Below are 288,358 nucleotides of genomic sequence, written 5' to 3' on the forward strand. Positions count from 1 at the left end.
AGAAACAAATCTGCCTTATGTCAAATGGACATCTAACAGTAAGTGCCTCTCAGGAGCCTTGGAGCTTTAATAAAATGCCAGCACATGACAAATATTCATTAAGTAAATACAGTGATGTGTGCATGAGGCTTAGGAGAGAGAAAAGGTCAATAATGTCAATGTATGTCAATGTCACTGACTCTGACTGGGATGGAGGAGGAAGAGGAGCAGGTTTTCCAAGAGCCTGGGAAGAGAATTCTGCCTGGATGTGAAGTCTGGGGGGCCCACTTCTGTGTGCCTGCTGGGGAAGACCTGCCCTCAGGCTGCTCGCACACTGACCAAGATATGGGAAGCAGGGGGAGTGAGGCTGGATGCACTCTGCAGACTCTGCTCAAAGATGGGGCAAGGGAGGGAAAGGTAGGCTGGAGCTGCTGTTCCTGGGGAGGAATGAGAGGAAGCCACACCAGAGCCAGGTGGGCTCACGGCACCTGAGATCTGGCTCTAGGACTGCTCAGAAACCAGGAGGCTCCCTTCGCTCCCCCAGCCAGCAGCCTGGTCCTATCTAGAGAGATTAAGTCACTGGAGGCTCGCAGACCAGAGACGTCCTTATCAGTCATGTCTGGGGTACTTGGGAATGTAAACACTCCAGCTGTGACCACAGCCCTGGGAAGACACAAAGCAGACATGCAGGGGACGATCCCCACCCCACCCCCATTCCCCTGCAGACCTGAGAGCCTGGCCTCGGTCCTCCTTGTGCATCAACATGTGCTCAAATCTGGAGACCTTCTGTCAAAGTCATGTTGGCCAAGATGTGCCAAGAGAAGCATAGCATGCAGGCTGATGTGCCCGTGTGACCTATAAGCAATACCTTTCATGCTCCCATGGGCCAGCGGCCTCAGAGTGATTCTGGATTAAGTCTTCTAATTGCCACTTTGTAGTAATGCTACAAAGTAACAGTGGTGTTACTTCCATTTTGCAAGGAGGAAACCAGGCCAGTGAAGAGTGGAGCTGGGAACCCAACACAGAGGTGAAGGGTCAAATCACAGGCTGATCTCTTGGATGATCTTTAGAGACAAGGACAGGAAGTGCTGGGTGCTCAGTGGATGCCTCACGAAGGCCCAAGGCCTGCTGCCCTGCCCACCCAGAACTCCTAAGGGCTTTGAGTCACCTTATCTCACCCCACTCCGTCGTCCTGTTGCACTTGGGTTGAGCTGAGGACTCCTGTAAGTCACGTGAGGTTCGTCCTGGTTCTGCTGCCCTGCAGGCTGTCCCAAGGTACGTTCTCAGGATCCAGAGGTACAACTGAGGCACTCAGAACAGGGCCTTCTTTTCTGGGGATGCTCAGGGGAAAGAGCACAAACTTTGGAGTTAAAAGGACTTGAGTTTCAGCCCCAGTTCTGCCCCAGTTCTGCCCCAGTCTGAAGAGTGACACTCAGTGGTGTCCGCTCATCTCTCCATCTGTGAAATGACCTCAAGGCCTTCAGCTCTGACATTACACATCCTGTGGGGACACTAATGACTCTGACATGAGTCAGCCTGTAGCTGTACCACACAGAGATGCAAGCTCAGGTATGATTTGGGGGGGGGGTCTTCCTGGGTGAGGATATATGTAAGCTGCACCTCAAATAAATGTCTTCCTTTTTCTTCCCTCCCTCCATTCCTTCCTTACATACCTTCTTCCTGATTCAAATAAGCCCTGGTCCTGGACCGAGGGCCCCAGGCTGGGGAGGGGCTGTACATTCAGTGTCACAGGCATTCAGTCAAGAACAGGGTGCCACAGTGGGAGGGGGGATTCAAGACATTCGGAGCGTCTCAGTGCCACCATCTGGGGGACTCTGGTGGACATGATCCTTGAGGAATGAGGAACGTTTTTCCAGGCAGACCAGAGAGAGGATAAAAGAGCCTTGGGCAGAGGGAGCAGGGGGACAGACACAGCCTGAGGGTGGGAAATGGTACCGTGGATGCTGCTGGAGCATGGTGGCTCCTTAGGGCAGTAACAGGAGGAACCTCAGCACCACAAAGGACCTTCAGCACCATGTGGAGGAGTTTGGGCTCTGCTCTGAGGTAATGGGGAGTCATGGAAGGATTCTGAGGGGAGGAGGATTGGGATCAGAATTGTGTGTCCAAAAGAGATCTTTGTCTACTGTGGGGAGGTTAGAATGGTGGTGGAGGGTGGGAGGCTGGAATGCTGTGAGGATGCTTCCCAATTGGGTAAACCCAATCAAAGGTGGGGGCAGGGAAGAGCCTTGTCAGAGAGGAAGGAATGACCTTGAGAAGGGGGAGATGGAGGCAGATGAGCTCCCCACCCCTGGTTTTTGGCTCGGGCACAGAGGGGGTGATGGTGCCGATCTGTGATGGACACCAGAGAACGGCGAGGTAGAACAGGGTCAGGCAACGGCTCTGTTTAGGACACATCAAGCATGATGGCTGGCCTCTGGGCTCAGCCCTGGCCCTGGAAATGTAGGCTCCAGGTCAGGAATTGGGCTGGGGGGCCAAGGTAAGGAGTGGAGAGAGAGTGACAGGGGCCATTAGAAGGGAATGTTGGCTGGGATGACTAAGACAAGGAATGGGACATTTGAAAAGATGTCCAAAGCATCTGAAAAAGACGCCTGGGGTTGGGACAAGTGAAACCTTGTGGCCAATCACAGGTCACCAACCCCTCCTCTGCCTACAGGCTGGCCTGTCCCTGTAATTGTGGAGTTGCTGAGCTCCATGGGCTTTGGCTCAGTGTGGTCTGTCCTGTTTTGTGTGCAGTGTAGAGGTTGGACCAGAAGACCCCCGCCCCCAACTCTTGTCGCTTGACCATGTGGCCTTATGTAAGGCTCCCCTCTGGGCTTCAGCCATCTCTTCTAATCCAGAGCTGGTATTAGGCTGGAATGATCTCTCAGCTTGCACAGGACACCTCAGTGTTTGTTCAAAGCACAAGCAAACAGACTGCAGTTGTCAAGGCCCAGACTCTGCTCCTCTCCAAGGTGTCCACTTCAGGCCTGCCCCACTGTCCAACTCCTCAGGTCCTGAGAGTAGATCCAGCCACAGGCTCTCAGCTCTTCTACTCCCTGACACCATCAGGGTCCAGGCATTGGGAGGAGTGGCCCACAGGCTTGAGAGATGCTTCTCTAATATCAGGATGTGAACCAGCTCAGTGGCAGCAAAAGCTGTGGACTCAAAGCCGGGTGTACAGCCGTATTCACACCTGGAATGCAGGAAGAAGGTGGCTGGCAGCAGATAGATCACAACCTTCAACCTTTCTTTACAAAATGCTGGACACCATACCATGACTCTTCTAATTACCAGGGCCCTGGGAGACAGGAAGAGCAAAGAGAGCCATCTATCAGATGCAGAGCTAAGAGAGAGGTATTCACCTGGCCTAGTCACACAGCAAATGGCCTGAACCTCTGCAGGGACTTCTGACCAGAGATCCCTTGCTCCAGACTCATATCCTGGGGTCCCCAGGCAGATGGGCAAAACCAGGAAGAGGGGAAGCACAGGATAGCCAAGTAGGCATGGTGCATGGTGTGCCATGGCCTACCACTGCTGTGAGGGTCCCACTCTGCCTCTCTCCTGAGCCCTTGAGGCCCTAGGTAGCCAATTCTAGGGTTCTGCAGCCCCTTTCTCCCCTCTTTTCTCTTTTGCCTTATGAGCCCCTGATACATGGTCTCCTTCGCTTTCTTAAACAGAAGCTCCCAGCTACAGGGTCTTTGCACAGGCAATTCCCAAATCCCAGCCTTTCCAGGCCCATAGTTATCGTATGTTCATCCATCTACTTTTTTAAAATAACAACTTTATTGATTATATAACTCCTACCCATTTAAAACGTATTTCAATGGCTTTAACATTGAGCTGGGTAACCCTAGTTTCCCACTGTAACTTAAAGCAGATCCCTGATTGATTAACAGAAATAATAAACATGTACTGTAATAAAATTCACTGTAAATAAAAAAATTGGGTTATTTGTCTTTTTATTATTTTTAAGCGTTCCTTATAAAGTCTCTCGTGGGATATATGATTTACAATTTTTTCTCCATTCTGTGGGCTCTGGCTTTACTCTCTAGCTGGTTTTATTTGAAACACAAAGGTTCAATGTGTCTAATTTTTCTTTTGTTGCTTGTGCTTTTGGTGTCATACTCAAGGAACCGTTATCTGGTCAAGGTCCTAAAGATTTATGACTGAATTTTCCCCTAAGCATGTTATAACTTTAGTTCTTAGGCCTTTCATACATTTGGAGTTAATTTTTGTATGTGGTATGAGGCAGGGGATTGATTTCACTCATTTGTTGAAGAGTCTACTGAATAAGATTGGTAGTGTGGTTGAAGATCAATTACCTGCAAATGTTCCTCTACTTTAATTCAAGCATCACTTCCTCCAGGCAGCTTTGGCCAACACCCTTCCCATCCTGACCTCATCATGCCCAGGGCCCCCTGCACGTACACAGATAGTACCATCCTTATAAACTATGTTTACCGATATGATGGAGTACAAACTAGTGTACATTCTGGAGCCAAACAGCCATGGTTCAAATCCCAGCCTTGCCACTTTCTAACTGCCAGCTCTGGGTCTGTGTCCTTTCAACTCCCTCTACCTCTATTTCCTCATTTACAAGTTTGGGATTTGTTTATTTACCTCATAGAGAGTTGGTACACGTAAAGCCTCAGTACCCAGTAACGAGTGCTGACGTGAGCTCTTATTGTTCCTTAGACTGTGAGCTCTGAGGACAGGGACCCTGTCTGTTCTGGCTTCCACTGAATCCGCCTGGTCCCCATCATGCCTGGCACAGGGAGGGCATTCGATGCATGCTTGTTGGATTAATTAGTGACTGAAGGTGTGCATGCATGCATGAATGAGCCCAGCAGACAGGTCTAATCCCACCCTCCCACTGTCTGGCTTGTGACTTCTCTGGAACTCTGTAAAATGAGTGTTGGAGTCATGAGTGGTTTTTTTCCTTTCCTCTGGATGCAGACTCTCCTCTTGAAATAAGAGAAACTCAATTTGTAAAGGAGACAAAGGTTGCTGCTGTGAGAGAAGCCAGGCTGAGGCCCAGAGCCCCTCCTCTTAGAACTCCCAAAGTCCCCCAAAGGCTGCTGAACCCAGCGTGAAATCCACCCTCCGAGATGTGGTCCCTACATGCTCTGGGGCTCAGAGCAGCCTATGATTCAGAGGCAGCTGACGTCTGAAGTTCTTAATTCAGCCCAAATGCTGGAGGTCTGTGTCTTGCAGCATGGGGGAGGCGAAGGACACAGTCCACGGGGGAAAGCTCTCGTGCTCCTGCCCATGGGAGGGGAGTGAACTCCCCGAAGTTCCCTGCTGTCTGCACACGAGTGAGCACCCCTTGCTCTCATGCCCTCCTTCCTTGACCTCTGAGCCACACGTGGATAGACCTGAGCTCCTGGGCCTGTTTTCCACTGCCTACTGCTCTGCCCCATCTCTGATCCAGATCACTTCTGGGGAAGCCCACCATCACTTGCTGATATCACCTCCATACCCTCATTCTGCCTGGGAGACAACCCCCAGGAGGCCTTGAGAGGTGAACGAGTTACCTAGGGTCATGGCACAGCAAGTGAATGGCAGAGGGAAGACTCGAACCCCCGGCTCTGGAACTCACGCTCAGACTCTTCCCTCAGCAGCCACCCTAAGAGCTTTGATGGGGCACCGCAGCTCACGTGACTAGGGAGAAGGACCAGACCAGGAGGTGCTGAGGATCAGCCTGTTCTGTGGCCCCTGGAAGACAAAAAGCCCTGAGGGAGGCTCTGAGGCAGGTCCCCTGGCAAGTAAGTCATAGCTCCCCTGGCCCAGGCAAGGTCCCCTGGCCATGAGGATTGCATGGGAAAGGAAAGGCAGAGGTCCCTGGTTGTTAGGCTAAGACCCTTAGGTTAGACAGATCTGTAAAAGTCATGACAACCTCTGTCTGTACTTCACCCAGTGACATAGGACAATAGCACGCACATTGCTGCATTGCTGTGAAGGATGAAATGAGGCAAAGTCCAGCATGGAGTTACCCCACTCACTGGAGAAGCTGCTGGCCAGTTCAGCAGAAGGTTGCAAGAGGGACTGAAGATCTCTGAGAAGAGACCATGGCCTTCCATATTCTTCCCAGGCCTTTGAGCCCACTGACAACATTCTGTTCCAGGAAACTTTTTTTTTTCCTCAGGGCCTAGCTCATGCAGGCAAGTGCTCTGCCACTTAAGCTATGCACCTAGCCCTTTTGTTTGTATTTTGTTTTTGAGACAGGGTCTGGGTAACTTTGCCTATGCTGGCCTTGTTCTCATGATCCTCCTGTCTCTACCTCCAGAGTAGCTGGGACTACAGGCATGTACCATCACACTAGGCTTAAGAAACATATTTCCTCCAGAAGAGGAGGTTTGCAATGCCTACAGTTTAGGGAAGAGAATGTGGGATTCACAACTGCTGGTTAACATTTGCTGTTTTTGAACTCATTTTTCCTTCAGAACATGAACTCCTTGTCTTAACTCAAAGACAGCATGGAGGTGGAATGCACTTGGGTGTGAAAAGAGGACATGGGGCTTTACTGTCACCCTGCTTTCTATTGTAGGTCTGCAGATAGTTGGGAGAAAGTTAAACTCTCCTGAGCCTCAGTTTTCTCATCTGTAAAAATGAGATGATGTGTGTGGCACGTCCAGGCCCTAATCCAGCAGCACATCTTGAGGTGGAGCTCTTATCAGGGTCTTTGAATGGATGCCTTCAAGGTGCTGAGGAAGGTCCCTTCCACTGGGGACTTGGAGGCAGGGCCAGGCCCAAGAGACACAGGGCAGCCCGGGTGGAGGAAGCCAACCACCTGAGCCATGTGAAACCGCAGGGTCAAGAGAGAGGCTGCAATTTGGAACAGTATGATTCTTGGAGGGAGCGCTGGGGAGGTGGTAAGGATGAGGATATAGCTCAAAAAGCTCAGGTGACTTGCTCCAAGTCACCCAAAGAAGGCCAGGTTGGAATCTGGGCCTGTACGCCTTTCCCTGTGCTCCTGGCTGCTTCTTGGAAGGACTCAGGCTCTATTCTCAGCTCTCCCGAGGGATGGTGAGGGTGAGTGATTCAGGTCTGCCTTGTTGCTGGGCTTCCTGACATTCAAGTGGAGGGGGAGGTTCCTGGAGGGTGTGGACCTCTCCCTACCCCTAACCCCCCCCAGGCTTTCCAACCCATGAAGGAGTGAGGGAAGTGGGTGTGACCCACGCCTAGGATTATTCACCAAACAGCCTAAAAACGCCACAAGAGAAACCCGCTCCAATAATACAAATAACAATTCCTTAATGTGATAAGAAGCACAGAGTCAGTTCTGCTCCCATGTGAGGTCACTCTGCCTGCCTGTGAGGTCACTCGTCACCCTTCCGCTACAGCTAGAGTCAAGGAAACTGAGACTCAGGGAGGGAAGCGGCTCCCCTGAGGCTGTGCAGAAATCATTCTGAGACCAGCATCTTCAGCCGGGGGTCCCCCCAGCAGCATTTGTGTGTGTATTGAGGGTGGGGTAGACACAGAAGGGAAGGGATGACTGCCTCAGGACAGTAACCTATGGGTTCCCGGTCTTGGCAGAGTCGTCTGTTCTTAGTGGTGGGGCCAGGGCCTCTCAATGTCATCTTTAGCCCAGGTTCCATAGCAGCAGGAGGGGCTACTAGAGCCAGGCCAAGAAGGATGAGCAGGATGGGACCGGCAGGCCCCTATTAGAGGGTATGCCCAGCCTACAGCCAGGACAGCGTGGAGGAAGATGGGACCTGTGTGGATGGAGTGGTGGATCACGGGGTGGTTGAGGGAGGCTCTGAGAGCGGAGAGGGGCCACCTTCCTGCTGACATACAATGGGGAGACTGAAGCCAGGAAAATGGAGAGTCGTCTGTCCCAGGGCACATTGGAATATGATTGCACATCCTACAGGAACTGCCTTTCCCCTGCGACTCTGAGGTGATCTGCACAAGGAGCACTGGCGTGTGAGACCCCAGCTGTCTCACTGGCAGGAGGCTCCCAAGTGGACAGGTGCAGGGGGAGGCGGTGTTGAGGCATGGTTACAAGGTCGAGTCCTAGCTGTGCTGTGCCACCCGTGATGTCCCATCTTACGGGATGAACGGGGACTCCTCTCTCATGGAGGGTGGGGTCTGATTTGCCTGGTCCTCATCACAGCTGTCACTGTACAGCAGATTGATGTTTGATCCCTGATCCTTGCTCTTTCCTTTGACTGCTGTTCCTTTTTATCCAGGCCCTGGCCAGACAATGATCTGTCCTTGGGCCACTCCCAGGCATGTCCAGATTTGGCCTGCCAGGTCTTCCAAGGCCAGAGGAGACATGCTGACCCCTTTCTGCCTGCCTCTGACTAACAGGTCCTTGGCTCCATTGAAGTATCACAACAGAGTCAGTTACCAGGACAACCTGCAGATCCAGTGACCTGGGAACCGCAGCCTCTGCCTGCTCCGCCCCCCCCCCCCCACCGACTGTGCTTCCCCACCAACACTGCTGGCACTGAATTCTATGAAGCAGTCCTTCCTAGCCCAGCTGGGTTCAAGGGGACAATTAGGAGAAGGTTGTACCGGGCCTTTGGGGACATTTTAACCCTGGAGACAGCAGAGAGGAAATTGACTCCTTGGCTCCTCTCTCCTTCCCTGGGTCCTGGTCCCCTGATTTCTCTAGCAGGGTCCACCCAACACGATACACATAAAACTGAACTCCCCCAAACCTGCTCCTCCCCTTCCACTGCACCACCATCTTAGTGAGGGCTCTACCATCAGGCCAGATATGAACGGTGTCCTGGCCAGCAGCTGGCCACCTCCAAGTTCTCCCCATACCCTCATTCTATCCTCTGGCTAGCCTGTACTTCTGCCTTCTCCAAGAAGCCTCTGGAGTTGCCCCTCACTATTCCCTTCCCCAGCCCCGGTCCAACACAGGCTCCCCGCTGAGCTGGGAGGTGCCTAGCTACCCGCCCCCCCCCCGCTCCCCCCCCGCCACCCCCCCAAGATACAAAAGTGGCTTCAAATGGACACTGTCCTCAACTGCTCTCACCTCCCTGTTGCTCTGGGCCACAGATGAATCTCATCCTCCCATCAGAAAAGAAAAGTTTATGTAGTCAACGTGATGTATGCATTTATTTACATAGAAACGTTACATATATACTGCCATACAAATATGTTGGCTAAATTATAAAATACCAAAAATGGGCACCGAAAAAAGAAGAGTATATAAATAGAATTGAAGGACGGACTGCAGGAGGTCCCAAAAGGTGATAAGTGGTCAAGGACACCTCTCCTTCCCAGGAAACCTCAGTCTGCACCTGAGAGACATCTCCACCCTCAGGCAATGCAAAAAAGGCTATAAAACCCCACTCCCAGGTCCCCCTGCATTTTCCACTATGCAGTCTTTCTCTTCTCTTCACTACAAATAAAATCTTTCCAACCTCTGCTGCTGGAGTCTGCCTGTGCTTTCATTCTCAGAGAAGGCTCAAGAACCCTGAGCACCTGAAATTCCTGCGTGTGTCAGTATTACTTTAAAAGTTTTGTTTTCATTTTATTTAATGGTACCAAAAAGTTTCTTGTTATGTCTAAATGTACTGCTACCAAAATACGATGAAGTGCATTTCATTTTTAAATCAAGTCTTGGTTTAGTGATGGGGTACTCATTTGTGAATCTGATACTAAATTCCATTTATCTTTTCACTTGGTTTAATGCACACTGAGAAAAATAAACTTTCTAAGAAGCCATAGTGCTACAATGTTCCAGACTACACTGTCACAAGGACAATTTTCAATTCTGGGTGCAGGTTTGTTGCTAAACTTGGTCTAATTGATACCATTCAGTTGTTGCTGGAAACTAAGGAGGTGTTATTTTTTAAACATTTGATATATGTTTTTAATTGTTTTTCGGGGTGGGGTACTTTTTAAATATTTTTGACAAATTTGTTCAAAACTCACTGAGATTCTTCACCTGGAAGATTTTGAGATAGATTTTAAAATTTTATTTCCCTGTTTTCCAAAGTGCTGATGTGGCAAGAACAACAAATCATCCCAAAATACTCTCTAGAGCATAGATTTCTTTACAAACCAGGGGAAAAAAAATCTTATCCAGTCTTAAAACAACACCTGTTCCTAGGATGCTGTGTATTTATGTGTCTTAATATTTGCTGGATAGCATCCCCTGTCATCACTGAAAAGCCACCGGTCATATCATGTATCTTTTCATGTGAGAAAAGGCGTAACTCTCCTCCAAGGTGTAAGTCTGAAGAATGTTGCTGTGAGATAATCAGGGAATCTCTGTAACCACTGCTTCTGTCAATAGTAAGCTTTGGGCTGGAGGAGTGGCTCAAGTGTAGAGCACCTGTCTGGCAAGCCTGTAGCCCTGAGTTCAAATCCTAGTTCCCCTTCCCCCTCCCCCGCCCCTGCCAAATGTTGGTAATAGTAGGTTTTATAGCCATTTGTTTCTATAAACTTACATGCCTCAATCACTTCCCAAAGCAGGCTTACCGGGGAGGGGAGTTGTCACAATCAAACCAAACACACACTTTTCCTAAGAGCCCTGTGAGAAGGGACATGTGACCTACCATAGTGTGGACAAGGTGAGGGCACCAAGGTCCATCTCTTCACTAACTATTAGTTTAAAAAACTTCTTTTTTTCAAGAAGGTAAAAAGTAAAAGTTCTAGAAATTTCTTTCTATAAGAATGGATCACTTTTTTACCCCATTTTGGACATTTCCAGGCTACACAACAGGGTCCTTTGGCCATGTTCACAGCCCCTTGGGATCTATTCCAGTCTTTTCTTCCACTTGGCTCCCATGTCAGCTAGATCCAATGTTCCTGAACTCACTACACATTGCCGTGTTTTTGCAATGTGATTGTTTTTGCCCAATACACTCATCTCTAGTGGACTGGCTCAAAATTCTGTCCTTTCTTCAAGAGCCAGCCTCCGCCACGCTCCTTAAAGCCTGTTTTCATTCTCTGAGCCGTCAGTCATTCAGCTGTTCAATGAGTATTTATTTATTGAACACCTATTGTAGGCCAGGCGCTGATCTAAGGGCTGCTGGGAGTATATCAGCGAATGAACCAGATAAAATACCTCCCTCTGGAACCTCACATTTCAGGGTGGAAGATATCAATGTCTTCCAGAGAAAAGAAAGCATTTGCTCCTACGAGCAGGCACCTCTGAGCCTGGGCTCTCAGCACAAGTCCTAGCCCAGATCAGGGGACAATAGATAATGGTCAGAATTCAAGAACAACCTTTGGGCATAACCTAAGCCATGACTCCTGCCATAAATAAAGACCCAACACCAAATCTAGACCGAGGTCCTATAAGCATCTGGTCCAGTCCCAGGCTGGACAAGGCTCTCAAGGAACTTAGCAACTGCCTTTGCTGAAAAGCACTGACCCCCTCATGTGGGCAAATATTCAAAGGGTAACTATGAGCAGAATAAAAGCTTGGCACCTCTGTCTTCATTTTGTACCCATGACCTTTGCTCTGATCTATTCTCTCCTGCAGCCACTTTGGAATCCAGGAAGGACAGGACTGTGACAAGTGTTGAAGCTACCCCACAGTCAACAATGACTTTCTTATTGTAACAGGCCTCCCCTGACCAATTCTGAGATAATGAATGACTGGACCACACCTCTGACCACCTCTGACCATCACTGTTGTACACCCCCCTCCCCCTGTCCCAATTCTTCCCCTATTTAAACCTAAAACTCATGGGCTAAAAGCTTACTCTGTCTCTTTTCATGGTGTGCCCATGCTGCGTAATAAATCTTTCTTTGCCCTACACTCTTTATCTGGCATATGGGGCAAGTGGCCAGACCTGACATATTGGAGTTAGGCTCAGTCTCACAAGCACCGTGGTTCCAATGAGCCTCATCCCACCCCTATGAGAAGGAACTGGATGGCTCCCTGTGGCCGGCAGGAACCACTTCCACCTCCAAGAGTCCCTATATTTAGCTCCTTGTGACCCTGCAGCCCTCTCCTCTCTTCTCCATGGCCTGCGGAATTGCCCAGGGCACTTTCTGCTTTGATGGCCTGTTTTCCCAGGCCCCCACATCCCTGCAGGAGGGCCTTCAACTGGGAGATTCTGCATCCCAAAATAGCATGAGCACTTGGCAAGGAGAGGTGGTCACTTGTATGTGGGACAACACAGCCTCGAGCATGGGTTAGATAGAAGCTTTCCAGGGATCACTGGGGTGCCAGAAAATGGGCTTGGGCCTTTTCTCCTACTTCTCTCAGACGCTTGCCCATCCAATCTGGTCACCAACTACATTGTCACAAACTAACTTCTCCCTTTGGAGACGGCTCAACCCAGCCTGCCCTCCCCAACCCCCCAGGCTTGCTTGAAATCCAACCAGGCTGTTTTTATATAGTCTGTCACATGCGCCTTGGCCCTCCTGGGTGTGGGGTAAATGCCACACCACCAGCTCATCTGCTTCTGCTTGGTTCCAAATGCCCCAGACTGATGGTTGGTTGGGTTGGAGGGTGTGGGGTCTCACCCTCAACGTACTGTGAGACTTTGGGGTGTCACTCCCGCCTGGCCCTGTGTCACTGTTCACAACCTCCATGGGCTCTCCCAGTGGCCAGCCTGGGATTCACCATTTGGAGGCTTCCACACCACCAGGGACAGCATTCCTGTTTTATGAGCGAGGCTCCAACCACTGCTTGGGTTTCTCTGTGTCTCTGGAGCACTTGGCTCACAAGCAACCAGCCAGAATGAGCCACCCCAGCACAGCGTTCCAGGCTGTCCACTGCAGAGGCCCAGGCACAGCGCTTGGGTGGAGGCCACAAGGTCCCCTGCAAGGCATGGGAACTCCCAGGGGAAGACCTGTGGAGCAGAGTGTGGAGAAGCCAATTCCAGGTGGAATTCCAGTGAGCAGCAGGCTCCAGGGGCACATCAAGCCTCACCAGGACGAGGACACTGAAGAGCCCTCAGGTAGGCCTCTTGCTCCTTTCAGGAGCCATGGAAAGCAGTTGCCAGGACTCCACCATTTAAAAAGAAGCACGGCAAATGTCTGTGGCTCACGCCTGTAATCCCACCTAGGTGGGAGGCTGAGATCAGGAGACCAGCTCAGGCAAATAGTTCGTGAGACCCCATCTCCAAAATATCGAGAGCAAAATGAACTAAAAGTGTGGCTCAAGCTGTGGCCTGCTTTGCAGATGCAAAGCCCTGAGTTCAAACCCCACCGAAAAATTAATTTAAAAAATAAATACTGCAAGAGGCCAGTTAAATCCGACTTGGTGTTCCGTTAGGGCAAGGACGGTGTGCTTTGAATAAATGTCCACTGCGAGCCAAGCACTGTTGGTACAGCAGAGTCCCTGACACTGCTGTGGAAGGAAGTAGACAAATAAACAAGTACATAGTATTCCAAGTAGTTGAGTTAGTACCAGGAAGAAAAATAAGAAAGGCAAAGGGGATGGCAGGAAACTGGGAGTGTGGCTGTTTTAAGCATGCCAGTTTGAAGGCCTTTCCCTAGGAGCTAACATTTGAGCCAAGAAGTGAAGGAAGAGAGAGGGAGCACGCAGATAGCTGAGGAAGGAATATTCCAGGCAACAGAATCAGCCAGTGCAAAGGCCCTGAGGCAGGAGTGTACCAGGAATGTGGCAGCAACAGAGAACAGGTGAGTAAGGCAAAGGTGGGATGAGGATGAGGGACAAAGAAAGGGGTCACGAGGGTGGGGGTGATAGCCCATGCTGAGCAGTGACTCTTAATTTTTACTTATTTCAACCCAGAATAAGAAGTTACTTTTATATTTTTTGCAGATATATATATATAACTGAAGTAAAGCATTTAACTCATGTATTTTATTTTATTCCATTTATTTAAGAAATAATGCTGACAATGATCTCAAATTGATTTCCTGAACTGGGTGAGGTGGCTCAAACCTGTAATCCCAGCTACTCAGGAGGTGAAGCTCAGGAGGATAACGGTTTGAGGACAACCCAGACAAAAAGTTTTCAAGACCCCCATCTTAATCAATGGCTGGGTGTGGTGGCAGGTGCCTGTCATCCAGCTATGCGGGGAAGCACAAATAGGAGGATTTTGATCCAGGCCTTCCTGGGCCTAAAGCAAGACCCTATTTCCAAAATAACCAGAGCTAAAAGGGCTGGAGGTATGGCTCAAGTGGTAGAGCACCTGCTTCACAAGTGCGAGGCTCTGAGTTCAAATTCCAGTACAGCCAAAACAAAACAAAAAATGATTTCCTGACCAAAAAAATGGTGATGACTCACAGTTTGAAAAATGCTGACTTGTGAAGACTGAGAAGGAGCCACCAGGCAGGGCATGAGAAGGAGCATGGGCCTTATTCCATTTCTACAAATTAACATACGATTTACATACAATAAATTGTGAGTTTTGATAAATTCTATGGTCATGCAGACATCGAATTTTGCTTTTGAAAGGGGCTGTGCAGGAGCCCTTTCAGCAACAGGGAAGTAGCTAGGACTGTTGCAGTAGCCTGCAGTAAATGGCGGATGAGAGCCTTTGGGGTGTAACTGAAAGTTGAGCAAGCAGCATTTGCTGACATTTTGGATGTGTGGTGTGAGAGAAAGAGACAAGTGCAGAATGCTGACAAGCTCTTGGCCTGAGCAGTGGGAAGCTGGAGAGATGGGAAGGAGAAGGTTTCGGGAGAGAATCATGTGTTCTGGTTTGGACGAGTTAAGTGTGAAAGTCAAGGAGAATCACTGACAAATGAGGCATCTTTGAGAACCACAGGTCTGTGGAGGAGACAAGGGGGGATGGGAAGAAGTGTCTGGGGACCGAGCACTGGGTAGATGCTGGAATTCACAGCAGGAGAGCGAGAAGTAGCCTGTGGAGTGGGGGAGCCTCAGGGATCAAGAGCAAAATGCCCTGTGCCTAAAAGGGAGCCCTGGTCAGGCTAGGTTTTACAGGACAAGAACAGAAACTTGGTAAATAGAGCTTGTTTGGACACTTCAGTAGACAATGGGGAGCAGGCTTCTGAGCAAGAGTGGCTTGAGATGAACTGTTTTTAGAAAGATTCATAATTATTCATTTGTAATTATTATTATTACAAATAATTATTTGTAATTATTATTACAAATAATAATTATTATTGTAATTATTATTATTCATTTGTAATTGATTGACCCCTCCCTGTGATCAGGCCCTGTGCTAGGAACTCATGAGTCCTGAACGAGGTGCAACTATTATTTCTGATTTACAGACAAAGACACTGAGAAGTTTAGTGACTTGCCCAAGGTCACACAGCCAGGAAATGGTGGAGCAGGACCTGGAGCCCAGACCATCTGGTTCCACTCAAGGGAGCACAGCCTGGATTCAGACTCAGGCCTGCTGGCCTTTCTCAGTCACCAGTGACTTTGAGAAGGTCACTAGTGAAGTATGGAGGCTTCCAGTCTGTGAATCAGGGCAGCAGGACTTGATTTCCAGCGACCCTTCCCCTGGGAACCTGGCTCCAACCCTGGCTTCAGTGGGCAAAGTAGCCCTGTGGGTTTGGCTCCAGGGCTCTGGAACAGCAGGATGTCAATTTTTACTCTTGAGCCGCCTGGGCCTCTCCAGGGACCCCACCCCCTTGCCCGAAGTGTTTAGTTCCTTGAGGAATCTGTCGCCATCTGGTCCCCATGTGCTGCATGTGGGTCTGTCTGGGCCCTGGAGGGCTCCATTCTAGCCCAGCATAATTGGTACCAGAGGTGGGCAGAGGGCCGGGAGGAGAGGAGGCAGGGAGAGTGCTGCCCAGCGACACCGCTGGGCCTCAGGACCTTGGAAAGAGGGAGGGTGAGACAGGCAGAGAGAAGAGCAGAGACAGAGACAGAGCAGAGCAAGACAGGGTGAGTAAAAAGCAAGACAGGGATGAAGGCTGAAGGGACATCAGAAGTGGAGTCAGAGGGAGTGACATCCACCAAAAGCAAAATAGGGACAGAAAGGCACTGACGGAAGGGAAGGGGCAGAGAGGGCTGGAGAGATCCAAGTCGACAGAGGAAAGAAAGACAGAAAAGGAGAAAAAGAGGGAGAAAAGAGAATAGGAGAGAGAGAGAGCGACAGAGAGAGAGAGAGAGAGAATAGGTTGAGAAAATGCCCAGGTGACACAGGCAGTCTCAGAGCCCTGGGGCCCAGATGGTCCCTACCGCAGCCAGCAGTCTTGGGCAGTCAAGGTCATGGCACATGAGGTGGGCTTTTGCCTGCTTGCCTGGCCCAGGCTCAGCTGCCTCCTCTCTGAGCACAGCCCCTGCCCTGACTCCCAGCTCCAGAGCCTTCTTCCACGCCCCTGGGCCGAGGGGCCTTGGAGCCCCCGGTCTCCTCCCCTCCAGGGCCCATCTGCCAGTCCTCTCCTTACCCACCTGGCTCTAGGAAACCGGGGTGGGGGGGGCTTTAGGAGGTAGGATGGGCACTTGACCATGACCCTAGACCCTAGGATACCAGTCTTGGTCCTGCCCCTGCCTCTGTTCTCCTTGTGACCTGATGCCCCTCCCTCCCTACCCCAGCTGGGGTCTTCCTTCTGTGGAAAGGCTGAGCTTGGACCACTGAGGGCCTATCACTGAGTGTCCTGAGTCAGCTGAGAGCATGGCTGCTCGGAGGGTGCCCACGACCTTCTGAATCCCTAGTCCAATCACCCTGCCATTCACCCATGGCCCTCATTCCTCTCCTTTCCCCTCTCCCTCCTTCCCTCCCCCCTTCTCCCTCCCCCCTTTCTCCCTCCCTCCTTTCCTCCTTTCCTCCTCACTCCCTTTGTGCCAGATGCCCCAAAGGTAGATCTCACAGGTTCCCCAGGTCAATGGGCTTATCCCATGACTGGGCACAAGACCTAGGGCCAGTAGGGGCAGGTCAGACTCCAGCATAACCCCCCACTCCAGCCCAGCCAACTGCCACAAGGCCCAACATCTGGTCTACATAGCCTTGCTGTGGGCAGTTCAACTGCAGACACTGACCCCAAAGATGCAAAGGCTGTGGGATGATTGCTTATGACTTCCCAGTTTCCTATGTTGATATCCTAGCTCTCTGAGATGATGGGGGGTATTAGTAGGTGTGACCTTTAGAAGGTGCCTGGATTAGAGTGGGTTAGTGCTCTTATAAAAGAATCCACAGAGAGCTAACCAGCCTCCCTACCATGTGAGGACAGGGTGAGAAGATGCTATCTATGCAAAAGCAGCCCCTCCCCCACATACCAAATCTGCCAGCAGCTTCATCTTGGTGTGCCAACCTCCAGGACTGTGAGACAGAAATTTAACAATCAGATAGCCTAAGAGTACTGGCTTCATCAGACATTTCCCATGTCAGAGTTAGTGGAGGCCAGAGAGACCAGAGAGGGGTAGGGACTTGCCCAAAGTAGCACAGCCAATCATAGCCTGATTCCCTTTCTACTTTACCTCAGTCCATCCTGGGGTGTTGTGAGATGTGAGGTGTTTTCACCAGGCTAGGGAAAGTCTGACACTCAATTGCCAGTCAGAGTGAGGTCATTGATGGGCCCCATGTGTCAGGCCTTGTTCCCAGGAGGTCCCTGGAGGGAAGAGGGGAGGGGCTGTGACATGTCAGTCCAGGCTTTGAGCCCAGGGGTGATGAGCAATGAGGCTGAACTGCAGGAGACAAAGTGGCCCTCCCCTCAGCCACCTTCCATCTGCTGGTGGTGGGGGGTAGGGAGGCTCCAGAAGGAGCAGGCCTAGGCTGGGGTGGCCCTGGTCTGGTGCAGCTGGATGCTTAAGCTCACATCCTGCTTCACGGGGTGCCCAGACTGGGACCCCAGGATGAACCTTGTGTCATCAGCACCTGACAGCATCCTTAAGACCTTCGCGATGGTAGGTGCTGTGCCATTTCAGCTCCCCCCACAGGCCTTCGTTGTGGATCAGACACTATTGGGGTGCTGATGTGATGATATTTTGCAGATGTAGAATCCAAATCAGTGGGTGAACGAAGAAGATTGTTCTAGATCATCCAGGTGGGCTTGATTCCTGGAGAAGACATCCTACCTGTGGACAACAGCTTCGCCTATGCCTGAGGGTCCTGCTGTGCTTCAGATTTTGGGTTTGCCCAGCCAACACCGACCACAGAGCAAGCCAGACCTAGCAGCGTCTCCCGTTTCTGTTTCTCTGCAGGAGCCGAAGCTGCCACCCTTCCATGGTGGAGCTCACATGCAAGTGCTACGCTTTCCTTAAACTTCCCGTCCCAACACTATTCTGCAGTGCGACAGAGTCTTCATTTGTGGCTGCACTTTTGTCAGTGGATCATGAGTTGCTAACCTCTTGCTGGACATTTAGGTTACTTCTAGATTTTCACTGTTAGATATGTCTCTGTAAGAGCTGCAATGAGTGTTTTCTCAAGAGGAACCTTGAGAAAACCCTGTGGACGCCTTGCCTATTGCAGTCCTGCTTCTCACCAAAGTGCCCATCCCTCTACCCAAGTGTCCCTACAGCAAAACAGGACCTGGCTTGGCCTGTGCAGGGAAAGGCCTGAGGTTCCGCATCCAGTGCAGTACTCAGTACGAGACAAATGCCCGGCCTGCCACTTCTCAGGGTGCAGTGATGACGTGGGTGTACACACAGCTCAAGAGCTCCCAGCAGCACTGAGCCTGTGTGCTCACAGTGGGGACTTGCTCAGCAGAGTCTGCCTCCCTGGACTTGCTCCCTCCTCTGTCTCACTTGTCCTTTCCTCACTGTTTCCTGGGGTCAAGTCCTGTGTGCACTGCCCACCCTCACAGCCTTGACTGGGGGTCTGCTTGGGGCACCTGCTGAGTTGTCTTTCACACCGTCTTGGGTCCATTTCCTCTGAAGCTCTTTTAGTTGTACAGTACAGTGTGATAGACAGCATAGACTTGGGGACAGACAGGTGACCTGGAAATCAACCTCCAGTGCTGGTCTAGGGCAAATCACCTCAGTTGGAAGAACCTCAATCCCCTCCCTTGAAAACAGCCAGCCAGGTTGCATGTGAAAGCCACCACCTCATTTGTACTCAGCCTGTCCCTGGGCACCTGCCTCTCAGGACTGACTGAGCAAGGTTGTACCCCTAACTCCTTAGAGTCCTCCAAAACTACAATGTACCTTAAATCAAGTGCTGTGCAGAGGACCACTCCTTGATGGTCTTATTTAGTCCCCTAGACTCTGCGAGGCAGGTGCAGTGCTTATGCCCATTTCACAGGTGAGAAGACTGAGGTGCAGAGAGGAAGGGTGTCTCCAGCCACGTGGTAAGCGTGGATCCATCCCCAGTATGGATCCACAATGCAGTCTCTGACTCTCAGAGCCACGCTTTTGGGCCTCTGAGGGGCCTGCCTATCACCCGGAGACCCTCCTGAGAGCAGAGGGAATTCCTTACAGTTGACTCAGCCCCAGGGCAAGGAAGCCATGCCCCTGGAGTCTGCTGGGAGAGAGAAAGGGTGCCAGAGATGTTCCCACACAGCTCTGAGGTCCTCACCAGCTGGGAGCTGGCTTTGGAGAAGGAGCTGCAGGCTTTGTGGGCTGCACTTATCTTGGGGGACAGGAAAGGCTCCCTTGCCTAAGTCTGATTCTCTGGGGGGCTGGAGGTGGGGAAAAAGAAGGGATGTCAGTGAGGCCACAAATTGTGGCTTCCACAGCCCTGTAGTTGCCAGGGGAGCTGGAAATCCCAAAGACAGCTTTTTCTGGGAGCCACAGAAAGGCACCCTAAAAATGACCTTCCAAGTTTTAGAATTGCGTTTCCCAATAACATACAATGCCAGCCAAAGATACGCTCATTTCTCCAGTAGCTGTATTCAGAAAATCAAAAGAAATAGGTGACTTAATTGTAATAATACATTTTATTTAATCTAATATATCGTAAAATCATTATGACAGTAATTAACATTAAAAATTACCAATGATATATGTCACATTCTTTTTTGTATTGTCTGACACATCTCGATTTGGACTCACTAGCCGCGGGGCGTGGCTATGACATTGGATGGCACAGCTATAGAGACCCTGAGGCGATCTGAGGATGCTGGCTTCCCAGGAAGCCATGAGGCTGGTGAACCTCCATGCCAGGTGGTACCTGGGCTGGGGACCCAGAGGTAGCAAGATGTGCAGGGTGCCACATAAACCTCCCAACAACCCCTTGAGGCAATCGTTCTCATCCCTGTTAGGTAAACAAAAGAGCCAGCCCAGAGAAGTCAAGTGATTCACACAAAGTCACACAGCAGGATGGGAGCTTACTCACTGTTCCCCCAGCATGACAGGATGTTACAGTCCACCCTACCCCAGGGCTGCTGAGCTTACGAATCTCGCTGGCCCCCAGGCTTGCCAAGTGACTTTGCATGGTACCCTCCAAGGAAGAGCCTTCATCCACCCCTCCTTGGAAGGGAAGGGGGACTGGGAGGTGGGTGAGCAGAATGCAGGCAGCAGCAGCCTTCTCTTCCATCTTGCCTGTCAAAGCCTTGTGACAGGCCATGCCAGGGGGGCTCACTAGGATATGAGACTTTTCTCCTCCTTCCCACATGCACCCCACAGGCAACAGGGCAAGGAGTACCAACATGAATAGGAGATAAACTGAGGCCCACAGTGAGAAAATCACATCCACTGGCCCGCTCCTCTACTTCAGTCCTTGTGTGGGCACCAAGTGTGGTCATGTGACATTTAATACCTTTCTACCCCATACCCCTGGACCTGTGCTGCTCTGGCCTGGGGCACCTCTGAGGCAAGAGAATGTCCACTTTAGAGAGCATGCCTGGATCTCCCCTGTGTACCCCACCAAGCCTCCAGCACCCCAGGACCTCCATGGGGTACCCAGAAGTCCTCAAAAACGGGAATACCAGAGGTCGGCAGCCCACCCTCGGTGGTTCAGTTGGGAAAAGGGACCTGCCATGGCACTGTGTGATCTCCCTAGAGGCAGGGGCGCCTGACCAGAACTTCCTGTGGCAGACAGCAGCAAGAAAGTGGCCCTGGAGGGACCCTGGGGTAGAGAGGGCATCTGTGAGATTGGAGCAGTCTGCTTGCCTCTCTTGTGTTTTGAAGGCTGCGGACATGGCTTCTGCCTGGTCCATACCAATGTGTACAGTCCCTCAGTCCACCCGCGCACCTGTGCACCCCGCTCAGAGGTGTGTCCATCGGTTCAGCCAAGATACCCTGACGATTAGCCAGGCAGGGACTGGTGCCCGTTGTTCAGATGGGGAGACGGAGGTGCAGAAAGGGACAGTGACTTGGTTCTCTGGTCATTGCCAGGTCATTAGACCTGGAAATCTGTTCGTAGCCTCCCACTGGTTCTCCTCAGATGAGTCAAGGAATGGCCACAGGGAGGGTCACAGCCTTTGGTGAGCACAAAAGAGGAAGCCACTTGAAGAGCCTAAGGCTGCATGAGGGGCAAGGCTTGGGGACACCTAGCTTTTTGCCAGAGCAGGTGAGTGGGTGGATGGTGGGACCATTTGCTGGGATGTGCATATGGTGGGTGGAGCATGGGGTGGGGAGGGGAAGACCAAGGTAAGTGCTGTATAGGGAGCATGGCTTGGGAGGGGTCGGGAGGCCACCATCCCAAAACACCCCGTTTAAAACTGCACTTCTCCGTGCCTGTCTGACTCTCTTTCTCCACCGCCTTTCTATCATGGAACTTACTGATGACCTCTAACTCACTGGCCTTGCCCGGTTTTGCCCAGTGGCTGCTCCCAGGTGGAGATCGTGTTCTGTTTTTCTAGGGCACAGCCAGGATGCACAACTGGATTAGTGTGCTGAGCTGAGGGCTGCGCCCAGGGTGTACTGGGCTGGGGGCAGCTGTGGAGGTCCTCTGTGACCCAAGGGAAAGTTGCCTCACAGCCTTGGTGTGACTCAGCTGTAGACAGGAGATGGCTTACTTTCCTAGGCCACAAAGTACCACAGCTTAAACCTCAGAAATGTATTGTGCCTCAGTCCTGGAGGCTGCAAGTGCAGAGCCAGGCATCACAGGCTGGTTCCTGGCGAGGCAGCATCTGCTCTGTGCCTCTGCCTTTGCTCCTGGTGGTCCCAGGCAGCCTTGGCACTCCTAGGTTGGGAGACCATCCCCAGATCTTTCTTTACCTTCCTCTTCTAAAAGCGCTCTTCTGCCTGTCTGTCTCCACATTTCCAAACCTTTTGATAAGCACACACCTTCTTAGGTGAGGACCTATCCTAATGACCTCATTTTAACTTGATGGCCTCTGCAAGGACGTAGCTCCAAATACAGTCTCGTTCTGAGGTACTGGGGAGTAGGACTTCAACATATGAGTTTGGGGATGTGAGAAGAGTTGAGGGTCAATGCAAATTACCGTCCATCCTGTCGGGACCATGAAGGCCACCTTAGGGTCCACTGGAATGGACCTAGTAGCACATAGAATCCCATAAGGAACTTTCATAAGATGCAACTACCTGGGCCCCACCCCCACAGATTCTGGTTTAGTTGGTCTGGAGCAGGCCCTGGCATTGAATTTTTTGTAAACTCCGTGGTGAATCTGTCATGCAGGTAGGGACGAGCCCAGGTTTGGAGTCTGTGGATGCCTGAGCTTTGCTGCCTCATCAAAGCAAAGCAACCTCATCACGCTTGGTTGACAAAGCAGCCAGAGTCTGCCCCAAACCCAGGCTGCTGAAGATGGGGCCAGGTGGAGGCAGACAATGAAACAAAGATGCTTTGTTCCCAGCCCCAGGCCCTAGAGTGCAGTCCAGCGCTGGGCCTGGATTGGACCTGGGCAGGGAGGGCTCTCCAAGGCAGAGGATCTGGGAGATGTGGGAATTTCCCAGTTACCTTTCTGGGGGATTGCACCCAAGAAGTCTCAGCCTGACTGCTTGTCATGGAGAAGGGATGGAAATTTCCAGCCCTGTGATTCTAAGGTAAAACATGGAAGATACCAAAGAATACAATGGAAGATTCTTTGGGAACAAACAGTGCAGGCAGAGATGGAGGATGCAGGTGTTCAGAAAGGGACCGAAAGACTGTGAGGCAATGGAGTGTCATGATAGTCCCTGTCACACGCACAGGGAGCCAAATCCCTACCCTGCCACCTACAAGCAGTGTAAGCTTAAGCAAGTGGTTTAACTTCTTGCCTCAGCTTCCACATCTGGAAAATGGGAATTGCAGATCTCACACCTGAGTACTCTGTGTGTGGTGGTGGTGGTGGTGATATGAAGTCAAAGCTAGCCAACATGGTTCCTTACTTCATTTTCCATCCTACCTTCCAGAAGACGGACTTGATTCCTCTGCCCAATGCCTCCTACAGCCACACAGACCCCTCTCACACCCTGGTAGGCCGCTTGCGGCTTTGCCCATCTCCTGCCCTCTCGACAGAGATCTGGAGGGAGGGGCCTGAGCCTTCGTTCTGTGCCTGGACCCACAGTTCATGCTCAGCTAGCAGGAGGTCCTTTCTGAGAAGCACAGCTGAGTGAGATAAGCATCTCTGGGGTTCTCAAGAAGTCCCGTGCAGAACGGAGCGGCCCGAAATGAGCTTTGTTCCAACAGGTGCTAGGAAGTGTGTGGCTGAGGGAGGGATGGAGGCACAGATGCAGCATTTCCTGGTGGGGTCCACACATACCAGCCCCGTGGGGTGTCCACGATCAGCACAAACATGTGCAACAGAGCTCAGTTCTCACCTGCAGGCCTCCTTTGCCCACTCACAACCACCTCCTGGGAAAGCTGGTGTGCTCAACCTGTTCTGCAGGCCTGGAAAAAGAGGCTACAGCAGGTCTATACCACAAGCCACTATGGCAGGTCTACAACTCCACTCCATCTTCTACAGTGTTGAGGGCACTGGGTGTCTGCTTATCCCACAGGTCTGGATCATAATGTCTATGCCTGGCTCTGACCTCCCAGTGGTCACCCTTGGAAGGCAGGGGCACCCCTGGAAGGCAAGCACTGAGTTCCATGCATCTCTGGGGCCCCAACACCTGGCCCAGCTCAAAGCCTGGCACAGACAACAGTACATTAAGTGTGTCAGTGAATGAATGAGCGAGTGAATGAATGCATGCATGCAGAAGAGCAAGCCAGGAGTCGGGTCCCCAAGACCTTGTGGCCTGGTAGATACAGACACAATAGTATTCAGGGAGTGAAGTCCCTGAACGCACCCATGCATACTCACAGGACCTGGGCTCACCTAGCCTCTGTGCCCAGGTGAGATGAGGAGGTAGGCTGCTGATAGAGAAGGGGTTTGGATACCTCTGTGGACCAGGAAGAAGCAGAGGCCCAGAAGAAGCTGGGACGGGGTTGGTCAAGGCCATGCAGCTACCCAGTGGCAGAGTAGCTTTAGGATCCAGGTCTCTCGGCTCCAGGTCTCATGGCCTATGCCCCCTTCCTTTAGTCTACCAGTGCCCAGAGCCAGGGAGCACATTTCGTGGTCGAAAAGCAAGATGCTGAGGCTCCAGGGAAGGGCGTTTGCTCACCTGAGGGCACATGGCCAAAGAACAGCCAAGAGTTTGGGATGAGAAAGAGAAAGCTGGATAGTGGTGATGGCCACACAACGATGTGAGCGCACTCGATGCTATTTCATGAACTAGATACTCAAAAACAGTTATAGTGGTACATTTTATGCTATGTGTGTATTTTGGTACACACGTATACATGCACCCCTGGCCAAGGCAGAACGCATACCTGGGACTGAGGGACCCCATGTTCCATTTTCTGTGCCCTCTTTTGCATATGGTGGAGACATTTTCACCTGCTTCAGGACATTCTGGTCGCTCTGACATCTTCTGTTCCTTCCTTCCTCAGCAAGCCTTTCCCTGGCTGCATGCTGGAGACACAGCAGAAGGCAGCCAGCCTGTCCTCCAGGAACTCAGTCCTCCAGGAACTCAGCACACAGCTATATCAGCTTGTTCAGGCTGCAGGAGGCAGAGGGTTCTGGAAACCCCAGCTAGGGAGAATAGCTGTGGAGGTGATGCAGGAGTTATGGAGAAAACTCTAGAGGGCTAAAGGATTCATTCATTCATTCAAAATTCATTTATTTGTTTGTTCAACAAATTCTCCTGAGCTATCTTCCCAGGCTACATTGGAGCTGGGTGCCAGGGGCACAGCGATGAAACTGACCTGCACCTGCCCTGGGGAAGCACCCAGAAGTAGGAGATAGAGCCTGTGGCCAGGGCAAGAGCTCTCCCCATACTACTGTGAATGGAGCTTGTGCTGGGGTTCTGGGCTCAGAACAGGAGTCTGGGGACAGCTGTAGGGATCGGGTAGGGAACACACTGATACCCTTAATTTTGATGGAGCTGTTGGTTGCCTGGGCTAACACTGAAAGATGGGGACTCCACGAACACCAGGAGCAACATGGGGCAAAGCCACAGAAGATCCTTTGGGGACTTGTGGGTACTTGTAGACACGCAGGAGACCTCTAGGCCAGACACAGAGCCCTGGACAGTGTCAGGGTGGAGGTGGTGCTGACGGCAGGGCTGCTGTGTTAGGAAGCCATTCTGGGGCCCTGAGTTGACAACCCAACAAAGGAAGCTCTTTCCCGAGGGACCCAGGCCACTTCCACCCTCTGCTTGGAGCTGAGTGGTGATAACAGCTGGCCTCGAGGCTTCAGGCAGTGGGACTCCTGCCCAGCAAGGCAGCACACGACAATGCAGCACACGAAGGAAGTAACTTTATTAGCTGGTGGAGGAAAAACAGGAAATGTATGCTGTGACTCGGGCACCGGCCGAGTTTCACTCACATCTAGTTTCTAGGAAACAGATATGTGGCCTCAGACTAGGCTGGGGTTTTCTCAGCCAAGTCTTTCTGGAAATGCCATGCTTTTCTCAGGAAAAACCATGTCCTGTAGGGCCCCCCAGACTAGGGGGTAACGGTGACATACATCTCCACCCTGAGAAGAGGTCTCACTTTCTTTCCAGCCCCCTACGCCAGCAGGGCCCCCTGGAGCCCAGGGTGGACAGTGACTCATTTCCTGAACCCCTACTATGTGCTAGATGGCAGAAATAAATTGGATACTTCAGTCATCACAATAACAAGATGGAAATGAAGACTGTCAAAGTAAGCAAAATGTTTCTTCATCTTTAAGAATAGAAAAAGTCAAAGTCAAAACAAAACACATCGGACAAGTATTAGCTAAAGGCTATCTGGTAAAACTATATTAATACCAGACAAACACAGAGATAGAAACAGTGTTATAAATGTTTATAAAAAGTGGGGCGTTAAAGATTCAATTAGCCAGGAAGAAATAAATTGGTTCAGACAAATAATGGGAAGTCTGTCAGGATTTGATAAATCACATAAACAAAAAATCATCAATAAGACTTTAGTAAGTCCAGTAAGCAGTGACCTAATGCACGGACATGTAACTAAACACCCAATTCCTGGAGAACACACTCGATTTTACAGCACGTATGGTTCTTCTGTGAACAATGACAATTAACTCAGCAATAGGACAAATCTCAACAAACTCCAAAGACCCAACTTCATACACACTATGTTCTCTGGTCAAAGAATTCAACATTTGAAAAAAATCTGTAAATCAATTGTTTTTTATTAGCACAGGAAGGGAGGAAATCCATGGAATTTTTCCAAAACATTTAAAAATTTGATTAAGATTCAAGACCCATCCATGATTAAAAATAAAATTCTTAGGAAATAAAATCTGACTAAATTCTGAAACTTGAAAGTATTTCTTTTTTCCTTTTGAGAACAAGGTCTTACTATATAGCCCAGGCCAGCCTTGCAATCCTCCTGCCTCAGCCTCCCCAAAGCTGGGATTACAAGTGAGTATCACCACACCAGGCTGAAAGTATTCCTTTTAAAATCAGGAATAAGACAAGTATGCCTGCAACTGCCATTTCTATTCAACACTGTATTAGAAGCTCCAAAAAATTAAGAAGAGAGATAAAATAAAGTATGGATTAAAAAGAAAGGAAGCAAACAGTCGTTTTTCACAGATGATATGATTTCCTACATAGAAAAGCAAAATAATCTGTAATCAAATTATTAAACTTAAGAGAGTTCAATAATTTTTATGATATAAAATTAACACACAACAGTCAATTGCACTTCTATATATTACCACTTTTTCTGTAAAAAGATGCACTGGAAATGACTAGACATGTGGGCTCAAGTGGTATAGAGCACCTACCTAGAAAGTGTGAAGCCCTGAGCTCAAACCCAGGTACCACAAAAAAAAAAAGCACTGGAAAATTATATGATTTTCACTACCAATAAAAACACAATATTTTGGAATAAATATAACAAAAGTTATGCAAGATCTTGAGCAAAACTTCATTGAAAGACACTGAAGCGTCTGAAAATAAACAGGGATGTGTACCATGTTCATGAACAAGAAGGTGAATGATCTTAGAGGTGTCATTTCTCCCCAAATTCACAGGTAGAGTCAATGCAATTCCAAATGAAATTCCCAATGACCTCATTAGGAAAAAACCTAAATGTGGGTTTGTTCCTTCAGGATTAGATTCATATGGAAGAGTAAACATCCAAAACAGATTCCCACTGGTCCAAGATGGGACAATTTGAACATTAGTAGAAACAATGACAAATAGACTGACATACATAAAAATTAGTAAGTTCATAACAATACTAAAAACACCTCACTGATCACCTCTTGGAGAAGGCTAGAAAACTAACTCATCACCGTCACTGACGGTACTAGGGGTGGGACTCACGGCCTTGCGCTTGCTAGGCAGGCGCTCTACCACGGAAGCCAGGTACCCAGCCCTAATTTGTTATTAGGAAAACTGGTGAGTCAGGGGAAAGACTCATTCATCTTGACTTGCTATTTATACTAAATCTCAAGGAAATGAATTCGTGTAGTTGATGGAAGGAAGTTATTGTTTTCTTTAATAAAGGAACTCTAGCTGATAAACAAAAAGTAATAGAATTAGAATATCACCATTTTGCACTTCCTTAGAGAATGCTTGATTACAGGATAGGGACAGAAAAAGCATGAAATCAGGCTGGAACATCTTGTAATGCCAGAAAGTAAGGACATGCTCAAAGAATGATGGGAATTCTCAAAAAGATGCAGAAGTCATCTTGAAGGGATGCTTTGAACTTTGAAATAAAAAATGATAACAAGGGATTACAACCCATTGAATAAAACAAAACTATATAAACAAGGAATAAACTGAAGATTTGATGAGGAATGAAATATTCACATCATTTCAAAACATCTGTCTATAAAACCACAAAAGAAAACAGTAATGTCACCATGGAGAAGACTGGCAGATATCACCTTAATCATCATCAGTAAGCAAACCTGTCAAACTCCAGGATAAGATGTGGTGCAAAAGAAAACCCACAACTCCACAGCACACATGCACGTAGATGGGATGCTTTGACTGTAGGAGACGCAGGAACAATCGGCAAGCCCTGAATGCGGGCTGAGGGGCGGACACTAGGGATGAGCCCCGTGCTGTGCTCCTGGACTGGATGTCTGTATTGTGGTTAAGGAGAAGCCAGTCCCTGTTTGTAGGAAGCATTAAGATCTGGGGGGGGGAAATGACAGGAAACCAGGTCCATAGCTCACTCTCAAAAGGTTTAGGGGAAGAAAAGTTCCTTAGAATGAGGTTGCAGCTTTTTTGCAACTTTGTGATCGTTCCAACATTTTTTGAAATCTTTTGAGAGATATAATCAACGTCTGGATCTTATTTTGAATCTTATACAAGCAAACAAATTATTTTTATTTTTCATTGACAAATATATATAAATTTAAGATGTACAAGTTTTAATCTATGTATACAGTATGGAATGATTCAGTCAACAATTTAGCCTATATTACCCCATATGCTTATTTGTCATTTGAAATCTATTCTTGCTATTTTCAAGTATATAATATACTCTATTAACACCATAATCATGTGACATGATTCCTCATCTCCCCAGTCCCATAAACAAATTTAAAAAAAAGACAGCCAGAGAAACTTGGTATGTTGGATATTTTATTATATTAGAAAATCATTAATTGTTTAAGGTATGAAAGCATCTATTATCTTTTAGCAAGACTTGCTGACATTACATGATTTTTGGTGTCCATGTCAAAATAATTCAGGGCTGGGAGTTTAGAACACAGTTATGAATTGATCATTGCTAAAGTTAAGTGATGAAAGCATAGTGGTTCATTATACCATTTATTCTATTTTTAAAATGTCAAGGCAAATGTAATGAGCATTTAGGAAATATGGGAAATGGGAACACAGTGCATATTGCATTCTTTGCTCATCCTTTCCTGTTCAGTTATTTTCTTTAAAACACCCTGCACTGGTGCTGTGTGACCCCAAAGGCAGTGTGGTATAATGTTAGTGAGTGTAGAGGTGGATGCAATCACTTTGGAGGGTAATATGTTAATGGAAGCAGAGTTTATTTTTAAAATGAGCCATTGAAAACCATACCATCATAACTCAATGAGGAACTGGGTGACTATGTTAGAGCACGTCCGAAACGTGGGATACTCTGCAAGTTTTATTTTTCAAATACGGCAGTTCTATTTTTCTACCATGAGAATGTGTTTGTATGTGAAAAAGGTAATGCTAAATAGTATATGAAGAATGATTCCATCATAATTGGTTCTTAAATACATGGTGCATATGTTGGTATATGCACTAAAAATTTTTCACAAGAATATATACCAAACTCTCACTTTCTCTGTTGGACTAATTTTAAAGTAAACCATTCAAATTAATAGTGATACTAGCATTATTTTAAGAGAACTTTTATATAGTTAAGAATTTTTTAGGGCTGGAAACATAGTTGTGGTATAGCACTTGCCTAGCATGTGTGAGGCACTAAGTTTGACCCTCAACACTACAAAAAGAAAAAGAAAAGAAAAAAATTTTCAAAACTAACCATTAAAAGATACAAAAAAATTATTGCAAATGCATTCTAGAAGAGTAAGATGAGGATGGGAGAGTTTTGCTCTATCAGTTAAAATGAAGAACTGTTGTTCAACAAAAGACACCATGAAAAAGGTGAAAACAGGGCTGGCAGAGTGGCTCAAGTGGTACAGCACCTGCCTAGCAAGTGTAAGGCCCTGAGTTCAAACCCCAGTGCTGAAACAAACAAACAAAAAAGGTGAAAAGATAAGCTCCAAATTAGGAAATATTTGCAACTAACAGCTCAAGTTCATTACCCAGGAGGCCAGTCCATCTATCTTTATATGTCTGTACCTCCATATAGATTTATGATTCCCAAGAATCAACAAGGAAGAGACAATCACCCCAAGTCTGTCAAATGACCATCCCCTCTTCCATACATACACCCCTGGGTGTGGCCCTCACTCCTCAGAGGCAGCCCCTCCTCCGATGACCACTTTAACAGGACAAAGTTCTCCACCCCCACCACTGCACAGAGCACTGAGCCCAGCTGCCTGTGTTTCTCCTACCAGTAGCAACTCTGCCTGCCTCTGAGGAGGATGAGGAGCATCCAGGCCGACCCCAGACAGCTACAGAAACAAACTACCACAAGATGCGTGGCTTAAAAGTAACAACAACAACAAAAAAGCATTATCCTCTTCTTATAAGAACACCAGTCATGTAGGATCAAGGCCCACCCTGATTACCTTATTTTAACTTGATTTTGTCTGCAAAGACCTTATTTCCAGATAAGCTCACACTCATGGATACTAGTGGGTATGACTCCAATAGAGTTTTTTGGGGGACACAATTCAACCCACAACCTCAGCCTCATTTCTATCTTCCTGATCAGTCCCAGGATCTGATCTACTGTACCCCAAGAGTGGGAGCTCTGTGCATAAGTGACTCCCTGGCTCATTGAACCCCTCCACCCCTCACCAAGGAAGCCACACATGGTCTTAGAGCCAAGGGTATAAAATTGAGTTCTAGTCATGAAACCTTGAACAGGTCATGCCTATTCTAAGCCTCAGTTTCTTCATCTGTAAAATGGGAATTGAGACCAGATACCTCAAAGGTTTGTGAGGGTCAAATGGTATGTTTTATGGCGTATTTCCAGTGTGTGCCAGGCACATAGATGGCTCTTAGTAAATAAGAGTCTTCTCTTCTCCAGTCTCTGAGAGTTCATCAGGGAGAGAGAGAAGCCCAGCCATGCCTCCCAGTGGCTCATATGCCCCTCCAGGACAGAACTGTATCATACACTTCCTATTCCTCTGGCGTGGTCCCACCAGCGTCACAATGTCTGAGGCATGTGACCCTAGGAAAGGGCAGCCTGACACCAAGAGCAAGCCAGTGGCCCATGGGAAAGCAGTGGGAGTCAACACACTCATGTCAGGAAGCAAAGTCTTGACCCCAAGAAAGGAACTACAGGACAAAAACTGGACCTGTCAGTGGGTGGCTCGCCATATTCTCATCCCCCTCCCCCTCTCTGGAGTCTGGTCCCATTGAGATTGAGGGATGTGTGTGTGTGTGTGTGTGTGTGTGTGTGTGTGTGTGAGCAGGGTGGGTGGGAGGGAACAGAATGGGATAAAATATTTCCTTGCGTCTGGAAAGCTATTTTGAGCCAGGACAGCCGGGCGATGCTCCTGGTGATGGACGCTGGCTGACCCAGACTGGGCCCTTGCCTTCTGGCCTTTCTCCCTCCCAGGACCCAGAGTTCTGTTAGAAACACAGCCGACGGGAGTCTGGGTTCCAGTCCCAGCCTGGTGATTCATTCTGGTATGGTCTAGAGAAGGCTTTGATACTCCCTGGACCTTATCTCCCAACGTGAAACTGATAAAACAGCCCAACTCTGTACAAGGATATTTGGTTCAGAATAAAGCACTGTTAGATACGGTTAAAGCTATGTTAAACACTGTCAATGTTGCTGATAGGCCTTTATTGTAAGCACTCCTTTTCGTGTTTATTTTTCCTTTAAATAAACTAAGATGTTGAGAGTGGAGCAGTTTGACTCCCTAATTGACAATTGTTAGACTATCCTCTAGTGCCTGGCTGTCTTGAGCAGAGGCCTGTCAGCCAAGCAGCCCCTCTTTGGCAGTTGGCTGAACCTCCGTCATAGGGGCCCAGCTGCTCGGAACACTCCATGGATGCCTTAAGGAAGCTACACTACAACAAAATTACTTGCTGCTGAAGCACGGCTCCACCAGAAAGCACTATTGCAGCCCTGACTGCTTCAAAACAGATCGTGGATATATTTTTGCCATTACAAACCTCAGCAAACTCTAAATGACCCCACAGCCATTTTCAACTAGGTCAGAGGGAAAGTGCTTCCTCAGATGACCTAGCTGAAGGCTATGACTGGTGCAGATCCCAATCCTTCATTTGCATGAAGGGCTGTACCATGATTGGTGCAAACACCTTTGCCATACACCCTATCCAGCTATATAAGCAGGTGGGTTCTGCTCACTTCTTGAGTCAGCCCAGAAGCAACTTTCTGTGCTGCTTCCTGGTGTTGCAATGCTAGGCCCCACAAAAGGATTCTCCCAAATGGTCTTTTTTTTTTTTTTTTGCCTACTTCTGATTTTTATCATAAGTTGGGAGGGCTGAGGTGGTAACACAAAGAGGAAACAGTAAAGCAGTAGCAGCCACCACCTCAGCAGCAGCCTCAATGACAGTGGCAACAGTGGCAGTTGTAGTGGCAACAGGAGGGAGGCTAGAGCCCCAGAGAGCATTTGAGGGAGAGACATCCAAGAGCAGAGGCAGTAGAAGTTATAGAGAAGGTTGGGAAGACCTAAAGATGAGGACCAATGGGCTCCAGCATCTGGAAGATTTCCAAGGAGCTGCCAAGCCCTACGGGCCATGGATCCCCAACACCCAGGGCCTGAAAGCTGTGACACTAGCTGCTTCTGACTGCTGCTTCTCTAGCTGCCAAATGCCAGGCCTCTGGCCACCAAAGCCCAGAGCAATAACCTTCTAATCTGAGTACCTAGAGCCCCAAGTCTCTGACCTCTCGGGCCTGGACCCATAAAGCTTCTAGTCCTCAGGACTTGCAGTTATGTCTTTGAGTCTGTCAACCCAGTCTACGAGCCTTTGCCACTCAATTGGCCCACTCTGCCAGTACTAGATGAGCCACTCCTCGCTTACTCCCAATTTCTGAGCAGAGAAAAAAACCATCCTGGTGATTAGAACAAAAGGGGAGACTGAGGCTTGTGCTGCCTCTCCTGCAGATTTTGACAGGTGTCCAAGTGTGACTCTGAGTGTGCTGACAAGATATTTAAGACAAAAAAACAGAACTGGCACACAGCCTGCTCAGCCCAAGATTTTAGGGGTGGGATTCCTCTAAACCCCCCTCCCATCTCTCTCCCCTCCATCTTCACTCAGTGCCCACACTGTGCTTCTAGAGAGCTACTTGATTCACCCTAAAATTTCCTAACCCTTTACCAGCCTCCCACTGCTCCCACAAAGAAGTCAAACTCCTCCTACCGTCCGTAGGCCCCTCCTGAACTGGATCTCCCAACCCCTGGCTGCCTCCTTTGTGCTCTGAAGCCAGGCTTGTCTCTGCCAACTCCTCAAACTGTTAACGTCTCAAACTGCTAACGTGCCACTCAGGGGCTTCACATGCTTCATTTTTATTTCATCCTCACAATGACACTTTAAGGCAAGTGTACCTCACATGGCCAAAGGTTGCCCGGAAGTGCTGTTTTCAAATGTGCCGCACAAGAGGACCTTAATAAATGTTCTTTTCTTCCTTTCTTATGAACACATACCCTCTTTTCTTTACAAGATGCCAATGGTATATAAATAAACCTCTCTTCAGTGTTGGACAGCATGGAGGCAGGCGCAAGAAGTGCAGTGAGCCAGGTCCCCAGGATGGGAGATCCCACAGCAGCCCAACCCTCACATCTTCCCGCACCAGAACCGTGGAACCACGCACATCCTCCATAGAGATAGGGCTCTGAATCCTACTAAGAAAGGGAGGAGGTCCCTCTTGATGGCGGATCCCAGGGGAAGGAGCAGCAGTAGACTTCCTGACTCTGAAGATGAGGCAGGAGGGAGGGAGAGTCCCAGAGTAGCCAAGCCGTTCTCCCAGTGAGGAGTTTGGGAAACCTGAGGACTGCCTAGGTTGGGATGGGGAGAAAGGCATCTTTGAACCCAGCTGCAAGCTTAAAAATGCCTGACCTGGAAGTCATTAGGCCTCCTCAAGGTCCAGGTCCTTAAAATAAGGCCCCAGGGCCATCAGCTTCAGCAAATCCTACAGCTAGTGGGAAGTGCAGACTCAGGCCCCGCCCCAGGCCTGTGAAAGCAGAGCCTGACATTAGCAAGGCCCCAAAGGATTCACAATCATATTAAAGTTTGGGAAGGACTGTCCCCAGTGATCCCTCCATTTTACAATAAAAGAACCAAAGCCCTGGAGGAAAATCCTCTTCCTGATTTCCAGGTGAGTCAGAGATGGTGCTAAGCCTGGAAGCCAGGAATAGGCTCCCATGCAAGGGTTCTTGGACTCCCCTGCAGGAAGCCATCTTCCCTAGGTGTGTTCAGTGCAGAAAGGGGCTGAAGCTGGGGTAGAAGGGTCCTAGCTGGGTAGGCAGGGGTCCTGGGTCCTGGTTCTATTACAAATTAGAGGTATAATCTGTGCTCGTATTGCCTCAGTTTCCCTGGTGGTTCTGTGAGATGGGCTGAGATAGGCAATATAACCAACTGGTACAATCACATTTATTTTCTTACAGCTGCCTGGTAAGGAGGGCAGCGAAGAGATATCCTATTCAACAGATGGGGAAACAGTTCTGTCGGGTTGTAGCTTGGCCTGGGATGCCTTACGCTGTTCTGCATAGCCAAGGTAATTCTGAAACATGCCCCTCAAGCCAGCCTTCCTCTCTAATGGTCTGTCAGCTCCTGTCAGTCATCAGGGGCCCCGACTCGGCTGACAGCCAGCAGTATGTCTGCTACTGGTGCTTGGACGCCCACATTCCTGGGCGGTGACAGGGTGTACACTGGGAGTTGGGGGGGGGCAGGCTGGGAGCACCCAGAGGGGATCCGCTTGGCTGCAAGCCCTGGGGCCTGGCTGTCTGGGGAATGTCAGGAAGCAAAGAACTTTCTCATTTCACTGATGGGGACAAGAGATATCTGTGGAGGCTGTTGTGGCTGGGCTGGATAGGACAGAGTTCCAGTCAGGCCCTGAAGAAGGGCCTACCTACCCCTGGTACTAGGGCAGGAGTAAGAGAGGGGCAGGATGGGTGGCTGACTGGGGAGAGCTACTGAGCAGCAAGGCTGAAAGACTTTAGGCTACCAAGTCAGCCCTGGCTGGTTTTTTATCCAACTCTGTCACTTACTAGCTATGTATCTGGGTACAAGTCACCTGTCACCTCTAACTTCTGTACTCAACAGGGTCTGGCCCTTCCACAGGAAGCCTGCCTTGTAACACTTTCTGAGGTCATGGCTGTGACACTTACGATCTGATCTTAAAATGGCCTTGAATTTAAAAGCACACCCAAACAGATAAAGCCATTAAAATAATCAGTTCTCTACTTAATCTTCTTGAAGGGAAAAGTGAGTCTAAATGCTCACCCCATGCAACATTCCCAGAATCTACTTTCTCCTTCTGCCCAGTTTGGTTTCTCTCTTCTCAACTCCAGGAAAAACTCCAATCCCAATCAGTTCCTTCTCACCTCTCCAGCTCCTCTCAACTCCAGGCCTTTATGCTGTGGACGGCTTGGCCTCTCATCCAGCAGCAGGGTAACTACAGGGGAAGCTAAAGGGTCCCTTGCAGGATCAGCGGGGAGGACGATCCTGCGTTAGTGCCATGTCTCATCCCAAATGTGACAGTACAAAAATGACCAACATGAGGATTCAAGGGCTTTTTCTAACCCCTGCCCACTAGCAAGAGTCTACCTTTCCCTTCAGTTTCTTCCCCTCCTTGCCCTTTATGGAGTCCCTGCCGTGCCAGCTCAGATACTTTGTTTTGGGGAAGGAAAGTTAAACTGGATGTTGGGAAGGGTGGAGCCAGACCACAGGGCAATAGGGAAGGGGAAGGACCTGGCAAAAGGGGTTAAGCCTATTTATTAAGAATACAGAGAGACATTAACTGCTGCTCAAGATGTAGAAAGCTAGAAAGAACAAAAAGGAAAAGCCAGTGTTTTGGTTTGCATCTTAAATGTACCTCAAAAGCTCACATGTCTAGGCTTGCTTCCCAGCTGACGGTCTTATTGGGAGGTGGCAGAAATTTAGGAGGTGGGCCTAGTTAGAGGAAGCAGGTTATCCCCTTAAAAGGGATATTGGGACCCTGGCCCCTCTCTCTGCTTCCCAGCCACCACGAGGCAAGCAGCTTTGCTCCACCTGAACTCCCCACCATATGCCTCACCACAGACCCAAAATGACAGGACCAAGTGGCCACAGACTGAAACCTCTCCTCCTTTAAGTTGATCTACCTCATTCATTTAGTCATAGAGACAGAAAGCTGACTAACAAAGCCAGATAAATTACAAGTCATAACCTTTTTTTCTTCCTTCCTCCCTCCCTTTCTCCCTCCCTCCCTCCTTTCCTTCCTTCCTTCCTTCCTTCCTTCCTTCCTTCCTTCCTTCCTTCCTTCCTTCCTTCCTTCCTTCCTTCTGTCTTCTTTGCTGGGGATTGACCCCAGGGTCTGTTCATGCTAAGAACACGCCCTAAGCTATGGCGCAGGAGTGCAGGGATGGCAGAGGCCTGGTAGGGGATCACTGAAAAACTCCTCCAGCGTCGCAGTTCTGGTCCTACTCAGAAGGCAACTCTAGAGGAACTCGAAGCCTGTGACGCCCTGAAGATGATCATAGTTACAAGACCCAAGTCGAACCTGATTTCTGATGAGATTGATGAGCTAACAGAACGGGAGATACACCTATTTCCAGGTGTAAATACTGTTTACTTCAGTTGTGAATCTTCTACAGTATCTGACATCCAATCAAAAATAAAGAACACACCTTGTCCAGAGACAATAAATCCAGAGTAAGAGATAAACAACTAAGAGTTCTAAGTTATAGAATCTAGTGAAAAATGTGGACTATATGCAAGAACAGGTGGGGAGCCTCAGCAAAGAGATAGAAACTATGAGACTGAGTCAAACTGAAATCCCAGAAACAAAAAAAATGACAATATCAGAGGTGAAGAATTCTTTCAATAGAGAGGCTTTCCAGAAGCCTCAAAACAGCTGAAGAATGAATCAGTGGACTTGAAGCTAGGTCAGTAGAAATTACTCAAACTAAAATACAAAACAAGAGTGAAAACAGAGCAGAGAATCTAGCCTTGTGGGCCAATGTCAAACAGTGTTAATAAGCGTTTGACTTAGTGGAGGCCCAGAAGAAAAGAGAGAGAATGAGGCACAAGATTATCAAAGAGATAATAGCTGAGAATTCTCCAAAATAATGAAAAACACACACACCTCAAACCACAGATCTAAGAAGCTGAGTACCCAAGATGAGCAAATATAAATAAAAAACAAAGCAAGCTAAAATCCCCCTAGATAGTTCATCTTCTAATATACAGAAAAAGTCTCAAAGTTCAACAAAGGAAAAAAAGGTGATACAAAGAAGAGAGAGAAGCAAAAATAAGAACTACAGCAAGTTTTTCTTAACTATACAGACCAGAAGACAAGTAAGTGATATCTTTTTTTTTTTTTTGGCAGCACTGGGGTTTGAACTCAGGGCTTCCCACTTGCTAGGCAGGTGCTCTACCACTTGAGCCACTCCAGCAGCCCAGTGATGTCTTCAAAACATTGAAAGAGAAAATAGCAACAACAAAGACTGTTATCCAAAAGCCAATTCCCAGTAAAAATATCTTCCAAAAGTAAAAGCAAAATAAAAACTTTCTTATACAAACAAAAGCTGAGTGACATCGTTGCCAGAGACACAAACTACAAGAAATGATAGAGGTTCAGACAGAAGGAATATGACATTGCCAAAGTTTGAATATGAAATATCCCCCGAAGGCCCACGTGGTAAGGGCTTGGTCCCTAGCATGGAGCTCTTAGAGGTGGTGGGAACTTTAAGAAGTGGATCCCAGCTGGACACCAGCTACTTGGGAGGCTGAGATCCAGTGATTGCAGTTCAAGGCCAGCCCAGGCAAATAACCAGAGCAAAATGGACTGGAGATGTGACTTAAGTGATAGAGTGTCTGCTTTGCAAGTGTGAAGCCCTGAGTTCAAACTCCAGTCCCACAAAAAACAAAACAAAACAAAAGAAAAAAACGATGAACCCAGAACAAAGAAGTGAATCCTAGTGGGAAGTTTTAGGTCATTGAAGACATGCCCTTGAAGGGACCTGTGGGACCCTGGTGTCTTCTTCCTTTCTCTTTTTTTGTACCCTGCCATGAGATGAATGGGTTTTCTCAGTACAATGACATACGGTGCCACCACAGGGTCAAAGGAATGGGCTCAACTGCTCAGAGACCGAAACCTCCACAGAGACTAAACGAAAACTTAGGTATACACAAAATCGAGTAACTATGGACAGATTTTTAAATGAAGGTAACTGTAAAGACTTTTCATTCTTTAACTGCTCTAAGGATAATTGAGTATCTAAAGCAAAACCAGTAACAATATATTGTGGGGTTTATAATATAAATAAAGGCAAAATACAGCAACAATGAAAAGGAAGGAATTAAAAGTATATGTTTTAAATTTTCCCACCTTATGTGAAAGCATATAATATTATTTGAAGGTAGACTGGAATAAATTAAAGGTGCATACTTTAAACCCTCTGGAAACCATTAAACAAAATATGAAAGTAGGTATAACTAATAAGAAATAATGAAAGCAGGTGTGCTGGCTCATGCTGCAATCCTAGCTTTTGGGAGGTTGGAGATTGGGAGGATTGCAGTTCCAGACCAGCGGGGATAAGATAAAAAAGTTCACAAGACCCCATTTCAGTTAATGGCTGGGTGCCAGGGTATGTAGCTGTCAGTCTGGCCATATGGGGAAGCACAAAAAGGAGGATTGTGATCCAGGCCAGTCCAGACCCTATCTGAAAAATAATCAATGCAAAAATGCAAAAAGGGCTGGAGACTTGACTCCAGTGGTAGAGCGCCTGCCTAGCAAATACATGGCCCTAAGTTCAACCCCCAATGCTGCCAAAGATAAATAAATAAATGAAGTTAAAATAAATCCATGTGAAAGTAGAAAAATGAAAAGTGAAACAAAGATGGAGCAAACAGAAAAGCATCCAGCAAGATGGTGGGTTTAAACCCAACCACAATTTTGGGCATGATGGTGCATGCTATAGCAGGAGGAATGAAAGTTCAAGGCCAGCCTGGACTAGATTACAAGATGCTGACTCAAAAATTAAATAAATAAAAACCCAACCATATCATTGTCAATAGTTACATTAACTACAGATAGTCTAAACACACCAACTAAAACAGAGGTTGCCAAATTGCATAAAAAAGCGACTCAACTCCATACCATTTACACGAAACCTACTTTAAATGCAAAGATATGGATGGGTTGAAAGTGAAAGAATGGAAGAATATACCATGAAATGACTTAATAGAAAACTCAAGTGTCCATATTAATATCAGACAAAATAGAGTACAAACAAAGAGGATAACCACAATTGCAATGGCAGCAGAGGAGTGTGGGAGTCTCACAAGCATCACGGTGACCAGAAGAAGCCAGGCGAGAGCAAGTGCTATTCCTTTTCCTAATGGGCGAAAGTGCTGTTGGCAGTTGAGCCACGAGGGATACTTTGGCGGGGTGTGGGAATCCCTGGAAAGGAGCAGCTTTCAGAGTGCAGACATGCTCCCTTGAGGGATCTGACTGCTGGGTAGGTGGCCACGCTCAGTTTGTGAAAATTCATTGGGCCATTGTTTTTGCTATGTCCAGTTTTTTATTTTGGGGGGGGGGTATGGAAAAAATACTGCAAAAGAAAGTTTCCTCAAAAAAATAGCATTAAAATACACTAACAATAATGTGCAAGTTAGCAGTAGACGGCAAATGCTTTCTAAGCTCTTCTGTTATTCAGAAGAGAGTAAAGATACTGATTTTGGATTTTGGAAAGTTCAGGATAATCTTTTCTTTCTTTCTTTTTTTTCTTGCAGTACTGTGGTTTGAACTCAGGGATTCACACTTGCTAGGCAGACATGCTACCACTTAAGCCATGCACTCAGCCATTTTTTGCTTCATTTTTCAGGTAGGGTCTCGTATTTTTGCAATCTTCCTTATTTACATCTCCCATGTAGTTGGGATGACAGGCATGTGGCAATGAGCCCAGTTTAATTGTTTGAGGTGAGATCTTTCTCAACCCCTCCATCCCTGCACTGGCCTCAAGCTTTAATCCTCCTGAACTCTACCTCCTGAGTAGTTGGGATTACAGGTGTGAGCCACTATCCCAGCCTATTCTTTTAATTTCTAAAGAAACTGTCAAGAATATAAAAACAGACAACATGTATCTTTCAACCTGGTAAATGGGAAAATTGAATAATACCAAATAATGAAGATAAGAAAAGGTGGGCTGGAGGTGTGACTCAAGTGGTAGAGTACCTGCCTAGCAAGTGTAAGGCCCTGACTTCAAACCCCAGTACAAAAAAAAAAAAAAAAAAAAAAAAAATCAAGGATAAGAAAACGGAGAACAAGAACTAGAACAGATGGAAGGGCTGGGGTACAGCCCAGTAGTAGAGAGCTTGTCTAGCATGTGCAAGGCTCTGGGTTTGGTCCCCAGTACTGCCAAAACAAACAAAAGGAATGAACAGAAAAATGGAAAGCATAAAAGAAATCATACATATGAACTCAATATGTCTATACTACATTAAGTGCAAATGCTCGAATACAAAGACAGATTTGCTGTTCATCAAAAGGCATTTAAACCAGGTGCCAGTGGCTCACTCCTATAATCCTAGCTACTTGGGAGGCTGAAGTCAGGAGAATAGTGGTCTGAGGCCAGCCTGAGCAAACAGTTTGTAAGACCCTATCTCCAAAACAAACCAGAGCACAATGGACCCGAGGTATGGCTCAGTGGTAGAACACTTGCTTTGCAAGTGTGAAGCACTGAGTGCAAACCCCAGTCCCACCTACCCTAAAAAAAAGGCATTTAAAAGAGTGAAAGAAATCATAAATTAGGAAAAAACACTTAAACACACAACATCAGAAAAGAGCACAGATTCTGAATACATAAAGGAGTTCTAAGAAACAACAAGAAAAAGGTACAAATCCAATAGAAAAGAAAAACCAAATAAACATGAAAAAAACTCAACTTCAAAAATAATTAGAGAATTTTAAATTAAAAATACAATTACAAAACCATTTGTCATTAGAGGAAATGCAAATTAAAATAACAGTGCCATTTCACTATGTGCTTATTAGAATGGCTGAGATCCAAAACCGCTGAGAATAACAAAAGCTGATGAGGATGCAGAGGAAAAGGGACGTTCATTCCTTGCTGACGAAATGCAAAATAGAAGAGCTATTTTAGAGGACAGTTGGCAGTTTCTCATAAACATCCTTTCCATACCACCTCACAGTTACACTCTATTCATTCAAGTAAACTGAAAACTTAAGTAAACTCGAAGTCTGTATGTGAGTGTTTATAACTTCCAAGTGACTGGATGAGGCCACCCACATCGCAAAGTGATTTAAAGTCAACTATTGTAGACGTCAACCGCATGTATAAAATACTTTCACAGCAGCACCTACATTTGTGTTTGATTAAATAACTGGGCTGTAGCTTAGCCACGGTGACACATAAAATTAATCGTCACACTGTGTGTAATGGAATAGTATTCAGTGATAAAAAGGAGCAAGCTATGAACTTGGAAGAAATGATTGAATTTGAAATGAGTTTTGTTAAGTGAAATAAACCAGAGCAAACAGGCTATATATTGTGTGATTATACAAATCTGACATGCCAGAAAAAGAAAAACAATAGGGCTAGAAAATAGATTGGTGGTTGGCCGAGGTTTGGGGAGGGGAGTTCTCTGCAAAGGGAATTTTTAAAGAGACTGAACTCTGTATGGAGTGGTGCATACATGACACTACGCAACTGTCAAAACCTGTCAAAACTCACCACACACAAAGTGAACTTTAATGCATGTGGAATTGGAAAACCAATCAACCAGAAGATCAAGGGCTCCCAGGATGGAATGCAGTCTGTGACAAAGGGAGCTAACTATATTGCAAATGTATGAATCAACATTGGAAGTGGGTAGAGGAAAAAGAGGCTGATCCAAGTAGCTTAAAAAACAAAACAAAACAATAACAACAAAAACAATGTTTTGACTAAAACTGTGAGACTAAAAGCAAAAGAAATTCCACAGAGATATTGTGTTGTAGTAGGCAAAGTTATCTCTCGCAGGAATATGGGGTCCCGGTTCTGAAACTACTGCACGGGTGTGCTGAGATGGATGGTGGATGATGGGTGCTAGATTTCTCACACTTAGGGAGGGCAGTTACACAGAGCAAGTGGGAGAGCTACAAAGGACAATCTAATACTGGGTTAGAGTCACAGACATCCGCTACATTAACTGAATACAGGTTTAGATGGATACATACAGAAATAATTATAGATATCTGTGCAGCCATCATTAGCATATGCACATATATTTCCTAGCGCTTTCCTAGAATTAGTGACACCTCAGTAGCAGTGGTCACACCCAACTCTCAGATGGTTTCTAATACCATCTTCCAATAAAAAGAACCCGCGTTACTTGGAGAAATGGCTGGTTCTAGAGTGGAGATGGGAAACACACGCACACGGTGAGCCTGGAGAACACTGTAGTGCCAGAAAATAAGGAAGTGTTTTACAGACAAAGGACAAAGGAACCAGTTCAAACATCTCCAATGATCAAAGCTGAAACAATTCCAGCCACAAAATAATGTAGTGCTATGTTACAACCTAAAGTTTAAAATAAGCATTAAGGGGTTGGGGAGGTGGCTCAAGTGGCAGAGCCCTTGCCTAGCAGGTGTGAGTGGGGCTCTGAGTTCAATCCTCAGTACTGCAAGTCCTATTGACAAAAAAAAAAAAAAAATGATTGAATACAGCAAAAAAGGGAGAAGAGACAAATCTCTCATACAGAATTCTCAACACCTTATGTAGATATGCTCCCCTCCAGAAGAGGGGAACTTTCTCCTACCTTGATTGTGGAGTGTGCTTAGTAATTTTCTTTCCAAGGGTATCACATTGATAAATTACGTTGAAAGTATGTTCCCTTGATATAGTGTGATGAGAACTTCTCTTCTGTGGTAGTCTTCTGCAAAACCTATAACCTACGTCTTGTGGTTACCACAAGGAAAATAACAGACAACCCAAACTGAGAGACAATCTTCAGACTACCTGGCTCCCCAAACTGTCAAGGTTGAAAAACCAGGAAAGACTGTCATAGACGAGAGAAGACTAAGGACACATGATGACTAATGGAGTGTGGTATTTTGGATAGCATCATGGAACAGAAGAAAGAACATTAGTGGAAAAACTAGTAAAACCCAAATAAAGTATGCAGTTTAGTTAATAGTAATGTACCCAAGGTGGTTTCTCGGTTGTGACAAACATACACAGTAATGCCAGATGTTACAACAGAGGAAACTGGATGAGCGGTATACAGGGCTTCTCTACTATCTTGGCAACTGGATGAGCGGTATACAGGGCTTCTCTACTATCTTGGCAACTTTTCTCTAAATGTAAAATTATTCTAAAATGTATTTATTTTTGCCAGGCGCTGGTGGCTCACACCTGTAATCCTAGCTACTCAGGAGGCAGAGATCAGGAGGATCCCGGTTCGAAGCCACCCCTGGCTAACAGTTCAGGAGACCCTATCTCAAAAAACCCTTCACAAAAAAAAAAGGCAGGCGTGGGGGGGGGGTGGCTGGTGTAGTGGCTCAAGGTGAAGGCTCTGAGTTCAAGCCCCAGTACCACAAAAAATATATACATTTATTTATTTTCTAAAATATGATTACCTATACATCACATTGCAAAAAATAAGTAGTGCAAGGTGATCCATCATTGGCTAAGATGGAAATCACACCTTGCTGGTAGGATTTTAAATTAACACACGTGACAGATATCTAGCAAAGCTGAATTAATTCATATATATTCCTGAGCCTACAGAAACTTGCACATGTACAAAAAATATTTCTAGCATAATTTTCACAGCAGAAAAACTAGAAAACATCTACTACAAGAGACTGAAAAATTGTGGTATATCCATCCAATAGCATACTATATCTACAGTCACAATAATGACAGCTACATCCATTGACACAGCAGTTTCTTACAAATATAACATTGAGTGAAAAAAGCAAATTGTGGAAGGATAGATTCAGAATAACTCCATTTATATAAAGTTCAAAAACTAAATAGTGGCACACAAGTAGATGATTGTCAATGCAGCCAAGGAAGTCACACAGACCAGTGCACTAGCAAATAATATCCTATTTTTTAACTTGGGTCGTGGCGACACAGATGTTGGATTTGTAATTATTCTTTTAACTATACTCTTCTGTGTTATAAAATTGTAAATCTAAGAAATTATTAAATAAGAGTGTAGAAGCATCCATTTCTACCTACTAACCTCTTTCTAGCAATTTAGCTGCTGACCTTCACAGAGCCAGCCCCACTCACTCCATCCTCACTGCTGATGGAGACAAGGTTGGTGTCACTTGGGCATGACCTTCACCCACTCTTCCAGCCTTCCTCCCAAGCTCTCTAGTGCTGCTCCACTATTTCTACCATCAGTACATACCTCTCGCAATTCTGTGGCCAGACAGTCCTTTTTCAGTCAAAAACCATGTGCTGGGAACTGTTCTATGGTCAGTGGATACAGGAGGAAACAAACTTTTTTCTAAACAAGTTTATATGATGCTCACGATCATGACTGTGATGGTGACCGTCAGTCTCCTGGGTGTGAAGTTCCATATTATTGTGTGTCTGAGTTGCATTTTCCTGATGGCTAATTATGTTGAGTCTATCTGGATGTGCTTATAGGCCATCTATATATAAACTTTGGAGAAATTTCTATTCATATTATTTATTCATTTGTAAATTGGGTTATCTTTTTAAAACTGAATTGTAAAGAGTTCTTTACATATTTTGGATATTCACATTATCAAATATTTGATTTGTGAATACTCTCTCCCATTGTGTGGTTGTCTTTCCACTGTCTTCACAGTGTCTTTTGATGCACAAAAGTTTTAGGTTTGATGAAAATCAACTTACTAAATTCCTTCTTGTGGATTGTGGTTTTGGTTTCCTTGTCCAATTCGAAGTCACAGAGCTTTAAACCTGTGTTTTAAGAGTTTTGTAGTTTTAACTCTTATAAATAGGCTTAATTTTTATAGTATATGGTGTTAGGTAGTGATCCAAATTCATTCTTTTGCATGTGGATATATAGTTAACATCATTTGTTGAAAAGAGCAACTGATTTTGAATAATTGATTTTGCATCCTACAATCTTGGTAGACTTGTTTATTAGTTCTTATGATTTAGTTTCCAGTGGAATTTCTAGATAGAAATTAAAGTCATTTAAGTCATTTGTGAATAGAGTTTTACTTCTTTTAAAATCAGAATGCAATTTATTTTTCTTGCCTTATTGCACGAACTAGAACCTCCAGTACAGTGTTGAGTAAAAGAGACAAGAGAAAATATCCTTGATTGTAAGGGGAAAGTATTCATTTTTTCACCATTAAGTTTGATGTTAGCTTTTTTTGAGGGGTGGGGGTGGTACTGGGGTTTGAAATCAGGGCCTGTGCTTGCTAGGCAAGTGCTCTACCACTTGAGCCACATCTCTGACCCTGTTTTGCTTTTTTGGTTATTTTTCAGATAGGGTCTCACTTTTTTACCTGAGGCCAGACTTGGACTGAAATCCTACCACCTGTGCCTCTCACATAGGTGGGATTACAGGTGTGAGATACCACATCTGGCTTATTGATTGAGATGGGGATCTTGCTAACTTTTTTGCCTGTACTTCCCTTGAACTACAATCCTCTCTATCTCCACCTCCTGAGTAGCTGGGATTACAGGTGTGAGCCACTGCACTTGGCTGGCTGTGTGTATGTGTGTGTGTGTTGGGGGGGGGTTGTAGATGCCCTTTATCAGGCATAGGAATTTCCTGTTTGTAGTCTGCTCAGAGCTTTTACTGAACATACATGTTGAATTTTGTCAGAATTTGTCTACATTTTAGATAATCATGTTTTTTCTTCTTAAATTTGTGAATTACAGTAACTACTTTTCAAATGTTAAAATAAGCCTGCATTCTTGGGATAAATTCCACTTGCTCATAATGAGCTATCCTTTTCAAGATTGATTTTGTGGTAATGGGGTTTGAACTCAGGGCTTCACACTTGTAAGGCAGGTGCTCTACTACTTGAGCCTCACTGCCAGCTTAAGTTAGATTTGGCTTACTAAATTTTTGCATCTACGTTTATGAGAGATACCAGATTGTGGTATTCTTTCTTGCAATTTTTTTTTTTCTGTTTTTGGTATCAAGGAAGTACAGCTACATAGGATGAGTTGAGAAGAATTTCCTTCTCCTCCACTTTCTGCAAGAGTTTGCATAGAATTTGCCTAGTTTCTTTCTTAAGCATTTGGTGGAATTTACCAATGAACTCATCTGGGCCTGGAGTAGTCTACATGGGAAGGTTTTAAAGTATAAATTCAATTTGTCTATTTTTCCATGCAGTTCTATCAGTTTTTTCCATTATATAGTTAGAAATTCTGTTATTAGGCTCATATGGTTTTAGGGTTATGTCTCTTGATAAGTTGAACTTTTCTCACTATGAAATAATGTTCTTTATCCCTAATACTATTCTTTGCTTTGAAATCTACTTTATTGGACATTTATATAGTCACATCAATTTTCTTTGTATATCATGAGATATATTTTAATACATTTACTTTTGTAGATTTTTTTGGCATACTTGGGATTGAACTCAGGGCCTCATGCTTGCTATGCAGGCACTCTACCACTTGAGCCACTCCCAACTCCTTAATACACTTACTTTTAATCTATTTGTGTCTCTTTTAAAAAATGTACTTCGTGTAGGCAGCAAATAGTTAGGTCTTGCTTGTAAATTAAATAATGATCTATGCCTTTTAGTTGGAGGTACATCATTTACATTTAGTGTGATTAGATTTAAATCTATAATCTTGCTATTTGATCGATCTCCTGTTTTCATGTATACTTATCCATTATCCCTTAATGACAACATCCTAAATAACCTTAGTATATTACCAAAATCATCACCTTAATTTTTGAAAGCTACTGTCAGCCAACATACAATTCTAGTCCCAATTTCTTTCAGTACTTTATAAATGTTGTTTTATTAATTTCTTGCTTGAATGGTTTCTGAAAATAAACATGAGTTTTATTTTTGTTTCTTTGTATGGAACATCTCCTCATCTAACCTGGTGCCTTAAAATTTTTCTCTTTATCATTGATTTTGAGGAGTTCTGTTAAGTGTCTTGGTGTAATTTTTTTCCTGTTTCTTGTGCAGGAGTTAATTGAGCTTCTTAGATATGTGGCTACATGGTTTTCATCAAATTTGGGGACTTTTGGCCATTCTTTTCAAGTACTTTTTCTTGTCTCCCATACTCTGTATTTCCTTAGAGTACCCCATTTTACATATATTAAACTTTTTGAGGTTGTCTCCCACTTAATTGCTGTAAATTTAAGAAATTATTTTAAAAGTTATTTTTTCTCATTTTGGGTAGTTTTTATTATGTCATTATTCTCATTAGTTTTTCTTCTGAAATGCCTAATTTGCTGTTAATTTTATTTCATTATATTTATTTATGCAAGTATATATTATATATATATTTATAGCTCAGACATTATAGTTTTCATCTCTGAAAGTTTAGTTTTGTGTCATCTATATCTCTTAACGTCTGAACATATCTAATGCAACTACAATTGAATGTGTTTGGCTGCCTAGTCCCACATCTGTATTAATCCTGGGTCAGTTTTGATTGACTTTTCTTATTATGGGTTGTATTTTCCTGCTTCTTTGCAAACCTAATAATTTTTATCTAATGCTAACAATTGTGAAAGAACCTCACTGAGCACTTTTGTATTTATATAAATATTCTTGAACTTTGTTCTGGGATGTAGTTAAGTCACTTGGGAAAAGTTTGATAAGATTTGCTAAGGAAGACTATAGCAGCATTCCCTACTACTGAGACAAAAATGCTTCTGAGTACTCTACCCAATGTTTTGTGAAGTAGTAGGCTTTCTAGACTGGTGGGAACGAACAGGCACTATTCCTGGGCAGCTACTGTTTCCCTCAATCCTTCCTGGTGCTTTTCTTCTTAGCTTGGATAGTTTCTTCATATGTATGCACAGATCTCTGATGAATACTTGAGAAGTCCTTCCACAGAACTCAGTTCTCTCTCTCTAATGGTACTTTGCCCTGAACAATCTTGCTAACTTGGTCTCTCTGGACTCAGGTGTCTGCTCAACTAATGGAGTCTGCCAAGCTATGCCTGTGTTCTGCTCCCTGTGATTGACCTGGAGACTCTATTCTGTGCAGGAGCAACCATAGGCTTCACCAGTAATGCCCATCCCCAAAGAATTCTGGTTGTTGTTGCATGATGTCCAATGTCTTGAAAATCATTGTAATATATTGTTATTCTTGTTTCAGGCAAAAGAGAAAATCTAGTCACTTTTACTCCATTTTGGCCAGAATCAAAAGACCATGGCCTAGGAGTCCTACTGAGGCATGTTTTTAAGTTAAAATGGTCTAGGAGGAAGGGAAAGAGGAAAACAGAGGAGAGGGGAGAAGAGAAAAAGAAAGGAGGTAGTATAGAAGCAGGAGGAAGGGGAGAAGGAGGAGGAGCTTATGCTGCATAGAAAACAGATAATTTCAGGAGGAAAATTCTCAAGAAGGTCAGAGGGGTGCAATCCTAGTCCTTGGTGGAGGGGGTGACCTCACCAAGGAACTGGAAAACTTTTCCTTTGTGACTAAAGTCAAGTATACTGGTTTAGCTGTGAGTAGGTCAGTAGAAATAGTGCTTTGGGGGAAGTGACCTTATTTCATTCTCCCAGCAGACCGTAAGACAAGGTACTGAGAGGAAGTCAGTCATTTAGGAAGAGACTCTAGGAAACACACTATGGGAGTGGGAAAGTGAAGCAGAGAGAAGGAGGTAGCGAATAAAAGAAACGTTATCAAGCAAGTTACCACTGTAACTGAGGCTTAACGTGGGTGAATGTACTTCAGAGTGATCTAACTGAAGAGGGCTGGGTTAATTTCACATGAACTTCCGTTAGCATTCAGTTGAATGAGGGGCATTAGTACACCCACTACTTTGGTTCCCTGCACAGCACAAAGTGGCCCTAGTGGCTAGAGAAAGCCCTTAGCAGAAAAGGCAAATGTTCACAGGTCAAGCCCAGCCAGCCTGTCATTGATGGAGAGACTTTTAGGAGTGGGGCATTGATGGCATTTCAGCATATGCTAAAGGTGGTCATAGCTGCTTTGCTGACAGTATTTCATCTATTCAGTGTGAGGCCAGGGCACTACCCAAGGTGGAGGTTTGAGCAGAGAGGAAATGTGAGCCTCAAGGTATCCTGAGTGAGACTGCATGGGCCCCACATGCTACTGCTGTTGGTAATTGGACTTTCATTTGCAAACAAGAACACACTTGTGCACATGCAACCATTCCCCCACACTTCCACAGTGGTGACAGAGAACAGGGCTGTCTATGGCACCTAGCAGATACACCATGGCCAAGATGCCACAGAGACAGAGTCACTAAAGATCAGATTCCCAAGAGTCTACCCAAGATGACAAAAAGCCTCTCTAGAGAGCAGCTGAAGACTTGATATCAAAAGTGTGTTCTGAAGTCCAGCAGCAGCGGTTTTATGTTTAAAATGTGTAACATTGATTCCAGCCTAGCACGGAATCTGAATCTATTGCATCAGAATCTGCACTTTTAATAAGATGCCCAGGTGAGGCGAAGACACACTGAAGCCAGGGACCTGCCGGCCTCGTGCTTGCTTGGGGTCATGGTCAGCCTCTTTTACCTCACTTATTCCTCTGGTTTCTGGGGCAGCTCAGGTGGCTCTACCTTCAATTTTAGGCTCTGGTGTGCTCCAGGGAGAGACAGCACTGAATTACCCCTCCTCCTTTGCTTCTGGCAAGGCTCTGTGTTCTCATAGTTGAACACAGAAAATCACTAGAAAATAGTTCTAGTTGAAAATCACTAGAACTCTGTTCCTCATAATGATTATGAAGACATGAGCTAGAATCATTGTCAGGAAAGTATGATAAGGCATTTCTAAAATTTACCATCTAAAATGGTTAAAATTAACAACAACAACAACAACAATGTCCTGTTGCTTAATTTATTTTAACTGTAGTAATCCGGAAAAGTCGTCAATGCAAAAATGACTCATTCACTGAAGGTTCTGAATAAGATTCTAAAATCACCACCCATGGTTTTCCTGTGCTTTGAAGTGACAGAACAAATGACACCAGAGATGGGCACTGTCCCGAGTCCAGAATGGATGATACACAAACATCTCACAACAATAACATCCTCATCTAAAAACAATCTGAAATGAGGATGTTATTTCTGCGATTCGCTTGTGCATTTTAGTTAATAAGCATTTGTGCACCTGTGTGCACAGACCTAAAACCAGGATGGTTTGTGGGTTTTTGTACAGATGATCAATAAACTTGCTGATGCTTCTGCCATGAAGACCTTGTTCTAAGTATACAAAGAAGAATTCACATCTCAGAGCAAAACCTTCATGGTATAAAAATGAGAAGAGTCATAAAGAGATACAAATGAGGAGGCTAAGGGACAGTCTGGGAAGTGTTTCAGGAGGTGACTTTGGAGATGAAGGGTGAGAAGAGAGTTTAATTAACAATTAGAGGTAGGGCTGGAGGAGTGGCTCAAGTGGTAAAGTGCTTGCCTAGCAAGTGCGAGGCCCTGAGTTCAAACCCTAGTGCTGCAAAAACAATTAAAGGTAAACACACTGGATGAGGAAAAGACAGGCTGTATAAGGGGAAAGGGCTTGTTAGGGTTTTTTTCCAGCAAGATGACGATCCATACTACGAAAGAAAAACTCAAGACACATAGCTCTTTAGATCATGTCACAACTATGCCTAACTCCACAGATCCTGACAATGCTTTGCTGGCAGATGGGAGAATGACAGCCTCTAGATGACTGCTCTGAGTCTACTGCTCCCTAGTCATGCCACACCCAAGCTATTTCCCACCCCAGCTCTGGGTGCTATGCCTACTGTATTCTTCCACATCTTTGTCCATATAGTAAATATCTACTCACCTTCCAGCCTCAGCTCCAGCATGGCCTTTATTTCTTAAAAACACTTAAAATTCTCTCCCACTCAAAACACTGACTCTTCTCTTCAGCATGGATGTGATACCATGGACAGGTGGTAACAAGCAGAAAAGAGTTGGAAGGAAAGGAGTTGATCCTGGCTAGAACAACTTAAAGCTGGAGTATTTTGAAGAAATACAGTCATAGATGTCCCAAGACAGTGAGTTTGCTGCAAGGATGAGCTATTGTGGATAAGTCACCAAAAAATTAAAGGGAACACATCTACCCATCTACCTCCTTCTGGCCTTCCACATCTTCCTCATCTTCTGTTATGAGATGAACCCAGTGGCACCCCCACCAGAACTTACTCCTCTCATTATTCAAGGTCAGTGCACCAGCAGTTCTCCATCCTGCATCATAAACTTTCTCCTTTCCACTGGATCAATCCTATCAGGAATCCCAATTCCTCACACTGAAACAAAACAACTCTTAGTCCCAGGTGCTGTCCCACACACCTGTAGTTCCAGCTGCTTGGGAGACTGAAGCAGGGTAACTGGAGCCCAGGAGTTTGAGATGAGCCTGGGCAACATAGTAAAACTTCATGTCATATGTATATATATATATATATATGTTATATATAGTAAACCTTTTGATCCCACTTGCCCTTCCAACTGCCTCTTGCCTTATTTCTCTGCTCGTCTTTTCACAGTGAATCATTGAATTATCTATACTGCAATTGTCTCTTCTCATTCTTCTACAGTTTTGTCCCCAAGTCCATCAAAAATGATCTTCTCAAGATTCCCAGTGACTTCCACAAAGCCAACTCCTTGGATCCTCACCTTGTTGACTTAGTTGCAAAAATTCTGTGTCCAAGACACCACAATTTCTAGCTTCCTCCTCCCATCCTTCCAGCCATGCTTTCCTTTTCAGTCTTATTTCTGGTTCAGTCTCATTTTTCTGATCCCTATGTGCTGTACTGACCTAGGGCTCAGTCTTTAGAGATCTTTTCTTCTCTGTCTACTTGGACTCACCAACTTGAGGTCTAGTACGCACCCTGACATCCTTCCTCTAAATGAGGCCTTTCTACAGTCTTTCCTATTTCACCTGATGGCCATTCTACCCTCTCAAGATGCTTAGGTAAAAAACCTTGTTGTTGAGGGTGGTGTCAGCAAAATAGCAGAGGAGGCAGTTCCAAGCTCCTATCTTCCCCTGCTACCCCCATCCCACAGAAACATCGAAAAATAAGCCAAAACTGTCAGAACCAATTTTGTCAGAATTCTAGAAAACAGTGAAAGGTTTACAGCAATAACCAAATACTGATTTAAAAAACAAAGAGGCAATTTCAAAACTATATGGTAGTTACCAGGAACTAGGGGAAGCAGGGGTGGGGAGTTACTGTTTAAAGGGTACAGAGTTTCAGTTTGGGTTGGAGTTCTGGAGATGGATAGTGGTGATGGCTGCACATCTATGAATATGCTTAATGTCAACAAATTACTCTTTAATATTTTAAATAGTAATTTTATGCTATGTATATTTTACAATTGGAAAAAGGAAAGGTTTATGGCATTTTTTACTAGCCTTTGACCTCTTCCCTGGCTTGGTGGCAGTCTTAAAGATGTCAACTCACATTCCCACATACCCTGGTCCATACCTAGTTCTGGAAGGAGCAAGCAGAGTTTACCCACAAATTTCTGTGGAAGTCTGCTCTAACCTATCTCAGGGCTATTTGAAGGACTGATGTAAGGCACTCTTCTCTGTTTTGCCTTAACTTCTACTCACCTAGGCCAGAAAAGCAGCAGACATTATTCTAAAACAATGTAGATGGATGAACAACCTGGAGGTTAACTAAAGCAAAAGATCTGAATTAAAATACATAATAGACCTGTTAAGGCCCAGGAAGAAAAGCCAGGGACTTTTCTTGGAAAATTAAGACATTCAAAAACCACCTTATGGGCTAGAGGAATGGCTCAAGTGGTAACAGTGCCTGCCTAGCAAATGTGAGGCCCTAAGTTCAACACTCGGTGCCACCAAAAATAAATAAATAAATAAAATAAAAGCACTTAACATAAAGAGGGAATTTAGAAAGCCTTATCTGAGAATACCTCAAATTTTTCCCTAGACTCAGTGGAAATCTAAGGCTAAAGGAGGGTAAGAGCACAGAGGCAAGTCTGCAAAGAGTGGGAAAGGTGTTTTGTTTTTGTTTTTTTGTTTGTTTAGCTCCAGGAATTGAAGAAAATTTGTCAATCACTAGTTGAACACAAGTTAAGGAACAGAGACTTCTTAACTACACATGAAAAGGATATAACCTATGAAAAAATAAGAAAAGTCACTACACAAATGGAATACTACAATTTTTCAACAACTGAACAACCAACCAACAACTAACCAATCAACCAAACAAATAAAAACCCAGAAAAACCTTGGGAAGGGTTTAAAAGACAAGGGTTTACATGATTTAAAGATAAATTCATAAAAATTATTATGACGTAGTTTGTGATGATAGAATAAGGGAGGGAGGATAAAGCTAAACAGAAGCAGAGCTTTGGTATGCTGTTGATGTCAATATCATTTCAAACTAGATGGCTACAAATTTAGGATGTTCCCATGGTTACCTCAGAGGAAGTATTTAAGTATCTTAAAAATAAACACAAAGAAAGTAAGGAATCAAAACAGTTCATAAGAAAACTAAACATCAAATTGCACAAGTCTTTCCTTATCAGTAATATATTAAATGTATATGATTTAAAATCTCTAATCCAAAAGTAGAGCTATCAGAATGGATTTTCAAAGCCATGATGCACATGCTGTTCACAAAAGGCTTGCTTTTGATCTAAAGCCATAATAGATTATACGTGAAAGGATGGGAAAAGATATTTCATACAAATTTTAACCAAAAGAGAGTTGGGGGCTGGTAGAGCACCTGCCTAGCAAGCATGAGGTCCTGAGTTCAAACCCCAGTACTGCCAGAGAGAAAGAGAAAGAGATGGGATGGCTAAACCACTATCACACAAAATAGATTTTAAGTCAAAAACTGTTTCAAGAGACAAAAGACAATATACACTGATAAATGAGTTAACTCATCAATAACAGTTAACCATTGTAAGTGTTTATGCACCAAACACCAGTGTATGATATATATACACCACAATATCTGAGTCAAATATGAATAGAATAAAGGGAGAAAATGTTCCACAATAGTAGAAACTTGTGAAGACTTCAATAATCACTTTCAACAAGGGACAGAATGTCTAGATAGAAGATTAATGAAACATAAAGGTTTGAACAAAACTATAAACCAACTAGATCTAACAAACATATAGAACACTCCATACAACAAAGCACAATACACATTCTGTATCCAGAACATTCTCCAGATACATCATACAGTTACGACACAAAGCAAGCATAAAAACAACTTTCAAGGTAAGTCTTTCCTGACACCACATGGAATAAAGATATTAATCAATAACAGGAAAACCGGAAAATTCACAAATGTGGAAATTAGATACATGCTTAGAGAACAAATGATCAAGAAAAAATCATAAAGGAAACTAGAAAATACCTTGATAATGAAAAAAAACCCAAACCCACAACATACCACTTTTATAGATGCAAAAAAAGCAGTGCTGCGAGTAAAATTAAAAATGAGAGTAAGGCCATTACTTCCAGTTTTACAGAAATAAAAAAGGATTATAAAAGCACTATGAGCAACTATACATAAAAAATTTGATTACCTGGCTGAAATGAAAAAATTCCTAGAAACACAAATTACCTCAGTTGACTGAAGAAGAAATAGACCTATAAGAGGTAAAGAGTGCTAGGCTTAGTAGCTGTAACCCTAGCTACTTGGGAGGCTGAGATAAGAGGATCATGGCTGGAGGCCAGTAAAGGCAATTAGGGAAATACTACCTCAAAAATAAGCAAGGCATTGTGGTGAGTAGCTATAATTCCAGCTACTCAGGAGGCAGAGGTAGGAAGATTGTGATTGGAGGCCAGACCAGGCAAAAGCACAAGACCCTACCTAAAAAACAAACTATAAGCAAAAAAGGACTGGGGGCACAGCTCAAGTGGTAAAGCACTTGCCTAGCAAGTATTAGGCCTCAAGTTCAATTTGCAGTACAGAAGAAGGAGGAGGAGGAGGAGGAAGAAGAAAAGGAGGAAGAGAGAGAAGGGAGGAGTAGTAAAGAGTTTGAATTAGTAATCAAAAATTTCTGCCAGCCAGGCGCTGGAGGCTCACTCTTATAATCCTAGCTATTCAGGGGGCAGAGATCAGGAGGATGGATGGTGGTTCGAAGCCAATCTGGGCAAATAGTTCCATGAAACCCTATCTCAAAAAATTCTTCACAAAAATAGGGCAGGTGGAATGGCTCAAGGTGTAGGCCCTGAGTTCAAGCCCTAGTACCTCAAAGAAAAAAAAAAAATCCTGCCAAAAGTCCAGAATCAGATGGCATCACTGGTGAATTCTACCAAATATTTAAAAGAATTAGCACCAATCCTTCTCAAACTGTTCCAAAAAATAACATATTCTATGTAGTCCATGCTAAAGATACCAAAGCCACAAAAAGACATCACATGAGGGGAAAGGTATACACCGAAATCCCTTATGAATATAGATTAAAAATATTAGCAAGTTGAATCCAACATTATTAAAAATATTAGCAACAAAATATTAGCAAGTTGAATCCAACAACATATTAAAAGGATTAACACCATAGACAAGTGTGATTTATCCCAGGAATGCAAAGATAGCTCAACACAAGAAAAATCAACATAATACATATTATAGAACAATGGGGGAATCTACCTGTTCATCTCAATTAATGTAAAAAAGGCATCTGATAAAATTGAACACCCTTTATGATGAAAACACTCAGCAAACTGGGAGCCAGTTTTCTCCTCCCCTTATCTCCTCAACCATCTCTTTTCTATTCGCTCTAATCCTACCCCATTATTCTCCTGCGTTCTCTGAATATACCAGGCACATACCCGAGCGCCTTTGTATTTGCTATTCCCTCCACCTGGAACACTCTTCAGTGTCATCTGCTTGGCTAGCTCTCTCACCTCCTCCATGTTTCTGTATCACTTTCTCAGTGAGGCCTTGTCTACCCTTTCTAAACTTTCATACTAATACATCTTGGAATTTCACATTCTTCTCCCCTACTTTATTTTTCTTATGATCACTGAGATGCAATGCATTTTAAATTTATATTCAGGGCCTACATAGGGTAGTACTTTTTACTGTTTTCAAGTCAGAAGACTTTTTTTTGTTGGTACTGGGGTTTAAACTCAGGGCCTCATGCTTGTCAGGAAGGCGCTCTACCACTTGAGTCACTCTGCCAGCCCCTTTTTACTGTTTTGTTCACCACTATTTCCCCTGGAGGCTAAAACAATGTCTGAGACACAAGTGCTTAGTAGATAAAACAAACAAACAAACACACACACACACACACACACACACACACACACACACTGTATATATATATATATATAAAATGACTTAATCCACACTTGATCTTAGCTGTAAGTCCAGCAGCAGGGGTGGAGTCTAAAGGGATAGCTAATAGATTTATTATTTATTATTTGACTGGGGTTGGAGCTCAGGGCTTTGTGCTTGCAAACCGGGTACTCTTCTGCTTGAGTCACACTGCCAGTCCTTAATCTGTATTTACATAGAATTTGAAGTTGTAGCATAAAACCCCAGAAAAACTACGCAGTGAAAAGGGATGTGGGCTGAGCACAAATCCTGCTGAACACCACTATGCAAAAAAGAAAAACAAAAATCAGTGATCCTGTGGAGGACTAAATCAGAATGCTATTATTTTTAAGTTAATCTTATCAAGATTAATGAGCTCACTAATAGCAACAGTCGTACACTGACGTAAGACTAAAAGAACCAAGAAATCACAGTACATATCACTTAAGGCTAAAAGAATTTTTCTGCCTGGTGCCAGTGGCTCACGCCTGTAATCCTAGCTACTTGGAGACAGAGATCAGGAGGATCGAGGTTTGAAGCCAGCTGGGGCAAACAGATCATGAGACCCTATCTCAAAAAAATCCTTCATAAAAAAAGGGCTGGTGGATTGGCTCAAGGAGCAGGCCCTGAGTTCAAACTCTAGTACCACACACATAAAAAAAAAAAATCTTAGAATGATTTGCAGTTCAAGAGCTCTGAGAGGCACATTTATGCAGATTACAAAGGAACCCTCACATTGTGTGATGGTGCACACCTAGAATTCCTTGACCAGGTGTTACATGAGGAATTTGGTAACTTCAAAATACAAAATGTGAATCCTTCCTCATACAAGGATCCTTATGAAGTGAAAATTGTTCACAGAAGGTAACCAATGGTTACATGCTACATAAGCCTGGGCTCCTCCCTCAATGCTAGTGGAAACTAGACATGGGAGGGACGGGTTCTTTTTTGGTGGTACTGAAGTTTGAACTCATGTCCTCAACACTTGCTAGACAGGTGAGGCACTCCACCAGCAGAGGGATGGGTTCTTGCTATAGCGATCTGGGCAGTCTTGCCAGAGGGGGGAATTCAGCTGAACTTGGTGTGACTTTCAAGTGAGGGGCATAAACTATGTGGTGTGGGAGGTAGGTGGTAGGTAGAGGTAGTGAAATGGGATATGAATCTACAATGTAGGTTGAGAACTTTAAATACCAGCTTTAAATATCAGCTTCAAATACTATTTTACGGAAATGTTGAAGATGTTTGAAAAATGACAGAAGGAAATGTCATTTATGGTTTCTAATGAACCATTAATTCTAAATATTTTGAAACGGTATTAGTTCATTTTGCCAGCTCCAGTGGCTTAATATTCTTAATTCTTCCTCTTCCTTCAGAGCAGTCACACATTCCTTCCCGAATACTCTCCCCACCCTCCATGTACCTGCACTACCCCACCAGTAAGTATTAGGTCAACAAGTGTCATTGAAAGGCTCACAAACCTGCAAGCAGAAGCAGCAGACTGTTTTTCACCATCCTTTCTGGGAAAAGTCTTGCTTATATGGTGTTTTTTTCACTCCACTTCATCTTGCATGAGATTTGTGACACATGACTGAACTAAAAACAAAACAAACCCAACAACAAAAAAAGCAACCAACCTCTGTGTGAAGGTACTCATGAGGAGTTTCTGTTCTTTCAAAGGCCGTTGCTGTTTGGGGGCCTTCCAAAAGGCCAGATAAAGTAGTAACTCATGGCTCAGCGTGATGCCATTTTCATTTACACTCTGAGCTCTGCACATCTTTAACTTTTCTGAGCCCTTTTCAAAGTGGGAGTGGCATAACTACTGGCCTCAAAATACTGAGCACCTAACTGTGCCTGGCATTTTTACACACATTATTCACCTAGTCTTCACAGCAATCCCATAAAGTCAGAAATACTTTGTATTATGGTGAAAATAACTTGGAGAAGTGTGACTTGCTCAAGTTCATATGATCAATAACCAGAGGAGCCTGGAATTCAAATCCACACCATCTAACCACTATTTCCTTTGTACTCTTATCTCTTAGCCCAGCGGGCTACTGTGAGAACTGTAAAAAGAATTAAAGAGCAAATATTCAACTAGAAAACTATACAGTTTAAGAATGTTAAACACTGTTACATTAGAAAGAACTAGAACCTAATCTAAGATTTTTGAAAGTGAAGATTAACTAGCAGAGAACAGATTAGCAGTATTTCTTATACTTAAAAAGTTCCCAATTTAGGTAAGGAAAAAAGAAAAAAATAATCCAACTGAAAAATGGGCAAAGGGCCTGAAAAAATATTTCTCCAAAGATACACCAGTGGCCAAGATACAAATGAAAAGATGCTCACCATCAGCCATTAGGGAAATATAAATCAGAACCACAATAAGGTACCACTTTACAAACTAGGATAGCTAGAATTTAAAAAGACAAGTCAATGTAGCAAAGAGGTAGAGAAACTGGAGCCCAAATAGACTGCTAGCAGGAATGTAAAACATGCAGCCTCTGTGGAAAAGAGTCTGGCAGTTCCTCAAAAGGTTAAACATAGTTACTATATTACCCAGCAATTCTAGTCTGAGGTGTACATTTATGAGAACTGAAAACATAAGTAAAATCTGTATACAAGTGTTTGCAGTAACATTACTCATAATAACCAAAAAGTAGAAACAATGCATGTGTCTATCAACTGATGAATGCATGAAAAACTGTGATACACCCATGTGATGGTCAGAAAAAGGAATGAAGCACTAATACATGCTACAGCATGGATGAGTCTTGAAAATAATATACTAAGTGAAAAACAGTCACAAAGATCATTTGTTGCATTATTCTATGTATATGAAATGTTCAGAATACACAAATGAGTAGAGACAGAAAGTAGATGTTAGTAGCTGTGTGGAGATGGAGTGGTGGTGGTTATGGGGTAGTGTCTTCTGGGCTTGTTGAAAATGTTGTAAGACTGATTATGGTAATGGGTTGCCCAATCTACGGAGACACTAAAGACCACTGAACTGTACACTTTAAATGGGTGTGTACATGACATATCTCAATAAAACTTATTTTAAAAAAAGTCTCTATGTTCACCATAAACTATACCTGTAATACCAGGTACTTATTAAAAGTTTGTGCAAACCAAATGGATTTTTTTAAAAGTACGTAGCTGTTAGAATTCTAATAATTTTGTAGAATTTCTGAATGTTCTTCAAAGAGTTGACTTAAAATTACTTCTAATTTGTCAAACATGAACTACTAATAGATATTATGCTAAGAATTTCAGTAAAAGGATGTCTAGGGATTAAGATGTCTAGAGATTGATTCATACGTGGCATCATCATTAATCTACTTACTCAAGAAACCTAAAAATTGTTCTTGTTTTCTCCTTTACGTCTCACATCCATTTCATTAGCAGGAAGCCCTATTTATGAACTCCGGAAAGACAGGATTTCCCAGTTGTTCACTATGGTGTCCCTGGTGCTTAGAACAGTACCTAGTACACAGACGAGGCCTAATTAATATTTGTTGATAAATAAATAAGTTCATGCTTTACTTGGAATTAGAATCTTTAAAAGATAAGAAATTTAAATCTCACTTGGTTATCTATCTAGAATGTAAATTACAGAAGTTTCATTTGCCACTCCAGTTGTTGAAACACAGACTAGATTCTCAAAGGGACATAAATGTGCTATGCTGTTAGAATATGTGGAACATAACTTTATTCAATTTGTTCTTATTACCTGATATGTGAATATATAAAAGATACTTTATTTTATAAAAACTTACATCTGTAAGTAATAGATTGGCCATAACAGAGGGCTCAACCTGGAATACATGGTTAGGCTTAAGGGCCCACAAAGCCCTAAAACTGTATGTATATTGGCATGTGTATAATTTTGGTGAGAGAGTTCAAAGTTTTAATCAGATTTTCAATTTTCAAAGTCTATGACCCAAGAAAGGTTAAAAAATTACTTAACTAGAAACAAAGTCACAAAGTTTTTTTTAAACATGAATTTGTACAATAAAATGATATCCAACAGCTCCATCTATGGGCAAGTCATTATCACCTACTAAAAATATTGACAACCATCATAGACCAGTTCATCTTATGAATGCCTGTGACGAAATCTTCAGTGTCACACTAGTGTGAATTTATTAACTATAGTATCACAGCTTCTTTTCTCCAGATATGAATGCAAAAATCAGGAGACTGCTGATGAATTCTACTTACAGTACTTCAGCACCAAAAAATTGGGCAGTTATGCTGATATATGTATATACAGTTCAACATTTGTCAGTCTTAAAATGCTTATTTATAGTGAAATCTATATAAAACCGTTAAAAACTTTCTATTTACATTTTTTAAAAATGAGAAGTATAGTTTCCTTTGCCACACTTGTCAAAACTGATGCTTACCCTCCCACCCCTTATTTCTCACTCTATTTGTGACAGACAGCAATCACAAGACCAAACATATTGCTTAAACAAACTGTGTCCTAAAAAAGTAAAATGCTTAAAAACATTACATTTAGAACTGCAAATGAACTTTTTATACATTTTAAAAGGGCTTAAACAAAAAATATGTAAAAGTTATTTTCAAAGTCTCAGTCCAACATGAATGTGCAATTTCAACATTAAGAAAACATGAACTGAATGAATAATTTGTTTTCCTTAATATAACTGAACATTTCTGTTGGACCAGAAAATGTTTCTTTTCCTCTGCTTCCCAATGAAACATTTTCTAGTAAGTTTTCTTAAAGTGAGCATCAGGGAGTTGGGGAGGTGGTACAGGTAGGCAATTCTGGTTTACAAGAAATGTGTCAGAAGGAATACAGTCTGCTTTGAAATGTTTACATTAAATAAATACAAGGCAAGTGTGCTGTCTAGCACACAAAGGAACAACGCAATAAATTAGCATACGACTAAGGAACATGTACAAGCCATCCAAAAAGCACTTCCCATTGGTTAGGGATCTGATTTCTACCATCCAGCAAGGATTCTTTAATGCCAGTATTTTCCTAGATATTTATAGACTAATCATGAACTGAGCAAATGTAAAATGTTAACCAATTCAACACTTCCAAAGATTTGCAAAACATACAAGATTTTTAAAAAACTATTCCTGACTCATCATTTCAAAATACAAACTATTCACATTATCCTTTTTCCTTAACTGGTATTTTTTTTTTATGGTATTTTGCTCAGTGGAAACCAGTTGAGAAACATTCATAGGAAAAGTCCCTCCACAGCAAAACAAAACTTTTCCATTGGCCATGGTCCAACAGAGAATACTGGGTCTTAAGCTCTGCAGATGTGCATTTTTTCTTTTTTTTTCTATTTTTTTTTTAAGTACATTCCCCTGTGAATTTAACTTGCTAAAATGCTGCTCCTGCAGCAATATCTTGTTGAAACACTGCTGTTTCAGGGTCCACGGCCTAAGTATGGGCAAAGTGCTTTTTTGCAGACATCAAAATAGTTTCCCTGGACACTTCGTAACCAAGCAGGTTGTAAAGTGCACTCCTGTGTCCAAAAGCTAAGGCCGTTCAGCTGAGCTCTGAGAGGGGCTGGGCTCGGTTCCATCCTCTGTGCCACTGTCTACGTACTGCTCCATTGCTGTCTCATCATCATCCAGCTGCTGACTGGTGAAGTTGTTTAGCTCAAGAAGCCCACTGGGCTCCACCACCACATTGGAGCCGGAGTGACAAGGAATAGCATACTGGGGAATGGCCTAGAAGAGAAGATGCAGGAGAGAATCTTTATGGTAAGAAAAGGTAACATAAGGATTTCTCCAACAAAGACAGAAGAAAGAAAACTGACATTTGCTGGACATCCATACTATATGCCAGGCACTGTGCTAAGATGCTTTTACACGTTCTACTCACTAAATCCCCACGACAGCATCATGAGGAAATTATTCTCATTTTACAAATGAGGAAACTGAGAGAGTAACAGACTTACTCAAGGTCACACTGCTGTCGGATTGATGCCAGGATTCAAATCCAAGTCTTTTACACTTGAACATGATCTTTCCATTCATTAAATGGCACATCTTCTAATAAAGAAGGCTAAAGTCTATTGCCAAATCCAGAAGACAGACTTCAAAGAATACTTTCATTTGATCCCTACATAATTTATGTCAAATTTTGCTCTGTATTATCTGCAAGGTGAGTAATTAATTTTCTGACATCACAACATGTTTTAAGCCTCTTTGGTGACACAAAAGGGAAGTAATTTGTTTGGGTTCCAGAATAATGATCTTTATTGGAAATGGGAGAAAACAAAATATTCAAGTACCAGAGAAACCAAAACTTGCCTTTAAAAGTCATTAGTGAACACTGGCTGTGGGCTTTTGAACAAGAAATTTCATAGGCATATTGCCTTGTCAGATTCTTTTTCTCATCTTTATTCAACATCTTCCTTTTAAAAAGTAGGATCAATTCATGTCACACCCTGTTTAAAATTCTAGAGGTGTTTTCTTCTGCACTTGTTATGTGTACTCCTTACCATGTCTCATGCCAAATGCACTCTACTTTAGGGCTTGCACTAGTTCTTCCCTTCTTCCTTTTCCTCAAAACCTCACAAGTTCAGCAATATTCTTGTCATCTGGAGCTTTGCTCAATTGCTTAGGGCCACAGGTTTAGAGAAGCCTACCTTCCAGGACCCACAACCAAAGCAAAAGTGGTTTGGTCCACCCTCCGCCTCTATTACACTGTTAAGTTTTCCTCATTGCACTTGCCATCATTGGTTAAACTGCCCCTCTGTGCTGGAATACAAGCCGTGAGGGCATGGACAAAGCACAGATCCCGACATCTTATTCGCTGATAGCTGCCTCCTTTGAACAGGGGCTGGTGCATATTAGATGCCAAAAAAGGAATAATACACTGTTTTGGGGTGGGGGGGAATGTGGTTTGAACTCAGGGCTTTGTGCTTGCTAGGCAGGGACTCTCCCACTTGAGCTATGACCCTAGCCCATTTTGCTTTATAGTGTGGCATTCTTCTCTGGGCCAGTCTTGGACTACACTCTTCCAACCTACAGACTCCCACATAGGTAGGATGACGGGTGTGTACCACCAAGCCCAGCTTGTTTGTTGAGATGCAATCTCACCAAGTTTTTGCTCAGGCTGTCCTTAAACCACAAACCTCCTGATGTCTGCCTCCTGAGTAGCTGGGATTATAGGTGTAAGCCACTCTGCCTGGTTCAAATAATAAATTTTTAACATTAAAAACCACAGGCAAAGTTGAATATAAGCACTTTGCAAATTCACATGACCAAAACTAGCTTTTACTGGGGGAAGATATAAATTTAATTTTTATACTATCAGGAAAATAATGCAAGATGCCTAGGCATTAGTTTTAGGGTGGTGTTTTATTTGTTTCTCCCCTTCCACATAGTTGATCACTGTGGGATGGAAGAAAACATGGATTTTAGTTCAGTTCTGGCTCTGACTTGCTGTGTGACTCTGAGTAAGTGATTCCACTTCTATAAGCCTTACATTAATCTTATATAAAATACAATACTTGAAAGATATATGCTCTAAAGATTCTTGCAGTTCAAAATGTCTATGGCTTACATACATACAGACTCCTTCAGGAAAGAAGATATATCCACCTTGTTTACTCCTCTCTACCTACCCTCAGGACTTAGCACAGTGCCTGGATCACAGTCTTTAAATAATACACGTGAAATGAATGCATGAAGGAAGGAATGAACCAATGAATGACATCAGATTGCCTACAAAGAATGTTTTGCATTCCAAGCACTTAATATCAAAGACATTGAATTTTTAAGGGCATTCTTTAAGGAATAAATGACAGCACTTCACAGACTTCCTTCACTCATCCCTGTAAGTATTACTGAATTAATAAAATCAATAATTCAGGTCAAAGTTAAGTATACTATTCAGATCTGAAAATATTTTAATATATATTAATGATAAAAATAATAACAGCTAACTTTGTTGAGTATTACTGTACAAATACTTGACCAAGTATATATACCCACTTAATCTTCAAAACAACCCTGTGAGGTAGGGTTGTCTCCATTTCATAGGTAAAGAATCTGAGGTACAGAGGTTAACTCAAGTTGTTCAAAGTCACAGGTGCTATGGCATAATGAGTATAGGTGAGAATCAAATCTAGGGAATTCTGGCTCCAAACACTTAGTTCTTAATTACTCTGTTGTCTGTCCTTCTGACAGCACAACTGGCATGAAGAACATGCTAAAAGTTAGGTGAGAATTCTACAGAGAATCTACTCATTACCTGTGACCCTTACAATGAAGCAAATTATACTTTCACTCTTGTTAAGAATGTGCAGAAAAATAATTTCCAAATAAGCTACCTAAAATGATTTTTAATTTAGTGACTATGCCCCAATAGCCACAATAAATTTTAGTAAAATTACTCATAGTTACCATCTGTTGAACAATTACCATGAGCCAGGTACTGTGCTACGTGCTTAATTATTGATCCTATGAAGTAGGCATTACTTATTCCTATTACTGGTAAGGAAACTAAGGCAGAGTGAGGTTAAGTAGTCTTGCTCAAGTAATGAACGGCAAAGCCAGGAAACCATCCCTTTTCCACTATACCCTAAAATTCTCTTCAGGGGAGAATTTTAATAATCATAGTGAAAACTTTTGTTAAGAATTATGTAATTCACTAAAGTCATTTTTATAGAAGGAGACAAATTATTTGAGTAATTCAATGGCTATTTCTATTTGCCTTAATTATTATTAAGCACCCATACTTAATTATGTCTTAATTGGTTTAATATTGGTCAATTTGTATTCTCTCTTAGCTTGGCATCATGACAAAGGGAATATTTCCTCTAAGAATTTCCAAGTCATGTAACAGTGAATCTATGGTAAATCCTAAAATGCAAATTCTCAATTTACTAAAATGTGTTGGCCTGATACCATCTAAGCTTTGCACCAGTTTAGCAAAAACACAAAATGACTAGTGTCAAGAAAACAACCTAACACCTTGCAAGCAGAGAGGGAAGTCTGGGCTCAGTAAATCTTTAATCTCAATCTGTTATGCAGGATGACAAATGACATTTAGAATGAAAAGAATGTGAAAATCAGAAGATGTACTGTCAAGAAATAGTTCCATTAAGTTAACTGACCTGTACTTACCAGTGCGTGACAATAACCATAGTAAGATTATTAAAACAATAATGATGGAAATAAAAAGCAGTTTACGGTTAATCCCAAATTAGATACAAAAGTAGTTTAGAAATATCCCTGTACAACACGTATTTCCAGATATTCAAGTTAATCGAGGTTTGATTATCCTAAGAACCACAAATGTAGACCAAGAACAAAAACTATTTTTCCAAGGACACAGAACCTGAAGTTAACTTAAATGGAAGTATAATCCAGTTATATTCCAGGATTTTTTATTTTTAATTTTTTTAGCAAACTGTAGAATCCCAAAATGTGAACCCAGAAATCACCAATCTTCTGGGTTAAAGTGCTAAGTCAACACACTGGCAAGCATGGCTCGTAACTTATAAAATGAAGCTGACATATGGACTCGGGGCCTTTTATTGCCTCTATTGTATATTGTGTGATAGTATTCACAAATCTTCCATGATTCTATTCTAGAAAATAAATAAATATAAGTTTGTATCTTTTTAACAGGTATTAAACCACCTCAAAGACAATCTCTGTTTTCTTAGTATCTTAGCTTGACTGTTCCTGTGACATTCCAAAATGCACCAAACCCAAAACCTCCCATCTGCCCAACAACATTTCTCACTTTCCTTCCAATTCTTACCTGAATGATAATTTCTGCCGGGCTCTCTTCAGCTTTCTTTTGGCCTACATTCTGAATACGCATGAATTGGCCTGTTGTAGGCACTCCTGGAGCATCGATTTTCCTGGTCGTTAGGGGAGGGCCAACAGCAGATGGACTTGAACAAGACTCTCTACATTTCTGTTGCTGGGGAGTAGAATTCGCCATCCCTGCCACCACCATGTGGGTGGAAGGTAATGATCCTGCTTCACCAGTGAGCATACTAGTGGCAAGAGCCTTCTTTGGGGGATCCACTACCATATGTTCTACATTTGTATCAATCTGAGCTTCCATCAAAGACATTTTCAAAATGTCTGACACTGCTGTCTTCTCAGACGCCTGAATGGGAGATATGCTTGTAACTGGTGATGTCAGCTTAGGCACACAACTGCCACCAGTTATCTTTGTAACTGTGGGAGGCTGGCGCCCCTCAAAAGTTATCTTTGTAACAGAGGATCCTTGAGTTATAATTGGCTGCTCCACCTGAAAATAAATTGGGGTTATGTGTGTTACAGCTACATCTCTGAGAAAAACTAATTAAACACCCCAGACAATATGGCAAAAGAAACATTTGTGTGATACACTAGGAAGACATTGTGAAGCTCTGTGTTACAGTAAGAGGGCTGATGGGAAGGATCTGGTTACTTATAAGGAACCTAGGGAAAGAGGAGGGGTTGAAAGAACCTTTGTTCAGCCAGCCACATTTTGTAGCAGTAAAGGAAGAAAACATCACAGCAGCCTAGTTTTCCTTTGGGATCTGCATTCCCAAACAGTACACCTTCAACCTGGCTCAAATTATTTCATATAATCTTCTGCTTTTTAAAATAAAAAGTAAAGTATTTTCCTTAATCTTTTGCTTCAAAAAACATTTATACAAACATATTCTCTCTATATATGCATTTATAATATACACATACACACATATGTATCATTCCAGAGCCAAATGATTTTTACTAATAAAATATTTCTTTTGATTATCCACAGATAATTTCACTGAAATCTACAAGATAAACCTGGAAGAAAATTTATGAGCTAGATGGTGATGATGTAAACTACGAAGGAAGATAGATGCTCAAGATGTTCAATGAAGTTCCTTAAAAGACTGCAACCAATTTACTTAGCATTATTGGCACAGAAATAAGAGTTTATAGGCATGGAGATAAATATTTTATACCTAAAAAATAAAAATAATTTGGGAATATCGCTTCTATGCACTGTTAGTCAATGCTGCTGAAGTGATTTCTTTAAAAAACTGCCTGGAAAATCAAGTTCTGAGTGCTACGCTTTTTTTCTCTTCCTATATTAGTGCGTGCATTTCTTCCCTAACGCCAACCTTGTGGTGGGGCAAAGGAACACGAGCGTATGAGGCTTTTGGGTTTCCTCTTGCCAGGAGAAAGCACTGCTAGCATGATAGGGTTGTGATGTTCTCATTTGTTTCCACGAACACAGAAGTTTAACTTTGCATGCTATCAATATTCCGTTACCTGGCTTGCCGGCTGTTTCTCTGACGAGGCAGGGAGTGACATTTGGCTCTGGGGAGTTTGGGGTTGCACGAAGATTTTTGGTTGGTTCGGAGCCTGCTGCAGTTTAGGGAGCTGCTGCGTGGTTTTCACTGCAAGCACCTGTACTACAGTTTGCGGGGGCTGTGCCATTAAGGTAGGAAGCTGCCTGTCTTTGGCCACCAAGGGGTGCTGTGTGTGCTGTACATCTGGCTTGGGCTGTGCTTGTTCTTGCTGGAGAGGGGTGAGTTTTTGATGCCTGATGGAAAGCTGGGGCATTTGCGGGAGTTTGTGCTGGAGCTGGTCTGCCTGCAGGTGGATGGTCTGCTTCTGTTTAGTCTGGAAGCACTGCAGAGTTTTCACTTGCAACTGAGTCTGTTCCAGCTGGGGCTGGCTAAGTTTCTGCTGTTTAGCTGACTGTGACTGAGTCAGGGCAGATCGGTAAAACAGACCTGTCTGAGGGTCTAAAGTGTCCATTTCTTCAACCTCGCCCTCCTCAGTTCCAAGTTCCTCGCTGTGTTTGGTAAAAGCAGTGTGACTGCTTAATGCCTAAGTAAAAAAGGCACAAAGTAAGAATGAAATAAGAAAAACACCTATATTGCTACATTTTCCTTGAACTGGAAAAGACTGTTCATAAGATTCATTCAGAAATTTTCAGACGAGTCTAAAGAAACTCAAGAGGCTTCAAATCAAAACTCTTGTAATTTGAATTCTCAGACATTAAGTACTTCAAAATCTGGTCTACTCATCACTACAGGAAAAGTACCAGAGGGCCCAGAACTTATATTAGAGTGATAGGGTGACCTTACAAGCACAGCTCCAAAAGAAGAGATAGGCTCCCTAGCTTAGCAAACAGCTCTGCAGCGTGTCCACAGGGGACGCTTGCCTGTCTAAAGAAAGAATGCAACAGCCAAGGACTGAGGTGTCCAGAACAAAGCTAAGGTTCTGAGAAGCACGCTTTGGCCCCATACATGTCCAGGGCTGTCGGCAAGGTCAGTGAAATTGTCTGAGCAATATGCCCACCCCTGTCCCCACAGCAGGCCTCCCCGAGGAGGGTGGGGATGGCTCTCCAGGCTTCACTAGGCCACAGCTTTCTAGAGATCTGGTTCCCAGGAGGGAGGAGACTGGGGAGGGGTCAGGTTGCTTCTGTCAGTAGAATGGGAAACTGCTGGTGTCAGCTGAGATAGCGTTGGGAGGAGGCATCACCTTGAGTGACATGGTCAGGGCCAGCCTGTCTGACTTCTAGGTGCCTTAAGAAAGGTCAATGTCAGGACCTGCCAGATGATGGCCAAACTAAGACCTGCTATCCAGCAAAACCTCTGTCCAGCTGGCTTCCCTTTGGACACAAGATGCATACTATCCCCATCTTTCCCACTACCTTGTCATATACTAACCGTATCACAACTCTAAACTTTAAAACTGCAAGACTCAACTCTCCCCTATGTCATAATGACTTTTACACATACAAATTTTCAATTCAACATCTCTTCATTGACTTTCAGGTAGCTTGCTTATAATTAGGTCCAGCTGCTACCAGCTGAGTGACAGTGATTTCTGTGAGTACATCCTTAATACATAACTGTGTAACAAAGGCAGTTTACTTTGGGCTTAAATCCTGGCTCTGCCACCTGGGGCAAGTTACTTAACTTCAGTGAGCATGAGTTCCCTCCCTTGCAAGAGAGAAACACCCACTTGTGAGGATCATGGTGAGAACCAAACAAGTTAATGTACTTAAAGCTCAAAGCACAGTGTCTGACATAAAAATCAACTTATGAATATATTTATCTTTTTCCACATTACTCCTAATACCTGATGTTTCTGTTTTATATTAGCTCATTCTCTTGCCAGTTAAATCTTTTTTTTTTTTAATGGTCACGTATAGTTAAAGAAATCAAATCTTTCTTTTCCTATCCTACTTGTCCGTAATGTTCCCAAGAGGATTCATTATTAAAGAATAAAAAGAACAAAACAAAACAAGCAGCAAACAGCTAAAGAAGACAAATGCTACTTCATTCGAAAATATTTGCCCCAGTGATAAATTCTTCCATACCAATAAGATACACAGATACAGTGACCACTTCTGATACTATTAGATTCATCTAGGTGGACTCACCCTTTTGAAATGTCACACATTCACAGAAAGTTCAAAAGTATGGTTTCCTAATTATTTTCTGGTGTCAAGCCTCAATTCACTGTTCACAGATTAAGGAATTATACAAACATTCTGTAGTTCAGTTATTTGTCCTCTTAAAATAGGAGATGAAGGCAAACCTTAATTCAGAAATGAAGCAGCCGCAGAAAATGGGGTGGGGTTAGAAGAGATACAACCTGCTGCATAATGTGGGTGACCGCTCCAGGGGAAGACGCTGGGATGGACTTCACCACCACCGAAGTCTGTGTTGCGGTCTGTGACTGGGCCACATGCTGAAGCAGGGTCCGCTGGGGCTGGGAGGGTTGTTGGGGCTGGGAGCGATGGCTGACTGAAAATAGAGGAGGTGATGATATTTCTCCAGAAATCACCACAGCATCTGTAACCAGTGGTCATTTTAAACAAATGCCTGTGAGCTTATATCACACACAGGAAGAGTAGTATTGTGAACTAAGAGGCAGAAGACCAGAATCTGCTCATCTATGAGCTGTGTGACTCTAAGAAAGTCTCTTATCTTCTTCGAGACTCTGTTTTCTCATCTGTAAAATGGGAATAACAGGGCTAGTATAAGGATGAGAGGAGAAATGTATACCAAAGAACTGTGAAAACTATTATCACCAAGGAAGAACAAACTCTGAAAGTCCCATCTTCTTATGAATTGTCTCACTTTCTGCAGTAACTTTTAATCCATTAAGGTAACAAAGCAAAAATGAGTTTCTGTAATTCCAGGCATGACCCAGGCATATCCTTACTCTCTTGGTCCCAGTTCCAAATGCAGTTCAAACATTAGGAGCATTTATTCCTTTATATGGACGTGACACTGTGTCACAGCCTATACTTCCTAAAAATGGAAAATGTCAGGGTGATACTGCAAAAAGAAAATTAGACCAAGAATCAACTTGGATTTTGTCCCACTCTGCCACCAATTAGCCATTTGAAGAAGTCACTTCTCCTATATTAACCTCTAAAACATAGAGCTTTTGTTTTGCTTGATTTTTTTTTTTTAGATGGGATGTTTCTACTTAGAAGAGAACCAAATAAAGTAATGGGCTGAAAAATGATCCTTAAATTATAAAGTACTAAACAAATATAAGGTTAACAAAAGAACAGAAAAATCTCTCATCTAAGATTTAGATTACCTGACACAAATAGGTGTGTAGTTGTAGAAAACAACTCCACCTCTTATTCTCTTGCTATTTCCACAGAATAGCTAGACCTACATACCCACACATGTGCCTATCTATCATCTTTTACCAGCCTTAACTTCAACTTTATAAGCAGTTCAAGCATTTGCCACTTCTAAATCTATAGAACCTTAATTATGCTTAGGGTTACTGGAAAACAAACCCTTTGACTCAGAAACAGGTAAGGAAAACAAATCTATAAATTAGATGAGAATTTTGAGATTACTAAAACTCTCTCCATCCATGATTCTAATGTTCCTGAACTCATCCCTCCCCAAATACTGGGGATTAAACACAGGGCCTCGTACTTGCCAGGCAAATGCTCTGTAACTTGAGCTACACCCCAAACTCTTAATTTTGTTTTCTTTTGTATTTTGTTTTTGAGATAGCGTGTCACTAACTTTGCTTGGGTTGGTCTTGAACTTACAACTTACAATCTTCCTATCTCTTATGCTTGAGTAGCTAGGGTTACAGGCGTGAGCCATGCCCAATGTGTAATGTACCTTGATTTATAATTTCAAGTGGCACTGATTCCATGCTTAGAAAATAATGGGGTGTCCAAGAGTAAATCATTCACTGCAGAAATCAGTGTAAAAATGCCATTTATGTACTATAAAGACCAAACTTTAAAACTATCCAGTGAAATAAAAACTTCATTTTTATGACACTTTGTTCTATTCATATTCACAAATGCAGTATTTCTCTTATTGTTACACATATGCCTACATGTGATATGAGATTATAGATAGCACCACCAGGACTCTTTTATAAATGTACTATAATACTATATTTCACACTGTGCTCTATATGTACATTTTAAATTTCAAGACTTAAAAATCTTCCATATGTGCTCAATAGAACTGAAAAAAAAAAAAGCAGTCAAAGTTTACATTAAAACAACTATGAAACCATCTATATAGCTGAATTGGAGAAAAACAAATTATGGCAATATTAAAATTAAGGAAGCAAATTAATGAAGTTTTTTAATCGAAAATCATCAGAAATGAATGAAATCTGGTAGATAAAGAATAAACTTCTGATGAAATTATCAGATTACATGGAACATTTCTGTCGCCTGCACTAATGACAATATTAAGTTTTTTCAATAAAGAAACAAAATGGACTTAATAAAAGATGAACTAATATCTAAAAATAATTCTCCTTCAAGATACTATAAATCTCTTCATAGCAAGTCCCCAGAGTTTAGGAAACAAAGTTCAGGGAAGTCAGAAAAAAACTAACAGCCACAAAGCAAATAACCAATATGGATGCATGTAAATGCACAGAGAATATGGAAGGTCACAAAGTGAACATACAGAAAAACAAATCAAGTAACTATAACCGGGCCATATAAACACCATAAAACAGTTCTTTCTTTCTTTAAACAATTTTTTCCCAGCATCTCATTTCTGAGAAAGAATCCCACTACTCCACAAGAGAAAAAATTTTCTCCTTTTTACTAAGTGGAGCTTACCTTTCCTCTACCAGATCAGAGTAGAGCGCATCCATTTAAGTGGTTCCCCTCCTCCCAATCAATCATCTTAAATTATACTACAAATGGATGCACACCACTTACCTAGAAGGGGAAAAGCAACCTCTGTCCCCTCATCAGTGCGTTCTGAAAAGGATAAGTAAGGGAAGAAATCATGGGTCTTTTCATCTATTTACCATTTGATCTAGGCTACCCCAGAGGTTAATATTCAGTTCTCCAACACACTGATCTCTGCTTTAATTAGTTTTCTGCTAAATAGCTCTGTAAGGAAAGATTCTAAATGGCTTTCCACAATCTTAACTGAATTTCCCTTTGGGGCAATTTTAACCCGTTAGTCCTAATAATATCTCCTAAAATGATGCCAAACAATTCCTTTTCCTCTATGGTATTTATATCCTTCAAGTATTTGTGACTTTATGCTCTCCTTTTATCACTGCTTAGGAAAACTTGGGATAGGAGTTCTCTATATTGCATCCTAAGTCATCTCTCCTAACCCCTTAATTATCATATCATTACTCTCTAAACTATTTTAAGTCTCAAGGTAATATAATGTCCAAAACAGAAAGCAGTATTCAGGTGTGTTCTCATCAGAATATGAGAGGGAAAAAATCTATTATCCTTCCTACTCAATTTCTCCATATGTTGCCATCCAAAAATTTCATTAGTGTTTTGTTGCCAGACCACATTTTAAACAAATATTGAATCTGCTTTCCACTAGAATTCCTAAATATTTACAGAGATTTAAAGTTTTATAAATTCTTTCTTTCCATTAAAAATAAAAAACAGAGCTGGACTCTGTCTTTTTCTCTTGATTCACCTCCCCCAAAATTTAAAAATCCAGAGGAATAAAAATATTTATTCTTAGATAAAAGATATTTTATCCTCTCTCTACCACTGCTATTATATATTCACAGATACTATTTATGGCCAACTTGTAATTTTATGTTACTTGCAATCTTTGTAATAGCTTATTGATATTTTTTTCCTAGTCATTAAAGACATGGTAAATCCCAAAGGTGGTATGAATTTGCTCTGAAAACAAACAGGAAAAGAACAAGAAATAGAATATATTCTTCCCCAAATGACCATCCCATGAAATCCAGAAAGGTAGCTTTCCTACCTTAATACTACATTTTAACAAGGCACCTACCAGTAGTGATGTATTCAGCAACTAGTTCTGACTCTACCACAGCAATGGATGGACTCTCAGGAGAATGTCTCTTATCCTGGGTCATCTGAATAGGCACTGCCATTTGGCTCAAGTCAATAGTGGGTTGTCTTGGCTTAGATTCCAACTTTTCCTTTACTGTATAAAAAAGTCAGGGAAAAGTTAACTTTTATTACAAGCAAGTACTAAAACCAGAGCTGTCCGTGGGAATAATGAACAAGATCTCTGGGGTGCCACACTGGCAGTGACTAAGATGACAATGAAATGAAGACAGCAGGCTGCTATGTGTGGTTGTGTAGTGTACAACCCAGGTAACTACGTCCAGTAGCATAGCCAGGACTCATGCAATCACAATAAAATACCCCCATTATCTGTAGATGAAACTGCTATTTCCTTCTGTACACTTCCATCAGATTTTGTTTCCTTTACCCTTTAAGATAGTTGCTGGTAGCCTTGGTTCTCAACCTAAAAACAATGAGTGAGTGAATAAGCAGTATACAGCATGATTTGCTCTAGGACATATCTACAAAGAATGGTATGACCTAGTGACCATCTTAATTTGACCTATTAAAAATTCAAGAAATCAGGGCTGGAGGCATGGCTCAAGTGGCAGAGCACTTACCCAAGCACAAAGCCCTGAGTTCAAACTCCAGTACCAAAAAAGAAAAAAATCCAAAGAAATGTTATAAGGTCTTCAATGATTCTTAAAAAAGTAAAAATTTTTATTGTTTGGAAAAAATGGACTCTTTGTTTCTGCAAAAATGTCTGATATAACAGTCTATATGTATTCAAGAATGGCTTCTGTGTATTGATTCACTTTCTAAGTTGGTATCACTTTTTCTGCAAAATCTTTTCATTAAAAGTTCTGACCTCTGTAACCACTTCCATTAAGGAAATAGTTGAATTTGTCAAAAGTAAGTAGTTGAGAAAATGTCTTAAGGCCAAAAATAACATCAATAGAAGGATTAACCTAAAACTTAAGAGTAAATGCTAGTATTCTTTGGGTAGTATAGAGTGGAAATTGCAATAAATAGTAACCAGTAACTAAGCATACTGAAGGATCATTCCCACCAAGGGCATAATGTGACAAAATCAAAAAATAATTTTAAACAAAGAAACTAAACCAAACAAAATGAATACAAACATACTCCATAAGTAGAGATGACACTGAGCTAGTATTCAAAGGATATGGAGTCTCGTTTTGTACTAACTGGGTTACTCTAGTTTTCAGCTTACTTATCCATAAAATGAAAGGGTAGGTGAGATCATCACTATACTTTCTTAATACTCTGGTATCTTTTGACCTATTATAATAGAAAACTTGGTATAACATATAGATTTGTCCTAGAGTTTGTCAAAGATATTTAGCAACTAGAAATCTTGACAGAATCTTATTATATAAGTATACCTCTGTATGGAAGATCAGGTGGGTAATTTATACAAAGAAATAAATCTGAAAATATAATTAAGGCAAATTAGAACATTAGTAAGAGCCACTAACGGTGTTTTATGATGGCAAAATTACTCGCTATATCAATATCAAAAAGGATGGTAAGGGCCCTTTGATTTGCCTCCTGCTATTCTTAAATATAACTGGCAATTGAAGTGCAACTATCTTTGGGCAGATCCATTTCTTTCTGATTTCAAGAGAACTATCCATTTTAAGAAGGAGAAGACAGTTCTACCAACCTTTTCTCCTTTCTATTGACTATGGTTCATCTGTTGCTCTCTAATTCTGTGCACATTTAAAGAACTAACAAGTAAACAGACTACCAATGAATACAGACAAGTCCAGAAGGAGGGAAATGTGCTCAAATAATAGCAAAAAGTATGTAACAATGGTAATATTTTAGCACAATCAGTCTCTAGAGAAAACATGCTTCGTTCAGTTGAGCATGTAAATTCATACCTGTTGTCTGCTGGAGTTCTAACAGAGCTTTGATTGTTGAAGTAGCTGATTGGGATTCACTGGATACGTCCTGATATATTATGGTAGGGCTGGTCTCCATTGCAATCTCATGTTCTGACCAATCCTGACGCCGGGAAGCAATTACATGAACTACAGGCTGGGAATCTGTTTTATATTAGTTAAAAAAAACAAACAAACCCTATAAACAAAGTTTCTCTTTAAAGTAAAACAATTTTGTTGGTGTTGTTTTACCTTTGTATTTATTGTAAACGTCATGCTTTATCTCCCCAAGAGGATGGTAAGACCCCAATGGGCATACTGTCTTTCACTTCTGAATTCACTTATGTACTCATTCATTTCACACACATTACCTAATATGTCAGAATCTATATTTGGCACTGAGATATAAAGGAGTTCACAGATTAATCAGAAGACACTCAAGAAGCACAGAGTCTGGTTGGGAAAATGAACATGTAAAAAGACGAAGTACAATTCAATGTGATGTTTGATTTATAAACAGGTATTTATTTGTGCGAGTGAATGTTCCTGTATAGTAAGAACAAAGTGTTGTAGGAGTCTTGTTTTTCCCAATGTACCTGAGAATATTTCTGTGTTACAGCCTGAGTATTTCTAACATTTATTGGAAGTTGTGTCCACTAATAGCAAGAAAAGATAGATGGTCTAGAAGCAGGATGATGTAACAATACAGTGTAACACTTAGAGGTCAAAGTCTTGGGTTAAAGCCCCAACTCTGTCAATTATTAGCAAGTTGATTATTTGGGTGTTAGTCTCACTATTTCTAAAATGCGAACAACAAAATTATCTCTATACCTCAGGATTTCTTAGGATCCAATGAAATGATATACATAGTCATATGTCACTTAACAACAGGAATATGTTCTGAGAAATGCCTTATTATAAAATTGTCATTGTGAGAATATCATAGAGTATACTTACACCAACTTAGATGGTATAGCCTAATACACATGTATTATATAGCAGGCTATATAATATAGCTTGCTCTTGCTCTATCATCCTCAAGAATGCAGTCTATACTTGACCAAATCATTATGTGGAGCATGACTGTATGTAAACGAGCTGGCATAAACTATGAAGGACAATAGAAATGTGGTTGTTGGGGCCTGCAAGTCCTCAATTGTAAGACTTTCTTTGTTAGTTTCAAAATAAATCACATCCATAATTCATATACTCACGTTATATAGGTACACATGTAAACACTAAATGTGCATCAAACTGAGCAACAAATTACTGTGTTTTCCATCTATAAATAAGCAGTTTGGACTACACTATTAATTACTTACTAAACCCCTTTGTCCATGACACTACTTAGGAAGCTGTAAAAGATTTAAAGATATGAACCCTACTTTCCAGTTTAGATTATAATAGGGGAAACATAAAGATGTATGGCTTTGTATCTTGGGGTAAATATCAAATAATTAGGGTAAACAAGACAAATATATATAAAGTAAAAGACTGCTTTGAATTGGGATGATCAGTAGAAATAGAATTCAGATAGTCCAAAAAGAATGAAAAGAATTCAAATAGCCCAAAAAATAATAAACATAAGAAAGTTCAACCCTCTATGTACTTTATATTTTTGAAAGTCACAAAGGTATACAAAAATGTTGGAACAGAGGGAACAACTCTTGTAATGAAACAGCCTTCCTGAGGAAAACAAAATCAATACGCAATAAATCTAGAATTTCTGATTACCATTAACAAAGGGTATTTCCCCAAAAAACATTGCTTACAATATTTGTCACAGCAGGGATGTATAATATTTACTAAACTTCCAAAAATATACAGCCAACTGAAGGACATGATCCTGCAACACCAAATGCTATATGAAGCATATAATAGTTTTTTACTCATTCTACATAGATATGTAGAATTTAAACTTAAGAGAAGTGATTATATTAGGGAATCATTACTTTTACGTAACTTAAACTCTTGAATTTAAAAAAGTCTCATGATAATATAGATGAAGAATGACTCTGCAACCCAACTCTAGGGACCCAATAAATATTCCAAAGACGGCAGGGATTATGTGTGGAAATAAGGAAGAAAGAGATAGAAGGATAATAAAGATCTACATGGGCACTCCAGAGACTTTTTTACACAGCATTATTCTGTAGAAACTAGGAGGAGATAGAGCTACCTTTTTCTATCATAGTAGAAAGAGTAGCTGACCATCAATAGGAACCACTGCAGTAGCCCCAACAGTTTTGACTCACAATGTGGGTGTGGACCCAGGTGAAAACAACCTCTTAAATGACCCTGCCCTCTACTTTTGGCTTAGGCTTAGATCTGGATAAATCTACTGTCTATCCAGTCTGATCACCAGGCAGTTCTTGAGACAGCCAAGAACTTGATCTCACTAGTACCATCTGCTTATGCAGCATACATCCATCTAGACTTCCTTACTTTTTTTGATGGTGCCACTCATATACTTTCCCCCACAGTCACTTAATAAATATTTATTGGATTCATACTACATTTAGGTACCAGAGACACACACTTCATTTAGTATTAAATCCACAGACAGGGTCAGGCCTATGGAAGATTATCCCCTGTCTTAAGAGATAAGCTGATTAAAGGCCTATATCACATTTTCATTCAGTCTTGAGACCTCTCAGTTATAAGGGATCTTAAAGTTTGTTTAATGCTAGCATTAAGACTATAGACTAAGTTCTTCACAACTAGTCTGGGAGCTCTGGCACCAGAGAACTCACTATTTTCATCTCTGCACAGCTATGACAATTAGGAAGCTTTCTTATATTGAGTAGAAACAGTTCTTCCTGTGATTTCTACTCCATGGTTCTAGTGTCTGTCCACATATCCACAGACCAATTCTTTTTCCTCTTCCACATCAAAGTCCTCAAATAATAGGTAGCAACACCCATCCCCCTCCCAGTCCACCCCACACCCTATTTTCTCTTCTCTATGGTAAACACTGTACCTCCCTCAACCACTCCTCATACAAAATGATTCTCAGATAACTTACCTGCCTAAAGCATCTCTTCTAAACTAAACCTGAGCTGCCTATATTCCTTCTTTAGTATAATGTGTACCTTCCCTCTGAAGCCTATTCTAGGCTAAATGAGAAAAAGAATGATGAGAGTTACATGCAGCTAAATACAATGTATTCTCATGAGTTGGAATGTGGATGGGGGAAAAGGTATAAAGAACATTACACATTAACTGGTAGTATATACGTATGTATTATAAACTAGGTAACAATATTATAATATTAAATTTCTTGATTTTGATAATCATATCTTAGTTATTAACTCTCAAAAGGTTAAGGAAATGCTAAAGCATTTTTAGCCTTTGGCAGTTTGTTTGCTTGTTAATAGTAAAATTCGTATACCGAAGTTGTATGTGCGTATGTGGTTTTTTTTTTTTTTTTTTACCTTAGTCTAGATTTTAAGCTACTGGAGGGCAAAAACTATATTTTACTCAACCTCCATAAGGTCTAGCACAATGCTCAGTATATAGTATACACTAATAAATAATTGTCAAATTGAAATAGTAGAATATTCAGCAATGTGAACCATATAAAATTAATCTGAAGATGCCACTGAAAAGTTAAAATAATGAAGGTTTTACACAGTATGAAGAACATGTACTAGAAAAATAACAGTGTTAAAAAAACACTCCAGCAAGGCTAATGGGAAGGCAGGGAGAAGGAAATGGATGAGTGTGAAGGAACAAGAAGGAAGATTAACTGCTTTGCTTGGATACATCAAATTATATAAGCATAAGACCTAAACATACAGGTTGAACAAGCCTAACCCAGAAATCTCAAATCCAAAATCTGAAATTTTTTGAGCAACACAATACCACCAGTGGAAAATCTCACACCTGACCTCATCTGATGGGCACTGTCAAAACACAGGTGCACTAAAAATACTGTATGAATTATGCTAGGCTAAATGTATAATGTATACACGAGACATAAATGAATTCCATGTTTAGACGGGGATCCCATCCCCAACATTATCACATTATGTATATATGTAAATACTCTCAAATCTGAAAAATCAGATCCTAAGCATTTCAAATAAGGGATATACAATTTGTACCACCTGACAATAAGGGCAGTTAACTGAGCAACAAGAGCACCAGATTTGTGGAGAGCCTCAAAGCTTATAATCATGAGTTTTTTTTCAAGAGACTTCCTGCAAAAATAACTGAATTAAAACAGCACTGAGGTCAAAGAGCCACCTAGACAAAAGCTAGGTCAAAGAGTCTAGCTTTATTATGACAACCATAAAATTATCAACTGGGATACTTTTGAGAATGAAAGGGAGTACTATTAATAATTCTGCTAGCACAAAAGATATAAACTAGGACTTGTCCCATGCAAATTGGAATACAGTCACTCTTCTTACAGCCCACTTATGGCTCATCTCTGGACACCTCAATTCTTTCTCAAGGTTCAGCAAAAAACATTTCAAAGGGTACATTCACTTTCTTGCATTCCTCTTCCCCTACTTACCAAAACCAAACAAGAAGAAATGAAAATTAACATCTGGAAATTGCAGCTTTACCCAATTTAACATTATCTACCTGATAAAATCATACTCTAAAGTTTACAAATTACTTGATGAGCATATGCCACACAAGGAAGAATGGTAAGTTTAACCAAAAATAAAATTTCAGCTTACAGATTAAACATCAAAGAAAAGAAAAGAAAATCAAAAGAACTGACAAATCAAAGAACATATTTGGTTGGAAATCCCTAGAAGCAAGTTCTGTTTTGGAATTAGGGTACTATGTCAGCAGTACTCATAAAATCAGAAATAAAATGGATCTTACCTTGGGAACTTTGTGAGGACTCTGTAGAAGAGGAGCTACTATCTGTATAATTCTGTGGTTCTTCTTTTCCTTCCTGAATAGATGAATTACCAGCCTCTGCTACCCTAGATGCTTGCTGTAATGTTTCTGTTACCAGTTGTCTTGTTTGTTCACTAACAACGGTGGCTTGAAAGGTCACTGGTTTGGGTTTAATAAGAACCTGGAAGAAAAGCAGAAACATACTCGGATGAAATTTTAGAGCATATTTAAAATGCTAAACTTCTAGGTCATGAACTAATGTATCTTCCTGACATGGAAAACAGTATTCTGTTTGGACACAGAATTGCTCATCAAAGACTAATTCAATCTACAAATTGAAGTTAAGCCATATACAGTATTTAAAATAATACATGCCAGATTGCAATAGCCATGATTCTGACAAAAAGCTTCTGTACTTGTTTTTCCACAGGTAAAATGATTTCAGAAGTTCTTTTGCAATGGAAGGCTTATAGTAGAATAAGAGCAGCAAGTTAAGGGTAGTAGAACAAAAAACAAACAAAAAACCCACAATGAAATTTCTGAGCCATAACATCAGTCCAGGACTTTCTTGCACTCAGCTTTTATTAACATAAGAAAAATAAAACTGTAATTTGTTCAAGCGACTGCTTTTCAAGTTTCTTTTTGTTAGGAACCAAATGAAATTCCGACACACCTGTATAAAGTAAACTTGCTTGAGTCCTAAGGAATCTTTGAAAAAACCCCAAAGGAACACTGATTTAAACTATTGTCAGAAGCAACATGGAACATGTGGTGGATCAGTTCCTGGCAAGCGTCAAAATCACAGATAGTGAAACAAGTGGAACTGGAGAAAAATTCCAAACTGGACCACTCCTCTTCAAAATTTGGATTCTGGGAGTTGACATCAATCAGGTCCATGGAATAAAACTGTTAACTCATCAGTTATTTTTATTTTCTACCATAAATGAGATTTTAAACGTTTTAAGACTATTAAGTCACTCATTTCCAAGAGTTCAGGAATAAAAACATGGTTTATGTTATGCCTTAGGTGACAGAACAAATGAAGTTGTTACTGTTGAATTTAATAAGTAATTTGGACTTACCAAAAAACTAATTTTTTAAGATACGTAAAAGATTTAGTCATAATTCTGAGGGAACAGATTCTAAAGGCAAATTATTAGTTTGTAGATAAATTAAAACCTTTTACAAAAGTTCTAGGATAATATTTCTTAACCAGAGCTGATACTATTATCTCCTTTGATAGTCTTAGAAAAGCAGTTAAAGTACCTTTAAAATAAATAGTAGCCTAGCAATGTAAGATTGTATACTGTGCCTCAAATTCCTATGCAAACTGTCAGAAAAGTTTCTATATCTTCTATTTTTTGAAAAATGAACAGATCACTAGCATCTGCTATTTAGGGTTCAAGCAAAACATTTTATAAGTAAAGTGCTTCGAAAGGCCATGTTAGCTTATAAAAAGTAAATACTTTTCTTTGAGAAATTCTGCATTATCTAGCATCTTTTCTCAACCACCTATCCCCAAATCACAATACACGTCTTCAGTAAATGTTACTCCAAGGGGATTCTTCCCCCCTAAATTTGCTCATAACATGACAGTAATACATAGATATTTTTTAAGTATTGAAAGAAAAACACAAAGGTTTTGAGAGCAGATTAATAATTATACACATCCAGTTCTAAATTTTAAGAATGTTTCTTTTCTTTTAAGACTACTGATCTTTCCCTTCAAATTTCTAGCTGAGAATTTTAGGAATTTCAAATACATAAGAGCCACAAAAAAATCACCATTTCTTACAGCATACCTGTGTTTTTCCTTGCTGCCCATAAACAATTTTCGTTGGGATGATTTTAGCTGCTGGCTGAACTGTGGAACCTATTCCTTTTGGCTGAGTAACAATCATTTTAGTGATGGGTCTTGTAGCAGTGATGATAGCGGGCTTCGCTCCTGTTGGCACTGTCTGAATAGTCTTTTCTCCCTAAATTGAAGTTAATGATTATTTGACAGCTTTTATGCATTTATTTATTATTTATTTGCTTGCTTGCTTGTTTTAGATAGCACCTTACTATGTATTCCAGGCTGACCTCAAACTCACAATTCTCCTGCCTTAGTTCTTGAGTCTGAAATTACAGGTGCCCTCCATCACACCCAACTAGATTTATATGCATTTAAAAAATCATCCTCTTACTGAAAAAGCACAGAAAGGTTTTGCCAGGATAATACGGAAATATCTGTAGTTTATGTGACAAGTATAAGATTTCTAAGTGATCAAAATCCTGTACTTAGTTGAAATGATATTAGAAGTCATCTGACCAACTTTCTATCCAAAGAAATTATGTTTTGATGAGTGAAATTTAAAAAAATTACCATATCTAAGAATACTTCTTATACTATCTCATTCATAAAATACATATATTAAAATAGAGTCAAAAAGTTCTGGAAGACTATATGAAAATTTTAACTACGATTATCTCTTAAGGCTTGGGATTATAGCTCTCGCCTCCTACATTCATCTTTATTCTCTAATGTATCTGAAATAGATATTTATGTAACAAAATAAATTACTGTATAATATACCAGTAGCTAAATGTGCACATACAAAATAAACTCCCTAAGTTCTATACATAAATGAAACTATAAGAATACATAACAAGTGGGAATACATTGAGACACTCCATTGAACACCAACTTAAATATTAATAATGAAAAACAGACTGTAAAACAGGTGCATTGTGTGTGTATGGGGGAGGGTACTAGTACGAGGAGGGAGGGTGAATGAAGGAGATTAAGGTGATATATATGGTAGATGGACTTCATATACCTATATGAAACAGAATTAAGAAACCTCTTGCAATTGCTACAAGTGGAGCAGGGAGTGGGTTGAGGAGGGAGAGACGATGTGAGCAATGTAACCAATGTACAATATAAGTCTAATTGGAATTGTCACTATGAATACTCCCCTGTATAATGAATATATCCCAATAAAAAATTAAAATAAAATAAAACCAAATATGCAAATACTAAAAAAAAAAAGAATATGCAGCAGAATGTCTACATGAAAAAACATGGAAAAAAGATTTTAAAAAAGCAAAGATACTGACATTCTTTCTAAGGTTATATGAAAAAAAACAAAGGAAAATTTAAAGCATTTCACATGTTTTATTAATGTTACTAATATTACTTTAGTCTGTTAACTAGATAGCTTAACCCCATTAACCTTTCACCATTTTCTGCATTTCTTCTGCTTTATTTTTCAATATCAATTTCTGGTCACTCATGATTTCAGTATCTTTTTACTTAAACTAAATTAAGTTTAAGGGCTGGAGGTGTGGCTCAAGTGGTAGAGAGTCTGCCTAGCAAGTGCAAGTCCCTGAGTTCAAACTATTCCAAGATAAAGTATAAAAACAAGAGCTATTAAAGTTCAAATACAGTGATTTTAATAAATTTTTAAAAATAAAATTCATAAAATAAAAAAGTAGCAAAAGGATCTGACAATTTTTACTTCACCAGTTTTTTGTTTTCTTTTGTTTTTGTTTTTTTAATTTTAGCCATCATCATCTTAGATGTATGGCCTTCCAAACTGAGGAGCAAGTAAAATGAAAGCACCTAGGTGAGCTGGTTAAAAAGCAAACACTGTAAACTTAGAGCTAAATAAGTTTACAAAAGTCATAAATTTACCACTTGCTGTAACTACCTGAGGGAAATAAACTATCTGCCAATCATAAGATTACTTATTTCAATACACATAAACTGTTCATAGCAGCATTTCTAGAAAGAGCTCTGATTCATTTGCTAAGAGCCACTTCTTTGCTAGTGGTCTTGCTTATCTATTAAATAGTATGATGGGCTCTGCTCAAGTATGATGACTCAAAGAAAATCAGCTTGGTGTTTTTTTGAAAATGCTCTTCTTGTATGTTGTGGGCATGCACAGGTGAGCAAGTAGTAAGCACAAATGCATGTTCCTGTGTGCTGAAGAAAATGGTCTTAAATGTTGGCCTGCTTATTGATCTGCATTGCCTGTGTCAAACTGTTGCTCAGATGTATCTACTAATTATGAATCATATATGATTCTTAGGTATCTCTGACCATATAGGACCTACAGTAATGACATCCCCTCTTATGTATCAAGAACTATAGAATGAAAATCTGAATTCTAACCCTGGAATTCACTATGTGAATTCAGCCCAATGTTGAATGCCTACCAACACTATAAAAGACTATGATGCCTCCAAAGATTTTAGGAGGTCTACTTCAATGAAATACAGCATTGTTTTCTAGTGAAATCCTTTTTCAGAAAGTTAAAGGCACTATAAAGCCTAAATACGTAAATGCCAAGAATACAAACAGTTAGAAACAAACCAATGACTAAGGACTTCCTATGTGCTAGACACTGTCATAAGCACTTTCAAAACAACTATCATCATCCCCAATGTACATATGAGAAAGTTAAAGATTAGCGAGGATGAATAAGTCACTGAAGGTCAAATAACAACAATACTGAGACAACCCAGGTCTAACTCCAAACCTCTTAACTGCCTTCAGCATTACAAATCAATCAGTTATTTGATTTTTTTATTACCTAAAGAGGTCAAAATAAAATAAAGTAACAAATTCCCATCAATTAATTTTGTCTTAAACTTAAATATTTCTCTTTGCCCACGTAGACCAAATACTAAGCTAATAATAATCTATTGGCATGGCAGGAATAAAATTGTGCTCCAACAGAGGTCTTCTTGCAGTTAAGCCAATGAACTCTCCATCTAGACTAAGCTAAGCATCTAAATCATGGTCACAGTCAACCTAGCTATAAGCAACTATGAGCAACATGTTTAAAAATTACTGTGAAAAATGGCATCAGTTGGTGGTATGTTAACAGTTATTATATCACAGTATTGGTAAATCAAGTTATTCTGGCTATTGTGGAATACTGAAGTCCTTAAGCAAGTATTTGTATAGCTTGTCTTTAAAATCCCCAGTGGACTGCCGAGTCTCCAGTTCAAGCTCTTACTTACTCCAGCATTTAGCAATGTTGTAACAACATTTTTGCCAGGGAGGCCTTGAATGGTCGTTCCTTTTCCAGTTGTCTTTTGCACAACAATCACATTGGGCTTGGAAGTCATTGGGATTGTAGTGATTTTGGTAGTTGTTCCTAGAGAAGGGGGAAGAAAAGGAGGCATGAGTTAGGGACTAGTGATACTTGATTATTTCTGTTTATGTTGTAGAAAATTAATGACATTGTTGTAGTCAATGTCATCTCTACATGACATGAATGTTGTCATGAGGATGAAAATGAAGGCTTAGAATAGTAAGTTATGTAATCCCAGAATGAGAGAGTATTAAGAATTACTCTTAAAACTAAATGATATTTTTAGGGTCTAAGCACCTACACACCAAACTCAGAATCTAAAAACATCACTTTGCATTTCACCATCAATATTTCTTTTCTGACAAGTGAAATGAAACAAACCAAGATTTCTATTCTGACACGTATTTCCCTCAAATACAGTATTAAATCTATGTGACTAGCATAAGGGGAAAACTCTTAAAAAAAGAACATAAAAGGTAAAAATATCAAAATTTACAATACTACATTTAAGTGAAAATTTATGAAAAGAAATACACTATGCTGGGGGCAGGGGGGAGAAATGAACCAAGCCTTGTATGCACATATGAATAATAAAACAATAAAAAAAAAGGCAAAACTTCTAAAAACAAAACAAAATGAAAAAGCCCCAAATTTTATCATGTCAAAACTCCAGAAAATGTTAAATTGGTTTAAAATCTCCCTAGTGTATCTAGTTCCAACTTCCCCTCTTGGTTGTCAAAATTCTATGTGGCCTGGCCATTAATTTACCAAGTTTACCTTATTAATTGATCCCACTCCACAGTAAACACCATGAAATTTATTCTAACAAGTAACTTTTTCATTATGGCTTCCCATGACCTACCACACAAAGACCAAATTCTTCTGCATAGTTTTCAAGGTTCTATCAGATGTTAATTTTTAAGTTATCCATACACATCTCTACTTCAGCGTGTTGTTTTCCACATTGAGCATACCAGTCCCCAATGATACTTTTGCTCCTGTAATTTCCTATGCCTAAGAAAGCAGGCATATCACAGTCTCCTACAGGTCTATTACTTATTGAATGACTTGAGTACTGAACCGTGCTGAATAAAATCATGTCTAGTAAATTCTCAAAAAAGGTTAAATAAAATTTTATTATTTTCCACTGAAAAACATTAGCATTCCTTGCTAGAATTTTAGAAATAATATTACAATAAGAACAAGAATATTCTGGATGATTTTACCAAGAATTATTAAGAATATTCTACTTTGGCAATATTGTTATTAAAGTATCTTTATAATACTTTTGCTATTATTCAGTGTCTCATCAGTCCAAGCTAACATTTTCAGAGATTATAAAAAAGCATACTTTCAGCTACAGACTAGTTTTACAACTGTTTTTCACTTTATCTGTAGTCTGCAAATAAGTAAGCTGTTACAAGCCACAAAGACCAAGCTACCCATTATTGACTTATACCCACGTTAACTCTTAATTAACTAATCCTTCATATGTGATTGTATATAACTTTTAGGACACTGTAGCTTTACCAAATATTTAACAATGAAAAAGTGTTTTTGGAACTAAAGCACTAAACACTATCTCAAGGAAATGTAACTAAAATTCAAGGACCATTTTTTGACAAACCCTGCTTAACAAGTGAATTTTATTTGTATCTACCAAAATATCCCTTCCATTAATAAAGGTTTGTCAACTAATGAGATAGTTGCAAACCAAGTCCACTAGTTTAACAAAATAGGAAGAGTAGGGAAGAATATTATGAAAAAGAAGAAAAAGGAATAGCATAAGGAAAAACAAGTACAAAATTATTAAACTAGAACATAATTTTTGACTAGAATGATCAATTATAAATGTCTGAAATTCCAATGAGCATGTTTCCATGTTTCAGGGAATAGTATGCTGTACTGAAGAAAGAAGTATTACTTATTAGAAAAACAGTCATCTTCTATGCTTTCATAGTAGTGGGTCTATAGCACTCAGGATATAATGGAATTTATACAAGTTCATTTGTTTAACTTTTCTTTTCTTTTTTCCTTGCAGTGCTGGAGATACAACCTAAGGCCTCATACACTACCACTGAGCAAGCACTCTACCACTGAGCTATATCCCCAGTCCCTGTTTGGGAGCATTTTAATTATTGTCCTTAGAAATTATAAAGACTATATACATGATTCAGAAATGAGACAGTACCAAACAATGGTCAAAGAAGACTCATCCCTTCTTATACCTTTTCTTTTGTCTGGTCACTCAGAAATATAATGTTATCCACTATGATTGTCATTGCTTGTCGCCTTACATTGTTTTTGTCCATGTATTCACCATAGTCTACTTTCCCTTCCACATAAATTCAATACCCCTTTTTCACATACTGATATGCTACATCTTTAAGGCCTGGCTGGAACACTGGTATTCTGTGCCATGTTGTCTTTTGACTGATATCACCCATTTGGTATACTTCACTGTCCCCTGATCACCACACCTCATTTGTTGCTAGAGAAAATATTGTGACTGGATTTTTTCCTTCCACCTGTCTCATGACAGGGTCCTGACCCACTCTCCCAAGTAATTGCACATGATTCAAAGATCTTTCCAGAACCAAACTGCTGGCTATTTCAAACTTGTGTCTTGCAAACTGATGAAGCACCTGTAATACAGGTCTTCGAAACATGGTGTCTATTTTCTTTTCTTACAATCTAATCTTCAGGATTTTCACAGGCCCTGGGTGCACACCCACCACACAACTCGTGCACTTCCTTCTTTGTTTAGCATTCTTTAGGGTAGAAAATAAAACACACGTCATGTCTATGTATCCCAGCACTCTACATAGTATCTGGTTTCTAGATGTCAGAGAACCTATCTACAACAGTTTATACTTAAAAAAAGTAAAGATGTAATGGGTGCAAATTGCTGCAAATCACATTTGGATCATAATTGAACTCTGATTCTGATACATTCCAGGGATTCTTATATCACTCTGACAATCTTGGATTCTGGATAACATATTACATTGCTGTGTTCAAAAAAATGAGACAATGAATGAATGAAAAAGTATATATACAGTAGCTTCTTATCCGCCTAAACACTGTACTAAAGATTAAGAAATCAAAACCAAGTCTTGCCACTCATACAGGTTCTCATTATGTCCTCAGAGTCAAATAATGAGTTTATCTCTGAAAGAGCTAAACTTCTTCATAAAATGAGTATGTTTCTTCAACCAACATTCAACAAGGCTCACAAGAAAACTGACAAATCTGACATCTCATATATTCACATATAAATATTTACCTCTATGGTAGGAATTAAATAACTATAAGCTTCCATTTAATTGCTTATTCTAATTTTTAAAAAAATGACCTTTCTAGAAAGTACTGTGGAAGCATTAGCTTGCCTTCTACAGTATTATAGAAAAGAAGTAAGAACTTCATAAATAATTTGTATGTAATATTCAACAGAGGATCATTTATAATGGCCAAGAAAATAAATAAACCCTACTCCTGTAAACAACCTCAATATGAATATAGTTAGGTTATGGTAGATCATGTGAGACATTGTGTAACCACTGGGGGAGATGTCAAAATACATTTACTCTCAAATTATTAATATATGATAATTCAAAAGTAAAATAAATTTAAAAATACATATACTAGCATGGGAAATAATCATTATTATATAAAACAAGGATAAATTTTTATATCCTAATTTTTAAAATACACATATATACACACAAACAAATGTATAGAAAAAAGAATAAAAATATACTTAAATTTTAACATTTTTCTATGTGCTGTAAAAATGGTAATTTTTTCACTCTCTCTGTACCTTTCTAAATTCGCCTACAACGAGAGGGAAAAGCTTTGGGGCATTTTGTTTGTTTGTTTAAGTCTTCTATGCTCACAGGTATATGCATTTTAGAAAAAGTATTTCTTTGTTTGGGTGAAAGGGAACTCCAGAACCCACCATCTCTCAGGGAAGTCTAAATTTATTCAACCAGGCTTCCAATTTACTATGAATAGACAATAAGGATTAAAATTTTTCTAATAAACAAGCCTACAATACCAGTATCCTGGAACAAAAAGAGTATTATGAAACAACAGAACTCTCTTTATAAATGATATGTAACGTAAAATAGAGAACTCTCTTCATAAAGAATAATGATAAGTAATGTAAAATTCAGTTTAGAGCAACCAGGAAGGAGAGAAGTTCTTTGGTATAAAAGTGTCAAACGGAGGAGAGGTAGAAACATAATGATCTCCTCCATAAAGCAAGTAAAGTTGTTTCAACTGTATGCCAAATATATTCTATAATACTGGAAAAGTTTAAAAACTCTTCCCATGAATATCCATACACTTTATTATGCGAGTGGATAGTATGCACGTATACACAGGACATGTATCTCAGATCAAATCGCTGCTTCTAGGAAAATGTGCTTGTTTATATTGCTCTAACCTAGTATAAAGCAGCTACATCATGAATAAGGTCCAGATATGCCTTTAGGCCACATGTACACATATATACATATGGCATGTATATATGTATATATGTTGAAGCTCATAGAAAACTACTTTCCACTGCAAAACATGATCTTTTTCTTTTTTGGTTGTCCTGGGGTTTGAAACCAGCTTCATGCTTGTTAGACAGGTACACTACCACTTGAGCCATGCACGCCTCTGGCCATGACTAATTTTCTGAAAAATGTTCAAACAAGTACTCTATTCTCTTTGAATAATATTGAGTAACAAATTATAATATGAGTTTTAACTGTGTTACTTAAAATATCCTCCTAAAAGCTGGAGTACAATGATGCTTTTCCTACTGGTTTTACCCTCCTCAGTTTAGCAAACATTGGACTTTCTCACTTATAAGTAGAGCCAAAATTAACAGCTTTAAATATGGTGCTTTATGCCAATATTATGCCCTGCTTTTGCTTTTTTTTCACTCCCTGAGTTTGTCAACAACATCAAATTACTGCTAGAAACTTTAGCCTCTTGACTTTAAAAAAGTGTTAGAACAATTCACCTGGGGCATACGAAATATGGCTAGTCTATGAAAATGGTAGACAGTTAAAATCCACAAGGCTTATTTAATCAGAGAATATTTACATAATTTTAATTAAAGAATAATAATCAGTGGAAACAGATGCCATGTTAACATTCCACTTCAGGATCCACAACCCAAATACTGAAAGGATTAATGAGCCAATAAAAACCAGATAGGGCTCTAATATACCAATAAACAGGCAGAAGGTTAGCTTCACTATCTGAGTAAAATATTTTATAAAAGCAAACAGCATAAATGTGAAAAGCACAGAAAGACATTCAAATATTTTTGTTCTTAATAAGCTAAAATAACACTAATAATTGAAATTATGAGGTATGTTCCCTCAACATATTTAGATGTACAAATAGAACTTCTTCCACTATTCTAACCTGTACAGTTTTGGAAGGCCCATTTGACCACTCTAAACCTAAATCTGTCTTTAGAGTACAATACCAACTACCTCAAGAGATATTATGAGGTCTGAATGATTTATTTAACAAATGAAAAAATATTTTGTAAATGAAAACTTTCTAGGCAAATATAAACCAGTCTTTGCATTGTAATTAAAAATAATTAAATGTTCTTTCAAAGTAGCTATTAAAACTGAAAAGAACTATCAGTTTTATACAGTAATATTTAATACTAAAACTATACTTAATCACTAAACATAAGGACTGAAAACAAAGTTTTTTACATTTTTAACCAGAAAACTAAAATCAAACAGAATCCTTCAGTTTGAAATATGGTTTTTCTTCTTACTAAAGGTCAACACTACTTTTAACATATTTCAGATATACCTACCAGAAACTATATTACTGCTAATTATCTTGCCCCCCAAGGTAGCTAATGACTTGGGTACTACTGTAATGATGCTACCACTGGTAGTTTTCACGTAGGTTGCAGCTCCAGGGGTTGCAGCCATCCGACCTATGGAAGGGCTCACTGTTGGCCGGGTGTAGGTTGCCTGTGTGCCTATAGAAAAGAAAAAAACAAAAGAAAAATTTATTACTTATAAAACAATGATAATTTATACAATTTCACCATAATTTAATGGACTTTACATTGCTTTAACCTGAAAATGGAATTTCAAGGTGTTAAGACATTATCCTACAACCTTACAGCCAGTTTTCAATGCATATGGCAAGAACCAATGCCAAGCCAGTTTGAATTAATCTTATATAAAAAATCTTGTGATGTGTTGCATGGAATTACTAGACCAAGAAACATTAGAGTTAACACTGTTCTCTTCTTCCTAGTTCTATGCCAAAAGAAACTTAAGCTTAATCATCTTTCCTGCCAGTGCATTTTAGATATTTCTGTTACAGATTTTAAAATCTCTGCATCTGTTTTATGCTGTCTCAGTGCCAAATCCAATGTCAGCACTCAGCAAATAAGGTAGAATTATTTGCCTAAAAATTTTATAACTTTTACTGTTTTATGCCCTGCTACTCTCCAAATATATTTCCATCTTTTAAAGGGTTATTCCATCATTTTACTAGAGATTAAAGTTGAAATTGCCAAGACTTGCCAGAAATATTTCTTTAGCTTAGAATTTTCCCTATTTGTACTTCCTCAACTGTAAGTGACCTGTTAGAATATTTCCCATTTATGTCAAAGGATTTTATACCCTTCCCCACTGTTTTTAAGACTTCTCTCTTTTTCCAAACAGGAATTAAAAACAAGTCAGATGAGTCTGTCATGAGTTTCCTACAAATCCAGTAACTCAGAAAAACTACTCCTAAACTAAAAAAATGAAAAAAATAAAAACAAAAACACCAAGATGACACTTTCTTCAACTGAGTATTTTTCTTTTGAGCTAATCAGATTCAGAGGTCACTGTGATAGCCATTTTCAACACATCCCCAATCAGAAAACAAAATGCCTTTAACAAGCTATTTACCTTTTAGAAACATAGCAACTACTCAAAAAGGGAAAAGTGAAGGAACATTAAGTAGAATTAGTTTAAATTGATTATAAGCATCCAACTGAATCAGAAAAAAAATCTAGTACAAAGTAAATATGCCACAGTGATATGAAGTTTGAATACTTTGAATTACAACTGAAAATTTTTTCAACTTCAGCTTTTGTTTTTTAAAAAGGAAACACCTGTTCTAATGTAGACACATAAACACACAGTATTATTTTTCACTACCTTTTCCTAACATGAGGAATCACATATGCATAATACTATTATTTTTTAGCCAAATGGAGACCAATGGAATGCACATTTGAAAGTGATAAAGTTCATGTTATGTGTATTTTATAATTTTTAAAAAATGAAAGGAAGCACAGGTTTCAAACAAATTTGGGTTCAAATCTCCTTCTCTGCCTCTTCTTGCTCTGTGACCTTAGGCAAAATGCTTAATGTAAGTTAATGACAATGGAAATAATAAAGCCTAAAGGAGATTAAGTGCAATGTCTGTACAGACTTTTATATACTGGCTAAATGAGAATTTATAATCTTGAGATAGGTATCATTTTACACTATTTAGAGTCTCTCATCTATACACTGGCCTTCCTCAAAAATTTTGGCTAAATACATGATCCAGTGATATCGCTCCTGGGCATCTACCCAAAGACATACAAGTCGGGATACAATAGAGACACCTGTACACCAATGTTCATCGCAGCACTATTCACAATAGCCACGCTATGGAAACATTCCAGATGCTCTACAACTGAGGAATGGATCAAGAAAATTTGGTATATATACACAATGGAGTTTTATCAGCCATAAGGAATAATGACAACACGTGGTTTGAAAGTAAATGGATGCAACTGGAGGACATCATGCTAAGTGAAGTAAACCAGGCTCAGAAAGACAAAGGCCACATGTTTTCTCTCATACGTGGAAGAAAGATCCAAAAGATAAACATATCCACAAAAGCAAACATGATCATTTATAAACTCATATGTAGAACTTGTTGGAACTTCTCTATGGAACTCATGGAAGGAGGGAAAGGAAAAGAGAATGATAGAGCATCAAACAATATTGTAAAACATAACATCTGTGAAGATAGAGGAAATAAGGATATACTAAAAGCTGTTGAAAAATGGGGGTACGACATAAAAGGGTAAGGAAGTATAATGGAAGGGGTTGAATGAACCAAAGTAAAGTATACTCACAGTGGGGATACACTGAGAAACCCCTCTGAACATCGACTTAAATATTAATAACAAAAAACAGGACTGTAAAATAGGTACAGTGTCAGGGGGTACTTGTCGGAGCGGGGAGGGTGAATGAAGGAGATCAAAGTGAGGGTATATGGTTGATGGGCTTCTTATGAAATAGAACAAGGAAACCTCCTGTAATTGCTTTAAGTGGGACAGGCAGAGGGTTGATGGGGAAAGATAGTGTGGTTGATCTAACCGATGCAAGCCTATTTGGAACTGTCACAGTGAATGCCTTGGTACAGTGAATATATACTAATAAAAAAAAATTGGAGCTAAGTTTTATAGGCATTTAAAATAATAGTAATGGCTGATTCTAATATTAATGGTAATGGCTACTGAGCGCTGTACTGGGGACTTTTTACAATTCTGATTTCATGTATACTTATAATAATTGGGCTTATGTATAACTGTTCCACTTAGCTAGACAAGAGAAAAGATTTAGACAGATTAAGTAACCTGCTAAACATCACAAAAGGTGATGTTTAAAAAAGTGATTGTAAACAACACTTCCAATTAAAAAAAAAAAGCACAGGCTGATTTTGCTCTCCCATTAGGGCACAATGGTATCCTATGCTTTCCTCAGAGGAAAGCATTTCCTACCATATAAGGTAACATGACACTGTAAAGTAACACAGTGTCATCTTTGTATTCACTCAACAAATCCTGACTAAGCACCTATTTACAGGTCAACTGTACAAATATATGGTGAATAAATAGTTATGTTCTCTTACCCTCATGAAGCCTATGGTCCAATAGGAGAAAAGAAGTAAATAAGTAGCTAAGTAATTAGAAATTATGGTAAGAGGACTCTGAGAAAGAATGAGAGCTATTTTTAGGGAAGGAGAGTAAAGATAAGCCTCTCTGAAGAATTGTCTCACTAATCTCTAGATTCCCAGTGTCAAGCTTATTACTGGTATAGGGAAATTGCCTGATGAACATAAGAATAAATGGACTGATGCTTATGAGAACTTACCAGTAGGAGTGGTTACCAGTTTAGTTGTCATAATTGCACCATTACTGCTAACCACCATAATAGGGGAATTGCTACTGGTGGGTAGAGTTGCAGTCACTGGTTTTGGTAAGATTTTACTTGGTTGAACCTGTTGTGTGATGATTTTAACACCTTTGAAAGAAGAAAGATAAATCTCAGTACAATTATTTTTAAAAACATGTCCCATATACTAACCCAAGAGGGCAGTAGTCATGCACATTTAATTAAGCACCTAAGAGGCGCTTTTTCATATTGATAAAATTCTAAACTTTTATTCCTAAACTGCTATCTTTTCTAATTTCTCTCATTTCAGAAATACAACTAAACCATTACAGTAAAAGTTCTTCAAGAAAAACAAATCTTGACCATTGTCTATGGTGGTGTTTGTTATGTAAGAACTTTCAAACTCTAGTGAGCAACTGGACCTGAACTTTTACAAGCAAGTAAGTAATCTGACCTGTACAAAAACGTGGGAAGAGAGGACCGCCCAACAAGTCAAAAACAAAGTTAATGTAGGTTTTACATATTTTCAACTCCACCAAAGATTTCTTTAAAAGCTGCTAAAAACTATACAGAGCATAACATTTTGGTTTGAATTTTTTTTTTTTTTTTTTTTTTTGGCCATACTGGGGAGTTTGAACTGGGCCTTGCACTTGAGGCCCATGCCTCAAGCCCTTTTTACTTTAGTTATTTTTTTAAATAGGGTCTTAGGTTTATGTCCTGGCTGGCCTAGACTGAGAGCTTCCTGTTTATACCTCTTTCAAAGCTGGAATGTCCAAGCACATGACAACCAGTCCAGCTTTTATTGGTTGAGAGGGAGGTCTCCTGAACTTTTTGCCCAGGCTGGCCTGAAACTGTGGTCCTCCCAATCTCTGCCTTCCTGACTCCTAAATAGCTAAGATTATTGGTGTGAACCACCATACCAGACTATTTGAATTTTTTAATTGATTTCTTTTAAAGGTATTTTAATAGCTCACTTTGTCAAATATAGAGGTGAAAAAAGGATATATTACTGTTATACCTATATAAAATATGCATGTGGACAAGAACTTGAAGGCAGTATGCAAAAATTAATTTAAAAGTTAGGAGAATAATGTGATTTTTTTATGTTTTCAAATTTTTTATTTGAAATGCTGTAATTTTTACATTAACTTTCCAAATGTAAAGTGTTCATTTAAAAGAAAACTACTTATGCTAACTACACATTTAAATATAGTAACTGGCAACTAAGGAAGAAAAAATATTTTAATATAATTTTAAACAATTCATGAAATAAAATATTCTGGTATAGATAGCTAAGAATTATATTAAAAATTTTTTTTGATGGTGATTTAGGCTGAAGAAGGAAGCAGATCTAGGTATTGAATAGCCTTAAATAATTTAAAATTACAGGCTCACGCCTGTAATCCCAGTTACTTAAGTGGTGGAGATTGAGCTGATCATGGTTCAAGGCCAGCAAAGACACCCCAAAAAAAGGTAGCAAGACTATTTCAATCAATAAGCCAGGCATGGCATGGTGGTACATGCCTGTTATCCCAGGTACATAGAGGCCTTAGGCAGGCGTTTCATGGTCTGAAGCTGGGGGGAGGAGCACAGTGGGGTTCAGGAGGGAGTGAGAAATAGACTTGACTAAGGTAATTGATCCAGCCATTAAACAAGTCACCAAGCAAATAATAATAACAAATTCTGAGGGTGGGGGACAAACCAGTACTAATTTCTAACAAAAAACAGTAGGAGGCATACAAAGAAACAGGAAGAAATATTCAAAGAAGTCATGTCTGAAAACTTTCCAAATTAGTGAAAAGCAATAACCTACACATCCAGGAAGCTCAACAAACTTCAAGTAAGACAAATACAGAGAGATCTACATACATATATCTTCAAAATTGCTAAAATTCAAAGACAGGAGAAAAATCTTAAGAGTATCCAGAGAAAACCCACTCATAAAGGAACTGCAATGAGGTTAACAGTTTACTTTTCAATGGAAATAACAGAAGCTAACAGGGAGTAGGATAAAATATTCAAATTGCTCAAAGAAAAACACTGTCAACAAAGAATCCTATAAAGGGGCAAAGCTATCTTTCAAAAATGAATGTGAAATAAAGTCTTGAGCAGACAAAGAAAAACTAAGATAACCTGTTGCTAGCAGATCCTCCTACAAGAAACACTAAAGGAGTTCTACGACTAGAAAGAATAAGGAATAAGACAAAAATGTCTTCTCTTCCCATTTTTATTTAATATTGTACTATGGGTTCTCTCAGGGAAATTAGGAAAGAAACAACTAATAGAAAGCATCAAGACTGGAACAGAAGAAACTAGCTCTATTTGCAGATATGACCTTTTATACAGGAAAACCTAAGAGATGGGGGTCTCAATCCTTGCCTCAAATAATACTCTGGCCTCAGCTTCCTCAGTAGCTGGAAGTACAGGTAAGCATCACTGCACCAGGCTAGGAAAATCTAAGTAAATGGGAAGACATCATGTTCACTAATTAGAAGATTTAATGGCAAGATGGTAATATTCCTCCAATTAACATACAGATTCAATCGAATCCTTGTCAAAATTGCAGCTGATTTTTTATAAAAAGTGACAAATGAACTCCAAACTTCACGTGCAATTGCAAGGGTACCAAAAGAGTATAGCAATCTTTTTTTTCTTTTTCTCCATTCTTTTAAAGATTGTTTTAAGGCCAGAAACAGTTGCTCAAGCCTATAATCCTAGCTACTTGGAAGGTGGAGATTGGGAGGACTGAGGCTTGAGGCCAACCCAGCCAATGTTTTCATGACCCAATCTCAATCAATAAAAGCTGAGTTGTGGCAGTGTGCTGCCTGTCATCCCAGCTACGTGGGAAGTGTAAATAGGATCACAGTCCAAGCTGCCCTAGGCATAAACTAAGAACCCTTCTCAAAAATAGCCAAACCAAAAAGGGCTGGGAGTATGGCTCAAGTGGTCAAGCATCTACCTAGCAAGTGGAAGGCCCTGAGTCCAACCTAGTATCACCATTAAAAAAAAAGAAAGAAATGAAACAAGGAACATTACTATAGATCCTGTAGCCATTAAAAGAATAATAAGGAACGTTGTTATCAGATATACACTCATCACTTTGACAACTTAGAAGAAATTGACCAATACCTTAAAAGCCAAAAATTATCAAAACTCAACCAATACTAAACAGATAATCCAAATAGTTCTCTAACTAGTAAAGAAACTGAGTTCATCATTTAAAAGCTCTCAAAATAGAAATCTCTGGGCCCAGCTGAGTTCACTGGAGAATTCTACTGAACATTTGAAGAATTAATACCAATCTTAAATAATCTATTCTGGAATATAGAGAAGGAAATAACACTTCCAAACTCACTTTAGGCAGCTAGCATTACCCTGATTCCAAAACCAGACCAAGACAGTACAAAATAAGGAAACTACAGAGCAGTATCTCTCATGAACAGAGACAAAAACTGAACCCAACAATACATAAAAAAGAATTCTACATCATGAGAGATTTATTTCAGATATGAAAAGCTGGTTCAACAGAAAATCAATCAGTGTGATCCAGCACATCAGCAGACTAAACAAGAAAAATACATATGATCACTTCAGGTAAGCAGAGAAAAAGCATTTGACAAATCTAATAGTCATTCATGATAAAATATTCCAGAAAAGCAGGAATGGAACTTCCTGAACTTGACTTAAAAAAATACATATATACAACTGGCATCACACTTAATGGTGAAAAATTGAGTACTTTCTCCTTAAGAGTAAGAACGCAGCAAGGGTGTCTGTTCTATCCACTCTTACTCATTTAGCCTAGTACTGGACATTCTAGCCAGTAGAGTAAGATGAAAAAGAGACAGAGAGGAAAGGAGGAAGAAGGAGGAAAGAGGGAAAGAGGGAGGGTGGAAGGAAGGAAGGAAGAAAAACTGTCACTATTTACTGATGGCATAATTGAAAAGTGATTGTATTTACATAGAAAATCCCAAGCAATCTGTATAAATACTCTTAGAAATAATTGAATTCAGCAAGGCTGAAGGATACAAATTTGATGCCATTTTTATACACCAACAACAAACATGGGAAAACTGAAATTAAAGTTACAACACCATTTATAGTCACTACAAGAAAATGAAATACTTAGGTATATATCTAACATCTATATGCTGAAACTGTAAAACACTTATAAAAGAAGTCAAAGACCTAAATAAATGGAGGAACATACTATGTTCATGGTCTAGAAGACTCAGAAAACGAGTGATTAGAATTAGCACATCCTGTAAACATTTTCAGTTACCTGATTCTTGTTTGATTTGGATGGTAGGTTTGATACCAGGTGGCAAAGAAGACTGCTGAGGTTGTTGCTGATGAGATACTGAAGAAGGTTGAGCCACTTGCTGCTGTGTTTGTTGTTGCACTTGATGTAACTGCTGCTTAGGAGACTGTTGATGCTGTTTAGGAAACTGTGTGAGAATCTGGGTTGGGGCACTCACTAAGCTTTTAGGGGAAGGAAGTCTCGTTGATGCCATTTTGATTGCCGATGTAGATACACCTGTAGAAAAGTAAAGAGAAATTACTTTTCTAAAATTTAAAATTACTTTGGGCTAATATAGTACATAATAAAGTCCAGGTAAATCAATAAAAATTATGATTTAGTTCTCAAACTGCAAGGGAGGCATCATTGCTCTGACTCAACACAATGACTGACTTTTCCTCCGTGAAGAGTTAGAATGAAAGAAACAAAATCAGACAGGATGTTTGTAGAAAGGCCTCTCTATAAAAAGTAAACTAATTTTTTAATCTTGTAAGAAATACACTTTAATTTTTTTTTTTCAGTACCAGGGTTTGAATTCAGGGTTTTGTGCTTTCTAGGCAGGTACTCTACCACTTGAGCCATACTCCCAGCCCTTTTTTTTTTTGCTTATTTTTTAGGATATGGTGTCGTGGTTTTCTCTTTTGCCCAGGGCCAGCCTCAGACAACAAAATTCCTACTATGCCTCCTGTGTAGCTAGGACTACAAATGCATCCATCATGCCTGACTGACATGTTGGTTGAGATGGGGGTCTCACTGACTTTTTGCCTGGGTTAGCCCCAAGCCATAATCCTCTCCATCCATCTCTACCTCCCAAGCAGGTGGGATTACAGACATGTGGCATCGTGCCTAGCCCTAAAATATTATTTTTCACGATACGATAGCTCAATTTAAACACAGAATCAGATGAAATAACTCCTGACTAAGCATTCATCTTTTGAACTATCAGCATGATTAAGTAGCTTTCCTATATCTTATTTCCAAAAATCTTTAATGTCCTGTCTTGAGATTTATTAAGTAGGTCATTATATATAATCATGTAAAAAGTTAAAAGTGTGCAAATGCACAGCTAAAAAATTCTGCTGATTTAAGGTTCTCTTCAGTGTAATATTAGTATTAGCAAGCACAAAATAGTCAGGAGTATTAGTAACTTCCACATAAGATCTGTAAGTTTGAGAAAGTTTACCCTCTCCCAGGTTTTTTGTCTGTTATTTTCTGTTAATTTATCAAGCACTCAACAGGACTATTATCTGTCCATGAGTTAGCATTCCTAAGAAATAACCTAGAGCACAACTTACCATATTAATTTTAAGCACTCCCAAAGCAATGAAAGAAACGTTAACAGCCTAACTTTCAAGTACTGAGGCTCTTATTTCATACCTTTCTCCACATCCCCACCATAACTTATACACAGCATTATAAAAAAAATTACTATCACATTCCTATGTAAATGTCTCTAGAATGATAAAGAAGGAAAAGAATAGACCTTGAGAAGTCACTCTTGACTCTCTAGGCCCAGCTTCCCCTACAAGACTCTAACAGTTGCTATATGGATTAAGTAAAACCAAGTATTGAGGAACACTTTGAGAGGAGACAAAAGATGTAGTCAAAATCACCTGGAGGGATTATACACATTACTTATACATTTCCCCGCCTCCTCACCCCATTCCCCAAAACTAGTGCAGCAGGGACCGTTTTAGAGACATGTTTTATATTGCTTAGTCATTTTGAACTAGACTATCTCTGGAGCCCCTTTGGCACCAACATTTTATAACTCTATTAGTATAAAGTGTTACACAAGTGGAAGAAGACATTATTTTTAAACTATTTAAAAAGCTTTTTCTATATTGCACTGATAATGTACTTATTAATTGAGGTTAATTGTGCAGATGGAAAACTCCATTACTAAACTATGATCCCCATATACTTTTGAATAGGAAAACTATCTGACATAAAAGCATTCAGGGTAACTTTAGAATCAGGGAATTGTATTTAAATCATGCCTTCAATGCAGAAACACTTAATAACTGGGTGGCCTGATTAAAGTACTTGATCTCTCTGAATCAATTCATTCAATTAAAATTTATTGAGCACTTTTTTTTTTTTTTTTTGTGGTACTAGGGCTTGAACTCAGGGTCTTCACCTTGAGCCACTCCACTAGCCCAATTTCTTGTGATAGGGTTTTTCTAGAAAGGGTCTCGTAAACTATTTCCCCAGGATGGCTTTGAACTGTGATTCTCCTGATCTCTGCCTCCTGAGTAGCTAGGATTACAGGCATGAACCACCAGCGCCCATCCTGAGCACATATTTTAAACTAGATCTTGGAGAAACTATTTTACATTTATGAAACAGTCCTTACCTTCAGGAACGTTAAAGTTTAGAGAAGCCTAACAAATGTGAGGCTAAAAAAGTTTAGAAATAGTTGGGGGTATGCCTCAAGAGGTAGAGCACCTGCCCAGCAAGCACAAAATCCTGAGTTCAACCCTCAGTACTGCCAAAACAAAAAAGTTTAGAGAAGAAACTAATTAAATGATCACACAAATCCATCATTACAAACTAAAAAATGTTATTTGTGTAAAGTAAAATGTCCTTTTAATTTTCCTTTACCCTTATTACCTTCCCAAGCAAAAGGATGGCAGGTGAAGGGTATCAGAACTCAGATGGAAGTGTGTACTCTCTCAGGGCCTAATGGAGTAAGGAGAGCATCTACTTAGAGGAGGAGCAATAGAAGCAACAATGAGAGATTGGTTAAATACTAGAGGATGATAAAATAAATAAATATACTCAATATAATGGAAACAAGATATTTCAAAATAAATAAATATACTCAATATAATGGAAGCAAGGTGAGGAAGGGAGAAACTAGAATTAACATGCAGTGTTAGCTGAAATTGGATGTATCAGTAATTCATAGTTTCCAACATGTGGAAATAAACAGATATTAAGTATGTATGTGCATAATTGTGAAACAACATGTGCACACACGTGCACATGCACATATACTCCCTAGCAACGAGCATATATAGCACTCAGATTTATTACTTTCCACTAACAGAAACCAGGTTCCTTAGAGAAAAGGCTGACCTCAAGGCTGGAGTAGGAAAAGTACATGATAAATTTGTTAAATATCAAAGACTTTTTGCAGGGAACAAATCTATTAATAATGAAACATGTATAGAAGTTTATAATTTGTTTATACACACACACAATGCATGACAACCACTGTATAAGGATGGGACAGAGGAAATAGGTGGATACTTAAGGTTCTTACACAATACATGAAGTATTATATTATTTGAATAATCTGTCATAACTACAAATGCATATTATGAGCTCTAAAGGTGTGTTTTCAACCAAGGGCAATTTTGCCATCACCACACCCTGGGATATTAGATAATCACTGGAGATAGTTTTGGTTGTCATGATTCCAAGTATGCTACTGGCATCTAGTATAAAGGTCAGGGATACTGCTAAATATCCTACAATCCACAAGTCAACCCCATAACAAAATCCAAATGTCAACAATGTGAAGGTTGAGATCCTTACTTTAGAGCAAGTATTTTAAAAATAAAAGTATAGTTAATAAACCAATGAGGAAATAAAAAAGATGGAAGGAAGGAAACCCAAAAAATCCAAGACTAGAAAAGATGGGAAAGGAACAAAGAATAGATAAGTAGAAACAACTGACAAGATCAAATTTAAACTCAATCATAGATAATTATATTAAATGTAAATGGACTAAACATTTTATCTAGTCCCACTAATCAGATAGTGGGACTAGATAAAAAAGCAAGAATGATACAATGCTCAAAAAATGCATTTTAAAATAAACACATGGATGGGTTAAAAGCAAAAGGATGAAAAAAGACATACCAAGTAAACACTAATAAAAAAGTTGGAGAAGCTACACTAATATCAGAAAAGGCAAACACTAGCCAAATGCCAGTGGCTCACACCTGTAATCCTAGCAACTCAGGAGGCAGAGATTGGGAGATTCACAGTTTGAGGCCAACCCAGGCATATAGTTCACAAGACCCTATCTCAAAAATACACAAGAAAAAGGGCTGGAGGCATGGCTCAAGTAGAGTGCCTGCATGAGACCCTGAGTTCAAACTCCAGTACCACCAAAAAAAAAAAAAAAAACCACTAAAGCTGAAACACTGATATTAAAATCAAGAGTTACCAGAGATAAAGAGGGGCATTTCATAATGAAAAAGGCATCAATTCATTAAGATACAATAATCTTAAATGTATGTACCTAACTAGAGAGTTCAAAACACATAAAACAAAAACAAAATTAAAGGGAGGAAAGTACAAAACCACAATTATAAATGGAGACTTTGATACTTCTCTCAATAGCTGACACAAGCAGACAAAAAAGAAAAAAAGAGAACAAAACAAAAAGAAAAAAAGTCAAAATGAAGAGATTTGAATAATTCTATCAATCAATTTAATCTCTTGGTCATTCTCAGAACCAAATGAAAAGTCAATTGTTCTAAAGCCATTTAATAAATGATACAATGTAGCAAACACTCTTGGTGGCAGTCTAACTTCCTTTCTCCTTTGCCCTCCCTTTTTCTCCCCTCAAGGAACCACCTTCCTGGGCATTGGCACACAGTTTTCAGGGGCTTAGCCTTGGCCAGCCCTAGAGGGCAATGACTAACTGATCTAATAAATCAGTCATGGTAGCCTCATTACTTTTATCAGGGATGATGTTAAGCTACTTGTGGTCAACATGACATGGGAGAAATCTACTCCTGGGAGGACTTTTGGAAGAGGTTTCTCTTTCCAAAGATAGCTACACAGAAGATGTGTGTTTTGGATGTTCCCAAACATTGTATGATTGTATGTTTTAGATTTTGAAGTTTCATAGGTGGATGTGATACCTGGAATGTACTCATCTCGCCCAAGATGTTACCTGAGAAATAAAGCTGTTAGGCCACAGAAAGTAGAAATGAAACATGAAAAGAAACTCTTTGATGGCTACAATGAACTAAGACTAACTTATCTAAAGCCTTCTTCTGGACTTCTGGTTTTGTGAGATAACAAATTTTCTTACTGTTAAAAACTAGTAACTAAGAGATAGCTTAGATAAATGGGACTTCATAAAACTAAAAAGCTTCTGCTCAATAAAAGAAATGGTCTCTAAACTGAAGAGAACACCCACAGAGTGGGAGAAAATATTTGCCAGCTACACATCAGACAAAGGACTGGTAACCAGTCCTTTAAGTTTTTTAAGGGAACTTAAAAAACTAAATTCTCCCAAAACTAATGAACCAATAAAGAAATGGGCAAGAGAATTAAACAGAAATTTCTCAAAAGAGGAAATTCAAATGGCCAAAAAACACATGAAAAAATGCTCACCACCTCTAGCAATAAAGGAAATGCAAATTAAAACCACACTAAGATTCCACCTCACCCCTGTTAGAATAGGCATCATTAGCAACACCACTAACAACAGGTGTTGGCGAGGATGCAGGGAAAAAGGAACCCTCTTACCCTGTTGGTAGGAATGTAAACTAGTACAACCACTCTGGAAAAAAACTTGGAGGCTACTTAAAAAGCTAAACATTGATCTACCATTTGATCCAGCAATACCACTCCTGGGGATATACCCAAAAGACTGTGACACAGGTTACTCCAGAGGCACCTGCACACCCATGTTTATTGCTGCACTATTCACAATAGCCAAGTTATGGAAACAGCCAAGATGCCCCACTACTGAAGGAAAAATGGACTAATTACAGTATCAAAAATGCTTAGGAGTTATAACATGAGCCCTACAGACCCAAGACTTAAAAAAAAAAAAAACAAAAAAAAAGTGAAAAGGAAAGGTAATACATAAATATAAGAGTATTACACATGTTTTGTCTTTTAGCTATAGATACTAAAGAAAAAAATCTGGTATAAAAAATATACTGATTTAATAGTATCAATAATTTTAATCCCTAAGAAAATGTGGTATCTATACACAATGGAATTTTATGCAGCCATGAAGAAGAACGAAATGTTATCATTTGCTGGTAAATGGATGGACTTGGAGAACATCATTCTGAGTGAGGTTAGCCTGGCCCAAAAGACCAAAAATCGTATGTTCTCCCTCATATGTGGACATTAGATCAAGGGCAAACACAACAAGGGGATTGGACTATGAGCACATGATAAAAGCGAGAGCACACAAGGGAGGGGTGAGGATAGGTAAGACACCTAAAAAACTAGCTAGAATTTGTTGCCCTTAACGCAGAGAAACTAAAGCAGATACCTTAAAAGCAACTGAGGTCAATAGGAGAAGGGGACCAGGAACTAGAGAAAAGGTGAGATCAAAAAGAATTAACCTAGAAGGTAACACACACGCACAGGAAATCAATGTGAGTCAATGCCCTGTATAGCTATACTTATCTTAACCAGCAAAAACCCTTGTTCCTTCCTATTATAGCTTATACTCTCTCTACAACAAAATTAGAAATAAGGGCAAAATAGTTTCTACTGAGGGGGTAGGGGGAAGAGGGAGGGGGCGGAGTGGTTGGTAAGGGAGGGCGTGGGGGCAGGGGGGAGAAATGACCCAAGCCTTGTATGCACATATGAATAATAAAAATAAATAAATAAATAAATAAAATAATTTTAATCCTATAAATTATTTCCCCTACCACATTTTGGCTTTAGTTTATATTGTCTTATATTATAAACAAGGGGAATACAGACTTAGTATTGGCCAAATACTAGTGAAGTGTTCCAAGATATTATGATTTAGGGAAATAAAGTATGGCATGTAGCAAACACTACCAAAAAATTTCAACCGTATCACTTGATAATCCTGCTCCTGAGTGCTGGTTCTAATAAAATGAAAAGCCCTATTAAATTCACAAAGATGTTTACTGTGGGTTAAGCTAGGATATTAAGACCTGGAAATAATCTAAACACTGAACATAGGGGAATAATTTAATAAATTATCCAGTAGTAACAGAAGTATTAAATAGCAATGCAAGCAATCAGGATAACAATAATAGAAGCATGTTAGTAAAGCAATGTTATGAGAAGATAGCATGTTACTAAATGGAATATGAAATTTTTATTCCAAGAAAACATAACCATTATTGACATGGGTAAAAGGCAGCAATATATAAAATGTAAAGTGTGATTCTGGTAAAGTGTTGGGAATACTGGTGGACTTTTATTCTCTAAAATTGCTTAATTCACTAATAACCTTCATGTTCTTAAAAAACTTCAAATACTTTTAGATGCTAAATGGGGATCATATTCAAACTGACAGGGTTGGGGAATTTTATTTTTTTTCTGGTGGAACTGGAGTTTGAACTCAGGGCTTTAGCCACACCTCCTGTTGGGGAATTTCTTGAAAGGCATGGAGCACAGAAACAACTTCAGAGCCAGCCTAAATTAAATGAAAAGAGCAGCATTAGTGGATACAATGTAATTAGAAGCAGCATGTTACTTAAACTGAAGTGGACTCAAGGAGGGAAAATAAAAGGTCAGTGGAAGATTTTCACAATATTGGGTAAATAGTTCATGAGCACACCAAGGAAGAAGAGGAAAAGAACAAGATGAAAGAAAATTTGTCTCTCCAAGTAAGAAAAAGATAGTGGCTACAGAATTATATAAGAAGCAACCAATTAGAGTGGAATCAACCTAAGAATAAGCAAATATTGTTTGGTTAATGGAGAACAAGAGGTTAGATGTGAGAAATAACCAAAACAACTCATTATAGCTTCTAGTCTGATAAACACTCAATCTGGAGGAAAAAAAAAAGAAGAATCAAGTAAAAAGTAGTTATATAAAAATAAACTATTTCCTTCCATATAACACCCCAAACACTCTTCACCTATCACCTTTTGCTGTACTACTAGCACCATACTTAGAAGCACCAAATAAAAGACCCTTTCGAAGCACTGAAGTGTACATCAGTGGATATAATATGTTCTCTTTTATCTAAGAAAAAGGCAAAATATATACATATTTGCTCATATGTTTACAAATACAAGAATAAATTAAAAAAACTAATTACAAGAACAAATTATCAGGGAAGGGCAGAACAGAACATAAGTATAGACCAAAGAAAACGGAATGACCTACTAGTTTGACATCCTCAAACTGAGGGAAGGAGAAGAGTAAGTAGTCACTAGTCTGACAGCAGAGACCTTCACCCCATGACAGAAAAACACATGCAAGGAGTTTTCTTCAAAATTCCCACATACCAACAGGGACAGAATTAAACACTGAATCATCACTCACCTTGTGCTACTGTTGACATGACCACGGATGGTGTGGAGGACACCACAGCTGTTACCGCAACTGTATTAGGAATAGGTGACGGCGTGGAACTGCTGCTGCCACTGCTGCTACTACTGACCAGAGAGGATTGTGAAGCAGTTATAACGACGGGTGGCTTCTGAGTTGTGGAAGCAATGACTGACGTTGGTACAAGCTTAGTGACTGCTGCATAGTTATGGGATTTGGAGAGAATGTTGGGCACGAAGGTTGAACTTGGTGATGTGGTCACTATAATAACCTAAGGAAGGAAAAATAAGTTATTTTCATGAACCTACTATACTATTAATGTATTCAAATTCATATACAATTAAAAACAGCTTATAAAACATGAAGAAAAAAATTCAACAGAGAAATATACAATTAAAAATATATGAAAAATTTATTTTACTAATAATCATCAAAATTATTTAAAAGCAACAATTCTCACAAATGAAATATTTTTAAAGATAATATTCAGTCTGTGTAAGAAGTAGCATCATAAAAATTCCAACATACTGCTTAGGGAGTATCATTTGGTACACTTTTTCTACAAAGCAGTTAGGACATTCATTCATTTACAAATATTTATTGAGCATCTACTATGTGCCAGGCATGGTTTGAGATGCTGGGGACAGAAGAATGAACAAAACAAAGTTCATACTTTCATTTAGTTTATATTATAGTAGAGGGAGAGAAATAATAAACAAGTAAAAAAACTAAAAATATGTCATGCAGAAACAAATGAAAGAGACAATAAAGCAGGGTAAAGGAATAAATGATGAGTGCTATATGATTTTTTTTAATAAGGTATTCATTGACTATATCTCTGTAAGGTGGCACAGGGAGTAGCAAATATAAGGCCTAAGGCATAAGCAAGCTTGGTATACTCAAGAAACTTTAAGGACCTGATGAACAGGGTTAGAATTTACAAGGCAGAAAGCCGTAGGAGATAACTGAGGAGAAATAATGGACTAGATAATGTAAGATCATGATGATAGTTTTATACCTTTACTATGATGCAAATGACACTTTCTCTCCATGGTTTTCCTCCCAAAACTCATAACCTCAGACTAATCAAGAGAAAACCAAATTCTAATAGCAGGCCATCATATAAAATACTGACCAGTATTTCTCAAAACTGTCAAAGTCATCAAAAATAAAGACAACCCACTTTCAGGCTATTGAAAGTATAGTCCTTCCTAATAAACTTTACTGTAAAAAATAAATACACTAAAGTCTGAGAAACCTTCATAGTAAGGTTTAAGGACACAGGACAAGTAAAGATAATATGGTATACTGAATGGGATCCTGCAATAGAAAAAGACAATAAGTAAAAACCAAGGAAATCTGAATAAACTATGGATGTTAGTTAATATTAATGCATTAATATTAAGGAAACATACTAGCAAAATAATTTGGTATTCTAAATGACAGCCTGGAACAAAAAAAGACAGTAAGTAAAAAACAAGGCAATCTGAATTAACCATGTACTTTAGTTAATATTAATGCATTAATATTATTCATTAATAAAAATGAAAAATATTAATAGGGGAAACTGGATGTAAGGTCCATAAGAATTCTTTGAACTATCCTCCTAAGTTTTTAATAAATCTACAATTATTCTAGGGCCAGGCACAGTGACTCACACTTGTAAACCCAGGTACTCAGGAGACACAGATCAGAAAGATCACAGTATGAAGACAGCACATGCAAAAAGTTGATGAGACACCATCTCAACAAATGAGCCAGGTGTGGTGGTGTGTGCCCATGGTCCTTACTAACAGGAGGCCATAAGGTAGCAGAACTGTGGTCTGAGGCCAGCCTTGAGCAAAAATGCAAGAGCCTATCTGAAAAGTAACTAAATCAAGAAAGGATAGGGACATGGCTCAAAGTGGTAGAGAGCCTGACTAGCAAGCACAGTACTGTCAAAAATAAAAAGTAAATTATTTTTTAAAAGGTCTATTTTTTAAAAAAAGCATTACTCTATCTGCTAGATCGAAGATACAATAAGACAATGAAGGTAGAAACAGAGAGACAAATTAAGAAGCTCTCACAAAATAAACCAAGCAGATATGATAGTGAGCAAAGTGTTTGTGATGGAAATATAAAAAGTGAAAAGATTGTGAGTACATCTTAAAGGTAAAACTAACAGGATTTTCTCCTTCCTTTACATGGAGAATGGAGAAAAGGAGAGGCAAGAAAGTGATGTCAAAGGTTCGCCAGTATGGCTAGAAAACTGTAGATGATTTGGACAAGGCATTTCAGACAGCGAGAGTAGTATTTAGTAAAAGACCCAAGACTGAAATTAGTTTAACATATTTAAAAACAAACAAAGACAGTGTAGCAAAAGCATACAGGGCAAGGAGGGTTAGGAAAGCAAGCAGAAGCCAGGTCAAATTTGAAATCCAGAGTAAAGAATTTAAATTTTATACAAAGAATAATGGAAAGCCATGGGAGGATTTTAAGCAGAGGAACAATAAAAGGTGATTCACAGTTAAAAGATCACTCTAGTTGTTATGAAGTGAGAGGCAAGAGTAGAAACAATGAAACGAGATAACAAGTTATTGCAATAGACGAGGCAAGAATTGACAGAGGCTGTTTGGACTGGAGTATTGGTAGTAAAAATAAACAGAATTGATCAGATTCTGATTTTTCTGAAAAGAAAATAAAACTTGTTGATGAATGGAATGTCAGGGTTGGAAAAATAAGAGAATCAAGAATAGCTCCTAGAGCTAATACATATTGGCTTATTTAATCTGCCCCAAATTCCATGACAGAGATACTATTATCCCCATTTTACAGTCAAGAGCACAAAAATTATTTATGTATTAGCAGAATTACAGTTTTATTTAGGGATGAATATAATGGTGCTATAGTGATACCCAAAACAGAACAGAGTATTTTCTTCATTCACTGAAATTATTTGTACCTACCAAAGACAGAAAAATTGTTTTGAAAAACCTAAAGAATTTAAGAAAGAAACTTTTTCATTTTTATATTGGTCCTAAATGCCTGAAATTAAATCAGTAAGTAAAAATTTACTGAATGTCTGTTCTCTGTATCTACCTCTTAAAGAAACCTTAACTATAACACTGCTATATATTTTCAGTGTTTTAAAGAATTACAAGATATCAGTATTTGTCCATTACTTTAAAGACTTTGTTGATTATTTGAGTCAAGATAGGTACGAGTCTGGACCAGAATAACGTACCAGCATACTTACACATAGACTTGATCATCAAATACCTATATAATATTATTAGAAAACAACCTAGAAGCCATCACACAAACTTGAGAATTACCATATAGGTAACAGGGCCACAACCTTAAAGAGTCAAATAAACCTATGTTTCAATCCTCCTGCCTCTATGACTTACAAATGGTAGGTCCCTGGACATGTTAAAATCTCTGGGCTCCAATTTTCTTCTATAAAATGAGGATAATAATACCTACCTTGCAAAATCATTACAAGGATTAGATGAGAGAATGATGTGAAGCATCTACTAGGCACATAGCAGGTGGTCAATATATGGCAATTAACAAATGGTACTTACTAGTAGTTTATTCCTACTTAATAAATGCTAAAGGGACATCAATAAAGGCACTATAGGTCAAATCAATCTGGAAAAGTATTTTAATGTACTTTATTTTATTTCATTAACATTTTCTTTATTCCTTCTCCAAATTCTGTTATCCCTGAATACAAAGAATTCATAGCTACCATCACAAACCAAGAGGTTTCACTTTTGCCAATTCTGACCAATAGTAGTGGCTCCCTGGAGGCACAATGCTAATAATGACTCTGTGGTACAGAAGTGATTCGGAAAGGCTTGGGGAAAGTAGGCTATAGGTTTATTAGCAATGTCTGTCATGGGCAAGGGAAAAGGCAGTGTTCACTCTTGTGTCAAATATTTGCAGTTTCAGAATGAGTATGCATGTAGGCTTCTAACATTAAGGAAACAAAACTCAGCAAAATAAATCTAGAGTCTTTAAGAGTACATTTTAGCCCAGGATCAACCACGATATGAAAATATAAAATGGAAAATTCTAGAAATAAACAGTTGCACACCGGTTGCTTTGAATTGCATACCAAAAAAAAAAAAAGTATGTTTTAGGTTATTGATACAAATGATATGACATATTTTTAGATTTCAGTGTGCAAAATGATTTCTAATCTGTAGAGGGGCTAAGTGAAATTAGAGATCCACCTAGGAGAAATCAACTTATACTTCAAAGTTACTTATTACAACGGGGGACATAAAAAGGGTTTTGAAACCAAGTGAACCAAACAGTGTTTATTCAGGCCATAATTCAAATTACTGACCTTCTAGCACTCACAAAAACTCCTTAAGAGTGCTGGGACTTGCACCCTAAGGACAAAATGAAAAATATCAATCAAGCACATGAAAGCATTAAGCTATATTCTGTCGCTTTGTTTATATCAGTGCTGCACCGATGCTGTATTTTAAATGAAGGCACCATATTCAGGAAATTTCTCTTTCCTGAAGATCTACAACCTATTTAAATTTTAATAAAGTCCACAAATTCATAAATAATCATACTCAATGTAAAAGTCACCTTACCTAAAAGAATTTTTAAGTTGACTTATACAGGATTTGTTAGAAATCCAAGGTAAATGCAGTAATGACAATAGTGTTAGACAAATTTCAAAAAAAAAATCTAATTACCCAACACAAGGAAAATAAGAAAATAAACAAAATACCCATAGAGTATTTATTAGTCCTAATCATACTCCACTTTTCTAAGAAATAATCAAACTGATGGTCCTGAGTACACATGAAGTAGGAGAGTACAGGTTTACAACTGGAACACAGCAGATGCTCAATAATCATTTGGGGGGAAAAAAAGCCTGATTTTTAATTTAATTTGTTTATTTTTTCAACACAGTAAGATAAAGGTTCTGAGTCTGCAAACTCATGGCATGGCTTTTAAATGACTCTAGAAATAAATGTGCCCTTTTGAAAGCTGGACAAGTCTAACAACCTCAACTATCCAGCTTGACTGAAAATTCAGAAGAAAAAAAATAGATATGGTAAAATCAATGAATCAAAAAAAAAAATTCACAGATTTCACTTATAGGGGAACCCCCATCTGTTATAAGTATTTTTAAATAAGTCTACCACAGAAGGTTGAAAAGTTAATAATATTAGGTGACATTTATAGAAACTCTAAGAAGTACTGTTTTTTCTTTTGCCTTATAAGGAAACTGAGGTTCAAGAGGGGCAGCAAAGGCCTGAGGATGTAGCTTAGTGGTAGGGCTCTTGCCTAGCATGCACAAGGCCCTGGGGTCTATCCCCAGTACTGCCAAAAAAAAGAAAAAGAAAGGCTAGATGCCAGTTTAAGCCAGCCCGAGCAAATGGTTTGAGAGACCCTATCTCAAAAAAGACCCTTCACAAAAAAGGACTGGTGGAGTGGCTCAACATGTAAGCTCTGAGTTCAAACCATAGTATGGCAAAAAAAGAAAAAAAAAATAGCAGGGTTAGTACAGGAACCAGACCTATGTATCCACATGTTAGCTCATTTGCTTATTAACTAATTCATTCAACAAATAATTAATTAGCATCTAGTACATGCTAAGCACTGTTCTCAACACCAAGGAATATGAATCGGACAAAGTCCAAAGCAGCTTACAATCCATAGAAGAAATAGAAAAACAAATTTGCAATATAATTTAAACTACATATAAGCTTCTTGTTTAGTAAGGAAACAGAAGAATATAGATGAGAGGTAGGTGCTCTTTTTGCTATAACTTTATTATACTATTTTCTCAGATACCAAATTTTAAAAAGTAGCCAAGAGGCAGGAAAAGCGAAAAATAACTTACAAAATAAGATCCAGCAATGAAGGCAGTAAAAACATTACAGTAAGTAGACTTTGCAATTTGAAGTACAGCAGGTTAACCACTACCTAATCAAAGACTAGCTCAGAAAGCAGTAACTTTAATACCATATGAAAGGTAAATTCATGGCCAGCCAAGGTGGCTCATGCCTATAATCCCAGCTATAAGGGGACTGACCACGGGTAAAAACTCAAGACTCTATCTAAAATATAACGAAGAAAAAGGACTGGGGGTGTGGCTCAAGTGGGAGAGAACCTGCCTACCAGGCATAAGGCTCTAGTGTTTAAAAACAAAACAATCAGTACTACCAAAAATGAAAAAAGAAAGGTAACATTCATAAAGATTATCTTAGTTATCAAGTAAAAATATAAGAAATTATGTTTAATGTAGCAGTTAAGAAGTCATCAAAAATAGTTAAATTTTAACATATTAAGGGATAAGTTTAGTGAAATGATGAATTCACTTCTTTAGAAAAGCTCATTATCAACAGTAAACAAAATACTGGTTTCCATAAAACTTCCACAAAGGAAGGAAGCTAACTTTTTTTTTTGGGGGGCAATACTGGGGGGTTGAACACAGGGCCTTTGCACTTGCTAGGCAGGTGCTCTACCACTTAAGCCACACCTCCCACTCTTTTTAGTTTGGTTATTTTTGAGACAGGGTCTCATTTTATATCTGAGTCAACCCGGACAGTGATGCTCCTATTTGTGCTTCCCACATAACTGGGATGACGGACATATACCGCCATACACAACCACTGGCTGAGATGGGGTCTCTTGAACTTTTTTCTTAGCCTGGCCTCAAACTGTGATCCTGCTGATCACTGCTCCCCAAGTAGCTAGGATTACAAGCTTGAGTCACTATGCCTGACTCACATTTTCTGAGTATATACCCTATTTTACATTTTAAATATTCAATCTAATTTAACCCTTACAATAACCTCCTAAGATTGACATAACTATCAGCTCACAGATGAGGAAAAAGATTTAGAAAGACCTATTTATCTCAAGTCATACTGGACAACCTGGATTTCCAACCCAGGACTCTTGAAATACAAAAATTCTTCCTTGGGGGCAGGCACTGGTAGCTCATGCCTGTAATCCTAGCTACTTCGGAAGCTGAGATTAGGAGGAACGAGGTTCAAGGTTAGTCTAGCGCAGGCAAATAGTTCCTAAGACCCTATCTCCAAAAATAACCAGAGCAAAAATGGACTGGAGGTATGGCTCAAGTGGCATAGCACCTTCTTTGCAAGTAGGAAGACCTGAGTTCAAACCCCAGTCTCTCCAGAAAAAAAAAAATTTTTTTTGCTTCCTTCTATCTAGATCTAAATATGTATGTATGTATATGTGTGTGTTTATGTATATATAAAAATCTATACACATATAAAAATGTAAAAGGGACCTGTTTGGGGAGGGAGGATGAGAGGGAGGGAAGGGAGAATTTGAAAGGAGGTGAATATGATGAAAGTACATTATACACATGCATGAAAATAGCATAATGACACCCATAAAAAATGTAAAGAAAATGAGGGGAAAAGGGAATGAGAAAAAGTAATACAGAAGGTGAATATGACCAGATCATATTCTATGCATGTATGGAAATATCAAAATGAAATCCCTTTGTACAAAAATTATGTGCTAGTAAAAAAAATTCTTGGCTGAGCAAGGGGGAAAGGTGGCTTATGCCTGTAATCCTAGCTACTCTAGGATCATGGTTTGAGGCCAGCAAGGGCAAAAAGTATGAGAGACCCTATCTCAACTAATAACTGAGCACAGTGATGTGCCTGTCATTTCAGCTACACAGAAGGCATAAATAGAAGGATTCTTGTCCAGTCCAGCACCTGACTAGAAAGCATGAGGTCCTGAGTTCAAATCCCAATACTGCAAAAAAAAGAAGAAAAAGAATGAAAGAAAATTCTTCCCTGTGAATAGGGATATAGCTCAGTGTGAGGACTGAGTATCCCAAAAAAAAAAAAAAAAATTCTTGCTTGACTTTAATATTATAACATCATCTTTTATCCTCAGACTGAAAATGGAATCAGTTCATCATCACTTCTAGTTATTAAGAAAATAATTTTCATGTATTATGTAATGATATCTTTCCAGAAAACTCAAGGAGGTTCCTATCAAACTAAAGATTTCAAGGTGGAAAGACCATGCACTGAACACAGAATTTACCTCCATTCCTGCCCCCCCAATATCTTTCTAAAACAGTATCAACAGGCACATAAACTTGTAAAGTCAAAACAAAAAGGTAACCAGGTATAGAGGCACATGCCTGAGGCCCCAGTTAAGCAGAAGACTGAGACTGGAAGACTGCTTGGGCCCAGGAGTTAGAGGCTAGCCTGGGGGGAGAGGGAAAGGAAGAGAGAAGAGAGAAAAGGGCAAGATGGGGAGAGGAGACTCAACAGCTATAAAGTTTTGAAAACAGGGAATTAAGTACTAATGGATCAAGTATACCCAGGAAAATGGGAACCTAACGTAGCAAACAGAAGAGCAAAAAGCAAGACAAGCTGCTTTATCCCAGAAAGGAACAAGCTGCTTTATCCCAGAAAGGAATTAAGAGCACTAGATACTTCTGAAGTAGGGGTAAAACTGGAACTAGTGAGAGGAAAATTAGTTGAAAATCTATTTAAGAAGCATTTAGATTTCTAGTTATCCTACCATACCCTAAAGAAGGACTAGGAATTTACCTTCTTGAGGCAAGTTACTGCATCTAAAGGAATCTGATGATACTCAGCACAGCTAAGGTGGGCAGGTGCTATACTGAAAACAGATAATCAATATAGTGAATGGTGAGGCCACACAGACCTCTTCCTATATTTATTCCCAAACACTGGCAGCCAGGCTTATACTACTAAAGGCAGGAAACTGGATGATTCTTCTAGAAGAAAACTGACCAGTCCAAGAAAAAGCCCTAAAGACAGTGTCAAGTAGTGGAAGAAAGTTAACTGTTTGTGAAGTATTCTCTAACAAAGCAGCCCAGCTAGGAAAATCCACAAGAAAGTTACCAGTCCACATGTCATACTCATGTGCACAGAGCCTCTGTTATCTTTTTAATGCCCACTTTCATACATATGCAGACAGCCAGGCACTTAAGGAAATTCTGAAATGAAAGAGAGATCAGAACAAATAGATAAAAGAAACTTACAGGTAACATAGAGAACATGCAAAAAAGAAAACATAAAAGAAGTCATGAATATCATCAGATAAATGAAAAAAACAACATGATACCATTTCAAAACAAGGAACTTGCAGAGAACAAGGAAGAGTTACTAGAAATTTAAAGTATGATAGTTGCTGGCATAATGATGCACAGCTATAATCCCAGCACTTGGGAGGCTGAGGTCAGCCTGGGCTCCATAGTGAGACCCTGTCTCAAAATAAAGTGTGACAGCAAAAATGAAAAATTCCATAAAAGTAGTGAAGGATAAAGTTAAAGGATATAGAAAATAATAATAATATACATTTACTATGTGCTAGGCCATATTCTAAGTTTTATATATTATCTCATTTATTTATATCCAAAAATCTTATGAAACATTTATTTCTCTATTTCACAGGTAAGAAAACTTAGGTATAGAGTTTAGTTTTCCCAGTCACATAATTAGTAAGTAGCAAAAGCTGGGATTCAAATCTAGAAAGTCTGGTTCCAAAAATCTAGACTTTTAACCACTAGGCTATGAATGGAAAACAGGAATAACAAAATACAAATAATTTAAAGGACCAACTCAGGAAGTTCCAGCAACCTGAATAATAGGTGATCAAAAAAGAAATGGAGAAAAATCAAAGAAATAATTCAAGAAATTTCTGAGAATTAAAGAATATGAGTGACCGAAATGAAAGGGCTCACCGAGAATATAATCTAATGGAAAAAATACAGATTCAAACAAAAGATCATTACCTTAAAATTTCAGAGCTTAGAAAAATTACTAAAAGTTTTCAAAGACCAAAACAGAATCTGAAATTAGAATGAAATGGAATTTCTCTAAAGCAGTATTAGAAGCCAGAAGCCAATAGAACAGTATCTTTAAAATTTACAAGAAAAAAAAATGACTTTCAACCTAGGATACTAACTAGCTAAACCATTAGGAAAGTGAGAGGGTACAATGAAGAGATTGGCAATTTACCATGCAAGGTCTCAAAAAATATACTTTTTACCTACCCATAAACTGGGAAGCTACTGGAAGATATGCTCTAGGAAAATGAATAAATAACAAAAAGAAAAATCAGAATGATGGTAAGGGGAGATCCCAGAAAATTAGGTATGTGACAAGCCTACAGAGTCATCAAAGTCTGAACTAGTATGTGAAAACTAGGGGTTCTAATAACATGAAATTGATAGAATACTGATGACTTGAACGTACCTAGGGAAGAGTATAGGAATGAATTCATGACAGCATATAAAGAATAAAAAAGAAGATTAAAACAATTATTCACTGAATTATAGTCCTTCTTTCTCCTGAGAAACACTCAACTCTGACAACTTTGTTACTTTTTAAAAGTAAAAACTAAGTTCCTAGAAGGTAAGGTAATACAAATACAAGTTTACAATTTTTCTAGTTTTAATTTTTTTTTAAATGGCATTACAATTACCAAACAGAGCACAAATCTTAGAAGTGGATCTGTGTCATCTTAGGCAAATCATTTAGTATGTCTGGGTTTCATCTATAAAGAGTGAAATAATAATACCTATCTCAAAGTTTTATGTACAGAATTAAACAAGTAAGAGATGTGAACATTTCCAGCATAATGCCAAACACACAGTAACTCGGGACACGCTTCTCACGTCTAAATCACCCTGCCTGAAAGAGATGGCAGACAGAGACTCCCTCCACCGCGTACCTTCTGTGTTGCTGTGTTTGTGGTCTGTGTTGATGGCTTGGTGAAAGTTATTTTCACAGGAGACATGTGGGGTGGTAAGGAGTTGGCGATGCTCTGCATGATGTTGCTCATCTTGGGACTGCCACTCACAGGCACAGTGATCGTCTTTGAGACTGGAACAACAGCCTTTGGAACTTCCTTTAGGACAACAGGAGAGGAGCTAGAAGAGTTGGTTCGCCTTCGTTTTCTGGGTTTTTCATCTTCATCTGAACAACTAACACCTGAAAGACAATGATAATATTGCTTTATTTATATCCTTGTGTGATCAAGTCATCTTGACATCTCCCACTGCCTTATGCCTGATCTGCATCTATCAATCCTCCATCAAGAAAGTTGTCTCTGAATGTGTTTCTTCTGTTAAGCTCCCTATCAGTCCTTATCTTCTGCCTGTATCTTATCAACAACCACCTAAAACATGTCCATGCTTCCCATCTTTACACTTCTGTTCTACCCTCCTCCATCCTACTACCAATTACAAAATTTCATGTTTAATCATGCCAATGCACTCCCAAAGAATGCTTTGGTAGTTCTTCTCTCCCTATTAAAGGAGGCACAAAACCATTACTCTGTCATTCAAGGCCTCTATCTTTCCAATAATACCCTATTGCACCGAATACTGTGCATTTCTGTAATATTGGCATGCTGACCTGCTCACCATTCCCCAAAGCCACTCTACTACATTCTATCTATCTCTGGGTCTCTATATTATGTTGTTCTTAGGGAAATATTACCTACCATCAAAGACCTCTTCAGTGTCCCACAATCATCATCCTGCAAGCCACCTCTTCAATGAAGCTTTCCCTTATTCCTCTAAGCAAAACTAATCCACATCTCCTGCAAGCTTGTAAATCCTCTTCTGTACCACTTACCACATGGCAATGTGACTGTACATCTTCCACTAGTAAGGAGCTCCCAGAAGGATGACTAAGTCTAATTGGTTTGTTTCCCTGATATAGTGTCTAATACATGAAAAGTTAGGTAAATGAATAATTGACTATATTCCAAATTAATACTGCCTTATAATTTCTGAGTACAAAGCAATATATTATTATTATTTAAAACTACATACTTTGTTAAAAAACTACATATTTTGTGAAATGGTTTCTTCATGTTTGAGACTCTTTTAGTGATTAAAAATGATCAAAAGCTAGGTCTGTAGAGTATTTTAAAAGGCCACCTGGCTAAATCCAAGAAATCAGATATAAACTTAATTAACAGTCCCAGATTCTCAGATTTTTCTTTATGTATTAAAATCACAGTTATTTTTGTAGACTTTGTAAAAATCAAATGAGAAACACATGTAGCAACCTACATAGGAAATCTCCACAGAATAAACATAAAAATTATACGGTATGATTCATGGAATTGGTAAGAAAATATAACTCCATCCACCTTCTATTTTTAGACTCTAAGTAGGACTGACAATGACCTAGAATCATCCCTATCTAAACAGCAAATTCTACCTCTAAAAGTTATGAAGCAGTCAAGTTTATAACTATATTGAGAATAATAAAAAAAACACTAACAACCTCCAGTTGATTATCAAAAAAACAGAGAAAAAATAAAAGGGACACCGATATAACAGGGAAAAAAAGAACTGGACATCAAAGTGTTTCATAGACTAGAACTAAGTTGTTTAAAACCAAAAATAAAAAAATAAAATTTAGGCTGGAAGTGTGCCTCCTAAAGTGATGGAGCAAATGCCTAGCAAGCACAAAACCCTGAGTTCAAACCCCAGTACAGCCAAAAATAAACCTTAAAAATTATGGTAAAGTAGAAACGTAAGAGACTCTAGAATGCTTCACTGAATCTAATGGTCAGATGATATATAAAATAATTTGAGAAAACACTACAAAGAATATAATTTATAGAAATAAATATTGCATAAATCGTGTAAGCACATTCCTTCAGCTTCTATTCACATTTCTATTTCATGGCAATCAAAACAAGTGAATACGTGAAGGACAGCACTGTTCAAAGTCAGATTCCCCACACAGAACAAAAAAGAACTGACTTTAAAAAGTAAGATATACCTAGTCACATGTACAGAAAGGAATTCTTCAGAACCTTCAAAAACTAACCATTGCTAATAACTAATGGTCCAGTGACTTATTCCTGGAAGGCAGAGCTAATCCGAGCCTAGATACTGCAGCATTTAGCCAAGATGGCCCTGAAACACTGAGAGTGTCACTTACTTTTGACATAAACAGTACTTCCACTTGGCAAGACAACTACATTGGAGGCAGGACTGGCAGGTCTTGGAGACTTAACCGTTGCTATGCTGCCACTTGGAACAGGGGTAGAGGTTGGGGTTGACGTGGTACTTGTGTAGGAATAGCAAACCACTACTGAAGGAACGATAAAAAAAGTTTGCTGTTAACTTTCACCAAAACTGTCCAAGCATACAGAAAAATTATTTTTATTGCAGGCCAATTTTAACATTTTCATATGATCAGAAGTTACAGGCCAGAACAAAGTATTAAATTCACAGATTAAAAGGTATTAATACCTTTCCTGAAAATCGTTACTTAAACGGGTTTTCCCCCAAGTCTTAAACAGCTTGTCTACAGGTGACTTTGTCAATGGGGTAAAACGAAGTTACAAAGAAATCAAGTCTAAAAATTTACTGAGATAAATGAAAATCATTTTTCATTCATGCCAACAGTTGGACAACAGACCAAACACATGTTTGTATTCCTTTTTAATACTAAGAGCAGCACCAATGATGGAATGATGGGTAATTCTTCCTAACCACAGCAATTCCAATATGCCTACTAGGGAAGAACCAAAGTAATGTTCTTTCACATAAACCAACTGATAAGTCATTTGCCATCCAAGTGGTTCAACAAAATAAACTTAACTAAAATAACGATAGCTTTACGGTTCAATCTCTTTATCATTGTGAAAGGATACAGCTCAACAACAGCAAGAATAGCTCACAGTTACCATTTACTGGGTATGCACTGTGCTAAATCCTTTCCATGTATTATCACTACTTCTTATAACACCACATCTTCATTTTAACCTTATATGACAAAGCTAGGAAATGGCAAACTTAAGATTCACAGATTGATTTGACATTGGAAGCACAACATTCTCCCCATTTTCCATAGAGTTAGTAGGTAGAAAACGTAAAAGTAGGAAGAGAGGAAAGACGCCTCACCAACAGCAAAGAAAATAGGAACTCAATGGAGACTAAGTTTAAACAGTGACACACTGATAACTGTCTCCTGCAAATATTTCATTTGGCATAAAACAGACCCTGGCACGAATGAAAGGAATGTGTCACTTTGCTCACCATCCATTGCTAGGCAAGAAAAAGCAATCTGCAGAATAATCTGGGGGCTGGAGGTGTGGCTCAAGTGGTACAGTGCCTGTCTCACAAGCAAAGCCATGAAGCCCTAAGTTCAAACACCAGTACCACAATCAAAAAAAACCCCAATAATCTGACAAATGCATTATTTTCAGAGATGCGGTCATGCAAAACCAATCTAAGCTATTGGAGTCAACCGAAATATGCTCTCAAATTTAATATTACTCCTGGTGGCCTCAGGAGAATTTAAGGATTTTTAAAGCATGTGTCAATTACTAGATTAAATAACAATAATCTACCAGGTAATGGATTCAGCACATTAACTAGAATAGAGAAGCAGCATATACCACCATTCCAGAAGACAAAAAGAGCATTATTTTCTAAAGCTCTCAGTTCAGCATCTTTTTTATAGCAGCTAAATGACTTCTGTTATCTTATTTAACCTCTAATGTGATCCATTAAGGCCTTCTACTCACTTCTACAAAATACACCAATGTCAAAAATTCATTCTGAGAAAGCTTTTTACAATTTTGTGATTAACATAACTCACACTTTGAGTAAAAGGAAGATTTAATTTGAGTAGAGACTAAAAACCTGGCAATTGTTTCAGAATCAGAACTGCCCACTATGTTTCATAACCTTTAAACACTGGGATGTTTTTAATCCCTGTGTTTTCATCTGTTTTTAAGATGAAAAATATTATAGCTTTTCTTGAACTTTATAAAAAAAAAAATTCTAGAAAGGTAATTGCTAACGGAAAAACACTTTTCTACTCACCTTCTTTGCCTCCTGTTTCTGCAGGCACTGGAAGGGATGCATTGTGCTGGACAGCTGCATTGGCCACAGCATTAGCTGTTACAGTGAAGGCAGTTTGCGGCACTAGCCGGGGCATCAGTGGTACCAATCGACGACCTTCAATGGACCACTCTGAAGAGCTATTAGGTCCAGACATACTAAACAAAAGAGAAAACACTGCTACAAGGGTTCTCAATTGCTAAAAAGCAAGTCAAATATAACTTTTAAAACTATTAAAATATACCATGAATGAATAGGAAAGGCTTTATTTTAAATAAGCAAGATCAAAATTATGAATACTTAGAATTCAAGGAATGTCACACACTTAGGTTCTTATACACTTTATTCTATAATCAGAATCTTATAATGGGTATAATTGAAACTGAATTTTTTTCTATGCCTTGTAAAAATAAATATTGGCTTTGTTTTCATTAACTTAAATCGGGTTTCACTAATAAAAACAAGTATTTCTACTAACTTTTAAGATGTAATTTTGTAATTAAACAAAGAGTTAAAAAGCCATTAAAAATTAGGTTTTCCTTAATAATTAAGGATGGAATTCATGCACTCTTTGTAAAATTATCTAACTGCCTGCATGGCCAGAGGTTCTAAAGGCTTTTAAACAAGGGAAACTGAGGCAGTAAACGAGGGAAACTAGGTAGTAAAGGATAGAAAAGAGCTTCATATATTACTGCGTGTGTCACTAACAATTTGTGTAATATTTTTATATTAACTTTCCTATTAAAAAATCAACCAGATCTGTGGATGCTAAAAGAAATCCGTCACTACTTTATTTTTCTTTATTTGTACTACCCTTCACTGTAAGGAGGCTTTGAGGCAATTAGACTCTCTCTCTAAGCAGATACCACTCACTTTCTCTACCCTAAATTTCTTGAGCAAGTTTTGCCAGAAAATCTGACTAGAGGTTGAAATATCAAACGGTAATTGTCATTTCTCTTACTTGGCTCCACAAAAGACCCTGACTAATTAGTGTAGAAGTTCAAAATTCACCCAGAAATAATCAATCTCTTTACTAAATCAATATTTTTGTACTTTTTTTGAAACCACAGATTTTACATCCCAACCTGGAGTTTAAGACTTTTGTATATACACAGACTCTTCAGATGTAGACAGACTATACAAAAGCCCTTAGTGGGCAGTGGAATAATGACAGTGATGATGATGGTGGTAATGATGATAGCTAAAATAAATTAAGAATATATTATATGTCAGACATTTTTCTAAACATCTTACATGTTTTAACTCAGTTCTCTCAGCAATCCTATGAAGTTCAAAGTATTATCATCTCCATTTTATAGCTGGAGAAACTGATACACAGAGAAGTGAAATAACTTGCCTAAGATCATACAACTGATGCATGTCTCATTCAACAAGCAAACATCCCACTACTAAAATTATATGCCGGATCTTAACTACAAAGAATAAAATTTTTCAAATGGGGTTTATGTGTAACTTTTGTCTTTAATTTATACCAACTGGGCATTGTTCTCTAATTACCACCAACCTTCACTGAATGGAACAAGTTACTTTACAACTTAAGAAGGATTTAAGTTCAGTTCAGAAAGGAATTTCTATAAGCTGGTGAACCCAATCGGGCTACTATGGAAAATCTATAAATTCTCACACAGCTTAACACAGTCCTATCTAATACAAGGAATAAAGGAGTTCCCGAGACCCCAACAACCCTCAAATTTACTACATTAAGTTGCATGTTGACACTAGTTCAGAAACAAAGAATGGTATGAATGAGAAAAATAGAAAAGAACTATAGCTAACTGTTAAAGGGAAAAATTCTTAAAAATTTGCAGCATTTTCTTGGTTTACTCTTATTTTGCTACCATTTTATTAGAATATCACTAATAAACTTGCTTAACATGAGTTTGCCACACAAAGTGATGTCTACACTTACCTGGTATATTATTTAAATGGTGGCAGAAATTATGTAAGATTAATGATATGAAGTACATGAATATATGCTATTGAAAATAAAAAATTGCAGTGCAAAGACAGAACTGCAACTTTTAGAAAGATCTAAAAACCTTCCAAATTTCCACTCATGCAAACATGCTCAAACTTTTTTTAAGTGAGTAAAAATTAAATATGTTAGAATTAATCAAAAGTTCCTATTTACTTAGTAATGAAAGTGTAAATACGCATTGGTTACACAAGTAAATCTAAACCAAATTTATAAGCTTTAAAAATCTTACTAATAGGGTTTCACTAGGATACCTCAGTCTAGATATAAGCAAAAGAGAGTGCAAATCTTGCTCTAGCCTCTATTCTGAAAAATCTAAGATGATATTAACGAAACTACCTTGGCCCTTACATCTTTTGCTGTCTAGGATATCAGTAAGAAATCATCTTTGCATAGAAACACAGTATCCTGAAAATGTTTGACCGGTGATGAAAGGGTTAAGGGAAATTCCAGACAGCCACTTTATTCTAACTCTAGAGACAGAGTTAAATTGGGTGGCCCAATTTAAAAAGCTGAAGCTTTAACATTTTCTTATAATTCAAAACTGGATTACGATATCAAACTTAGTAAAATGGCCTGGTGCCAAACAACAAACACTTGTTATGCTTCAAGCCACAAGCAAGGCTTCTCTTTGATCCCAGACACTCCACTCTTTTTTGTTTCTCTTCCTTTGTGCTCAATCTTTTCCCCTTTCAACTGCATTCCTCTGGGCTAAACTACTATTTTGAGTGGGGGAGGAAAGGGAAAGAAGAAAGGGGATGCAGGAGGTTCAGATGCATTCCTCTAGCTGTTGTTGTTTTTCTTTATTGTATTTGTTTTTCCAGGCTCAGAGTACAAAGCCCTTCTATAGGTAATCTTTGGTACTAGGGTCTGCAGCAACTCTGAGGGGAAGAAGGCAGTCACCAATCTCCTCTCCCTGACCCTTGAGCTTAACAAATGATACAACATCTAGTCAAACTAAAACCACAATATAAAATATTCAAAACAAGAGTATAGAAAGACCTAAGAAGCTTAAAATTATATACTGAAATAAACTCTTTTCAAAAAATGAAATTCATATATTAAAGAAATCAGAAAGGAGAGTAAAAAAGAGGAAACACAGGCAGATAAAAGCCAACTCTCAATTATCCATGCTAATGGAGAGAGGAGGGAAAGGGAGAGGTCAAATAGATTAAAGAAACCCATATAATATCCAAAAATATTTTGGCAAATACTAGTAAATTCTTCCATCAAATCTTTACCAGGACAACTACCATATAGTAAAATAACTAATGAAAATTTTCACCTCCTCTCCCTTCCCACCCTCTGACAAGAGGTACTCCCAAGCAGCAAAATGGCTAAAGGGTGGGTAGTATTAGGAAGGGGAGGAGGGGAAGAGAAAGAAAAGCAAGGGGCATGGTTAATTCATAAGTGGAATAATGTGCCCCTGAATAATTGAGAGCTTCAATTTGGAAATAAATACAAGAAAAAGCCTGAAATAATAATAACCTATTTGCATACCTGTAACTTGGTCTTTCACCCAAATATAAGGATAAATTCATTCTTTAAAGGGGAAAAAAGGAAAAGGAGACTAAATAAGTGTTATCCTTTAAGTATGACACTGATGCATCAACTTACAACTAGTTGCCCCACAATACTGTTCCAATAAGTCTAAGGTACTAATTTTGTCTCTAAGTGCCTCAGAATACAAACTATTATTTAGTACTTTATTATTTAGCACATAGATTTCTTATTACCAGTTCTTGAAATAGAATTTAGACTCAAGTTATTATTTTTAGAGCATCCAATTCAAATTTTGGAGTGAATTAAAGAAGGAACACATTAATATTGGAATGTTTCAACCACGCTAGCCTGATTAACTAAATATTAAACGTCTCTAATGGAAAATTTCCAAATTTCTACAGTGTACACCTACCACTGAAGAATCTCAAAATTCTAGGATAAACTGCTGGTAAAAAGGTAAGCACCCCACTTTCTGTGCTAAGTAAAATGAGGGACAGTGAAGCTAATGGATCTTTGGGATCAATTTAAGTTCTGCCAACTGGTTTAAATACATAGTTTTAAGCAATCACATTAGCAAATAGATGGAATTCTTTCTTTTAGTTTCATTTCATATTAAAACAAAAATAAAAAACAAATGAATTACACTATACTATACTTTATGAAATATTTCTACCATCTTGTATTATCATTGAAAGGATAATTTCTGCTCCTTTCTATTCTTTAGGAGGCACTTTCCCATAGTACATACTCAACTGATGTACTGCTCTCAGTCCTCCACAACTCTCCATCCTACTTGTCAAACAGTTAAGATTATCTGGAAACAATTTGATAAGAATCCTTTCTCATTTTAATGTTAGCCTTTTAAAGTAAATTAAGATATATTCATATTCCTTAAAGTAGAGCATATATTTTAGTCTTTTTTTCTAAATCTCAAAATACATGAAATAATTAGAGCCAGATTTAAAAAGTTATAATGCCTATTTATAAATCAATATACAAATCAAATACCATTATAAAGAACCTCTTAAGGGACTTTCAACTTGAGGAAGCATACTACTTTGTTATTGAACTTAACTCCAATTAAGTGAATCATCTGCTAAACTGCTGCAGTCTGTAGTTGTACAGAGGTTACCTTGTAACAGGAGTAGACCTGAGTTCTTTAAGCTAGCCTGACAAAATGCAAAAAAAAACATAAGCAATAAAATAAACATTACTACTATAGTTAGGATCCCTGAGTATAAAGATACTATTATTAAAATAAAAGACTCAGGAACCTACTACACAATAGGAAGACTGTTTCAAAACTAAGTTACACTACATCATAAAAAACCAGGGGTGGTATGACTAATGGCTTACTTATGTGCAATTGTTGTTAACCGTTCATCGTTTACTGCTCTCCGAACTTCAGCACGATGGCGCTCTGTTGAGATGCTATGAAAAAAAATAGCCATTATAGAACTCTGCCAAGCAGGCAGTTCTCTTCTATATTGTCATTAATATTTAAGTCAACATTTTGTTGAAGGGTGAAGGGAGATTGTTTTGTGAAAAGATAAATACGGAAATCTAATATTATCTTCAAATGCTTCAAAGTCTTAGAAAAAGATTCATACTGATTCTGTGTAACTGCAGGAAGAATTAGTTGCAAATTAGAAATCATAGGAAGACAAATTCAACCTGTTACCAACACTTTACTTCCAGATCTCAAAAATGTTAGGCCACGGACAAGATTAACAGAGCTTCCTGTTATCTAAACATGCAAACGGATGCTGCTCAGTGACCTCCTAAATCATGATTGCTGAGAAGAAAATCTGGTCACTTAGAAGAAAGTTTAAGTCTTGTCTAAATTTTAAGAGTCTATTAATTTTATGTTTAGTGAATACAATAAAAGAAATGAGAATGGCAAAATAATCTGTTTCCTGTGGCTATATGAAAAGAAACTTGACACCAAGGTAATAATCTTTTATTACTCAACACATACAGCTAGGTATCTTCCATACATTATGTTGCCAATGATAAAAATGTGCTTATACTGATTCTGTACTTATATTAAACACATATAAAGGTAACACACAATTTCTTAAAGCTATACCCACACTATTCATAAATATTCTATACAATGAACACCTCTCTTCCAACTGTATTGTTTACTACTTATGCTAAACTTGTAGGATGGACTGAAACATTTAAGGGGCTAGAAAGCAGAAATCATGAGGAAACATAACAACAAAATAATAAAACTCAGAATTCAACTTAATAAATTGCTATTTAATTTTAATTAAGTAATAGGAAGAGCCTCTTCTATATTTTCACTTTAAAAAAGAATAGGACAAAATGGCTTTACAAGTAGAAAGCAAACTTTAGTCAAGGCAGACCATTTTCTGAGAAAGTTCGAGATGTTAAAATGAGTTGACAAAGCATCAAGGAATAATCCCTTTCACTAGAATTTTTTTTTATTGGATTCAACTGCCACGCTAGTGCAACTGAAGGAACAAAGTACGCTAATGGCTATAACTATATAATCACTACCTTTTTTTAATCTGTTGAGGCATCTTCCTTGCATCCCTTTCTTCCCTCCAACAAAAGCCACTCTACATGTTTATATCCAGTTGCTGCCAGCTCTTCTTTCCTTCATCTATGTCAGAAGTACTTCTCTTTCCCAGATGACCCCAAAATATCTGCCTTAAACCCTTTCTGATTAGATGACAGAATAAAGGGTAAAGGCAGAATTTTCTATAACAGCACACAACCCAGGATAGGATCTCCAAGCACCAATAATTTGAATACCTCTGTTCCTCAATTTAATTTGAGAGTGAAAAGTAATGAACCCCCTCAAAATGAAATTTCTAGAGTCATGACTCCCAAACTTTTATGATAATTTACCTAAGAACTTTTGAGAGTTCTCCAAGAAGATCTTTCTTTTCCTTGGTGAGATCCCCCTGTGCCCGAAGTGCACTGATAACTCCAGCATATGCCTCCAATTCTAGAAGAAGAAAATTATTTTAGATAGGCCTTTAATATTTTACTCCTATGGCTATGCATAGTTAAGCTTCAGGGCAAGAGACCTAAAATGAATCAAATGTAAATATTTTTAAAATTCCTTTCAAATTTTTTATCTAACAAAATACTAAAATGTGGCTTTTATATCAATTTATTTTCCAGGGCCTCACAGAAGTCAGGTATGCAGATGTTTAGGAAGAAAAATTTAATGTTAGGTATTTAGTCTAACACATTATTACTGAAGAACATTTAACTCAGATGCTACCAACAACTGGACATAGGCTCCAAATAACAAGAAGGCTGATATGAGAAGTTTTGTTTTTTGCTTTTTGGCAGTACTGGAGTTTGAACTCAAGACTTCAGCCTTGCCAGGCAGGTGCTCTACCACTTGAGCCACACCTCTAGCCCAAGAAGTTTTTATAATTATTAAAAGGTACATTCACTGATCACCCCTTGAAATAATTCCTTAAGAATTCAAACTGTATTCCACCTCCCTCCTGGGTAACTGAAAGTACTGTGAATACTTAAAAAACACAGGAACAAAAGATTCTGGTTATAGCACTGCCACTTATAGCTATGTGACCTTGGGAAAGTCCTTTCTTACCTGAAAGAAACTTTGTGGGTACCTTCCACATCTAACATCCTCACATCTACAAAAAATTATTATTAAAATTACTAATTAGTATAGGCATGGTAGCACATACCTACAATCCCACTACTCAGGAGGAGGTCAGGGCAGGAGGATGGAGAGTTGGAGGCCTCAAAAAAAAAAAAAAAAAAAAAAAAAATATATATATATATATATATATATATATATATATCAGCTGCATCTAGTCTGGAACTAAGTTACCAGCTAAATGCAGCCACCAAAGAGTTGTTGTTTTAAGCCTTTACCACTATAAAACATGTATCTGAGCAAAACAGAATAGTGGGAAATAAATCTTCATACTTAAGTTGCTACAAGTATTTGCTATTTGCCAATGCCTGACACACAACAGTCAATAAATGTGAGCCAAATCATGAAACGATGCATGCCTGCAGACCAGTAATAAACTTGTAGTCTCATTCAGTTCACATTATTCATATTTCTGTCAAAAGGAAGCTTTATACAGAAGAGCAATCTGACCATATTAAATGGAAATGACAGGTCCACCTGATTTAACCTAAGTATGAACATCCTACATGTTCAATCTGTACTGGATCCTACAAGGACATTTTGTGAGCTTCTCTTCAAAAACAAAACTCATGCTCTTAAGTAGTGAAGGAAATACTTAGTTCTAAGACACATACTTCCACTTTTATCAGACCTAGAACATGGTACAGAAAGGCACTGAGAATAACCAACTAAGAATTCACCACACTCAAATGCTTATACCCCCATTTATGGAATATTTTATTCAACACATCAGTATTGAGTCCTATTACACACACTTCAGATTGTGTGTTAAGTACTGCCCTCAATGAGTTAACTGTAGAATACAAGTACAGTAAAATAAGTCATCAGGCAATTATGATAGTTTACGTACAGCAGTAAAGACATAGAGGAGAAACACATCGTCTAGTCTGGAAACATAAAGCTTTAATCAGAAAGAGAATTGTGCCCCAGGCAGGGGGGTGAGGAATGAAAATATGCAAAGGAATAGAGAGTAAAAGAGCAGATGATGTTTCATATGATTTCAGTAATTTTCAGTAACAGTGACTACATTTAAATGTTTACACTAAAGGAAGTAAAAATGTCTGCACTAGGATAGTCACTAATTCAAACTAAACTACTAATCGAATACTACTACTACAAGGTACCACAGAAAATACTTGTAGGTACAAAAGAAAGTCCCTATCCTCAAGCTGATTAAAATCCAAAAAGAGAATGATTACAGATATACAAACAACTATTATTAAAGGTAAGGGGAAAGAGAAAAATAAAAATGGAAAAATGGTTTGTGGCCAGACTGAGAAATCCTCTAATTCCAATCTAAAAAGTTTTTATTTGATAGAACTCAGTAATTGATTATAAAGAAAAGAAGTGAAGTTTTATAATTTGCAAAATGCTTAGAAGAATAGCATTGCTGTAAAAAGAAATGGAAAGATCAGAAGGAGGAGGTGGTTTGAGAAAAAAAGAGCTTACTTTTGATCTGTGGAATTTATGGTGATGAAGACACTATTTCAAATTAAATTGAATTAACTGGAGAACTATGACAAATGTTTCTGACAGTTCAAATTTATCTAAAAAGTCATACACAAAATTAGGAGGTGTTAACCTCATACACCCAAAACTGGGACTCTGAATATAATTACCACAGCTACAAAATCCACAGCACTTCTTCAGGAATTCACTCACTGTAAAGAGTCCTTACTAGCTTCCCATCCTCTTCACACTTACTGACAACCATTTTTATGGGTATCCTCAGATTCTGATGTATCTTAAACTTGGCTGAATTTCTGGTATTATTTTTGGTGCTATTCTATTATACTGCTAACTCCAATAACAAAGAAGCATAATGAAGTAATAACAAATCAGCCATTCAATTATACTTACAGCCCATAAAGCCTCGTGTTAGAGTTAGAGCTCAGTAGTAGTCACAAAAATAGGGCAAGGGAGAAGGTCAGAGAGAATTATTTAGTTGTCATTGGTATATTCAATATACCAGTCATAAATCATAAGTTCTCTTCCCCAATTTCTTGATAATTAAGCAAAATCTGCTTAGCATCTTACATTAAAATGATTTATAACTCTTTCCAAAAGGATCAAATTAATTCCTAACTTGAAGCTGATTTTTTTTTTTTTTGGTGGTGGTACTGGAGTTTGAATTCAGGGCCTTCAGCTTCCACTCTACCACTTGAGCCAATCCATCAGCCAAAAGCTGCTACTTCTCTAAACTTTGGACCAGGAGATAGAGTTTGAAGGCAATTCAAAGGTTCATTGTTATGATAATGAATTAACCAGTGAGGAGGAAGTCTTTTGGCGAATCACTATCAAGGCTTACCTCCCAAAATGTCACCAAAGATTACATTACCACATAGGATGGCTATTTTGTTTTGAAGAGAAGCAGCTCTCCAGCACCATTATCCACACAGCTCTGACTAAAATTAGGGATATCTATTATTATTTATTTTTAATATTTGTTTACATTTATTTTATCCTGAATTCATTCCTACATCGTAAGTTTTTGTTTCTTCAGGTTCTTCTGATATTTTTTTCTGCATGCAATCTCCTCTTCTGGTCAGGAACAATTAGGATCCTCTTTTCAGTAAGAACTGACTTGATGTGACATGGGAGCTCATGGTTGGTTCAACTTCCCCAGAGCTTTGTAAGTGCTACAACCCATCTTGGATGCTTTGTTTACCTGGATGTGCTCAATGAACCTGCATCTAAACCCAAAAGTTCAGCATTTCTGCACTTTAAAGCATTTGAAGGAAAAAATTCAGCACTTTTCTAGAGCCACATACTCTGCCCAGCTCTACTATTTGGCCTGGGCACACAACTAACTCCACCACTGTAACAATAGAATGGTATATACTGCTTTTATAAAAGGACAACTCTCAGATATGCACACCCTTGAAAGCCTGGACAGCCTCATGGATATTCAGTCTTAAAGTTAATGCCAAAACTTTAGCCTCTTGGTTCATATGCTTTTGTAGGGTGTTCTGGGTCAAGTGAATACCAAACCATTTTCTTTCTTTCTTTTTTTTTTTTTGTGGCAGGACTGGGATTTGAATTCAGGACCTCATGCTTACTAGGCAGGCGCTCTACCACTTGAGCCACTCTGCCAGTCCCCAGACCATTTTCATAGGGCACCTCAGACCATTAGGAAGAGCTAGAGATAAATTTAGACCTATAGGTTACCATTTTTATATTTAAACATAATCCCTTGGCGCAAGGCCCCAGAAACCCAGAACTGCCAATCCAATCTGCAATTATTTCAACTGTGAAATAAATGAGTCCAACTTTATAATCAATAGCTAGCAAATTATATTCATTGCATATGTGCAGAAAATATTTTCAGATAGTGATAAATTTAGATATAAGGTTAAAAAAGAGGAATGACTGACACTTCCCAACACAACACACACACACACACACACACATACACACAGAGAGAGAGAGAGAGAGAGAAAATTCTTTTTGACTTGCTAAAATACAAGGCTAAGAAGTAGTCTGAAATCCTCATAGTGGCCTGAGGAGAAATAAAAGGGGCAAAATTATTAGCAGGCAGGTCCAGAGTAGCTATGATTCTGTCTGATCTACACAAAGAAATTTCCAACAAAAATTTCCTTTGAAGCAAAGATTTAGCAACAAATAAATATGTCTAAAAGCAGCTGCTATAAATGTGATACTCTCAGGTGTCAGGCACTATGATATGCCCTTTATCTAAACAATTCATGCCTACTCCCAAAACATTTAATGTTCTTTTTGAAATTATTTTAACATTTATTTGTTGGACTTCAGGCTACACAAGCATTTCTCAACCATGGCTCTTCATCTGAACCAGAAAATTATTTAAGTAACTCTTTTTCTCAATTTTTGCAAGGAGGGCACATAACTATTATCATTCTAGATGCATGGGGAGTAGTTCATTACATATAATGGATCCTTAGCATTAGGGTTTAATTCTCTCTCTAAATGCTGGTTGAGAAAGGATGCTGAAAGGGAAAATAAGCAATAAATAGTCCATTGTAAGTGTAAAGTATGTTTTGTTACTGATTACAAAACATAATTTGGGAAAGTAGGCATAGTTTGCGTTAACTTAGAATTTAGAAATAGTATGTAATTCACACACACACATCCATGAAGGTTAGTAATATGCTAAATAAAATGAGACCAAAAAAATCATATTCCCTCAGGTCAAATATTGACTCCATGACTCACTGTTGCCATTACCTTGATTTCTAAACTTCATATGTAAAATGAGGACCCCAAAAACAAACTGGAAAAAAAAAAAACCTACTCTTTAGTACTGAGTGAGGAGTAAGTGAGATGTTGATGCAAAGGACTCAGAATACACAAGTTCTCATTTGAGTCTTAGCTGCTTGTACTATGATTCATATACAAATCAGTACGCTAGATACTAGGGAAACAACACTGAGAAAAAATGGAGACTATACCTTCAAAGAATTTCTACTGTGTCATGAGAAACGATATCCTTGCAAACAACCATAAGCCAAAAAGAAAGGGAAAAGTATCATAGAGAAGTATAAAACATCAAAATTAAAATCATACCCAATTTTCGAAGAATCCGTTTGCATTCATCCCTGCTGAGATCCAAAAGGGTTGGCCACACAACAGGCATTGCTGCTTCTGTTTGGTAGCCCCAAAGAGCTTGTCCTCCCTATAGAGGAAAAATCAAAACATCAAATTATCGTATTATATTCACCCAAAAGGTCACTCACCTAAAGATCTATCCACAGGCTAAGAAGTAAAACTAATAAAATATCTCACAATCATTTTTCACCTCCAAGTGTTCCAACTTCTGACAAATGAAGAACTAAAGCACCATACGAAAGCTTATTATTCCAGCCTGTGACGGTGGAAAGAGCACAAGTTTTAGTCAGACACCTCTAGGTTCTGCTTCCAGATTTTCAACTTAGTGGTTGTGTGATCCTGGGTAACTTGGTATCTCTGAACCCAAGTTTTACACATCTATTAAAAGAAAGATAATCTCACCCAGTTGGTTGAGTATTAAAGATGAGTGTGTACCTAGTTCTTTCATAGTGCTGGCATGCAACTTAATAAGTGGATGCTTCTACCTGTGCAACCTTGGGCGGTTACTTCTCTCGGCTTCCTCACTAGTAAGTTACACAAGATAAAATAAGTAAAGGTCCTAGCACATTACTTAAGGAGTTCATGGAACTCAATAAAGACTCTCCTCGGGTCTTATCAATGAAATATGAATTTAGACCCTGTAGTTATGAAACCACCATTTACCAAAAATTTAGGTGCGAAGAACCTCTCCTGGGAATTTCTTAGTATAGAGGCCAAAAAGACACAGCGCTTGGGGCTTACCCATACCTGCCTAGCAGGAGACCCTCTGAAAACATCTGTTAAATGATTAAATGAATGGTTGGCGGGAGAAGTAAAATGCATGCATGAATGAATGAATGATCTCACAGTCGAGCCATGAAGTTAAACGCTGAACCGAGAAAACTGCTATATCGCGTTCCAGGCTCTGGGCTGCTAACTCCAACTCTTCGCCCCAAGTTGAACTCCCCCTCCCTCCTACTTCCCACAGTGCTCTCAGCTCAGAACCAACCCAGAGCAAGCCCAACAGGACTGCGCGCCCCAGCTGGCAGGATGACATAAAGAAAAGGGGTGGAGAGGAGGAAGAAGGGGCAGAGCCAAAGGAATCCGCTCGCTCCACAAGCCTGTCCCCGCCTCCCGATAGGATCTCGGAGGCGGCGGGCGACCGCCGGAATCGAGCACCACGTCACGGCATCCCAACGCATCCCGGCCAGAGGACCCCACTGTGGGCAGGAGCGGCGGGCTCCCGCTCGAAACCCGGGGTCTCGAGGAATCCCTCCCCATCAAGTGTCAGGAGGCCAGCCCGCCCCGCCCCCTCTACAAACACGCACTCTCGCAGCACCCAAGCAAGAGCAGCCCGCCCAGGCTGTTCGCCCGCGCCTCTCAGCGCCAATCCCAATGTCAAGCCTGCGACCCTAGTCCCTCCGGCCAGCGCCGGTGTCGGGGGCGCCGGCCGGCGTCCGCGCCTCGCTCCCTCCAGGACGGAGAGGACAACAGGGACAGAGTAGGCGCGCGGACAGTCAGCCAGACGCCGGGGACCCACCCGGAGGCTCCCAGAGCTGGACCCCCCGGCATCACAGCACCAGGCCTACCACAGTCCCCCGGAGTCAACCTCCGGGAGCCCCACGATCCCGTTAGGAAACAACGGAGGATGGGGCTGGGCGCCCCAAGCCGGACTCCGAATGCCTGGTCCCGCGTTCCCCTATCCTGGCTGGCCTGCCAGCTCTTCCCAGGACCTTGCCTGGGAGTCACCCACCTGCCCGGCCTTTCGGGGCTCATCTAAAAGGCTCCTCCGCCAAGACTAGGAGACACCAGGAATTGGGTTTGTTTGCGGTGCCTCAGAAGGGGCAAGATGGCGACAGGTACCAGAGCGCAGGCGCAACCGCGCGTTGCCAGTCGGGAGGTGTAGTTTGCCTTTCCCGCCTTTCGCAAAAAGGGCACCAAAAGGTTTCCATTCATCCTGTCCCTCTTTTCCTCCCCATTTTGAAAGAGCGAACATCGCGGGGACTGCTGGGAGTTGTGGTCCGAATCAAAACTCCGTCTTCGTTCACTCCGGTTTTGGGTCGCACGCGCAAGGAAGTCTGGGAGTGTAGTTCCCTTGCCTTTTCCATACGCTACACTCTAGCTTCGCGCGCCTCTCCTCCGGCTGCCGTCTTCCAGCCAATCGGATGTACTCTCTGCTACGTGTGGCGTCATACGTAGCTGTCAAAATGGCGACGGTGGCTGATGCTGGGGCTTCTTAAGTACCTTGTTTCCAGCGAGACTGGCAGCTATAGGAGTGCAGGTTGATCCCTGAAGCGCACTTAATGATCAGGACGGGGTTCCTCAGAGTCGTGGGGGCAATTATCACCGGCCTTCAGCCACCCAGATAACAGCTCGAGGAGAGGGTAATCCAAGCTAACAACTGATACAGTGAACATCACAGTTGTCCCTACCCAGATCTTGGGTTTACGGAGTTGCAATTACAGAAAGAGAACAGGAGCACTCTCGACTTCGGGTACCTCCATCTGTGAAGTCGGAACGATAGTGACATCTCCTGCTATATCTGTCAAAGATAAGAAGGAGGAGGGGTTTATTTAAGGCACTAGGATGTGGTAGGTTTACCCTCAGTCTTTAGTCGTATTTAATTACACAGTTTTGTAGAGATCTTGCCCCTATTTTACCGATGAAAAAAGGGGCCCGATATATTGTTGCAGCCAATGTCTAGGGTTATTGAAAATTCCACCAAATTTTGTGATTGGCCTCCCTCGGTATTTTATACTTTGAGTAACATCGTATGCTATAGAAATGCCCAAATCAAAAGGAATTTTCATATGGAAATTTTTCATAAGCAAAGTCTCCTTTTTGAAAAATAGGGTTGGGAGTGTAGCCCGTAGTAGAACGCTAGCCTAGCAAAGGTCTGAGACTGTTGCTGTTCTTGAATGGCTGTAGGTTAAGGAGAGAAAATAACATTCAAGTGTCCTACAGCAGCCCCCCCCACCCCCATTCCTCCTGGCTTTCCATTGCACTCTGTTTTGAGGCCAGTTGCTCAAGAACCCTTGATCAGATGGTAAATGAAATCTAAACAGAAGAGGTTGTAACTCAACATACATTCTTTGATTTGATCCTTGGAACATCTGGGTGAGGTAGGTATAATTAAGTTCCCCCATCCAATGAATGAGGAAAACACAGATGTTTGGGAACTCACCCAGTTTCACTCAGATAAGAATTGATAGCTGGACTGTATAGCCTCAGGTCTTCTGACCTCCAAGTGTCTTTTCCTCTACAAATCCTGTTTACTAGGAGCCAAGTACTGTTCTAAGCATTTACTTTTGACCGCCAAGTATCCTTTCCTCTATAAGGAGTGTCAAAACGACAGAGTAGAAACGGAAAGACAAAGGGCTTATAAAAATGGATCCTTATAATAAGAGTAGCATATGAGTGATGAATTATTACCCTTAATCTTGTTTACTAGGAGCCAAGTACTGTTCTAAGCATTTTACATATTAACTCAGTCTTTACAACCCCTTTATAAATTTGTTATTAATAATTACAAGTGAGGCAGTTGAGGTATAGGTTGAAGGTTAAGCAGCTTGGAGAAGGTCACACAGAACTTGTAAAGCCAGGATTTAAATATAAGCTGTTTGACTCCAGAGTCTGTTCTCTAGACTAGTGGTTCTTTAATGTTCATTAGGAACCACCTGAAAATCCTGTTAAAATGCAAATTTTGATTATGTAGGATTGGGATAGGGCCTAAATCCTGTATTTCTAACAAGCTCCCAAGTGATGGTGCTGCTAGCCACTACATACTACCTTACAGCTTCCCTCTCCTCCTATTCATATTTCTGTCTGCCCTCCTTTTTCTTTGGGTTGGTTTTTTTGTTTGTTTGTTTTGTTTTGTTTTTTCTGTTTTATTTTTGTTTTTGGAGACAGAGTCCTGATATGTTGCCCAGGCTGGCCTCAAATTTACCATCCTCTGCCTCAGCCTCCCAAGTGCTAGGATTATAGGTGTGTACCACCATGCCCAGCTCCTACTTCTTTTGCAGCCAGAAACTCCCTCCCCATGCTTTCTCTGACTACTTCATAGCCCCAAATGTTCCTAACATTCTCTTCCTTAAGGATCAGTCTCAGAACTACTCTGGTGAAACTTTTCCAGCTCTTGCTATTCCCTTTAGGATGAATCAGGCATTCCCATCTCTGCTCTCATGTCACTTATTGCACGCTTATTATTACAGAGCTCAGAACATTGAATTGTGGTCATTTGTTTGAAAATTTCTGAGTAGACAGCAAGTTCTAATTAGGTTTGTGCACTCTTGTACCTAGTACATAATAAGAATAGCTAAAACTTATCCAGACTTTTCACTGTTCCAGATGCTTGTTTAATCCATGTGGTTTAATCCCTTTTATGGATGACAGAACTAAGGCACAGAAAGATTAAATAGCTTGTTCATGGGAACAGGCTAGTAAAGTAGCAGAGCCATGATTTCACATGAAGGCACTTTGCCTCCAAGAAGCACGTGGTAAATAAAATGAGAGCCACCTATACTTAACTGCCAAAGAAGAGAAACTAAGACTTACTGTCCTACATGACTTAAGTGGTTATAAGTGCCTGTAGCCTAGGAATATGTACAGGAATACGATAACTGTCTGAAGTTTATTCCTCTGCTAAGTAAGCAGCGTAGTCTTATACAGAAATTTCTTCAACATGCCTATCTTATGTTGTGCTATATTGGAGAAGGTAAATTTCATGAAAGTACCTGTTAAGCTCCAGTTGTATTATATAGGTAGGTAAATTGAAATGGATAAGACTTTAGGGATTCAATTCTACATTAAAAAAAAAACTCTTAAAAAAAAAAGCTGGGCATGGTAGTACACATCTGTAATTCCAGCACTCAGGCTGAAGCATGAGGAGCACTAGTTCAAAGCTAGCCTGGCTACAAAGTGAATTCCAGGCCAGCCTGACCCACATAGCAAGACTCTGTCTCAAAAGAAAAACAAAAAACAAACCAAAATTAAACATTAAAAATAACCCAAAAACTTAGACTCCAAAGAAGTCAAGTGATTTAAACTCACATGAATATTAACTCAAAATGGATCAATGATCTTAATATCAGACTACAAACTCTAAAGTTGATACAGGAAAGAGTAGGAAATACTCTGGAATTAGTAGGTATAGGCAAGAACTTTCTCAATGGAACCCCAGCAGCACAGCAACTAAGAGATAGCATAGATAAATGGGACTTCATAAAACTAAAACGCTTCTGCTCAACAAAAGAAATGGTCTCTAAATTGAAGAGAACACCCACAGAGTGGGAGAAAATATTTGCTAGCTACACATCAAAGGACTGATAATCAGACTATATAGGGAACTTAAAAAACTAAATTCTCCCAAAACTAATGAACCAATAAAGAAATGGGCAAGTGAACTAAACAGAACTTTCTCAAAAGAAGAAATTCAAATGGCCAAAAAACACATGAAAGAATGTTCACCATCTCTAGCAATAAAGGAAATGCAAATTAAAACCACGCTAAGATTCAACCTCACCCCTGTTAGAATAGCCATCATCAGCAACACCACCAACAGGTGTTGGCGAGGATGGGGGGAAAAAGGAACCCTCTTACACTGTTGGTGGGAATGTAAACTAGTACAACCACTTTGGAAAAAAATTTGGAGGCTACTAAAAAGCTAAACATTGATCTACCATTTGATCCAGCAATGCCACTCTTGGGGATATACCCAAAAGACTGTGACATAGGTTACTCCAGAGGCACCTGCACACCCATGTTTATTGCTGCACTATTCACAATAGCCAAGTTATGGAAACAGCCAAGATGCCCCATTACTGACGAATGTATCAAGAAAATGTGGTATCTATACACAATGGAATTTTATGCAGCCATGAAGAAGAACGAAATGTTATCATTCACTGGTAAATAGATTCCAATAGATGGAATTGGAGAACATCATTCTGAGTGAGGTTAGCCTGGCCCAAAAGACCAAAAATCATATGTTCTTCCTCATATGCAGACAGTAGATCAAGGGCAAGGATTGAACTTTGATCACAAGATAAAAGCGAGAGCACCCAAGGGAGATATGAGGATAGGTAAGACACCTAAAAAATTAGTTAGCATTTGTTGCCCTTAACACAGAGAAACTAAAGCAGATACCTTAAAAGCAACTGAGACCAATAGGAGAAGGGGACCAGGAACTAGAGAAAAGTTTAGATCAAAAAGAATTCACCTAGAAGGTAACACACATGCACAGGAAATTAATGTGAGTCAACTCCTTGTATAGCTAACCTTATCTCAACTAGCAAAAACCCTTGTTCCTTCCTATTATTGCTTATACTCTCTCTTCAACAAAATTAGAGATAAGGGCAAAATAGTTTCTACCGGGTATCGAGGGGGTTGGGGGGAGAGGGAGGGGATGGGGTGGGTGGTAAGGGAGTAAGGGAGGCAGTGGGGGCACGGGGGAGAAATGACCGAGCATTGTATGCACATATGAATAATAAAAAATTTTTTTTAAAAAGTCACATGAGAATTTCCTGGCAGGACTAAGGCTGGGCCTTTTGACTTCTTTACACTGTTCTTGTATTCTTACCTTTAAGGAATTTATACCATTGTAGACAAGGTGTATACTAAAAATTGGAATAACAAGACAAAAGTAAAGTATGTAATAGTAGATCTAGAAAAGTGGGTTGGAGGACACAAAAAGAGGAAAGGAAAGGAAACTGGAAATAACTGACAATTAATTACATGCCCAGATTCAAAGAACCATCAGAAACACTTGAGTAATTTAGATTGGCTTTAGAAAGGAGGTGAACAATTGGATACTGCCCCTCAGCTGCCTCCATTACCCTTACCTTCAATCGAATTCTGTAGGTTTTACTTCCTAAATAGCTGACTTCATTGTTTTAGTGGAGTGCTAGGGTCTATCACCTCTCTGGAATTAGCATTTTTAAACCTTCCTCCAGAGGTAAGTCAGTGTACACTTTGTCCAGGACATCCACCATCTTGCATTGACCCTGAAGCAGTCCTCCCTCAACTTTGGAGCAGTTTCTCCCTTACATCTCATCCCAATTTGATATAAGTATTTGTTAACCATTAGTGCATAATAAATTATCCCAAACTTCAGTGACTTAAAACATCAAAATTTCAGTTTTTGCAGTTTCTTTTGGAATCAAAAGTGGCTTAGCTGGGTGGTTCTTGCTCAGGGTCTCCCAGAAGTTTCCAGTCATCCAAAGGTTGACTGAGAATGGAGGATCTGCTTTCCAAAGTAGCTCACTCATGGTTGGCAAGTTAGTAAGGCAGAATGTCTCAGTTTCTCTCTTAAGTGTATGTTCCTTGAAGATCTTTAAAACAAATAGAATTCCTGTGAGTATTAAGCTTATTGCCCCACAGCAGTCTTACAGGAAGACTAAGATGGAGAAGGTTTATTTGCATGAGGTTTCTTGGTGTGGCTTTTGATTAATGGAGTACATAAACTTCAATACAATTCATTAGAAACCTATAAACAATTTTAAGAGAATTGCATTAATGTAAACACAAGCTTAGATGAGCCGGAGAATGTTCAAAATGAAAATAGGCCTTTGCTCTCCTGAACTTCTATAAGCAGAAAGCAGGCTGAGAAATTGCTAGGCCTCAAACATTAGCCTTTTTTTTTTTTTTAACTAGAAAAGGAAGAATGACTCAGAAAGCAGAACTTAGAAAGTAAATCACCACAAAAAAAAAAAAAAAAAAAACTCTTGACTAAGTGTCACAGCTCTTTTAGAATTTGTCCCACAGGTTTTCTGGCTTACGCTGGAACCCCACCCCCCAAAAAAAACCTCTTGACTAAAAACAAGATTTGGGAGAATGATGGAGAGGGTGAATCTAAGATACATTGTAAGCATTTTTGTAAATGTCACAGTGGACCCCCAGAAAAACAAAAATATGCTAATAAATAAATTAAATAAAATAAAAACCAAAAATACTTGTTTTCACTCATGAATCTGCAACTTGAGCAGGGAGACTGGCTGTTTTAGAAAAAATACAAACTGCAACAGAGTCACCAAAATTTAATCTACCTCTGACTCCAAAACACATGCTTTTCCCACTGTACCAGCAAGATAACAGTTGTTTTTCTTAGGTGGATTAATACAAATTTTTTAAAAAGTTGTGTGCAAAAGAATTAAAAAAGGGAAAAGGTTAATCTGAAGAGATATTAGATAGAGCAGCCTACCAGCTCCATAACCACAGTATGGTAAAAGCAAGGGTCTTGGGTGACCACTGTAAAAAAATATATATGTTGTATGAGCATTAGAGTTAATTCTAAATGTCTAATTCTAAGTGTCTTTCCTCTCCTAAAATGACTTCAGCTAAATACTGAAAGAATTTAAACCTGTAGTAGAGTTCACTGTTCATCATGGAATACTCACAGTGAGTGAAGTCATATGCCAAACTCTGGAGAAAGATGGATAAACTTCCCTTCAAAAACTTGTAATTTAGTGGGGAAGACAGACATGTAAACAGACAGTTGCTATATAATATGGTGTCAATGGCATGAAGTTGTGAAAAAAGGGTTGAGGAGCTATTATTTCTTCCTGGGAGCTAGTACGGAAAAGTTACCAAGAAGGTAATATTTAAGCAGGGTCTTAAAAGATAGGAGTTCAACAAAGGAGGAAAGCGTATTCAAAGCACAGAAAGAAACAACAATGGCAAACTCACAGGTATGAACACGGATTTGGGGAAACATGCATATCAATTTAGTGAAATGGGGGCTTGGGTGGCCTCGTTACCACTAACGGAGGCAGAAGTTCTGACTCAAGGATGTGTGATGCCATCCCACCAGAGAATGTGAGGAGCACCTCATTACCACCAGGTGCAGCTAGAATTCCATGTTCCGCATGTGGCGTATACTGCAGGAAAAGGGAAGTATTAGGAGAGGACCTTGTTACTGCCCTTTGAGAATGAAAGTCCAAGCCTCCCTATGTCTTCTCTGACATGAAGCTAGGAGCTGGAAGGAGTCGGATAGCCTCATTAGATCCTGATGGGTGGAAGCCTAGGTGGGGTATGATTTCAGTTTTCTGTTGTATTCAGCTGTAGCAAAGTGCTTATTGTCTAAAAGTTTCCTGTACTGTGAGGCTGCTCCCAGCCTGGTCTTTTGACTGGAAAGAATAGGCTTTTTTAAAAAAAAATCTATGCCCATCAGCATTTCTGGATTTGTCAGTTTCTCCAATACCAAATCTAGGATATCTGAAACAAAAAGAAAACTCAAGGAACTCACCAACAATTATTCCTTGTGTGGGAAATATGCTCACCTGTCCAGACTCAAAGAATGGACTCAGAGATGTGTGGACTATAGCGGAAGCAAGACTTTGATGGAAGTCTTGTGAGATTGGAGTGCCTGGGAAGCAAACACACCCAAAGCCATTACAACAAGCATTATATTGTCTAGTGCTCAAGTTCCTGCCCCAGTTCCTCACTGGCAGAGTGAATATCTCCTATGTCGCCTAAATTTCCTATTGGGTTATTTTAAAATATGCCTCTCGGGATTGGTCAAATTTTAGAGGCAGGCTTAAAGTGGTATCTGCCTACCTTTGTGGTGGGTGCTTTCCGGCACATTCATAGTTTTTACCTAGCACATACCTACTTTTTTTTTTTACCTATTTCCTCATTCAGATTTACCCCTCCCAATTTAAGTTCCCTTATCAGTTGAGCCTCCCCCAACATCTGCAAGCAAGCAGCCAGAGTTAAATGCTTTGTCTTGAAAATGGACCACCACTGACTTTATTTCTAACACTTGGGTTCTAGGTCTTAGTTGGTCTGTCTGCTTTCCACCTTTCAGAGTTGTCATATGTTTGTTTTATATATAATGCCTTATATGTACTGTCCAGTAATTTTAGCTGTACTTAGCAGGACGAATAGAGAAAAGTAAATGTACTCCATCTTTCTGCAAGTAGAAGTCTCAGATTAATTGATTTTTTTTTTACAAAGGTGTGAAGGCAATGCTCTGTGAAAGACACTGTTAAGAGAACAAAAAGGAAGGTCTAGAGGCATGGCTCAAGTGGTAGAGCACCTGCCTGGCAAATGCAAGGCCCTGACTTCAAACCCCAAACCCACCAAAAAATGAGAGAGAGAGAGGAAAAAAAAGAAATGCACATTAAAATCATGATGTGATACACCATACATCTAATAGAACAAATGAAATGAAATATACTGACAATACCACATCATGGTGAGGATGTGGAACTACTGAAATTCTCATACAATGCAAAACAGAACACAATGTTCACCAAAGGTGCTTACGAAACGCTATGGAGCACAGAAGACTTGATAAAAAGCCGGGGTGCCAGTGGCTCACACCTGTAATCCTAACTACTCAGGAGGCAAAGATCATGAGGATCGTGGTTCGAAGCCAGCCCAGGCAACATTTGGGCTGAGCCTCCTTAGATCAACAGTTTCTTACCAGACGCAGAAGTGAGGAAAGAATATCAAGGATCTTGAAGCAAAGGAATAGGAGAAACAAAGGCATGGAGACATAAAAGGACATAGAGAATGGTGACCTCAAAAAGCAAAATGAGGGATGTTAGACTTAGTAATCCTCAGCTGGGAGTGCTTGTCAGAGTAACCTGGGGAGCTTTATTTTTGGATGAAAACCTTAAATGACTATTGAGATGATGTCTGCCCTAACGGTTTCTGGGTCTGTGACTTCCACCATACCCCATGAGAAAGCACTAGACTTAATAACACAAGTTATTGCCATTTAATTAATCCATGTTAGAACTCAAGTGACAAAAACATTATGCTCTAAACAGTGACTTGACACTGATTAATGGCTTGATTATTAGAAAGCCAAAGAGAATTGCAAATGAAAATAGAAATAAAGACATATTATCACATATTGAATTTTCCCCCACTTCATTTTAGAGAAAAGAAACAGCATTTTTTTAGGTTCATCCAAGTGCTCAGATGCCTCAGGTGAGGAGCTGATGATAATCAGTAATTATCCAAGGTAAGATCCAAAATACTTTGTAACGATGGAAATAATAACCCTGTCAGAAATAGAAATCAGCTATCATGGGGGAGGATACTATAAATCCAAACATAAGATCCAACTTGTCTTCACCTCAGAGAGTTTCCAGCTGTTTATGACATTCTGCTGTGATTTGCCAGAGATGAAATGCATTTTTAAAAAACTCTGCTCCAGCCAGCTGAACAAAAAGGCTTAGAGCCACATTCTCTTTCAAGAAGTGTTGAGCACTCATGAAATCTGCTGTGAAATAGTAGAAGGTGTCCACTTTCTTGTCAGTTCCAATTAAGATCTTTCCTGGCAACCCCACAGTTGATCATTATTTTTTAAGTGAGCTAGTGGAATATCAGGTCATGTCTCTCTTAGATTGAAAGGGCCTTGTTGAGATGCTGTGGGGCTTAAGCTTATCACTTCAAGGCCAGCAGTTAAATCCAAGCCTTGCTAAAGGCAAAGGTAATACAGAAACACACAGAGAGCACGTGGAGTATTGTGTTGGGAAATGATTGTGGGAAGGAAATGGACCAAGTGATGTTCATATAAGTATGCAAATTGCATGTGCACATACACTGACATATTGACAAACACAGCCTGAACTGAAGCATATCAAGTGATCAGTGGTAATAGCAGTTATCACACCATATAATAATTAGACTGGAGACTCTTTTGAGAATAAGGGCTGAAGCTTTTTGACCTCTGAATCCCCAACAGCATTGAATTAATGAACAGTGTATTGAATTCAATAAGGCAATGGTACAGACATGTGACAATCACCCCACCCTGCCTGAGCTTCCCCAAATAGACCTTGTATCTTCATTCTCTACCCTGCGATTGTACATCTCCCATTCTTCCTTCAGCTTGAATACTTTGACCCCTTTCCTTTATCCATGACTTTATCTTTCAAAGTGTGTCAGAAATCCTTATTCTGTATAGTCCATCTCACAGTCTTTTGAAAATAACTCCCTAAGCACAAATGGGAACAGGGAATGTTCTTGGAAGTCAGAAAGATCTTGATTTAAATCCCAATTCTATTACCTTGGAGTTCTTTAACAGGTTACATTGTTATTAATCCCATGTCAGATGGGAAAGATTTTCTCCCATTCTGGGGTTGCCTCTTCAATCTGGTGACCATTTCTTTTGGTGTGCAGAAGTTTTTTAGTTTCATGTAGTCCCATCTGTCAATCCGTTCTCTTAGTTACTGAGCCATTAGAATTCTGTTTAGGAAGTTACTGCCTATGCCTATAAGTTCCAGTGTAATCCTTACTCTTTCCTGCACTAGCTTCAAAGTTTCAGGTCTTATATTAAGGTCCTTAATCCACTTTGAGATTGAGATGATATTTGTACAGGGTGAAAGACATGGATCTAGTTTCAATTTTCTGCATGCAGATACCACTTTTCCCCCACAACATTTGTTGAAGAGGCTGTCTTTTCTCCATCATCTGTTTTGGGTGCCTTTGTCAAAAATCAGGTGGACATAACTGCATGGATTCATAACTGAGTTTTCTGATCCACCGAACTGCATGTCTGTTTTTGGTGCTAGTACCATGCTGTTTTTATTGCAATGGCTCTGTAGTACAGTTTGAGGTCAGGTATTGTAATAACTCCAGCATTGCTCTTTTTGCTCAGTATTGCCTTGGTTATTCAAGGTCTTTTGTGCTTCCACATTAAATCAATAACCCAATGAAGAAATGGGCAAATGAACTGAACAGAGCTTTCCTTTTCAAAGGAAGAAGTCTAAAAATGGCCAAAAAAACCACCTGAAGAAATGTTCAGCATCCCTGGTCACAAAGGAAATGCAAATCAAAACCACATTAAGATTGCACCTCACTCCTGTTAGAATGGCTATCATCAATAACACAAATGACAACAAATGTTGGCAAGGATGTGGGGAAAAAAGGAACCCTCATACACTATTGGTGGGAATGTAAATTAGTACAGCCACTATGGAAAACAGTATGGAGCCCCCTAAAAAAAAAAATAGAACTGCCATATGATCCAGTCATACCATTCCTAGGGACATACCTGAAGGAATGTAAGTCAGGTTACAATAAAGACACCGGCACATTTATGTTTATTGTAGCATTATTCACAATAGCCAACCTATGGAAACAGCCAAGAGGCCCCACAACTGATGAATGGATTAAGAAAATTTTGTATTTATAGACAATGTAATTTTATTCAGCCATAAAGAAGGATGAATGTTGTCATTTCTAGGTAAATGGATGGAATTGGAGAACAACATCTTAAGCAAAGTTAGTCAGGTTCAGAAAGTCAAAGTTCACATGTTTTATCTCATGTGGAATATAGGCCCAGTATAAATACAAGCAATATTATATATATATATATAAATATATACAGAGCATGTATCCAAAAATGGGATTGGTAGAGGAGACCATGGGAGGAGGAAAAGAAGGAAAGGAAAATAGTGAGTAATAATGAAGTACGTTACATATATATAGGAACAAGACATAAGGAAACACACTGCAAACTGTTAAACAACACAGATAGAAGTGCAGAATAGGGAAGCTACATTGAGTTAAGCACACTACATGTACAGGTGTAGTACCAAAGCAAAAATCCCACTGAAAAATGAACAGATGCCTAAACAATGAAGGACAAGAATGAAAAAAAAAGTCACACTAAGGGGAGGACAATAACAGGAGGGAGATGACAAAAGAAGTAAAGAAGGTGAATATGGTTGGTGTACTTTCTACACAATAATGAATACAGAATTTTTAAACATGTTGAAATCATAAGAAGAAGACTAAGGTAGAAAGGAGAAAAATGGATAAACCAATTTGGATTACAATACATATGTACATTGAAATGTCATAATGAAACACTCTGTATAGATATCTTAAAAAAATGTCTTTTCTCAAAAATGAAGGACAGGAAGGTAAAAACAGGTCTTGTCTGGGGGTTGGTACCAGTGGGAGAGGGGAAAATATAAAGAAAGGGTATAGGAGGAGAATATGGTGGAACTACTATGTACTCACGTATGAAAATGTAAAAATGAGACCTGTTGAAACTATTCTAAGAATGGGAGGGATACGAGAATGGCAGAAGGGGTGAATTTAACTAAGATACACTGTAAGCACTTTTGTAAATGTCACAATGTATAAAATCAACATAGAAAAATCATTAGCATTTCTATACACTAACAATGAGCAAACGGAAAAAGAATGTATGAAAACAATTCCATTTACAATAGCCTCAAAAAAAATCAAATACCTAGGTGTAAACCTAACAAAAGATGTGAAAGACCTCTACAAGGAAAACTATACACTTCTGAAGAAAGAGATTGAGGAAGACTATAGAAAGTGGAGAGATCTCCCATGCTCGTGGATTGGTAGAATCAACATAGTAAAAATGTTAATACTCCCCAAAGTAATCTACATGTTTAATGCAATTCCCATCAAAATTCCAATGACATTCATTAAAGAGATTGAAAAATCTACTGTTAAATTTATATGGAAACACAAGAGGCCACGAATAGCCGAGGCAATACTCAGTCAAAAGAACTATGCAGGAGGTATCACAATACCTGACTTCAAACTATATTACAAAGCAATAACAATAAAAACAGCATGATACTGGCACAAAAACAGACATGAAGACCAGTGGAACAGAATAGAGGATCCAGATATGAAGCCACACAACTATGAGCAACTTGTCTTTGACAAAGGAACTAAAAATATACGATGGAGAAATAGCAGCCTCTTCAACAAAAACTGCTGGGAAAACTGGTTAGCAGTCTGCAAAAAACTGAAACTAGATCCATGTATATCACCCTATACCAAGATTAACTCAAAATGGATCAAGGATCTTAATATCAGACCCCAAACTCTTAAGTTGATACAAGAAAGAGTAGTAAATACTCTGGAGTTAGTAGGTATAGGTAAGAACTTTCTCAATGAAACCCCAGCAGCACAGCAACTAAGAGATAGCATAGATAAATGGGACCTCCTAAAACTAAAAAGCTTCTGTTCATCAAAAGAAATGGTCTCTAAACTGAAGAGAACACCCACAGAGTGGGAGAAAATATTTGCCAATTATACATCAGACAAAGGACTGATAACCAGAATATACAGGGAACTTAAAAAAGTAAATTCTCCCAAAACTAATGAACCAATAAAGAAATGGGCATGTGAACTAAACAGAACTTTCTCAAAAGAAGAAATTCAAATGGCCAGAAAACACATGAAAAAATGCTCACCATCTCTAGCAATAAAGGAAATGCAAATTAAAACCACACTAAATTTCCACCTCACCCCTGTTAGAATAGCCATCATCAGCAACACCACCAACAACAGGTGTTGGCGAGGATGCGGTTTTGGAAAAAGGAACCCTCTTACACTGTTGGTGGGAATGTAGACTAGTACAACCACTCTGGAAAAAAATTTGGAGGCTACTTAAAAAGCTAGACATCGATCTACCATTTGATCCAGCAATACCACTCTTGGGGATATACCCAAAAGACTGTTACTCCAGAGGCACCTGCACATCCATGTTTATTGCGGCACTATTCACAATAGCCAAGTTATGGAAACAGCCAAGATGCCCCAGCACTGACGAATGGATTAAGAAAATGTGGTATCTATACACAATGGAATTTTATGCAGCCATGAAGAAGAACGAAATGTTATCATTCGCTGGTAAATGGATGGAATTGGAGAACATCATTCTGAGTGAGGTTAGCCTGGCTCAAAAAACCAAAAATCGTATGTTCTCCCTCATATGTGGACATTAGATCAAGGGCAAACACAACAAGGGGATTGGACTATGAACACATGATAAAAGCGAGAGCACACAAGGGAGGGGTGAGGATAGGTAAGACACCTAAAAAACTAGCTAGCATTTGTTGCCCTTAACGCAGAGAAACTAAAGCAGATACCTTAAAGCAACTGAGGCCAATAGGAAAAGGGGAACAGGTACTAGAGAAAAGGTTAGATCAAAAAGAATTAACCTAGAAGGTAACACCCATGCACAGGAAATCAATGTGAGTCAATGCCCTGTATAGCTATCCTTATCTCAACCAGCAAAACCCCTTGTTCCTTCCTATTATTGCTTATACTCTCTCTACAACAAAATTAGAGATAAGGGCAAAATAGTTTCTGCTGGGTATTGGGGGGGGAGCGGGAGGGGGCAGAGTGGGTGGTAAGGGAGGGGGCGGGGGCAGGGGGAAGAAATGAACCAAGCCTTGTATGCACATATGAATAATAAAAGAAAAATGAAAAAAAAAAGTAAATGTCACAATGTACTCCCAGTACAACAATAATATGATAATTTTAAAAAGTTGCTTCACCTCTTTGTGCCGCAGTTCCTCCAGATAGATTTTTTTTTTAAAGATTTAATGTGATAAAGTATGTGAAGCACCTAGCTCAGTGACTGGTATAGGATAGATTGCCAGTGAGAAAATGTTAGCCTTGTTCACCTTCCTCTATGAAACCAGCTCAGTGCTTAAAAAGTGTTAGCTCCCTCTGTTATACATTCTTTGACACCTCTATTAGGTTTCTTTCCCCCTACTCCACTACTCCTTAACCAGATATAGCTGCCCCCTCTTCCATTCCACAGTGCCCTGTTTATGTCTCTTTTCTAACACTTCTTATAGGCTGACTTGTGCTATAACTCATTATAGCTCCCTCCTCCATATACCAAAAATGTCTTAAGGGCAATATCTTCAACAACTAGCTTAGTGACTAGATTAGGAAACACATTCCATAAATGGTTGTATAATTGAAATAACATTTAACCCTGCTTTCTGGAGAGGCAAATGATCATGTAACATGTGTTCTTCCAACAAGTGCTGAATGGTCTAAGTAGCAAGGAAGAAATTCCCCTGCAATTAAGTGGTTCAGAGTTGATTGCTATCCATCAAGCTGAAATAAGCAGAACCTCAATTTCCAGATGTCTTTATTTCTCCTACTAGCCAGGCCAGAGGAACATTCCCATAAGGGTAACCCAATATATATTTTTTTTAAAATCCTGATCTGATTAGAGACTGAAATCCTTTCCTTGAAGAAATGCACAAGAGCAAAGTTTTCTTCCCCCCTTTCCCCAAGGATAGAAGATGAGGGAGAGAGGAGAAAATTGAAGCCAAAGAAAAATCTACTGTACCCCAGCAGATGAAGAGCACATATGGTCAACACAACAGATATTTTCCTGGGTCAAAATCCAGAGCTTAAACCATAATGAACTCTATCTATACCCTCAACTTGATCTTAGGAAAAGAAACAGGAGCAAAAATCAAAAACTTTCCCAGAAGTTGTTGTTTTTGCAGTGATATCTGTACCAATGAAGAAGTAATCTAAAACAGCAATCCAATTCAACAAATATTTTCTGAAATTCTTAGTGTCAGGCACTGGAGTTATGGAGATACTGGTGAAGCTAGATTTCTAACCTTAGTGTACCATTCTATACAATTGTTTTCTTCATTGGGAAAAGCAGTGTTTCAGTCAGTGTTCAGTAAAGGAAACAGAACTACTAAGAGTTAAGGGGTAAAAGATTTATTATAGGAATTCAGGCTTTTATAATTGTGGGAGTAATTGGGGAAGGTCCTGCTCTGAAGGTAGAGGGAGGCAGGAAATCAGTGGAATCACCAGCCAGTCAATCCTCAAAGAAGCCAAGCACATTCAGCTGCCATTAACAGGCTGTAAAGGAAGAGCTGATGGAGGTATTTACAAAAGTGTGTGAATCCCTAGCCAAGCGTTTGGAGGTAGGCTATAAGCTACTATTGACAGCAGGGTCAATAGTCAAGAAGAGTTGAATGAGTGGAGGAGAAAGGACAAGCTAGGACCTGCTTATATCTCCTCATCTTTTGGTGTTTTGAACTCCCATGATCATCAGAGAGCAACAGCTGCAGATTTGCTTCCACTTCCCAAATCTTGATCAAGTATTGATCTTAGCCATCTTTAAACTAAAACCATACAGTTGCAGCTTGCCCAACCTGAACACACACAGCCATAAAGTCATTTGTGTCTTCTCTTAACTTTCAATAGTGGAAAAAGGCTGAATTTTAAGTCTTAACAGGCCAGGTTTCAAATCCTGGTTCTATTCATCTCTAGCTAAACGACCACAGGTAAATTCCCATCTATGGGCCTTAATGCATCAGGAGGGGTCCCTCGCCTTTGTCATAGCATTTATTTTATTTCCCACACTGTCCTAGGACCGCTGGCTTCTTTGCCTGTTGTTCACCACCCTGTGAACTGCCTGAGGACAAGGACTTTCATAGTCTCTGACCTAATGTAGAGTAGTGAACAAGAAATTTGCCAAAAAAGTAAAAAATAGTTTAATCAGGGGAAAATGAAAATTCAAACAGTCAGAGGTTTGAATATTTCAAGTAATAGGACAAAGATGTGATAACAAGTCATACACAGGAGCAAGGAATCAGGATGATTAATTTTAATCATTGGGATTGGGAAATATGATGCCATGAATGGTTTAAGACATAAGCTGTGAATGAGGTGTATCTGGCTGAAGTACATCTAGAGTACTTGGGAACACAGAAATCATGAAGAGCACCTAAACATGCAGAGAAAAGGGCACCAACAGAAGGAAGTGTGCTTGACTGAAGTCTTAAGAAACTACAAAGCAGATTCCCAGGCAGAGGATGAAGGACCATGCTTTCAGACAAAGATGAGCAATGCAGTGTGAAGACAGGAGAGATCAGAGTTTGTGGGACTGCAGGTGGGTTGGTGTGGTGCAAAGAGTATGAAAACATGGAAGGGAAGAAGAGGGAAATGACCAAAGTTCAGGTCATGAATGGCTTCAGTTCTAAGCTAAGGAGCTTAGACTTGATCCAGTAGGACAGTTATAAATTGCCAGGATGATGTGACCAGTGATGTGCTTTGCTTTGTTTGCCCCAAATCAGTTTTTAAATTTGTTTTTGTTTTGCTAGGATTTTTTAAATTGAGAGATTTCACATAAATTCTGGACCTCCACTTTGTGTAGGAAATCAGATCTGACCACACTAGCTTTCATTTTTTCCCACATGAACAAAAGGACAAAGTGTTATTTGTCCTTTTAGATGCCATGTGTGCTTTGAAAATCTCTAGTCTCACCACACCTTTTTGTCATCATACTCACAGTCTTATTTAAGGGGAGAAATATTTAAAGGGGTGAAAAGTAGAAAATGGAGGTTAGGCTACAAAAGCCAGGCATTTCAGAAAATGGAGAACAGCATGCTTCTATGTAAGAGAAACACAGTATATCCCCAGAAAGAATGAGCCTTTCCATTAAACCTAGTTTCCTTCTATTGTTTATGTTATCTGCAGGATTTGCTATGTAAAGAGTGATGACTTCACAGGCCACCTCACTTTCATAAAATCTTGCAGTGCTCACAGACCATCAGGAAGGAATGTGCCAGGCGTGCTAGTCTTAAAGAAGGTGTGGGAGACACGTCTGGCCAGAGCCTGTTGAAGAGAGGCCAACACCGACTCTCCAAGCCTCAAATAGGCAATGAATCAAATAGGAGGAAATTGAGAGAAACGGCTTGTCCAGGCCCCAAAGGCAGCTAATGGCCGGAGTTCTCTGCAGCTAGTAACACCACAAAAGAAATGCATTGTACTCCTCCTGCTCCACTAGGGCCAAAAAACTGAGCTGCTTCCTATAATCAGGGGTCTGAGTACTGGCCCAGCTTCTTGGTAAGAGGGATACTGGATCCTTCAGGCCACCACACTCTCCCTCAACTCTCACCACCGTCCTCACATTCTAGGACTCATTTCACTAAACCTTCCATCCCTTCCAGAGCCTTGAACTCCTGCTTCTGAGCTCCAAACAGCTGACAAAAGAAGGCTGCCTTGTGCTCCTTGGGGACCTCCTGTCTTCAGTGATGATTCTCTGCAGCTCAGCTCTGGCAGTCTTACCTCCTCTCACCGTGTAACTGATCCCAGTCCTCTAGTTCTGTCAGCACCTCTCTGTGTACACTGTGACATGTGTGAGCCCCCAGTCGGGTGGCAACCCTAAGTGATGTGTGAGTTTCCTCCCAGGCCATTGAAGGCTGCTTTTCCACAGAAAGTCAGACTCTTAGGATCCACTAGAAACAGTGCTTTCATCAAGGAATCATGGAGGAAAGGTCCCTTAACCTTCAAGTCGATCTCCCTGCTCCCTATCTTTTCCCACATCAATTCTGCTTATACCTACAGAATTAACATACACTAGAACATAATGCTATGCGTGTCATGTTTTCATCAAGATCTGTCTGTTAGTGGTTTCCCATTTTTACCAAATTCAAATCAAGTTATCTGCCCTGGCATGTTGGGCCTCTCCCAGGGTAACCCCAAAATACTTTTTCTAGGCTTATCTCCCTCCCACTACCAATAACAAGTGTCTAGCCAGAGTGACACTTGGCATTGCCTGTAGGCATGGAGCTTTCTTGCCTGTTTCTTCTATTCCTTCCTCCTTGCCCATTTCCTGCTGTCTAAAGCCTATCCATACTAAAAATCTCATCTCCATGTCACTTCTCAATGTCTCTAATGGCTCCAGTCACATTACCTCTTCTACCTTGAGGTATCTGCCACAAAATGTGTTTTTCTTCTTAAAGCCTGGGTTTAGACTACTTGTTTTAATTACATGAGCACATGCCTTAGTGTTTTTTTGCCAGACTGAACCTAGACAAAGGGGTCAGATGTTATTCATCTCTATCATTATGTCCTGAACAGAGCTGATAAATGAAAGATGTTTAGAAATATTTGTCTGAGTTGATTGTATGCTTCCTTCCTGCCATATTTTTTGGTAGATTTGGAAAAAGCCTTCCTGATACCTCTCATATAATCCTAGACTCTTCAACACAGGAATGGCTGTTAACTGTCATTTTGTCCAATCCTGCATTGATCATAGGAGTCTCTTCCTGACATCACTGCCAGGAGGTAATACCAAGACATTTCCCACTAAGACAGTTGGAAAAGTGGTTAGGCTCATCAAGGGGTGGAAGTAAGTATCTGAAGCAAGAGAAGAATTTCATGCACAAAAGCATCAGAGTTAGTTTCATTGGGGTCTAGTCTGTCACATCTATCAGATGTTCTCAAGCCCTAGTATCAAGAGAAGCCCACTCAGCTAGTAATAGGAGAAAGAGGCCAAGCCAATTCACATGTCACTTGCAACCATTCTGCCCTGCATCCTGTGGGGGGAGGGGACCCATGAGATACCATGGATCATATTTTAAATACTATGCATCATAGATTCAGGTTTTTGGCTATTTCACCCTCAGAAATTTGGAGGCCATGAAGTGTGGAAGAAAAGAGCATGGTCTTTGGAGCCAGCCAGTTGGGGCTCAGTTTTCATTGTCTTACTTATATCATGTGGCTAAGAACTCTGAAGTTGGACTGGCCGAGTGGCTCAAGTGATAGAGTACCTGCCTACCAAATATGAGCCCCTGAGTTCAATCCCCAATATCCCCCCCCACACACACAAAAGATTCTGAAGTCAAGTAGAACTAGATCCAACTGGTATTTTTCCATTTCCTATCTTTGTAACTTGGGACAAATCACCTAACTTCTCTGAGCTTCCATTTTCTGATACACAAAATAGAGACAATGGTGCTATTCTCACTGACTTTTGATGACAAAAATATACATGTGTATCAGATAGGATGTATTCAGCTCTAAATAACAAGAACTCAAAATAGCTAAAATAATATGGAAATTTTATTATCTTACATAATAAGTCTAGAGGTAGGGAAGCTTCAGGATTGGTTAATTCATCAAGGACCCATATTCTTTCCATCTTTATGCTCTACTAACCTCAGTGTGGAGGCTTTCCTAGGTTTTTGTTTTGTTTTTTTAGCAGTACTGCAGTTTGAACTCAAGAGCTTCACGCTTGCTAAGTAGGCACTCTATCACTTGAGCCACTCTGCCAGCAAAAGTCATCTCTTTTGTTTCTTTCTAAGCATGAGAAAATCTTTCCTAAAAATTCCTCACTGATGCTCTCTCATATCTGGCCAAAACTCGGTAATAAGCTCCCTTTAATCCAATAACTGATGAAGGGGAATAGGATCACTAGTTCAACTTGCCAGTTATGCTGGAGACAGCTCTTTTCCTTAGGGATGGATAGCTGGACAAAATTAGGATTCTGTAGCATAGAAGGGATGGGATGGCTTTTAGGAAGGTACCCAACAGTGTCTGTTAGAACATGGGGTCTGGCACATGGCTAACATTATTTGTAAGCTAGTGTTATTAATTCTTACTGGCTGTATGAACTTATTCAAGTAACAAATCTTCTAAGGCCCCAATTTCCTCATCTAAAAAATGAGGATAAGATTATCTGATTTGTTGGATGGTTATAAAATTAAATGAGAAGACATAAAAAAGTCTTCAGTGCTTAATAAATAATAGCTATCTATTATAATTATAAATAATTATTGCCCGAGTACTTGGACTGCAGGTCCCAGCAAAGATTCCTGGGGTTGGCACCAGTCTGAAAAACTCAAAAGACTAGGCACTAGAAACAGTTCATACTTATTGTTCATGAAACATTAATTTGCCGTACTCTAATCCTGTCAGTGCAGTTATTCCTGTCCAGTAATTTTCCCTTTGTGTCAGGAGTCCTACTGAGATAATGATCTCTATGGTAGTTCATTGCCCCTTTCATCCTAGACAGCCCTAGAGGCAATCCTGCCTCCCCTACTGAAGGATTTGATCACCCAAGACCAACAACCCCAACCACCACTGAGAATAGTCTCATTTCTTGACCGTTGAGTTCTCAACTAGGGATGGGAACTTAACAGGCAGGAAACATCTCTTGCTTCTCCACAGCACGCAGGACAATGGCTGTCAGGTCCTGGTTGCCATCCCAGCTCTACCGCTTGCTAGCAGTGTAACCCTAGACAAAGCGCTTCACCTTTTCCACTCCTGTAAAATGGAATACAACATTATCTTTGATTGCCTTCCCTTCAAAGTCAAGCTTCCAGTCACTTGGAATGACCTGCTGTTCCTGAACAACCACTCTCTCTTTCTCTCCCTATCTTTTATTTATGCTCCTTCTCCCAGGATCAGCTCCATTTCCACTTGATAAGCACTTTTTCTTCCTCCACCTCTTACCCACAGCACAAGTAATCCTAAAGCACCTTGTACTTATTTCTACCATAGTATTGATCTCCCAGGACTGAAACTCTCTTTCGCTTTTCTGTCTTTACCACTACATTGCAAGACCATGAGTGGTTGAGAGCAAGGTCACCCCTGCCTGACTTATTCATCACTTTACCCTCAGATGAGTAGAGTGATGAAGTGCCACCCCTGAAGTGAAGCTGCCGTGGGGGTGTGTGGAGCCTCAAATAGCACCACAGACTCTCTAACCCTTCCTCCCTAGTCACTCCTGGAATCCCAACCACAACAAAATAGCTTGATGACTTACTTCCTGGGGAGACTCTCCAAGCAAGTAGAGCATTTCAATAAACAAATAATAAAAGCATAGAACAAATGAGAGAGGAAAATGTAGGCCCCCAAGAAGAGGATTGGAATCAGACTTGGCAAGACAGTGAATACCTCCAAAGTTGATAGATTTACGATTGGGAATTTTGTTTCCACATGGAACTCGCCTGCCTCCAAAATAGTTAACAGGCAGAGTGGGACATAGTGCCAAAGTGATTTGGAGGAGATAGGACACCTAGAGTCATTTTACTTGGAAAGAGCTCTGAACTTTTACATTCCATCTTCAAACATACGGGGATGCAGTTTAATGCACATGTGCTCTCTCAATTTCTGTCTCTCTCCCTTCCCCCTCTTTGTCTTCCTCCCTTCCTTTCTCCCCCATATATGGGGATTAATTGAAAACAAAAAACAAAAAACATGCCTGGAATAGTGGCTCACAACTGTAATCCTAGCTACTCAGAAGGCCAGCCTGGGCAAAAAGTTCCCAAAGTATCATCTCAACAAATGGCTGGGCATGGTGATGTGTGCCTGTTCTTCTAGCTATGCAGGAAGCACACATAAAAGGAACTCAGTCCAGGCTGGTAGTGTGGTGCAAGCGTTAGAGCACCTGCCTAGCAAGTGTGGAGTCTTGAGTTCAACCTCCAGTACTGCCAAAATAAAAAACAAAGACAAAACATGACCATACTTGTGTGCTTCCCCAAGAAATTACAAAGATGCTTAAGCTCAGTTTTTAATTTTTCTGGAGCTCAGGAGAATTTAGGCATTTCAGATGCTCATATTTATATGAGTTGAACCAAAATGTCTCCATCTTAAATTTTAGGGACCTATTCCTTCCCATTCAGTGCCCTAACTTTCATGTAAGAAATCTGAGGCATTTGTGATTTCTACTAACCTTGTATTTCTGTGCCTGCAGGATCAAAGTTAGGGTCTGGTTTTTAATGATATTAGTCCTGCAATATCATAGTTTTAAAAAATTATTTTAGAGCCATAACAGAAGCTATGCTTCTCTGAACATGCCTAGAACTGAGATTTGATTACTCTGAGCTTATAATTTTCTTTTGATGAGAACTTCAGCACTGTCAGAAGAAGCCAGTCCATCTTAAAATCCTTTTAGTCAGTTTTCATCTTAACAGTCCCTCTCAGCAGTCATTTGGTCTCCCAGAAACTCACTTACAATAGGCCTTTTATTCCAGATATTCACAGGTAACTTTTTCTGTTGTATGCCATAGAGTATTAGTCGCTGGGAGATGCAATCCACTGGAAGCTCCAAGTGTCACTGTACACTTTTGTTAAGTATGCCAAACTGCAAGGATTAACAATTCTCTGCTCTTGAGTTACTTCTGTAATTAGTCACAAAAGAATTAGATAGGTCAAGGAGATCACAGTGTGACTACTATACCAAGGATTCACTCCCCAGGGAAGGAGACTGGCTTGTTGACTGCTTACTATAAAAGCTTCTAAATCCTTAGCCTAGGGTTCCTTAGCAAACAGCACTACCCTACTACATGTGTAGCTGCCCCCTTGGACCTGGGGCTATCTGCTGTGCTGAGTAATAAACTGCCTTTCTCTGATCTACTGAGCTTTGGTGTGTACTTTCAGCACCTTTGGGGTTGTGTCAAGCTAAGTCAGACTCCTGTTACTCCTTGTTATCTCCCATGAGGTTGGGGTTCTTCCTTGACACAGTATCCCATTTTCTACTGGCAGTAAGGTCATGACTGAATTCAAGTCCATTCAGTTCATATTACAATCCCAGATTTCCATCTTTCCATCTTTGAAGGTCAGTTTCCCACAACTACTTTCTGTATCCAGGTCTGTATCAGTAGATGTCCTGTCAGGAAAGCAAATCACTCTAGATCCATGCTGTCTAGTTCAGTACCCATTAATTACATATGGCTATTTAGATTTAAATTGTTAAATGAAGTTGAAAATTCCGATCCTTGGTCACATTAGCCACATATTTTGAGAATTCACTGGCCACATATGGCTAGCAGATACTAAATAGGTCATTTCCACTATCACAAAACATTCTGTTGGACAGTGCTGCTCTAGATTATTTCAGGTAAGAAGAGAGTTAATGTAGGAAATTATTTATGAAGATATTGGATATATGGCATAGCCCAAAGAAAAAAGGACTTAGAAGGGTTAGAAGAGAATAAAAGGAAATGTCACTCTGGACAAAACCGGCCCCCAGTAGGTACTGGTCTACTAGGAGTGCCACTGATGAGGATGAATGACTCAAGGGGATCCCAGGGCTGTGCTGCTGCTGCTTTTGCCAGAGGTACCACCAGAAAGCAGGATCAAACAAGAGCTTCTTCCCTCCACACACTTTTTTAATCTCCTACCAACACCTTCCATCTACCAAAGAGGTTTGAAAAAAATGTAATGTGCAAGTTTCTATACTGCCTGTAATTCTGAGGAGGACAAAGAGTGTGGGAATGAATGTTATAACATATAGACAACTGTAAAGTAGGGGTTTTATCAATAATAATGTTATTGGAACCTCAGACAGGTGCCAGGGGCCTTGATCTATATCTTATATCTATTTCCTTAGCTCTAGCAACTATTCCCTGTCCTTTATGGTCCAGCCATGTAGAATTGCTTTTAGTTCTGCTCTAGCATCTGATGATCTTGCCACTTCTCAGATCTTGCATTTCTATTCCCTCTCTTCATATGGCTGGCTATTTTCATACTTCCAAGCCCCTTCTCTCCATCTTAGAACTCCCTAGAACTTCCAGGATCTGGCAACTAAACAAATAATACCTGGCATTGCCTGGAACTCCAGAACTCTGCCCAAGAGACAGGCAAATGTTTACATCAGTTAGTGCCTGTACTGATCATCAACCTCTAGACCCTCTTACTATACCTACCTGCACAGGGAACCATGTGTAGGAATGATCCAGAGACTGTTCTGGTGCCCACCAACCAATAGCCAGCCTGCCTCACTTCCCACATATCACCCCGATCTCTGAGTGTTCTGCTTGCCCCCAGCAGGCTCAGACCTCACCAGGAGAGATAGCGTCCCAGAGGGGATGCTGCCATCTCAGAGGGCAAATATTTTTAATGGAAACTCTGGCTATAATGTAAACACTACAAAATTATTTAACTGAAAATTGTGATGTGATTGTAGATCTAATTATATTAGAGGATGGGGGAGGACAATGGTATTAGAGAAATCCATTGTTCAAAGTCAGAAGATAATGTTTGAACTTAAAATTAAGAAACAGCAGTATAGGTATCATATGTGGAAAATGGAAATATATCCCAAAGAAACAGCTGAAAGAGTTAAAAGAAGCTAATTGTCTCTGTGGGGCAGAGAGAGATTAGTACTGCTTTTATTGTAAGCTTTGGAAAAAATCTTGGCTTTTGGACCATAAACATACACACATGCCTACACACCCACACACACACACTCCTGCTACTACTAGTAGTACTAGTGCTACAGTTACTACTACCAGTACTACTACTTGAGACCATTGCAGGGATCCTAATGAGAAGTGATAGCCAATGATGATAAAAAGACAGAGATAAGTGGATCCAAGAGTATTTAGATGAATTGGCATAACCTGGTTATTGCCTAGTACGAGAGGAAGGGAGGAGGGAGAGGAGAGAGAATCACACAGATTGTGGTATGTACCTGGGATTAGGGGATAAGTGTCTCTTAGTGAACAATTGGGATGCCAAGAATCCCTCTAGGTACCAGATGTGGAAAGGATGACTTACCCAACTTGGAGAATTGGAACTAGTTCACAGAGTATGGGGTATTTGAGTTGGGTCTTGAAGAGAGTACAGAAATTTCTAGTTCCATAGAGGCTGGGCTGTAAGGTAAGAGGGTATCTTTATGGAAAGATACCCGTGGACAAGGTTGGCAGAAAATAATAGGAAGTACAAAGGCACAAACGCATGGGAGCATCTTTCTGAGGAGATGCTTACGGGATAGTCAGTTGACTCGTGTTGTGGGAGTTCGGGAGGCATGTTGGGAAAAGAAAGTAGGAACAGGAGCTTTCAGTGAGAGGCCAAGGGCCTCTCAGGTAGCCCACGTGGTTCTCTATACCACTTGGTGACAAGCATAACAGGTGTAAACTTTCTGACAGACAATTTGAAAATACACATCAAAAGCCAATCATATGTTTCTAACCTATCTTAGTGATCCTAGTCCCAGGGATTATTCAGGAGAAATGATTTTTAAAGGATGGGTGAGCAAAATACACTGATATTTATTGTGCCATTATTGGAAATAGTGAAAAACTGGAAAACAGAGGAGAAAGCATAAGTAAAAGATGACACATTTGCTCAGTGAATATGAATATGCAGATTGGTATGCCTGTCAGAATTTAGGTGGACTTGCCCAGGAGGCCTTCTGAGCCCAGAGAAGGTAAAATGTGGGCAAGAGAAAAAAAGCAAGATAGACTCTTAAGTCAGTCCCCTAAGGGGAGTTACCATTTATCGAGCATTTCTTTTTGTTATCGTAATTCTCACTGCAATCCAATGGGTGGTACTAATATTCTTATTTTTCAAATAGGGCCTGAGACTCAAAAAGATGGAGTGGTCTGCTCAGGGACAGCTAGGTGCAAATAAGAGGAGATTCAAACCCAAGTCCATGTGGCAGCAAAGCCATGTTTTTCCTCTGCAAAATGATACTAGTCATCAATGAAGATCATGTATTGGGTTAACTAGCTTTCCATATCTGTGACCAAAATACCTCAGAGAGCAATTTAAAGGAAGGAATTGTTTATTTTGGCTCATGCTTTCAGATGCTTAAATCTGTAGTCTACTGGCTCTATTACTTTGGGCCTGAGGTAAGGCTGAATGTAATGGTGACCAGAGCATGTGGAGGATGCTGTCTGCCTGATGGCAGACAGAAAGCAGAGAGACAGGAAGGGACAAGTTACCCCTATGGACCCACCCCCAGTAACCTACTTCCTCCAGCTAGGACCCATCTCCAAAAGATTCCAGCATCTGTCAAAAGAGCACCACCAGCTGGGGACCAAGCATTCAATACATGAAACTTTTTTGGGAACTCCCTTTTATTTTATTTACTTTTTTGAGACAGAGTCTCACTATGTACACCAGGCTGGCCTTGAACTCACAATCCCCCTGCCTCAGCCTTCTGGATACTGGGATTTCAGGCATGCGCCACCATGTTCAGCTTGGGAAGTCTCATTTACCTGGCCTCAGCCTCCTTTGTTCAGTGTTGGGGAAATAAGTCCAAGCCTGTATGGACACAAGTGAGTAGCAAAATGAAGAAAAGCTGCATGATATGATGCTGGGCAATAAAAATAAAATGTATAATTATATCAGTGATAAAAGACGCCAAAAGCAATTACACTCACAGACGGGCAAGAAAGAACAAGGAGAAATGTAAACAGAGAACATGTGAGTGAGTGCTCTTTCCTCTTTCCCTTACTTTTGGGGTTTCTGTTCTTATCATCGTATTATTTACACAATAAAAACCAATTCATAGTGAAGGATGGAAAGACTGAGAAGCTATGAGTCTCTGGGGTGGCTCATGACCATGCCTGGAGTCCAGCTGCAGCTGAGGGTCTGCCAGAGCCATTCTGACGGCAACACTTTGTTCAGAAGAAGCTGGCTCCTTCTGGACAGAGTGGGGAGAAAAATAGTGTGTGACCCAGGCCAAGAGGCTTCAGTTCTCTGGTGTCATCCTCCATTGTTGGTGTCATTTCCACATCCAATGTGGAGCTCTTACCTGGGCTGGGGAGGTGTAGCTGTGACTTGGCACTTTCTAGCCCAGAGTCTTTATTGTTTTTTTTAATCTAATAATGGGTGCTGTTCCCTGGTCATGCTTTTAGGCTCTCCATGCTGAAGGAAGGCCTTTATGAAATTCCAATTGAGGAACAGAGGCCAAGATGACCTCAGCCAACAATGAGAACAGTGAAACAGCAGCATCCATGCCTGGGTTTCAGTGTGGGCACAGTGATTTTTCTTGTTTGTGTTCAGACTCTACACCTCACTTGATTCTATTCTGTTTCTGATTACCGTTCCTCTCCATATGTCATACCTTTGCCCTTGCTGTTCCCTTGCCTGAGTGCCCTTTCTTATGCTTCCTGATAGACCTAAACCCTGCCTCTGCTTTTAGTACCACTCTCTTGATGAGCCTTTCCCTAGTCTCCTTTTGGGGAATGAATCATTCCCTCCTCTGGCCCCAGTGCACTTGATTTGTATTTTTCCTATGGTGCTTGTATTTTCAAGCAGTACATTATAGTTATTTATGTCCATGTCTGTTTCTCCCACTAAATGGTAAGCTTCTCAAGGTGGCCGAGGAACATGTTTTATCCAACTTTGATTCTCCACACAGTGTGGCCAACGTCTGGCATATGGTAGGTGCTCAATCAATGTATAGAATGACATTAAATTATAATGTCTGATTCTGCCTCATTGTGTCATGGACTCTCTGGGAAAGAGGTTGAGATTACAGGCAGATGACCAATTGGTTTTAAGTCCATTTCCTTCCTGTGCATTCTGAAAGAAGCAGGAAAAGGAAGAGAATTAAAGCTGTCTGTGGATCCATATTCCAGAGACTTCAGTCAATGCTCCTTAGAGGGGGTAATAATATGAATAATAACTAACATATGCAAGAGTCTTACTCTTTCACACCCATTAACTCCATTGAGTCTCAGAAGGACTCTAGGAAGTAGGCTGGGTGGGCAGTATTTGGCTTGATCCACAGTTACAACTGCGAGAACCACAGCTCAGAAAAATGAAGTGATTTGTTGAAGAATACATCCACTTAAAGTAGGTCTGGGACTCAAACCCAGATCTGTTGGCTCCAAATCCCTTGCTCCTTGGACTGCTGGGGTGACCAGGGCACAGGCAGCCCTCCCCCTTGATAAAGGTTTGCCACATACAGAAGGAATTCTATGGTTTAAACCTTGATAAGGCAGACTTGTCTCAGGCCCTGGTTGTTACGGTCTTATAGGCTCCACTAAGAAGTTTAGCTCCTCAAGGACAGAAACCATCCGTCTGCCTTATTTCTCTCTCCAAAGCAAAGGTCTTTGGCAAGCCCCACACTTTTTTGGTTTTCATGTTTATAAAATGAGGAGGCTGAGCTATAAGTTTAAATTGGGTCACGTTCATGCTAGCCCACAATTTCCATCACCCTCCCCATGGACAACTCCCAGCTCCAACACTAGAGGCCTCCAGGACTCCAGCTGACATGATGGAGAGTGGATCCTGAACACTGCAGCCTCTTCTCAGGCTGGTTGTGGAAACTGAGCCTCCTCTAGACGGTAGGGCTGCTCTGCTCGCGGATCAAGTCCGGAGCCTCATTAGTCATGTCAGATGACATAGTTAACACTTGGGCCAGCACAGCCAGTTCATCAAAAGCCCCTATGTGCCTGGCTCCATCACTGCAGCTGAGGAACTACTGTATGTGGAACAGGCAGCACATCAGAGGAGCAGCGCCAGAGGGCTTCCAAATTGGTTTTGATTAATTGCATAGACATGTCTTTAATTGGTGCCAGGGTAGCGGCCAGAGAACTTATGGGAAAGCAGGATGTTATGCTTTCATTCCCTGAAGACCCATAAAGCAATGAAAGATGAGGAACAGAATCACTGCTCGTTGAAAATTTATTGACCATGTAGACCCAGAAAACACAAATAACTATCTGAATCGAAACCTAACCTCATTTTCCCAACACGTTGGAAGCGAAGCATGCTCCCTTCTGCCCCGCCTGCCTGTTTGTCCAGAGATATGCAGCTAAGCAAAAGGTGTGATTTCTAAAAAATGAGTGCTTTAGCACAGAGAGAACATCAGCTTTCTCTAGACCCTCCTGGAGAAGACGCCTAGGGGTATCTGGGAAGGCTCCACTTCAGAAGCTCTTTCCCTCCAGCCCATTACCATGAATGATATGAACTGATATCAGAAGCATTGTTCACATATTCATTCTTTCTTTTCTAACCCTTGGGGATTAAAGACACATGTATTGAATGTGCACTGAATATAAGGTACTGTTTTGATGCCATAGGGAATACTGAATACATTTGAGTACAGAGCCTTCCCTCAGGGGAATTGTTATGTAGGAGGGGATGGGTCCACAGGTGAATTAATGTGTGGCAGGTGACATCACCTAGAAGATGAAGCATTGGGATTTGGCATCAAGAGGACGTGGACTGAATATGGTGATACAAGCCTTTAATCCCAGCCCCTCAGTGGTCAAAGAGGATGGTCAAGGTTTAAAGCCTGCTAAGACAAAGTTATCAAGACCCTCTCTCAAAAACAAGCTGAAAGGGGTGGCACACGCCTTTGGTTCCAGCCACTTGGGAGGTGGAGATAGGAGGGTCATAGTCCCAGATGGGTCCTGGCAAAAGTGTGAGACCTTATCTGAAAAACTAAAAGAACTGGGGGCATGGCTCAAGTGGTAAAATACTTCCTAGCAACTGAGAGGCCCTGAATTCCTGTATTCCTGTACTGCAAAAAAGAAAAAACAAAACAAACAAACAACAATAACAACAAAAAAACACAGAACTTGGGTACAAATGTTAGCTTTGATTTTAACTAGGACAGGATAATAATTCTTCCTGCACATGGCAGTTGTGAGCCCTTTAAGGGCTAGGAGGCTAGAAAGTACCTAGCACAAGGCCTGGCACTGATCAATAGATGTTGCCAAGTCTGAATAAGTATCACTAGCAAGATGCTGAGAAGCGTGATGCACGAGAGTTCATATATTCCAGAAATAAATGGTTATTGATCACAGAGCCTGCTCTGTGCTAACCATTGGAGATTTACATAGAAAGCTGGGTCCTTGCTTCGATGAGGCTGATGTCTATTAGGGAGTAGCAGTGATCTGGTATAATAATGGCAAAGCAAGCTGGGTGCGATGGTTGGTGCACATCTGTACTCACAGCACTTAGGAGGCTAAGGCAGGAGGATCATGAGTTTGAGGCCAACCTGAGCTACATAGTGAGATCCTGTCTAAAAGGCAAGTAAATAAAACAAAAAAGAATGGCAAAGCATTACAAGTGCACTAACACAAGTCAGTGTTAACTCTGATAACTCAGAGTTATCAGGCAGGAAAGGAGACAATGGTCGCATGTACCCAGGAAGACTTGGATAAGATTTTCCTGAAGAGGCAATGCTTGAACTCGGTCCTGACATAAGAGAAGGTTTTCATTTGCAGATAAAGAAGGTATCCCATGCACAATGCTATGGTTTGAATGTGATTTGGCCCTGAGCTTCCTGTGCTACAAGTTTTAGTCCCTAGGTGTGGTAGTTTTGTGAGGCGGCAGAATATTTAGGAGGTAGGCCTACTGGAAGGTGGTGAGGTTATTGGCTCCTTCTTGACTTTATAATATAATATAATATATTATATTAATTTTATTTTCCATAAAATTAAGCAATAAGGAATGCCCAAAAGACAGGCCAGAGGAAATAGGAGATAATGGAAGTGATGGCCTCTGAGCTGTACCCTGTAGACAGCAAGACAGTGTTGATGGGGATATTGGGGAAGAGATCTGGAGAATTAAATCAGAAAACTTTTAAATCCCTTCCAATTTTAAGGTTGGGCACAGTGACTTATGCCTGTAATTCAAGCTACTGGAGAGGCAGAGATCAGGATGATTGCAGTTCAAGGCCAGCCTAGGCAAAAAGTTAGTGAGACTCCTCAACAAAAAAGCTGGGCATATCTGTCATCCCAACTATGTGGGAGGTGTAAGTAGCCAGGATCATTTTCCAGCTAGCTGGGTCAAAAAACATGAGACCCTACCTGAAAAATAACTAAAAAGTAACTAAAGCAAAAAGGGCTAGAGGTGTGACTCAACTGGTAGAGCACTTGCCTATCAAGTGAGCCTGAGAGGCCCTGCGTTCAAACCTCAGTATCTCTCTCTCTCTCTCTCTCTCACACACACACACACACACACACACACACACACACACACGAAAAAAGAAAAAAAAAACCAACTTGTAATCTTGAGCTTCCAAGAACTTCTCCATAACAGATCATCTCTGGCCACCCTTCCCAGTTCCCTCATTCACACCCTTCTTTCTACTCCGCCCTGTCTGGAGGCTGTTAGACATCTGACACATCATTTCCTGCCAATGTAAATCACAGACGGGTGTATGATCATCATTCTCAGGTTTTACCATCCCCCAGGGGGAGTCAGGGTGGAGGCCCCAAGCAAAGCCAGCCTACCACAGGGTGGCAAATAGGGGGGACTGTTTACCCACCAGCACCTTCCTGGCTGTGCTCCCAGATCATTTTATGTCCTCTGCTCCTGGATCTGCTCCTTAGTTGGATGCACCTCAGTTCACTTGCTGGAGCACTGATGTGTGACTGTTTAACTGCGGCTGCTTCCTGTCCCAGGGATCCTGGGCTTTGGGGAACATGGGAAAGAGAGAAGAAAGAGAGCTTTATATGAGGTAAGTCTTGATAGTAATAAAGGCCAAAGACTAACTTACATAGTGTTTAACAATTTACAAAGCCCTGGAGAACTCCTATTCATCCTTTGAGACCCTTCAAAAATTTTACTTCTTTTCACCAAACTACAACTCTCCCAGGCAGAGCTGATCCTTCCCTCCACACTTGGCAAAGCCACCATTATTGCATTATTGTTTGATAATGAACTTATTTGTCTGCATGTCTCGTTTACTCCATTAAAACATAAGCTATTTGGGAGAAGATCTCTTCTCTTCCAGTAATGCAAAATTTTTTTCATTCTTAAAAATTGTTTTTAATGTTCATTATGCATAATTTTCTAATTATAAAAGGTAATATTTACATACAATAAAAATTGTACATATAAAAGTATAATAAAAAATTTAAGTCACCTATATTTTCATCACCCAAATAAAACCACTCTTAACATTTTGGGTAAATCTTGAACTTTTTTTTAAACATAGAAAGTAAAAATGAGACTATGCATTCAGTTTTATAGTGTGATTTTATCACTTATTCAAACATACATCTTCAAATATCATAGATAATTTTTAAAATATTTTAAATGGCTACATTATTTTATTTAGTGTGTATACCATGATTTACCTCATTTTCCCCATTTTGGGACATTTGAATTCTTTTCACCATTTTTACAAATAATATTTGCAATGGATAGCTGTATATGTATCTCTGTATCTTTCCTAAGAAAGATATCTAGAAATGGAGTTCCTAGGTCAACTGGTTTAAATGCTGAAGGTTCGTGATACTCACTGCCAAACTTGTCTGAGAAAGCAAACCCAATTTATAATTTCACCAGTGAGAGAGAATGCCCATCTCATAGGATCCTGGCAAACATCGTTATCCCATTTGTACCTTTACCAAGTCCGGTGTTCTTTTTACAGTTCCCCTTAAAGGTGATTTTTCTTTTCTTTTCTTTTTTTGGTAATACTGGGATTTGAACTCATGCTTGCTAGGCAGGCACTCTACCATTTGAGCCATTCCACCAGCCCCTGATTTTTCTTAAATATGGCAAAGATTATACAACCAAACTTAGTGTCATCTTCTTCCAGGACTTAGGCCCAAGAGGATATATTTATTTGAACAGTACTTCAGCGCTTTTAAGTATTTCTATAATTTTTCTTTGAAAATTGGCTGTAAGCAGACCACACATTCTTTGCGTCTAAGTTGCAATACATGTGTGTCTTTGGGGAATGCTTTTTGGTATTTGGCAGAAGTCACTTGGAACTCATAAGTGTGATGAGGCACTGTGGTGGGTTAGGGTCAGAATCGAAGGGTAATTTTATAGTGATGAGATTGAAGTCTTCCCAACTTGTGAAAGCAAGTCCCACAGGGGTTCTAGGCAGTAGTGGCATCCCGAGAATAGGGGCAGAGCCTCCCAAAAGTTGCTTTGTTTCAGAGTTAAAAGGGTCCCTTTTGTTATTTGATCCTTACAGCTCTGCAAACAAGGCAACCTTTTTTTAAATCAAGTTTCCTTTTGATTGCAAAAGAAAGAAGGATTTTATAATGTATATATTTTGCACAAAGGCTTGTGTCCTCTTTTCCTCCTTCCTTTCTTCCTTCTTTTCTTTCATTCCTGTCTTGGCCTGTTTTTCTCAGAGGGTAGGCATCATTCAATCCATTGAGGGACAAAATGGTGAAAGAAGAACAAATTTGTTCTCTTTTCTCCAGCAGGAGCATCCATCGTCTTCTGTCCTTGTACACTGGCTCTCTTGGTTCTCAAGACTTCAATCTTGGAGTAGAACTAACTAGTTTCCTGTTCCAGCCTGCAGATGGCATATTGAGGGACTTCACTTCAATAATGTGACAGCCGGGTGCCAGTGGCTCATACCTGTAATGCTAGCTATTCAGGAGGCAGAGATCAGAAGGATCAAGGTTCAAAGCCAGCCCAGGCAAATAGTTCACGAGATCCTGGCTCAAAAAATACCATCACAAAAAAAAAAAAAAAAAATGGTTGGTGAGCGGCTCAAGGTGTAGGCCCTGAGTTCAAACTCCAGTACTATAAAAAAAAAAATCACACGAGTCAATCCCTTACAATAACTTCTCTATCTATAAATACAAATATCTTATTGCTTCTGTTTCTCTGGAGAAGCCTAATATAGGAAGTAATAAATGTCTATGGGATGGAATTACTATTTCTGATTTGGCAACTTCTAAAAACATGGTCAATTGTACTAATGTAGATGAGTGTCCCATCCCACCTCTGCTGGAGGGAGACAGATGCCAGATGAACTATGACATAAATGTTGGGTTTTTATTGTCAAAATTTTAAACATTTAAAAAAAATCTCTAGCTATCAGAAATAAGAAAGGAACCTGAAGCCAGAATTGGGTAGAGATGATGTGTCTACACAACCCACAAACTTAGACAGAGATCCCGAACTGTGGGCTTGGGTTCCACTGTGACCTGAAGAGTAGATGGAGCTTCAGTCCCTGACAGGTGAGGAAGTTGGAGTTGAGATAAAGCCTTAAATTGGAAGCTCTGCCTCTTCCTTGAAAAGGAGACTGGAAAAAAAAATTGTACTCTAGGGTTAGAGAAGCTAGAAGGAAGCTTATTGTCTAAAGAGGACTTAGGTGGAAAAAAATCAATGGCACTTGGGAAAAACAGAAAATCCTCTCTGCTACTTATAGATGAGGGTGTTTGAATTTATTCTATTTCCATGTGCAAGTATCCATCAAGATAAATTGGCATAAAAATTGTTCCAGATAGTAAAATTCATAAATTAGGCTGAAGCAAGACCCATTAAAATTCTGAGATTTAGATAGAAACAATTCAAAAGAGCTCTGAAGGGATGCTTAATAAGTCTGCCAGGAAAAAAAAAAACCCTCCTAAGGATGCTCACAGAGTAAGAAACCACAGGGGAAAGAAATGACCAACATGGAATGTAGACAAATAGACCAGAGAGGCGATGAGTAAAACAGAAACATTTAAAAGAGACTACAAAATAAAGATGATTAGGTAAGAGAAGGAATGGAAGGCACTTAAAGGAGCACAATAGTATGGGGGGGAAGAGTTGAGAAATTTGTAAAAGTTAGGTGTAGTGGCACACTCCTGTAATCCCAGCTACACAGGAGGCAGAGGCAAGAGAATTACAAGTTCAAGGCCAGCCTGGGTAAAGTTAGACAGACCCTATCTCAAATATACAAACCAAAAGAGCTGGGGTGTGTGGCTTAAGTGGTAGAGCACTTGCCTAGCATGAGTGAGGCCCTGGGTTTAATCCAGTACCACAAAAGAAAAAAAAAAAAAGAAGTTCTTTCTTCTTAACTTAGAAGAAATACAGAAATATTTAAGGAAATCACTTGAAATGGAGTAAAAAAAAAAACCGAATAAGAGATTAGTATATATATAAAAAGAAAATACAAAAAAAAAGAGGTTAGTATATATGAAGATTACAGGGGGGAGGAGGTAGGATAAGTGGAGGGGAATGTTAGGAAATGGTGTAGAAGGGTGAATACAGTGCAAGTACATGTGTGCACATATACATAAATGGAAAAATGAGACCTGTTGAAACTATTCCAGGAATGGGAGGAGGGGAAGATAAAGGAGAAGGATGGAAGGAGTGAATTCAACTATGATATATCTGATATATTGTAAGAACTTTTGTAAATGCCACAGTGTATCCCTACCCAGCACAATAGAAAATAATAATAATGATCCTTCAAAAATGTCCACATCTCAATCCCCAGAAAGTCAGGCATATGTCTAATAGAAGTTCCAAAAGAGTTTAATAGGGGAATGATAGGAAGTTATTATGGTAACTATCATGACTGGTGGAGGGAATAAAGAAGAGTAATAGGGAGTAAATATGATCAAAGTACATTATGTGTGTTTATGAAAATGTCACGTGGAACCCATTTTGTACAATTATTATACACTAAGAAAATATATATATGAATATATGTGTGTGTGTGTGTGCATGCACATATATATATTGGCTATATTAGGATTCTCCAGAGAAAAAGAACCAACAGGATCTGTGTGTAAATTAACACATACACACTCATTACACATACATATACACACATATATACACATAGTGGGGGATTTTAACATACTTCCCTAGGTAACTGATAGAGTAAGTTGACAAAATATTAAGACTATATAAGATTTGAACAATACAACCACTAGGGTTTTTTCTTTGTGCTTCCACACTTAAGTTTCTCAGCTTTGAAAGTCCCCCTGCCCTGGTGCCAAGCCTTGTGGATTTTCTCTGTAGAGTGCCAGACATAAAAGGCCACATATTGTTATGATTCCTGAACTGGATGAGGGGTTATAGGAATGCTCTGTATTAACTTTTTTTGTGTGTGGTGGGGATTGAACCCAGGAGGGCCTTCATATGTTCTATCTCTGAGCTATACTACCTTTGCAACTTTTCTGTAAATTTAAAATTATTCTAAAATTAAAAATTTAGACTAAATTTCATTCAAAATTCTAGAAATGGAAACTACAGTATTTGAGATGAAAAAATATATAAAATAGAATAAAAATAGATTAGACATTCAGAGTAAAAGATTAGTGAACTTGGAGATACACTAATAGAAGTTATACCAAGTGATAAAAAAAAAAAAAAGAAGACATGGCTGGGGACATAACTCAACTGGTAGAGCACTTGCCCAGCAGGTGCAAGGCCCTAGGTTCAAGACCCAGGACCACACACACAAAAAAAGGAGGACAGACAGACAAAATTGAATAGAACATCATTAGCAGTGGAGTAAGTTCAAGTAGCCTAATTATAGAAAAACAAAGATAAATATCATATAGACATTTCATCAGAAACAATGCAAGCCAAAAGACAGTGGAACAAAATCTTTACAGAAAGAAAAATAAACCTGTCCATTTATAATTTAAAAATATATTTCAAAAGTAAATGCCACAATGGAGATAGAATAGGTTTTTCAACAAGTGGTGTTTTGGCTACTGGATTTGTACATGCAAAAAGAACAAAGTTGGACACTTAGCTCACACCATATACAGAAAAATTCAAAAGGGATCAAAGACCTAAATCTAAGAGTTAAAACTATAGAATTCTTGGACTTCATTAAAATTAAAAACTTTTTTGCCTCAAAGGACATTATCAAGAAAGTGAGAAAATTCACAAAATGAGAGAAATTATTTGTGAATGATGTAGTAAGTTTCATAAGCAGAATATATAAAGAATTGCTACAGGCTGAGAATGCTGGTACATGTCTATAATCCCAACTACTCAGGGGATGGACATAGGAGGATCACCATGCAAAGCCAGCTCAGCAAAACCATAAGAGCCTATCTGAAAAACAAGAACTAAAGCAGAAAGGGCTGGGGGCATAGCTCACATGGCCTAACAAATGTGAGGCCCTGAGTTTAAAAAACAAACAAAGAACAACAAAAAACCCTCTTAGAGTTCAACAAGAATAGAATATTCTCCAAAGAAGATATACCCATGACCAATAAGCACATGAAAAGATGCTGACCATCACTAGTCATTAGAGAAAGGCAAATCAAAAGACAAGGAGCTCTCACTTCACATTCACTAGGATGGGTATAATGAAAATAAAGGAAAATAGCCAGGAACTGGTGACTCATGCCTTTACGTAATCCTAGCTACTTAGGAGGCTGACGTTGGAGGGTCATGGTTCAAGGCCAGCCCAAATAGTTCGTGAGACCCCATATCCAAAATAACCAGACTAAAATGGGCTGAAGGTGTGGGTTAAGCAGTTCCACTCAAAGTCCTGAGTTCAAACCCCACTTCCCCCCAAAATAAATCAATAAATAGAAATAAAGGAAAATAACAAGTGTTGGGAGAATATGGAGAAACTGGAACTTTCACCTCATACATCACTGGTAGGAATGTAAGATGGTGCAGTTGCTGTGAAAAATAGTCTGGAACTTCCTCAATATGGTTACCATATGATCAAGCAATTCCACTGTTAGGTATAAGAAATGCAAACAAAACTTGTACATATATGTTCATAGCAGCACTCTTCACAATAATCAAAAATGGAAACAATTCAAAATATCATTCAATGGATGAATGAGTAAACAAAATATGGTATATCATGGAATAAACAAAATTCAGTATTATTCACCCTTAAAAAGGATGAATTTTTTTTTTTCAGTACTAGCACTTGAGCCTCAGGGCTTAAACCTTGAGCCACTCCAGCAACCCTTTTTATTTGTGATGGGCTTTTTAGAGGTGGGTTTTGCGAACTATTTGCCCAGGCTGGCTTTGAACTGTGGTTCACTTGATCCCTGCCTCCTGAGTAGCTTGGATCACAGGTGTGAACCCCTGGAGCCCGGCAGGGATGAAGTATTGGCACATACTGCAATATGGATGAATTTTGAAAACATCACCTCAAATGAAAGAAGCCAAACACAAAAGGCCACATGTTGTTATACTTCCATTTATATGAAACTTCCACCATAGGCAAAACAATAGAGAAAGTTGATAAATGGTTGCCAGAGGTCGGTAGTGACTGCCTGATGGGCATGATGTCTCCTAATGAAAGCATTCCGGAATTACATTTTGTAGATGGTTGTGTGACATTGTGGATATATTAAATGCCATTAAAATGTGTATTTTAAATGGATAAAATGGTAAATCTTGTTATATGAATTTTACCACAATAAAAAAGCAGTTACATTAAAAGTTCCTTTTCTCATTCATCCATCAGACATTTATTGAGTAATTCCAGGCAAGATTAACCCTGGATGCCGGGAATACAAAGAATCAGATGTGGTTGGTTTTTGAGTTCTAATAGTAGGGGAGAAAGTGCACTCTGCAAACATTATGTTCAATAAGTGTTACAGTCTCTTTGACATAACAAAGTGTACTAGGGGCTGGCAGAGTGGCTCAAGTAGCAGTACCTCCCTAGCAAGCAGGAGGCCCTGAGTTCAAACCCCAGTACTGCCAAAAAAAAAAAAATGAGTATTGGACACTGGTAGTGGTTGCTTTACCAGTGGGTGTGAGAGATGGGAAGAACAGCAATAGCAAGGCCAAGGCTTGAGGGCAGAGCAGGAGTACACCAGGGGGCTGGCCGCAGGAAGGAATTCCAGGGAGAGGGTGTGGCTGGCAAGCTCAAAAAATTGGTGTCCATGTCTCTGGTTTTTAGCAAACTCCAAAGCAAACATCACATTGCACGTTAGGACAGTGGGATGAGAGGTGGAATAAGTACCAACAGAAATGGCAAAGGAATGACACGGACCTACCAGGGTATGAGGGCCAATGAAGGTATGATTCCAAGCTGGTTACTTGGTGCATGGTGGATTCAGCCAGTCCCTGCCACGGGCATACAGGACATTCTGCTCTTAGGACACATCAGTTTAGACTAGAATATTTAACCCCCTTATCCTATTCCTCTCACTCCATCTCTTTTTTCTTCTCTTTCTTTTCTAGTACAAAATTTTTATTAGGATAGATTCGTTATGGGGGAGGGGATTTGTAGTGACAATTCTGATTAGTCTTATATTATATATTATTTACATTGCCCCCATCGTCTCTCCTTCTGTTCATTCTTTTTCTTTCCTTCCTTCCTTCTTCTTTCTCCTTCCTTCCTTGTTCTTTCTCCTTCCTTCCTTCCCTTTTTTCCTCCCCTCTCTCTCTCTGCTCCTCTCTCCCTCTCCACTATCTCCTTCTCTTTATTCCTCTCCTCTCCTTGCTCCTCTCCCTCCCATACTTGAAACTTCTCTTTTCCTCGGACTTTTCTGTTTTCCTGTTTGAAATGTATGTTACTATGGAAATGTCATAGCACAATATAGTGGCATTTACAAGTGAAGTGTAAAGAATTTTCAAAACATGTAGAAATACAAGACTGGGCTTTAGGGATATAAGCCCTAATTACAGGAGAGCGTTCATGACTTCAGACAGTGTGTCATGAATATAAACACACTCAGAAATTTGAGACAGCACAGAGGAGATAGATGAGAGCTTTATTAAGATTTATGTGCCCAGTTCTTTAAAATGTATATGAGAAATATTAAAAACACAAAAATAGCACATTACTTGGGAAGAACATCTGGAAAAAATGAATGTCAGAATGCCAACATTTACTTATGAATACACACCTCTGGAAGAAGAGAAGGACCAGGGGACCTGGACACCACAGGGAAATGCAGAAAAACCCTCTGCACCATGTTCTATGCTATAAATATGTTCCTTTAAAATTGTATATAAGTGAACTGTTGGTAAATCATTTGTTAAATTCAAGGGTGAACAACGTTTAAAAGATATGTTAGGAATGAGCACTTTAGCTGGACCTAGTGGTGCACACCTGTAAGCCTGGCTACTCAGGAGGTAGAGACAGGACGGTTTCAAGTTTAAGGCTAGCTCAAGCAAAGTTATCAAGAACCTGTCTCAAAAAACAAAAGGGTTGGGGATGTGGGTCAAGTGCTTTCTAGCAAAACGAGGCCCTGGGTTCAATCCCCTATAAGTATTGAGAGGGGGAAGAACATTTTAGTAAAGAAAATTATTATCAATTACATAGTAGATAAAAACCCTGAATTTATTGAGGTTCAGGATCCTTCATTATTATCCTTCCTCTGCCACTAGCTAGATGTGTGATTCAAAAAAAGTCACTCAACCTTGCTGGGCCAATTTCCTCAGCTACTCTGAGTTGTAATTCTGAATTTTCACTTATTAGGTACTTAAAGCAAGGTACGGGGACTGGCCCACAGCCTAATGCCCAGTTGCTTTGAGAACTAATATTCCAAACCAAACCCTGTGGACAGCCATAGGGCCCTTCTACAGAAGAGGAGCTAAGCATGTCCCAGCCAACTGGCTGATTACCATTGTGCTGTGCATTTGGCTTCTTCATACCCTGCTTTCTCATTTCTACAACCACCCTAACTGTGATCATTCCAACTTTTTGCTCCAAATTCCTTACAAACTCTTGGTCCTCATTGCTGTCTTCTGGGAAATATTGAGAGTCTAAGGTTCAGGAGCCCATTCTTGGTGTATCTTTCACATCTCACCCTTCTTCCCCCAATCCCACAGAGCAGGGCACTGGCTAAGGGCAAGGGTTGTGCCCTCTGTGTCTAGCACAGGCCAGACCCAAAGAAGGAATTCAGTAAATGATTGTCCTCTGGGTATTTTTGAAGGAGGAAGCTGAGGCAAAGAGATGGGTCTGGGAAATGTTCACTAGGGGTGAACTTCTGGTGTTTCTTTAAGCATTTCTGAACTTTCCAAATTTTCTACCATGAGCAAAAATATTAACAAGCCACAACCGTTAAACCCTCTTTTTCCTGGCTTCTTGTCAATGCCCTGATCTCTCATAAATAATGCATTAACCAGTCCCTTTCTAACACTGCAAATTTACTAAGTTTGCCAATGTCTGGCACAGGATACAGGGCACAGGGTTTTTCTTTAAGAAAACAGTCATTAAAAATTTTCTAGTTTGTTATGCTTACAAAGCAATGACACTATGCATCTGTCTTTGTGGATCTAACACCTGCCATCCAGCCCCACATAAGGACTCCTGCCAACTGACTCTAGAAAAGGCCATTTATAACAGTATTTAGGTACCACCTTGATCAATCTGTCATACAGGAAGTACAAAACATAACTATAAAGGTTCATTTGCCACTTTGTTCCCTATATTGTTTTCAGTATTTCTTTTGTACATAGAAGTTGTGAGAAGCTCCAGTTAATGTTTAAAACTGTGGGAAGATAAATCAGACTCAGTTCTGATTTATCAGGTCAGTTCTCTAACAGGAAAAGTATGGTCCAAAACAGCAAAAGTAGGACCTGGTAAAACATGCAGTCATTTAAAAAAAAAAAATAGGCACTTGATCTTTTGTCTGTGTCTGTTTTATTTCACTAGAGTAAATGTGTCCTTGAGGTAAAGGCAAAACATTTCTTCCTGATTAAATTGTAGATGTAAACTTTACAATGTAATTCAATAAGAAAGCAATTAACCTCTAAAAAATTTGTTTGTCTTCTTAAGCAAAAACAGACTCGGGCCTTATGAACTAGCAGGAGATGCAAGGCAATAGTGGGTCAGGCCTTTTGCTGATTAACACCTTGGAGAGTAGGCCAGGAGCTGTCAGGAAGACTGTCTATTGGAGCTCTTACTGAATGCCAGGACTTGTGCATATATACATATATATATAAAATATTAATGTAAGTCTCACATGTAATACTTTATTTTGACTCATTTTCTCTTACTCTTTATCTCTATCCTTCACTTAAATGTGTGCCCATATGAAGAAATATTTTTTTCTTGTTTATTGCTATATTCTATGTCTGGAACAGTGTCAGACACATGTAACCACTCAAAAATATTTGTTGAATGAAAAAAATGAACAACACTATGAGATAGATATTATTGTCTTCTTATAGATGAGTAAACCGAGGCACTAAGAGGGTACAAATCAACTGCCCAGTCACATAGCTAGCTAAGAAGTTAGAACAAAAATTCAAGTCTTGCTTTTGTTCTTTCTATAGACCAGAGATTTACAGTTATATCTCGAAGAGTTCATCCAGGTTGACAAATCTGTATGTCTACAAACATGGATTTTACCTTGTATACGCATTTCAAGGCTTGAAAGGTTTTCACCAGGGAGATCATTTAACATTTTAATGTTAATCATTTTACTAAAGTAGCAATTAAATACCCATTTCCCCCATATAACAATTTCATATGGGTAGGCATTAGCTACATAATTTGTCACTTTAAAATCCTACAACATGATTACTCTTCAGATGTAAGTATAGTAATTCTAGGTGACAACAAAATAACACTTGCAAATCTTAAATTTTGTAAGTTACAACATTCAGATGACTAATGATTTGCATGTAGTATTCTCAATGTAGGGCACCAAATGTTCCAGTGTACATCCATGTGCTTGAGTGTGCCAGTACAAAAGGAGGTAGACTTGCACATTGAAAGGTATTCCTAAAGAAATTATATGGAAAGCTCACAGATCCTTTAGAGAATCAACTGTAATAAAATCCATCTTAAGAATTTACTTTGTGTGACAGTGAAATCCAAAGGAAGTTAATTTTACCTGGGAGAGAATTTCCTATCCTTTTCCATTTGTTAGAATATACTTGATCCTTAAGTTGTCTTTTACCTACCTAGGACCACATAATAGTAGCATGTCATTCATGGTGTCTTCTCATAAACACTTTGGTGTTTTTGTAGGAATTCTGGTCCCATCCCTTCTTCTCTGGGGCAGGTCTTTTTCCCTTCTGTCTCATTCTTGCCACCAACACATCACCAAAGCAGTGATTTGGCCTCAATCTCTCCACTGCCAAGTTTTGATATTATTTTATACTGATAATAAAAACAGTAATAGTTTGTAGAAATATATTTTAAAAGCATAAAATCAGGAAAATTTAAAATACCCATAATTCAACAAATCAGAGTTAGCATGCATTTTCTAGTCATTTAAAAACACCACTTTTTGGATTCATATATACAATTTTGTATCACTCTTTTCACCAAATTTTATGACCATTTTTGCCATTCTGTTAAATACTCTTCATTAACATTCATCATGATGACTGCACACTAATCTATTGTATAGTCATACTGTAATTTACTTAACCAATTTTCTATGGTTGGACTTTTAGATTATTAAGCATAAATTTGGTCCACATTTTAAACTGTTTCTTTAGGACAGATTTCCAGAAGTGGAATTAGAGGATCAGAGGACATAAATACTCTTAAAGCTCCTAATAGATACCGCCAAATTGCCTTTTCAGAAAACTATTGCCAACTTACACTTCCAATGCTGCCAGTATGTTTTTATACCAATGCAGATCTGTGGAAAGGATAATAAAACACAAGTGGAACATACAGTCCTGGAATTATTAATGCAGTTGGAGGCATCATGACCACAGCGTGAGGGAACATAACAAAGGTCATACCTATTTCCAGGTACACAGGTAACAATGACTTAGTGTGAGCACACAGAACAGTCTTGCAAGAGCAAAGAATGATATGATTAGATTTCAGATTTGTCAATTCTAGGACTTGGGTCTGTTTTGTCCATTGCTGTCTGTTAGCACACAGGTCAGTGCATGGCACACACTGCCACACAGTAAACATCTGTTCAGTGAATTAACACGGAATCTTTCAAATGGTCTTTCAGCCTCTGTAAGGTTTAGTCACTCCTTATTCAGGGGAAACAGACAAGTTAATCAGCCACCCTTGTAAAATTTTGTCCAATCCTGAAATTCTGTTACAACTTTGGAAAATCAGCTTAAACAAAGTGACAGTAAAAAGATAAGCAGACTCACCTAAAGGTATGCGTGGGTGTGCATACATGTTGCATGTGTGTGTGTATACAAAATATACTTCATGAGTTTTGTCACCTCCATAGCACACACTATAATAGATGATAACATAAAGTTAGTCAAATGCCCATGGTGAAGGCATTTTTTGGAACTACCGTTAGTTCATTTTAATATTGCTGCTTGCAACTTGGCATCATTTTAAGGATTGCCAAAATAAATTTCAAGATATTTTATTAGAATAACATAGGTAGTAGATTGTGTAATATGACTTTTTAGTCAAACACAGCACAAAATTCACTTGTGAACCAGAATATGGTCAAGATGAAATAGCCAACCATTCAGCTCTAGTTCACTCTTATAAAGATTCTTTCCAGTATTCCACAATTTCTGTATAGTAACTTGTGAGGTACTGCCAGATTGCCTTGGCATTGGCAGTGTTACTGATGGAAAACAATCAATCATCCGTCATTTTTATACACACTTTACATACACTAGATTAAGTGCAGGCAAGCTATGGGCCATGGGCAAATCTGGTCCACCACCTGTTTTTCTGTGGCCCACAAGCTAAGAATATTTGTTTTTGTTTTTACATTTTTAATGGTTGGGAAAAAGTCAAAATAGTTTGTGAAAATTAAACAAAATTCAAATTCCAGTATCCATTTATAAAGTTTGATTGGAATACAGTCATGCTCCTATTTCCAAATTAGCTATCTGCTTTTATGCTAAAATGTTGAGTAGTTGTGATAGAGACCATATGGCCCATAAAGCCTAGGGTTATCCTTTATAGAAGTCTGCTGACCTGTGCGTTAGACCCAAGTGGCCCTTTGGAGGTACTGAAGTGTCCCACTAGATTGTTTGTGAATAATAATACTGTGATGTACCTTGCACAGTATTTGCAATGGTCTGATAAGGCAGAGACTAGAGATCATAAATCCATGAGGACTGCCTCAGATCGGGTGTAAAAGCTTACAAAAATCCAACTAAAGCAGCAGTTAGAGAATGCAGAGCAACATTCATTTCAGAAGCCAAGGGAGGCTCTTACAAATTAAGCAACATGGGACCCTAATGAGAGCCTAGTCAGACATGCTGGTGATGGTATCTGCAAATAGCAGGCAAACAGCAATATGTGTAACAGTTCCCTAATAATACTCCACTCCTTTACCAAGTGTCCTCAAGTCATATTACATCCATGTTTATCCAGGCATTTGCACACAAATGTGGATTTTGATTAAGAAATGGATCTGAAAGGAAGGGTCTGGAAAGTAGGCCCCAGGTACACATTCTTCTCAATGATAGCCTTTCTTTCTTTCTTTTCCCCTTTGACACAGGGTCTCCCTACTTAGCCTAGGCTGACCTCAAACTTGGAATTCTTCTGCCTCAGCCTTCCAAATGCTAGGATTACAGGCATGCATTACCCAATTCTCTAAGCAAGAGCAAAGCCCTGAGTTCAAACCCCAGTACCAACAAGAACAAAAAAAAATTCAATACTCAGAGGCAGAATTCAACAACTACAGAACCATCCTCATGTTTTTCTAAGTTAAAGATTCAGTGAACATTTTTTCTCTTTTTGATTACTACTAATGGGGAAAATATGGAACAAAATGGGTGATGGAATACAGGAAAGGATTTGATAAATCAATGGGACAATCTACCATAGGAGTTATCTATTCCTCCTAGGCTTTCAGCTGTGGCAAATAACATCCCACGCGGACTTTGAACGAGTATGGGAATGAGGGTGGATGTGGGGCAGAAGATCAGCCTGAGAGGAAAGAGATTCACTGGCTGTGTTAAGCTTGTGAACTAGTCAAGGTTTGCAGATGTCCACCTCTCCTCTTGACATCCCACAGAAAGCTAGGCTTGATCTCCTGTATTTAGGTAGCATGTCTCTTGCCAGGGAAAATACTTTTGTTGGGAGAATGGGATTTGGATGTTATAGCTCTGAAAAGGTTTTATGACTCTAAGGATCAGATGTAACCAAATTGCTTCCTTGACAAATTGGAGCACAGCAGGGTATTTTTGCTCTAATGGGACCATGGCTAAAGTCAAGAATTAGGAAAGATCCAAAAATCAGAGGGGAGAAGAGTTGTGAGGCAGGTGTAAACCATGACCAAAATGGTAATTCAATAATCAGCGTACCAATGGGGACTAAGAGCAGCTCTTGGAGGTGTGGTTCAGAACCAGAAAACAAAACATTTGGAATCAGAGAATGGACAGCAAACTGGTGGAGAATAAATTGAGAGAAATGACAGCCAAGCCCAAGAGGCTGAGGTGTGAGCTGGGGCTTGATCTGAGACTATAGGACCAGGAACTCAAGATGCTTGGGAAGCAAGGTGCAGACCAGGGCAAAACTTGGAACAATAATAATGTGATTTGATGGATGGTACATAGGAGCACTGTTATAGCAGAACTCTCCAGTTTAAGAGTACTCCTAAGATCTCAGCTCTAGCCTTGGGCTTAGTAATTCTGAGCAGCTATGCTCTAAATGGATATTAGGGCAATAACTTAACTTCCCCTAAATCTGAAGCATCCTACTATCACCAAATATTTTCTGGGAAGCCTTGCCCTGGGTTCAAGTGGTAGTTCAACCAATTACTTGGAGCATGCTCTAAGGTAGTAAGTTAAGAATTCACTCTCCTGATCACCTACTGCAACAGGTTGCTGTGGGGACTTTTTTCCTGAAGTAGAGTGCTCTGGTGGCAGGTGCTTGCAAGGAAACCAGCACCTCATCTGATATAGGAAGACAAAGTAGTGAAACAGAATGTCTGAAACTGCTAAGTAGGTGGAAAGTTGCTGCTGGGTTTAAGAGTTTTCTTACACAATCTCTTTTCTTTGTGGGACAAAGTCCAGCTTTCAAGGTGTCCCAAAACTGACAGGGATTAGTGTGGAACTTATGCTTTTTTGAAGACAGTAGTAGAGATGATAAAAGAAGTTAACTGTGTTGATATAGTAAGTGTTGAGCTTCTATCCATCAGTAGTTTACTTCCCAATTTGTTAAATAAGAGCTGTTATGTACCATAACCCTTGGGTCAAATGCAGATATTGGCCAATGCTGTGAAATGTTTACCTCCCCCTTCTCCTGCTCCTTATCAGGCATTCTGAAATGTTTAAAGTCTATGTGGTATTACTTGGAACCCACTTGGGAAGAATTCTATTCTATAAATCCTGGCAAAGAGGCAGGAACAGAAGAGATAGTTTGAACTTGTACAGACGGCTTTTTTGGGGTCCAGTGGAAAAATCAGATAATTAGACAAGTTATTATAAACCTATTCACAGACTCATGGGAAGCAATTTGTAAACTACTGACATAAGGTTGAGGAAGAGGAGTATCCCAAATTGTTCAGTCTGCCATACCATTACCTTCCCCTTCATTTCATTTTATTTATTTTTTTGTGAGAGGTTCTTACTATGTGACCCAGGCAAGCCTTGAACTTGAGATCCTCCTGCCTCAGTATCCCAAGTGCTGGGACTACAGGTGTATGCCACCAAGCCTGGCTCTCTCTTCCCATTTAGACTGCTATTTTAGCCACTAGTGCCATCATTTTCTAGTGACACAGGTCTCAAGCCTCATGCTATTCTACCTCCAGGGAAGTTTTCAATAATCTTATAGTGCTTTGTCTCACCCTCTTCATGGATCTAGTATAAGAACCACCTCCTCCATGAAGCCCATTCACCCTTGGTGATCTCATTTCGTAATTTCACATCGTTGATGCCCAGCAGTGGTCTAAAAACAGCAGGTGCTCAAAACACACCTAACAGTATTGGTGTTAGTTACTAAAAACAGGATGCCACGTGGCAATCAGTAATAGACCCCAGACTCACTTAATTCACCTGGTCTTTCTCCTCACACATCAGTCTTGGCCTGGGTCATCCATTTATATTTTCTAAGGCCAGATCCTTCTCTTCCAGTATAGGGGACACCCAAATAAGTAGGAGTTCATAGCACAGGCCTAGAATGAAACAAACCTAGTTCTTCTGTAAGGGAAAGGTCTGTGAGATCAGTGGCCAACCCCTGCATTCTGGTGGCTCCCACTGAGTCATTTGGACTGGATCAACCGTTAGGTCCAGCATCACTCAAGATGTCAGCATGCCACTACCCTCTGTACCATACCTCAGGCCCTAACTGCAAAGCAGTATGAAACTGGAGGCCATCTTTTGTGGGGGGGCCGGGGGGTCCTCCCAGAAGAGCTTGTCTCCTTGGGTACAGAGATAGAGACTCCAAAAGCGCCTACCCCTACTTTTCACTGGTATGATCCTCTGAGGCAGAATGATGAACACAAAGGAAGAGGACAACCATAACAAGCTGAGGTGGGAGCAGTAAAGAGATCCAAATGTGTTAAGCAAAAGAAATCAAGGACAAGCAAGCACCAGAAGTCAACAGCCAAAAGCACTCCAGAATGGTGGAGAAGAGCAAGGAAGAAGGTGTAGTAGCCCGGCATAGAATAAGCAAGAGAGCCACAACAGGCAGGGGAGGAGTGGTAGAGAAGCTGAAAGCAGACGAGCAGCAGATGAAGGGGCCTAATATGCAGGCAGCTGGCTAGCTCAGGTTCAGCTGCCTCTGGTTTCTTTCACCATGGTGTGAACCAATCCTGAGCAACTCTGGTGGGAAGGCTTGCTGAAGATGACCCCTGCAGAAGCTGGCTGGCAGGGTAATGGATTCTGGGATGTGGTAAAGGCAGAGTCATTTCCCCACCAGCTTCACCCTGCAGATGACTCCATGTTTCAGAATTTGCTACCTTCTTCCTCAAACATGAGCTATTTTTCCTAGTTTCCTTTGAAAGGTCAAACCGAAAGTCAAGTTTTCCAGGTTTAGGCTCATCTTTCATAAGACCAGATGTAAGTTTGGCAGAAACCTTCCTCATGTTCAAGTTTTCTTTCAGAATGAGTCTAACAGTTTCCTTATCTAAATTTAATTCTTCAGCCATCATTCTCACAGTTAACTGCCTGTTTGAAGAAACCAAGTCCCTGACCTGTATGCTTTCATTTGTCCTGTGGGTGACTGGACGACCGCTTCGTGCATTGTCTCGAACATCTTCCCGCCCTTCTTTAAACCTTTTATGCCAGTCAAAAACTCGGGCCCTTGACATTACTTCATCCCCATAGGCTTCTTTTAAAAGATGGTGGGTCTCACTTGCAGACTTGTTCAATTTCACGCAAAATTTGATACTAATCCTTTGTTCTAAATAGCGGTCACTCATTTTGGCACTAACGAGGAGCGTTAACAGGCCAGAATTGTGAGGGAAGAAACAGGGACCACTCTCTATGATGTTGTAGTCGTAATCATGTCGCTATTCTTTCTTCTCGGGAATCCTCACGAGGAAGGAGTAAAGCCTTCCTTAGTTTTCGCCCTTTAGCGTCTACTCGAGGCCGAGGAGGCCAGATATGAGAAGTTAACGGGCCCAAAGAGTACACGGAAAGCTGGGAAAAATTAAATCCCATACAACCACATCTGCGTCCAACCCGTACACCCAGCTCCGTCGGGAGTTGGCAAATCGGTCTCCAAAGCACGTCCCAATTCCGCGGCTCTTAAGAGTCTATGACGATTTCCGCAATAGACGCCTAAATGGTGGCAATTTAAGCAAGAGAGGAGAGATGAAGAAATGATGTACCGTGCAAGCTCGCCCCAGAGCTGCAGAAACCCGCGCACGACAAATCTACGCGGCGGCCGGAAAATACCCAGCTTTAGAGTCCCAGGAGACTGACCCGCATGCGCAATTCCCTCCTCGCGGGGTAGGCTGTTCGCATGCGCACTTCCGCAGTGCTCCAGGCCCCGCCTCCGCCTCGGCCTCGCCACACCCCGGCGCTCCTCCTTGCGCGTGCCCGCCTGCGGAGAGATCGGCTCAAAGCAGGGCGGGGGAGGAAGGCTGAGGGAAGAGAGGGCACCCCCGGACGCCGGGGTGCATTGTGGGAAGGAGGCGGCAGCGTCCCGGGCGGGCGGGAGGTGCACCAGCGGCGGCGGCGGCGGTAAATCCTCCCGGCCGCTCACAGCACTGTGGAGCCGCGTCCCCAGCCCGGCCTCGGACCGCGCGCCCCTCCTGCCCCTCGCGGCTTCTCGCGCGCCCGCCCCTCCCCCGCGCGCGGCCCTGCCGAGCCGGCCGGCCGGCCTGGCTCCCCTCCCCGGCCCCGACGGGCGGGCAGACTGCCCTGAGGAGGCAGGGAGGGGAAGGCTGGGCCGGCCGGCGGGTGGGCAACGATGCCGAACTTCTGCGCGGCCCCCAACTGCACGCGGAAGAGCACGCAGTCAGACCTGGCCTTCTTCAGGTTCCCGCGGGACCCGGCCAGGTAAGCGCGGTGTGGCGCCGGCTGCCGGGCCCACTGCGCTGTGCGCGCTGCTGGCTTCGGGTCGGGGGACGGCGGGGGACCTCCGCGCACGTGCGTCCGCTGGAGCTCGGCGTCCAGGGCATCACCCGACACGCCACGCTGCCTTCCTTGGTCGATTCGCTGTGTGGCCTCGGGCTAGCCGCTTTCCTTTCTGGGCTTCCTTAGCTGTCAAGGAGGGGCTTGGCGGGCCCTGCCCTCTCCCCCTGCCACCCTTCTGCCCCAGGACAGTGTTTTTGCTTGGAGTCGGGCCACCTTCTTTGATCTCAAGTCAGGTCACAGTTACTGTCGCCTTCGGACTTGTCGCTGCAGTGTTCGAGTTCACGCTCTGACCGTTACTCATCTCCTTTGGTTATTGCGAGGATGACGGGAGTGGGCGATACACGTGAGGGCGTGGGAATTGGTGTGAAATTGCTTCCTTGACGTAATCCGCGCGCCGACTTGTATTTAGGCAGTGAAGGGCTGTGTGTGAAAGGCCTCTCTTGTTGATTCATTTAAAAATCAATGCCTACTATGTGGGGATTACTGAAGTCAGGTAAATAAGACTGTCACGGCCAGCAGAAAGCTCATAATCCATGGGGGGAGGCAAATATATCGACCGGCGATTATAGTGTAACATGACACTTATTCAACACACATTTATTGAAGGCCTGTTGTAACTCTGCTAGACATTGGTCTGAGCAGGGGCAGGAGTGGTGCAGACGAACAAATGAGAGTCCCTACGTAACCCTGCACGGTGGCTCACGCCTGTAGTCCTAGTTAGTACGGAGATGGAGATCGGGAAGATGGAGATTGGAGGCCAGCTCCAGGCAAAAAGTTCTGGAGTCCCATCTCAGTCAATAAAAACCGTGTGTGGTGGCGCGTCCCTTGTCAACCCAGCCACACAAGAAGCATAGTAGGAAGATTGTGGTCCAGGCCAGTCAAGCACAGTTTTGAGACCCTATTCGCAAAGTAGAGCTGGGGTCCTGGCTCAAGTGGTAGAGCACCTGTCTTAGAAAGCAGAAGGTCCTGAGTTCAAACCCCAGCTTCGGAGGGAAAAAAAGTCTTTACTTTTAGGGATGACACTCTAGTAAGAGGAAATAGACAAGTTAAGATATGTACAGCAGTGTGTCAGTGATAAATACCATGGAGAAAAATAGAAGTTGGAGAGAGTAATGGTAGCAGGGGAGTCATAATTGCTCTTGAAAATGGGGTGAGCAGAAAGTCCTCACTTAGGTGAATTTGAACAAAGTTGAAGTAGATGAGGTGGCCAGGCATGAATATATCTTGGGGAAGAGCATTCTGGACTCAGGACACAGTAAGAGCAAGGCAGGCCATGCTTGATGAGACTAGAAAGCATTTGTAATGGGGAGAGACAGATTTTATAGGAAATTGTAGTCCATGGGAAACACTGGCATTTATTCTGAGTGAGAAAGGAAGGTTTAGAGTAGAGACTTGTATTTTAACAGCATCACTGGTTGGTTGTTAAATGCAGGGAAGAAAAGGTGAAAGCAGGAAGACCAATTAAATGCTAGTGCAATAATACAGATTGGGGGGAGTGGGGCTGGCAAATTGTTGCTTTTGAGGTAAGGTTCGAAGGTGAAGCCAACAGGATTTGCTAAGGGTTTAGATGTAAGAGAAAAAGAGGAGTCAAGAATAGCTCCTGAGATTTTTAACCTGAGCCTTTGCTAAGATAGGAAAAACTAGAAGAGCAGGCTTGATGGAGGGCTGTTAAAGTTTGATTTGGGCATGATATCAGAATAGATGTCTTTCTTCACATACAGAAATGAAATCAGAATGACCTATATTTAAATAAATGACCTAAATATAAGAGCTAAAGCCATTAAACTCTTAGAAGAAAGCATAGAAGTGAGTCATCGTGGGATTTGGCAACAGATTCTTAGATATAAACCAAAAACTTGCCATGAAAGGAAAAATAGGACTCATGTGGTAGAGTGCCTGCTTTGCAAAAAAAAAAAAATATTATCACAGTTAAACTTTTGTATACCAAAAGACTATCAAGAAAATGGAGAAAATTAAAAAGATTATTTGCAAATAGTACAACTTGATAAGGGTCTAGCACCCAAAATATATAAAGAAATCCTAAATTCAACGAGGAAAAGACAACCCAGTTACAAAACGGGCAAAGGACTTGAGTATATGTTTCTCCAAAGAGATAGAAATGACTCAACATCATTAGTTATTAGGGAAATTGAAATCAAAACTACAATAAGTGACAAACAGAATTATGATATCACCCAGCAGTTTCATTCCTAGGTGTATAGAATATTATTCTGTCATAAAAAGAAATGAAGTACCAATACGTGCTAAACGTGGATGAACCTCAGACATTATGCTAAGTGAAAGAAGCCAGACGCAAAAGGTCATATGTTGCATGGTTCCATTTATATGAAATGGCCAGATTAGGTCAATCCAAAGAGAAAAAGAGCAAATTGGTTGCCTGGAGCTGGAGGAAAATGAAACTGATTAGTGGATATGTCATTTCTGTCCATATGTACCATATGTAGTTGAGTGCTGTTTTCATTACGCTAAGGAAAGTATGGCCCACTGGGGCTTACATTGTCAGATTTGGAAGATTTCAGATCTAGTGCAATCTCCCTTGAAATGCTGGAATTCCATAAGTACTAGTAACTTTTGACCTTTTCGAGGTCATTGTTCCCCCCACCACCTTTTTTTTTTTTTTTTTTGGCAGTACTAAGGGTTTAAACTCGGGGCCTCATGCTTGCTAGGCAGGCGCTCCTCTACCACTTGAGCAACTCGGCCAGCCCCATTGTCCCTGTTGCAAATAGCATAAGGTAAAGGACTCTTACCTGAGAAAAAGACATGAGATGCTTTTGCATTCCACCATTAAGGTGTGTATGGGCCCTTTTGGGCCATGTGAATGAATATCTGCCTTTGCTAAAGTACCTCCAGTGAGGTACTTTGTGAGGGGACACCTGAGGATTTTGGACAGCTTTGGTTGTTGTTTCTTCCTTGTTTTGAGTGCAAATTGCTTTCCGTAATTTATGCTTTGGAGATCTTAGCTTTGTTCCTAGGGTCCCACTGAGCAGGTCTGTGCCCTTTTCCATGGAAGAAACTGTTCCATGTTCCAATTTTAAGACCAAATTGTACACTTTTCTGAATTCTTTTTAAACATTTATTAAGATACAATTCATCCAATAAAAGTGCATAATTTAATGGTTTTGGCATATTGCATTAGTTTAGGTTTTTGGTAAAGTACATATAACAATTGGTCATTTTAACTTAAATGTGCAATTTGGTGGCATTAATATGTTTTTTGTTATGCCAAAATATTTTGACAGTTTCTTTTTCACTATGCCTAGAGTTTTAATATAAGCTTTTGCATTCAACCATCAAGGTGTGCATGGCCCCTTATACACCTTGTAGTTTCCAGAGGTATTTATTAAATTAATAACAGTATTTTAACTACAGTTCTTTTTAGTCCTGTAAAATGGGTTGCAGGGAAGGTTGATAAAAGGTGCTACTACCAATCTATTGTTCAAAAGTTAACTGACCTTGTTAACTAACAAAGTTAAATATATTTAATTCTGTTAAATAGTACATTTCCCATTCATTGTATTTATAAGTTCCATGAACTTTTAGAAACAGCTCTTTAGAAATGATTAAATCAAAATGTAATCAATTAAAAAAAGACTGGAATTCACATATCATAATAATTCTTACTGGCTTAGAAAAAGTGGCATTAAGATGCTTTTTTAAAGTGAAATAACTCAGCTTAGTGCAGTGACACGGAGGTCATTGGTTATCAGCCTTCCCTAAACTGGCTTGCCTAATGCAAAGACTTGGTGGGGGCCTGTAGGCAGCTCACAGAGAGGCTCATCCCCAAGTTGCATGAAAGTATACAGGTGGGGCTAATGAATTGCCCCTATTACAGTGAGTTGCCTCCTGAGGCAATTAGTGCTAACCTGATCGTGAGGGTGAAGTCTTCCAAGGTTAGGTTAGTTGAGAATTGTTCTCCATCTTATAAAATGTAAAACAGTAATTTTTCTGGGGGCTTATGATGGTCGCTATCTTAGTCCATTTGGACTGCTATAATAAGATACCTTAGATCTCATAATTTATAACCAACAGATATTATAACAAAACACCATAGACTGGATAATTTATAAACAACAGAAATTTATTTCTTACAGTCAAGACCGCAGCAGATTTGGTGTTTGGTGAGGTCTTGTTCATAGATGGTGCCTTGTTGTTGAGTGCTCACACACAGAGATAAACAAGTTCTCTTGGGCCACTTCTCTAAGGGTATTAAGCCTATTCTCCCTGTACATGCCCCACTTTCCAACACCATGAGGAATAAGTTTCAACATGCAAATTTTGGGGAACACACTCAGACCATAGCAGTCCCCAGGACCCTCTCAGGGGGTCTGCAGTGTCAAAGCTGCTTTCATAATAACACTGATATTGTTTGCCATTTTTATGCTCCTCCTTTCAGGAGTGTACAATGAAATATGAGGGGTACTATTAACATGTTGGCATCATTGCTCAGATAAGTTGTATATTGTGCTTTCCAGAATTTAAAAATTATAATTATTCAAATCCAGGTGTTTGGTAGACCTTTTCTTAAAAGTGACTGAAGTAAGCCTGCCACTTTATTTTATTTTTATTTTTTTGAGGCATGGTCTTTTGCAGCTCAGACTGGCCTTGAGCATATGATCCTCCTGCCTCAACCTCCCAAGTTCTGGGATTATAAGAATGGACCACCACACCCAGGTAATAAGCCTGCCACTTTAAGGAAAACTACTGCTATTCTAGAATTCAAGTGAAAATTAGAATTTTGGAAAATGAATAGTGTGCCACCATCACCTTGACAGCTCTCTAAGACTTAAAACACTTTTCTGATGAGTCATTCATCAATGACGTGGGTTTTTTTTATTATTATTATTTTTATTTTACCGTTTTTATATTTACTCACACGTATATACATTGTTTGGGACACACACACACACACCCTTTCCGGGCAGAACCTGTTCTACCCTCTTGTTCTCCAATTTTGTTGAAGGGAAAACTTAAGAGATAATAAGAAAGACATAGTGGTTTTTGCTAGTTTGAGATAAAGATTGCTATACAGAGAGATGCCTAGTATTGCTTCCATGCACTTGATGTGGTTTTTTAATGTCATATAATGAAATGTATTTAACCTCAGATGGTCTATAAACTCACTGAAGTAATATTGTCCAAGTGATCAATTTATGATTTTATAGATATGAATAGATAAAAAATGTATTCAAAGTGCAAAGGAGACCAATATATTTTAACGTAATCATGTGTGAAAAAGCTCATTGATGTGGTTTCAGAGTCCACATTGCAGCTAATTTTTAAGAAACTACTACTTGTGGAGTTTGGTGTAGTATTAAAGAATATACAAAATGGTGGCTCACATCTGTAATCCTAGCTACTCGGGAGGCAGAGATCAGGAAGATCACAGTTTGAAATCAGCCAGGGCAAATAGTTCAAGAAAACCCATCTCAAAAACACCCAACACAAAGAAGGACCGGAGGAGTGGCTCATGGGTACCTGTCTAGCAAGCGTGAGACCCTGAGTTCAAACCCCTGTACTGGAAAAAACACACACACGCACACACACACACAAAATCATATGGAAAAGTGAGGAGTATTTTTATAGTATTTTAAACTACATATCAATTTGAGACTGGATTTATGGCAACAGATTAAATACAGAAGCAGCCATGAGAATCCTAGCTGTCTTCTGTTAAACTAGATATTAAAAGATTTACAAAGATCAAAAACAGTGTCATTAATCTTACTACATATTTATTTTGAAAACATATTTTTCATTAAAATATTACCTAACACAGGTAATGGGGTTGCTATTTTTAGTGAATTAATAGTTTTTTTAATTTCTCAGTTTTAATTTCATAATAATGAATATTGATAGATAAAAGGATGTTTGTGATGGAGAGAAATAGACAGATTCAGGGAGTCACCCCCTACTCTGCAAAATGAAAGGGCCCCAGAGTCTGGAGTATAGGGAACAGAACAGTGACAGGGAGAGCCATGAAAGGGGGACATTGGTAAAAATTTGAGAGATAATTATGTAACTATGCATGTTTGTATGTAAGTATATATACATGTCTACATGTATGGATAAAAAAGACTTGGGGTCATATGTAACTTATGATTTATTGATGCAAAAACATATATGCACATATCACAAATCATAAGTGTATAGCATTTTGGATTTCCAGAGTTACATACCCATGAAATTTTTTTAAAAATAGAGTACTGTTAATATCTCAAACACCCTTCCTCCACTGCCTCTCCAGTCATTATCCCACTCTCCCCAGTAATGGCCACTGTGACTTCACATACCTTAGATTATTTAAGTTTGGGAGAGAAGGAGAAGAGTGAGGTGACTCTTGAATATGACCTGGACCTCAGAAGCCTCTTTATGCCCATTTCCAGGTACCTCTTCCCAAATGAATCTATTATGCTATTACTTGATGGGGAGCCCCAAGACCATCCCCTATTCAGAAGTTCATTAGAAGGACTCATGGGATTTGGTATACAGTGGTACTCACAGCTAAAATTTATTACAACAGTTTAGTAAGTGTACACATCTGAATCATAAGGAAAAAAAAAGACTGAATCAAGAGGAATCCATTATGCTCTGTCCCTCCCATAAGAAGTCATACTGAGCCCATTCACCCACTGTAATGAAAATGGAACAACCTCCCTGCCATGTTTCTGTCCAGAGAAGCCATTAGAGACCCAATACCCAAGGTTTTTATTGGGGCCTGCTCACACAGGCAGCTCCTGCCTAGCATGTGCTAAAACTTGAGACTCCTAGAAGGAAGAGTTACTCTATAAATCATTATTTGCATAGTCTAGGCACAGTGAGCTGCCTTACCAGTTAGGAAACATTTTATGTCCGTGTAGGGAATTATTTACCACCAGCCCAGTTCCCACACACTGACCAAAGGCCCTTAACATACAGGCCTTTCTAAAGATAGCAATTTCAGGCTGTTAACTCTTTCTGACAAAGCCCATAGATGAGTTTGGCTGTTCTTGAATTTCATACAAAAGTAATCATATAACGTATTCTTGGCTCCTTCCACCTGACATTTTGAGATTGTAGAATTTACTCATTCCAGGGCAGGTAGTATTCCAGTGAATGAATATACAACCATTTATCGTTTCTGTTGTGATGGGGAGAGTGGGAGTGGTTTCGCCCGTTTCCCAACATTTGGTATTACCTCTCTACACTGTAGTTGTTCTTGTGGGTATGTGGTAATGTTTGTGATTTTTTTTTTTAATTAGTATTTTCTTGATGAGAATGGGCTTAAATTTTTTTTATCTTGTATATTGACCATTTCAATAATTTTATTACTGTAAAGTTCCTGTTTGGGTCCCTTGCACATTTTTATATATTTGATTGTCTGATTTATTTGTAGGAGTTTTTCATACACACACACACATATTGGATGAACTCATTGGTATAGATATATGTATTGCAGATGATCTTTCATTTTGTGGGCTACCATTTCACTCTCTTAAATGGTTTTTTCTTTTTCTTCTTTTTTTGATACTAGAGTTTGAACTCAGGGCTTCATGCTTGTTAGGCAGACACTCTACCCTTCAAGCCATGCCTCCTGCCCTTTTTGCTCTGGTTATTTTTGAAATAGGATCTCACTTTTTGCCCAGGCCAGCCTGGACTATGATCCTTCTATTTATACGTCCCACCATAGCTGGGATGACAAGCACATGCCACCACACCCAGCTTTTTCTATTATGATGGGATCTCATTGGCTAGCCTCAAACTTTGATCCTTTCCCATCTCAGCCTCTCTAGTAGCTAGGATTACAGGTGTGAACCACTGTGTCCAGCTTTAAATGGTTTCTTTTAATGAAGAAAAGTTACTAATGTTAAAATAGCTTATTCGTCTTTATCTCTGGAGTTTGTACCTTCTGTTGCCTTCTTTTAAGAGATTTTTGTTGGTTTTGGGGTTTTTTTTTTTCATGGTTTGGGGTTTGAACACAGGGCATCAGACTTGCTAGGCAGGCACTTTACCACTTGAGCCACTCTGCCAGCCCTAAGAGATTTTTGTCTACTCCAAGGTGATAAAGTCAGTTTTCTTTATGGAGATGGTAGAGCGCCTGCCTAGCAAGTGTGAGGACTTGAGTTCAAACCCCAGTACCACCACACACACAAAAAAAATCCTTAAAAAAAAAAAGATAGTTTCCTTTATCTTTTAGGCTAGTTATTTTTAGACTTGAGAAAACTGTTTTTTTAAATTTCTTTTATTCATATGTGCATACAATGTTTGGGTCATTTCTCCCCCCTTCCCCCCCACCCCTCCCTCTCCCACCCTACCCCCTCGCTACCAGGTAGAAACTGTTTTGCCCTTATCTCTAATTTTGTTGAAGAGAGAGTATAATCAATAATAGGAAGGACCAAGGGTTTTTGCTAGTTGAGAAAAGGGAGAAAACTTAATATGGACTCTAGATATCAATACTATGAAGTATTTATTTAAAATTTTTTGGGGGTGAGATACTGGGGTTTGAACTCAGGGCCTCACGCTTGCTAGTCAGGCATTCTACCACTTGAGCTACTCCACCAGCCCCTGCATTATCTTTTAGAAACCTTGTTGTTGTTTTTTTTTTTGGATCTGTGATCACTTGGAATTTATTTTTGTTTGGTATTAAAGTATTGATCAAGGTTCATTTTCTTCGTAAGAATATCCATCTGACTTGGAACTGTTCATTGAAAAAAAATCTATTTCCACTGCTGTTCAAAGCTACCTTTGTCTTAAGTATCTAGAACTTTCTATTTTGTTCCATTGCTCTATCCTTGTGCAATATCACACTTTTTTGTGGAACTGGGCTTTGAATTCTCCCTTGCTAGATAGACCTTCTACCATTTCAGCCACCACCACCACCCCCCCCCGCCCCCCGGCCAGCCCACTTAAGTCTTAGGTAGTGTAAGTTTTTCAACCTCTTTTTTTCCTTAAGTTTACCTTGGCTACTCTTGGTCCTTTGAATTTCTGTACAAAAAGTTTTGACATAATTTTGCTCTCTCTTTTTCTCCTTCCCCACAACACAAGAATTTACTGGGATTGGCATTATATTGAATCAGTAAACTAATTTGGGGAGAATTTATTTGTTTAATATTCAGCCTCTTAATCCATGAGCTTACCTATTCCCCTGAGTCACCTTGTATATCTTTCACTAGGTTTATTCGTAGGTATTTGATATGGAAAGACATAAGTGTAATTAACTGGACTTTCTGTCCTGTACCCAATCTGTTCTTGATTTTTGGAATCTGAGTTGCTGTTGTTATCAACAAGCTATTTTAACTTAGTTCAGAGATAGTATGGGAGTAGTGTTCTATGTGAAGGTCTCCAGAGATTAAGAATTTAAAGAACAAACTAAACTGTAACAGTTTGACAAATTATAGTGAAACAGTTTTTACACTTAATGTTTAGATTTTGAAATACAAAGTGTTTATAATCAATGTACAGTGTAAAGTATTAAAACAGACATCTCTTAGGCATCATTATTGAGTGATATAATACTTCTTGGTTAAAAGAGAGGCTGTACAATTTAGGTATGTGGTTTTAGTTTAGGTTGAAAAATCATGTCACCATGGTTTTGCAAATTTAGGTGGAGGGAATTAAGGGCCAGGGTTTGTATGGGAGGTGGATAGTAGTGTTAAGACCTAAGAAAATATACTATAATGTAATTATAACATGAATATGTTTTCAAATTTATGAACCTTTTTTTAAATTAAAGGACATTTTATTTACTGACAGATAAAAAACTAACTCTAGGCAGTGCAGGCTGTACCACTCACCCCATTTACAAAGAACTGAGGTTAATTTACAGTGCTTAAGCAATACCGTACTTATTTTTTGGCAAAGTGCTATATTGTACAAAACTGACCATACGTGAACCAGGGTAAGAAATTTCTATAAAAAACAGAAAAAAATTTAGATAGTGGCTCAAAAAAACCGAGCTGCCATTTATGCATAGGTTGATGTACAGTATGTAACCAAACCAAGTGTCCCTTTTGAGTTTTCATGTTGATAATACTCAAATTTTTAACACTTTATCCATGGCAGAACTTTTGCTAATAACTTGAAGTAAGAGGAAGGTCACTAGTTGTGACCTTCAGACAGTTACTTAGCATTTTTGTGTCTTGACTTTTTTTTCATCTGCATAGGGGAGATGATAATAGTACCCATATTTGGAAAGGACTTAGAACAGTGTCATTCTCTTAATAAGTGCTTAGTAAACATTATTATTATTATTATTATTTGATTTTCTGCATATATTTCAATGCCAATAGGACTGTTCTGTTCAGTAACTTCAATACTTTTTGAACATTAGATTGTGCAGACACAATCTCTGCATTCATAGAGCTTGTAATCTTATTTGTACAGATATTACTATAGATAATAAATTGTGTTTATACTAAGCAAATGAATATTGCTTTCATGCTTCCACCAAAAACTCTAGTTATTTATAGAACATCTCCCTGCTAATTTTCTGCAGTGATAGTTTTGCTTCATTTGTTCAAGTTGAAATACCAAAGGGGAATGTTAGGCTGTTTGGCCTTGTAGGTTGTGCAACTTTTCGCTGTGCTGCTGATTACAGTTCTGTCTGATGCTCAGTTGCCTTGGGAGTTGGAAGACCCAGGTGTAAGTTCTAGTTTTGCTACTGATTTTAGACATAACTTTGGGCAAATTTTCTTAACCTTGTCTGTAAGAATAGTTTATATGCTAAATGATTTCTGAGGTTTCTTCAACTCTCATTTTGTTATTAATCAACTTCTCCAAATTATGTTCCAGAGGAAGGGATTAGGAATCCATTGTTAATAACATATACTTGCCTTAAAACCAAATGCTGAAATTTATTTATGCATTTATTGTTAAATTTTTTTTCAAGACAGGTTCTTACTATGTAACCCAGGCTGGCCTCCAACTTTTGATCCTCCTGCCTCCACGCCCCCCCCCCCCCCCCGTGCCAGGATTATAGGCATATACCACCACACTCAGCCCAAATGCTGAAATTTAAATGCTGAACTCATATTCCATAATTCTATTTTGGTTTTATTTATAGATGCCAGAAGTGGGTGGAGAATTGTAGGAGAGCAGACTTAGAAGATAAAACACCTGATCAACTAAATAAACATTATCGACTATGTGCCAAACACTTTGAAACCTCCATGATCTGTAGAACTGTAAGTGATAGAAGGACTTGGTTTCTCTTTCTCTTACTGTATCTGGTTGGAGATGTTAATATTTAACTATGAATTGGAAGATGTACTTATACCCTGCCACTTTAAGATGAAGATAAATTTGAAGCTGAGTGATACTGATTTGTTTCTAAAAACATGATATTTTTAAACCTCCCCTGTTCCTGGTGCCCCATTCTCACTCACCATGAGAAAATTCTGGATGATTATAACAGTAAGTTTAAGATAATGTTGGTGCATTTATTTGGAGCAATTTCTTTAGAGCCCTTTTATGAGTGATATGTTCATCTAGAAGCGTTGCTCTTTCTTTTCTGTTTTGAATGTACTCTTAGAGCCAACACTTAATTTTTGTGTGCTAGATACAATAAGAAGCAAAATCAGACAGGTAGTGTGAGAAAACATTCCCCTCAGTAATTTGCAATTTCATGTCCAAACCTTCCCCTTTCAAGGGCCCAATTTCTAATGGGATTAGACCAGATGATTTCTGATATCTTAAGATTTTTAACCATCTAGGATTCTGTTATTGCTGTAATCCATAAAAGCCAAAAATAGGGCAGATTTAATTGAAATTCTGCAGTAAGTAACTATTTAATAACTAGTAAGGAAGAAAGTTTCGTTAAATAATATATGGTGTTCTTGTTTAGGTATAACTAATGTGTCATCTTGGATATTGGGATAGACATAAACTTGATTTGAAGGTACACTATATATTGTTATGCAGCAATTTATTTTGATATTTTTTTCAGATACATTTTGCAGAGGCATCAGAAATCTAAAGAATGATTGGGTTATTTTATTTCTCAAAATTAATTGAAGCAGATACTTGTGAAGTCATTGGGAGGTGAGCCAATTCCGGTTCAACAATTTAATCACAAATATTTGAGGGATATTTTTTGCCTTGCTTTGTTAAGAGCGTAATAATGATCAACTAAAAGAAGAGGTGTCTTATGTCTAAAAGGCAGACTACTTTTATGTTCTTGACATTCAGTAAAAATATCCCAAATGATTATTTTAAATACATCAGCCACCTGCATTTTTGCATTTTTATTTTAGTAATAAATACGGTCTCTTAATTGGATAACTCCAACCAGATTTATGTGAAAAATTTAGTCAGAGTATAGAACAGGAAGATTGAGCTAGTTTTGCTTTTTTTTGGCAGTGGAGTGAGCCACTCCACCAGCCCTTTATTGTGGTGGGTTTTTTCATGAATTATTTGCCCCCGGATCTCTGCCTTCTGAGTAGCTAGGATTAGAGGTGTGAGCCACTGGCGCCCAGTTTCGCTTTTTTTTTTTTTGACAGTACTGGGGGTTGCTCTCAGGGCCTCATACTTTTTAGGCAGGCGCTGTACCACTTGAGCTATGCCTCCAGCCCTTTTTGTGTAAGTTATTTTGAGATAAGGTCTCACTTTATGCTCAACCCAACCTGGATTGTGATCCTTCTATTTGTGTTTTACCCTCTTAGCTGGAGATAACAGGTGCATGCCACTGTGCCCAGCCATTGATTGAGATGGGGGTCTCATGAACTTTTTGCCTGAGCTGGCCTGAAACCACGATCCTCCTAATCTATGCCTCCCAAGTAGCTAGGATTATTGGCTTGAGCGACTGGGCCCAGCCTTGTTTTACTTTTTTAAGTTGCAAATTATTCTTCAGTCTTGAATAAATTAACCCAAATGTGAAAAAGTATTCTTTCTATATATGTAAAAAATGCTGCTGTTAATAGCTTTATATGATATATGTATTCAAATGTTTAAGAATTTTGGCTTCATTATTTTGGCATTTAAGATCTCATTAGTAAACATTCATGAGTAGTTCCGCCAAAGCCAAATATTTTATCTTTGATGCTAGGTAAGATTAGTTCTATTTGTTCAAACCTTAAATTAGCAGCCAAAGATTAAATCTCAGTACTAAGTTAAATTGTTCATATGAATTAAGTATAATCCTTTTTGGCATGAGTACTTATAAATGAATATTTATAAAATATCACATTTTTCAATCACACTCTATTTTCTCATTTTTGCTTTATTTGCTAAAAAATAACAAATTAGATTTGAATCTTTAAAATTCATTGAAATAATTTGTCCCTCCCCTCACTTATAATTTCTAAGATACCAAGAGGTGACCGTGTGTTTCTGTTTGAGACTTTTTCTCAATGGGAAAAATGGGAAGCCTAGGATATTACAGGTTTTCCTCTCTTCCGTGGTTGTGTCCTTAGCCAGTCCCTGGCTCTGATAGACTCAGAATCACTAGCCCATCACTAAGGCTGAGTGTCATTAAGAAATCAGATATCCTTCTTTGTATTTTCTATGATGCATGGGATTGAACTAGAAAATAATGAGTCAGATAGGAATTCTTTCCCACGCGTATTCAACAACTCTTTGGATAAAACCCAAGATAATGTGTTCTATTTATGTTTTCCCTTCTTATCTTCCTAACCTCCCTTCCCTAGGTGAAAACATTTAGAGGGGTGATTTTTGTTTGACATATTCTTAGAACATGCTTTAATAGTCAGCTTTGAAATGATCACTACTCCCAAGAAAACTTTTTAAAATGAAGTATGGTTTATATTTTCTAATTGCAACTGAAGAGAGAAATTAAAGTCACTGTTTGGAGTAGCTGGGAGGAATATAATAGCAGTTGATCATTTATCTGTTGCTCTCTTCTCAATAAGCTTCTTGTTCCCCCAACCTCCTCTGAGCTAGTTACGGAAGACTGTCACTATTCTAGGTATGGATCCAACTTCTGGCCAAGTTGGATTATTTAACAGGAAATAGGATAGAGAATGAACATCCTTCTGTGATAAGATCATTAGAACTAGAAGGGGCCAAGTGCTGGTAATCCCAGCACTCAGTAAGCAGAGTCAAGAGGATTGCAAGTTTAAAGATAGTGTGGCCTCCATAGGGAGACACTGTCTAAGAAAAAGAACTCGAAGGGGAATTTAGAAATACCTAATTTAGTGTTGGCAGAAATATGATTATTTGTATCACTGTGGTATGAGAGATGATTTCAAGTAGGCCATGAATCAGTTTTTATCTTAGTTTTATATTTTATGTGTTAAAAGTATAACTGGCCCATGAAAGATTATTTTTAGTTTTTATTAAGACAATGTTAACTTGAAAAGTAAGTACATTGTATAAAAGTATAAATGGTGGTATCATGGAAATGGCAAGCATTATGATCATTATTAATATGTGAATAATTTCAGTTTGGGAAATGTTGAGGTACTCAATACCTGAATCTTCCTGAGAAGAGGAAACTGGGGTCAAAAAGGGGAGTTAATTTGACTAGGGCTCTTAGTGAGGCGGCACTGGTAGAGTTTGGACTAGTTCCAAGGTCTCCTGGTCCTAGTCCAACATTGTTTTCACTGTATCTTGATGTTTCTCAGTAGCACTGTCAGTGCAGTAAACAGCAGGTAAGGAGGGGAAGCGTTGTCATAGAATGTACAGGAGGGGGATTGTTGGGAGACTTGTAAGTTGTGGGGACTTCCTGAACTCATGGAAGGACAGAACAAATAAAGAGTGCCAGAGGGAAGATGAAAAAACAGCTCGAAATAGTAGACCGATCTGAACTGACATCAAATTTTGTAAGTCTATATAACTTTAGAGACAAGTTAAAGTACTGGAGAAATCACTAATGTAGAATTTTCTTTTTCAGAGGGACCATTTCTGAATTAACATATTTTTCTTTTTCAGAGTCCTTACAGGACAGTTCTTCGAGATAATGCAATACCAACAATATTTGATCTTACCAGTCATTTGAACAATCCACATAGTAGACACAGAAAACGAATAAAAGAATTGGTATGTCCTTGGGTCTTCAGCTTTTCCACCTCCACATAATACTATGAAATCAAATATAGGTGCATTAATAATTAATCCAAGTTATTCTCTATTTCACAGATAGTGTGATGGGAAATGAATGTTCGTGATTACTAGGTAGCTTGAATTTAAAATGATTAGTTAGTTCTGTCCTACTCAAATTGGAAAAACTCCTTCAAATATAGCCAATTGGTACTTGGATCACAGTGTGCTGTTAATTACAGGCCACTAACTCATTCCCTTCCTGAGATGTGGTAGGGAGGAGGCTCTACCTTTTCTTTGGTATAAAGGAAAATGTAAACATTGAGAATTGTATAGCTTTACAGATAAGGATTCTCTCACTATTAAATACTGACAAGGTTTAGAAAAATCTTTAAAACCTTTAAATATGGCATAATTTATACGTGTCTTGGTATCTTCAGTTCTGATAATAGAAACCTACCTATTTTTTTTTTTTTATTAACCTAGGTGAACAAAATTAACTCAGGTACCTCAGTTCATGGCTTTCTGTCCTCATTGCCACTAGCAAGGCCCTTATTTTGTTTGTACTGTTTTTCCTCCTTCCACTATTATTCCTATTCTTTCCTTACCTGTTGGTACCAGTGCTAGTGTATTCAATATATAGCATATCAATCCACATACTATATGCTTTTTTTGTTTTTTTCTTGCAGTACTGGGGCTTGAACTCAGGGCCTCATGCTTGCTAGACAGATACTCTACCACTTGAGCCACTCTGCTAGTCCCTATATGCTTTTTAAAGATAACATTTGTCTAATTTTTCTTATTTTCTTTTATGTTTACCTTTCATGTTTAGATCTTTGATCCACTTGGACTTTGTATGTGTGGTGCCCAGTAAGGAATCTTACTTTTTCTCCTTACAGAAAACTAGTTTTCCCAACATGGTCTGTTAATTCATTCTTTCCTCCAATGGTATAAAATATCGGTTTTTATATCACCTCTGTCATATACAGTTTAATGCAAGGCTATTTCTGGCACTGTTCCACTGGCCTATTTGTTTACATCTGTATCACACTGTTCTTACTACCATGGCCTTACAATATTTTTTACTGTGTGTATAGCAGGGGGAATACTGGGGTTTGAAGGGTTTGAACTCAGAGCTTATACCTTGAGCCACTCCACCAGCCCTTTTTTGTGAAGATTTTCTCTAGATAGGGTCTCATAAACTATTTGCCCAGGCTGGCTTCATACTGCGATCCTCCTGATCTCTGCCTCCTGAATAGCTAGGATTACAGTTGTGAGCCACCAGTGCCTGGCTATATTTCACTTTCAGATAGAGTGATTAACTCTTCTTTTTCAAAACTTTGTTATTTATTGGTGAACCTCTATTCCTCTTTATGAATTTGACAATCCTTTTGTCAAGTTCTCCTAGAAATCCTGTTGGGATCTTTATAATAATTGCTTTGAATTGACACCATTATAATATTAATTAGTCCCATCCCCTGAATAGAAAAAAAACAAATAACTGTTAAGTAACAAAAGTCATTGACAAAACTACATAATGGTTCTTTGAAAAGTCTATTAAAATACTTAAAGGAACACAAAGTCAAATTTTGAAAACTTCAGGATGTTTCTATATTGTTTTTGTTTTGTTTTGTTGTTGGGGATGGAACCCAGGCCTTGTGCTTGCCAAGCAGGTGCTCCAGCACTGAGCTACATCCTCAGCCTAATTTGAGGGATTTTTGTTGCAGTTCTTATAAGAGAACTTTTCCCTTGTACTTTTTCCCTTAGCTTACTTCCTAAATTCATATGGTTCTTGTTGGCACAAGAGTATAAATTCTGGTTGAGGTTGTTTCCAACAATTTTGAAGAACTTTGTTTATTCCTAATAGTCTGCTGAGTTTTCAGTGCAATTGAGTCTGTCATTGGCAAATAAGGAGACATTTGTCTCCTTCTAATTCTTAGCTTTTTAATTTTTTCTGTTGTCTGTCTCATTTAGTCAAGAGTCCTAGTACTAGCTGGGTGCTGGTGGCTTACATCTATAATCCTAGCTACTTGAAAGGCAGACATCAGGAGGATCGCAGTTCAAAGCCAGCCCAGGCTAATAGTTATTGAGACCCTATCTTGATAATAGCCAACACAAAAATAGGGCTGGTGGAGTGGCTCAAGAGGTAGAGTGCCTGCCCTAGCAAGTATGAGGTCCTGAGTTCAAACCTCAGTGCCACCAAAAAAGAAACAGGAAAAAAAAAAAATAAAAGATTACCACCAGTACCATGTTAAACAGTTCCAATAATGTCACATTGCCTTATTCCATTAAGTGTGATGTTTGCTGTTTATCAAGTTAAGGAAATTCCTTTCTAGTTCTATATTCAGTTTTTAATCATAACTTGTTAAGCTTATCAATTGCTTTCAGTGAATTTATCAAGTAGAAAAGTTCACAAATTGTTTTTCATTCTCTAGTGTGAATAACTGAATTTTGTGATGTCAAACTGTGCATTTCTCTGATGTACCCTAATTGATTATAATATATTTATTTTTCTATTCTGTTAGATTTAGTTGGCCACTATTTTATTCAGTATTTCACATTTATAGTATTGCCCTGTCATTTTTTCTGTGTATTCTTCTCATCTAGTTTTGATGTCAGGATCCTTTTAGCTTCATAAAATGAGTTGAATACCTTTCCTTTTCTTTCTTTTTTCTAGAAAAACTTGTATAATGTAAATATTGTCTGCTCTTGAAAGTTAGGTAGAACTTAGTAAAAGCATCAGAGGCTTGGGGTGGGTAAAGGAAGGTTTTGATAGCCATTCCAGTTTCTTAGTTTTCTTTTTCTTCTAGGGTTTTATTATATATTTCCAAAAGTCTATTATTTCATCTAGGATTTTTGAATGTTTGCCTTTCTCTGTTCCTAAAATTATTTTCATAGTCTTTTCAAAGAACCAGTAGTTAGTTTTATCGATGATTTCTGTACCTGTGGCTGTTTTCATAGGTTTGCTATACTTGTGGCTGTTTTATAGGTTTGTTCTATCATTTGGGGTATTTACTTTTTTGGCTTTTGCTGGCTTCTTGAATGTTATGTATATTCCAAGCTATTTTTAGACATACAATGTTTAGCTATCAGTATTTTGTAATTTCCCCTATTTTTTTTAACGTAAGATTGTTCTTGTTTTTAGTTTCCAGACATGAATTTATTTTTGAAAAAGCATTTTATGTTTTTAACTCAAGTGTTATTAAAGTGATGCTTAGAGTATCTCCATAGTCTAGAAGGTGTTGATTCATTCTAGTTTTTTTTGCATCCATTATCACTGTTGAAGTCTGGTGTCAGCCTGATTTTTATCCCTTTTTAGGTGATCTGCTTTTCTTTCTAAAAGCTTTTATAATTTTTTCTTTATGTTTGGCAGTTAAAATTTCATTGAACAGGGAGGGCTATAGTTCAGTGGTAGAGCATTTAACTAGTGAGGCCCTGGGTTCAATCCACAGCACCGAAAAAATTTTTTTCAATGAACTGTATTTAGATATGAACTTTTTCCTATGTAGTCTAATGACCATTTTGTATCTGAGGACTTAAATCTCTTTTAAGTTCTGAGAAATCTTCAGTTTTTTTTTAATTACTATTTCTTCATGTACCTCTTACCATATATTTATTTCTGTTCTTCTTGAACTTCTCATAGATGAACGCTAACACTTAAAAGGCAGTCTTCCATATGTGCTTTCTCAGTGTTAAGTACCAGGGGTAAGGCACTTAGCCTCTTCCTGTTTTGTAGCTGTCATTTCCTTGTATTCTGCCCCTTGGCGAACCTCAAGATTCTTTACTGAGGAACACTCCAGATCTGTCATCCTTGTAACTGTGTAGCCCATGGGATTAGGAGGGAGTATTCTAAGTAAACTAGGCTGTTGACATTTCTTGTTATCAGCAGCATCTTCAGGGATGCCCATCACGGACTCTGCTATCTCCGTCAGTGGCACTGTTGCTTCTTACCACAGAGCAGTAATGGGGTAGGTTGTGATATAAATATCATAGAGGTTTGGAGCGAGTAAAGGACACAACTGGAGAGTTCTTCCTCAGTCTAACCCTGAGTGTAGGTACTAAATTCATAGATTATGCTCTGTGCATTCATTTCTCTTCCATATTAACACTGTGATGCCTTCCTTCCCAGAGATTTCTCATCACTTTTGTGTTAGGTTCTGTGATTCAGCAACCTTCTTGTATGGCATCTCCAGTGTTAGATCAGGAAGGGGATGGTAGTGCCCTCTTGAGTTTGACTCCAGGTGTACTTTCATGCTTTTATTATCCAGTAAACACTTGTAGCCCAAAGTTAGGATGATTTAGGTAGAGAGTAAAGTTAAATGATACGTTCTTTCCTTTCTAGCACTTTTTGGAGTCATTAGCAAACTAGATTGTTTTGGCTTTCTCTCATCTTTCTATTGAAAGATTGTATTCCATATAAAGAATTTATGCTCTCAAACGAGTAAAATTTACCTCAAAATAGGCTTTTAGTGAGTCTAAGATGATACACTGGAGGTCAATTTTCTTAAATTTTTTTTTCTTTTTTCTTGTTATTTAGAGTGAAGATGAAATCAGGACACTGAAACAGAAAAAAAGTAAGTGATAGCATTAATGACTCATCTTCTGAATGCCTTTTAAAAAGGCCTTGACCTGGTAAAGACAAATAAATATGTTTTATATACAAAACCTATCTTGAGAATGGGTGAAAGAGTGGTTGGCTTTGTCTTGTGGCCTGGAATTATCTGAGACTAAAGTCTTCTGCGTGCTTCTTTGCCAACACTTTGCCATGTGCAGACAGCTCAGAGGTGATTCCTTCTCCCCTTAGGTACTCTCAGTGTGGTAGGGGTGATAGGCCACAGTCAGAATGTTATAGGACGGGGAAGGAAGACAACAGTAAGTGTAGGCACTGTACTTATGTCCACCCAACCTGTGGTGCAGAATTAGTTCTTGGTAAATGTTTAAGAAATAAATGCTGTGGGGGCAACTGCTATATTGATATAGTGATCACAATAGTCTTTTTGCAGATTCTGATGCTGTGTCTCCTCCTTTAGCTTTTCTTCTTGCTATTATTATTATTATTAACATAGTCATTGATCAATGTCAAGTCATTGACCTAAGTGTTTTACTTAACAATAGTTCATTTAATTTTCACAGTAGCTCTGTAAGAAAGAAAGGAGGAAGGAAGATATTCTATGCCAAAGCAGAGTGGCACAAAACAGTGTGCTAGATTTGGGGAACTACTCATATTGGTGTTGAAGTTTCTGTTGACCTGTGATGCTTAGAAAACAAACCAGAGGGGACCTTAGAGGCCAGAACTTAAAGGGTTTGGGGCTGCTGGTAGTTGGAACCATTGAGAGGTTTGTAAGAAGTCAATAATACGGACCTGATTTCCATGTTACATAGAGCACTTGTCTGAGTAGAGAAGGTAACAGGGTAGGCAAGGAGGCCAGAACTCTGGGAACTTGTATATGGACAACTTATATATGGAAAGATGTCCAAAAGGAAGGAAGCTAGCTTTTCATTTTATATTCTTTGCTTTTTAATGAGTATCTTTATGAAAAAATAGAAGCCATAGAATTAGTACGTATTGATTGAAAGTGGAAAAGTAATGGAGGATAGAGGGAAGATAGGAAGGAGGTGGGGATGGGGAGAAATGTGTCAGGCAAGCATCTAGGATAACCTCTTGCTTTCTGGCTTGGGAAAACCTACTTAGTGAAGAACACCACTCTGTAGTGTGTGATGAATAGAGTTACCATCTGAGCTGAGGAGGAGTGAGAGAAGGGTGCTCCCTGCCCCTGCTAAACCCTGGTAAAGTTCTGATGGCCTGAGATGCCTGGAAGCATGGCTAACACAGGCTCCAGCCAGGCTAGACTTCACTTTGTACTTGCTTCTCTTTCCTGCCTGACTGCTTTTTCTGGAGCACTTCCTGCCAGCTCACATGCTCTCCATGTTCATGTCTTCCTTATCCATTTCACTATAAAATTCAACTTCTCTTACCAATTTTTTATTAACTGTTCCTCCCAAGATACTATGCAGTTTTGGGTGGTCCTCTCATAGTCATAAATTGTGAGAACTAGGTTCTAACCACAGTTCTTCAGATTTGAATTCTCGCTAGGGCCACCACTGATCTGTATATGACTGTGGGCAGCACACGTAACTTGCAGGACCTCACTTTTTCCATCCAAATGTGAAGAGATTAGGCTAAGATTCTAATATTCTAATGTTAGTCTGAAATTACTTGAATCTGTATTATATTGGATTTTGTATAGCTGTCTCATCCCCATATAAAGTGTGGCTTAATAGTTTGATAGAAAGAATGTCCACATGGACCTTGGAATTAGACAAGCTTGGATTTGAATTTCACTCCTATCCTTCTGACTTCTTCTGTGACGTTGGGCAAGTTATTTACTGTCCTCATTTGTCAAGTGGACTTGATGCCATCTGCCTGAAGAAAGTAATATGATGCATATGAAAGGGTAAACACTGTGCCTCAGTAAATGCTGGTTCTCTTCACCTTCCCTTTTCTGAGAACATGGATTGTCTGCAGTATTTTGAATAATATGTGATGTGCCTTGTTGAGTTTATAAAAAATCGTTCCTACTTCATACAGCATTTATGTATAGAACTAAAATCTGTTTACAGTGTTTGCCTCTCACAGTCTTAAAGTAAGATTGTGTCTTACTTCAATTTCTCTGTCCAGTAGCTAGAGAGTAGATGGTCCAGTAGATGTCCTGTGAATGCTGAATGAATGATTTTGTGAATTTTAAATATTTAGCCAATGAAATGTGATTTTTGTTTTATTTTTGTATAGCTCCTCATGAGCCTGTTTTTCAAATTAACTTGTTTTCCAGTTGACGAAACTTCTGAACAGGAACAAAAACATAAAGAAACAAACAACAGCAGTACTCAGAACCCCAGTGCAGAAGGGGCTGACCAGCAGGATGAAGACATTTTGCCTTTAACCCTTGAAGAGAAAGAAAACAAAGAATACCTAAAGTCTTTATTTGAAATTTTGATTCTTATGGGAAAACAAAACATACCTCTGGATGGGCATGAGGCTGATGAAATCCCAGAAGGTCTCTTTACTCCTGATAACTTTCAGGCACTGTTGGAATGCCGGATAAATTCTGGTGAAGAAGTCCTGAGAAAGCGCTTTGAGACTACAGCAGTTAACACATTGTTCTGTTCTAAAACACAGCAGAAACAGATGCTAGAGATCTGTGAGAGCTGCATTCGGGAAGAAACCCTCAGGGAAGTGAGAGACTCACACTTCTTTTCCATTATCACCGATGATGTAGTGGACATAGCAGGGGAAGAGCATCTACCCGTGTTGGTGAGGTTTGTTGATGAATCTCATAACCTGAGAGAGGAATTTGTGGGCTTCCTGCCTTATGAAGCTGATGCAGAAATTTTGGCTGTGAAATTTCACACTACCATAACTGAGAAGTGGGGACTAAATATGGAGTATTGTCGTGGCCAGGCTTACATTGTTTCCAGTGGATTTTCTTCCAAAATGAAAGTTGTTGCTTCTAGACTTTTAGAGAAATATCCCCAAGCTATCTACACACTCTGCTCTTCCTGTGCCTTAAACATGTGGTTGGCCAAATCAGTCCCTGTGGTGGGGGTGTCCGTTGCATTAGGAACAATGGAGGAAGTTTGTTCTTTTTTCCTTCGGTCACCGCAACTGCTTTTAGAACTTGACAATGTCATTTCTGTTCTTTTTCAGAATAGTGAAGAGCGGGGTAAAGAGCTGAAGGAAATTTGCCATTCTCAGTGGACAGGCAGGCATGATGCTTTTGAAATTTTAGTGGACCTCCTGCAAGCACTTGTATTATGCTTAGATAGTATAAACAGTGACACAAATATTAGATGGAATAACTGTATAGCTGGCCGAGCATTTATACTCTGCAGTGCAGTGACAGATTTTGATTTTATTGTTACCATTGTTGTTCTTAAAAATGTCTTATCTTTTACAAGAGCCTTTGGGAAAAATCTCCAGGGACAAACTTCTGATGTCTTCTTTGCCGCCAGTAGCTTGACTGCAGTGCTACATTCTCTCAATGAAGTGATGGAAAATATTGAAGTTTATCATGAGTTTTGGTTTGAGGAAGCCACAAATTTGGCAAATAAACTTGATATTCAGATGAAACTTCCTGGGAAATTCCGTAGGGCCCAGCAAGGTAACTTGGACTCTCAGCTAAGCTCTGAGAGTTACTATAAAGAAACTCTAAGTGTTCCAACAGTGGAGCATATTATTCAGGAACTTAAAGATATATTCTCAGAACAGCACCTCAAAGCTCTTAAATGCTTATCTCTAGTACCTTCAGTCATGGGACAGCTCAAATTCAACACATCAGAGGAACACCATGCTGACATGTACAGAAGTGATTTACCCAATCCTGACACGCTCTCAGCTGAGCTTCATTGTTGGAGAATCAAGTGGAAACACAGAGGGAAAGATATAGAACTTCCATCTACCATTTATGAAGCCCTCCATCTGCCTGACATCAAGTTTTTCCCTAATGTATATGCCTTGCTAAAAGTACTGTGTATTCTTCCTGTGATGAAGGTTGAGAATGAGCGCTATGAAAATGGACGAAAGCGTCTCAAAGCATACTTGAGGAACACTTTGACAGACCAAAGGTCAAGTAATTTGGCTTTGCTTAACATAAATTTTGATATAAAACATGATCTGGATTTAATGGTGGACACATATATCAAACTCTATACAACTAAGTCAGAGCTTCCTACAGATAATTCAGAAACCATTGAAAATACCTAAGAGACTTTTTTAATGGGCTTTGTCTTCTATGGAAAAAAAGCTATAAGATGTTGTGGGCCACTTAATCACTGAATATCTTTGCCTTTAGGCCTCCAGTTGAACATATTAACCATTGATGATCTGCTTATTTAAATGGTCCGTGTTTGAACACTCATGCTTTGAATACCTGTCTCTTCTTCCAAAAAATGGCATTGGAAATGCCATACTTCACCTCTGAATTATCTCTACTAGTGGCACTCTGGAATTGTTTTAGTTAAGTCATTTTAGATACAACATGTATTATCACTGTGGAAACAGTTACCAGGTACTGAGTTACCAGTTTCTTGAAAAAATGAATTTTGAGGAGATAAGGAAGAAAGGAATACATTTTATATAATGTTATAATGAAGCCCACTATTGACTTTTGACTAGTAGAAGTTCTAAGTGTAGTTTAAAAATCTGTTATAATGACTGTGGGGAGACAGAGGCAGGAGGATCTCAAGTTCAAGCCCAGTCTGGGCTACATAGCAAGACCCTGTCTCAAAAAAACCAAGGACTGGGATGGTAGCTCAGTGGTAGAGTGCTTGCCTGGTATGCACAAGGCTCTAGATTCCATCCCAGCAATGAAAAAAAAAGATAAAATCTGTAATGAACAGTTAAGGGAATTACCAGAGAGTGAATTGTGAGCTCACCAAACAAAGATTCAGTGTAGACTTTGTCTTTGTCAAATGAACTTAAAGGAACAGTTGCAGTTCAAGTTGGAGTGGAAGGGCCTGCATTGTTGCTCTATACCTGGTTGTTGCTGTTTACATTCCTTTGTTGAGCCTACATTTCATAAGCTTTTCATCAGGTCAATGTTGGACACTTCTGCTTCAAGACAGAATTTATGCCATCCCTACAGGCAACTGGCTTGTCTGTTCTGTCTTTTTTCCATGATTATATATACTGCCTCATCTTGACTTATTAGAAAAAAACTACAAAAATAAATGTTTTGTGGTTTATTTAGAAATAATACAGAAAAGATTGCTGTTATTTTTGGTGAAAAAAATCAATTTTGTATAGTTTATTTCAATCTAAATAAAATGTGAATTTTCTTTAAAGTTCAGGTACATTATTTTTGGTGGGGTCAAAACACATTCTTTTGGTAAATTCTCTTAATATATTTGGTAACACAATTTTCATAATTCAAGATGAAGTGTTTTTTGACTTTTGATATGTTTTAATACTCAAGGTGTAGGAAAATATTTTAATTAAAAGTAAATTATTAAGTGTGCCATTTACCTGATTTGTTAATGTTATGAATCCTGACACAAATTGTCAGAGTTGGGGTTATTGTTTCTGGTTAAAATGTAAATGAATGAATTTAATTGCACAGCTGCCATTGGATTATTTTGTTGGGATAAGTTACTTGAGCTTCAGAAAGCAGAATAGGGCGCATTTGCTGGAGTGCTGAGTATTAATGATAGTTGACAGCACATTCCCTATTGTGGGTAAGCCTACTCAGGTCACAAAGAGATCACAACTTCATATTATTGCCACAGTTCAGATGCCTCTCTCTTTAGCAGAAAGAACTGACCAAGTTCATGATGGTAATGAAGGAGACCCAGAGCTGGCCTGTCTACCTGTATCTAGTTCTTAGGACACTTGAAAGTGGCTTTGGCAGCTACCTGGGTCTGGTTCGTCAACTGTAAATCCTACCTTAAGGTTGGATCATCATTCACCTATTGCTACTTTAACATTTCCAGACTTCATGGCTTAATGAAATAATTTATCATTCCTCAATGGTTTGTGGTTGGTTAAGTGGTGGTTCTATTGCAAATCTCATCTGGGCTTTCTGCATTTGACTGGCAGATTGGCTAGGGTCTGGGTGAAATGATTGCTGGGCCTCTTTGTGTGGTCTCTTATCTTGGGCTTATGGTATGGTGGTCCTTAGAATACCAAGGGGACAAAGACAGGAGCATCAGAGCCTGGGCTTAAGCACTCATGTCGCTTGTACTACATTCTTTTGGTCAAAGCAAGTCAGTCAGATTGAAGGGATGAGGAAATAGGTGAAGGAACTGAAAAATATGCCTGCTTTCAAGCTACCACAACTGTATCCCAAAGCGTTCATACAAGAGGCATTACTAATTAAGCTTTTAAGGTACATATTGTTTGTGCATATAAGCTATGTGTAGTTCTAATTTGTAAATCTATTGCATGTTTAAAAGCCTTAAATTTTTAAACTTTTTATAATCTATTTTAAAATGGTGACAGGGATTAAACCCAAGGCCTTATGCATGCTAGGCAAATACCCTACCCCTGAACCATACCCAGCAAAAGCCCTACTTTGTTAAAAAGACATTTTCACAAACTGATTCTTAATAGTGTGAGTTGGTGACAGTCTCACAGATGAAACAGGTTGTGTTTTTGCAAGATGGTAGTTAGAAAGTGGTAGCTGTGGTAGCTGTTGATTCCACAAATATTAATTGAATGTTTACTATATGCCATGTTTCTTGACCAAATGCTGGCAATGCCAGTTGCATACTCAAAGAATTTACATCCTAGAGTTGCCCCACAGGACTACAATTGTAATTTTTTTTAACTACACACACACAAGGGAAAAAAAAAACTTCATAAACCAATAGATCAGATTTATCAAAATTAAAGGAAAGGAAAAGTAATATCTTTTACTGTATCAATGAAAGCCTTGTGTAGTGTTTTGTTTTTTTTTAAATACTGTATCTAAACAGTCTGAAAAATGTAGCAGGAGGTATATGTAAGATTTAACATATTGCTATGCACTGTGGCACACACCCACAATCTCAGCACTAGGGAGGCAGAGGCAGGAGGATCATGAGTTCAAGGCCAGCCTGGCTATCTAGCAGGTTCCAGGGCAGCCTCTACATAGCAAGACCCTGCTTCAAAACAAAAGATTTAACATATATAATCCGAAGAATTTTTGCTTTTGACATATTTAACTCATTTTTGGAAAAAAAAATTACCCAGTTGAATCCTATTATATAGAATGTGATACCTGTAAATAAAGGAGAGTTAATCATTAAAAACTTTAAGTAATTTCTATTTAACTCTTAGAAGAACTTGGGTGGAGTAAGTAATGCTTTGAGTTGAAAGCCCTCCTCTAGAGACCAGCTCTTCTACAGTAATTTAGCTGGATCTGGTTTATTTTTGTTTCATTTTAGGGGCAGCCACTTCTTTAAGTATGTTTCGAGTGAAGTAACTTGTAAGATATACAGGAAAGTTATATTTGTGGTGTTTATTAACTTTATATGATACCATGGAGCTTACAGAGCTTCTTGATTATCTTACTTAGGTCCCCAGAAAAAGGCAGGCAGGTATTAACCTCCATTTTTCAGTAGAGAAATCAAGCTCACAGAGGTAAATTAATTGCTTTACATTACATAGCTAATGAATGCCAGAGCCAGCTACTTCAGTCCAGGCCTTCGATCTTAAAATTGATTATGAAAGCCACTTCATTCTTAAGGTTTGTAAAAGAAATATTTGCTTTGGGAATAAGGTGCTTTTATGTTCTTGCTTTATCCATTGCCAGCTTTCAGCACAACATTTAAAATATACTCATTATAGTTGACAGGGGTTCCTTGCAAAAAAAAGAAAAAATTGGACCGTGCAACTTCTGAGACTTTACAAACTGGGTGTAGAAATGCTGCCACCTTTGTTTGGCTGCCAAGACACTACCACAAAGGACTGTAGATCCAGGTCCATTTATTTCACAAGAGTGGGTGCAGCTGTCTTCGTGCCATAATCAAATGCTTCTCTGCAGCCAGCTTTTTGTGGCCAGAAAAAGCAAAGTAATTTTTAGCACAGATTAGCATAAAAATATCCACTAGATGAGTTTCAGGAAACAATTACTAGCTTAGAAACAACAATGAATGTGATCTATAGGTTGGCTAAGATGGCAATAAGTTTCCAGACCTTCTTTATGCCCTTCATTTCTCACCATGAATCCTATATAAATAGAATACACTACATGCCACTGTATTTGGCTCCATAAATTATTCGGACAGAGTGAACAATATACTTCAAAACTAAGTAGAGGTAGTAAATCTGCCCCTTTTTAATGAGTTTAAATTTACAGTAGTAGTTTAAACATCTGGAAGTTTAAAGTCTTAATTCATTCCAAATGTTCAACAAGGATATGTTGCAAAAGAGGATATTGTAATTGGGGATCAAGAAAACTGTTGACTCAATCTAAGGCCTTTCTGCTTTTCTCTATATACATTAAATCATGTAAAGCTTGAGAGGCTGACAATCAAAAAGAGAAGAGGTGAGTACAGATATGCAAGTTGGTGTGCCTCTGTGAGGAACTTTTATGAGCAGAGTTATAAAGAGTGAGGTTTAAATGTTAATTAGCACAGCTAGGATTTAGCCAGATAGTGCTGCTGTTTTCTGTGATCTATGCTTGAGGTTATAAAGAGGAGGATTTTTAAAGTTACTAAAACTGAACTTATAGGAGTCAAAACTTTAGACTTCTAAATTGTAATTATTTATTTATTTTGTGGTACTGGGGCTTGAACTCAGGGCCTTCACCTTGAGCCACTCCACCAGCCCATTTTTTTGTGATAGGGTTTTTTGAGATATGGTCTTGTGAACTATTTGCCCAAACTGGCCTCGAACTGCGATCCTCCTGATCTCTGCCTGTGGAGTAGCTAGGATTACAGACGTGAGCCACCAGCACCTGGCTAAATTGTAATTTTGATTAATGCAGCTTGTAATCCAAGAATCTGGTTGGCAGCCAGCCCTAAACTAGACTAAGCATTCATTTAATTCACACTCAATGAGTTCCCACCTGATTCTTGTTCGGTGCTGCAGAACAGGGTGTGGCGGCTGGAGGAGGGTCCTAGTCCATAGCAGTGCTCAGTATGTGTCAGGTATGTGCTGAAGGCACGCAAGTGCTTTACCTTTCCTGTCTCATTTAAACTTCTCTGCCCTATGAGAAGGTACTCTAATCCCCATTGTTCTGGTGAAAACCTAAGAATTGGGTCACATAGCTAATGAAATGTGGAACCAGGATTCCAATATCATGTAAAGTTTCATAAATCCAACATATATTGATGCTGATTTTAAATACTGTACTGGGTGGCTATGATACTCAATCTATTTAGCATTAGGCACAAGGCTAAATGTTATAATTACAAAAGTGAATAAAATAGTCTGCCGCTGATGCAGAGGTGAATAAAATGGAGTCCAGACCCTCAGTGAGCTCAGTCATGTGGGGAGCCAGACATGCCAGTCAGGGACTGCCAAAAGCAGGACCTCAGGTAGGTAGCAGTATAATTGATTGTCCCTACCAGGGTATGTTTAAGGACGTAAGAGAACACTATAATGTTATGCTGGGACAACAGATGAACGGTAACTATTCAGAGTGAACCAGGATTTAAGATCACCTTAGACAAAACTCAGGTTATATGTAAGAAGGCCTTAGCTAACTAGAAGATATAACATCCTTGGTAAACACACTGTGCAGGCCAGACATGGTGATACACACCTATAATCCTAGCCACTTGGGAGGCAGAGGTAGGAGGATTTTGTGGTCTGAGGCCAGCCCAGGCAAAAGCATGAGACCCTATTTGAAAAATAAATGGCAAAAAGGCTTGGGGAGGGGGACGTGGCTCAAGTGGTAGAGCACTTCCTAGTGAGCATGAAGCCCTGGGTTCAAACCCCAGTACCACCCCCCCACCAAAAAAAACAAAACAAAAAAACAGTAAAGAACATGTGGCTCACTGCTCCCCCTTCATTACCACAACTGAGATGTCCCTTCCTCTGGAGGCTTCTTCACACCCAAAATCTGGACCAAGTGGCCCTCGTGTGTACTCCCAGGTTTCCCTGGGTTGTCCACTGGATGTAAGCCCCATGAGAACCTGGTCCTCATGTTGCTTCCAGTTTGAAGCTCAGTCTAGTAGACACTATTGAATATAGGAGGTGAAAGGGATGGGCAACAGCCTTTGCAGAAACCTATAAAAACAGCAGTAGTTTCTCTGCGTTACCTCATTAAGTTAATGACTGATGATGATAAATCAAACAGCCAAATTTACCACTGTCATCACCAGTAAAGATCCAGTTTGAATAGTTTTGAAATCATGGAGAAATTCACATTTGCTAAGAGTAGATGGTCCTGTGAAAATGGTATGTTTTAGGGGTCTTCATGACCTCAAGTGTCTTAGTTAGTCTCTCATTTCCTTCTTAGTGAAAATGTGACTGTTGTTAGTTTGGCTTTAGATGACTATACATACAATGTCTGATTTTTCTCCCGCCCCCCCCAAAAAAACCAGATAATAATTATGCTATTTCAGTTTCTCAAGGTATTCAACTAATATATAACACTTCATCTTCATGCCAGTATTGAACATGTTAAGCTGTAAATTCTGCATGGTAGTAGTAGATAGAGATGAAGAGCCAGAAACTGCATAGACAGGGAGGGGACAGCTTGCTCAGGATCATACCACTGTGGTGGCAGAGGCCCAGGTGACCAGAAGTGTCCTGACTCAGCCACATAGACATAACTGAGGATGGAAACCTGAAAGAATAATTTCTTGGCAGGTGAACAGCATCTGCCCTTTAAACTGTTATTAATGTCAGTGGTAATCCTGTAGTATGTCAGCTTTAGAGGAAGAGTTTTATTAAACAGGCCAGGGTCTGGGGTTAGTGCTTGGCATGCTTCTAGTTTTCGTTACTGTAAAATTTTGGTTTAAAAAATATTTTGTATTGCATATATCTTATTTAGCAAATTTCTGCTCTTGGTGTGATTATTTTTCTTTAGAGTACATGTGATGAGATTGTTGATACACAGATCCTTTTTCCCAAGAAATGAGATGTTGAAAGCTTTCCTTATAAATGTGTCTTGTGCCAGGTGCCAGTGGCTCATGTCTGTAATCCTAGCTACTTAAGAGGCAGAGATCAAGAGGATCACAGTTCCAAGCCAGCCCAGACAAATAGTTCATGAGACCCTATCTCAAAAAAATACCATCACAAAAAAAGGGCTGGTGGAGTGGCTCAAGATGTAGGCCCTGACATGTGAACTAAACAGAACTTTCTCAAAAGAAGAAATTCAAATGGCCAGAAAACACATGAAAAAATGCTCACCATCTCTAGCAATAAAGGAAATGCAAATTAAAACCACACTAAGATTCCACCTCACCCCTGTTAGAGTAGCCATCATCAGCAACACCACCAACAACAGGTGTTGGCGAGGATGCGGGGAAAAAGGAACCCTCTTACACTGTTGGTGGGAATGTAGACTAGTACAACCACTCTGGAAAAAATTTTGGAGGCTACTTAAAAAGCTGGACATCGATCTACCATTTGATCCAGCAATACCACTCTTGGGGATATACCCAAAAGACTGTTACTCCAGAGGCACCTGCACATCCATGTTTATTGCGGCACTATTCACAATAGCCAAGTTATGGAAACAGCCAAGATGCCCCAGCACTGACGAATGGATTAAGAAAATGTGGTATCTATACACAATGGAATTTTATGCAGCCATGAAGAAGAACGAAATGTTATCATTCGCTGGTAAATGGATGGAATTGGAGAACATCATTCTGAGTGAGGTTAGCCTGGCTCAAAAGACCAAAAATCGTATGTTCTCCCTCATATGTGGACATTAGATCAAGGGCAAACACAACAAGTGGATTGGACTATGAGCACATGATAAAAGCAAGAGCACACAAGGGAGGGGTGAGGATAGGTAAGACACCTAAAAAACTAGCTAGCATTTGTTGCCCTTAATGCAGAGAAACTAAAGCAGATACCTTAAAGCAACTGAGGCCAATAGGAAATGGGGACCAGGAACTAGAGAAAAGGTTAGATCAAAAAGAATTAACCTAGAAGTAACACCCACGCACAGGAAATCAATGTGAGTCAATGCCCTGTATAGCTATCCTTATCTCAACCAGCAAAACCCCTTGTTCCTTCCTATTATTGCTTATACTCTCTCTACAACAAAATTAGAGATAAGGGCAAAATAGTTTCTGCTGGGTATTAAGGGGTGGGAGCGGGAGGGGGTGGAGTGGGTGGTAAGGGAGGGGGTGGGGGCAGGGGGGAGAAATGAACCAAGCCTTGTATGCACATATGAATAATAAAAGAAAAATAAAAAAAAAAGATGTAGGCCCTGAGTTCAAACTCCAGTACTGCAAAATAAGTAAGTCTTATATTTGGACTTTTTCTTCTTAATAGCAGCTACCCCATGTTGAGCACTTACTAGGCACTTTATGCAATCACTTCTTTAGATTCACAATGTGGTATAGTAGGTGCTGTTATTCCATTTTGTGGATCCAAGAATAAGTAACTTTCCAGTGCCTCTAAGTGTTGGAGTGAGATTTAAACTCAGACTGACCAATTCTGGAAGACCAGGCTGCTCTTCAAAGTGGGAATACTCACCTCCTAAAAAGTGGGTATGGAAGCCGGTGCTGGTGGCTCACACCTGTAATGCTAGCTGTTTGGAGGCTGAGCAGGAAGATGGAGATTTGACCCCATCTCCAAAATAACCAGAGCAAAATGGACTTGAGGTACAGCTCAAGGAGTAGAGTGCCTGCTTTGCAAGTGTGAAGCCCTGAGTTCAAACTCCATTCCCACCCCACCCCTTCAAAAAACAATGTATCTTGAAAGCTGTTGGCTTCACTAACTCTTAAATCACTTTTGGTATCATTGAAGTCTTTGCTTTTCAAATTTATCTCTGCAGAGAAACTTTCTCTGCTTACTCTTTCAAAACCAGCCTACATTTTCTAGAAATTATTTGGTCTTCTCACACTAGTAGATCAGTTCTACAAGTTCTGGGACTTTGTCTTGTTCACTGTGCAAAACAGTTCATAGCAGATAGTAGTTGCTCCATACTTGTTAAATGAGTGAATGATGTGTCCTAGGACCAATGTGGAATTAGAGTGGCCAGAGGATTGGAGGAGAGGAAAGCAACCAGAAATGAAGAGAGAAAGGGATTGGGGGGTCAGTCCATGAACACCCTGTGAAGTCCTCAGACCTGGCCATCATTCTCTGGTCCAAAAAGACGCTAAGCTGATGAACAGTATCCTTTCTACACTAGATGCATGTGACAGTCTAGCCTGCAGTTTCTCAGCATGCTTATAAAGTTAAGGACAGTCAACCTGAAAAGCAAGCCCCACCTTGGTCACTGCTCATCGTAATAAATAGCATCCGTGATGGGTATAGTCTTTCTCCCCAAATGTTCCAAGTCTTGAGACGTGATCCCTTTGGTTGCACACTCCCAGGCCCCTGCCACAATAATGACCTTGGCATGAAACTCACCCCTCCTCTGTTATATTTAATACCCTCCTATTTATCACTGTCTTACCCCTTCCTTTCCAAGTAATTCCTGCCTTATTTTTTTTTCTTCTCTTCCTTCCCTTCTCAAACCACAACCCATATAATTTTCATTGCCCTCTTTAGAACCTGCTTGTGTCTGGAGCTCCCACCTTTTTTATAGAGAAGGGGAGCAGACCTGAAATGGTGTGTATAAAGAGATGTGTAAAATTACCACTGTTACACAGTGGCATTTTCCTCTGGGCTGCAATTCCTTTTCCAGCTTTGCAGTCTCCCTGGAAGAGAGATGATGAAATGTAAAGGCAGTTGCTGGTCTTTAAAATTACTAGCAATCTCTGCTCGTTGGAGATTCAGCTCCCTCCCCACAGCATGAGATTATTTGTGGGCTTGAATATTAGCATTATGGGGCTGACTTCTGTTCTGCTTCATATAATGAAGGGATGTAGTATTTACTGATTGCCTCCTCTATGCCAGGCACTGTGTGGATGGCTTGTCTGTATTACCTCATTTAAGGCTCACAGTTTGATGAGACTGATATCCCCATGAGAGAACTGAATTTCAAAGAGATCATTTGCTGAGGTCACACAGTCCATGACTGTGCAAAGCCAGAGGCTGAGCTCTTTGCAGTACTGTGCAGCCAGCCTCAACCCCACCACAGTGCTTGAAAGTGCACCACTGGTCCTCAGAGATGTTATAGCTGCTCAGTCCTCGTAACAACTGAGAGAGTTGTGGAGGTGTCATCCCCAAGAGACTTGCCAGGATGCAGCACCACTGGGACTTAGCTTCATGTCTTCCTCCAGCCCTGGTCAGGGGCCTGTGCTAGATGGAGGGATTTGTGTCTAGCTATTAAAGGGTTAGAGCATTGGTGGGGTTTGCTGGAGGGGCACAACCCTGTTACATCAGAGGGATCAGAGATAAGAGTCCTTGTTCTCTCTGGGAGCCCTGGAAGAGGCTGTTGTCCCTTTCCTGCTGCTTGTGAGTGGAGGCAGACCTGACCAGGTCTGGAAACTTGAGAAAGAGAGGGCCAGGTTTGGACAGACCAGCAGCAGGGGAGAGCAGGGGTGCTGTCTGGGAAGTCCCAGTCTGAGTGCTGCTGCTAGGGAGCTGTGTTAGCCAGATTTCCCTCGCTATGACAAAATGCTTGAGAAAATCAACTTAAAGGAGGAAAGATTTATTTTCATCAATGGATTAACCCATCGATGAGATTAGAGCACTCATGATCCAGTCACCTCCCAGAGGTCCCACCCATGAACCCTGTCACATTGGGAACCAAGCGTGAACTTTTGGTAATATGTTCAGATCCAAACCATAACAGGAGCTGTGGGACCTTGGATGAGCCACTTCACCTCTCTGAGCTCAGATGTCACAGTTTTTACTGTGCAGTCATCCTGGAATGCCTTTCTCCAAGAAAGGGCTTGGCTGACCTGACTGCTACACAGCTGGTTGTAATTAACTACCCCAGAACAAACATGAAGTATTGATGTGAAGAACAGAACATGGAGACTCGCTTCTCTTCCCTGCCCAGCCACTGGTCTTGAGAGAGATGTTGCACAAGTTCCTGCCCTTCTCTGGACCTCAGTCTCATCTGAAATGCAAAGATGCTAATTGGCCATGATAGAGAACGTGTTTAGTCAGTCATACACTCTATCATGTAACAAATGCTCCAACAGAAAAAAAAAAAAAAAAAAAAAAACTTCTGAATGGAATTAGAAAAACTGAGACACCAACAAACCTGGAAAGACTTCCTGGAGGAATGTGATATGAGCCAGGTCAGGACGGCTGGTGGAGCCAGCAGATAAGGATTCAGGCTGGTGTAGACAGCACAGCAAAGGAGCAGGCCACTATCAGGGCAAGGAAGGCTGCCACTCTGACTCCTTTCTTCCCATCTTGTCTCCATCAGCATCTTCCACACAGCTCAAGCCCTTAATTCTGAATTCTAAGAGACTGCTGAGATATACTTTTAATTAAATAATAACTTTTAGAGAAATTAAAAATATTTGTACTACAAACATACCCTAGTTTTAAGTTGCATCCCAATTCCACAACCACTAAATTGTGGTGAGAAAGTGGATCTTAGAATTGAGAAAATACAGTTCTTGTCACTTCAGAATGAATTCTACCAAAAAGAGTTAGTCATTTGGTCTTTGAGACCAGCATTCAAGTTCCTGTTCCCCACATACTAGGCTTTGTTATTCTGGGCAAGGGTCCTTCATTTCTGTAAGCATCAGTTCATTCTTAAGATGGTCTATAAATTGCCTGGGCAGAGGGGGGTGGGCAGTTAAGTTCAATTGAATCCGAATGTTGATTCATTTTGAAAAGAGGTCTATAGGAACATTTTATCTAAAATTAGATGTTGGCATATTTTAAAAAACAACTGTATACTATCATGTAGGATAGTGTAACTAAGCAGTGGGTTCCAATGGGAGGGTGGGAGGGAAGGAGGCAATTTTTGCCCCTGGTGTGATATTTGGCAGTGTCTGGAGACCTGTTTGGTTGTCACGGCCTTGGTGAGGGCAGTTACGACCAGCAGCTGGGGCACAGAGCCCAGGAACCCTGCTGCATATCCTGCCATGCAGGGAGCCCCGCAGCTCAGAATAACCAGCCCCAAGTGATGGTTGAAGTTAAGAAGGTAGACTGTGGAGCTTGACTGCCTGGGTTTGAACACCCTGGCTGTGTATCCTCAGGTCATTTTCTTAACTTCTGACCCTAGGCATCTTGTCTGTGAGAGGATGGGTCTCAGTATCTGCTGCAGGGAGGATATGAGGATTGTTAGGACAACATGCAGGTGGAACATTTCAGGCCTCTCTTCTGGGAGCTGCTGTCTTTTATTTCAAGTACTAAATAAGCCCTAGATTTAGAGGGAAATACCTGGTGACCAGATCCAAGACCTAAGATAAATTGTTCAACAACTTGAGCCAAAGTTTCTCCCTTTGTTAAAAAAAAAAAAATGCTGTGGGGCAGGGTGGGGGGGAATGGTGTCAAATGAAATCAGGGATATGCTAGCACCATGGCAACGGTGGAAAATCTTACAGATACACTTGTATCACTATTATTGCCTCAAACTCCATGCAGTAAGAGAATGTTCTGGGATGAAGCAATACACTCTCCCAAGCCAAGCTATAACTCAGCAGCAGGGACAGCAGAGAGGCAGGGCTCAGAGCCACAAGTTGCAGACCCACAGCGGGCCACTCCTTAAGTACATCCTCAGCTGTGCGTCCAGGAAGCTGCCTGGGTTGTACTGTTATGTGCGAGCTGCGCCCAGCTTCACATACCACTTTTCCCAAAGGAGCACTTGGGGACCAGTGTGCACGCTTGCTCAGCAGGCTCTAAACTCAGAGAAAACAGCACATACCTAGAAAGAGTAGTACCCTGAAAGTCCTTGGCTGGGGATTCATTTCTGCTCCACCTCTGTCTTCACAGGCCCCAGTTTTCTCAGCTGTCAGATGAAGGAGCTGGATTGCTGGCCTGGACCCCAAAGCCTGCTGGAGACCTCAGTCTTACCACACAGGACTGAATGAGGATTGTTATCTTTAACAGTTATGTTAACGAGCAGTTATCTAGCAGGGACTGTGCTGAGCAATTTACATAAATAAACTCAAGCAGTTAGAACTACTTTGGATATTATGGCCACATTGCCGATGATATCACCAGGGCTAGAGATGTTAATCCACAGGACTTTTGACCGATGTATCGGGAGCACCCAAGCCAGAATGTGAAAAGGTCCTGGCAAACCTAGGCACTTAATACTTGTTAATTGAGTTTCATGAATGAATGCCCAAGGGTACATCACAAAGTAGCTCCTCCCTCTCTGATCTCTATGCATCACTGCCTCTCACCACTGCTTCCCTTCTCCTGTCTGGCCTTCCAGCACCTGCTCACTCTCGCCAAGAGCTCAGCAGCAAGGAGAGCTGGTCTTCAAGGGCCCTTCATCAATAAGTGCAAATAACAACCTGTCCAAAATTGTATTGGTTGAGCCCTGAAGTGGGCTTGGTGACATGGAACTGAGTTGCCCCTAGCACTTACTTGATCTGAGGGGTCCATATCTGTGGAAGGGAGGTGGGGGTAAGTAGAGACTGGCTAGAAAAGCAGCTAACTATAAGACAGTGAGTCAAAAGCAGTCCTGGAAGAGGAAGCCACCCCTGGAGGGTGAGGCTGCTTTGGAACTGGCAAATCTGTATCTGGTGTGGGTTAGGCCACAGCTACCTCTCCCAACTTATCCTTCATTCAGTGTTCTGACACCACACAATGGAAAGCAGCTTCTCTCTAGCAGCTCCCCGTCAGCATTGGGCAAAAAGGAGAAAAGTAACTGCCGCCAAGTACCCACTCTATGCCCTCCTCACTTTCTACTTTATTTAATTTAATACCCAAAAAGAAAACAATGAGGTAGATGTGCCTGTTGGAGAGTTAGGGAAAATGAGGTTCAAAGAGGTTTGGTAATTGAAGTTTCAGAGGAAATAGGTTTTAAGGAAAGTTAAGGTTAAGAAATTGGCCTGTTGCCATTTTTTGTCTCTGTGGAGGTCCATCCTCAAGTGGCCCCCTGAGAGGGGCAGTGTCAGCATGTCCAATGAGCTGCAGAGTTTGGGTAGAAAGCAAAGGAAGCCCAGTTTCCAGAGTCTTACCAGGTTCTGTGGTCAACCAGTTTGGGCACCATTCCCCGCAGTGACCATTGGGGACAGTCTAAATGACAGACAAGTCTTGTGGCACGGTGCCCCCAGATTGACATCCAGAAGTGAGTAGTGGTCTTGGTGAGGCTACGGACAGAGGTGAGAGCCCAAGGAGGAACTTAGGAGAGAGGGATCTCTCAGCCATTCCTGGGGGCTGCTGAAGAGCTAGCCAACAAGCTGCTTTGGGACTCATCAAACGTGCAGAGCTCAAGTCCCTGCACCACCACAAGGAGAGTGGTGAACACAGGTCTAATAAGTTCTGTGCACCCCATGTAACCCAAGCCTGTGCAGTCACCTCACTAATCCAGTCCTGTACCCAGCCATCCCTCTATCCTGTCTTCCCCTTGTAGTCATTCTACAATTGCATTCAGTAATCTCTTTCCTTCAACAACGACCTGGAACACTTATCAGGCAATTCTAATATCTTGCCAGGATCCAAGGAGCCTTGGTTTTTGGGCAGAAAGCATGAAACCCAAGCCTTGCCACATGAGCTGGAACTTGGCAGAGAAATGGGTTAAAACAATGGTCAGAAGTAATGGTGTGAGCAAAGGCAGAGAAGTAGTCTCATCTGGGAGAAGTGTGAGCAATAATCTGTCATCTACGTCTGCAGAGCAGTGCTTCCCAAGAACACCATGAGCCTCTCCAGGGATCGTGACCTGAGGGATGGAGGGAGTATGAGAGTACATGGTGGAGTAGTAGGGGAAGGCTTCTGTGCTCGCTCCTAAAGGCATGATCCCCACATCATTTCACAGAGCGCTTCTCCCCAGTGATATTCCCGGGAGACATGGCCCCAGCATAAGCATGGGAAGCTCCTATCCCCAGGTGGGTTCACAAGATGCAGCAGCATATTACCCAGAATCCCCATAGAACTCACTTTAACTCTGCTTACTCCGGTGCATACCAAGCTTATTTCACCACAAATCCCTTTGTTTCGGGGAGCATCTTTATTTGAAGGAGCAAGGGATTTTTTTTTTTCTTTTTTGGCAGTACTGGGGTTTGAACTCAGGGCCTTATTCTTGCTAGATAGGCACTCTTACCACTTAAGCCACTCCACCAGCCCTGCAAGGGATTGTTTTTGAGAAAATTGCCATGTGCTTATGGTATTTATCTATTTCAAGCAGAGTAATGGAGCACTCTTTGGCCAAATCCAACCTGGTACCTGTTTTTGTATGACCCTCAAGCTATGAATTTTTACAGGGTTCCCTAATGATTTTTTTAAAAAGATTTTTGGGACACATGGAAAACGTATGAAATCTAAGTTTCAGTGTTCATAAATAAGGCTTTATTGGATGCATCCACACCTATCCATGTGCTTATTATCTGCAGCTGGTTTTGAGCTACAATGGCTTTATTGAGTAGCTAGGATGGAAGTGCCTGGTCCTCAAGCTTGAGTAGTTGTATCTGGTCCTTTACAGAGGGCGTGTGCCAACCCCTGCTCTAAACAAGGCTGGATCAACATTTGTGAGTACATCTCTCATAAATACCAGCCTATTTGATCTAATCAACCTGAGAGGCACAGCTCAGAGAGAACACTTCGATGTTAATGCTAGGTGATTTTTCTTTTTTTTGAGTGAGGAGAAGCAACTTTCTCAAATTTAAAAATGGGTTGCTTTCCTCCTTTCTTTAAGGTTTCATTTTTTTCCAATTACATAAATAATTTTAACAAAGGTGTTGTTCTTACTACTTTATCAAAATGCTAAGGGATTTAGCATTTTGTCTGTTTTGTGTGTAGAAGTTTTCTCCATTTGTTGTTTGACTGACTTTGTGACTGTGTAGTTTTGTTTCCTAAGCAGAAATGTTCACTTCACAGTGAGGAAGGTGAAGGTGGGTTCAGGTGCTGCTAGTGGAGGAGATGAGGACCTGGGCCAGCCCTGTTCCTAGCACTGGGAATCCAGTGTTGGGTGAGGAAAGTAGAGGATCTGCCATCATGACAGCGATAGTGAGCCCAGAAGTGCTCAGTGAAGATGCCATGTGGACCCTTCCCCCAGCCAGGCCTGAAGAACCAGAAGGGACCAGGATGAATTCTAAACAGTGACAGGTACAGGCTGGCCCTCAGGTGGTGCTCTCAGAGTTCAGACTCTAGGAGCCCAAGGAACCTCCTTGAGTTTCTGCATGGACAGGAAGCTGCCCTACATTTCCTGCACAAGGCAGAAATGCCATCTTTCTCTTTTGTTTTGGGGGGGGGTGGGGGTAAGGGATGTGCTAGGGTTTGGACTCTGGCCTTGCATAGGCATATGCTCTGCACTTGAACCACACCTCTAACCCTTTTGCTGTAGTTATTTTTCAACTAGAGTCTTGCATTTTTTTTATCCATAGTATTGTTTATAATTTTTTTATTATTGTGCTGGGTTGGGGTACATTGTGGTATTTACAAAAGTTCTTACAATGTATCAAATATATCATAGTTGAATTCACCCCCTCCACCGCTCTCCTTTATCGTTCCTCACCCCCATTCCTAGAATGGTTTCAGTAGGTATCATTTTTGCCTTTTCATACATGTGTACATATTTTTTGTATTGAAGGTCTTGCATTTTTGTTAGCCTGAATCACAATCCTCCTACATAGCTGGAACCACAGGTGCACAACATCACGTCCAGTTTATTGGTTGAGAAGAGGGTCTCCCTAGCTTTTTGCCTGGGCTGACCTTGAACTTTGATCCTCCAAATATCTGCCTCCCAAGTAACTGGGATTATAGGCACTAGCCACTGAGCCCTGTGGAAGTGTCATCTCTTACAGAGGAGGAAAGTGAATCCCAGGGCTGAAGCTACACTGCCAGCCGAGGCTTAGAGCTGGATCTGTCGGGTTAGCATCAGCTGTGGTGATGATGAAGTGTTGGTAGGAGCAGCCCTTCCCAGCCCTCCAATTAAAGAGAACCAAAGGGAGAGAGAACCACGCATGCAAATATAGAACTGCAGCTCAGGAGGAACTAGGAGTCTGGTGGGAGATGAGACTGGAGACCAAAATTCTCTTGGTCCTTGAATGCCTGGCTAAGGCGGTCAGAGACAGTTGGAGGTTCTGGGGAGTAGGGCAGCATAAGAGCTGCTCCCCACTTGGAGCTTTACCCCCAGGGCTCCCTGCCGGTGATGACAGAATGAGTGGGGAGCCGAGAGCTCACAAAGGTTCCTCTGTGCTTGGCCAGGGCCTCTGCCAGAGCCAGCTTGCTTGCTCGCTTGGAAGAAGGGAAAGATCTGATTTACCCCAGGTGGTATCCCTGGGGCTCAGGGCCAGGACTGTTGGCTGCCAGCCCTGAGAAGCACCCCACTCTAAGCTCCCCATCCCAGGACCCCCTTATTCCTCTTAACTGGTGCTCCCGGTTAGACTCAAGCAGGACTCCACAGCCAGGAGAAGACTCCCCTGCCAGGGTCCTGTGCCACTCTGAGGCCCTAGGGATTATTACCCAACTGGCCCAGGGGTGCTTTATGAAGAAGGACTACACCGAACCTCCACATATGCCAAGCTTGGGGCAGGGCCCTTCATTTATAGAGTTCATATTGTGTCCTCCCAGAAACCCATGTTAGGCAATATTGTCTCCATTATACAGGTGAGAAAAGAAAGACCACATGGTTTGCCCAGGATCATGCAGTGAGTCAGTCAGTGGCAGGGCAAGAATCCTAACTCAGGTTCTTTCTACCTGTGGATCTAATGGCTACTCAGCCAGTACACTGCTTCCTGCAGGAAATAACCCTGTGTTGTACATGTGTCTGGCACATGTTGATTTTTATCAGGGTCAGTCTTGCGACTCACTTTCATGAGGAGGCATAAGCAACCTGCCTTGGGTCACACAGCTAGCCATGGAGGTTAGAGAAGTTGAAGGAAGTTCAATGAAAGGTGGAGGCTCAAAGGAGAAATGACAGGAGTTTCCAAGAAACTGAAGGCTGGAAGAGGCTGATTTGCTGTGGAGTATCCAGCCCTTGTCCTGGCAGTCCAACAGTGGAACTCAGAAAGCAGCCTGGTCCCAGTGTGTGACTCCCTGTGGTCTTCAGCCAGAAGAGCCCTTCTGTGCCAGCTTCCTTCTCTGTCACATGAGGGCAGCTGGTTTTGTTGAAGCAGTGGAACCTTTCCTTAAAATAATCTCCAACCGAACTTCATTATTCTTTCATTGGTTCAACAAAATATTGAGACTGTCTGGGTGCCTGGAACACATAGTTGACTGGATTTTCTTCCTGTCTTGAGTCTCTCAGCCACGTGTAGGAGGAATTAAGAGTCACTACACTTTTGCTCAAGGTAGGAATGAGCCAGCTGGGCTGTCAAGAGCCCAGGCCCTCATCTGGATCCCCCCATCACCGCCACCACCGTGCTAAGTGGAAAAAAAGGTTCACTAACAGGAGCCTCGGAAATTTTCACCCACTCACAATTCAGCCATTTCACCGACTGGGTGATGAAGGCCCAAAGAGTAGACCAAGCCCTGGGATCCCTGAAGCAGAATCTTCATGGTCTCATTAATCAAAGAGGCATTGTGTGACCGGTGGAGACCAGGCACATCTATGAGAAAGAGGCAGGGACGAGGCAGCATGGGCAAAGCCCTGGGGCAGTAAGAGACCTAGTTTGCAGAAGCCAAGCACCCCTCCCCGACCCTGCCTGGCAGAGAACAACCTGGCAACCTCCCTTCCCCCACAAGCCCCCAGCCCCTGCCAGAGCCAGGATGTCAGCTTGGCTTTGGTGACAGCAGTCCTGAAGGAGGCTGAGGCCCTTCATTGTAGCAGCTCTAGCATCTTGCAGAGAGCCCGGCCTCGCCAAGTGTCCTCCTGTCAAGCTGAGCGTGCTGGTTCCCGAGCCCTCTCCAGGTAACTCGATCTCCTGCCATGCAGCACCAGTCCAGGAATTAGGAAGAGTATACAGCAGCATGGCAGGACCTGTGAGTTGTTTTCAGGGTCAGAAGAGTATGGTTACCAGGGCCCCAGAGCCTGTGGGTAGAGAATGCAGGACTGGCTGGCCAAGGACCCAAGCCTCTGTTTTCACATACGGGTGTCTAACAGATGGTCCTCAAAAGCTTGCAGATGGACTGACCGACCAGGGTCTCCTTGGTCTGCATCCCTTTCAGACAAAGGGAGGCCATAGAAGAGCAGGGCAGGCACCTGCTGTCTTGGGTCTCAGCCTCGCTCATCAGTTGGAGAACATTGCAAATTCAGTGGAACCACCTTGGGTGTGGCTTCCATTTCCCTCCAGATGACCAAGTGAGACTGGATTTTCCTCAACGACTGTGACAAAGCTTAAGAGCAAGCTGGCCATAGGACCCCACTCTGCCTCTAAATCCCTATATGGGCAAAGGCAACGTATGATAAACTTATGAAATAAGGTTTTGATTGTTTCTCCCCTGGAATTTTTTTTTTTTTTTTTTTTTGCTGTTATAAACTATTGAAACTTTTCTACTGCTGGTTTTTAGAATGACTCTTGATTTTTTTTTTTTTTTTGATGCTTTGGGTAGCACCTCTGACCTTATACATGCTAGGCAAGTGCTCTACCACTGAGCTACACCCTTAACACAATGATGGGTTCTTTTTTAAGTGTTCTTAATAAAATAAAAAGATAGTAACTTTATGTGGATCACCACCTCTTATTTCAATTACCAGTCCATAAAATCTAAAGTTTAGGAAACTTCTGGGGCTAAGATGCTCTTATAGTGTCCCATGCAGAGTGAGTACCAGAAGTTCTGGTGGAACCTTTGGAGTAGTGACACACAGGCCTGAGCCTGGGCCCTGCCTGCCTAGTCCCTAGAGGTAGAAGAATCTGGCTGAAACAGCCCTGCAGATGTGGGACTCAGCACAGCTGGACACCAGAAGCCAGTCCCAGGGGCAGTGAGGAAGAGTGGCTCTGGGAGGGGCCAGTGAGGATGAATTATTTCTCATTAACTGCTATCTGCCCCACTACTTTCCAGGGTCAGAGCTTCAGAAAACCTGTTAGTCTCCCTCTACTCAATTCTCCGTCCTGCTTCCCAGACTCAAAGGTCATTCTCTCCCTCTTTTTCTCTACTGATGCATAGGGAAGCCTTTCTGAAAGGTTATAAGGTTTGCCCAAATCACACAGCAGGTAGGAGGCAAGAAGGTCATGTCCATGCTAACAGGGCAATGTACATTTGTCAAGGACTTGCTTTATCCAAAAACTCAGGGCAGGGTCAGATCCTTTCTGATCAGCAGGCATTGCAGACTACTCTGACCAGTAGGGTTGTGTCCAGCTCCCAGGAGGAGCCAACCACTCATGCATTCAGAAAAGGGAGCAGCTTCTCTGCACTGAGATTACTGCCCTTGGCAAGGTCACAGTCTGGTGGGAGAGGTGACACCAAACAAAGAACCTACAAGACAGCTGAAACGGTCCATCACAGCCATGAGGGGGGATATCCGGTAAAGGAAGCATCATACAAGGTTGTAGGGACCACGGAAGGCTTCTCAGAGGCGTGGCACTTGACTCTGTCCTTGATAGAAGAATGGCATTCCACTTACTCAGCTCAGTTCCCAGAGTCCTCCACTCCAAACTCTCTTGCTGGTGTTGGAGTTGGTCCTGGTCAGTGTAAGGCATAAGTTGAAAATGACTGCCTTCATGACATGAGTGGTCCTGCCTTTGGAACTGCTTGTTACTCAATTAAAAAAAATTAATTGTGCACATACATAGTTCAGAAAGTCTACAAGGTTTGTAATGGAAAGCAGCACCCCCCCCCCAGTCCTAACACACAAATACACACATATACACATGCACATACATGCATACAAACACATGTACCATTTCTGCTCTATAAAGGCAACTGACTGGTTTCAAAACTCTAAAATATTTGCTTATATTGCTACTTCTTGATCTCTCTCTCTCTCTCTCTCTCTCTCTCTCTCTCTCTCTCTCTCCTCCACCCATGTGTACGTTTTGTGTCTCCTCACCTCCTCTCAGTATAATAACCTCACAAACATGGTTGACCGCTTATATGATTAGGCCAAGTAAACACTGCTGACAACGGAGCCATGCAGTGTTGTTCTGTGATTACTTTTCCTTCCCTGCATAAGAATTACAGATCTGAAAATCTTCTGTCAGTAAGCTTCATTGCTGGTTGTTCCACCAATGTCATGTTGAAGGGCTCCTGTCTCTCATCCTGTGCCAGTCAGGATCAGTTACTTTCTATTGCATGCCTATAGGCTGGGGACTCCTCGCCTGTTCCTGGCTGGAAAGGCATCTCTCCTTCCCTGGCATCCCTTCCTTGGGTGTCTTCCTCTTTCTTAGTTTACTCGTTTATTTCTGCTGAAGCCCATCCTCCAGCAGCTTCCTGGGAAAGCATGCTAAAGAGACCTTAAGTAACTGAAAATGTATCCATTCTATCTTCAGCCATGCTGGTCATTCAATTGCTTACAGAATTCTGTGATGGAAAAAACTTCCCTCAGAATTTAGGAGACACTTCTTCATTGTCTCATAGTTTCCATCTTGCTATTGAGAAATCCCATGACATTCTAAATCTTAATCCTTTGTTTGAAGCCTGGTTATTTTTTTCTTCTCTCTGGAAGCTTTTGTGATCTTTTTGTTTTCAGAGTTCTGATTTTTTTTGTTTTTAGGTGGTACTAGGGTTTGAACTCAGGGTCTTGCCCTTACCAGGCAGGTGCTCTACCACTTGAGCCACACCTCTAGCCCTTTTTGCTTTCCTTATTTTTTCAGATAGGGCCTCATATTTATGCCTATGCTGGTCTGGACCACTATCCTCCTCTTTACACTTCCCAAGAAGCTGGAATGATATGATATGCTACCATGCCCAGCTAATGATTAACATGGAATCTCTCTAACTTTTTGCCTGGGATGGTCTTGAAATGCTATTTTCCTGATCTCCAACTCCAGAGTAGCTAGGATTATAGGTGTGAGCCACAGAGACTGGCTGGGGTTCTGAAACTGATGTCTTGGTGTGAATCTGTTTTCATGCATTGGGCTGAATCCTCGAGTCATTTCAATCTGAAACTCATGTTTCAGTTCTCACTATCCTGTCTAATCTCTATTCTAGAATTCCTGTCATTCAAATGTTGAATCCCCTTGACAACCCTCTAATTATCTTGTCTTTTCTGTTTTCCATCTCTGCGTTTTTGTTCTTGCTCCTCAAATTTATCTTCCAACCATTCTCTTGAATTTTTTATTTTTTGCTATTGTATATTTAATTCCCAAGAATTATTTTTTGTAGCATCCCATTTTTCTTGTTCATGTATATAATATCTTATTTCTTAGGTTATTAATTATAGATTTCTCTTTTAAGTCTTGCTTTTTGTAAAGTTGCTATCTAAGTTCCTTTTTTTTTTTTTTTGTCTCAGACAAAAAAACCTCTTAGACTTTTCCCAGATGTTCACTCATCCTTGCTCTCTACTTATACTTTAGAATGGGACACTACATCACAGCTCTGAAGCCCTGTGAACATGGTTGTGGTTGCCTACAAGATCTGGTTAGGGCATTCCATGTTTTTTATTTTGAGCTGATCAAGAGCAAAGCTCCTCACTCTCCTGCCTAGACTCTTGTTTTAATCCTTCCTCGGAGTATTAGTAGTCTGTGGAAGGGGCCAAGGGAGGGGTGGTACCTGGTAGTCTTCTTCCTACATAGATTTCCAAGCAATCTTCCTGGTTTTATCTTCCCTATGCCCCCAGTTCCAGAAGTACCTGGTAGCAAGTTCTGGAAGCCTATGGGGGGGTCTCCACAGTGTAAACTGGGCAGTTTTTCCCCTTTCTTTATTGCCTGTTTAGGACTCAGCCAGTCACCATTCCTTGCTGACTGTGTCTGGTTTCTAATATTTTGAAAAAGGGATTTTGATAAATCCTTTTGCTGTTGTTTTAGTTGTTTTCAGAAAAGACCACAGTGCAAGTTCAACTTGCTGTCTTCATCCTCCTTTAATTTTTAAATGAAAGATAACAACACATTTCAGAGCAGGAATTCTTTGTTGCCAATTTACAAACACCAACAGAGTGTAGCTGGAATATGGAGGAAAGTCTGCAGGGCTCTTCCCACCAGTTCCTTACCTGCTCTGACCTTTCCTGGCTTTAAAAGCCCAGGTCAAAGCCACCCTTTGTGATTACTCCCAGGTGAGTGTCTTGTTTGACTTGAGTTGAGACAAGGGAGCGATAGACATTACAGTACCTTGAAGATGCTATTCCATTTTGACCTTCCATGTAGACCCTTGATAGCTACAGAGGCTCAGAGAAGTTGGTCCACAGACCAAGATCCCACAGCTACAAGTAAGCAAACTGATCTGAAATCTGAACTCAGATCTGTCATCACCCTGGGACCTTTTAGCCAAGAGAAAGTCAAGGCACCAGCTGCCACAGAATGGCCTCAGGATTCAAGTCTGTCCCTTCCAAGGCCCTCTGCATCCCTACCCTGTCTACATTTATTTTATCCGGTCATCAGTTGAGGAGAGCCTTCCCATCCCAAAGTGTCTGCCCACTGATGCTGCAGATGTGTGGCACATGGGCCGCCTGCTTCTTTATTGTTTTTTGGTGGGCAGCACTGGGGTTTGAACCCAGGGCCTCACGCTTGCTGGACAGGTACTCTACCACTTGAGTCATTCTACTAGTCCTCTTTTGTGTTGGGTATTTTTGAGATAGGGTCTTGTGAACTATTTGCCCAGGCTGGCCTCCAACATCGATCCTCCTGATTTCTACCTCCTGAGTAGCTGGGATTACAAGTGTGAGCCACTGGTACCTGGCTGCCTGCTTGTTTTGAAAAGTCAATCACTGGGTCTCAATCCAGATCTACCTGGATGGGTCAAGGAATCTACATTTTAACAATTGTTTCTAGTGATTCCTTTCTCTCATTGCAATTTTTATTGGCGTATATTAATTGTACAAAATAATGGATTTCATGGTGACATTTTCATACATGCATTCACCTCCCCATTACCCTCTCTTATCCCTTTTCTGTCTCTCCCTATTAGTTCCCACCTATTTGAATGTCTTTTAAGTTTTTTTTCTAGATTCCACATATGAGACAAAACATGTAACACTTAACTTTTTTGAGTCTGGCTTATTTCACTTAACATAACGATCTCCAGCTCCATCCACTTTTCTGCAAATGACATGATTTCATTCTTATTTATGGCTGAATAATACTCCATTGTGTATTTAAACCACATTTTTTAAATCTGTTCATCAGTTGTTGGGCTGATTCCATAGCTTGGCTATTGTGAATAATGCTGCAATAAACATGGGTCTGCAGGTGTCTGTACTGTAAGTGGACTTGGAGTTTTTGAGTATATACCCAGGAGTGGCATAGCTAGATTATATGGTAGTTCTATTTTTAGTTTTTTGGGGAACCTCCATACTTATATCCATAGTGGTTGCATTAATTTACTTTCCCACCCACAGTGTATAAATGATTCCTACCCCCACCATCCTCACCAACATTTGTTGTGTTTTATTTTCTTGACAGCCATTCTGACTGGTGAGATGGAATCTCAGTGTAGTTTTGATTTGCATTTCCTGATGGGTAAAGATGTCGAACATTTTTTTCATGTATTTATCTGTCACTTGTTGCTCTCATCCAAGAGCCAGCCGCCCTGGGCCCACAGTTATGCCAACCAGCACAGTGCACAGAGACGGCCATGGAGAGCATGGCTCTCCCTAGCTCTGGCCTTAGGGCTGCCTGGGTTTGCCACCTGTTAAGTGAGCAGAGTTACACCGCCCCAGAGTGAAGCGCCCTGGGGCTGCGCTGGCCAGTGCCACACCTCCGGGTCTCCTTCCCGCCTCCCTCTGCCCGCCCGCCCGCTCAGGTGGAAGGAAACAGCTGGGGGTTCTTGGTTTCCAGGCTGCGGTTGCCTCCTAATCAGCCGAGGGCAGGCGGCAAGGTTGGGGCTCCGGGCCTCTTTCCGCACGCGCCGACCCCCCGCCGCGGACCGCAGGGGACTGAGGGAGCACGCAGCGCTTCCCGCCAGCCGGGCAGCTGAGGCCTCCTTTCTCCTCCCGCCCCTCCAGCAGCCCATAAATATTCCGTGGGCTCGATGGGAGCGGAAACCGGCTTTGCAGTGCGCCTTCTGTCCTTGGAGCACAAAGCGCAAGAAGCCTGGACTACAGGTAGAGACTCAGCGCCCGGCCAGCCAAGATAGCGAGAGCGCAGCGCAGTCACTGGGTGTGTGGAGAGAGGCGTAGCCCGGGGGCGCCGGGAGATGAAAAGGGAGGGTATCTCAGCTTTCCTCCTACCCTCCAGTCCCCGCAATCCAGATGGTACAGACCCAGTGCGGGTTCTGGCGGAGAACCCCCTCTTCAATCCAGGGGTCAGGGGAGGCCCCTGGGAGACTTAAACTTCTTAAAGATGAAAGAATAGGAGGGAAAGAAGGAAAGGAAGGTGCAAAGGCCCAGAGCGTGGCATTTGAGGAAAGTCATTGAAACACTGAGTTCAAGGTGAAGTGACAAGAGGTGGGGCTGCAGGTGGAGGGCCAATCCCAGGAGAGCCTCGAAAATCCTTGCTGGAGAATCAGGCTGCGAGATCCTTTGCTTTTAAGAAAGATCACTGCATTGCAGGAAGGCGGTGATAGAGAGGTTGCCCCGGCATGGGCACGGGTTGTGCGTCTGTAGATGGAGTCGTGGTACTTGGGCCAAGGCAGCAGCAGTGGGAACGCAGACAAGGGACTAAAGAGACGTCAAAAATGGGTAGGACTGCAGGGCGCCGGTGGCTCACGCCTGTAATCCTAGCTACTCAGGAGGCAGAGATCAGGAGGATCGCATTTCGAAGCCAGCCTGGGCAAATAGTTCACGAGACCCTATCTAGAAAAAAAAAAAAAATCACAAAAAGTTGGTCTGGTAGAGTGGTTCAAGGTGAAGGCCCTGAATTCAAGCCCCAGGACCGCAAGAAAAAAGAAAGGGTAGGACTGTAGGAGTGATACTGGAGGTGGGTGAGAAAAAGGGCCATGAATGGAAGGGGACCTTTCCAAGTAGGAAGCAATGGGGAGGGTGGTGCCTTCTCCCATAGTGAATACCTCCCGGAAAGGGTGTGCTCAGAGTCCTTTGAGAAGTGAGCCTGGGTGGTCTTGGGGGAAGGGGATGTGGGGCAGTGGGCCCAGTTAGGAAGCCTGTTGCTATATTTCAGTCCACTGGGATTTATTTAATAGGTCTCAGCCAGGCTCCTCACTGGTGGCCTCTTCCAGGTGAACAGTAGATGGCGCTGCAGCTCTGTGCATCCAACCCCTGGGCGGGGCTACCTGTCCTCACCTGGGTGATGAACCCCTTTGTTCTGGTTGGCCCTGGCACTTGGGTTCTGTCTCCAGCGCGGATGCTGAGAGGAGGAGTGAGGTGCGGTGGGTGAGAGTGGCTCCCTCTCCCCTGGAAACGGAGAAGGCACTTGCTTTACCTAACCACAAGGTGTGTGGTGTAAGCAGGGAGGGCCTCCAAGGCTCTTCTGGTTCCTATTTTACAGGTGGAGAAACTAAGGCCCAGAAAAGGGAGGGGCTTGCCTGATTCATTGAGGAGGTTAGTTGCTTAGGATTCAGTGTGCCAGATTCGGGGTGGGGGGTCACCCTGTCCTTCCTCCTCCTAAATCCCTCACCATTTTGCCTTCTTCCTGTCATCTCCACCATTCTTTCTCCACTGGATTTGAACCACTGTCACAGCTTCCTTCCAGCTCCCTGCACCTCATCCATTTCCCACCCATGGCTTTTTGTCACCCACAAATTACAGATCCAGCCTTCATCTGCTGAAACCCTTCCCTGACTCCATTACCCCCAGGCTGCTCAGCCTGGCAGGTAGGACCTGCAACAGACACCCTCTCTTACAGACCTGAGGCCCTCAAGCCTCTCCCTGAAGCTCCCCACACTATCCTGCTGTCACACTCATTCGCTATCTGTGACTCAGTGGGGGCCTCTGAGATGTGGAACTTAGGTGTCCTTCCTGGGTACCTCTGTGCTGGTCTCTTCTGCTGGATCACTGGAATGCCCTCCAGGGCAAGGGCCCTGGCACTCAAGTCACCCTGCTCCCTGGCACAGGGCTTGGCCCCACAATGCTGATCAGTACACAAAACCTTGCCCAATGGAGGACTAAATGTCAGGCATACTCTGGGAGGATCTTGCCAGATCACTGAACTCTGGCTGTGGGCCAGGCTACATGCTGGCTGCTTTTGCACGTACCCTCTTACAACCTGGCAAGGTCAGATTAGTGTTATCATCCCTGTTTTTCAGAAAAGGAGACTAAAACCCAGAGAGGAGAGGTGACTTGCCTGAGGTCTCACAGCAGTAAATGATGGAAGGCAGCTCTATAGGTGGCTGCCTGGCACAGCAAGGCCTCAGGCCACAACTGAAGGGACTGGCTTGGCTCAGTGGCCACTCCAGGGGCTACAGGGCTGCAAGGCCACATCTCTCAGGGGGTTTGAGCAGGTTTAGTGTGGGGCTTTCGGGAGACCAGCTTAACTATTGGGGTTCTGGGACAGAGGGCCTCAAGAAGGAAGCGAGGTTCTCTCCCTTCCTGGGGATACAGAGAGCCCCAGCTATTCTGAGTCAGACAGATACCTGGGCAGATCTGAGCACTGGGGGCATTTACATGGCGGCCATGACCAGTGGCTGAAGCCTATGAAAAGGCTGACCACAGGACACAGGGAGAGGCAAGGCCCAGTGGGGTGGGTGGCTCATGGTCTGGGATCAGGCCAGGCTAAAATACCAGGACTTTCCAAGGAGCCCTGTGGTCAGCAGGCTGGATGCCACGAGGCAAGAGGTAAACAGTGGCAAGGGCTGACCACAGAAGACAAGAAGACAGGCAGGCAGGACGTGGTAACAAGCTGCAAATATTTGCTGCAGAGAAACAGAGATGGAGACCAGCTAGAGGAGGCACTGACAGGTAGACTTAGGCTCCTGGATCACAGTATAAATGATGGGAGGACCCTCAGCTTGCTGTGTGACCCTGGCCTGCTCCTTATAGGTCCCTTTAGCTTTTAGTCTCCCCAGAGGCCTTTGGGTCAGGTGCCCCTGTAGTACTGAAACTCCACAGAAGTCAGAGGCAGAGGGGCCCTCTGTGCCTAAGCCCATGGTGAGCTGAAGGAGAAACATATCCAGAGAGGAGCTACACCTGCCCTGGTCCCACAACAGATCAGGCACAGATCCCCGGTCTCCTGATTCCCAGAACCACTTGTGATGACACAAAGCTACTCTGTCCTATTCTTCTAAGATAGCTACTTAGGTTCTCCTACAAAACTCTTGTGAGTATTTGGTGCCACCTCTGGGACTGGGTGGCCACAACTCCACCCTCACCCCTAGGAGGGGTGTGCAGAGTCTTTCTGGTCCACTCCACTCTAGACGGTACTGGAGGACCTCCTCGAGGCTACCCTCACTCCCTCTAGCTGCAGCCATCCTGTTTGGACAAAAAGGCCAGGGGTTGTGCAGAGTGTTGTGGAATTGCCTGAGAGGAGAGGGGTGTTGGCTTGCTGGTAATGCCCAGCATGGTGCCCGGCCCACCCACCCGGCCGGCCAGCAGCGTAGATGGTGAGGTCATCCTCTCTCTGGGCATCTCCCACTGGGTGTTGGTTAGGGCTTCTAGATGCAGTAAGGGGTTCAGCCATTTCTGGAAGGTAGCTTCCCCCACGTCATCTGTCTTGGGATGTGATGCCTCCTCCCATCACCACCCAGAAGTGGACAGTGGAGCCTCTGGTCATTGCCTCCCTGCTTCAGGCTTCAGGAGCAGTCCCTGCTGGTTTCCTAGTGAGCCAAGTCACCTCAGTCCCTGGGACAGTGCCACCAACTTGCCTAAGGTGACATGAGGGGCAAAGCATCATCTCAACCCAAGTGGGAAATCAGGCAAGTCTTAGCATGCCTCAGAGCCTCTCCCCTGGCTTCTGGCTCATCTCTGAAGCATCTGCTCACTGCCAGGGAAGTCAAGAGGAGGGTGCTGCCCTGCTGCTATAGAGCAGAGGGGACACTCAGTTACTGGGCCCCTGCTCTGCCCAAAGGCCTCTTCCCCAGCCTTCACTGCTGCTCTGTGTTGTGTTGGTGACACCGTGCCCACACAGTCAAGCCCCACCCCCAAACCGATTACTGAGCCACTCACTGGGGAACTGGTCTTCATCTACTCTCTTCCCCAAACTGTCCCCACTGGTGTATAGGGAAAGAATATTAAGTCATTATCTTTTTCTTAAAATGAAGGTAATGGTGGGAGTAGTCAGCTAAGAAGAGGGACTCCACTGATACTTTCTTAATGATGAATGAACTGGTCCCCAGGAGCTGAGGCTCAGTGAGATGACCTTGCCCTTCTTGGCGTATGCTGGCTCTACTCAACACCACATTGTGCAGAGATAGCTGCTGAGCCAGAGAGGCGAGCTTCGCTAGGGACTTGAGTGCAAAGCTAAGCCTTGTCCTCACAGGACATCATTTCCTCTCTCTTACCCCCTCCATTAAGAGGTAAGCCAAGTCTGAGGAGGGGGAGAAGACCCAGGATTTGGGTAGGGAGGCTGAATCACCAGTGGGGTGTCCCATCTGTGGGTTCCTGTGCCTTGTCCTGCTGTGTGGCTGTTATGTCTGTGCTCAGGAGTGCACCCCTGGGAGCCCCTTTCTATGGATGTGACCTTTGCAAGGATGCTTCTGTGCACTGAGCCTAGATGGGGCCTTGCTCTGGGCTCCCCCAGCTCTTAAGGATTGTTGTCACACAAATTCCATGTTGTCATTGACTAGTTATGTGTTTGTTTCCCTATAAGACCAGAAGTTCCTTAGGGCATGGGCCTGATTCTCTGAGTCCACATCTCCTGTGACAGAACCCAAGAAGGAAGGTCAAAGACAGATAGGGGGAGAAATAGCCAGAGAGAGTGAGAAAAAAAGAGAGCGGGGAGAGTGGGGGAGGAGAAGGGGAGGGGGAGAGGGAGAGGAAGGGGAGGGGAGAAAAGAAAACTCCAGAGTGCTGTGCAAACCTTGGGCCTCAGTTCTGCCACCAGCTGCTGGGTGACATTGGGCCAAGCCCTGTCTCGCCCAGGTTTCAAATGCCCATCTGTACTCTAGGATGGGTCCTCCCAAGTCCCCATGGATGGAGACTCAGTACACACAGGCAGATGCTGTGTGGAGCTACCTCCCTATCCCTGTCTCCTCAGCCTGACTACCTCCACCACCAGGGTAGAAGAAAGGCCCATCAGGTTGTGTTAACACTGCTTCACATGCATCATCTCAGGAACCTCCATGTCAGCTCTCATCTCTTGCCCCAGATCAGCCTGCTTGGCCAGCAGTCCACTGACACCAGCCAGGGATGGCTGGGGGCTAAGGGGGCAGTGCTTGGCTATCCACCCACAGGTCAGAAAGTCTCTAGGGCTCTGCAGGTTACGGAGCCTGTGCCACACCTTGCCCAGCTTCCCCACACTCCAGAGGGCAAGCTTCTCTAATTTCATTTGGTCACTGAGGAAAGAAGAACTCGCAGAGGGAAAGGCCTGACTGGGTTCAGTGACCAGGGCCTTATCTGGGAATGTGAAATCAAACCCTTAACTCCCAAACAGGCTTATTTGGACCCCTAGTTCTGCCTGAAGGTAAGTGAGGGCTTCCCTGTGGGCCTCAGTTTCTCTCTTTCAGGGACATAACTGTTGTCCAGCATTCCTGAAGGTGCCCGAGGAAATGGAGAGGCTCTCTGCAGTGCTATCCCTCATTCCTCTCTGTCTCCTCTTCACTGTCCATCCTCCTCACAGTGAGGGTGACAGCTACAGTGGTATCCTGTGTACTGGCTACATTTTTTTTTGGTGGTGGTGGTAGTACTGGGGTTTGAATTCAGGGCCTCACACTTGTTAGGCAGGTGCTCTACCACTTGAGCCATACCCCCAGCCCTTTTTTTGCTATAGTTATTTTTGGATAAAGTCTTGAATTGCTGCTTGAGCCATCTTGGACCTCAATCCTACTATTTATACCTACTGCATAGCCAGGGTTACAGGTTTGTGTCACGATGCCTGACTTGTTGGTTGAGATGGTATCTATCTTTTTGCCTCAGCTGGCCTCAAACCCACCATGATCCTCTCAGTCTTTGCCTCCTGAGTAGCTGGGATTACAGGCATGAGCCACCATACCTGGCTATTGCCCTGGCTACTTTTGATGCTTAGGCTAGGCTCTGTGCATCAAGAAAGGGCCCAGTCTCTACCATCAGGGAGCCAAGGGTTCCATAGGGAAGAATACAACTACTTGTCAATCGATCCATGCATCTGTCCACCCATGCATTTATTCATCCATCCATCCATCCATCCATCCACCAGCCCATCACCTAGCCAGTTAGCCAGCCAGCCATGCCTCTGTTACAGGCCTAAGCTATATGAGGTTGCAGAGCAGATCCCCAGGGTCCTTCCCTCCAAGGCGCACAATTCATCTCTAAGCTCCTCCACATCTCTGTCCCCAGCTTGGACATTGCTTATATTTCACAGATGCCTGGACTTCACCATTAATCTGCATCTCCTACTTCTGCTTCCAGGTTTCCCAGGTCAGTCAGTGACCTCGCCATCCATCCAGGGCCCAGCCTAAAATCTAGGCATCTCCCTGCTGCCTGTCTCCCCGCACTCACCCTGAACCAAATAGGCAAGCAAGAAAATCTGTGGATGCCACCTCCAGTAAGCTTCTGCCCCATTTCCTTCTCCCATCCCCCACTGCTCACTCATTGGAGTGTGGTTACTAGATCATGACTGATTCCTCTCTCCCACCCCCGTGGAAGTGGATGTCTTTCCAAAACAGACCTCACTGTGTCTCTCTGAAACTTTTCCAGGCTCCCCATGGCCTTTAGTCTAAGGCATGTTCCATGGGTCAGTGTCCAGCTGTGTCCTCTCTCTGCTTTATCTTGTGCCCCACTAAGATTTACACCCAGCCAACTTCCAGCCCCTCAAGCTCCCACCTCTGAGTTTCTGCCCCTCCCCCCACTGCATGGCATCCACTGCTGGCCTGTCTCTTTCCTTCATAGCTCAGTCTGAGCCTCACTTTCCTGGCCTTGTGTCCCTTGACCTTGAATGTAGCTCTCTGTACTCACTCTGTGTACTCTCTGACTCCCTAGGGCCATCAGAACCTCTGTACTTTCCGTCTTTCTTTCAACCCACATTTATTAAGCACCCACTGTATACCAAGCCAAGAAATACAAGGATGAACAAAAGTAAACTTGGTACTTATTTTGTGCAGCTTGGAGTCTAATGAGGGATATATATTACACAAGGAAATACCAAGTGAACAACTGCAAATAGGGAGCACTTCTCCCACAGCACCTGTTGTAGGTTGCTTTCCTGAGTGCAGCAGCTGAGATTGAGGCCAGCATGCAATCTCGGAATCTCCCCTCCAAAAGGCCAGAAGAAGAAGGACTGAGGGAGACCCTGGACTGTGATGCAGTCTCTTGAAAGCCCACAGGGAGCTCTGAGACTGGGACAAGAGAGACTGAGAACTATCCCAATTTGGGTGACAGCTGGGCCACACCTCCCCACAAGTCAATTAGTCACTTGATGAAGGCTGCCACTAGGAGAGGGAGTGATCTTGAAAGAGACATTTTCTTCCGTAAAGCAAATTCCTCCAAAGGGCTGACAGCCGAGACCCCTGTATTCCCAGTCCTTCATTCCTGAAAAGGGACCTGGGAGGTCCAGCATGGCACATGCAAGACACGTGTCACCACCTGTCCATGGATGTTTTAGTATGTTTTGTGCTGCTGAAATAGAGTGCTGGGTAATTTGTAACAAACAGAAACTATGTGGCTCACAGTCCTGGGAAGTCCAAGTTGGCCTTCTTGCTGTGTCCTAACACTGCAGAAGTCATCACATGGGTGAGCAAATGAACTCACCCTTTTATACGGAGCGCACTCCTGTAATGGGGACATTAATCCATCCAAGAGGGCTCCCACCTCTCAATGCTGTGCAATGAACTCTGGGGAACACATTCAAACCACAGCATGGCATGTGAGGAAACTGAGGCTCTCAGAGGTGGTGAACTCTGCCTGTGGGTCATTCCTCAGCCTCAGCAGGCCTATCTGCTAGCAGACTCTCTCTCCTTCCTTTGTTCTTTACTTCTGGGGAACTATGGAGGCAGCTGAGCACCTCAGAGTCTGAGGGGTGCTTCAAAGAATTCAGCAATCCATTGCTGGCGGAGTGGCTCAAGTGGTAGAGTGTCTGCCTCACAAGCATGAGGCCCTGAGTGGAGAAAAAAAAAAAAAAAAGAATTCAGCAATCCATGGCTGTGCATCCTGGGGTTTGTGGGGGTGGGAGGGTCTGGTCCTTCTACTGGGTGGCCTCACCTGGTGCTTGGATAGGTGTCTGGAGGCTGCCTCCAGGGAACACAGCACGGGGGAGGGGGTCTCTTGGGACTCCTGTGTGTGCTCACAGTATCAGAACTGTCCTCACTTGGCTCCTGTGGCATCCTTGGCCCCAAGCCCTTCAGAGACACAGCCTGGGTCCTGGCTGAGAGTCAGCAGGTGATGTAAGTAATGTGTTTTAGGGGAAAGACACATGAGGCAGAGCTGGGCCCTGCCTTTCCCAGGATTGTGGATTAGACAGTCCAAACAACAAAACAAAACAAAACGCCCAACTCCCAGCCACTTGTCACCATTTCCCATGTGCTTTACGCACGTTTCAGCTAGTTCTTACAACTTTGTGAGGAAGTACAGTTTATCAGCCCATTTAAAAGATGAGGACATTGAGGTTACAGAACTGCAGTGAATTGCACAGTGGCAGCCAGTCAAGGAACGGTGGGTGGTAGGAACCTGGACAGGAGGAGAGAATTCAAGATGGATGGCAGGAGTGGGATGGGGAAGTTTCCCTGACTTTTCCAGAACCCTGCCAGCCCTCCCCCGACCCCAGACTAGGCCAGCCAAGTCATGTTAGGTCTACACTAGAAGGTGTGTTGGTGGTGGGACAGGTTAAAGCTGCCTATGCCACAGAGCCCTATGTGAATGCTGTCTGAAACTTTTGGCCTGGATTCTGCTGAGCCCTGGGTGCTAAGGGAAAAGAAGAAAGGAGAGCAATCACCTGGTCACAGAGCAAGGAAGGTTCCATGTTGGATCACAAGGCTGGGACCCTGGATTCAGCCCCATGGAAGTTTCCTTCCAAGCTACAAGAGAAGCAAGGGTTCATTACCACAAAGCCTCTTCTTACAGACTGGGACTTGTAAGGACCCACTTGAGCCTTCTTGCTTGGCTGGGTTCAGATGCTGCTTCATTTTATGCCCACCAAGTGCGTGCCAAGCCCTCTGTGGGGTTTGTTAAGTCTCTGAGCCCGTCTAATTTGCACAGCTGCCCAATGGGAGAGATTAGCACGCCCACCGCTCTGAGGGGGTGATTGGGGCCCTGAGAGATGGGACTCACTCAGATCTCCAAATTCCCAGTCCAGGGCTCTCTCAATTCGCCCCAGCTACTTCCCCCAAAATAAGATTTGTATCTTATAATCCCTGAATCAAGGAGAAGATATCAGAGGGCTTCGGTGTCACTTTCATGTTAATTAAGAAGAGATTTTGGTCAGACCTCCAACTCTCACTTTCCCCATCTATTAACCGGTGTTAATATCAGGAGAGTCACTCTAAATGCTGTCTTTCAAGACGCTGTTGGTTCAGATGCAGGAGTTAGCACAGGCCCAGGGGGCAGTGCCTGGGGGCACTGAAAAGCTGATTTGGCATTTCAGGGTGGGTAAGGGAAGAGGTAGGCAGATCAGGAAATCAGCTTCCCTGAGCCCTTTAGGGTGGAGGGCCCGTGCCTTCTCCTGAGGAATCCCCAGTGGTGTCCTCCAGTGGGGGTCTGGTGGGCACACTTCCCTTCATGCTTGAGTGTCTTGCTTTTGCCCTCAGGTCAGGGTCCCCAGGGCATCTAAGGCCCTTGTTTCCTCCTCATATTTGGGCTCAACTAGAAGGTTCATGGTGCTGATTGCTTAATGAGCTTGGCATCAAGTACGAATAATTACACTATAAATTATGTAAATCCAATCATAACAGCATAGCGCTGGGCAACTTTCATTCTCTCAGCTCTCAGGTGCCCAAATCTTGGGAGGATGCTTTCATGGGAACCACACCAGACTACTCCCTCCTACACTTTGACATTATAACAACAGTGGGTGCCTGAGCAATTACAGTTGCAGAGGACTACCTGCTGCATCCCACCTGAGTCTCTCAATAATGTGTAAGCATTTATGGAGTGCTTACTGTATGCCAGGTGCAGTCCTCATCATTTAAAACTTCCCAAAACACTATCAGGTATTATTAGATTCTGTTTCACAGGTGTGGAAACTGAGTCTTACAGATGTTTAATAACTGTTCAAGGTTATATGGGTAAAATGAGAAGCCAGGAAATTTTGCAGGAAGACAGACTGAAGCACAGAGTGGAGAAAAAAAGACTTGTCCAAAATCTCACAGTGATCAAGGGTCCACCAAGGTCTTCTGGAACCTTTTCTGCCATCTCTGGGTCCAAGAGGGGCCACGTGTCACAAGTGTCTGTGTGGCAGAGTGTGTGTGTTTTTGAGTGGTGGGGCCTCATTCTGGGAAAGTCAGAGGATTCAGCCAAGGCAAAGAGCTATTTTAAGGCTTCCCCTGCCTGCCCTGCTCCCCACACAGCCCCTCTGCTGTGCCAGGCTGCAGTGGCCCAGCACCTGGGCCAAGTGTGGAGAGGTTTGTTCCGTGAGCAGAGGGAAGTCTTGGCTCCAGGACACTTCACACCCAATGAATTACTTCAACGCTAGATTAGACTTGCAGGCTCAGAGCAAAGTGATAATAGGGCCCAATTAAATTAATTTATATGGACTTTATGCTCTGGTCCCTCCCTCAGGCAGGGGTGGCCAGGCCTGACCCACCATACCTTGGCCTCCTAGCCCAGCCCATACTGGGGGCCCTGGAGAATGAAGGGAAGCTGCATGTGGACACTGCTCCTTCCCTGGTGGGAAAATCTGTCCCTAAGCAGCAGAGAGCAAAGTCAAGGTTGTTTTGTTTTTGTTTTCAGTATGATTAGTAGGAGAAAATGGGCCTAATTAGAGACTTGAATAAACTAACTTCTGGTGAGAGGTGAGGACTGGCAGGTCTGGCCAAGGATGAGAATCCCAAAGTCCCAGAGAGGGGAAACTTGAAGAGATCATTGGGTTGGCCTCAATCTGGGCATGGCCAGATCATGCCTCACTATACCAGATCAGGGACATGTGGCTCTTTGTGGAGAGGGAGTAGATGCAGAGAGAACTGGGTACCTGGGCATAGGCTTGGCTGTGTCACAATCAGCTATGTGAGAGATGTACTTGAACCCTTCCTGGATTCAGGGGAAAGCCTACCTCTTTCTTGTAACCCACAAAACTCTCCTTGGCTGAGCCCTGCCCACTTTCCCTGCTTCACCTTCTGCTTCTTTTTCTCCCCACACCCTCCTCACTCCGACTCCATCCTATACCCTGAATGCCCACAACCTAGCTGTGCCCCTGGCTGGGTGTACCCTCTGGACTTTGCTCATGCTGGTCCCCTGTCCAGGTCTCCTTCCTCTTTCCCTGGAGAGCACAGAATCCTGTCCTGGTCTCTGCAGTTAACCACTGAACATGGCAGATCTGACCAGCTCTGGCGCTGTAGGACAAGTCCAAGGCCAGGTGAAGAGGTGGCCTGAATTGAGAAGTTGGCTAAGCAGTCCTGGTCACAGCTCACCCCAGGTGATCACTCCACTGCCCAGGCTGAACTGCATGTAAAACCAGGTACTTCATTTACCCAGCCAATGCTGACCTGGGAAGACTGCTTCTTTTTCCACGGTTTCAGTTTCCCATTCTGCAAAACACAGGGACCCCTGTGACCCCTCCTGCAGATGCAGGTGTTCAGGGATTCCGCAGTTTCTGGTGTAAATCTTGCCCACCCAGTGGAGGCGCTGGGGTCAGCTTCCAAGAGCCAGAAAGCCAAGGGAGTCAGAGGAGACATTCCGGGGAGCCCCCGACCTGCATGTCATGTTGGGCCCATCCCACAACCACCCATCATATTACCCTTTGGGGACCCGGCTGCCATCTGCCAGACTGGGAGGCCCCTGTGGGCAGGTCCTGTTTCCCCAGGCTACGTCCAGCTTTTCCCCAACATGGATGAACCACTTTGTCTTACTCAGATTTTCCAATAAGCTGTTGACTCTTTTGGGTGGCAAGACTAGCACGGAAAATCTCCTCCCCCATCACGCAGGGCTTTTTTGGGGTTGTGAATTAATGGCTCAAGCTGAGGGCCAGGCCTGCTGCAGGCAGCCTTTGGACCTCAGGCTCACATGCAGCACCCACTGGGGCCTTTCCTCCAGATAGCACCTCCCCTGTGGGGAGGCAGAAGCCCTGCAGTTTGGGGAGTCCAGGGCTAGCTCAGTCCCTTGGACCATCACAGACCTCTGTTTCACCACCTTGGCCTCCTCCTGTCTTTGGTCAGGACATCTAATGGAATTGGGAGTTAATGTTTGGGTTCCTGGCCTCCAAGCTGTTCCTTGTCTGAAGCTCAGTTTCCTTTTCTGTTAGATAAGGTCACATTTATGTTTCATTGGGGGGTTCAACATTGCCTGGCATTCCACATTCCTTTCTGAGTCCCTTCTCCGTGCCAGTGGAGGGGTTGGGAGAGATGCCAGGGCCTCTGGGTAAGTGTGCATGGGCTGGGTGGGGAGACAGGAGCCCAGAATTAGCCTGCTCATCCTGGAGGCAGCAGACAGGAGGAGTCCCATAAAGCAGAGAGTTGAGCTGCAGACGGGAGGGGCTGATGCATTTGTGTATTGATTAGACAAACTTGGAGCGCCTACTGTATGTGGGAAAGCATGGAGTAGGTACAGATGTTGGAAGGTGTGTGTGTGTGTCCTTTCCCATGAAAGGACATAGCCTGAGAGTGGGGTGGGGGGCGGTCTCCTCTCAACACATGGATGGAGGGCTTTCCAGGCAAGGGCTCATGGAAGATTTGTACCCTTGGAGAAGGACAAGAAGTTCTGTGTGAGCCAGGCACTGGTGGATCAGGCCTGTAATCCTAGACACTCAGGAGACAGAGATCAAGAGAATCTCAGTTTGAAGCCAGTGCCAGGAAAATAGTTTGAAAATACCTAATACAAAAGAAGGCTGGTGGAGTGGCTTAAGCAGTAGAGCACCTGCCTAGCGGGTAGAAGGCCCTGAGTTCAAATCCCAATGCCATAAAAAAAAGTTATGTGTGGCAGGACAGGAAAAGGAGAGCTTTTTGGGGTGTGAGTGACTTTGGGATCAGAGACACAAGACTGACTCCCTGTCTGCTTTTGTTAGCTGTAGGACCTTGGGGGAGTCCTTTGACTTGGCTGAGGCCAGAATTTTGTGGAAATATAATTCTTATTTCTTAGGAGTTGTGAGAATTAATGATGAAAGGTTGGTAAAGTATCCAGCCCAGCATCTGTCAGAAGCTAATACAGATGTAATGGGTGGAGACACCACAGACAAGCAGAAATTTCTGTCAGCCAAAATTGTCTTAGTGCAAGCTGGGTGCAGTGGCTCATACCTGTAATCCCAGGTACTCAGGGTCAAGAGTTTGAGGCTAGCCCTGGGCAAAGGTACTGAGAACCTACCTCAAAAACAAAGTAAAGGGCTAGGGGTGTGGCTCAAATGGTAGAGTTCTTACTTACCATGCATGAGGGCCTGTACCCAGTACCTCAAAATCAAGAACAAAAGGCTTAATGTGGAAACACCTGTCACCTCCTGTTTCAGGAGGTCAAGGAGACTATACAGAAAGAACTTGATCCAGAAATCTCTGAAGTCATTGAGCTCTCAGGTCTGTAATTCCCCCCAAACACATATGGCCTGTGTCCCAAGGTGTCCTTAGGAACTTGGAACTAGCACCCTGGTCTCCTGAGGTTGCTCCTCTTCCAGTTGGCCTGGCCCAGCAACATTGACACTTTCCACATGTTCTAGGTCCCAGAATTCTCAGCACCCTGGTCTCCTCTAGCTACACTCACAGTTTTTCTCCTACACTGGTCGTCATGCTCTAGGAATCTAGTCTTTATGGAGTAGATTGAGAAAACCTTCTCCATGGATTTGGGAACAATATCTCTGTTGATGTGGCCAAAGAGATGGTTGTCTCAGCTGCAGCATGGAGACCCACCCACTTTGGCTAGATGCCCTCAGACATCTTAAGCTTTGTAGAAGTGCAAAACATTCCAGGGAAGCAAGAAATCCTCGTGGGATGAATGAACCAAGTGTCTGGCTTTTGGCTCAGGCCAAAGCCCTGAGGAGGGAAATCCGGAGAATTAGGGGGGCACAGAGGGATTCTCCAGGTTGGGGTGATGTTAGAGTGTTTCCCTGGGAGCTTGGAATACTTCCTGTCCCCCCCACTCCCAGCCCCGCCCCTACTCCATATGCAAGGTCTGTATTGTCAGCCCCACCCACCACCACACCCAACAGCCCTGCACAAATCCAGGTCTCTGGGCTCAGCAACCCTGCTGAGATCCGCTCCTGCATACCTACAACTGCAAGGTCCTGGTGGGGACTGTGGAAAAGCCCTCCATTCTGGGGTGATTCTGAGGAGGAGCGCTTCCAGCTCAACTTCTGGTTCCTGCTTTGCGCCTGCTCCCTGGGAGACTCTCCCTGCTGCAGGTGTCACCCATTTCTTGGCCTCAGTTTTCCCATCAATGGTGTCAAACTGGAGTCAAGGCTCTGAGCACTCACTGTTTCTCCGAAAGCTTTAGCTGAGTGAAGTCTGTGCTCACCTTCAGCACTTCCTGCCTTGGCACACGGCAAGCCCCCATCCAATCCTGGGGTCCCAAACCTGCCCTCCAGGGAGAAATTGCTGTGATTTAAGGTTCCAGATTTCCTGAACCATTAGTGTCATGATACTTTATATCTGGGTCCTGATTGCTTTTTAATTAAAAACGAATCCCTCCCAATCCCTGATTTTATGTCCATCTCTGGGAGCCTGCGGAGGCCCCGCTGCCCAACTCTCTCGGAGTAACCTGCTCTCTGCTCTTCTGTTTCCTCCATTGAATCCCCATCTTGTGCTGTTCTAGGAAGAGTGGGGTCTGGAAGTCTTTATGGACACCTTCGTGGTGTTAGGTGCTGACACCCCAAGTGCCCGCCACGGATGCCCAGCACCTTGTGTTTTAAAGCTTCTGTACAAGAAGGAAGAAAAACGTCCCCAAACCAGTTCTGGGATCCCTTCGAGCCAAGTATGGGTGAGGCAGAGGCTGGAAGGAGCAACAGCAAGGACGGTTCTCTCCCCATGGCAAGTCCTGGAGTTTGGTAACAGGTGTCTGACTAACACTTTAAGTCATCTGAAAGCTGGAAGGACAGGGGTCAAGTGGTCACTTTGGGATAATTTTGCAAAGACCAGTCCAGAGGGTTGGCTGCCTGCCAGGGTCAGGTGACCCCAACAGAAGGTGTCTGCATGTAATTGGAGGGAAACTAAAGATGGGTGGGGCGAGGGGAGAATGGAAGACAGCAGCAGGAGGCCTGTCCATGAGCTGAGGTCAGAGGGTCTCAGAAAGGAGGGGTCACTGAAAAGTCCATGGTCCACCCTGGAGAGAGGAAGCTGCTGCTTGGATACTGCCGCCCCAAGAGGAGCTCCTAGGCCAGATTCACAGCCCTGGTAAGGCCCTCTGCTTCCCATCTTTGCAGCAGAGGGAGGAGGAGGTGAGGAAATAGAGGAAGCTAACTAACCCCAACCCTCCCAGGGGGGAGTCTGGAATGGGGCAGGGCTGGGGAGGTGTAGCTTCTTCCAATTGGATGTCAGATTAGCCTACCAGGGTCAGCCCTCCTTACCACCTGAAAATGAACAAGCAGGGAGGTTGGGGTCCACCCTGGGTCCCTTTCAGGGTGTAGATGGAGGTCCAAAGGAGCAAATTTGAGAGATCGATGGTTGTGTAAAAAGAAAGTTGGTTTTTTACTTGTATACCATGGAGTCAGCCTGTTCCATAGGACAGTTACACACATGTTATTTTATTGACTCTCAAATTTATGTTTTTTCATTCCCAAGTTACAAAAAAAAAAAAAAAAAAGGAGGCTCAGAGAAAGCCCAGGATTCACCCAGCATGCTTCAATGCCTACCATCAGGGCAGAGCTCTTTCAAGCCTAGCATCCCCAAACCTGGTACTCCAAATCAGGATCTCAGGAGTAGGACCAAGGAGTCAGCATTTCACAAGTGCCTGGTGGTCCAGGGCGCTTGTCTGAAAGCACCAGCCTCACATTGATGCCTATATGGAAAGGAAAACATCATAGGTGATAGGGGCAGAACTCCGGAATGCTAGACCCTGAGAGCACAGTACCATGAAGGCATTCAGACGTGAGTGCCTCTCTGAGCCCAGCCACTTCATCTCTAAATGAAATAACAGTGCTGTGTGTGGCGTTTGAGTGGCACATCTGCATTTAGGCTTTGTGAATGTCCACACTGGAGGACGACATCCCCTCCCCATTCCCACATTCCCTGTGCCCTCCAGTTCCCACTCGCATCTCATGAGTGAATGGATGGTTTGTGCCAAGAATGGCCATTGGGGGCCCTGGAACCAGACTTTCCAAGTTCCAACCCTGACTGCTACCTCTTAGTTATGACTTTCAGCCAAATTGTTTCTCTGCCTCTGTGTCCTCGTCTATGATGAGGTGCCTGTCTTCTCAGACAGTTGTGAGGCTTAACTGAATTAGGGCATCTAATTCAGTTATACATATTTTGTAATATGTGGGGGTGAGAAGTCCATTATCTCTGGTTGTTATCACTGCTATTAATGTCATTAGAATTACCTGTGAGACTGAAAATCATGGGTCCCTCAGGGTGGAGAACCTGGAGGGAAATGATGGGTTCACATGGCCTAGATTAAAATCAACTCAGGGAGTGTGAGGTCACTGCTGGCTGTGGGTAGAGGATCCTGGAGCAGAGGTTTCCACTGAAAGTTCCTTGCTACCCAAGGACAAGAAGGGACGAGCTAAGCCCCAGACCGAATCAGACTTTGGTGATCACAGCATGGGCCCAGGCAAAGCAGAGACAAAACAATGGCATTTGTCGGACACCTTTATCTGGCTCAATCCCCACAGCAACCACCACAGGTAGAAACAGCTGCTCCTCATTCCCACGGAGATGAGAAGATTGGGGTGTGGCTTACTCAAGGGCACAGGGCTAGTGGCAGAAGTAGGATTCAACCTGGGGCTGACTCTAAACCTTGCTTTCAACCATGGCTCTCCAGGAAGTGCAGCAGAGGCAGGGGCAGGATGGCTCTGCAGTTCCCTGACTGGTTTCATGGCGTTGCCATGAGAACCATATGGTTTGGTCCTCGTTTGGGGCATGACCATTCCTTGCGCCCGCCCTGCGCATGGGTGAGCAGTCTTGCGGTATGTCCTCTGCTGGAGATGGGCTTGGCTGGGTTGATGTGTTATTTCCAAAACCACTGAGATCAATGCAGGTAGAAAATACTTCCCTGGGGCCTCTGCTGGCTGTGTCCCCCCTGAGAGCCATTCCCTATGTCTTTCAGGCTATAGGAGCAGCAAGAGGGATGGATCACAGCTTGTCCTCTGGCTTTGGAGCCCAGTCACTCACTCTCCAGGGAGCTCGGGACTCTCTGGGTCAGGGATCCTGGGCAGCCTTGGGCCTGTAAACCATCTAAAGTGACTTTATGAGGCTGCTGGGTTCACAGGGCCCATAAAACCTGTGGAGTTTGAAGTCTACCAAGTTTCCACGTCTCCCAGGCCAGGGGCCAAAGCAAGAGGAGCATAGACCCCCAGGATGCACAGCAGTCTGTGGGGCTGCCCCATGCTCCTGCCACTCAGGGCTGAGAACGTAACCGTGGGAGCTGGCCCAGGCCACGCATTCGCTGGCCCCTCATGAGTCCTCACAGCCCCTCAACTGCGGTAATCAGTCCCTTAGCAATAATTTTTCAGTTTTGATTTTGTACAATAGTCTTACATTCTCATTTTACAGAAGATGAAACTGAGACTTAGAGATAAGAAGGGAGAAGGCATTGGAAGAATGAGGCGACTCTGGGGAAGACAGAGGAGAAAAAAATTACCCAGAGTGGGCTGTTCTAGGGACCACCCCAAACACTTGGCTACAGCAGGAGACTCTTATACTTAAGAATTTTTATCCAAAGGGCTGGGGAGTAGCACAAATGGTTAAAGCTCCTGCCTAGCAAGCACAAGGACAAGTTCAAACCCCAGTACTGAAAAAAAAAAAAAGAGGCATTAAATCTGAGTCTAAGGACCCCATCCATGTATGTAAAGGAGTCATGTAGACATGACTTCCAGCTGCAAAGTGAGAGGAATAGGAATTGTTTCTGTGTCACCACATCTCTGATTGTAGACAGGGCAGGTGAGAGCAGTGAACGGAGCTGCTCTACATGAAGTCATACAGTGAGCTGGTGACAGGCCAACAGGAGCCAGGAGGCAGCAGAGCTGGTGTCTCGTTGTAGAAGCCAGAAATGGTCATCAGATGGTTCACCTTGCAGCTGGCTGGCTTGCTGGCCTGCAAGCACTTCCCTCCTAATACCAACCAGAGACTCCAAGCCCACTGGAGGGAATCCTGGATGTGGGAGGCCTGGCCCAATGCCCCTTCTAGAAAGTGATTTTCCATCCCCCATCTCTTGACAGGGCACTCACTCCCCCTCAGGGCAGCTCTCACCCGAGAGGCCCTCTGCCCCTCTGACTTTCTGTGCCTCCTTTCCATTGTCTCACTCTGACCACTGGGACCCCACTCATTCATTCATTCATTCATTCATTCAGCAAATATGTATGAGCTCCTTGTGTGTGGAGCCCATGTCTGCCATACCCTCTGCCAGGACAGCCCCCTGGCATCTGTGTGTCCTGAATGTGTCCTCTTAAAGCAGCTTTTGAGGTTAGCAGTCAATTATTTCCCCCACCTCCTTACCACTGGCTTCCTCTCTGAACAATTGTGAAAGACCCCTGGGAAGCCGTGTGCAGAGTACAAGGATGGAGCCTAGGTTGGGTGTGAGGGACCAGGCCACAGGCCTAGTTCTGCCTCTGCCTCCGGTGTCCTCTTCTGAGTCATTGGTGACTTGATATAAATGACCCAAGGCATTTCTCTGCCCCTCAGGCTTTGTACAGGGAAGCCACTGTGGCCCTCCAACTGAAGCTCAGATTCTTCAAGTCCCTTCCCTGGGGGTGACTTCTTCCACTTAGCATTGTTTGTGAGTCAGCCTGCTCTGGCAGATCCCCGCAGGTCCTTCTGGTACCCCAGGCCCAATCCAGGCTGGCACAGAGTGGGGCTTAGTCAGTATGAGCGTGAATAGAGAAGGGGTGGTCACCAGCAGGGTGGGAGCATACCTTTCAGGATGGGTGATGTGGCTTGAACCCTGACCACAGTGTGTGCCTTCTCTGTGACCCTGATAAGTTTTCTAACCTGACCCTCAGTTTCCCAACCTATAAAGGGAGTATAGAACAGAACTCAGAGGGAGTTAAATTATATAAATGGTTCATGTATGGCAGACACTCAATAAATGGCTGGTATTATTTCACTTCGTCCATATGTGGCAGGGGGTTCCTATATTTTATGAGGCAACTGTGCATCCTTTGGGAATATGTGCACAGAATCCAGTTGCATTCAACTCACCCATGTGCAAGGTCTTCTACCGTCAGCTCCTAACCATGCCCATCAGGCTTCAAGGGCTCCACCGGGTGGAGAACTGAGCAGGCTGTGTGGCCAGTGGCTGGTTCGTGTGTAGACCTTGTCATTGGGGGCCTGGCAGCTGGCACAGCAGGCTTAGAGTGGTGGGTCCAGGCTTCCTGCCAAGGTAAAGCAGGCTTGGTCACCTCCACCCACCTTCCTGGCTTGGCCAATTAAAAGGTTCTGCCTCACTGGTCCTGACGCCCTGGGGCTGAAGAGCTCATGGGAGAGCAGAGGCCCACGCTGGGGACAGGCTCTACACACAGAGGCCCCTCCTCCTTCAGCTAGTTCTGGTCATTCTTAGTCCTGTCCTGAGCACCCACTGTGGGGCAGACCCTGACTGGGTGCTCTACATATTGATCTCCCTGACTCTGCACTGATTAGCAACACAGGGATCTTTTTTCTACCTTAGAGATGAGACTCAGAGACAGGAAGCAACTTGCCCAAGATCACACAGCTGGCAGGCGCTGGAGCCACTATTTGAACCTAAGTTTATATGATTCCAGGGCCCAAGCACATTACTGCCATTGTACATGAGTGATGGGGGTCCTGCCTATGACATCATTTCCCTTCCTCCCCACCATTTTCCCTTTTTGGGGTGAGAATTGTCACCATGGGGGTGGGGCTGGGTGCACAGGCTCCGCCCTGCAGGAGTTCATTTTCAGTGGGGAGGGTGGCCAGAGTTGACAGCCACACTCTGAAAGTGAGAGACCTGTGAGAAGGGAGCACCTGGAATTAGAGAAAGTGTCATTCAACAGCTTTTAACTTTTGTTAAACCCTTAGATTAATTTATTTCTAGCTTACCTCGTTCCAAAAGGAAGGTGGCGGATGTGAGGGCGATCTGGCTGCGACATCTGTCACCCCACTGATCGCCAGGGTTGATTCGGCTGATCTGGCTGGCTAGGCGGGTGTCCCCTTCCTCCCTCACCGCTCCATGTGCGTCCCTCCCGAAGCTGCGCGCTCGGTCGAAGAGGACGACCATCCCCGATAGAGGAGGACCGTTCTTCGGTCAAGGGTATACGAGTAGCTGCGCTCCCCTGCTAGAACCTCCAAACAAGCTCTCAAAAGGAAGGTGGCCTACAGACATATGGAAACACATTCTGGTTTTAAAGGGAGAAGGAAAAGTCAAGGCAGAAAAAGATACAAGCATGCAAGGGGTAAGGTTAGCTCTCAAAATGCCTACTGGGAGATTCTCTCTGCTTTCCAAATGTGAACCTTGAACACAGTGCCAAGCTTTCCAGAAAAAGGCAAAAACACACCAGCGATTTTCTTTTCAGTCTCTAGAATCATATAATATTCTCCAAGTGAACTCTTATGCACAACCTCAACCAATGTATCAGATAAAAGGGAAAGGGCTCTAGTTTAAGAGGAGCCCCAACTACCTTAACCTTCCCTTGACCATCATGGCTGCTCCTGGGGCACCTCTGAGTTGCTGAGGGATCAGTATGAGACCAAAAAGCTATGATCTTCTTTATCCATGAGTTTAAAAGTGAAGGAAGCCTGGGGAGCCCCAGTTGTGCTATCGTTTAGTCTCATCCTCCAAGCTGGGATCCTGCTGTGTTCTGGAGACCCACAGGAATCACACACAACTCTGCCTGGGAACTCCCTCTCTGATGGGAGATGCAGGGACATTGGCTGGCTGAATTGGGCTCCAAAGCAACCAGCATTGACCTTGGAGTTACTCCTTTGTTATCATGGATCTGTTTATACTTAAGATTTTTCAACTTTAAGATGGGTGCAAAAGTGATACACAGCAGCAGAAACTGTACTTCAAATTTTGTTTTAGTTTTTAGGGGGCAGCGGTCTCCCTATGTTACCCAGACTAAGCTTGAACTCATGGGCTTAAGTGTGATCCTTCTGCTTCAGCCTCCCAAGTAGCTGGGATAACTGGCAGGTGCCACCATGCCCCGCTCTTCAAAATTTGATGTGGATTTTTTCCTGGGCGAGTGATGTGTGGTCTGCTACAGTGCTGCTATGCTGGGTAGTGGCAGTGACCTCAGCTCCAGTAAGCCATGGGCTCCCAAGGGTGAATGACTGATACCAACATTGTACCATAGCACCAGCACTGTGAGGCTAAGTTCAGAGAGTTAAGTGTGTTCAATGCTGTTTTGACTTATGCTAGGTTTATAGAGCTGTAACTATTGTAAACAGAGGAGTATCTGGAATTGCAGAATGGGGACAGGACTTTGGGTTCCATGGTGGAAGGAGACAGAGACCTGGACTGGAATCCCAGCTAGTATAAGTGGACAAGTCAGAAATTTCCAACACTTAGATTGAGACTTTACTATGTGCAAGGCAGTGTTGGACCTAGTTTTGGAGGGCTTCAAACTTATAATTTGGGGAACTTTAAGTAGAAAAAAAACCATAAAAATTACAAAATGATGTACAAAAGTGCATATTTATTTAGAGTGAGAAAAATCAATTACTTTTTTTTCCCTTTGGTGGTACTGAGGCTTGAACTCAGGGATTTGTGCTTGCTAGGCAGGTGTTCTACTGCTTGAGAGATGCCCCATCTCATCAATTACAAATTTTTATTTATTTATTTTTAATTATTCTGCTTTTATAGGACCTTTTTCTCTCACTTCTAAAAGTGATCTAGACGGGGGCAGAATTTTTTTTTTCAACTCAAAAGAATATGATCTAGGTGGGGGCAGAATATTTTTTTCAACTCAAAAGAACAAAACATAACCAGAGAGAAGGAGAGAGCAGATGATGGAGATGCCTCTCTCGTAGGGCCAGATGGCATCCTCACAGGTCGATGTCCCGCAGGTCTGTAGAGGTGGTGGCTTGGTCCAGTTCATCCTCTGACTTGGATCCATCCGGCAGCTCCTGGCTGCTCCTGGCGGAACTGCTGCAGGCTGTTGAGCAGCATGGCCTCGATCTGCTCCTGGCAGGCTTTGAGACAATCCACATCAGTGTTGGTGATCTTGGCCAGCAGCTCGGTTAGGGCATCGCACGTGAGTGAGCTCACTTTCTGGTCCTGCTGGAGCCCACAAATGGCCGCACCCACACTTCCAGTTGCGATCATCGATGGTGGGTACATGGTGAACTTGAAGTCGGTACCACACAGAGCGATGAAGGTCTGCACATGCTTGCGGATCAGAGGCAGCTTCTCCCTCTGCTGAGGCAGCCTGCGCAGGATGTGCTCAATGAAGTCGTGAGGGGTGACAGCAGCCAGGTTCCACTTCAACTTGCCCAGCACCACCAGTTCCCACTCCAGCAGCTCCTGGGGCTTGATGGAGTTGTCCGTGTAAATACAGTTTTTCCGCAGTCATCGGAATGGTCTCTTTGAGCTTGGAGGCCAGGAATATGTACACTGCACCCAGGAGCTGAAGGTGGGTCTTGGGGGTGGGGACCCGGGCCAAGAAAAGATCCAGGTAATTCATGGCCAAGGGCAAGACCTCCTCTTCACACTTCTGATCCTCACAGACCTCTAGCATCCGGGTGGCCACCATCCTGCGCCTGTAAGGCTGGATGTCCTGCACGCACTTGAAGTAGGAGCAGTGAGGAAGGTAGTGTTCTTCGATGGTCAGCAAATTCTGCAGGACGCGGTGGTCCAGCAGGTTGCGGTCCGGCACTGCCCTGCGGACCGGGTCCACCTCGCAGCACAGCAGCTCCATGGCCAGCCGGAGACTCTTGTTCCCAGGTTTTCTCCGGACTAGAAAAGTTTTATTTATTTTTTTTCGGAGGGGGAGGAGAGAGGGTTCCCCTTACCTCCTTCCTTTGACTAAAGAGGGCGGTTTGTTTTTGGAGGAGGGGAAAGGTGAGGACAGAGAGAGAAGCAAAGAGAAGAGAGAGGAAGGGTAGGTGGCAGGCGAGCAGAGCCTGAGGTCTGCCTAGCTTGCTCCGGTCCTCCCCTCTGAACTCGACTTGCTGTCTCCAGCTGGCTGTCCTCTCTCTGAGGCAGTGAGCAAGCTGGCAGGACCAATTACAAATTTGTAAAAGCTAATGAATACCACAAATGTCACCAAATTTAGAAAAATAATATAGTTCTTCTTAGTACCTTTTCCTTATAGTTTTTGACCTTATACTCTGTTTCCTCCTATTATAACTTTTGCCATGTTGTCTATAGAAAGATAATTCAGTCTTTCTTCTCATATAATTAATTAAAATTAGTTTATTTTTATTGACAGGATGCATAAAATATGCAACTTAGAATCAAATTTATTTGCTGCTTGTAATATTGCTCTAGGTTTGTACCCTGCAAATACAGAACTTCTGATGAATTCTATTTCACATGACTTCCCTCAAGAAAAAAGCTGTGTTTTTATTAGCATATATTAATGGTACAAGGTGAGAGGTTGCATTGTGGTGTTTGCATACACACATGTAATGTACTTTGATCATATACGCCTCCTCTGTTAGGCAGCATTATCGGTTACATTGTTGACAGAAGAGAATTTGTTTTTGTAGGACCCAAATTTGTTGCCTATCGTGTGGCAGATGTAATGTCTACAAGAATAGTCCATAGACAAGCTTCTGGCTCTACACATTTCAAACCTTGCTCCTCTCCCTATCCACTGACTTCCAGGGCCAGTCACAGCTGTAATGCCAAGCACGCTGGTGTTGTGTGCTACAGAGGTGTTCATTCTGTGGGATATTTAATAATAATTATACCCCTAAGTGACCGCGAACCATGTAAGTGTACACCACTAATCCCAAATTGCTGTGAAAGGATCCTCCCTTCAGCAAACTTTAGCTAAATCCACCAGATGTCTCAGCCATTCAACACTCTCTGATAGGCAAGGAAGATGACAGAATGTCAGAGTAAAAAGAGACAGTGGTCCAACTCTTTATGGGTAACATGGCTTACTTTTTATAGGATTTTACAAAAGTTTCTGACCATGGACTGTGGCTCAAGTGGTAGAACACCTGCCTAGCAAGCGTAAGGCCCTGAGTTCAATCCCTAGAACCACCAAAAAAAAGTTTCTGACCATGAGAATACATTGATAGAGTCTCTTGCAGAAAAGGAACAAATGCAAGGACAGAGTCATGCATTGTAGATTTCATCAGCTTCCAATAAATTGACCTTACTGGCAGGCACCATTGTAACCTTGCGTGTCTTAGCCGATCTCCATCACTGAGGTACAGATAGATAGAGAGCCAAAGGTTATGTGATGGGGGATGGTTTTTTTTTTCTTTTGTGGCACTGTGGCTTAAGCTCAGGGCCTTCACCTTGAGCCACTCCACCAGCTCTATTTTTGTGAAGGGTTTTTTCGAGATAGGTTCTCATGAACTATTTGCCTGGGCTGGCTTGGAACCGTGATCCCCCTGATCTCTGCCTCCTGAGTAGCTAGGATTACAGTGGGAGCCACCAGTGCCTGACAATGGACAGGTTGAAAGTCAGAACCAGGTTACCCTAAATCCTTCACTGGTAACTTTTCACCCTAGAAGCTGAAGGGACTGGTTTTCAAGAGCTGGATGGATGGATGGATAGATGGATGGGTAGATGGATTCTTGCCATATTCTTAATTCATTGAACACAGCCAGGGAAACCTGACTAGACATATACTCCCCAAGGGCAAGACCAAATCAGATACTGTGTCCTGCTCAGTGCAGGGCAGGACACAGAGGAGGAGCTCAAGGAAGGGCCAAGCTGGAGGCAGAGGATGAGGAGACCCAGGGCTCTGCCCTCAGAGCAACACAAGTATGGGAAAAGAGGACACAGACCAGGCAGAGGCAACATATCACAAAGCCATGACCATTGGGTACCAATGCAGCAGAGCTTTACTTAGAGGTGGCAATCAGGAAAGTCCAAGTCCCTTTCCCCTTGGGCCACAGTGCAGCCTGCAGAGGACTCTTGCATGGGGTACAGGCCTGGACAAGTTGACCTGTCAAGATCCCCAGCCTTGCAACTTATCCTTGTCCACTCTTTGCCACCAAAGCTTTCTCAAGCTTCCCTCTTGAGTGTCCCAGGGTGTCTAGGGAATGAGATGCCCACCGAGGTGGTCCATTCCAAGGTTCTGAAGTTGGAATGGACAATGTGCAGAATTCCAAGCCCAGCTGAGTTCCACATGGGGCATTTTATGGGACCAGCCCAGGTAAACCCCATTCCATTAATGTGCTGGGTTTCTCCTCTGCTTTCAGTCATCTCACCTCCCACAGCTGCGGGTGCTGAAGCCTGAGCCCCAGAGCAGCATAGAGAAGACAAGTGAGGACAACCGTGGGCAAGGACTCTCAGACATCTTCCAGTCTCCCCAGCCCATCCACAGATTTGGGACTGAGGCTCAGGGAGCAGGAACCCACTGAGGCAGAGACAGAGGCAGAGCTAGAACCTCTGACCTGGCCGCCAGTCCACTGTGCACCACCATGCCCCAGGCAGCACCTTTAATTGAAGGAAGCCTGGGGAACCACGACTATGCTGCCATTTAGCCTGATTCCCTGTGGGCCTGACTACCTCCTTCACCTAGAGGACCTCTCCTACAGATGGGGACCATGCTCTCCGAAACAGCAACTGAGACATGTAGTCTGACAATAGCTAGGTTCTCATGGGACCAACTGGGAAGGAACTGAAGTCAGAACCATTGCAAATTGCAGGGCTCCTCTCTCTGCTCTGGTTTAGCACCAACTCCCAGACGCCTCCACTCGCTCCACACTCCTTTCCTGGTGCCAGCTCCACTTTAGGCCCTGAGGACTAGGGACCCCGAGATGAGTCAGATCTGGCCTTTGTCCAGGATGAATCACAGTCTGTTGGGGAGACAGGTGTGGACACAGGCAATGACAATGACAAACCAGTGTACTCAGCACTGGGACAAAGGGAAGCCCTGACACAGCCTGGGGTCAGGAGGGCTGGAGAGTTCTCTGGGGAGAGTGAGAATGGCACCTGACCTGATGTGTGTGTGTGTGTGTGTGTGTGTGTGTGTGTGTGTGTGTGAGACCAGGATCTGAACTGAGAGCTTTAGGCTCACAAATGAGGCACTCTATTTCTTGAGCCACACCTCCAGTCCATTTTGCTCTGGTTGTTTTGGAGATCTGGTTATTTTGGAGAGTCATGAACTATTTGCCGGGGCTTGGCTTCGAACCACAATCCTCCTGATCTAGCTTCTCAAGTAGCTAGGATTACAGGTGTAAGCCACTGGCACCCAGCCTGACCTGAATTTTGAAGATGACTTAATCAGGCAGCTAAGCTACGGGGAGGGCGGGAGTAGGAGGATGGAGTTAGCACCTACAAATGACAGTCCTTTAGAAGGACCCATATGGTTGGGGAGGAGAGCTTGACAGAGTAAGCACTTTGCAAATATCCCCAGAGTGGATGGAAGGATGGGTAATGGATGAATTAAGTTTGCTGTAGCTGGAGTGTGGGAGGTTTGGGAGGTTGGAAGGGTCCGAAGGGAACTGGAAACTGAGAGAGTCCTGGAGCCATGTGTGGGTCCCATAGTTGTGGGACCTAAGGCAGGGCTTCAGCAGGGAGGGCGGTGGCCAGATCTGCCTTTGGGACTGCTCAGGAGGCTCGGGTAGAGTTGTTAGGCCAAATATAGGACACCTAGTTAAATTTGCATCCCAGTAAGCAGCAAATGCTTTCTTTCGTATCTGTGAACTTTCATTGCTAACTCTGGCAATTCTAATTTGAGGCTGGAGTGGCGACCAAAGCAGCGGTCCAGGAGAGGTGTGGGGCAAGGGCTGTGGGAGGAAGAGGAACAGCTGGGTGTGGTTTTTAATGAAACCTTGTTTTTGGAGTACATAGAAGCTAGTGCACAAATCATAAATATAGCACTCTCAATAAATTATCCAGTGACACCTCTGCTAACCACCAAGTGGGCCCAGAAACAGAACAGTGCCCTTGTGCCCTTCCCACACTGCTTTTGACCTTTTTGGTTCAAAAAGTTGGTTGGGCTTCTCTGGTCTGCGTGGTACCTGTGAGTGCCGTCCGTGTGCGCTTCCATGGTGGAAGTGGGGGTCTTGGGGGTCTTGGGTCAACCTGCTAAATGACATTCCCTGTGTGACGAAACCATGGTTTATTCCCTTCTGACTACTGGGGTGTTGGAATAGCACTGCTGTGAACATTCTAGCATAGGTTTCTTGACATAGATTTGTGCGTGCATTTGGGCCATACTCAGTGTTGTCCTGGAGCTGGCCTTTAGGAAGAAGTATAATAGATACTTAGAAACTATTTTACTAAAAAGCACTGACTCCCTGCCCGGGCCCACAAATTAACTGGAAGCAGGAGAAAAGCTTGACATCCCTGCCTCCATTTTGAACCTGTCTGCTTTACTCTGAATCTCTCTCTTTGTCACCTGCAATCCCTTCGGGTTCTAGGAAGGACAGGATTGATTGATAACATCTTTATGATGGAGGACGGAAACCGCCCCCAAGGAAAGGAACAGCAGAGCCTCCACAGGACAAACCTCCCCCCCAGACAATAATGACTTCCTTATCCTGACCATCTTCCTCCCCTCAAGTGACGACAACGATAACAACTTCTCCAGAACCCTCCAGTTCCAAGCCACACGTTGCCTGGAACTGCTCCATAATTGTGCATACTTCTGTCCCTTCCCCAGTTCTTCCTCTCTTTAAACCTGAAACTCATGTCTGTACCCTAGAAGATGGGCTGAAGAGCTCTCTTTGCTTCTTCACAAGTGGTGCCCATGCCACGCAATGACTCTCCTTTCTCTGCCCTGCACCACTACTCGTCTCTTTATTTGTCATATTGGGGTAATGGCTAGACCTGACATGTTGGGCCTTTGACCTAGACCTCTGGTCACAGAAATGTCTCTTTCCAACTCTGCCTTGAATGATATCATGCTTCTGGCTTGAAATGGGCTGTGGTGGGATTATTGACACCGCAGCAATTGGCAAACTCTACAAAGCAAGGTTCTTTCTGAGCTAGTTGTTAAATGTGTACCTGCTCACCACAGGGCTCAGAAGGTATGTTCTGCCTTAACCGCACCATGGTTTTTCAGTGTGCGTGTCCCTGGACTCCACATTTTCGCATGAGTAGACAGGATCCCAGGGGAGGGCATGTCCACTCTGGCTGGGCTCCTGTAGGGCAGGGTCCATCTCTGAGAGCGAGAGAAGACAGCAGGAGAGCTGGTCTCGGGGAGGCTGGCCATGCTAGCCTGCAGGTCCTTTAGGATGTCCGGGGTCCTCAGCCATGTGTGTCAGCAGCTGGGGCAGGGTCTGAGCTATCTGACGGTAGGTGTGTATTTTGAATCATCCATCTGCTTCCCTTTCACTCATCCACACTGAGCCCCCCCTCAACTTCATCTTCACCACTGCTTCTCCCTCTGGCCTCATCCTCCACTCGTTCTGTGTCTGGGTTACGGGACACCCAATTGAGCCTGGGCTCCCAGCCCATCCCATCCCAGCTGCTGCCATGACTCTCTGTGGAACCTGAGACCTGTACAACAGAAGACCTGGACTCCAGAACCTCGGTGGAGGCAGTGAGGGGCAGACCTCCAGGTTCTCAACATTTCACCATTTGTGAAGCTCTGCCCCTCCAGAGGAAGATACTTGTTAGCTCTGAGCGTTTGTGGCCCTGCAGCCTGAGGGTTAGGGAAGGCTTGGCTTCACCCTCCTCTCTGCTCCTCAAGCAGCCATGTGCTATCTACACCCAGCACTGAAGCCCAGGGATCTGCCCAGGGTCCACAGCCTTAGGAGTGACTGGGTCAGGATGCCCACCCAATGTTAGATGATAGCAGATGGCTTCTTTTCTCCAGCCCTCAGGGCAGGGGCAGGGTATGCTCCCTGTCACTCCCGCAACCAGCCCAGGCCCTGGAGAGTAAGGGCCTGGTGGAAGTCTGCTAAACTCTTTGCATGCCCCCTCCTCTGCATAAGGCTAACAGGCAGGAGTCACTGATGAAGGCTGTGCCTGGGCTGATTGTGTGTTGGGGAGGGGCTGGCTCTGACCAGCTGGGCTCTGGGGTGCATAGACTTCTCTCAGACTGTGGCCCATTTCACCTAGGGGTTCTCTGCAAAGCCAGGAAGTGTTTGTATTTTCAGAAGGAAATGAGCAGGGTTTGCTCATGGAGAGCAGACAGACAGCTCTGGGAAAGGGCTCCAAGGGAAACAAGCCTCCGGAGGGGAGGCCAAAGCTAGCCTCCCCTTTGAGTCAGGCAGTTGTTGACCAGAAGGGCTGACTGTGTCCCTCCTCTGGTGTTGAGAGATGCCTCCCCCCACTAGGGGGGCTTTCTGGTGTGTGTGGCCCGAGTGGAAGGAGGAAAGGGACCCAGACTCCTCTTAGCATTTTGGGGACCCCACAGATCAGAGCTGGGAGGTGGGAGGAGGGAAGGCCTCCTGTCTCCTGTCTGGGAGAACTGGCTGGGGCTGTTAGGAGACTGGAGAGTCCCTTCAATCCTGCCCTCCATCCACCTGTCCTCCTCCCTCCAATGATCTGTTCAACACCAAATCCAGCAAGGTCTCCAGGCCAGGAGGAGGGGATGTGAGATGGAGCAGGCTCAGATTCTGCTTCCAACGTATTCCAGTGCTGGTGGGAGGGAGGGGGTCAGAAGGTGACTAGGTGACTAATGATATATTGGTGACTCGAGGTGAATGATGGACCCTGACCCTGGTTTGTGTCTTAGTTTGGCTCACTACGACAAAATACCATAGACGGGGTGGCTTAATCTATGAAATTTTATTCTCACAGTTCTTATATATTTGGTGGCACTGGGGTTTGAACTCAAGCCTCACACTTGCTAGGCAGGTGTCTACTACTTGAGCCACTCTGACAGCCCCTTCCTCACAGTTCTGGAAGCTGAAAGTCCCAGATGTACGTGCTGGCAGATCCAGAGCCTCGTGAGGGCTCCCTTCCTGGTCTCAGATGGCGTCTGTGGTGCTCTCACATGGCAGAGAACAAAAAGGAAGCAAGCTCTCCCTTGTCTCTTCTTATAGGGCACTAGTCCTTTCATTAGGGCTCCATCCTCATGACCCAATTACCTCCCAAAGGCCTCACCTTCCAATCATTTTGGGAGTGAGGTTTTCGACAAATGAATTAGGGGATACAAGCATTTAGTGCCTACATAGCTCACCTAACCCACACTACCTGTGAGGTAGGTTCTGGCATTGCCCCCATCTAACAGAGGAGAAAAGCGAATCAGAAAGAGTCCTCAGTTCCTGCATGGGTCAAAGCTCGGAGCAGGGCCCATGGGAGTCTGACTGTAAAATTTATGACTTTTCATGACCACACCCTGCTATCTCTGCCTCTCTTTTCAGAAGGGGAAACTGAGGCTGCAAGCAGTCAATGATTTAGCTGGGCCTTCCCAGTCTGTCCAAGGAGGTACCTGGCCCAAGCCCAAGCAAGTAGAGCTCAACCACCCTGGTCAGGTATCCCCTAGTTGCAGCCTTTACCATAGGGTCCCTTTTTAGCGCTGCTGGAAGAACTTCAGAGATACTAAGCTGGGAGAGATAGGAGGAGCACAGGAGGTGCAGAGGGCGGGTTGGCACTTCTGCGGAGACAGACCCCAGCCCTAGCGGCCTCTTTGAAGGAGGCTGAGGTGGGGGCTGTGGAATCCTTGGAATGGAATGTGCATTGTCCCCAGAGCTCCAGGCTAGTGGTGCCATCTGAGGGAAGGACTCTGAGAACAATGAGGACCCAGGGGGTTGGCTTCTGGACAGACAGGGCTGGGCAGGGAGGGGCAGGTTGGGTAAGGCTGTGGGTGCAGGTGGCTCAGTGAAACCGCAGATCAGACAGGGAGAGGCCTCCCTTCTCCGCAGAGCCCGCCAAACACAGGCAGCACCTGCCCCCAGGAGGATGTTCTTCCCTGTGAGGGATATCTAGAGCTCCCACAGATGCTCTCCCCTCCGCAGTCTCCACAGGTTCTGCAGCCCATGGATTGGCTTAGTGGTGACTGTCACACTGTTTCACAGGCTGGGAAACAGGCTGAGGCCTGAATTACCAGCAGTCACTTGGCACATCAGAGGCATGCATCCCAGTCCTGTGTTTTGTCAGTGCCATATGGATCTTCCCTTGGTGCTTTCTGGTGCACCCCTCTCTTGTCCCCACTCTGACCCCACAGAACCTGGGGGAGGCCAGTCACCTCAGGACAAAGATCTACCAATCCTGGGAAGGTGTGATGGTTTCCCTGGACCCTTGTCTGTGTGCTAGGCAGCCTGTAGGGCCTCCCACAAGCTTGCTTCTAACTGCCTGTCATCTCAGTCCCTCCCCATTCCACTTTCTCCTTCCTCTCCTGGGGTGACAGTTTATCACTTAGGTTTCCCTGACAACTTTGTGGAGTGTGTGGACTCAGTGACAGTGTGGCTTCATTCTTGCTCTTATCTTCCCTTGGGAAGTAGCCCTCACGGAAGGAAAGGGTAATAAGGGCTTTGAGGTCAAGTCCAGCTGGGCCACCTCCTGCGCTGTGGCCTTGGCAAGTCACTTCACCTCTTCTGCCTGTTTGACAGCTTGTGCAAGGAATTTATGAGATGCCTTAACTAAAAACCCCGGGCTGTAGGACACCTTGGATGTGGTGTTCCTCCCTCTCCCCATCTTTGATTCTACCCTCAGATCCTTATGTCATTCTCCCCATGTCCTCTCTGCCTCCACCCTCCCCACAGGTCAGCAGAGCCAGGGCTGTGCCAGGGCAGAGAAAGGTTCGCCCTGATACAGCTTCTAGCCTCTGGCCTGATGGGTGCCCTGAGGGTGCCTGCTGAGGTCCTGCTTGGTGTCCCCAGTGGATTTTCTGTCACCGAGAGGACTGCCATCCCCAATCCAGAACCTGTTTTAGGGTAGAGCTAACCAGTTGCTTCCTAGGAATTCCACACACTGAGGGCTGAACACACATATTCTATCATTCTCACAGTTCACCCCTCATTTCTTATGTCACATGACACTGTTGTGTGCTCTCAAACGCAAGCATTTACAGACACATGCTTCACCCACCCATTCATCCATCCACCAGCCCACCCATCATCCATCTACCCATCTACACAACCACATCATCCACCCATCATCCACCCATCCACCCACCCACTCAACCACCCATTCATTCACCCATCCACCCACCCACTCAACCACCCATTCATTCACCCATCTACCCACCCACTCAACCACCCATTCATTCACCCATCCACCCATCCACCCATCCATCATCCACCCATCCACCCATCATCTACCCATCCACCTATCCACCCATCATCCATCATCCACCCATCATCCACCCATCCACCCGTCATCTACCCATCATCTACCCATCCACCTATCCACCCATCATCCATCATCCACCCATCCATCCACCCGTCATCCACCCCTCCATCCATCTATTCATCATCCATCCATCATCCACCCACCCATCCACCATCCATCCACCCATCATCCACCCATTCATTCACCCATCCACCCAGCTACACACTTATCTGTTTACCTACCATACATTCATTGAGCGCCTCAGGTCCAGTGCTGGGGACTCTGGACATATAGAGGAGTCACCTCAGGAGTTCCACACCTCAGATGATCGTTGCTCACCAGGCCAAGGGCACAGACCCAACAACAATGCATCATGATCAGGGCTGAGAAACCCCAGGATTGTAGAAATCCAGCATGGGGAGCCTCTGGAGAGGCTGCCAGAATGAGATGCCCTTGATCTGATTCCTGAAGCTTGGTGGAATATGGGAGGAGAGCCCACCAGGCAGGAGTCTTCTGGATAGAAGGGCTGGTATTTGCTGGGTGTTAGAGCAGAGACTGGGCAAGGGCTGTGTGCCAGTCTAGGTTCAGGACAGGGGGAGTTAGCTGAGAGGAAGGGCTTCCTCTGGCCACATTTTTCTTGGGGTGCCATGTGGACTGTTCGCCTGTGGACCTGGACTCTCTCAAGTGACCATATCTACATCCCAAGGCTGCGCTGGGCACCTTTCACTGGACCACTCCCTACCTCCGTACTGTGATGGGAAACCCTGCAGCAAAGCTCACGCTCAGAGGATGGGCACCTAGTCCCTGGGCCATCCTGACCCTTTGCCAAGGTTCTGGCATCCTCCCTCCGGAACCCACCTACCTCCTAGCCATACTCTCCAGATCGCTGTGCTGGTCTCTCTGTCTCCTTTCTTGGTCCTGTGCTGCGTCCTCCATGCTGAGAACATGGAACTTCCCTCAAACAGATGGCCTGTGTGGTGGCTTCCCCATCAGCCTCACCCAGCATTCAAATGCCCTCTCAGCCCTATCTCCCTCTGTCCCCACCTATCTTGGCCTTGAGCCACACCAGGGACACCTGGAGTCCAAATGGGCCAGGTCTCCTCAGGCCTTCGACTCCTCCTGTTCTCTCTGCCTGGAGCCTTCCCAGAAGTGGATAGTCCCTGGTCTCATCTTCTCTGCCAGCCCCTGCCAGAGAGTTGCTCTTGCTTGTTTGGGGGTGATGTTTGCACCCCTCTGGAAGGAGTGAGGCAGATGCCAGGAGGCATAGTCCAGGTTAGGGACAGGAAGAAACAGACCCAGGAGGTGGGGCCAGACTGAGCTGCCTGAGAGACTCATCTCTCCCCTGAGTGTTTCAGCCACAGGGCCTTGCTCCAGATCACAGTCAGAGAGAGACTCCTGATGTACACATGCGAATCCTAACATCCAGAGAGGCCCAGAGGCCTCCAAGGCCACATGGTGGTAGGGACATGGCCTTCCCAGTTCATCTCATCCAAGCCCCTGGAATGCACAGACTCCCTCCTGCTACCCCAGGGGCACACCCAGGGTAGGCTGGGGATACAAGTTGCTGAAACCAGCCCCAGCTGGGCTTTCCCAGCAAGTGTCCAGTGTCCCCAAGCAGGCAGGCACAAGACAACTGGCCTTTACCAGCACCTACAGCAGCCCCACCCTGGCACTTCCCATCTGCCATCTCTGGAAGCAGGAAGGTGTGGCGCCATCACTGTTGATTTCCTGGTTCTCTTGTTAGGATGGGCCCATAATCACACCATGGAGCCACTGCCATCCTGTTTGGGAGCCATGGGCCCCTTATCTGAGCAGACCACACCTCTGCCTCCCACCTGGAGTGCTGCCAGGACAGCCACAATGGTGCCCGTCTACATCAACAATGACAGTAGGAAGGACACAGGGGAACTGCACGTATGTTGTCTGGCTGGACATTTCCACCTACCAAAGGGTCCTCTGGGCAGAAACCAAGGCTTTGAGAGGGTCAGGGGGCTTGCTCCAGACCACCTGGCAGATCCCAAGCTTCCAGCCCCTGGCACCCTTAAAATGCCCCTATGTGGGACAGTGAGTGACAGATTAAAATAACTGGGCCCCTTCCCTACAGACCCTGCTATTCCTCTTCCTGCCTCCCTTCTCCTTCTCATCATGGCAGAACCCAGTGGGAGACATGACATGGGGTCCCCCCTGGACCCCAGATATAGCAAACTGTGTGATTTCCCCTTCAAGTTCTGGACTCTTGGCTGCCCAGAGTTCCCCTCCCCGGGAATGGCAGGACCCTCACTCCCCTCATGCAGGCCTGTTGCTCTCCTCAGAGCAAGGGCCCCATGCTTTCCCTGCCTGAGCTCCCACATGGAAGGGCACAGTCTCTGCCCCTAGCAGTGCTGTCACTAGCTGCTCTAAAGTCAATAGAAGGCAGGAGGCTGGTCTGGCCAGAGAGGTGGCCCAGGTGGCAAGCTGCAGGAGGAACCACAAGACCAGCCAGGCAGACCTTGTGATAGGCGATCTCAGCAACTGGCCTCAGTGTCCTCATCTCTCAAGGATGTCAGGGTAGCACCAGCCTCAGGCAGTTGTCTTAGGAGCCCGTTAGTGTTTGTAGAGTGCTTACCCAGGTGGGACGACTCAGAGGATGCTCAATAAGATGATGCAGCCTTTAATTTTTTTTGTTGTTTTGTTTTTTATTGATTTGTTTTTAGTTTTGTACTGGGGATTGAACCCAGGGCCTCACGCATGCTAGGCAAGAGCTCTACCACTTGAGCTACGTCCCCAGACCCACTGCCCACCCCTTTTAATAGGTTTTCCCTAACTTTGCCTGGGCTGACCTCTAACTCTCCATCTTCCTGCCTCTGCCTCTGGAGTGCTGGGATGACAGGCGTGCACCTGGCTTTATTAGAACCATTTTTGCCTCAGTGGCGGGCAGGGTCAGCTTCACACAGGAGCAGCCCTAGAGCTGGAGGCCAGGCCTGGCTTAGAGAAAGGTGAGCACTGAGGGTTGGTATTTTTATCTCAGCCTGTGGGAGTGGGAGAGGACTCAGAGAAGGAAGGTGTCCTGGATGAGAATGCACAGATTCAGGAGTGGCACTAGGATTCGATGGGGCCTCTTGTCTAGCACCCCACACAGCCAAACCCCTTCTCTAGCCTGACCCTGGTACGCAACACTGCCCCCAATCTCTCCCGTTCAGCCCCCAGCCCTGGTCTCTCTGGACACATGGTCTTTCCCAGGAACTGCTGATGCCTCTATCCTGCTAGGCAGGCCTGCCCTGTCTTCTCACGCCTGGTTCCGAGGCTGCTGTGGAGTGGTCCTCCAGCCTTTGGTGACATCTTCACTTCTTGTGGTATGTTGTTCAAGTGTCCAATCTGACACTGGTCTTCCCTCTCAGCCTTTGAACTTGACCCGGGTCTGGACTGGGTCCTCTCTGGCTAGGCTCCCCCAGGTGCGGGGCTTCAGGCAATTTCTTCCCCAGCCACTGCCCCTTGTTTCACCTCCTGCAAAAGCACAGACACCTGCTGAGTGTCTTCAGTGACAATGCATTCCCTCACTCAGCAAATATTTGCCACCTGAGGGTCAGCCCACCTGTGGTCCACCCCCTCCACCATGGCACCACCCACTGTCCATAAAAAGCCCATCTTTCCTTCCCTCTGGGGAGGGCCCTGCCCCTGCCGGTGTCTGGTGTAATCTTTCTGCCCCTCCAGGGAGCATGGACATGGAGTGACCGTCCTCGGGGACTTGAAGACCTAGTGGGCTGAACTACTCCCTGCAGAAGGAAAGACTGAGGCCAGAGAGGGAAAGGTGGTGGTGTGAGGATTCCAGGGTGAAACCCTTTCCACACAGTGCCAAGCCTCTTTTGAAAGGAGCACCAGCTTCTTATCCCAGCTGGACCCTGAGGCAGCCTTGACTTTTATCACGACCCTCTGAGACAAGTGTTCCCATGAGCCCTTCTTGCAGCTGGGACAGCTGATGCACAAAGAGGTGACGAGGCTTGCTGGAGGTCACACACAGGTGGCTGAGATTCGAACCCTGGAACGTGGATCCAAAGTGACCATGTGTAACTATTGCACTCTTGCTGGTTGCTGGCCTTCCAAGAAGACTGAGAAAGTGCGCCCTGGGCCTGGAGTTCCCCTGCTGCCCTGCTCCCCACTCCTCTTTGTGGACAGTGGGTGGTGCCATGGTGGAGGGGGTGCTCCTGTGGATAGGATGTCTCCCCCCCCATCACCTACCCAGCTGGCGGAGGCCAGGTCTCCCAGGCAGGGGGAACAGGTTGAGGGTTGTTAGGGCACTAGCTGCTTCCCAAATCAACGTCTCTTTCAAAAAAACAGAAAAGAAAACAGTTTTTCTCTTCGGTTTGGATTGACAAAGATCACAGTGTGGCTTGGTACTTTTCCACTTAATGCTATGTGACCTTGGGTAATACCCTCACTGTCTCTGTGCTTGTATTTCCTCATGTGCAAAGCAGGCGCATAGCCCTCCCTATGGGAGATGACCCACGGGGAAGCTATGTAACCAGAGGTGGTGCTCAGAGGACGCTGACTTCACTTCCTTTTGATGCCCTACGTGGAGCAGGCCCTGGAGCACCTTGGGGACCCACAGAATCTGCCCACCCGCAAAGAAGGCTGGGAAAGGCAATTTGCACCCCCTACTCCATCAGAGGTGGGGAGGCAGGAGGAGTCAGGTGATGCTGCTGTCTCCCCAGCTCTGCTGATAGCCCCCGCCTACACAGGCCAAGGGCCAGGGGCCCAGGCTCGTCTGGCCCAGGTGGGCCTCCCCAGTCCATCCTGCTTGCAAAGCCAACAGACCGTGACCCCTCCCAGTAGACAGCAGCTCAGCCGTCACTGCCAACACCAACACCTTGGTGCACTTGGTGGACCCAGCCCTCCCCACCCCGCCACCCGCCGCTTCCCTGAGCCCACCCATGTGAGGCAGAGAGGGGCTGGGGAGGAGGGCAAAGGAGGCCCAGGATGCAGAAGCAGCTGGCCCTTGAGCTCAGAGGGGCTGCAGAGTGGTGTGTGACCTTGGGAAGGCTCCTGAGGCTCTCTGTGCCACCCTTTGTTCAGCCAGGCTTTTGGAGGTTCAGCAGCCAAGGTGTGCAGACAGGCATTGCCTGGGGTGAGAACGAGAGGTTCCTGCTCTGCTCCCCCTCTCTCATATGACACATTTCTCTTGCCTTTTCCAAGTGACCCCTGTGGTCATGTCACATTGACAAGGAATGCTCTCCTGCGCTTCAAGGACCATTGCCCTGGCTGGAGAGCCAGGTCTGCACGCACTCCCACACAGAGAGCCCAGCCTGCCCCAGGTAGGCAGGGAGGGCTCTTGGGACCCCAGCTCCTGCCTGTGAGGCAAGGAGGCCAGGTGGGGGAGAAATAGGGCAGGACAGGGTATGGGCTGCAGGGAGACCTGTGGGAAAAGCACAGCTTTGGAGGCATAGAGCTTCTTCTCCACTCCATCTGCCCTGGAGACCGGGGTGCATCTGTGCCACCCTAGAGGGGACCCTTCATGTCAGCTGGGATTCTTATCTCCCCATGCTTTTTTTTTTTTTTTGCAGTCTGGGGGCTTGAACTCTGGGCCTTCACCTTGAGTCACTCTACCAGCCCTTTTTGTAATGGGTATTTTCGAGATAGGGTCTCACAAACTATTTGCCTGGGCTGGTTTTTAGCCACCATCCACCTGATCTCTGCCTCCAGAGTAGCTAGGATTACAGGCATGAGCCACTGGCGCCTGGCTCCCCCATGTTTTGAGGAAGGAGTGTCTGTCATGTGTGTGCAAAGTGCCAGCATCTGTGTTTTTGTCAATTCTCTCTTCCTGCATCTCCTTTCTTGTGCTTGTCTGGGGCTGCTCTGGGGCAGGGATGGTCCCATCCCCATGGAAAGGACCCCTGCTAAGTACTTTTGGGTGATCCAGTGATCCCGTGTATGGGCTCTGAAGGCCCCTGTTCAGGGCCTGCACCAAGGAAGAAGCCCCTTGGCCCCAGACAGAAGAAGGTGCCAGAAACACCCAGGTAGGGAAGTATGGTGGCCAGGAGAGCATCCTTCCAGGCCAAAGCCCATAGGCAGAATGGTGATGTTCCCTCTGCATGCCACATGGCCCTAGCCAGGAATGTCCACTAGGGTCCTACTGAGGGGCTGGGAGTCATGTCTTCCCTGCATCTACTACCACCTGTCCCAACACACACACACACTTAGGCCTCTCTCTGGAGACTTGTAGACCTCCCACTCACTCCCTTGGGCCTGGGTCCAGCATGTTGGACCAGGGTATGGGCAGAGCCACTGGGATGCTGACATGTGACACGACTCTGTGGTGAGAGGAGTGGCTGGCTGTGGGCTCTACAGTCAGAGGGTCCAAGGTTCAGATTTGCCATCCCCAGCTGTGAAATCTTGGAAAAGTCAGTTAACGTCTCGGAGCCTCAGTTTCGCAGCATTTAAGCAAGCTGAGGTATAATTGACAGAGAGTAAAGCACCCAATCTTTCATGTATAACTCAGTTGCTTTTTCCATATGTATGTGACTATGTAACCACCACCCACAGTAAGACAGAAGTTTTCATCTTCCTAAGAAGTTCCCTTGCTGGGCGCCAGTAATCCTAGCTGCAAGAGGCAGTGATCAGGAGGGTGGCAGTTCATGAGACCCTATCTCAAAAAATACCCATCACAAAACAAAAGGGGGATGGCGGAGTGGCTCAAGTGGTAGAGCACCTGCCTAGCAAGTGTGAGGCCTTGAGTTCAAATTCCAGTACCGCCAAAAATTTTTTAAAAGTTCCTTCATTGCGCCTCAGTTTCTTCATCTGCAAAACAAGGAAAACGACAGCTTCATAGAGCGCTATGAAGATGAGACTAGATGAGGCCTGTCACACATTTACCTCAGTGTTTGGCGCACAGTGTGTATCCAGTCTGCCATGGGCTGTTACTATTTCCTCCTCACGTTCACTTAGCAATTCCTGCCTCGTCTGAATTTATCAATAAGCCCACATTGTACCCCGAGGAAACTGAGGGTTGATAAGGCAGTAATGCTGGCTTTGCTGTGTGGCCTAAGGAAAGTTACCTCGCTTCTCTGGGCTGATGAAGAGGTGCCCCTGGGTCCTCTAACCTCCAGAGTCTGTTTCTGTGCTGTGGTCCAGGCTCTGAGACCCTTCATGGTTTGTACCCAGGTGTGGCCTGGGACTCTGTGTGGGTCGTGTGCACTGAGGATCAGGGGGCAGCTGTTTTTTCCTGTCAGCTGATGTGGACAGTCCCAGAGCGCCTCTCACGGAGCCTTATCTCTACATGAACTTGCTCTCAGTCCCAAATTGCTCACAGACATTTTTAGGAATCTATTCACCTCCCCTGTGGCCCCCGACCCATTTCACATTTGTCAGGAAGAAACTGGAGGAGCCTGAGTTGCCCTTCCTCCCCTCCACCACCCGGGGGACATTCCTGGATCAGATGAGAGTGGAGGTGACAACAGAGAGAGGAATAAATCCTGAAGACAAAGTCCCACATTTCCTCCACTTATACAAAGCCGTGCATTCCAATACGTTCTCAGTGCAGCCAGAGGCAGGGGAGGACAGCAGAAGTCTAGGTTGGGATAGAAAGAACTCACTCCCCTGAGAGCGGGAGGTCCAGCCTCAGCTGCTATCAAGGCCATGCATCCTGGATTTACTGCCTGTGGGCTGATCCGTGTATGGGAATCATGCAGGGAGGTTTGGAGCTTTGCAAGGCATGGGTCTCATATTGATAGAAGGTTCAAGCAGAGGCAGGAGCCCGCCCCCCGCCCCCGGACAAGGATGGTATGTGACGACCCTAGCCCGGCTCAAGGTCAGGTCAGTGACGGTTTGTACTTTGGTACCCTCTTCCTCTAGCTGGATGACTTTGGAGAAGTTGGCAGTGACCTGTGGATGATCACATCCTTCTTCCAAAATTGTCACGAGGACCAAAAATGGCCATATCTATTCAGTGTGCTGCCAGATGCATACACGTAGGAGCAAGGGCTGGGCGGTGGTGGCACATGCCCGTCATCCCTGCGACTCAGGAGGTGGAGTTAGAAGGACTGTGGTCTGAGGCCAGCTCAGGCAAAAGCACAAGACCCTATCTGTATAATAACTAAAGCAAAAAGGGCTGGGGCTTGGCTCAAGTGGTAGGAGAGCCTATTAGCAAGCATGAGGCCTGGAGTGTACCCAAGACCCGTCAAAAAAAAGGAGTGCTGTGACAGTGGGCTTTATTGTCCTGCTGTTTTAAGTCTCTAGGGCTACTGGAGAAGATGAACACAAACTTAGTGGTTTTGTGACACACATTTATTATCTAAATGCTGTCTAGAACATAAGTCCGAAATGGGTCTTGCCTGGCTGAAATCAAGGTGTCAGTAGGGCTGTGTTCCTTTCCAGGGGCTCTGGAATCCCTTTGCTTGCCTTTTTCAGCCTCCAGAGGCTGTGCACTCCTTGGCTCATGGCTCCCTCATCTCTTGAAAGCAAGGAATGGCTGATTGAGTCTTTCTTGTATCCTGTCTCTCTGACACCGATACTTCCTCTGCATCCCTCTTCCACTTTTAAGGATCTTTGTGATTACAGTGAGCTCATCCAGGGTTACCTCCTTGTTTGAGGCTGGCTCGTTAGCAACTTGTTATAGTTTGAATATGGTTTGAATATTGTCCTCCAAGGGATCATGTATTGGGAACTTGGTCCTCAGTGTGGCGAGGTTAAAAGGTGATGAAACCTTTAAGAGGTGGGGCCTATGAGAGGCCATTGCTGGCTCCTCCGCTCTCTGGTTCCCTGTTTGGCCTTGTGATCTCCTCCTTTCATGATGTCATCTTGCATGATGACATCCACCTTGAGTGGTGCAGAGGGAGCCCTCACTAGAGCCTGCAACATGCTGTTTGGATTTTCAGCCTTCAACACTGTGAGCTAAATAAATCTCTTTTGTTTATTAGTTACCCAGCCTCAGGTATTTCATTCTAGTAATGGAAAATGGACTAATACACAACCCTTACTCCATCTGTGATCTTAATTCCCCTTTGCCATTTACTGTAACATAGTGATAGGTTCCAGGGATTAGGTTGTAAACATCTTTGGGATGAGAGTTCTTCCACTCTATCCAAGTAACTCATTCCTCCACCAGGACTGGGAGAATTTGCTACCCCTGTTCATTGGGAACTGGTTAATAGCATGGACTGGTAGTCCCATGTGTTGTTTTCCTTTCTTCCCTCTTTCAAATAGGAATTGGAACTCTCTCTCTGTCATCAACGAGTAATGACGTATTGGGGTGGTTATCCTGGGGTGCAGATAACAGGACCTCAAGAATACATCTCACTATAAAGGAAAAGAATATAAACCACCCAGAGATTCTGAACTCAGTAATTACAAGTCTTTGATTTGTTTTCTATTTAGGGGAGGAGAGGAGATGGGAAGATAATATTTTGTGTGCAAATAAAGGCATATGTGAATGTTAGTCCATCAGAGGGGTGCTGTCTGGGGCAGTTATTATTTCTGTCATTAACAACATCCTCTCCCCTTTCATTCTGTTAACAGCACCTGGTTTAGCTCCACTCTTCCCCACACATTGGCTCATATATTTCAAGTAGCATGGTCCCCACCCCCCACCTATAGAGCTGGCAGTGAGACCTAGGCCTGGCCAATCAGAGCATTGTCCCAGTCATCCCAGTCACAGGGACATATGACCCATCAGAAGCAATAAGATTAAATATTTGAACACTTGCTGGGACCACTGAGAAAAGGGATTTTGGCAGGGCTGGGGGTGGTAAGGGATCTGGACCCAAACCTAAGCTAATGTCACAGTTATCTTTACACCACACGGGGCCTAACTGTGAGGCTGACTTGGAAACCAGGAGAACCTAGGGATGGTAGACAGGTCCTGGGGACAGAAATTGAGCCCCTGGATGAAGCTGCACCTGAAACTCTCACATCCTTGGACTTTGCAGTGACATGAGTCAATACTTTCTTTCTTTTTTTTTTCCTTTTGCTTAAGTCAATTTTTGTCACTGTATGGCAATGGGATCATTGATCATAAGTAATATCTTGATAGCACTATGGCATTTACAAAGAAGTTTTATACCCATATCTCATTTAACAATCACACTGAGGATTAAGAGCCCAGTTTTACAGATAAGAAAATAGCCTGTGAGAGGAAATGCTGCAAGGACAGGCCCCTTGTAGCACACTGGTTAAGTGCCAGGCCAGGTTTTAAGATGAAATCCTGAGCTTTTTCTCCCTCTTGTGTCACCTTCCTAAAAGATGAGGAATCTGAATTAGTTTTGGGAAGAAGAGGAGTCTGAGCTGGTCCCTGAAGCCTGGGAAGGGCTGAAATGGAAGCAGGTGAGAGGGAAGAACAGCGTGAGTAAAAGCCTGGAGGTGGCACTGGGTAGTCTGGGGACCGATGAACTAGGCAGTGTGAGGACAGACTTGCAGGTAGACAGGTCTTACATGCCAAGTTAAGGAGTTTCTACTTAAAAGTCACCTGGCCCCCAGGAATGTCAGAAGAGAGGACCATGCTAGGCATGGAGGGGCAGGGCATTGATGGTGGACATCTGGGTCCCTGACCTCTGAGAAGATGGGCTTTGGATGAGGCCGTGGGGTCTGTTCTGATGCCCCGAGATCATGCACTGTGGAGTGAGACTCACTGTGCTTGGCTTCCATGGGTGATTTCGCTGTTTCTGGTCTGGAGAAGGGGGTCTTCTGTCATCTTATCTTGAAGTTAAGCATATACATGTGGCTTATATTTTGGGCTTCCATGTTGGCTCCTTTTGTTTCCAGGATGTGTGACCTTGGGCAAAGCACTTTGCCTTTCCCAACCTCAGAGTCCTGTCTGTAATTTACAGAATCGTGATGGGGATTTGCAGTAATGAAAGCAAAGCATGGGGCTGAGAAGGTACCCTGTGAATGGTGCCTGTCATCTTTCTCTGCTTCTCCTTGTCTTCCTCATCACGCCTTCCATTCTTTCTCCCTCGACAGCCAACATATCAGAAGTCTGATTCCTCTCCCTGGTGAACTTTGGGCCTGACTTTCTGCTCCCCTGAAGCTTTGAGCCCTTCAGAAGGAAATATGTAGTCCTTTGACTCAGGCCTCACAACTCTTACCACAATGCAGTCACTCCTTATCCTTTCATGCTTCTCTGTTCACTCCTCATTGGTCAGCATCCTGCTTAATGCCTTGTATATTGAGGAGGCTCCCTAAATATTTGCTGAAAGACTGAATGAGCAGCCTATGATTGAACTCCTGGAGTGGACAGACAGTAACACCTGGTGCCTCGGGTGTGGTCCTGGCCTCCAAGTACCCTGGGAGGGTTCCTGTTAGGGTGGTGGAGTGAGGGCTGCTAACCTGGCAGCTCTCTGAGATAGGCAGGGATTATTCTCACTCTAGATTTGGAGAGCTGAGGTTTGCTCTGGATTAGCCCTCTAGTAAGTGCTAGAACTTGACCCACAATCTGTGTCCAGGGCTTGTCTCTCAAAGCCCATGAACTGTTTATTTGAATGTCCCCAAATCTGCGTGTTTATTTACATCTACATGCTTTATTTTCCCAATGATTTCTGTTTGCACTAGAGCTTTTTGTTCTTCAAAATGATATTGGCCAAACCTAGGAAAGGGGGAAGCCATTCGAAGGGTTTTCCAAAGCTGGTTATGATGGAGAGCTAGACTGGGGTGCCAGCCCATACCATGGTTCTCAAAGACCCTAATGAAAGTCATTACCCAAGGAAGTTGTGAACCTATAAGCAAGCGTGTCAACTTCTGAACAATCCAATCATTCCCCAGTCCTTGTGCTGGATATTAGCCAGCCAAGCAAGTTGCACAATGCTCTCCCTGGAGGGACATTGTTGGATGGGAGGGATTTTCCAGCTCGTGACTTGGATGAACCTGGACTTATTTCCCTGCTGAGTAGCCCCAGCCTGAGAGGCACCAGCAGCCTCTGCTGAGGGGTGGCTAGGACAGGCAGGGGTGTGGGCTGGCCCGGTCTCTCCTGGGCTGGGCTGGTGCTGTGGCCCTGGGAAGTCTCAGTAGGATTTAGGCCTATGCACACCTAAGAGCAGCCCCTAGAAACCCAGCAGCTGGGGGTGGGGGAAGGGGACTGGTTTCTAGGAAAATGGGGTAGCCTTTGCCCAGCAGGGAGAGAGAACCAGAGTGTGAGGAAAGGCCCAATACATCACAGGAGACCCCAGTCCTTTGAGCTGAAGGGCCCAGAGTTGGGGAGGAGGAGGCCACATGGGAAGAGGGCAGGAAGGGGGATTTGGCACAGGCCTCTGCTGCCTGGTCTCAATTTACTTGTGAGGAGCCTCCTAATAGCCGGGTGAGAGCTGTGCACGCTTTCCTGAGAGCCTGCTAAGTGTTTATGGAATGATTTGTGAGGAGAAGTTTCTTTGGAAGCAGCTTGGGGAAGGTATGTTATTAAGAGCTCTTTCTCCAAGTTCCCCTTGGCCTGTTTCCCCCAGGCCCCTGGGGTCTGGGCAGCCCATGGTCACAGCAGCTGTTTGCTATTTTGTAAACCATGGGGCCAGGATCATACTGGGGCTGGAGGAAGACAGGGAAGCGGCGCAATTTCCTCCTCCCCAAGAGGGCGTAATGTAGCCAAAAGTACTGGAGCCGGGTCAGAATCTCCCTCTCAGGGAGCACGGGGTCTGCCATGGCGCCCAGGAGGAGGGTGGTCAGCCAGAGGTGGCTAAAAGGTGAGGGATGCTGGGGCCTGAAGTGTGGCCATGAGCAGAAGTCACTGGTGAGTGATGTGGACAAGCCATGGATGGGGAGAAGCCGTGAGGGGGTTACCTTCTCCATCAGACCGAAGCTCCCTAGGGTCAGGACTGTATGCAGCTTGACTCCCCCAGCCTCACAGGACACAGACCCAGCTTGGTGATTGGTAGGCTCTGAAGGGGCCTCTGACTGGCTTCACCCAGTCACCCAGCCCATCCAGATGGGGCCACTCCAGCCAATAGGGACACAGTGAGTGCTCTAGGCCAGTCCTGGAAATTCAGTTCACTGAGACTGTTGGTCTTAGGAGCCCAGGATTGCACAGGAACCCTCCCATCAGCAGAAATCTGCCCAACCTGACTGCCACCGACAACCTCTGCATCCTCAGCGTAGGCAGCTGGCCACACAGGTCCATTAGGAACAAGACGGGGACCAGCCATCTAGACTCTCTGAGACCCCTGCCTGAGCACGCAGAACCAACACGATCTTTATTCCTATGTCGGAGCACAACAGCCCTCAGAGGTCAGACTTTTATAGCTGAGAAAACTGAAGTTCAGAGATTGATGCCACCTTCCTGTGTATTCCAGGTACTCAAGCAGACAGTGAGTACAGTTCCTGCCCAGGCAGGAATCAAACTCAGCTGTTCAAGACCAAAGCTGACGCTCTTAACCTTTACACTGACTGAAGACATTCCCTTCCAACATCTTGTCGTGCTCTGTGGTATTTACCTGTACATCTTACTCCCATTTACTTGGGAGTTCCTGGAGAACAGGGGTTAGGTGGTTTCCTACTGGATCCTTAGGTGTCAGTACTGAGCCTCACATAGAAGATATGGATGGATGGATGCATGGATTGATTCATGGATGGGTGGGTGGATGGATGGATGGATGGCTAAACACTAAAAGTTTGAAAGGAACTGTGTGAGCAAGTTAATGAAGCCTGCAACATGGTAGGGTCTTGGAGAGCGGCTGCTGGAATGAAGAGATATATATTTGGAGCAGTGGATCTCAATGGGTGCCAACTACCAAACTGAGGAGTTGTAGTAGAGACTTTGTACTAGAAATTTGTGGGAGTGAGTTTTGGGTGTCACAATGATTAGGGCGTCTCTACTGGCATTTGGTGGGCATTTTGTGAGTGGGGACATTTGAAAGTTTGTGGGACATGTGAGTGAATGAAAAGCCTGTTTATAATTACCAAAGGCTTGAACTGAACCTTATTATTACTATTATTATTTGCAGATCTGGGATTTGAACTCAAGGCCTTGTGCTTGCTAGGCAAGTGCTCTTCTACTTGAGCCACACCCCCATCCCTTTTTGCTCTTAGTTGTTTTTTTTTTTTTTTTTTTAATTTTTAGTAGGATATATTCATTGTACAGGGGGGATTCATTGTGACAATTCCAAATAGGGTTACATTGTATCGTCTCCACCCCTCGACGCCCCTCCCCACTCCACTTGAAGCAATTCTAAGGGTTTCACTGTTCTATTTCTAGCTGTATTTTCTAGATGGGGCTAGCCTGTCCCACCATTCATGCTTCCCACGTAACTGGGATGACAGGTGCACTCCACCCTACCCAGCTTTTATTGGTCGAGATGGGGGTCACACAAACTTTTTACCCAGGCAGAACTCAAATCACAACCCTCACCATCTCTACCTTCCTAGCAGCTAGGATTGCAGAGGTGAGCCACTGCACTTGGTTTAAAACTAACCCTCTTGCACCAATTATTTTTTGCATGATTTTAATACATCCTGAGTTTGCTGGGAATATAATTACCTTGTAAACTGGGGAAGATTGGCTTTTGTTCAGAGTGTCATTGGAGCTGGCTCACCATTTCACAAAAATTATGGCACTGAGGACTAGTTAGATACAACTGGTCCCACCTGCACACACAGTAGTTGCCATCATGGTGGGCCTACATGGTGGGGCGTCTAGGGTAGTCAGCCTCAGCAAAACAACAGCTACATATGTATCTTTGCTAGAAGTTACTTTCCATTTATTTTACTTCAGTTTTACGTAGTAGTGTGTTCCAGCCAAGTCATACAATCACAGATTGTGTGCGTTTTTAACTCTGTGTTCAGGGTCGCCATGTTGGTAGTTTGAAATCAGCCATGAAGGAAGCATTTACACCACGGAAATTGGCAAATGATATAAATCAGGTTTCTTTTTCCTTCCGAGAGACAACTGTTAAACATTTACCTGCTCACCACTGGTTACCCTGGTGCTTTTCACTGTGTGTGGAAGTAAGCAGTGTTATCTAGGACGATCAGCTCGGGATAGAGTTGGGCACTGGGCCCACAGGCTAGAGGGCCGCAGAGGGAGGGAAAGGAGCCTGAGGCTGGTTAGTGCGAAGGGACTTGCTGCCTATAGCACATGAAAGCAGGCCCTGAAGAAGCCAGGAAGCTTTGAACCTTGTGACCTGTGAGAAGGGAGTCAAACAACCATGGAAGGTTCTACGCTGCTTATCTTCTACTCGGGGAGGCAGCCCCTGCTCCGACCCTCTGAAGAATTTAATGATTCACAATTAGCAATTTTTCAGGACAGACACTGGGGTCCCACGGGGCTGCTGTGTGATTCTGGGCTATTTTGTTCTACAGTTTTGACAGATAAACTCATCAGAAAATAAGAAACCATGTGGGTTGGACAGTGACTAGCCTCGGCTTGGCCTCCTGAGCAATGCCCCCTTGGGTCAGGGCCTCTGTCATGTCCCCCTTGGTCCCAATCCCCTGATCCAACTGAGCTCCAGACTACTGTCCAGGGACTCAACATTGACCTTTTCTTTTGTTTTCTTTTTGGCATTAGTGAGGTTTGAACTCAGGGCCTCACACTTGTTAGGCAGGTGCTCTACCACTTGAGCCACTCCACCAGCCATCCACATGGACCTACTATGAACAACTTCAGTTTTTGAGCACCTATTATGCACCAAGAGCCTCTCCCGTGGTACTTCCTCCTCTATCCATGCCCTGCCCACCTCCAGTGGGAGCTCATCTTTTTTGATAAGCAGATAGGCTCAGAGAGACGAGGTGACTTGCCCAAGGTCACCCAGCCAGCAGGCAGTAGAGCCAGGACCCAAAGCCAGGCTGTCTGCCTCTCCAGGTGTGCGCTTCACCCCACACCTTACCTTTCACAGGGAAGTGTTATTTACTCAGCCCTCCGTTTGAGGAGGACCAAGGTAGGTCAGAGCTGGAAGGGACCGGAGAGAAGAGCTAATCCTATGATTCTCAGCAGTTCATAAGTCCACCCCACCCCAGCACACCAGCTTCATCGTCAGCGCCTCTGGTCCCACCATTTGAGAAGCTGAGGCCGGTTTTCTGAGGACGATGATTCCACTGCTCTGTTTGTTATGTGGTAGGATCAGGCTGAATAATGGTGATTTCAGTGTGGCTATTGAGAGCCAGTATTATTGCTATGGTTTTAAAACACAAACAGAAAAGAGAATCTATTAGTCACTAAGGAGTGTAATAAGCCTGTTGAGTAATCAGCCTGCCGGCCTTGGTACCTGTGAACCAAGGATGATAAATGAAATAACGCAGCCAAATTCTCGGGTATTCGCGGGTGGGCGTGGGGCCTATGGTGAAGGGAGGTCATGGGCCTCTGAAACCCTGCTTCGTATTCATGCACTGGGGCCTTGGGCTCTCATTCAACTTCCCATTCACAGACAGGGAAACAGAGGTCAGAAAGGAGCAGTGGTTCATTTAAGGTCACCCAGCAGATTCAAGATGGGTCTGAGCCTGACACGGGTGGCTTACGCCTATAATCCTAGCTACCCGGGAGGCAGAGAGCAGGAGGATTGTGGTTCAAGGCCACCCCGAGCAAAGGGTTCTCGAGACCCTATCTCAAAAATACCTAACACCAAAAAGGGCTGGTGGGATGGCTCAAGAGGTGGAGTGCCTGCCTAGCAAGTGTGAGGCTCTGAGGTTAAGCCCCAGTGCCATCAAAATAAAAAAAAGATGGGTCCGATCTGTAAGTCAGTTGTTGTCGGCTCGCCACATGCTAGGAGGATAAGTGCGAGTGAACGGCCACTGGGGTCCCACGGAATGTTCTCCATCCTTCTCTGACCACCCTCCTCCTCTCTCTGACACTGCCAGACTGGCCAGTCCCAGACCCTTCCCCTCCCCTGTGCAGATAAGGCTGCCAAGGTTTCCAGAGAGGCTTGGGGACAGGGTGTGGCTTCCGGAATGTCCAGAAGTGGGGATAAGCTGGAGAGAGACCAGGATTTGTGTCTCCTCTTCCCTAGCCCAGGCTGTCCACTTGCAGCTGCCTGGGTGGATCCACACAGTATCTAAGATTTGCCAAATGGGCAGAGACCCCTAAGATTTCTCCAAAACCCAGAAAGGGCCTTCTTGGAAGGAATACAGACTGGGAAGCATGTGACAGAGCTGTGACTTCTGAGCACTCAAGATCCTAGCCTCTTGTGCTCCCCAGTCATTTCTCTGGCCTGGGCCTCAGTTTTCCTCTTCTATAAAATGGGTGTAGGGATGCTTCTCCATTCAGCAAAACTTTTCTGAGTGTGTAGTCATCGAAGTCAATACTTCCATATCTACCATGGCCCAGGTACTGAGCTAAGTCACTCTCCATGTAGTCTCTCATTTGAATCTTAACCACTCCCCCTTAAACCTAAGCTTTGTAATTCCTATTTTGGTGATAAAGGCAACAGAAACTCAGAAAGCTTTAGCAAATTATCCAAGATCCCACAACAAACCCATGGTCTATATCCAGGAGGTGATGGGCCACATTCAGAAGAACTTCAAGCAGGAATATGGCACCCCCTGGGGCAGGAATCTTAAGTCCAGCCGTGGAGAGCTCAAGGTCACCCTTAGAGGAGGATGCTGTGACCCTGGAGACAACAGGACAACTGGCCTTCTCCATCATGATGTCACTGGTCACTGGGCTGCCAGGGGTCTCACTGGCACAGCTGAAAGGCACAGGGGTTTCTCAGTCCCTACATAGCTGGGCGAGTGCTATGAGGGAGCAGAGTTCTCAGGACAGCTGTTCTGAGGCCGTGAAGAGATAGCCAGGTGTTTCCAGACATTTGTGGATTTGGTCCTCCACAAAGTCCTGTGAAGCAGGTGTTCTCGGCCTCATTTACAGGTCAGGAGACTGAGGTCTGGAGGCAAGGGACCAGCTCAAAGGCACCCAGGACCGTGAGCTCAACTTGGGTCTCTCTGCCTAGAGCCCATGGTTTCTCACTGTCTCCAGCACCAGTCCACACCAGTTACAGAACATAACAGGAATCACTACACGTCCCTGGGCCCCACTCCCTGTGAAATGAAACAATTCTCCCCCACCCTGTAAAAAGTACTGGAAGATTTTAATGAAATCCTAGGTGAGCGTGTGACTTGAAGTTCGGTTCACGACAGACATTTTGCTATTATGGGATTTCAGGGGATACTGATGACTTCTTAGGCCTGCCCTGGTGCCTCAAATTCCACTGTTAGAGCCACTTCCCCACGGTCACACTTGTTCCCAGTAAGTCCCCTCAGGGCAGGATTATCCATTACTCTTGGACAATGGAGCCTTTGTGGCACTGTCACTGCTAGAGTCAATTCAGTCATTTCCAGGGAAAGTAGATGGTCTGGGACAATGAGCAGCCCCTGCCTGGTGAAGTTCTACGGCTAAACTCAGCCTTAGCTTCTCGTAGCTTGTCTCTTTCCCCTTGGAGCTAGGGGGTGGCAGTGGAAGGACTAGCCAAAAGATTCTATTGCCACAACTGCTTGGGGGTCAATGGATTTGGTGGCCCGGGTCTGGGAGTCAGAGAGGTGGGTTCTGGGAGCTCCAGCTGCATGCACTCTTGATGGGCAAGAGGCGTTCGGGGAAGACCGAGGGCCTCCTGCGGGGGTGGGGGGGGGGGAGCTGCCCAGAGTGGGTGCAGCCAGTACAGAGCTCAGAAGCCACTGTGGTCAGCTGGGAATGGCCAGGCAGAGTGGAGCCCGAAGCAGGTCATGGGTGGTAAAATGTCTTACTTATTACCCTGGGGGATTTTAATCTGTAGGGATGACTGAGTGTCTGGGGTGAAGTTGTCTCTGGTGCCATGGTGAGGTTGTCTCCAATGGTGAGGCATTGGGTTGCAGCAACGTTGCCTGAGACGATGTCATCTCCAGGGGTGAGCCATGGGCCAGGGAAGTGCTGGCTGGATGTGGACGTGGGGTGAGCTTTCCCGTGGATGCCCACTTAGACACATGTAGGCTTAGCATTTACCGTGTTTGCGTGAACGTGTCTTGCTTGGTAGGTTTGGGGCTGTGGATCGTATGTCAATGACAGCACCTATACCAGTTGTCCTAAGGCCACAGTCACCAGAGAGAGGGATGTGCAATTGCATTGGGCAGGTTTTTGGTAGGAGTTTGGGCTCAAATGAGTCCCCTGTCAGATGAGCAGAGGCCTGGCCCATGGGGCAATCTATGGATGACAGGAGTATGCATCCTCCATCTGGCCTCCAGTCCTTATTGGATGGAGACAAGATGGAAAATTTACAGAGATTAAGGCCAAAGGCATCCAAGAAAGACATGCTAACATTGTTGAAAGAGTTCTTTGAGGAGACTGTTACGGGTCCCAAGTAAGCCAGTTGTCTGGGACTATCAGGGATATGAAAGCTATATTGAATGTCTTTCCAAGAGCCTAGAATTGTGTATTTTGCAAAGTGAAAGATGTCTGCAAGATAAAAGCGAGAGCACCCAAGGGAGATATGAGGATAGGTAAGACACCTAAAAAATTAGCTAGCATTTGTTGCCCTTACCGCAGAGAAACTAAAGCAGATACCTTAAAGCAACTGAGGCCAATAAGAGAAGGGGACCAGGACCTAGAGAAAAGGTTAGATCAAAAAGAATTAACCTAGAAGGTAACACCCACGCACAGGAAATCAATGTGAGTCAATGCCCTGTATAGCTATCCTTATCTCAACCAGCAAAAACCCTTGTTCCTTCCTATTATTGCTTATACTCTCTCTACAACAAAATTAGAAATAAGGGCAAAATAGTTTCTGCTGGGTATTGAGGGGGTGGGGGGGAGAGGGAGGGGGCGGAGTGGGTGGTAAGGGAGGGGGTGGGGGCAGGGGAGATAAATGACCCAAGCATTGTATGCACATATGAAAAAAAAAAAAATAAATAAATAAAAAAGAAAATAGGTGATGTCTGTAATTCCATCAACAATGTCTGCAATCCCAAAGAATAAGGAGCAAGGCCAACCTTGGTCTATGTGGAGACAGATGTGTGTGATTTTGATACGTATTTGGGGTGTCTGTGAGGCAAGAACTCCTAGTGTTCCTTATCTTGAAAGGAATAATTCTAGGTACCAGCCCAGTAGGTTTTATGAAGATGGTGCCATTTGTTGGCCAGGACGTCCAGAGACAAGCCGACTGTCTGAAGTTTGGCCAAGTACATTGCTTCTGGAATCTCAGCTTCCCTGGGGACATCCCAGCTAAGGGACAGACACCGAAGCGGCCTGTTAAGCCATGTCATGGGCTGTGTCACGTGGGGGGCGGGAAGTGAGGTTTGCAGTCTGTGAACTCTCATTCCTGATAGTTCAGTCAGTTGCAGGGGTCCAAGAAGAGGGTGCACCATTGCTTCAACAGAGGACTGAGGACTGAGGTGCCCTCCCCGTACTCCCGACAGGTAGAAAATGCCAGCCCAGCTGTGGTTCCGTCTTATCTTGAAGAGACCTCAGAAGCTGCTCCCATGACCCAAAGCATGCTGGGTAGCTGGGTAAGGAGGGGCTCAAGCCCAGAATCTGCAAGAGCCACTACTTCCATCAGGCCGGATGGCAGGTATCTGGCAACATGGCTGAGACCATGAGGGGCAGTAAGTGTCCAAAGGGGTGGGGACCACAGAAAGGAGTGGTTAGAACAGGAGGCAGAGAGCAGTCCAGGCTGCCTCCTGCCTCTCTGTCTGTTCCAGGAACTGGTTTCTGTCCAGGCCCCTCGAAGGCCAGGGCAGACCTGCCTCGGCAGGCCCAAGTGACCGTGCATCAAGATGTCTCTGACTCAGCTTACACCAGCAGCCTCATGACTTCTGCACAAGGACAGGGTTCTTCCATGTCACCCCAAATGGACAGGAGAGTGGGGCCTGTGCATCCTCTGCCACATTGTCAGGAAAGGAAGCATTAGCTCACCGAGCCCCACATCCTATCTGGAAAACAGAACAGAAGGGTCTTCCTGGACCACTTCCCCCAGCCCATCTGTCCACCAGCACTCTGAGTGGCCAGCGGCTGCTCCCTGTCTCTACCCCCATGGTCCTGTCTGTGTCCTTTTAAATTTTTTAACTTAAAAAAAATAATTACAGATTCACAGAAGTTGATCTTCAGGTTCAACTCAATTCCTATCCAAATCTCAGGAAGAAATTTTTGTAGGGACAGACAAGATTTTCCTAAAATTTATATGGAAAGGCAAAGAAACTAGAACAAAATGATTTTGAAAAGGAATAAGAGTGAGAAGAATCATCTCCTGGCATA

General features: G+C 42.3%; 3 protein-coding genes, 1 non-coding gene and 2 pseudogenes across 15 annotated transcripts; 2 read left to right on the forward strand and 4 right to left on the reverse strand.

Moving 5' to 3' along the window:
• Window positions 1-60,004: 60,004 nt before the first annotated feature.
• Window positions 60,005-184,331, reverse strand: Emsy (EMSY transcriptional repressor, BRCA2 interacting). Of its 10 annotated transcripts, none has more exons than XM_074082558.1 (24): window positions 178,604-184,331; window positions 167,328-167,473; window positions 135,552-136,340; window positions 133,778-133,886; window positions 128,443-128,542; window positions 126,919-126,993; window positions 125,560-125,601; window positions 122,046-122,221; window positions 120,151-120,300; window positions 117,917-118,176; window positions 107,195-107,471; window positions 98,933-99,187; window positions 94,630-94,779; window positions 91,284-91,454; window positions 85,371-85,507; window positions 82,163-82,336; window positions 80,343-80,541; window positions 75,501-75,665; window positions 73,574-73,729; window positions 72,508-72,549; window positions 69,927-70,078; window positions 67,584-68,147; window positions 66,082-66,582; window positions 60,005-62,030 (listed from the first exon to the last, which is right to left on the reverse strand). In XM_074082558.1, exons 4-24 carry the CDS (start codon window positions 133,845-133,847, stop codon window positions 61,836-61,838), a joined length of 4,011 nt encoding a protein of 1,336 aa, XP_073938659.1. In that variant the 5' UTR covers window positions 133,848-133,886; window positions 135,552-136,340; window positions 167,328-167,473; window positions 178,604-184,331; the 3' UTR covers window positions 60,005-61,835. The 10 variants fall into 10 exon arrangements, with proteins under 10 accessions (XP_073938659.1, XP_020022746.1, XP_073938678.1 ...); XM_020167157.2 differs by having other exon boundaries at window positions 120,151-120,303; XM_074082577.1 differs by lacking the exon at window positions 125,560-125,601.
• LOC141425661 (single-stranded DNA-binding protein, mitochondrial pseudogene) lies at window positions 85,514-91,162 on the reverse strand (annotated as a pseudogene).
• LOC141416442 (U7 small nuclear RNA) lies at window positions 141,526-141,585 on the forward strand. The gene has a single exon (XR_012441166.1). It is a non-coding gene; the product is annotated as a U7 small nuclear RNA (small nuclear RNA).
• Window positions 164,509-185,761, reverse strand: Gvqw3 (GVQW motif containing 3). The gene is made up of 3 exons (XM_020167026.2): window positions 184,501-185,761; window positions 175,588-175,593; window positions 164,509-164,742 (listed from the first exon to the last, which is right to left on the reverse strand). Exons 1-3 carry the CDS (start codon window positions 184,960-184,962, stop codon window positions 164,509-164,511), a joined length of 702 nt encoding a protein of 233 aa, XP_020022615.2. The 5' UTR covers window positions 184,963-185,761.
• A 34-nt stretch (window positions 185,762-185,795) lies between these two features.
• Thap12 (THAP domain containing 12) lies at window positions 185,796-211,134 on the forward strand. Of its 3 annotated transcripts, none has more exons than XM_020167136.2 (5): window positions 185,796-186,046; window positions 197,184-197,304; window positions 201,008-201,115; window positions 205,653-205,689; window positions 207,946-211,134. In XM_020167136.2, the coding sequence occupies exons 1-5, from the start codon at window positions 185,958-185,960 to the stop codon at window positions 209,874-209,876; spliced, it is 2,286 nt and encodes a 761-aa protein (XP_020022725.1). In that variant the 5' UTR covers window positions 185,796-185,957; the 3' UTR covers window positions 209,877-211,134. The 3 variants fall into 3 exon arrangements, with proteins under 3 accessions (XP_020022725.1, XP_073938718.1, XP_020022732.1); XM_020167143.2 differs by lacking the exon at window positions 185,796-186,046 and adding an exon at window positions 197,964-198,017; XM_074082617.1 differs by lacking the exon at window positions 197,184-197,304 and having other exon boundaries at window positions 185,908-186,046.
• Window positions 211,135-256,886: 45,752 nt separating this feature from the next.
• Window positions 256,887-257,917, reverse strand: LOC109681110 (G1/S-specific cyclin-D2 pseudogene; annotated as a pseudogene).
• Window positions 257,918-288,358: the final 30,441 nt, after the last annotated feature.

The sequence above is a fragment of the Castor canadensis genome, chromosome 1 (genome assembly GCF_047511655.1).
Source record: "Castor canadensis chromosome 1, mCasCan1.hap1v2, whole genome shotgun sequence".
Lineage (NCBI taxonomy): Eukaryota > Metazoa > Chordata > Mammalia > Rodentia > Castoridae > Castor > Castor canadensis.

Bases quoted from the DNA above. Each gene is read 5' to 3' on its own strand.
- Emsy (XM_020167157.2), bottom strand. From the start codon at position 133,847: ATGCCTGTTGTGTGGCCAACCCTTTTGGATCTCAGCAGGGATGAATGC. The intron at 126,994-128,442 runs GTAAATTATCAT...TTTTTTTCATAG, and splicing joins GAACTCTCAAAAGTTCTTAG to CATCTCAACAGAGCGCCATC. The intron at 68,148-69,926 runs GTTGTATCTCTT...TTTTTTACTTAG, and splicing joins TCACCCACATTATGCAGCAG to GCATTAAGCAGTCACACTGC.
- Gvqw3 (XM_020167026.2), bottom strand. From the start codon at position 184,962: ATGAGTGACCGCTATTTAGAACAAAGGATTAGTATCAAATTTTGCGTG.
- Thap12 (XM_020167136.2), top strand. From the start codon at position 185,958: ATGCCGAACTTCTGCGCGGCCCCCAACTGCACGCGGAAGAGCACGCAG. The intron at 201,116-205,652 runs GTATGTCCTTGG...CTTGTTATTTAG, and splicing joins GAAAACGAATAAAAGAATTG to AGTGAAGATGAAATCAGGAC. The intron at 205,690-207,945 runs GTAAGTGATAGC...CTTGTTTTCCAG, and splicing joins GACACTGAAACAGAAAAAAA to TTGACGAAACTTCTGAACAG.